Genomic DNA, 257,655 nt, shown 5'->3' with positions numbered 1-257,655 from the left:
AAATGCATAACACTACTCTGGGTGATACCATGACGTCTCAGTCACCTGTGAGTTTTACAGACAGTGTCTGATATAATGGTTTTGTGTCTTTTAAGAGCCTGTATTGAAAATGTCTCTAGGTATTTTTAAGTAATGAAATCAGGCTACAAAACTGTATAGAATTATGATCCCAATTTATGTGAGAATGCCAACGTAGGTGTAAATGGGAAAAAACTCACCACAGTGCTAATTGTTTTGATTTCAAGGGGGCAGGCTTATGGTTGATTTTAATTTCGCTCTCTATTTTTTGTGCTTTCTAATCTTCATAGTTCATAAGCAGATGAAAATCAATACATGTGATTTTTAAAGACTGCATAGCTGCTTTCCACAAAGGAACTCTTGAACATCCTGGAAGCCAGTTTTGGGAAGGGACACGTAGAGGTGTTTCTTGCACAACCTTAGGCATTGCGAGGTCTCCCACCGGCCTTCCTGAGGCCTCCTTGCCCAGTGGCCTGGCAGCCGAGGTCCAGCCCTGTCCTGCCCCACCCTGGGAAGGGCACCTGGGTCTACAGAATCCCTGTCACTGCTCAGCACATGAGGAGAGACACCAGGGCAGAAGCAGCTACTCTGTGAAGCCAGAGGCCAGTACTTTGGCTCCTGTGACCAATATTGGAAAGGTCTGGACATCTCCTTTTTACTTGCGGTCTCTTCTGCTCCGGGGCAGGAAATCTGCTTTGCAGTCTGGCTCAGGTGCCTGTTTCAAAGAGCCAGGGTCAGAAGGGGAGGCAGGGGACTCAGGTCTGCCTAGAAGTGTTCTGTTGGAAGTGTTTCACTGCATCCCTGGAGCTCAAGGTTATGGGAAGCCTTCATAGGGCAGATAGTGCCTCTCTCAAAAACAAAGCAGAACAAAACAAAACACCCAGGCCTCAGAAATCCCCAGGTAGGGAAGGCTGACCTTCTAGAGTCAGCCAAGCACCAGTCAACCAAGTGGTCATTTCTGCCACACATATATCTTCTCAATTCATGCTCATAGATTCTTATGGTGTATTATTGTCCCCATTTCACAGTTGAAGAAAACTCAGAATGGATGCTGACAGGCGCTGGAAGCTCCAAGAGATGAAGTGTCTTGCCCAAAGTTGCACTGTGGGTTAGACAGAGCCAGTAGTGGGTCCGTCTCCCAAGCCCACCTAAACTCTGGCCCAACAGCCCTGATAGCCATTTGCTCCCAGGGTAGGTGCCTCATGCTACCACTGAGCACTACCTCAGAGCCCCCTGGGGACTCTCTCCAAGCCCAACTTCTAATGCTCTCTGGACAGCAGGGGATCTTAACCTTTCTGTGCTATGGATACAAAGTAATATATAGGCGTGTAAAACGATTACTGAAGTACAGTTACTCCATTTTTAAAAATAACAGTAACTTTTATACTTGTTTAGGAACATGTTAAATTCAAGCTCTATTTGAAGTCTTATAACTGCCATAATTTTGTAGTAGTGATGAATGTATGACCTTTCAGGGCAACATGTGTGTCTTTCTGTCGATGTCAGAGGCATGAATATTGCTGACATTAATGTAGTTTGCTGCCTACATTCAGAATTGAAGGGAATGCTGTATTTCAGTTCGAGGCTAGTGAAAATCAAGGCGTATTTTTTCCCCCATCCAAGTACACAATCCTCAGTTCTGTTCATACTGTAAAAAGTGTGTGTGTGTGTGTGTGTGTGTGTGTGTGTGTGGCATGTGTGTGGCATGTGTGTGGCATGTTGGTGTGTGTAGAGAAGAAGGGGAGAGAATATAAAAAATGAAAGAGGGGCAGTGAAGGGAGGATGGAAAAGGGCAGCCCAGGAATATTTTGATATTGAGTCAGTGAAGAAAACATGGCTCAGGCTTGACCCAGCTGCCACAGTAAATGTGTTGGGTGTGGGGCAGGAGAGAAAAACAGTCCTTTTAAGTTGCTTCAAGATTCATTTGAAATATCTGTGCAGAACCAAGTGCCTCAGCCCTTGACTTATTTGGTGTTTTTGAAGGGGGGTGAGGAGGGTGGCGGTTTGGGGTAAGGGTTGTGTGCATGGATCCACATCTAAACAAGAGTGTGGGGAAATAGTTACTGCCTGAGCCACTTAGTCTTCTTTCTGGTGGGAGGCTTGTTGGAAGCCTGCATTTCCAGATCTGGGAAACTCTCAGCAAACTGAGGAGACTGGTGACCGCCCAGCTACTATTTTTGTGAGGGGGGTGAGTACAGAGTCTCCCTGCTGGCCCCGTGGGGTGAGGGCTTGTTTCCAAGGGCTTGAATAAGAAGTGTGGCTTCCCATTTACCAGCTGGCCTTGGAGAGTGAAGCCATCGCTCTCTCCCACCTTCCCCCGACCTCTGAAATGACTCTTCCTCATCTTGGGGGTAGGGTGGGGAGGGAGCCATTTTCTCTGCCAATTAAACATTTCTGGAGGAGGGACACTTCCACAGATAATTCATAAGGAAGGCCACCCATTCATTTAGTAAACTTATGTTGAGCAGCTGTCATGAGCCCAAAACAAGGCACTGGGATGAGTAGGCTAGAAATTGTGCCCTGGGGCAGCAAGCTGTCACAAACTCCTAGTTATTATTAGTTATGTCTGCTGTGTGCACCCCCTGCCCTAGGCACAGCCTCCACAGCTGGGAAGTTTTTAGAGAGGAGGGAGGGAATGCTGCAGCTCAGGAATGGTAGGAAGCCCTTAACGAGCAAGCTGTGGGAGAACTGGGCAACTGAGAGGTGATTCGAGTAGCACTCGATTCATCTTGTCAGATGCACGGCACCTCGGTCCTGTGCCCTCCAATCTGACTCACAGGCCCGTCCTCCACTACACTGCCTGACCACAACTGGGCCACTCTGCATTAGCAGACCTGTCTCACAGCCACTTGCCCCCACAACCGCCCAGGACCCTGTGCGACGGGGGTGTCTGCCCTGCAGTCATGTCCCACTGCCAGAGAGAAGGGAGGCCTCCTCCCCAGCAGGGGGCAGTTTGTGCTACGAAGGTCAGTAGACTTGTTACTTGTCCTCTTGTTGCTTCCATGGAGGATCCTTCCAAGCTGCCCTCCCACCCCACCCCATCTTTCCTGGGTGCCTAGGTGCATCTCAGAATGGCAGAGCTGGAAAAGACCTTGAGATCGGTAAGTCTCCCTTCCACACAGTGTGAGGAACCCAGTCTTGTCGTCCTAATGACAGCCATTGTAACCTCACGATGCCCAGCAATGTGCCAATGGCAGTGATGCGTATCAGAACATCAGGAAGCTGCTGCACCATCCACCTTGCGGCGTGCAGAAGCCCACCGTCTTCCAGTCTTCACGGGAAAGAAGTGCCTGGAAGGGCTCTAGCGTATAACAGACTTACCTGATACAGAAACCTTCACCTACTCTGCTCCTGAATTAATCCTGATGTCCACCCAGGAGGCCCATGCTCTAGTTTTGCCCAAAGCCGTTCCAGAAAGAAGTGTATTCTTTCTGTGGATGGGGTTACTCCACAGGGCTTCCAGTGTTGGACTCATGCTCATTATTGGTTCATGCAGCACAGGGTTGTTCCATGTGTAAAGCTGTGTTTGGAACATGCTCCAGACCAGACCTTTAGTCCGGAAGGTATCTACGTTCCCACCTCCTCCATGACCAAGGTGTGTGCTCACGGGAGACTGTCACTGTTGCTTCAAGGAGACTGGCCTCACCACGCTGCCTGTGGCAAAGCATGCTTTGGAGAGCCAAATTCTGAATGCCTTCCTGCATATTCATTCCTGCATGCCAAAATTCCGTGCACACCTAAGGTTGCCATATCTGGGCAAAAACAGTTGTACAGGGATTCAGATTCATTCTGAGGAGCCACTCTGCCAGTTGGGAGACCTTAGGCACATATTTCATCTCTGACCTCCAATTAAGTTCCCACAAAAAATGAGGATGGAGAATTTGGGCTAGCTCAGTGTCTTATGATTTTTCTCCTGCTTCTACATCATGCTGTCCTCATGAACAACACTTTGTCTTTGTGAAAATGTCTTTGAACGGGAGAAGTCATGTGGCAGGGCATGTGCGTGGTCATGTCAGAGGCCGGGGTGCTGGTGATGGTAGAGCTCAGGGTTGTCAGGGCATATGTTAGAACAGAGGGGTGCCGGGGGGCTCAGTTGGTTGAGCATCTGTCTTCGGCTTAGGTCATGATACAGGGGTCCTAGGATTGAGCCCGGTATTAGGCTCCCTGCTCAGCGGGGAACCTGCTTCTCCCTCTGCCCCTCCCCACCCACTCGTGCTCTATCTCAATCTCTCTCTCAAATGAATAAATAAAATCTTAAAAAAAAAAAAAAAGGAATCTCCAGATTGATAAATTTTGATAAAGAGCCCACCCACCCTGGCCAAACACGCCTGCCACTTTTTCTTTCAGGCTTGCCATACTAATGATATCTAAGCCTCTTCATAGCTCAGCAATCCTGTAACAATTTTTGCCTTTTTGCTGTTCATTCTCCCTAAAAATCTATAGTAGACTTTTCTGTCTTCAAGGTTGTCACCTTGTTTAGTGATGGAATATAAGTTTTTCTCAGGAAATAGAACCATCATCTGTTGAGCTCTGGTCTTGCTTTAAAAAAAAAAAAAAAAAAAGACTTCCTGAGCTGCTGCTGCCGAGCTGCCCAGGCTTGTTATGAGAATCGAAAGGGGTGGTGTGTGGAGATGCTGGCACTGGGCTTCCCTTCCCTCCCCCAGTGCTGGTTCAGTCATGCCTTCCTCTTCAGTCATTGGGGGCCTGCCAAGACCATGCAGAGCGTCACTGATGCTGTCTTCCAACTGGACTTGCTCTAGATAATTTTCAGTGATCCCTAAATGAAACAAAATCAAGAATTGAGTTTTGCAAGAAGTCGGCAGTTAGAATGTACGTTTGCAGGGGCCAAAGATCACTAGGTTGTGTGATGCCCTTAGCTGAGGTACAGAGAAGAGTGCCTAGGTCAAATGGGGGTCATAGCTGATGGGTTCAGGTTGGGGGAAATGCCACAGGAAAGGTCTCTGGGAAAACAGTCACAGAGGAAAGTGATTCCCCCAGGAGATGGGATTGCCCCCTCCCCATACACCTATATCTGAGACACTCGTCACCTTCTGCTTTGCATTATAGCTCAGTGTGTTTGTCTTATTCTCCTGCATGCATGGGGCCAGAAACACTCCCTACAGTCCATCCAAGAAACACATCTATGCATTTTTATTTTCTTGGAGGTCTGTGCAAACAAAATAATGTGACTTTCATGTTACCGTGAGAAAATATTTATGGGGCCCACTGGGCAAAAGGCATTGTGGCAGGTAGCAGGGCTCTGTGCTAAGGGTTACGTGCTTATTGTGTTTCCCTCTTTGTATGTCCTGTTAACCACATTAGCAATTCAGGACATCCCCAGGATGCCCTGTCCCTGGGCAAAGTATCCACTGCTGTTTCCTGCCCTCTCCCTTCAAGGTATAAACAGTTTTGATCATACCCCCGGGCCCAAAGCAAGACCCATAAGTTGCATCCCGCCTGGAGTGATGAGAACCAGTAGGGCCACTTGTGGAGAAATTCCCCTGCCTCTTCTTCCCGCCAGACACTGGCCCACTGCTGCTTCTCCTTGCCACACTTGCAACCCCCACGCCCCCAAGCCAGCAGTGAGCATGACTCTACACTCATTTGTCAAACTGAAGTACCATTGTAGCAATTATAATACAGAATATTTTTTTTTGAATGTCGGTTTTTCAAGTGTTCTCACACCCCTGACCTTAGAGGTTTTGTGGTCCAGCCCTTCCTTTTATACAGAAAACTTTGACCTAGAGTAGAGACCCACCCAGAGTCCTACAGTTGGTGGTACATCATTTGGTCTCCTACTACTATGTGGGCAGGCCAGGCAGGGGTGAATAGGGCATCATTTCATAGATGGGAGAGCTGAGACTCAGTGAGGTTGGGCAGTGTGCCTGGGAGAGAGCTCGGCGGGGGGGGGGGGGGGGGGCAGGTAGGAAGCTCAAGCCTTCTGCCCTGAGGCCAGGGCTCTACCCCCTCCTCCAACACACACACACACACACACACACACACACACATACACGCTGACCTTGCCCTGCAGGAGAAAGGGCCCGCAGTCCAGCCAGCAACCTAGGAGATGGCCTGAGGAGCTGGGGGGGGAATGGAGGGTAGGGGTCCTCACTACTGCTGTAGTCAAAGAGCAAGCCCCAGACAGGACTCCAGGGTGCGTGCCCACCAGTCTCTGTGGTTCAGTCCCCTGACCCTTCTTGTTGGGAGGGTGGCTTCAAAGAGCTGCAACCTTGGGGCAGCCAGAGGGCAAGGTCTTTACTGGGCGGTTTGTAATTTCCTGCTGTTTTTAGAGAAAGGCTTTGGTGCCCTCTTGTTCCTGCCCTCCCTCCTCCTGGGGCCTAAACCATGGCCCCCGCACCCCCCACTTACTGGGCTCAGGGCGAGGAAGTGTGTCTGCATCCCGCCCCTACACAGGACACAGTGTCCTGCATTATTTCCAGCCTGCTGGTCCTGGGAATCTCTACTTACTTTTTCTCATTTCCTCCCCTTGAACATTAGAAACATTAGATTCCAAAAATAATCCAAGTCACAGTGTTCTGCAGGCTGCATGTGTGAGTGTGCTCTCCCAAAGCTGTTTTTCTCCTCCTCCCATCCTTTCTCCCTCTCTTGCGTTTTCAGCCCTGCTGTATGTGGAGGTCACAGGCCTGCAGAAGTCTTGTAGCCCTGTGGGTGTGGAGAGCAGATAAGAAGAGGCAGGCCTGGGAGGAACTCAGAGTGGGGGTGTAGGAATCAGGAGGACTTCAATCCCTCCCAGACCACCCACGTGGTCTGCAAGGGGCAAGACCAGACAGCCATATGTGAACAGCCTGCATATACAGCCTCTACTTAGGAATGGACCCTACAGAACTTGTTGACCCCACAGTGACCCCTTAGAACTGAGAATGGGGATACTATGTTAACAATGTTTCCAAAATCCAGGTTGTCACACTGATTCTGCCTGTACCAATTTAGGTGAGCTTGAAAGAGAAGATTCTGATCAGAGGCAGGCATTGTGTGAAGCCCCGGGAAGTAACTGAGAATCATTGATTTACTCATTTGTAAGTGGACATTGAGTGTCTCCCATGTGCCAGGTCTTCTGCTAGCTGCCAGGGACCCTGTCTCCCACCCAAGCCCTGGGCAGGGGGAATCATGTAGGGAAGCTTAGGGAAAATCAGGCTTAGCACTGATGGGATTCCTGATACTTGTAAGAAAAGGATGGCACAGAAATAGTACCCACTCCAGTGGTTAAAGTCCAGGTAGATATTTAGGTCTCTCTTGCTTGCTGGTCAGGAGTTAGGGTTTGGGGGCTGGCTAGTATGTAGTGGGGAGATAGTGGGGGGTGGCCCAAGAAGAAAGGTAACCTGTCAGCTCTGCCCTAGTATGGGAATTGGAGGGAATGTCTTAAGTACCATTTTTGGAAGAACAAAAAGACATTCAGGTACACATTATTAAGTGGAAAAACAAGTTGAGTCTCTACAGTAGGGACCTTTATCAAGGCATTTTACTTTGCAGAATGCAGCTTCCTTCCTTCCCTTCATCTTCTATCTTACTCCCCTGCACCCCTCTCCTTCCTTTCCTATTTGGGACCTTTCTCCTCCTTGTGCTTGTACCCCTTTCAGCCCACACTCACCCCACTCTTTTTGCTTCCATTCTCTCTGAAACTGTTGTTTCTCTTTCCTTTTGTGGTCCTGCTTCCTCGTTTGTGTGGAACTAAGGGAGGGCTCCAAGTGATTCAGGCCTCCTCGGGAGGGCAGAAAGAGAAAAGGCCAGAAGACCCAGCAACTGCTTCTAGAAAAAGCTCTGGCTTTGCCCCTGGCTTTGAGACCAGGATTTGAATCTCAGTCTAGCCCCTTGTGAGCTGAATGGCTTCAGTGTCCAGTTAAACCTCTGTGAGCAGTTTCATTATCAGCAAAATGTGGATTTTAATAAATGCCTTAGGATTGGTATGGATTAAAGAAAATGTGTATATACTATCTAACATGTCTAGAATCCAGTAGGTGCCCAACAGACTGTGGGTTTGTGGAGGTAGACTCAAGGTGGGCCATGGACATAGGTGGGATCAGGAGTGGAAGAGAGGCATGGGGAGGTCTGCTGGAGTGGGAAAGAGAGGGCAGAGAGCACACCCCCATCCACAGCAAGGGTGCTGAGCAGACAGTAGGCAGTGTGTAGCGAAGGTAGGTACCTGGTGCCCAGAGAGGCCAACAAGGGGTCTTGAGAAGGAACTGGTCGGTGAATAGTAGGTACCAGATCTGCTGCCAGTAGAAGGAAAGGGAGATGGAGGCATGTGACCCAGATGGCAAGATCTTAGACACTGTTGTTGAAGATAAGCCAGTTAAGCAAGTGCCAGCTATTGGGCTGGGTCAGGCAACTGGCAGATGAGCTCCGGTCAGGCTTTACCACATTGGAGCAGGGGGCACTGCCACATGGAGACAGTCTATCCAGGTACATATCACGGGAAGGTAGACAACATAGATGGAAATATTCAGCCGAAGTTGGGGTGAAGAGAGAGGAAAGAGCATGAGCAAAGGCATAGCAGCCTTGAAGTCCAGGGTAGGTTCTGGGAACAGCCATTTCCAGAGAGGCTAGAGGTCAGGTTCCCAGGGGAAGAGTGCAGGAGGGCGATGTCCGTGCCACGTCCATTACCAGGAGTTACAACAGGGGTTTGAAAATCTAGCCACACTGCTTCCTGTATAACCAGGGGACATAAGGAAAGCTGGAATCTGGTGAACAGTTCAGGGCCTGCTGGGAGCATCTTAGAATGCTAGAATCTCTGAGTCGGAGGGTCTGATCCCTTCCTCCAGGCTTCCCTAGTTGACAAGCATCCTCTAGACTCTGCTGAGTATTTCCTGGTTCGATGAAGCTACAGCTCTGTGAAGCACCCTATTTCATTGTTACACAGCGCTGTTTGTTAGAAAGGCCTCTTGCGGGGTGCCTGGGTGGCTCAGTGGGTTAAGCCTCTGCCTTCAGCTCAGGTCATGATCTCAGGGTCCTGGGATCGAGCCCCACATCAGGCCCTCTGCTCAGTGGGGAGCCTGCTACCCCCCCGCCACCTCTCTCTGCCTACTTGTGATATCTGTCTAATAAATAAATAAAATCCTTAAAAAAAAAAAAAAAAAAAAGAAAGGCCTCTTGCCACCAGGCCAGAATCTCTCTTCCTGGAGTTTCCACTGTGAGGTCCCAGGTCTGCCTGAGGGTCCCCCAGAATTGGGTTTCTTCCTTCTCCTAGAGGGCAGCCCTCTGTTAACTTGGAGACGGTCCTCATGGACTTTCCCAGGCTTCTCTGCTTCAGATGAACTTCCATCACTTCTCCTGGCCTATTTTCACTTGATGTGGGCTCTAAACTCTTCAACCTGGCATTCCTGGGACCAGTTTTTCAAATATGAAAAGGAATGGGGAGGGGTCTGCAGCTTGGGCCCATGATCCCACTTGATCCCTCTTGATCCCACTTCTACAAGTGAGAAAAAGATTTCGTGTGTGTAGGTAGACTTGCTTCTTGTAGTTCAAGCTAGCAAGTCTGAAACTCCAAGGTATTTGCCCATCCAGAGAATTACGTTTTCTTATTCAAATGGGTCTCTGTCTCATATGTGGTAGAAGAGGATGTCTTTTCACATGTATGCACAGAGAGACTTCTCTAGTATTGAGTGCTGAGTTGACAGGTTACTGGTATCCAGAGTTAGGTATGCCCAAGTCAGGGATATTCATGGGCAAAGCCCCATCCTTTTGTCCCATGGCTTTCCCTGAGATCATTCCCGAGCAGAGCCAAAGCTTTGTTAGAAGCGAGTCAGAAAACTCACGGTAAAACATGCAAAGGAACATTAATTCCCTTGGAAGAAACCCGTCTTTATCAGAATCCCAGAAAAGCTCTCCCCGCCCCCCTGCCCATGTTCCCCAGCCCACGTTCACTAAGAAACCCCACTCTCTTACTCTTCAGCTCACCTCCAGCCCTTCTCAGAGAGCCTTTTCCAGGACAAGAAGGGCCCTGTTATGGGGATGGTTACTGATGTGAAAGAAGATAAAGCCCTTTCTTGGTACAGAGAAAAAAGGGACGTTTGGTTTCCTCTATGCAGATCAAGCAGACTGACTAGTCCCACCCTGGAGTGGTACTTGTCTTGCCCTAGAAGGTTTCCCCAGAGAGCTCACCCTTGTCATGAGGGGTCAGGAGAAGGTGCAAACTAGAAAGGCCTAGACCCTAGACCTAGAATGGGGAGTGAGACTGCAGTTGGGCATTCAGGCCCCATCTTCAGGACATCCTCCTCTATGCTTTGCACAGTCCCACCTTCTCACGCCTTCATTTAGACCAACCTCCCTCCCACTCTGCCTACTGAAACCCTCCCCTATTGGAGGGTCCACTCCAATGCTACTTCGCTTACTCTTCCCTCTCGGAAGTGGTCTTTCCTCCTCTGGGCGTCTTCCCATAGTCCTTTATCCATCCCTCTCAAACTGGACTGTTACAACTCATCTTGTATTATAGCTTTACACCCAGAGGTCTCTTCCCCCCAGATATATTGCAGCTTTCTGGAGGTCAGGTCTGGTGTTTTAGATACCTCAGTGTTCCCCAGAGGCACACAGTCAGTGCCAAATAAAGAGTGGACTGTGGGACGGTCTACACTCCCCAGGATGCCTGACAGAGTGACTATGCTGTGCTCTGAGCTGACACAAGAGCGCCACCTACTGCTGAGTGGCTTCAAGAGACGCTGCTCCCGGGCTCTCCCTTGTAAATGGGTTCTAGCAACCTTCATCTAGCAATGGGCAGAGATTGGGAGGCTTGGCCCCCAGTTCTGGTCCTCTTAGACTAATCCAAGTGTGAGCAGATGAGGTGACCCTGGGAGTGGAAAGGAGAAGGGCAAACTCTGGAGAAAGTGGGGTGCCAGGTGCCTGATTAGATGTTGAGGGGGAAAGGGAGCTAAGGGAACCACAAGGTCTTCACATCAGGACAGTAGGATTGGGGGAGGGGGCGTGGAAAGAAATCCCAAAATATTTTGGGAGAAGGAAGGGTGACTAAATTAAATCTAAGTGTAAATTTCTTTGAAGGCACAGGACCATGGGGCGTGGTGATCAAAGCATTCGACCATGAGGGTCTCTTTATTGCGTTTCTGCCCTGATCGTAGGGACAGCTGGCATTATCTGAACATGGGAATTTGCCACAGTCCTCTGAATAAGACTGTTAAAGAAATGGAGGGTTTGGAGGAGTGACTGGGCTTCCTTCTCTGAGTTCTTCCTGAGTACCTACAGAGTATACTCTAACAGACAGGGTCAGGGAGCAGGACACGTGACCAAGCCCCTCTTCCTGAATGTTCCTGAGCTTGTCTCCCATGCCACCTCTAGCCTCCCTGGGGCCCCACAGCTGACGCTGCTGGAAGAGGGTAGAAGGGAAAAGGTGGGGGTGCTAGCTTTCGTCTTCAGCTGGAGCTCAAGCCCACCTAGCACATGCGGCTTCAGCACAGCAGCCACCCCCTTCCCCCCGATAGGGACCCCTGGAGGGAGGGCCACCTCCTCCTTAGCCCATGTGGAATTTTTTCTCCCAGATGTGCAAGTGATTGGCACAGCCGATTTTAGGATGCGTGGGAGGACTGGATGAGAACATCCAGCAGACGCTCCATTTTTGCAGTAACAATAATAGTTACCATTTACTGAGTGCATCCTGTATGCCAGGAACAAGCATTAGCTCATCTAAATTAACTTGCCAAGGGCCAGATCTCAGTTTATGCCTAAATTTAGCTTTGGGATAAAGTTGGGCACTATTTTCTCAGCTTGGATTAAATAGAGTTTGACCTCTTCAATTCTACATTTTGGGAAGTAAGTGAAGCACATTTTCTCACTCCAGTGCTGAGAATGTTTTATCAGCATCTGTGGTTCAGATGGAAGGAATTTGGCCAGTCAGAGTCAATATCCCAGGGCTGCCTGGGCTGACTCCTGCTCCATTCGTCCTGTTTCTCGTCTGCTTGACTTGTTGGCTCCTGGATGACCATTTCTTCCCCACAGGGAGGGTACTGTGCATATCGCCATGCTATAGGGAATTTGGTTCATCCTGGCAAACAGACTGGAAACGGAATATACAAAAAGCCACTTATTTAAAGTCTGAAACATTTATGTTACTAGTGGACTTGGGTGAGACATTTCATCCCTTCACTTAGTATGAGGAAGGCAAGAGTGAGGACAGTGGCCTTTTAAGGCCTAACAGGAGTCTGTGCTTCTCCAGGCAGAGCTGAGCTATGGCTCATTCTCAAGGGCAGTGAGTGGTCTGAGCATGAAATTTTGTAGCCTGGGTTTCTCTAATCAGAAAGCAACTACTTTTGAGACTGCCAGCTTGTCCTGTCTAAACCCAGGCGAAGTGGAAAGGGAGTAGCATGCATTCACCCTCTATTATGTGTTTGCACTTTTCATATGTTCTTTATTTCCTCCTTTATATTTATCTTCTTTGACCCAGACACTGAAGGGTTTATAAGAACAAGGAGTGTAGGGGGGTGGGTGGGTGCAGAGAAGCCACAGTTGTTGGTGAGAAGTCTGTAATGTGCTAGTTGATTTTGTTCTGTGAGATCAGGGCTGGCTCAGACTTCTCTTCGCAATGAGGTAAATCACTGTCTATCTGGGAGCCTCAGGGTAGACCCCCCAATCAGGGTTAAAAGCAAATTTGACCATATTATTGCCTTTTAGTGGTTCCCCACCACAGACTAAACAAAGAGCAGTTCCTGGGCCTTCCAACCTTTGTCCTTTGTGTCCTGGCCCCTCCCCTCTCCTTTAGCATCCTTTCTGAGTACCTCTCACTCCTCACTCCCTGCCCTGCAGCTCCGGGTACCTCCTCTCTAATCCATGTTTGAAGCCTCCAGGCCTTTGCTCAAATTATGTCCTCCCATTAAGATGCCCTTCCCATCTACATCTTCACCTGACCAAATCCTGCTGTCTTTCAAGTGTTATTCAGCTGTTGCCACCTTCTGGAAGCCATTCAGGCTTTTCCATACCTCTACCTCTGCCAAGTGGGATCAGGAGCTCCTCTGGGGTCAGCCCACAGTAGACACTTTTTTTTTTTTTAAAGATTTTATTTATTTATTTGACAGACGGAGATCACAAGTAGGCAGAGAGGCAGGCAGAGAGAGAGCAGGAAGCAGGCTCCCCGCTGAGCAGAGAGCCCGATGCGGGGCTCGATCCCAGGACTCTGGGATCATGACCTGAGCCGAAGGCAGAGGCTTTAACCCACTGAGCCACCCAAGCACCCCGAATAGACACTTTTCATAGTGCTTTTCACACTTAAAATTGACAGAATACTGATCACATTTATCTTCCTCATAGACTCTGACTTGATCTTTTATCATTAGTCTCTCATCCAGTGTCTGGAATACAGTAGGTACTCACTAATTGAACAAAATATTATACTAAGCTTCATAAGCATGTGATTATATCTGGATGCTTTTGGCTACAAGAAACAGAAATCCAGACTCTGTTTCAGTATTCCGTCTTTTAATTCATTTTGTCCCTTTCCCTCCTATTCTCTTTAAGATGTGAATTATGATTGTCTTGAAAGTGCTACCTTCTAATTCATAGCCTGGTCATCTCTGGGTCTGTTTATGTTGACTTTTATTTTTTGGTTGTCAGTCACTCTTCCCTGCATCTTCAAATGGCTGGTAATTTGCGTACTGGAAATTGCAGATGATGCGCTGTAGAGACTCCAGATTAGGTTACCTTCCTCCAAACTTTGAGTTTTGTTCTGGAATGCAGTTAACTAACTAGCAGATCTTGATCCCACTGAGCCCTGATTTAGGCTTTGCTATGACAGATCCACGTCCATCTTTTCATTAATCTTAGGGTACAGCCCTTGTTCTTAGGATGTGGTTCTTATCCCTATATCCTGGTCTTTCTGCAGACCCAACTCAGTGCCCAGAGCGTTCACCAGCGTTTCTCCACACTGTTTGTATTAGAGCTCCAAACATTTCCCCAGCACTGTGTAATCTAAAATTTCTGTTCAGCTCTCAGTATTCTCCACTTCCCACAGCTATTCTCTGCAGACTTTCTGGAGTTTCTCCTTGCATGTGCATAACTTAGGATTTCTCCAAAGACCTGAAGGAAATTTTAATGGAGACTTTTTAGGATTCCTTCTTTTAGCTCCCTCTTCCCTAATACTCTATCACTGAAGTTCCAACCACCTTACCAGCCCTGAACTCTAAACTCTGGGTTTTGTTTGTTTGTTTGTTGTTTTTTATTTTTTTATACCCATCAAGACTGCTGCTCTCCACTGAGTTCCTATTTCCCTGCTCCAGAAAGGGCTTCCATTGTGTGCTTCTCTTCCTTCATGGGTGATTGGTCTGTGTTGGTTATTGACCTGCAATTTCAAATAGTTTATAGATGGTAGGGTTAAGTCTGATACCAGCTACCCTATTGTGGATGGGCCATAATTCTCCACACAAACCATTGCTTACAGATGGATCAGAATCACGTAGAGAGCTCCCGCTAAATCAGAGTCTTCAGAGTAAAGCATAGGAAGCTATATTTTTTTTACAAAAACACTTCAGATAGTTCTGAATTAGGTTTGTGAACTTCTGCAGGAGACACTGGAACAGTGAGTTTGGAGGAAAAAGAAATCAGTGTGGGCTCAGTTGGTCAAAGAAGCCATTATGAGGAGATGACACTTTAATTGCATTTCGAAAGATGGGAATGATTTGAATATTTGGGTGTGGAGCATTTCATAGGGGGGAAAGATGTGAACACAAATGTGGGGGTGGCAGTGAGCACAGAATGATGTATTTGCATGACAGTGAATAGCACATGGCTGGAAAGCATGCTTGGTGTAGGACGGTGGTATGAAATAATGGGGAAAGGCAGATTTGGACCAGACAAGGAGGGAGGGAGTGCCTCAAATGCCAGAACAAGAAGACTGGATTTTGTTTGCATTGTAGATGACAATAACTGAGTGTGTTTGTACACACATGTGTGTTTTGACTGGAGGAATGACATGGTGAAGCAGTATATGAGAGCAGTGAACCCAGTGGGGGCAGATAGCTTGGTATAAGGGAGAAACTGGAGTCTGGGGAGACCAGTATGGAAGCAATGGCAGTAATATAGGCAGGAGGGGTTGGGGGGTGAGTAGCAGCAGGAATGGAAAATAAAGGGCATATTTCAGAGTTATTTGAGGGAAGAAAGAACGAATGGGATCTGGGGAATGGGGTGAAGATGTGGGAAGTCAGAGGAAGGTAAGAGTCCATAGAAAAGGCACAGTAGTGGGAGATGCTGCAGAACATCAAGGGGATGTTCATATTGAGACAAGGCACTAAGAATAGTCCAAAATTTAAGTGTATATTTGGGAGACAGTTTGATAGTGGGTTTAAAAGCATAGACTTTGGAGTCATGCAGACCTAGATTTGAGCCTTCAGTATGCCCCATTGAGTCTTCATTATGTGATGCGGGCCAAGTTGTTTATCTATTTCCATAACTACGAAAAGGTGGTGATGATGGCATCCACTAGCTCCCAGGGCTGAGGACTGAGATGATGCTATGAAGCTCACTGTACAGAGCCCAGCACACACTTGGTATTGTCTGTTATCGGGGAAGTCATACTTAGAGGGAATCCTGGAACAGAAGAAATTGCATGGGATTTAGGTTCAGATGGACACTGGGATTCTAAATTCATTCCCATCACTTCCAAGCTGTGGGATCATTGGCCGTCTGCTTCAACTCTTCGTACTGACTTTTCAGCATATTTAAGATGGATTGAACAATACTTTTTTTGCAGCCTTATTATAACAACTACATGAGGTCACCCACTCAAGTATTTGGTACAGTACCTCACGCACAGCTTGGTGCATGAAATGGGGAGCACTACTCGTGTTGTTGAGGCTGCAAGCCTGGATGGATTTTCAGGTGGGCAAAGCCTGGTGAATAAAAGGTAGAGGGCTGAGGGTCAAGTTGTGAGACTGTCACAGTGAGGGTGTGAGGCACACAAAAGGAGGTCTCGAAGGGCCAGCGAGAGGAGCGGGAGGCATGTTTGGATAGATCAGCGTAGGACTGGATGACTGATCAGCTTTCAAACTGAGAGTGCTTCTATTGCTTTTGTTGGGCAGAGACATGAGGTGTCTGGGAGGAGTGTGAGTGTGGACACACTGGCGCTCAGGGTGAATTCCATGGGTGTGTGGGGGGCGGGGGATGGAGACATGGGAATGCAGGAGGGGGAAGCGAGGCATGTCTGCAGCCCATGGCCTGCCCCTGAAAATGACCTGGTGCAGGGGCCAAAGAAAGGGAGTTTCATAACTCCCTTTCACAAAGGTCCATGTCAGACCGTGATGAGAGACCAAAGGGAAGGAGTGACAGAAGGAAGAATTCAGAAAGGCGGAGATGGTTGGTTTTCCTGTGGGTGCAGACTTAAGGCAGTAGTAAAGGTAGCGCCTCTTACAAGGAGTTAGGGAGGAAGTGGGTGGAGGGAAAACAAAGGCAGCAGGGGCAGAACGTACTTTTAACAATCTGGTGGTGGTAGAAAAGGGGGCTGGAGTAAAGCTCTGAGCACAGTGGAAGGTGGAGCAACAGGGTTAAGAGCCTCAGCCCCGAACTCGGCTTCCCGGGTTTGAATCTCAGCTCTGCCGCTCATTAGCAGTGTGGCTTTGGCAAAACTAATTAACCTCTCTGTGCCCTACCTGTAAAAATGGAAGGGATAATATTGGGGATTCATATCTGGGCGATGAGTATGATTTTAAGAGGATTAAATGAGTTGGCATCATGCCTAGCACATAGTGAGCGTTCAGCAAATGCGAGTGGCTGTTAATGTTGTTACCACTGTCACTGCTCCATCACTTAGAGAAGGTGAGAATGAGAGAGGCAGATGGAGAAAGGCAAGACAAGAAGAGGCACAGTGCTGCTGTTCATATAGTCTGGCTTTGAAATATGGAGGCAACACCTGCAGGGAGCTTCCTTAGACTCGACCACATACTCTGCAGGACCACCACTGTGGGTGACATTTCACACTCATCTACTCAGGACGATAGAATATGGGAGCCATGGCTTACCAACAGGACAGCCTTTGCAGAGTCCAGCTCAGCTGCAAGGAAACAGGAGCCGCAGTGGGCAACTGCAGAAGCTGACCTGGCTTATGAACTCCATGCCCGACAGAAACCAGTATCTCTTGTACCAAGTTCATTGGCACAGCTGCCAGGACCCCTGCAATGGACGTACCAGTTTCAGGAGTTATTAAACTCTGGGAAGCCCAAGGGATGGTGTCCCCCTCAGGTATTCATTGTTCATCCATCATCTCTCCAGGCTGGATAGAGTTTACCAGTCACGGCGTGTGTTCTTACCATAGGCAACGTGATTTCGTAGCATGTTATCACACACTGTCTTCCCCTGTCTCCAGGAAAACAGAATGGGGATATTAAATGATGGTCAGATTAGCATGCAGAAGGGGAAAGAGTTTTTGTTCACTTCTTGCTCACAGTGGGATATGTAGCTATTTTATAGAGAAACTGGGACTCTTCTAGATGGGAGCAACATGTTAGAAGGCTAGATCTGAGATCTAGAAATTAGGGAATTTAGAGTATGGAAAGTTTAAGAAACATGCTTGGGGATTGATAGCATGTCTACGGGTTAGAGAGAGAGCCTGGTCAGTGAAATTATTTGGCATCCTGGCTAATTTGGTGATAGGGTCTCCCAGGTAACCAGGCTGAGCCATCTTCCCTAGAGCAGCTGGATTTATGGTGAAAGATAAAAATTGCTTGTCTTCTATACAACATATGAAAGTCCACCAGTTGACATGTCAGAAACCTACAGGAAAACGGGCAGAACCCAGAGCACCTCCTCTCCCTCAATAGATATTTGTTGACATCTACATCTATTGGGCACAAGTCCTAACTGCCTGTACTTTACCAGTGTCGAGATGGTCCCTCAGAACCCTGAATGCCCGTGACCTGTGAGCCTTGCAGATACAGATGGGGCGAGGTGTCAAACTCTCCAAGGAGGAATTCTAGGAACAGAGAAACTAGGTCCACACGTGGGGTCCTTTATCTTTTCTCCCTTTGCTCTCTTTTTCCCTTAGCAGGAGAGTTTGCAATCCTTGGAGAACAGATCATTGCAAACCAGGCTTGAAGGGTCTTAAGGGTCCTGGCATCTGTGTGTTGTCCTGCTTGCATGAGAATTTATGCCCCGGCATCAGTTAGAGTTCAAGTGATTACAGAACCATAAGGTGAAGACATTAGTCTTTGGTTCCCTCACACTTCTCATTCCCTCTCCCTTTCTACCTCTCCTGTCCCACCTCAGGTTGCATCTCGCCCCTGGGTCAGGATCACAAAGGGCCTTACCTTCTCACTGAGCTGTTTCTATATCCACAATCAACTAATTCCACGGGGAGCTGCAGGAATGCTGCATTTTAATAGTAGTCTCTCCTGAGTGAAAAACCGTGAGGAGCAAAAGGGACTGAGCCTAAGAGTGAAAAAGTTGGGGATGGGAGAGAGGGTGGGGGAAGGGAGGGCTTGGAAGCAAGGCAGGAGAGAGTGAGGTCCTGGTTGGGCCATACTGGTAGGGCAGGAGGGCACCGCTGCCCTCAAGCATAACTCTGAGAGGATGGACGTGTCTCTGAGTCCTGTGTGGGCAAGGGCACCCCCAGCACCCCTCTGTGTATGTGAAGGTGGAGGAGGTGGGAGGGTGCACAGGTGTGTCTGTGCTCAGAGCACCCTCTGGTCGCTGTGGGGATGCCTCTTGGGGAGGGTAGGCCGAGGATGTGTTTGTATCTGAGGTGTAGGTGTGATTTCTATGAGCCTGCAGAGATTTTGTAGTAAGGTGAACTTACTGCAGTTTTAAATCCATACCTTCCATCCGTTTTGTGCTCTAAATGAAAACATTAGGGAAATATATATATTAGAATATGCTCATTATATGGATTTTGAGATCTATCAGGTGAGTAGCACTTAAAGCATGAAACCATTATCATATTTGAATCTCACTATTACCCTAAGGTCCAAAGAGTGTCAGGTGTTATCCCATTTTGCAGATAAGGAAATGGAGACTCAGACCAATCTGTACTAGAGCCCAGTATTTGGAGGCTCTATTCTTTGTACTATAATACACATAAAAGCTTGTTGTTGAATTGACCACACACCACACATCCCAAGCGTAGCAATGTTCATCAACAAGGATTTGTTAACATAGTTACGGCATAAGCTTCTATGGCTGGGTCACTCCTGTATATAAGCAGGGTCAAGGAGGCACAGGTGACATTGGAGTGTGCATATTTAGGCAAAGAAAATCCTTTGGTTGCCTTCTATCCTCTTAATCAACTTATCAAAGCTGAGTCTGAGCAACTTTAAAACCAATATAATCTATAATTATAGACAGTATAAAATACTAACCACTAGGTGGTAAGGTGCTTTGAAAGTTAAAACTCTAAATCAGATGCCACTGCTAAATTTGGCAAATGAAGGAAAATAAGCCCAAGATTCTTATTTAATTTCTTTGCTCTATGAAATAGTTTATGCTTCATTAAAAACAGAACTGAACAATAATAACCTTTTAGCCGTCCCTATCTTTGTAAGAACAGGGGAAAAAGGTTTCTGTTTATTTTCCTATTTTGCATTTAAATAGATTCTTTTTATCATTTATTATATGTTAAGAACAAGATTTTTATATTTTCACTGAATTTTAGCCAGCATTAAAAAAAATCGTTTAGTTTAGTTAAAAGCAAAACATGAAAAAGAAAAAAAAACACAAAAACCCAAGTAGCTTACATGTAACATTTATCTTCTTAATGAGACAAAACTATGTTAGTTTCTAAACAAAGAGGTAAAATTTCATTATCTAGATATGAACTTTCCTCTTGGAGGAATTTTGTTGTTATATTACATTCCGTTGAACCTGCCATTTGTAGCTTCCCAAAAAAAAAAGATGAAAATGTTTGAAACTACTGTGGAGATATTTTCTTTAGGTTTGTTTGTTTATTTGTTTGTTTGTTTTCTTTAGCTCTTTGGGTCAGTCTAGTTTAAGTGTCTTCCGGAGAACCCAATTCAAACAGATCAAATCATAAAATGAACTGGCTGGAAGGGAGCATAGGCAGGCCAGCTTGTCTGGGGATTAGCCTGTGGCCAGCTCACTCATGCATTCATTTCTCTTGAGAAATATTTATTGTTTCGTGGAGCTGTTTGAATCAGCTGTCCCAGGCCCTGGTGGGGCAGGGGTGAGGGGAGAGGAGCAGGCTGGGTATTGGAGAAGGAATGGCCCTATGTGAAGGATAGCATGTTACCTTCTCTGGAGTCTCACAGGCCCTGGTGGCTGCCTTTTGGGGGGTAACTGCCCTGTTGAGACCAGGCACAAGACATCCTACAGCTGTGTGCCTGGCTCAGCAGGCACTCAGTGATTATGTGCTGCGTGGAGTCAATGAATTCTAGACCCTGGGCTTCGCTTCTCTGGGCCTTTTTCCCATTGATAAAATAGTCCTGATGGATGCAATCAAAGTGTTGAATAGACATGTTACCTAGAAGCTACGTACAAGCAGTGGAAAGAATGGCGGGAGGAACCATCATCCCTTGACCTGAAAGATTTCAAAGTACCAAAGCGGGGGAGTAGTAGAGTAGACAATTCCTGAGCTGGAGGCAAGGACAATGATAAATAGGTTACACATTAGAAGCCTGGGGGCACAACAACCTGACCTTGTGCCTTCCAAGACTTTAGGACTGACAGATGGAGACCCACAGGTGTAGAGCAGGCTTTCCTCTTCCGCCTCTGCCCCACGGTTACCACCTCATTATAATGTATTTGCCTTGCGGTTACAGCCCTGCTCCATGGAGAAAGGCTGCCAGGATGGTTCTGGTACCAACCTTATAAGGTCAAAAACTCCCCCTCCCAACCTGTGAGAGGAGCCCCAAAATGATTGGAAACAGCCTGCATCAGAGATCACCCCACTGTACATCACCACTCCTCCCAGCCCAGAAAGACCCACTAAGTATGCAGTCCCAAAACAACATAGGGGCCGGCTCCAGCTCACAGAACCTTGCCCGCTCTCCCCCAGAGAGGGTACAGTTGCTTTAATAAAAACAGTTTTCTGCTTTCACTTTGGACACTGATCTCTAACTCTTTATTGCATCAGTGCCAAGAGCCCAGACACAATGCTTTTTGCGCTGACATTCTGAACTAACACCCCAGACAAATATCAGGGCTGAGACTAACAAATTGCCTTTCTCTGGCTATCAAATAATGCCAGTTTTCTCACTGTCATTCTTTACCTCAAAAGTTAGAAATGTAAGTTGCAGCAAAGAATATACATACCTTCTGATCCAGGAGACTCATTAAAACTATTTTATTCTGAATGAAAAAAAAAATATTTTGTGAGTTCCAAATTGGGCTTGAATCTAAAGCAGGAACTTACCTCCTTTCTGGGAACCATGTATCCCTTGCAAATGAGGAGGAACCCAAAAATGAGACTTGCCCACAGTCTCATAGGGAGTTAGTGGCAGAACCAAGCCTGGAGCCAGCCGAGACCTCATCCTGCTCGCTGCACACTTGCCCATGAGTACACACACATGTGCACGTGTGCGTACATGTACATGCACTCTCTCCACAGCCAGAGGCACTGAATGCAGCAGAAATGACCGTGACGCTTGCAGACAACTAGGCCTGTAAGGGTGCGAGCCATATACCATGAGGCAGTAGACTCAGGCCCAGAGAAGATTCGAGACTGTCTCTTAGGCAATAGGTGCCTTGGAGAGACTCTAGTTTCTGATATCACATGGGACTCTCTGGTCCCCAGAGTAGCTCTTTTTCTTTCTTCCCAGCTACAGAGGTATGTCACCTCTTCGGAACACTGCCTCTAGCACAGCTGATCTTGTCAGAATCCCTGGCCCCTGGAGAGCTGCTAGGAGGCTCCAAGTGGGAGGCAGAATCCAGCTGAATGGCCTGGGTGCTGACATCGCGCAAGAAGCCCATTCAGAGAGGTGCACGATTCCTCCAGTGCTCCCTCTTGCCTGTCCTTTAGTTCCCTTCTTTTCCTTTCCATCCTAACTGGCCCCTGTCCAGCAATCCCTCCTCTGTAGTCCAGCCCGACCTGGCACCAGGCAGTCTCATCGTTCAGGTGCTAGCAGGGAACTCCACTGCTGGTTTGCATGTCTAGATATTTGTCGAACAGAAAGTACAGGGAAGGTCACTTCTCAGCCACTGGTATACCCAAGAAAGGATGAGGAATGAATGCTTTTCATCACAAATTCCGCAGACTTCAGGCATTTCAGAGTTTCATTAACTTTATTGATTCTTTTGTCAATGAAGAAAAGAGATGAGAAATTATTTTAAAATGGGGTTGAGAGGCAGAATTTTAAAGACCAAAAATTAGAGAATAAGATTCCTCTACACTCCTGGGACATTTGTCTTCTTTTCTGCTTTGTCCTTAATAATAATTGAGGGGGAAAAAAATCAAAGTCCCCATGAGACTGACTGAGGCTGGCAGACCCAGGCTAGTGTACACAGCAGATGTTGGCCCAGCCTCTGCAGGAGGCCCCAGCCGGAAATGTCCTCTGACACCTGGAAGTGAAGAGACACACTTTCATCCTTTCTTTATTATCCAGATAGGCAGCTGGGAGTGATGTGGGGAATTCAAAAAAGAGAATCACCTCCAAATCACACATGTTTGCCTTCAGAAGGTTTTGGGTTTATACTTACGTGTAAGTTGTCCCAGCCTTGATGTCTCTCTCCTGACCCCCAGACACAGAAGTCTCACTGCCCACAGCACACCTCTGCTTGAAACTCTCCTAAGCCTGTCAAACTTGGCACATCTAACACAGAACTCACTATCTCCCGACTCCCATCCCAGCTTCTTATCTCCTCTTTAGATAGCAGTTGTGGTGGCAACTTTCCTACGAGGACCCAGGGTGCCGTGCCAGACACATGTCTGTTCCTTAGCTCTTCCTCGCCCTCCTTCCCCAAACAATTAGGAGTCTTCATCCCTTTCCTAGGAGCTCTCAAGCCTGCCCGCTTTGCAGACTCCCCTGTCACACCCCTGAGCCTAGTTTCCAGGTTTTCACTGCTCCCCTCACCAGGATTACTGCAATAGCCTCTAACCCTTCTCCCTGCCCCTCCTGCCCACATCCCACACTGCGATCAAAGCTCACGTCACACTTCACTGCTTGGCTTAAAACCTTCCACACCGCTTGCTGCCCACAGAATATAGTCCAGCTTTCCTAAAGCCTATCTCCAGGGCTATCCATGGTCTGCTGTCCCGGCTACCTCTCCAGCCCCATCTTCTCACTTCAGACTTCAGAAGCACAGCTGGAATGCTTTCAGAGCCCTCCACACACTGGGCTGCTCTGAGTTCTGCTTCTTTGGTCTCCCCATTGCCTAGAGCTCACATCCCTCTCATCTCCGCATGGCTAATACCTACCTGAGGGCTCAGCTCAGGTTGGCACCTCCTCTGGGAAGCCTTCTCAGCCCTTCCTTGTCCTCATTCCATTAAGGGTAGCTGCTAGCTTGGTAGAACATATGGGACTTTATCTAGATAGAAATTTTTTTCAAGTCATGATTTTATTCAAGTCCTATGCCACATTGTACTAATACTATATCTGAGTCCTTGTTTGCTTTCCATGCTGGGCTTTAACCCACTGAAACTCAAGGACCTCGTGTTAGTCACTTTTGCTTTTCCGTTGCCTTGGACAGTGCCTGGCACATAGCAGGCGTCCTGCAAATGTTGGTTGACCATAACTGAAAAAGTAAAGTCACTTTACTATCTGAAGGGAAATAATAAATGAGTCTGGGCTCCTACCTCCAGGAAGGCAGGTGCCATCTTTGCCACTGCCCAGCCTGCACCTGTGCTCAGCTCCTCCCTCCTTGCTCTACCCTGCAGCTGAGCCCATCCCAAGTATGGAGCCTCAGTTCAAGTAGAGTTGTCCTTTTTTCCAAAGGCTTTATACCTTTCCTGGCTATATCACTTGACTATACCTGAATGATAAAGAGGATTTCTTGGCTCAGGTACTAGGAAGTCCAGAGACAAGGCAGAGATCAAGCAAAGCTCAATCAGGGATCTACACCCTTTCTCTCTCATGGGCTTCACCCTTAAGCTGCCCAAAGAATGACTGCAACAATTTGAGGCTCAGAATCACCATGACAGTATCAGAGGGAGAGAAATTATATCTAAGAAGTAGGGTCTGTTTTCCCAGATGGTTCTAAGCAGATGTCCCCCCATATTTTATTGTACCGAATCAGGTAGCATTTCTGTTTCTGAGACAGTCCCATTGGCTGGGAAATGTCCTACACTGATTGGTTTAGATCTGATGTCCCAAGGATGGATAACCCTTAGAGTGATCCCTCCCTTGGAATTGGGGTTCTGGTCCCCTTAATGTGTGTGGGCTGCCTGGGAGAGAGGTAAAAGCCTAAACAAACAGACAAACAAACAAAACCAGGGCTCAGAGCTAAAGAGGAGGAAAATAGCTCAATGCTCACTGTGCCAGCCAGAACTCAGCCTATCCTTAAAATCCTCCTCTTCTGGTTCCTGATGGATTATAGTAGAAACCCTGGAACTGGGAGACTACTGAGTTACAAGAAAAGGTGGCATAGTCTAGAGTCGATGCAACAATGTGTGTGATTGGGCGATGTGATATGGGACAGGGCACGTTAGGATGCCCTGTTGCTTCCAGCAAGGGTTTCTCTCTTCTACTGCAGTAGGGAATGGATTCAGCCACCACGTGCCCCTCAGCCCTGACCCCAAAGCAAGGCTGGGGCCCTTTTGAGGCCTTCTAAATGTTTTTACAAAAAGCAGTTGATAGGGACAATAAAACAGCTGCTTCTGCCATCTCCCTGATTCTTACTCATTTTCTCTTTTTCCCTTAGGCTCTATACGGTAACACAGAGGCTGATGATGCATCCTTATGCCAAAAGTGAGGGCTTTCCTAGGAAACTGGGCTGTGGGCCACCCCCACTCTGAGAATAATGACTGGTTCTCACGGGGCACTAGCGGGAGGACTCTTTTTTCCTTCCAGGAGCTCTGAGAGTTTTGCACTGTTGGGCCCATGGCCCTTCTGACTATTGCGTACCTTCTTGTCCCCTCTAGATGTTTGACTGGATAAGCCACAACAAAGAGTTATTTCTCCAGAGCCACACAGAGATCGGCGTGAGCTACCAGCATGCTCTAGACCTCCAGACGCAGCACAATCACTTCGCCATGAACTCCATGGTGAGTGGGGGGCCATGAACTCCATGGTGAGTGGGGGGCGTTCTTAGCACCACCTCTGGAGGCAGGACAGTGGGGGGAGGATTGAGAGGGGGGCGGGATAGAAACAGACTTGAGACCTGAGTAATCGGGAGGGACTCTGAATATGCCAACTTTAGCACTCCATGGGGTTGTGTGCAGGACGTGTGGCCAGACAGCCGTGCCTATAGCAGATTATGGCCCATTTCTGCTTCTGGACTCTGCTTTCCTTGGTGGAAGGACAGTGCTGGGGTTGTAGAAGGCATTTGCTCAGCACAGGATGATATGGAAAAGTTGCCAGTTCCATTCCGCTGGTTTAACCACATCTTTTGGTCCCTGGCATATGTGAGTCACTGAGCTGGGATGGTGAGGGACCTCAGGCTCACTGGAAACATTTCACTGGAAATAGTTGAGTGAATTGGGGCTGTTTGTACTGAAGAAGGGGAGCCTTAGGGAACATGCAGGTGATGTCTTTAGATATTGGCAGGGCTGCCTTTGGAAAGAGAATGCTAGAATTAATCTGTGTTGGTCTAGGAGGCAGGACCATCCAGGAGAGTGCAGTTGGAGGGGGAGGCAGGACATGGCTCAGGGAGACGGGATGCACTGGGTGTTAGTGAAGTCCCCAGGCTGCAGAGTGTTCAAGCAGATGCTGAATTCACAGAGGAATATTTGCTAGCTGTGTGGTCGTAGGGAATTTCCTTCCCTGGCCTTCAGGTTATTCATTCATTCATAAAATGGAAATAATAGCTACCTTGTAAAGTTGTTGTGAGGAGCCGATGAGTCGATTGTAAAGTCAGTTGGAGTTGTGCCTGGTACATTGCAGGTTGTCAGTTAATATTGGTATGATAATAATGATGGTGGTGATGGTGATGTAGGAGTCTAGTCCAGATAAAACCCGTGATCACTTGTAAACCTAATACTCTGGGATACTGTTTTTTCCACGTGGTTGCCCCAAGACTTTTTTCAAAATCTTGTCTGCCCTTTGAACCCACTGTATTCAAAATGCCTGTAGCCTAATTATGCCTCAACTTACCTCACTCTATCTTCTGCCCACTCCTCCTATTTGTGCTCCTTGTCCAAAAGAAAAGCTCCACCATCCCCCATCCATCTGAATAACACAAAGACACCTTATTTCAGCCAGCAATGCTGAGAAGGGAGCAAGTATTAGAAAAATGTAAACATGGAGGATCACGGAGGCCAAAAAGCAAGAGCATTTCATTTTCTACCCGGTTGTTTTAAATACACTGTGTACCAGACTTCATGTACTGAAGAAGAAACAAATTGGGCCTTAAGTTGTATGGTGTCTAGTTGGGGAAGTAACCCAATCATGGTGCAGCTTGATATGTGCAGTGATAGAGATATGCCGAGTTAACTGAGAACCCGAATACCTCACTTGTATAAAGCAGCAGACATTTATTTCTTGGGCCTATCACATGCCCATCACTGGCTGGGAGGAGCTCTGCTCATCACAGGCCCCTGGGACTCAGGCGGACGGAGAGGCCACTGCCTCAGATGTTGCTGCCTGTCCCATACGTGCTGGCTTTGAAGCTTCTGCTTAGAAGTGACACATCCCACCTCGTTAGCCACCACCAGGCATATGGCCACGTCGAACTTGCTGGGTGGGGATATGTGGTCCTACCACGTGCTAGGGAGGAAAATGTGAGGTATCTGCCAACAGCCGTGATGACTAGCCCCGGGAACCTTAGCCAGGTGGAGAGGTCATGGAGACGATCATCATGAAATTAGCAGAGTAAGACAACTGTGGCCGTAGAATAACAGGTTGTGGGACCAGGCAGGGAAAACATCAACAATGATCTTGTTATCAGTTTGTACCTACAACAGACTTGGGTCATCATCTGCATGTAAGAACTCATTTCTGTCCAACCAGTCTCCTATAATTATGTCCCATCCCTGGCTCGATTTAGTCACAGAGGAGCGAAGCAATTGATCACAGGTGATTAAGAATGTGAACTCAAATCTAGTCAAGTTTGATTATCTGGGTACCTTGTGGGCTTCCCCTGGTGAGTTTGACAAATTCTGTGTCAGAATCTTCATGTTGCCCAACTGCTTGGCCCAAAGGCAGACAGACTCATTTTGATAAGAAGCGAAGGGAAACATAATTAGGGAGGCAAGTCTGCCACCAAGCCCCTCAAAAAAAGAAACTACAAAGCTAAGTAGAGCAGTTGGCTTTGAATGATCTGCTCCGCAGCCCCTCTCTGTTCATATGGATCACTGAGAGTTAATGGCACAATAGAAACCTTTCTCCCAACAAATTGACTTCTGAAGTCTCCATCTTCAGGACAAAAAACAAGGGAGGAAATTTACTGAAGGGAAATATCTTGTGGAGCTGGGAGAGAGAGAAGAGGAGATTTAATATACAACAGCCAATTAGCATGTTCAGCGCATCTCATGGTCTCCCACGGCCGACTGTGAAGGCAGGCCGCTGGCAGAGGCCTCCTTGGACTGATTAGGCTGGCTCTCCTCTCTGGCTGGAGGGCAAGGCAAGGGACATCCCAGGGTTGTTTGATCAAATTGTCTGGGCACCAGTGCTTTATAAACATGCCTCTGTACCTTTGTTAACCAGTAGGTTTACAGGTTTGTTAGTAAAAGCAACTCCCACAAAGAGGGATGTCAGCATCCCAAACAGGTGAAAGGAGGGAATTACAGACTCATTTTCTCTGACCTGAGTGATGGATGTTGCTGCCAAGAAACAGATGAATGCAAGCAGCTACTGCTGGAGCCCGGGGACTATAGAAGGATCCACTACTCAGGGGAAGTGGGATTGTGGATTGTTCTGTAAATTCACTGAGGCATTTCTCTTTCTGTTCTTGGAAATTATACACCCACCTATACATGTACCCACAAATCTGTCCATGTAAATGCACATGTATTGTGCTTTGTTTCAGGTTATAGGTAAGTTCTTTCGGTATTCATTGCTGAAATAGGCTAGTGACTCCATATCTTTTGGGGAGGTCACAGACCCCTAGAAATCTCAGGAAGCTTGTGGGTCCTCTCCCCAGATTAATGCGTATATGAGCAGTTTTTTTTTTTTTTTTAGATAATTTCAGGGGATTGAAGAGTATCCTAAAGCCTTTCAGTCCATCTCCCCAGTTTAAGATCTTAAGAACTTCATGATTTCTTCATGCATTCATTCCCCGGATAATTAAGGATCAGCTGTTGTACTGGATAGTGGGCATATGGTGGCAAACAAAAGAGAGATGGTTTGCCTCATGGAGGGTCCAGTGGAGAGAAGGATGTTTAATAAATCATCTCACAAATAAATATATAATTACAAATCAGTAAGTGTTATGTTGGAAGAGTAAGGTATGCTATAATAGAGTATAATAAAAGAAACTCAATTTAAATGAGGAGTCAGGTACATTTTTTAATTGACAGTCAACCCTGACATAAAGCTCATTTTTTTAATTGATAGTTATTAATGGTCTGTGAATTGGCTCTGTGATGGATCAAAGAACTCATAATTAAAGAATTTCTAGGTATATTGTTTTATAAATAAAATAAACCAACTTATACTGTATCGGGTTTTTGTTTTCATGTGTCTAATTTTATATACTGGATAAAGATCCAACTCCAGCTGAGGTGACCACTGCTGAGAAATAATTGTGTATCATTAAATCATGGAAGAAAAGCCAGAAATTTCCTAAGTTCTATCAGTGGATTGGTACCAATAAAGGCCATCAATTATTAACATACCAAGAGTGGGGGAGTGTTACCCGACTGAGTAAGGTACATGAGCAACTCTGAAAGAAAAGGTTAAAATTGGTTGATCTTTGGATTTTTGCCATAACAAGTTTTTTCTTTCCTTTTTTTTTTTTTTTTACAATTCCCACTGGGAAATTCTAGTTTTTTGATCTTAAAAATAATAACAACAATGATAATGATAATAACAATAATAGTAATGTCATCCCACCCACTAAACCTAGTAGGAAAATATTCTCAGGCTTCTTACAGTGCCTCAGAAAGCCAGGTTTCTTGAGCTCTCTGAGGCCCTCCTCTTGCTTAATTCTGCCTGTCGTTGTGGAATCCTTTCTCACAAATTCTCTTTCTTCTGGGTGTGGCCTTCTCTGATGAGAGTGTGGACAGATGGAAGTATGGTTGAGCTGTACTATGCAATCAAACAGTCATGTAGCCATCCATGTTCTATTTCTTCATGAAAAAGACACTCACAGGAGTAAATCCAAACGTAATGCAGCTTATTTACAGTTTTAATTAGCTGGTTCTTTGGGAAAAAAATAAATTGCTAATGGCTTCTGTCTAGAGTTTTAAAATATGAAATGATGTTCATTTTCTATTATTATGACTGTGAGGATTCACATTAGTGATAACCGTGTGCAGCTGGGTGGTAGGAATCCTTTCTGCCATAGCATGTTTGATAGCTGCTTTAATCCTATTAATTTGTTCACCAGAGGCACATATTGCCATTTGTGTGTAAATCAGACCAATTGGAGCAAAACCTGTGGTGTTCTTTCTCTTTGTTTTGAGGGAAAATTGCAAAATGGTAGCAACAAGGGAAAGTCAGATCTGGTGCAGGAGAAATAAAGATACTGAGACAGGTCTCCTGACCCCAATTTGAGAAGCCTTGCTTTGGGGTCATCTGTGATCTTTGATGCTTGGCATCCCCAAACCATGATTCTATAGCAGTTCCCCAACCCCAAACAGGGAGCACTTTTTATAATGATGATGTATGTAGATTTCAGTGTAAACACACACACACACACAATTGTGATGTTAAATAGCCTGTATTTGATCCTGCCATAGCTGCAAAGCTCCTTAGTAGACATAGAACCTGTTTAAAGAAGTAAAAGATGAAGAAGAAGAGGAGGAGGAGGAGAAGGAGAAGGAAGAAAAAGAGATCTATCTTGTCTGGTGTGCATTTGTCTTTACAGTACAATTTTTTTCAAAGAATCACATAGTGAGAGATGCCTGGGTGGCTCAGTTGGCTGAGCATCCAACTCTTGATTTTGGCTCAGGTCATGATCTCAGGATCCTGTGATTGAGCCCTGCATGGGGCTTTGCGCTCAGTGGGGAGTCTGCTTGAGGATTCTCTCTCTTTCTCTCTTTCTCCCCCTCCGGGGCACCTGGGTGGCTCAGTGGGTTAAAGCCTCTGCCTTCGGCTCAGGTCATGATCCCAGGGTCCTGGGATCGAGCCCCGCATCGGGCTCTCTGCTCAGCAGGGAGCCTGCTTCCTCCTCTCTCTGCCTGCTTCTCTCTTTCTCCCCCTCCCCCAACTCACACAAGCTCTCTCTCAAATAAATAAATTGATCTTAAATAAGAAAGAATCATGTAGTGAGCTTGCTAAAAATGCATATTTCTTTTGGCTCCCACCCTAGTCATAGGCAATCATAACCTCTGGAGAATGGGGCCCTAGGAACCTGCATTTTTAACAGGTTGCCTGCAGGTGATTTATATGCACATTGAAGTTAGAGAACTATTGTTCTGTGGAATCTTTAAGTATGGTTTCATACACTCCCTAAAAATAAAACATCAAAGTTCTGAAAGTCCACTTCCACTATGATAGCATGAGGAGCTCCACAGACCCACTCTCTAGGGAAACTGGTAAAAATAATTTAATTTTTTGGTGATAATTATTTTACAACAACTGTTTAAAGTCTCTGGAAATGGTCCTAAGTGTGTTCAGCAAGTGAAGAAATGTTTATTCAAGAAAATCTACAAAAACTCAACAAGAACATTGAGTCTGCGGTATTTGAACCAAGATGCCCTCTCTCCCTCTCCCTTCCCAGTTCAGTAAGATGAAATTGCCTTCCAAATTGTTGAAACCAAGAACACAGGGCCCCCAGCTCCCAGTTGAAGGACTGTCATCACAGGACATTTCTTATCCTGTCCCAAACAACCTGTTGCTGAAGCTAAGTTCTGCGTGAGTGTGGCCAAGCAGGGAGATCTCCTTCTTCTGCCTAGCTCCTCCTCATGGAACAGAGGTTCTCCCATAGGTGCAACACTGCTGAGCATCCTAGGCCCCAATCTCCCTTGCCCCAGCTTGTAAGGCAGAGGTTCCATGCTGGGAGAGGCAAACTGAGGCCTGAGGCTACTCATGCTATTCACTGAATTTTCAACTGCTAAAGTGGGGTTGCCGGGGAGAGTGTCACTCAGGAAGTACACCATTGTCCCTTACTCTAGCCCCAGAGCCATGGCTCAGAGATTTTGCCTGGGGGGTGGAAGCAAACTAAAACAGAGAGCTCTAAGTCTTTTCCTAAAGGAACTGACCTCATTTGCAACAGAGAGTAGAGAAGTTTAAGCCAACAGCAATGTCAAACACACCCTTAAGGAGATTCTGGTGAAAACAATTGGGAGAAGATTGGTAGAGTCATTGGAGATACGGATAAATAGTAGGCAGGCTAATGTGGTAGAGAGAACTGAGGAAAGAGACCTTCTGGGGACAGAACAAATCTTAAACACAGACCTCACAGATTCTCCCTTCAAAGGAGACTAAATTTGGTTGGATAGGTCTATGGAGCATTTTTATGCCTCAGGACATTTTGAAAATAATAGAATAATCACCTGGCCATTAGTGGAATTTAATAGCTACAAGTGGTCAAAGAAAGAGAAAATTAAAGAGAGCACTACCAAGACCATTCTCATCCCAGGGTGACCATGGGAATACCCAAAGCAGTACCACCTGGGGAACATCAGAGGTCACCCACTGTGGGAGCTGAGGTGGAAATAATATTCATTAAAATAGTCCAGCCAATCACAAAACAAATAAGCAAATAATATTAACAAGCCCCAGAAGTGGGGGACGAGGATCCAGAGTGTTATAATATACTACCTAAAATGTCCAGTTTCAAAAAAAAAAAAAAAAGAAGAAAAAGAAGACATGCAAAGGAACAGAAAAATAGGACCAGGAAAAAAAGAAGAAGAAAAAAAAAAAGCAGATAAAAAGTGTACACTGGAAAGACCAAGCAACAGAAATTGCCTGAGAGTAACCAGATGTCAGATTTAACAAAAATTTCAAAGTAGCCATTATAAGTGGTTTTTTTAATGACACTGAGAAATTATTGAACACTACATCTGAAACTAATGATGTACTATAAGTTGGCTAATTGATCTTAAATTTTTAAAAAATGAAACTAAAGGAAACAATGCTTGAAGAAGTAAAAGAAAGTTTGATGATAATGTCCCCTTAAACAGAGAATATCAGTAAAGAGAAATTATAAAAATGAACCAAAAGGAAATTCTGGAGTTGAAAAATACAATTGCTGAAATGGAAAATTCACTAGAAAGCTCAATAATAGATTTGAACTGGCAGAAGAAAGAATTAGCAACCTTTAAAATAGATCAATATAAATTATACAATCTGAAGAATAGAGAGAAAAAGAATGAAAAAAACCAGGACCTCAGAAAAATATGGTATAACAGTAAGTATACCAACATATGCATAATGGGAGTACTAGAAGGAGAGGAGAGAATAGAATAGAAAAAATATCAGAAAAAATAATGACTGAAATCATCCCAAATTCATTAAAAAAAAAAAAAACATTACAGAGCTAGGAAGCATAGGAAGCTCTAAGGAGGATAACTGCAAAGAGACCTACAAACAGACACATCATACTAAAAATAGTGAAAGCAGGGGCACCTGGGTGGCTCAGTTGGTTAAGCATTCAATCTTGATTTCAGCTCAGGTCATGGTCTCAGTGTCTGAGATCAAGCTCCATGTAAGAGTGGAGCTTAAAAATTCTCTCTCTCTCTCCCCCCCTTCCCTTGCCCCTCCCCCGCCTCTAAAAAATACTGAAAGCAAAGACAAAGAGAAAATCTTAAAAGCAGCATAAGAAAATTGACTTGTCACAAGGGAATTCCAATAAGTTTGAAGCTGATTTCTTATCAGGAACAATGGCGGTCAGAAGGAAGTAAGATAATATATTCAAAGCGCTCAAAGAAAAACACTGTCAACCAAGAATCCTATATCCAGCAAAGCTAGCCTTCATAATGAAGGTGAAATAAAGATATCCTCAGCTAAACAAATACTGAGAAAAGTTGTTTCTAGCAGACACACTTTATGAGAAATTATAAAAGAAGACTCTAAACAGTAATTTAAATCCACACAAAAAGACAGAGGACCAGTAAAGGTAATTATGTAACTATAAAAGACAACATAAATGCATATTTCTTCTTTTTCTCTTAGTTGATTTAAAAATTAATTGTACAAAATGTGTATAATGTGCTATTGGGCCTGTAACATACAGAAATATATGTGCCAGTAAATACAAGTGTTGAGTTGGAACAAAGCTGTATTGAAATATGGAAATTACTTCCTATGGTAATTTAAATCCACAAGAGCTAATGAAAAGACCCAGAAATGATAAATGAGGAGGTTAATATGACAAAAGCTGTAAATGTACACTTATTCTTTTTTTCTCATTTCTACTTCTTTAAAAGACATGTATAAAATAGGTAATATAGCAATCTAACTTTAAGTTTGTAGCATTTATAGGCATAATATATATAATAATAACATCACAAAAAGGGAGAAAGGGAATAAAGCAATATAGGAATAACATTTTTACTCACTGGAATTAATTACATCTGAAGCTGATTCTGACAAGGGAAGTGTGTATAGTAAGCTCTAGAGCAATGGTTAAGGAAATAACTCAGAAAATATAGTGAAAAAAAATCAGTAAAGATGTTAAAATGCTACATTATAAAATATTCACCTAATGGAAAAGAAAGCAGTAGAGGAAGAATAAAGGTATAAAAAATGAAATGTAGATTAAAAGTAATATGGCCAACTATATCAATAATGACATTAAATGTGAAAGGGTTAAACACTCTACTCAAAAGTAGAGACTGTCAGCCTAAATTTTTTAAAAAAACAACAACAAGATCAAACTATAGATTGTCTATAGGAGACACACTTCAGATTCAAAGATTATAATATATTGGAAGTAAAAGGTTGGAAAAAGATGTACTATGCAAACAGCAACCACAAGAAAGCCAGAGTGGCTGCATTAATAACAGACTTTTAAATAGACTGTAAAACAAAACAAAAAAAATGTTTCTAGAGATACAGTGGGACATTTTATATATAACAGTTATCTAAGTACCTAACAACAGAGCACCAAAATACTTGAAATGAAACTGAGAGAAAGTAAGGAAGAATACAATCCTACAATAATAGAGACTTTGACACTCTCACTTTCAATAACGGATAGAAGATCAGTGAGAAAATAGGAAAACTGAAGCAAGGAAATAGAGGCTATAAACCAAACTGACCTAAGAGACATCCTAGAATACTTCATCCAACAACAGGAGACCATACATGTTTCCCAAGAGTACATGAAAGTTGCCCAGAATAGATCATGTGTGAGGTCATTAAAACAAACCTCAATAAACAGAATGGATAAAAATAATATAATTCTGACCATAATGGAATAAAATTAGAAATCAGCAACAGAAAGAAATTTAGGAAATTTGCAAATATGTAGAAATTAAATAACACACTTCTAAATATAAAATGAGTCAAAGAAGAAATAAAAAAGAAATTGGAGTGGCAACTGGGTGGCTCAGTCAGTTAAGTGTCTAACTCTTGATTTTGGCTGAGGTCATGATCTCCGGTTTGTGAGATTGAGCCCTATGTTGGGCTCGTCACTGGGTGTGGGGCCTGTTTGGGATTCTCTCTCTCCCTCTGACCCTCCCCACTCACACACACTCTCTCTCCCTCTAAAAAAAGAAAAGAAATTGGAAAATACTTTGAGATGAATGAAAATGAGGCACAGCATACTAAAACTTACAGGATACAGCTAACAGTGCTTAGAGAAAAATTTATAGTTATAAATACTGTATTAAAAATTTTTGAAATTAATAAACTAGCATTCCACCTTATGGCACTGGAAAAAGAACGTACTAAGCCTAAAGCAAGGAGAAATAAGGAAATAGTAAAGATTAGAGTTGAAATTAATGAATTAGAGAATAGAAAAACAACAGAAAAATCAGTGAAATCAAAAGCTGGTTCTTTGAAAAGATTGACAAAATTAACAAACCTTTAGCTAGAATGACCAAGATAAACAAAATTACTAGAATCTGAAGTGAAAAAAGAGACATTACTACCAACCTTACAGAAATAAAAAGGGTTATAAAGGAGTACTACAAATAATTGTATGCCAATAAATCAGAAACTTAGGTAAAATGGGCAAAGATGAAGGCCCAGATGCCTTTACCACTGAATTCTAAGAGACATTTAAAGAAAAATTAATTAGAATTTTTCAGAAGCTTTCCCCCAAAATAGAAGAGAATATTTTCCACCTCTTTCAATTAGTCCAGTAATACCACCAGATACCAAAACCAGACAAAAACTTCACTCAAGAAAAGAAAGATACACATATTGCTAATGAGTATGGATGCAAAAGTTTCCAGTAAAATACCAGCAAACTAAATACAGCAACATATAGAAAGAATTATATACCATGACCAATGAGAATTATTCCAGGATTGTGAGGTTGGTTTAACATCAGTAGAGTGAAAAACAAAAACCACATGATAATCTCAGTAGGCTTAGAAAAAGGATTTAACAAAATCCAACACCTTTTTATAATAAAAGCAACTAAATAGGGATAAAAGAGAACTTTCTGAACCTGTTAAAGGGCATCTATCTATGAAAAACCAACATCTCATATCATACTTAATGATTAAAGACTGAATATGTTCCACCTAAGATTGGGAACAGGACAAAGATGTTTGCTTTTTTCACTTTCTATTCAATATTGGAAGTTCTAGCCAGGGCAATTATTCAGGAAAAAGAAAAAGCATCCAAACAAGAAAGGAAGAAGTAAAACTATCTCTATTCTTAGATAACATAACCTTGCATATGGAAAATCCTAAGCCATCCACTAAAAAATTATTAGAAGTAGTAAATGAGTTCAGTAAGGTTGCAGGATACACAATCAATATACAAAAATCAATTGTATTTCTACGTGCTTAAAATGAACAATCTGAAAATGAAATTAAGAAAACCATTCCATTTACAATAACATCAAGAAGAATAAAATACTTGGGAAACTTAACAATAGAGGTGTACTATTTGTACTCTGAAAACTACAAAAACATTGTTGAAAGAAAGAGCTAAATAAAGGGGAAAACATCTCATATTCATGGATTGAAAGACTTTATTGTTAAATAGCAATCAGTCTTCAGATTCAGCACATTTCTCTCAGAATCCCAGCTGGCTTGTGGAAGCTGATACTCAAATCACATGGAATTACATGGGACCCAGAATAGCCAAAACAGTCTTGAAAAAGTGGGAGGACTCCTATTTCTTGACTTCAGAACTTTCCACAAAGCGATAGTAATCAAGACAGTATGGTACCAGCATGGGATAGACATATAGATCAATGGAACAGAATTGAGAGTATAAATAAACCTGTGTGTCTGTAGTCAGCTGAGTTTTGACAAAGGTACCAAGACCATTCAATCTGGAAAGAATAGTTTTTTCAACAAATGGTTCTGGGATAACCATGCAACAGAATGAAGTTGGACCCTTTCTTCACATTAAATTAAAAACAAATAAATTGGACTTCATCAAAATTAAAAAACTTTGTGCTCCAAAAGATATAATCAAGAAAGTGAAAAGATAACCCACAGAATGGAGAAAGTGTTTGCAAATCATTTTCCTGATAAGGGACTTATGTATAGAATATATAAGGAATTCTTATAACCCAGTAAGGAAAGACAACCTAATTAAAAAATGAACAAAGGAGGGGCACTTGGCTGACTCAGTCAGTAGAGCATAGAACGCTTGATCTTGGGGTCATGAGTTCAAGCCTCATGTTGCGCATAGAGCTTTCTTTTAAAAAAAATGGACAATATATACAGTGGAGTATTATACCTCCATCAGAAAGGATGAATACCCAACTTTTGTATCAACATGGATGGGACTGGAGGAGATTATGCTGAGTGCAATAAGTCAAGCAGAGAAAGTCAATTATATGGTTTCACTTACTTGTGGAGCATAAGGAATAACGTGGAGGATATTAGGAGAAGGAAAGGAGAAGTAAATTGGGGGAAATTGGAGGGAGAGATGAATCATGAGAGACTGTGGACTATGAGAAACAAACTGAGGGTTTTGGAAGGGAGGGTTGGGGGGATAGGTGAGCCTGGTAGTGGTATTAAGGAGGGCATGTATTGCATGGAGCACTGGGTGTGGTGCATAAACAGTGAATTTTGGAACACTGAAAAAAATAAATTTAAAAAAATGGGCAAAGGATCAGTATAGACATGTCTTCAAAGAAGATATACAGATGGTCAATAAGTACATGAAAAGATGCTTGACATTGATAGTCATCAGGGAAATGCAAAGCAAAACCACAATGAGATATCATTTTACACCCATTAGAATGATTATAATCAAAAAGTCAGATAATAACAAATGTTAGCAAGGACATTGAGCAATCTAAACCCTCTTACTTTCCTTCATACACTGAAGGAGTGTAACACGGTGTGGCCACTTCGGAATTTAGTCTGGCAGTTACTCAAACAGTTAAACATAGAGTCACCATATGTCCCAATGATTCAATTCCTATATATATATCTAAGAGAAATGAAAGCATATGGTTATACAAAATGTCCATACATTGTACACAAGTGTTTGTAGAAACATTATTCATAATAACCAAAGGTGTAAATAACCCAAATTGTCCATCAACTGATGAATGGATAAAGAAAATATGGTATATGCATATAATGGAATATTATTTGCCCATAAAAAGGTATGAAGTGCTGGTACCTACTTGTTTGATAAATTAAGGATATTGGGCATGCCACAGCATCTGTTGCCAACCTGGAACAGAGTTTGCACATCAAGGATGCAGAACTGGTAAGGCAGGACCTTCACTTCTGGAGAAGCCCTATGGGACGTGACTCTAGCAGAAGCTAAACAACCCTTGGAAGGCAGGGGCTGACAGCAATGGGTTCCATCACAAGTGGGCCTGGGAGCCAGGCTACTTACAAGGTCCCCAGGTGATGCATATTAAATTCTAGAAACTAATGGACTGGATGATCTTTCACATTCCGCCTGACCTTGAGCATCTTTTTTTTCTGAGGTTCTAATCCTAAAGATGGAAGTAAGGCAACTAAAATGTGTCCCTCCCTGATGAGAGTGAATGTGATCCTGTGTTTGCTGTCAACACTGGGATTCCTAAGGCAGGCCTTCTAAGGAAACCTCTACTTGCAAAATATTGCACATATCACCAACCAGACCTATTCTTACAAATCAAGTTGAACAGGATGCAGTGTTTGTATCTCCACAAACAGCCATGTGGGTGGAATTTTGCTTTTTTTCCAACTCAGTAGGAGGATTAGATTTTATTTTCTGATCTGCTCAGTATCCATTTATGAATCCTTGCTCTTGGCACCATTGTCAGCATTAAACTTGTCCTAAGGCGAGAGGAAGACGGTCTGGAGGGGGCCCCGGGGCAACCGATGCACGTGGCTAAGGCGGCAGTCCTCACCCTAGCTGCCCCATCTGGGCCCCACCATCCTAGATTCAGATTTAACTGTGCTGGGGTGGAGCCCAGGAAATAGGTACAAGGTTGGGAACCAGATTGAGAATCACTGGCTCTGGATGAAGAGAAAAAGCAACTGACAATAGGCAGGGGTCAAACTCGAAAACTACTGGATGATGAGCTTCTGGAACTGGAGGTGAGGATTTCCCTTCAAAGTCAGGAGGATCCTGAGAAAAGGAGTAGCTGTCCTTACTCGCTGCTCCTAGCTCCCTACCCCAACCTTTCCAGGTGCCCCATTTGCCTTTGCCCACCGGTCTCAAATCAGCTACGTTTGGGGGATTGGCTTCAACAGAAAAACCTAGGGAAGCTCCTTGGCTGCCTGCAGCTGAGGCTTTCTTGGCCTTTCCTGATGCACAATGCTGGTTCTTCATACCTGATGTCTGCCAACTGGGTCCCTTCTGAAAGCCTGCTCTGAGCTGATCCGCAGGGCCTGACTGACCACTCCGATTTCTGACTTGTGGCTGGCACAGGCCTGGTTCAACCTTCTCTCTTAATCATATGCCCCCTCCAGGCCCCAGACTTCCCTCTTCCTCCTCACTCCTGATTCTCTGTCCACAGCCCTGGCACCTCTTTTCTGGCTTCAGTCCACTGCTTTCTGGGGCCTTCTGTCAGCATGTTCCTTGCCCTCGGGTTATTTGCTGGGCCCACGTGGTGTGCATGCCTTGAGCCTTGTGACTCAGTTTACCCACACACTCTTATAAATATAAATTTTCACATGCAGCCACTGCCTGCTCTCTGACAGGTCCGCAGCTGCCAAGGAGTTAATTTGTCTGAAATTCAGCCAAAGCTGACTCATGCCTCTTCTTTGAGGTCTCCTGGAGCCAAATGAAAAGCATCAAATGGTCTATGAAACCTAGCACGTCAGATGAGATAATGTACGCAGAAGGGCTTAAACTGTAAACCATGACACAAATATAAAATATTGATAATAATCTGCAGCAGTAACATTGAATATGCCATTCTTGGGCATGGGTGGTAGCACCAGAAAAGGGACAGATATTGATCAAGGACATACAGGTGAGTTTGAGAACTGAGAGGTCAGGACCAGGTAGGCATATGGGAAGGGAACATGAAAAAAAAGCAGAGGTTGGAGTGCCTGACACAGCTGGAGGCCCACAAATGAGCAAGAGCGAAAAGCTTTCCATCAGTAAGTTCTTTTGGCTCTACCCTCAACATTTATCCAGAATCTGGTCACTTGTCACCACCTCCATGGCCACCACCCTGGCCCAGGGTGCCATCAGTCCTGCCTGGGCTATTGCTGTTGCTCCTACCTGGTCTCCGTGCTTCTACCTTTGTTCTCTTATGGTCCCTTCTCAACACAACTGCCTGATGTTCCTGCCAAGAGTAAGATCTATCATATTGTGTCACTCCTCTACTCAAAAATGCTTAATGTCTTGGCATTCTTCTTAGGATACAAGCTGATGTCCTCTACCATGGCTTACAAGGCTCTACATGGTCTGGTCCCCAGTTACCTCTCAAATCGCAGCCTGTACCCCCTGCTCAAATGCTCCAGTCACCCTGGGTTTCTTGCTATTTCTTGAACCTGCCAAGGGCATTCTTGCCTTGTGGTCTTTGCCCCCACTGTCCCCTCTGCCTTGGAGCTTCTTCCTGCCCACAGCCACATGTTCACTCTCTCACTTCATTCAGGGATGAGCTCAGGTCTCACCCCTGACTTCAAGGGTCAGCCTGCCTTGACTTCCCAGACCCATCACATACTACACTTTTCTCAGCTATATTTTATACAGAATTAAAATAAGAAAGATATAGTAAATAGTTATTAATTTATTAATAATTATTAAGAAATAATTATTAATGAAATGTAAACTCTGACTCTTCTGACATGTAAGCTCCATGTGCATAGGAATTTTGTCTGTCTTATTCCCTGTTTGCACAGTGTCTTGCATTGTTGAATGAATAGTTGAATAAGACAGCAGATATAAACTCCAGCAATAAAGCAGGACACCAATTAAAGGAACAAAGAGCTGCCTTAATCCTGAGCTTTCCAGAGGTTCTGCAGACACAGGGACCTGTTCTTCAGGCTGACTGGCCTTGGGTTTTCAAGTGAAGATTATTGTTCCAGGGAGGGAGAGGACAAGAGACTCCTGCCCATTTTAAAGTTGGGCTATTCTTGGAAGTTCATGGACAAGTCGAGAGCCCCACAGGGGAGACTTCAGAAATGTGACAATTTTTATTGAATTCTCTCTCCAGGAGCCCTGCTTCTCTGAGATGCAAGTCTTTGAATCTTTGGGAGAAACTTCTCTTCATCATCTCCTCTCTCCCCTTAGGGAGAGCCTTGGTCAGCCCAGCTGCTTTCACACCTATGGCAAAGTAAAACAGCATGGTGGAAAGAGCATGGGCACGAGGTGCTAACTGTTGCTGTTGGTTTCCAGCCTGGTTGTATGACCGTGGGCAAGTTGTTTCAATTTCTCAGAGCCTTACCACTACATCTGTAAATGGGGGAGATAATGATAGTACCTTTGCCAGGGGTGTTATAAGGATGAGATGTGATCTTGCATTTTATGCAAAACATTTGGCAGAATGTTGTGCTTGGCAAATGTTCAAGTACTATTGTCAGGGTCAGGAGTGCTAGAAGAAACAGTTCTCCTTGTTCTCAGAGTTCCTGTCTACAGAGCTTCTCAAACTTTAATGTGCATGCATATCACTTGGGACAGTCTCATTAAAATGCAGATTCTCATCAGAAAGTTGGGAAGGAGCTTGAGATTCTGCATTTTTAACCAGCTCCCAGGTTGTGCCAATGCACAAATTGAGCTCTGAATAGCCAGGCCTACTCAAGAAAGATCTGGGGGAGAAAATACTGGTAAGTATATTTCCATGAAGTGTTATAGCCTCTGATTTCAATCTTAAAGGCAGCCTGAAATTACTATATTCTAACCCAGAAGAGCTACATTGATCCCAGCCACTTTTCCCCAGCGGTGTCCCAGATCTGATTCCAGCCATACCCATTCCTCCCTAGCATGTGAATCCCACAACGCTGCCTCCTACAAAAACACTCACCCCTCTGAGGAAGTTTCACTTGGGGCTGAGAAAGGAGAGGGAGACTGGTTTCTCTTTGACTGAAGTCTGCTCCTGGGTCTCCTTGGCCCTTGGACATATGGCCAGGCACTTGTTTTCATGGCTGCTTAATGGTTTGTGAAGCAATTGCTGGAGGAAACATTGCTACAGCAAGCCAGACGAGAGGGACAGAGGGATTCACAGGCCAATGTTATCTTTGCTGAGCTCCAGGGCTGCTCCAACTTCCTTCTTCTCTCCACCTGACAGTGACAGATGGCTTCCACATGGTTTGACCTACTGTCTGGCCAGACCTGACCAGATAGTCATCCATCAACTGCCCTATTTGGCCCCCTTGAGGGCACCCTGTGGCTTGTGGGATGCAGAAGTTGGAGGTTTCATTTAGAGCCCGTCACATCTCCAAGCCATTGTAGTAGAGTTTCAGGCATGGACAGTTCTTATTCCAGATGTTACTATCCCAGTGGCCATATGTTTCGAGGTGGGATCAGCAGGTTTACATGGCAATGTTAAACTAATTAATCATAAACTGATGCTTTAACAGCATCAGGACCCAAAGTGGGTTTGATACGAGCAAAGATGGAAGCAATACATATGGTGTCATTAAGCTGGAAAGAGGAGGTGAGGCTCAGCTTTTTCCATTGCTCAGGCATGATCTATCTTCTTACTGATACTGATCGCTACTCATGAAGCCTCTGAAAGCTGTGTGGGCAGATCTCCAAGTATTTTTCTTATGGCTCTCTCTGAATGTGACAAAACAAAAACTTAAATTAATATAAGCTGCAGGGCATGAGAAAAAGATAGCTATAAACAGAGGGGTCATGCAGACTAAGAATCAGGAGCCCGGGGTCTACTCCCCATCAGCTTCTCTTTCAGTGACTTGGAACATACCCCCTAATTGACTTTACAAAGTTTGGAACGCCTCCTGGGTGGATTCGAGAAATGTCTGGGTTTATTGTTGTTGTTTTTCTCTAACTCCAAAATGAGACTATTCTATGATTTTGGCTTCTAAAAAACTTTAAATGAAGTATGTTTATATTCTTTTCCTTATTAAAGCAGTATTTGTTCATTAAAACTTACCTATTTCACTGGTAGTAAATTGTGCCATACTTTAAAAAAAAAAAAAAACAAGCTTTATTAAGGTAAAAAGAGATGGAGGAGTAAATACAGCTTTCATAGAAAGCAACCTGACCAGACTCATTAAAGATATGTTAAAATAATTTGTGAAATTAAAAAATATTTAAAATACCACATCTATTAAAATTAAAAATATTTGGGGCGCCTGGGTGGCTCAGTGGGTTAAGCCTCTGCCTTCAGCTCAGGTCATGGTCTCAGGGTCCTGGAATCAAGCCCCGCATCAGGCTCTCTGCTCAGCAGGGAGCCTGCTTCCTCCTCTCTCTCTGCCTGCCTCTCTGCCTACATGTGATCTTGCTCTCTGTCAAATAAATAAATACAATCTTAAAAAAAAAATTAAAAATATTCTACAATCCCTACTATTATTTGTAGAGGAAAAAGCCCCAAACTAGAAACAACCTTTGTGTCTCAATAGAAAGAACGAGTTTGATAAAGATAAAAGGTTGGATATAAATTCCTCTTTGTTCCAATGCCCATAGATAGCTGATGCTTTGATGTAATAACATCAGTGGTGAAAAGAAGAGCTGGGGGATGAGATACTGTATATTTCCTCTGTATAGTTTTAGAACATTTTCCCCCAATTACTAAAAATATGTACATCCCCCAATTTTTTTAAACTTTTCTCTATACATAAAAGAACTGAGATGACAAAAAGAGCCAAGAGAAGTTCCTACCACCATGCATATCTGTGCAAAGTAAGCATTCAGTAACTAGTAACATTTGGGTGTGCTTCCCTGGTGTACATAATGTTAGTAATGTGTACATTCTCAGCCGAGGCCCTACTATTTATATATTTTGGGTTTAGCATTTTGATTTAACATTCGTTTTGCATTTGACCCAAGTGATTTTGCTGAGTACCTCGGCGCTCGGCCGGGTGTTTGCCTGGCTTCCCTCCCTTGACTTTTGGATTTGGAGAGTCAAGGCCTCTGGGGCCTGTCTGGACTGAGTCCCTTTCAGGAAGGTGGCCCCTATGTGGCTGTTGTGCCTCACCTCCTGTGTTGATCTTAAGAGATCACAACTTCCATTTTCCTAATAATATTTTAAAAGCTGCAGCCCATTCACTGGAATGGAATTGAGAACCCTGTGTGCAGAACTCACTCCTCCCAGAGATGAGACTGCTCTTCGGTTGTTCCCCTCTGCCTCTGAACATGAGAAGCGTTGCCCCTGGATGACAAAGTGAAGGGCCGCAGGCCTAGCCTGGGGAGGAAGCTTCTGTCACCTTTGACAGCAGGGTCAGTGATGAGGTAAAGCATCTGTTGCCTTCTATGAGGACAAGGCATGCCTGCTTCTGTACTCTGGGTATGCCAAAGTAGTGGAGATGCCTTAAGAAGGCTATCCCAAGAGACAAAGACACTGCTTTTCCACCTTAAGGTATGAAAGGACACTGTGTGTGTCGCAAGGGCATGGGGCATGGCTCACGGAGTGAGTTGCTTGCTGGTTCTGAATCTCTGATCTCTCTGGGTGAAAGAAAGACCTGTGGACAATTCAGGGCCTGGACCCTTGAACCCTAGGGAAAGGGTCCCTGCCAGCAGAGGCGGTGGGGTGTGCGGGGCAGTGTCCCAGCAAGCGATGAGAGCAGCTTTGCCTGCTGTAGGGCTGGACACACATGGCAGACTCCTGTGGAAAGAGACTCCTCCCCAGGGACAGGAGGGGACACTGTGGCATGTTCTCTGTGAAATACAATGGGATTTGGGGTTGTTGAAGTATCTGCCTCTTGTTGGAATAGTTGATAGATTTTCCTGTTTGTTATGCTTTTTACTAATACTTGGATTTGGTTCACACTTAAATTAAGTGTGAGTTCATACCAGCCTTCTGGAACTGGATGAGAGAAAAGAGATGTCACTCTTCGAGTTACCAGTTCTATGTCAGACAACAGACTAGATGCTTTATGTCATTTCATGTAACCCATGGGAGAGAGTTTCTGTTTCAACATGGGGACTTATGACCAAGGTGTAAAATTCACCCCTCCTTTTAAGAGTGAAGTCAATGGGATTCCAATAATATACAATGATCTGCTCTTGCCATCAACCCCTGGCCCAGGGTTTAAGATTACCAAAATGATAGCTTTTATCAAATGATTATTTCTAGAAGAACCAGTATCTCTTTCAGAGTGTACTACGAAAGAAACTTCATTTAGAGAGGAAGTTTAGCTGGGTTTTTAAATGGAGAGTTATGATTATCTTGCAAGCAACTTTGCCTGTTTTGTAGCCAGTGAGGGCAGCCAGGAACCAGGTTCAAAGTGAGAACATTTTGGCAGGACCGAAAACTTTCGTCAGGATTCTGCCAACTGGTTATTCCAGGAGGGTGACCACTTGCTTCGCTGATTTCAGTTATTCACAGCAGGGGGCAAGGCCTTGGGAGAAGGGCCATCCATCCTGTGACATCCAATTAATGACTGCAGGAATGAAACAGGGAAACAGAATTTAGGCAACAAAAGGAGGCAGGATGTAAGTATAGAGGGGTTTTGAGTTAGCGAGATTTTTGCTGCAATTTAGTTATATTTTCCATTTGTGACCAAAGTGACAGTAGGAGGGAGAGGCCTTGGCAGGGCAGCAGGTAGGACGGGGTGGGTCATGCCCTACTTGGTGCTACACGTGCATTGCATTTCGCTGAGTAGATCCTGTTTACATCTTGGACTACACGATAATGTGAATACTGATAACATTAATTGTACTACATATATGTGCAGGATTTAAATTAATTAAGCAGTTTTGAGGTAAGGGCTTAAGAAAATACTCATGAAGCCAGAATTATTAGTAACATTACTCACTTCTGACCAGTTAAACCAGATACTGGTTAGTCAAGAAGCTTGGCTCAGGGGAAGGGGCTGACGAGGAGACAGGGATGGGAGCATCAGGTCCTTGGTCCCCTGGAGGCTGAAGAACTCGGGAGGGAGCCCAGCTGCTGCCGTGGCCCACACATGACAGGCCAGAGAGCAGAACCAGAAAGAAGGGCTGAGACATGTGGACAGCGAAGGCTGTAGGCAGTGCTAGTCTCTGTCTCACCCTTTGCAGACCTCTCCTTGCTGAACCTTGAGCGCACAGAACAATCTTTTATTTTTTTATTTTTAAAGATTGTATTTATTTATTTGACAGACAGAGAGAGCACAAATACAGCAGCAAGGAGAGGGAGAAGCAGACTCCTCACTGAGCAGGGAGCCCAATGCAGGACTCAATCCCAGGACCCCCGGATCATGACCTGAGCTGAAGGCAGACACTTAACCGAATGAGCCACTTGGGCACCCCCAGAGCAGTCTTTTAAAAGCATAAATCAGATCATGTTGCTCTTTGGTTGAAAACTTCCCTGTTGCACATGGACACTTGAAATCTTTGAGTTACCCTTGTTTCTTCGGTTTATGCCTTTCCTTCTCCATAGAAGAGGGTTTGGGGAGGAGAAAAGATTTAGTCAATATTCCTTTATTCAGGGGCGCCTGGGTGGCTCAGTGGGTTAAGCCTCTGTCTTCGGCTCAGGTCATGATCTCGGGGTCCTGGGATCGAGCCCCGCATCAGGCTCTCTGCTCAGCAGGGAGCCTGCTTCCTCCCCTCTCTCTCTGCCTGCCTCTCTGCCTACTTGCGATCTCTCTCTCTATCAAGTAAATTAAAAAAAAAAAAAAAAAATATTCCTTTATTCAGCACTGAAGATAAGACAGAAGAGGGGTAGCGGGGTGGCTCAGTCGGTTGGGCCTCCTGCTCTAGGTTTAGGGTCAGGTTGCGATCTCGGGGTTGTAGGATAGAGCCTCATGTCTGGTTCTGTGATAGGCATGGAACCTGCTTAGGATTCTCTCTCCCTCACTCTGCCCCTCTGCCACTCCCTCTCTTTCTCTTAGATAAATAAATAAATAAATACATAAATACATAAATAAGAAAGACAGAAGAAAACTGTGACCTCCTAAGTTCTTTCTACATTCCTTCTGGAACTGATCCCGCTTACTCAAATAGAATGTCTAAGATTATTTAGTCCAAGAACCTGAGGCACAGGGGAGGCAGGTGACATCTTAGGTGAGTGTTAGAGCTGGACCAGAAGAACTCTTGTGTCCCAGCTCCTGGCCAAGTGACTTTGATGACCCTGACTGATGGACAGCTCTGCAGATGGAAGGGCATTTTAGGCTGACAAGGAAGAATAACAGGGCCAGATTGGAGGGCGTGGAGGAGGCACCTGGTAGGGAATGGAGAGGTCGTAAAGAATGAAAATATCTATTCCTGTTGGCCACGTCTCCAGGACAAGCATGACTCCAAATGCTCCTTAATGGACGCCTAAACAGTGACACACAAGAACCACAGGGATGGGTTGACCAAAGGCCATGACATGTCATTTATGCATAATGACTAAGCACCCCTGTTTATTCGCTCTTAACCCAGCTCTTTAACCTTGCTCTTTCCTTTTAAGTCATTGGAGACCTTCTCTACCATTCCTCTCCTTTCTTTTGGTTTTTGGCTGCTGTTTAGAATCTAGCTATGCATGTGTCTCAGATTCTAGGCCGAAGGAAGATGAAAAAGGTGACGATGATGAACCTGGGCCACATGACTTGCCTGCAGTATTTTGGTATTTTGAAAAGGGGCTATAGGGAAGAAGAATGAGCAAATTCATGAGTCAACATTCTATTTATCCTTCTGTTGTGAGGACTACTCCCTCTACTTCTTTTGTGAAGCCTAATCATTTGTTAGTTTTCGTAAGATTTCTCTGCCCACTGATAAGGAAACAAAAAGGCATTTACTGTGCTAGTCTCCAGAATGTGAAATGTAAGCTGTGGTCTTTTGTTTGTTTGTTTGTTTTTTGCTTTCATTTGTGATCACAGGCTTCAGGGTTGAAGGGGGCCTTGGAGGACGGCCAGCCTCACCACCCCCTTCTGTGCAGGAAGCCCCTTCCCAACATCACCGCTGGTGGTTCTTAGCCCTTTCCTCCGCACCCCCGCAGCGAGCTTCCTCCGCCTCTGTAGAAACACTTACTTCATTTTGCTCTAAATTGCAGTTATTTGAGGACTTCTCTTGTCTCAGCTGTGAGCCCCTGAGGGCAGGAATCCTGCCTCACTCCTCTTTGATCTCCCACAGCCCCCATCACAGAACCTGGCCAACTCTCCATAAATATTTGAATGAGTGACAAAGTGTTAACAGCCTCCAGAGGCAGCCACAGTTAGACATCTCTAAGAGCTAGAAGGTTCTTCCTAAAAGTGAGCAGAAGTGTGCCTCCCTCTGTTCTCTGTGGGGAGCGAATGTAAACAGGCAGTGATGACAATGGGCCGGGCATCCATAAGATGTCCAGGAGGGACCCTGGGAGAAGCTAGTGCCCAGCTCTTAATACTTTCCTTGCTTTCCATCTGGCCAAAGCACACAAAGACTTTCCCAGGACAGGAAAATCCAATAACACTAGATAAATCTGGATATATTGGGGTGGGGAAGAAGGTTTTCAAGATTTGAATCCAGTTTGGAAGGACAGCTCTATGACACACTGTCAATGTCATACCTGCATCTCCTCAGCCAGCCCTGAAGGTCAAAGGCAGGTGGCTCCCATAGAAACTGACAGCTTCCTGTATTTTTCTGCCCATGGTCACTCTCTGACCTGGGAGATGTGCTTGGCCTGTGTGTAGGTCAGGCTGCAAATGGAGTTACTCCAAAGAACCCTCAAACATGAGCAATCAGACTTGGTGCATAAATTTCCCAGATATACCTCACCTCCCAGTGAGACAGCCTGAACTTGTTCTACACAGTTGCTTAAAAAGATTTCAGGAGGGATAACTCTAATTGCTTGTAGAACTAACCCATTAATAAATACATCCTTTATTCATTTTCTTTCCTTTTTTTCTTTGACTTGCCCTCTCCCTCACCTTGCTTTCTGCAGTCACTTCCAAATAAGTCATCCAACCCAAATTCTTGTCTCAAGGTCTGCTTTGGAGGCAACCCAAACTAAGACAAGTATACAAGCGGGAAATTTGGGGGAATCCAAATGTCATTCCCTTAGAAGACAAAACTATTAAAATTGGTACTTTTTTTTCTCTCTCTCTCTCTTTTTTTTTCCAAGTACAGAGTTGGTTTTTCTGTCAGTTCTATAAATAGAGCTTAATTTTAAGTAGAATCTGTGTCCTAACTCAGAAAACAAGGCTGATAATGATTCCTCAATCTTTGAAGGATAGTTATTTCAAATAACAAGAGTAATATTTTAGTTCTGTTAAGGAAATGTACTGCATCAGAAAAGTCTTAGGCCAGACTAAAGAAAGAGATTACACATGGGGATCATTAGACATCAGGATGAATTTGTGTTTGAGCACTACACTTAACCTTTTAAACTTCTACAGAGGCCTTTTAAATGAACAGAGACCTTATCAACTTGGCTCAGGTTTGGGATGGAGGGCTTGAGGACAGGGACGTTATAGATTAATAGGGAACATGAAGGAGGAGGGGAAGGAAAATAAAGAACCTTCACTTACCCGATATTAATGAACTACTCCTGAGCTCATAATAGAACCAGGAGAAAACACCATCGCTGAAGAATATTTCTTGTCAGTGGAGAAGATTTGCAACAAAGAACAAAGGTGCACAAGCAACTCGCCGCCCTAGTCCTTCTTCAGGCAGACATTGTGTGATTCAGAAAATCTCCCTGTGGATGCCACAATATTACTTGATTGTTTTGACACCTCAGACAATTAATAGGAGGTAGCAGTTAAAAATAATCATGCTCGCTACTGTCTTATGTTTGTGGGGTTTTTCTTTTGTCTTGTTCCTTCCTGGAGGGTTTTCTCTTGGCCTGGTAGGAAACAGCACACATGGTCATGAATTTTTAATTGGCAATCAAAGATGGGAACGATTGTAAACAAAACACATGATGAGAGAAGTCAGCAGGGCCAGGAGAGCCTTACAGATGCTTTTTGGGGATAACCCACAGATGCCTTGTTGGAGTTAGGTAGGGAAATATCTCAAAGTCTAGTAAGGATAAGAAAGGGTTCCACCATTTTGGTTTGTTTTAAATTTAATTTAAATTCCATTAGCCAACATACAGTACATCATTGGTTTCAGATGTGGATTTTTAGCATGGAAGAATATTCTTTTTTGTTTGTTTTTTCTTAAAAGATTTATTTATATGTTTTAGAAAGAGAGATAGAGGCGGGAAAGAGCAGAGGGAGAGGGAGAAAGAATCTGAAGCAGACAGACTCCCCGTGGAGTGTGGAGCCCATTGTAGGGCTTGATCCTGGGACCCTCTGAGATCATGACCTGAGCCAAAATTGAGAGTTGGATGCTTAACCAGGTGCCCAGGATGTAAAATTTAAAAGGATCTAATACATACAGAGCACATAACATAGCGTACCTACCCAATAATAATTATTACTGGAAGAATGTTCTTCCAATATGCTCTCTTCATTTGCTCTCTTCATTTAAATCTTGACTGATGGCTGGACTTTCTGTTCTGAGTAGCCTCCTTCCCCAAATACTCACTCACCCCCAAAAGCGCTCAGCGGGTGTCGTTCTAGCTTGCCCCACTAAGTGCTCCCCCTCCTCTGCTTCCCAGAACGCCTATGTCAACATCAACCGCATCATGTCCGTGGCTTCCCGCCTCTCTGAGGCCGGTCATTATGCCTCGCAGCAAATTAAGCAGATTTCCACCCAGCTGGACCAGGAGTGGAAGAGCTTCGCAGCTGCCTTGGATGAACGCAGCACAATCCTTGCCATGTCTGCAGTGTTCCACCAGAAGGCTGAGCAGGTGAGGCCAAGGGAGAGGCTGTGGGGGCTGTTGGTTGAAACGGTGGGAGTATAAGCACTGTCTGTGTAGAGAGTCCCTCCTCTCTCCCGGAAACAGTCAAGACCCTGCTGAGTCATTGCAGCGGTAACTTGTGTTCTACCACCTTCCTCGCTCCTGTGTACACAAGGACACATTGGTCACTCCAGGTGGCTTTGCTTAACATCCCAACAAGAAGGGACCTAGAGCTGTTTTGGTAGTTTATGGTTGTGTGTGTGTGTGTGCGTGTGTGTTGACCACATTCCCAGAGCGTAGACAGAAGGGGTGAATCTAGATACTGATCACTGAGTGCTGAGAGCAGGAGGAAATTAATCTTACATGAAGCATTTGCTATGGATAGTGATAATGTAATAATTACACAGTGGATAAAAATAATAAGTATTTGTTTCTATTTACTTACTTGCATTGGTCAGTGACATTACTCACCCATTTCACAGAGAAGAGCATGGCAGCTCAGAGAGATTAATGACCTGCCCAGGAACCGATGGTGTGTTGGAGCTGGCTCTAAGCAGCCTACAGGGAGCCAAATGTCAAATGTTTGTGAAATTTGTGAACCGGTTATTAAACATAGCCATTACTTAAAACTAAATTATATAAATTTACGGTTAATATATTAAAAACAAAGGTAATAGAGACTCAAAACTTGTCACTCTTGGTTACTTTACTACATTTTTTTATTACTTATGTTCTATGTGTGTTCACACACACACACACACACACACATATGCTGGTGATTAAACATTTACTAACACACCACTGTGAAAATCACATAATCCATGAACAGCTGGGATTTCACCTGAGATGTGTCTAACATTAAAGCTTGTGGTTTTAACCTCTAAATTCCTTTCTTTGTATGACATTTGGGTAGCGTACAGATGGTGGAGAGGCCTAGATGAGGTCATACCTTAAATCTCTCCCTGCGTTGGGCCCACCTAACACAGAAGGCGGCATGGGATAATTGAAAGAGTCTAAGCTCTGCGGCCAGGCACATGTAGCTTCCAATCATTAACTCTTAGGCAAGTCCCCTCACCATTTTTGGCTTGTTTTCTCATCTCTAATGCAAGATAATCATAAATCTCACAGCGCTAATATAAGAATTAGAGATGGAACATGTAAGGTGCTTATTGTGCTTTTTAAATGCTAGACATTACTACTGTATTTATGCAACATATTATCCTGGTATGTTTATATTTCCCTCACCTGTGTGAGGTGAAGGAGAAATCCTGAGACCTTCCCAAGGACTGAAATACTTGTGTCACAAGTCAGGGGCCGCCCCACATGTTGAAAGGAATCTAGACCTTTTTTCATTTTTTTTAAGGATCATGGTGGTAATGACTGATAATGACTAGTTCATGCCCAGGCCCAGGAGAGCATTCATGTCAAATCTCCAGCTCTCTCTTCAACCCTACCACTTGCACATTTTCTTCAAAATCTGTCCAGATTGGCAAGGGAGACTCAGTGCTTCCCTTCCTGTATTCTTCCTGCCTTTCTCTCCTTGAGCTGACCATTTTGTGTGGTCTGCTGTAGGATTCTTAGAATACTCTGTTACAGTATTACAGAGAAATCCAAAGGGCCTTGGAGAGGTGCTTCTGCCATGGTTGACAGACGAACATCAAGTTGCTTTCAGGTTCCTCCATGAAATGGTTATTGGAGGAGCAAAGAAGCTGCTGAGATGTTAGCAAGCATATGCAGTCCGAGGCTGGATGGCACCCAGCACGCTTCCAGAATTGTTAAGGGCTGGCCTAATGGGATACGAACATCCAGAATGAAAAACTACCCAGGACAGCCACTAGGCCAGGGCCTGCGAGCTGATGGACACCGGACTGGAACTCCAGGGGTTGCGAAAAGTTCGATGCCCGACCCAGGGGCGATGGGCGGAGTCAGCGGCGTCTAGCTGATGTTGCCTGGCTTAGAATGCTTTGGATCAGAAGCAATTTTATTTGTATCTATTTTTTAATGCAATTTCCTCAGGTAGTACCGGTCCTCCAGGGAAACTCATAAACCATGCTTCCTTTTAGCTGGGGGAGAAAAAACAAACACACACCAAACAACAGATTTGAGGCTATTTTTTCAAGGCTATTATGCATTCATTTAGGCAGATCCTTATTGTCCTCATATGGGCTGTTCTGGGCAACGAGATAAAAAGGTATTTAGGCAATTAATTTAAATGGAGCTGTGCACCCAGGCGAGAGGAATCGCAGACAAAACCATTCCAGACTGTTGGGTGAAGAATTATATGCATTTTAGAGGTGTGTTTTTCCACCCAATAAATCTGAGTGATTTCAGTTAGCTCACCTTTTGTGCATGGAGACCCAGGGTGTTCCACAGTTGTTCATTTTAATTTTTAAATAATTTGCTTTCTGTTGAGATCTGTATCTCTATATCACATCCCAGGAACCAGTGCCACCATTGTCATGGTGCCGTCTGTCCCCCTCAGCTGCCCCTTCCCTCCTGCAGCCCGAAGCATACTGACCCAACAGTGGGGAGCTCGGGGAGCATTCATCTCCATCCCCTGTGGGAATGGCCTCTGCAAGTTCCCTGGGGTACCTGATGGCTTTGTAGGAGCTGTTCTCTGTTCCTCCTCACAACCCATTGTCCACGTGGAGAAACATCCCATTTTACCTGGCATGCAGCCTCTCCCGTGTGCCTGTGAGTGTGTACAGGACGAGAAGCTCTGAGGTGTACGTGTAAGATAGTGAGCTGTCCCCACACATTGTAGTCAGTGTACAGCCTGTTGAACACCCAGGTGGCTCGTACCCCAACAGTTTCACAACAGTCATCCTTGTTTGTGGAAACCACACTTCCTACAAAGGTGCCACGTCCGGCTTCTTTCGTGGGATTGATGTTTGTAGAATTAAAGAGAAAGATTCCACCCTCTGCATTGGCCTCTGAGGCTCCCAGAGGTCCTGATGCTTCTTCCCAAGGTCCATCGCCTGCCCCCAGTGCTCCCGCACTGACACAGCTGCTATGTCCTTCCAGTTCCTGTCGGGAGTGGACGCCTGGTGCAAGATGTGCAGTGAGGGGGGCCTGCCCTCCGAGATGCAGGACCTGGAGCTGGCCATCCACCACCACCAGTCCTTGTATGAGCAGGTGACCCAGGCCTACACAGAGGTGAGGACCTTGCAGGACACATGGGGCTCGTGGGGTGTGTGGATGTGGGTTAGCGACAAGAGCACTGACCTGTACCTTGTGTAATAGCCTGGGTAGGACCATGAAGAAAGACGTCATCTCTCTCCCCTTGAAGACATCTTTAAGATCCTTGAGCTATGAATAATGAGATCTCCATCCAGGAAGCAGAGACAATGCAGCCTTCAGTGGGCTCCATCTGCCGCACACGGGCCTGTGTGTGCACGTGCATGCACGTACACCTCCCTCACCCTATGCGTGAAGATCAGACTCTCTACCCTGGGACACAGATATGAGGAAGCAAGGCTGTGCTCCTCAGGGTGCTTTCTGGCTGGTGGGCAGGTGTATACACGCCAGGCCTGCCACCCCTTTAATGAAGAGACTTGTCAACAAATACCCATTTTCTCACCAGAAAGTACAGAGGAGAACTCACCATGGGGTGGAGAGAAGTGTTTGCAGGAGTGAGAAGCTGCCACAGAAGTGAAGGACAAGTTAAAAGACTATTTCACTGAAAAATCTAAGGCTGGGTGCATGGTTCAAGTTAAGAAGGCGGGGTGCGGGGGGTCTTTTGCTTTCCAAGGAAAAGGAAGGGGGCATATGGGTGCATCTTTGTGGACATACACAAGTGAGTGAGTTGACTAACCAGCGTGAATTCTGAGGGAGAGGCCGAGGGCCGTAAAGAGATGGGCTAAGTAAGGAAGCTGAATGAGGAGGGGAAAGTGAATTCACATCTGGCCTATACAGCAAGGAGAGTTGGAACCGTGTTTCTTCAAGTGGTTTCTGGGACCACCTGCCTCAGACTTGTTCCTGTGCTCCACCTCAGACTGCGTCAGAATGTGAAGAAGTAGGACCTGGAACCTATATTTTAGTTAATGTTACCCCGGGGAAATCTGTCGCATGCTGAAGTCAAAGACCAAGGGCTTCTGGGTGAGAGTAAAGGTTTTTGCCACAGTCAAAGCGAAGTTTGACTTTTAACCCCCTGCTTATCGGTGTGACTTCAGGCAAGTTACGTAGGTACTCTAAGCCTCACTTTCTTCTGTGAAATAAGGATGATAACACTTGCCTATAGTTTGAAGAGTTACAAAGATAGTGCCCACGTAATGTCCGTGGCCCCATGCCTGACAGTAATTAGTGCTGAAAAAAAATGGTATCGTGTTTTGGTATTAGAGGAGGCAATAGGGAGGACTTGTGAGCCAGATCTGATCTCATCAGCTTTGATCCAAATGGCCCAAGGCTTTCTCTTAGAAAAGAACTGTGGGTCAAGAATGCCCATGGGTCAAGAATCTCTAAATTTACTCCTTGTAAGGTATGATCATAGAGCTTACAAGTGAGATTCATATCAGGCTTACATGTTTCACACTTGGGGGGGGGTCATTTGTGTCAGAGAGTGACACGATATTTCTCCCCGTGTTTTCTCAGGCCCCAGCACTGGGGGACACAGACACTCCCTCCAAGCCCACATCAGAGGTCAGTGGGCTGTCCCTGCCTCCCTGTCCCTGCACTTGCAGACTGAGGCAGAGAGCTAGAGCTCTGTTTACTTGGATTTTAGGACTTGGCCTTCATCTCTAACCACCCTGGACCTGGACATAGAACGGTGCCAAAGAGCCTATCTGCTCGGAGTTCCCTGAGTAAAGCTCTCCTGGGTTTGGCTACAGGCTATTTGTCTTACTCACATCTCTGGAGGGTATTACCTTTGTATCACTGATGAAGCCCTTGCTCTTCGCCTCCCCTGGCAGTGCATTTCTGGAGGCAGGCATATGGGTAGAGGTGGTCATCTAGCCAGTTGTATGCTTCCAGCCAGGCTTCCTCTCCTGTCTCAGCTACAGTACTCTCTGCCTAGTATTCCTCTTAGTCACCTGCCCTCCCAGCCCCACACCATTTCTGTTGCCCCATGAACAGGGGGTGTGTTGCCTATGTGTTGCCGAACCCTCAGCAAGCTATCATCAGATGTGAGGGTAGGGTGGAGGGAGGCTGGAGCCCAGCAAACAGCTCCTCATTCATCATTATAAGGCAGGAGGTAGGAGCATGCTTACTTCCCCACCTTGCTAGAAGGGAAAGATCGTTTCAACTCCAAACCAACTTTGATTTAATCATTAACCAAATCAATTTAGGGCCTTAAAATCCCTGGTCACCACTGGTTTAAACTGAAAATAGGCATGGTCTACTGGGTCCTTGGCCAGCACTGGAGAGCCACAGGTGTTGATCAGATGATGCCTCTTTCCAGAAATACGGGTGCCTGTTATTGTACCCAGATTCCAATAAGGAATGACAGAGGCTGTCAGCCCCACAGGTCTCAGCACTGAGGGTGGATGTTGGGGAGCATATGAGCATGACTATTAGGTCTATAGTCTTAGGGTCCCTCCCTTAACCCTGCATATTCTGGAAAGACGGGGATATTACCACTCTCAGGAGAAATCAAGGAAGTTGTATAGAAGGAGAGCAAAATAAGGGTAAATATAAAAGAAAATGAGGAGGAAATCAGGAAGACGGGAGAGAGAAATGGTGCTGATAAAGATGCTGATGGTGAAAACAGAATGAGGAGCCAGTCCTCCCTGCCGGGCCCTGTTCTGAACACTCCCCATGTTAACTCGCTCAGTCCTCACCACAACTCCGTGAGGTTGTCCCCTTTCTATCCCTATTTTACAGACAAGGAAACTGAGGCCCAGAGAAGTTAAGTAACTTGCCTCCGGTCACACATTAAGATGTTCAGAACTAGGTCGAGGAGATGAAGAAGAAAGAGGGAGAGAGGTTTATGGCATTAACTTATATTTTGCTTCATTTCTGAACTGAAGTTCTGCCACTTGACCTACCCAGTGAATCAGTCAAAAGATGTACCATGTGCAATGGCCCAGGCTCTGTTCTGAGTGCTGGGGACTGAGGATCAAGGCAGAGGGAGTCCCTGCCCAGTGCAAGGGTGGGGAAAGACACTGACTGAGCAGCCCCTGTCCCAGGATTCGTGTGCTCTGCCCTCCCCCAGGCTGCGGGCTGAGCACTGGGCCTCTCTGGCTGGTGCATGCCTCCAGTGTCCTGGGATTCTAGGTCCCTGTGAGGGAGCCCCCCAGCCAGCCAACCCTCCCCATCGCCCTGGGCCCCTGCCCGTTCCAAGCTTTCCTCGATTTGACCTCTTCCTCTTGCAGGTCAGCCAGGATGGCAAAGCCCTGCTGGATGTGCTGCAGCGGCCCCTGAGCCCCGGGAACTCTGAGTCCCTCACGGCCACGGCCAACTACTCCAAGGCGGTGCACCAGGTGCTAGACGTGGTGCACGAGGTGCTGCACCACCAGCGGCGGCTCGAGAGCATCTGGCAGCACCGCAAGGTGCGCCTCCACCAGCGGCTGCAGCTCTGTGTCTTCCAGCAGGATGTGCAGCAGGTAATGGGCCGCCCCCGCAGGGCATGCAACCCCGGGCAGTCAGACAGCCTGAGGCCCTGACCCAGGGGGATCAGGTCTGGGAACCCCTGCTGCCTGGGGGGAAAGGGGCCATTCAGCCCCAGCTGCCCCCCACCCCACCCTACACGTACCTTCTGGACTTCCTGCCTAAGCGGCCTACCCCGACATGGGCCAGCTCCCTCTCTGGGGTGCGGAAGGGGAGACAGAGCGTTTCCTTCTGGTTGCATGGCTGGTATTCTTTGGGGGAGAGCTTGACCCTCACTCAAGCAGGAGCTTTCTAGATGAGTCCAGGGTGGGGGTGCAGGGGGGTGGTATTTGAGCACTGTCAGAGTTGGACCATGCACAATGAGCTCACTTCTCCATCGAGGATGCTTATGGTCTGCTGAAGCTGGGGTGTGGTTGGGGTATAGGACCTTCAGGGGATTCTTCGGCCAGGTCTTGGCAAACGAGATTGAAAACATGGGCTCTTAATGATTAGAGGTTATTTCTGGCTTAATCTGTCTTTTTGCATTATTACACCAGTTATAGCTTTTCCCTTTACTGTGAATGATAAAGAAATGGTTATGTTTTAACCATGAAAGGAAAGCCTTGCCATGAATACCCTTTTGAATGAAATAGCCCATTCTTTTCCCCTCGTACTTTCTCTGTCTCTTTGGGGACCTCTGGGAGCTTTGCTCTGGTATGGGTATTCTGGGGCATGGGGAGCTGGTTGGGAGCTGGAGACCGAAGTTGGGACCTAACATCACCTCCCTGCTGATTTCACGGTGACAGGCAAGGGTGGGGGCACTCAAGCTGTCAGACCTTATTGTGGCCAGCACATAATTTCAAGTTTGTACATATAAAGTAACATTTCACAATTCTCTGCCCTCTGTGGACTTGGCCAGTTGTAATCAAAAAGTGTATTGAGGGACGCCTGGGTGGCTCAGTTGGTTAAGCGGCTGCCTTCGGCTCAGGTCATGATCCCAGCGTCCTGGGATCGAGTCCCACATCGGGCTCCTTGCTCCGTGGGGAGCCTGCTTCTCCCTCTGCCACTCTGTCTGCCTGTGCTCGCTCGCTCTCTCTCTGTCTCTGACAAATAAATAAATAAAATCTTTTAAAAAAAAAAAGTGTATTGAAATACACAGGGAACACAAGAGCCAGTGGGACATGTCTTTGGAGTGTGGTCCCCTTTGCAGCTGCTATTGGGAGGGGCCCCAGTGCTGGGTGCCCTGAGACAGAGGGAGGGGAGAAGGAGACCAAAGCATCCTGTCACTGGCTGTGACACCCTCTGGGAAGGGGTTCACTGGGCGACCAGTCCTGCAAGTACACAGACCTTCAGGAGCGTTTCCAAGTCTTGGGCTGCCCAGCTTTGTTGCAGGCACCCCTGCTGCCCCAGGCTGGGTCAAGTGACTGACTCATCAGAGGCAACACCTGAGCCTCAGGAGAGAGGCTCAGGGCACATAAGGGCATTTATGTGCTGGCCCTGGCTCCCAAACCCTTGTGGGGCCTGCTGGGAATGGACAAGCAAATGAATCTGTGCCATCTGGAACACTCCAGAGAAATACATCTGGAACTCTCCAGATAAATACATCATCCTGGGGCAGAGGGGAGCACAGAGTCCATCTGTTATTGAGACAGAGTGAGGTGCCAGCCTCCGGAGGCACACACGGGCCTGTGACTATTTCAGGGAATACGGAGTGACTCATGGAGGGAACCTGGCTGCAGGTTGTGCCGTGTCCTTGGTGTGCTCCTTGCCCTCCCACTGGTTCTGTGGCTTTTGCCCCAGGGTGGGCACTGGAGAGAGGGCAGAGGGGCTGTGAGAGGGGTGGGCAAAAGGCCTCCCCAGCAGGAAGGTGACATCCAGACTTTTCTGTGGCCACCATGACATCCACACAGAAGCTAGGAAGAAAGAATAGTAAGAGGTACACCTGGGGCCATTCTATGTCATGCTCTTATAAATGAGAGTATTTCCTGGGTGGTGGACATTGAGGAGGGTATGTGCCTTGGTGAATGCTGTGAAGTGTGTAAGCCTGATGAATCACAGACCTGTACCCCTGGGGCAAATAACACATTGTATGTTAATTAAAAAATGAGAGTATTTCTGGAATTGAGATGCTATCTGTTCATCTCCACCATACTGATCATATTGTTGGCACTGAGGAAAAGCGAGTAGAATGTTATGAGGTTGATGTGATGGGTTCAGATTTTCCATGAGGACCCAATCCCTAGGATGGTAATTCCATTGTTCTGTTCTGGATGTGTGACTCTCACTTCTGGAACATAACTTCATTCCCCCATTGTCCCACACAGGCTCCCACTCCCCATGTCAGTGACACTGGCCCAGAGGAGCACAGGCGAGTGTGGAGAAGCAAGGGCTGCTGAATCCACTGGTGGGTCTCCAGTGCTTGGCTTATTCCTAGTCAGTCATTGGTGCCCAGCAGGTGTCTGAGCTGGTGCATCAGAGTTCTTCTGGATGTGAGGCACTCAACAGTTAGGTTGAAAGATTTGGACTTGGCTCTCCTGACTCCCAGAAACATTATATACTTATCATCTTTATTTTGCATGTTTCATCTCATTGATTCTCTATCTCCTGAAGAGTAGAAACCATGGCTGCTGCTTCTCTGTGCACCTCCCAACTCTTGGCTCTATCTGCCATGAAGTTGGGATTCTCTTTATATTTGCTGACTTGAGCTGGAATTATGATCAGAGGACCCCCAGTTTCTGTATCTGTGGGGTGGACACCGTTGACACCCTCCCCGCCATGGCCTGTGTGGTAATTGCTCATGTGTAGTTGCAGTCTGCCTGCAGGGATGCTGATGGGAACTTCTCGCGGCTCCCAGGTATTTACAGACAGGGTGGAGGATACAGGGACATAGCCTCAGGGCTCACGAAGTCTGCTGGTGCTCATCAGTGCTTCGGAAAGCTCGGTCTTCTGCCGTGGGCCTGGAACCGCACTGTGTGACGCTCTGGCAAGATGCCTGGTTCGTTAGAACAAGACATCCGCATGTGAAACTATAAAGAACAGTTTGAGCAGAATGTGCCATCAGTATGCAGGGCAGTAGAGTAGTGATGGAACAGTTGTAGGCCGAGGCACAAGAAGGCAGAGTTGGGGTCTGGAGGGAGGAGAGAATCGACTGATCCATATGGTCTGGGCCCAAGATTCTTGAGCACATTCGGGGTCCAGAGGTGTTGACTCAGCAGCCTCAGTGGAGAGCTGGCGAGCAAGCGTCCATGGCTGGAAGAATACAGGATTCTGCCCAGGAACACTGGCTCTGCAGTCAGACCCCTGTGCATAAATCCTGTTATCAAGTCTTGGCTGCAGGACTGGGCAAGGGATTCCACCTCTGGTGCTTCTGGAATGATCATAGTACCTATCCCAGTGGACTGAATGAGAGACCAGGACAAGGCTCAGCACCCTTGCAGCCTAGCAGAAAGGAAGGCCTCCATCAGTGTGGTCTGGTTCAGCAGCCCCATCCTCTGAGTGGGACTTGGGCGCCCCCTGGTGCTCGTGCTGTTGGGACCCCAGCATGATTCTCCTGTTCGGAAAATAGTGACTGCTTTGAGGGTCTGCCAAGTTCTGTTTCATTCAGTGATCAAACCTCAGAGCTGTCAGAGATCTGAAAGACCATCTAATCTAACCTACACTATGATGGAAGAACTTGAGGTCTAGAGATATGAAATAACGTGGCCGCAACTACGCAGCTCATTAATGTAGTACCCAGACTGGAAACTGAGGCTTCTGGCTCCCAGTCCAGGTAGCCTAGAGAAAAGCTGCACAAGAGAGGAACCAGGTAGACAGAGAAGGAGAGCAGGGAGAGAGACAGGAAGCACACATGCATGCTTCGATAGAGAGGGGCAAGACAGACCGACACGTGCATATAGCCCAAAACAGGGAAAGGAGGGAGACAGATAGCCAACGGGGACAGAGGAAGGAAGGGAGAGAGATTTGAAGATGGAGAGCAGAGAAACTGACATCCTTGGGATGGGCGGAGAAAGAAAAAGAGGAAGGCGAGGGATGGACAGAAGACAAAGAGACAGGAATGCCAGCTGGTTGAGGGAGAGGGCAGGACAGTGAGGCAGCCTCTGCCTGCCTGCCTGCCTGCTTGCTGCGTTGCCAATTCCGGGCATGATTTTTGCCCAAGTAGGAATATTTTGCCCATTAAGGGCCCAAAGCAGAGTAAAGCAAGAAGATGAAAACCAAGGATAGACACCAGTGACAAAGAAATACCATTGAAACCTCTGCGGTCAGAATTGGCCTGGCACATCACCCTTGTGGCTGCTCTCCCTTGATTCAATCCCAACAGATGTGCTCAGGTTTCTCTTCCCTGTTGGGCTTAAAGGCAGTGGAAATCAGTCTCTAAGGATCAAACTGGAACTGGGGTTCATGGAGCAGCAGAAAGTATGGATGGGGCACACCTGCTTTTGTATCACTAGCGGAATAATTTTCAGTGCTATTGTTTTTCCTATTTAGAATGGGTTAGCACCAAGCAAGAGCCAAACAGGGCACCCCATGACAACATCAGCCTATCTCCACTTCTGTCTCTTATCTTCCCCTAACTCCTGTGTGTTCCCAGAATGTGAGGGACCACTTCCCAGCCCAGATAACCTGACTTCGTACTGAGAAGAAGAAGGAGTAGCTAGATTCTTGATCTTTCTTACAGATACGGTTTCCATTCCATTTTTTCCCTAGCTAGAGTAATGGTTTTTTGAATATTCTCTGCAGGCCATCTTGTTTTGCCTTCCTCTCTTTATCTTCTCCCTCTGTTTTTTACAAGAATAAACTGATGAAATGTTTTAGTACACCTCCCGTATGCAAGGCCCTGTGCTGGGAGTTAGGTCCCTCACTTGAGAGAAGACATATTCACCGAAGGATGAATGAATGGCATACGGCTGTCTGGGTTCAGAGACAAAGAAGCAAAATAACAATGGGCTGGTAGAGTCAAAGCAGGGAATGTTCCTTTTGGTTGGAGTGGGATGGCAGTGGTTCTTGGAGCTCAGGCAGAGGAAATAGAGTTGGTGTTCCCAGGGAAGGTCAGGAAGCAGAGGGCTAAGCGACAGCCCGGGGACAGGGAGGGGAGAGTCTAACTGGATACCCACTCTTGGCAGAGCAGTGGGGGAAGGTAAGGCAGGAAGGGTGAGGAATGGTCTCGGTGGTATGGATAGGACAGTGATGTTTGAGGCTCCAAGGCCCTTCCTTAAAAACAATGCCTTATTATAAGCAGTCCGGTCAGGTGAGCTAGGAAGGAGCAGTGATGGCAGAATTTATCAGGCTCAATAACTTTCCCTTCTGAATGACTGTATTAATATTAAAGTCCATAGTTCCTGTCCTACAAATGAATCTCACCTGTTTCTATCAGTTTTTCTGGAGCCTCACATGGAGAATTATAGGTTTTACTATGTCAGCTCCTGCCTGCCAGAGAATATGTAAAAAGGATTTGAGAGCAATTTTTTTCAAACTGCAGAGATTCAGTCTTTTACTAGCTCCAGTGACTGTGCCCCCTTAATCATACTAAACCAGTCTGGACATTGTATGATCCAACTGACAGCTTTGCATAATAAAAGATGAGCGCTTTGGGTTGCACATGGAATGATTAGTTAGAAAAAAGTGACCAGAATGATGATGGGTCTAGAGATAAACCCTTTTTATAAGAAAGGATTAAAGCAAAGAAGGAGAGTGCTCTGGGTGTAGTCCCAGAGAGATCAGGGAACATACACAAGGGAGAACCACCTGCAAAATTTGAAATGCCAACTGCTTGCTTATTGGGTATGTGGCAGAGAGGATCCAAATATCAGAGAGAGGGTTGGATTCCAACCCTGAGATTTTGTTACCGGAATTAAACGTGCCTATAAAAGTTCGTGCGGTTCAAAGCTCAGGATTCATCATCTTTCTGAGTACCTATGATTGAACATCTCATCTCTTCACTTGCTTTTTCTTATTTAATCTTTCCTGGGAGGCAGGTGATAGTTTGGCTCCCATCTTACTGGTGAGAAAATTGAGGCATAGAAAGATTAAAGAAACTTGCCTCAGGTCACATAGCAGAGTGAGAATTCAAATCCAAGTCCATCTTATGTCTGGGTCCTGCTCTTAGCCTTTCTGCTATGCCATTGCGCTAGGTGACGGGAATGCAGAAATATAGAACAATATTGTTCTGCCCTTGAGGGGTTTGTGAGTTAGTGATGGGATGTCATTGCTCAAAGGGCCCTGGTAGATTATTTGGTCCCAGAGTATGAGACTTGCCCAAGGTCATGTAGCCCATAGCTGAGATTCATCCTCAAACTGCTTGTCCAGTAAGACCCACAGGTGACAAAACAAGTGATACTCATACCCAAACACTCTTCCCCATTAGTTGCATCATAATAAAATTGCCTTCTGTAGTTGTCTATCTCTGATACAGATTTCCCCAGAACAGACATTACCCGTCCTCATTTGTTTTTCACAATCTTAACTCAGAGTTGCTGATGTTTTTCTTTGTAGAATGTGTCTTGAATCATATCCATTTGCCCATGCTAGTGTTTAGGGGTAGTACAGTTTTCAGGTAAGTTATTTCATGGTCATGATCCATTGAAATACATTCAAGTAGATGATAGGTGATTCTTTGGGCAGCGTGAACAGCCAGAAAGAAAGCAGGGTTGAGGCTCAGCTGCACTGGGGGCGATAGGGAGGGGAGAGAGGGGAGAAAGGGTTCTGCACATCACAGTTGCTTTCTGATTGCAGTGAAGGTAAGGAAACATCTTCAATGTTAGCATCTCTGATGCTGCTGGTCTTGTAGGGAGCTTTCTATCACTCCGCCATAGGAGACTGGCACTGTAGGGTCTGTTTCTGCCTTCTCCAAGTAATCCCTACCTAGAATTGGCAAGGTTGGGGAGTGAGCGCTAGAGGCCTGCCTCAGACATGCTCAGACCCTCCTGCCTTGAACTGCTTGGGTTTCTAGTACCCCTCGCACTCTATACTCTTCCCCCCAAACCTCTAACCCCGCATTCCTCTTTGCCCTACTTTCTGCCTTCCTTTCCACGCTTCCCTGCCACAGTCTGTCCCTTGGTGCTTACTTTGATTTTCTGAATGCAAACTCTTCTCTGATTGAAGAGTAGTCATTACATGGTGAGCACCTTCTAAGGAAGGACCTGGGTGCCTCCATCCTGCAGGGCTGCGAGACTACTGGGGCCTGGGAGGCAGTGAGAGGAGGTCCCCTCCCAGGGGTCACTGAGCCTCAGGACTTTCTTGATCCACAGACATTTTAAGTACTTTTAATGTTCTCAATACTTTTTCTCTTATTATTATGTTAAAGATTGAGAAGATAACTACCATCCAGGGTCACTTCTTTCTGATAACCCCTATTCTCAACCTGTCCTTGACCTCAATACACTATTTCAGAAGCCTTGGATACCAGGCTAAAGAAGAAAAGACTCACATTGTGTCACCAGTGGGGAACTAATCAAAGATATGAACTGAGGAAACACACTCTGAGAGTGAAGGTCTGAGGTGATTTGGTGCAGGTGGAAAGTCAAGTTGGAGCAAGAAGCTCCTGGGAGGCACAGTATTCCTGTGGCCAGAGAGCGGGAACGAGGGAATGAGGCAAGGGTAGATTTGAGAAAACAAGGGAGGCATCAGGTGCAAATATGGAACTACATTTTTCAAAGTGTGGTCCTTGAACCCCTGGCATTAAAATCATCTGCTCAGGATGGGAAACTTGTTATAAGCACAGATTATCTAGCCCTTTTTGATCCGGAATCTGTGAGTAAGGTGGTGCGTATCATCAGGGAGCAAGAATGTCCTGTCCCCTTCTTATGGGGGCAAGAACTGCTGTCTTCTCTTCTAGCTGAACTAAGGATCAAATTGATACAAGACAGATTAACAGGGCAAAATAAAATTTAGTAGGCATGAGTATGGGGAATCCATAAAGACATGGAAATTCCAAAGACAGGCAAAATGAGGTATATATGTCATTCTGAATTAAGGAGAAGGGGTTAGGGGTCTGGGATTCCAGAGGAAAGGAATGCGCTTCACAGGGCCAGAAGAAGAGCAGATGTTTGGTAATTAGATGTTTGCCCTGCCATACAGATGGGTTACTCAGATAAAATTTATCTTTGCTAATAACCCTTATTCTGGGAAGGACCTGCAATTTAGATTCTTCTGAGTAGTTAAGGGAGGATACAAATTTTCTCTTGAGGCCGCAGGGGCTCAAGTGCCTTCAGCTCAAAATAATCCATGTGCCAAAGTGGCACATTCCATGGGGCGGTGGGGGTGGTTTGTCCTGAACTCCTCACCTATGTTTTAAAAAGAACCCCAGGTGATGTGTAAGGACTTTAAAGTGGCAGAGTGGAGGCAGCTGAAACTTTGGGGCTTCGGGTGTCCAGGCCGACTTCTCCCCGGCATTGATCTGTCAAGTGAAGAGACCACAATTCTCAGGAGAAGGAGAACAGACACCTGCTAATGAGTTTCAGCTGATGCTTTTTGGAAAAATGATGGCGTCTCCTGCTGTAGCAAGACATTTATTTTGATCATGATTGTACCAAAGAAGGGGCAGAAAATGACTTGCTGGTAATTGGGCATTTCAGATGGCACCTACAAGCTCTCCAGGTGCAGGCAATGGGAGCGGGTGGTGCTGGCATTGTGTGAGCCACTCCTCTTCGGGACTAGCATTCACTGTGCTATTGCAGGAGAGAGAAATCATGCTGTGCTGAAGTGTCTCGGGTACGCTCACACACTGTGTGTACTGGAGCCTTTCACAGAACAAAACGTGTTGTAGACAGCTGACTGTGTGTGCATTCTTTTTCATTGGTCTCAGGATAATGGCTTTCTGAGGAGCTAGGAGGCTGTGGGCTGGGGGAAGTTCCTGTGAGCGAGCGAGGAGTTCTTCAGTTTACTTAAAACAACAAAAATTTGTGGCTCGTTTTACTGTGGATCAAACTATGACACAGGCTTAGTAACCTGTCTCAAATAAGAGGATTGATCGGAGGGAGCCAGATGAGGGAATCAGAGAGTTGGGATTCTGATTCCAAATTCTGTGTTCGTAAATTGTCTCCATTTCTGTTAATCACACAGGAAGTTCTCAGATCAGATGGGATGAGTTCATTCACTCATTCATTCAACAAATGCTCTCTGAGAGCCCAGCTGTGAACCAAACAAAGCCTTGTCCACGTGGAGCTTACATTCAGGAGGTAGAAAGAAAATGCCACCACAAACACGTGGATATGGAATAAGTCATATAGTGATAGCCGGTAATGTCTGAGCAGAAAGCTGAAGGAATAAGCCGGGGCATGTGTTTAAGAAGAGGTTCCAGGCATGTGAAATGGGATCTACGAAGTCCTTGACACCAGAAGGAGCTGGGGGCATTCCCGAAAATAGGTGAATGGTTAAAGCCGCCGTTGAATAGAGAGCAAGACAAAAGGGTAAGAAGTTTGAAGAAACGGGTCCAGATCAAAGCAGACCATATAAGCTATGAAGAGCATTTGGATTTTCTAAGTGTGGTAGGAAAAAACGGTAGAGTTTTTAGTAAAGGGAATGTCGTGAATTGATTTATGTTTAAAGAACTAGGTCTGGCTAGGGCGCCTGAGTGGCTCAGTCAGTTAAGCGTCTGCCTTTGGCTCAGGTCATGGTCTCAGGGTCCTAGGATCCAGCCCTGCTTTGGCTCTGTACTCAGCGGGAAGTCTGCTTCTCCTCCTCCTCCTCCTGCCCCTCCCCCTGCTCATGCACTCTCTCATGGGCTCTCTCTCTTTCAAATAAATAAATCTTTTAAAAAATTTTTTGAAAAGAATTAGGTTCAGCTGATGAGTGGATGGTAATGCCACAAGTCTAAGAAGACCGTGGCATTACCATCCACTCATTAGAGAGCGACGGAGGAAAGATGGTGGCTTGGACTGGTTGTGGTTGTGGTAGAAACAGTGTACAAGAAAGGGTTAATAAGAAAGCGTCTCAGGCTTGTAGCCAAGCTGTAGGGTGAGGTAACACAGAGGTGATGAGCCAATGCCCTGGCCCAGAGCTGACCAAAGAGCAAACGCTTCCGGGACAATCATCTCTTCCTCTGAGGAAGGGAGCTGCTATTCCCTCCATATAAAAAAATAATGAACACTACATCAAAAACTAGTCATGTACTGTATGAGGACTAGCACAACATAATAAAATAAAAAAGGATAGATTTAAAAATTAAGAAAATGAAAAAAAATTTTTAAATGAAATATTTGAGTTGAAGAAGACAGGGAGATGGTCTGATCTGGCATTTTCATTTGAGGCAGTGAGGTCCAGAGAGGAGCCAGGTCATAGCTGGTTAGGGGCAGAGCTGGGACCAGAGCCCAGGTTCCTCTTGATCCCAAGGATGGTGTCTGTAAGTTACGCTGATCGTGATGGGGCCACAATTTATTGATGTTTTAGGAGCCCAAAGTACTTATATATGTAGGTAGAGCTTAGATCTGAACTTAAAACTTCGAAGGTGGGTATCTCTAAGTGCAGGAGCCTCCTTCATTGGGCTGAATGACCCTGTGGGTTTCCTCTAACAATAAGATTCTACCCCATTAGCAGAGCCAAAAAAATCAAGAGTCCCAGGACAGCAGGCAGCTAGGCCCTTGATTTTCTCCCATTAACTCAATTGCATTCATGGCCACTGTTCAAAAAAAAAAATATCAATAGTTCTCTTCAAAAGGACTTTTTCTCTTCCCCTTAGCAACTAGAGGAGACTGTCTCCTACCCTGAAAAGTACCCTGCCTTGACTGTGTGCTCATTGGAATAAACACAATTAGATGAGGAAGACAGGGGGTGATTAGGGAATTATGTATAATGGCTGTTCCCACATCAGCTCAGGATGTGAGCTTCTCTCTTGGAAAAGACTGTTCTTGAAAAGGACTCATTTCTGATTGAGCAGTTGGGGCATGGGAAAGGAGGAAGAGCTTTATAAGTTGTTTTTTAAGACCGCCTGCCTGCTGTAGTGGCCAGAGGTCCTGGGTTTCTGTTCCCAAAGACAGGGCACAGATCTGGTCCCCTCCCAAACGAAGTGGGACAGCTTCTCTCAAGATGGCAGGGCAGGTGGCTCAACCACATTTGTACTTGACCGCCCATAGGTATAAGGCTGTAAGCATTCATTGGCTATCTCCTGCATGAGCAATGCTGGCAGGGATGCGGGGGTACGGGAGGACTGGTGGAAGGGTAGCATATAGAGGGGAAAACCCCACACTCCTTCTTAAGCCCGAGGACTAACCACCTGCCAGGCGGGGCAATGGAGAGAGTGGAGACACACAAGGGGAGAACTCCAGGTGCAGACTGAGAGAGGCTTTACGCCAGAAGGAAGAAGGGGAGCATGGAGCTGACACATTCACCCCAAAGCCGGGTGGTGGGGATGAGCAGGAGTTGAGTGCCATTCAACACGTTGTAACAAACCATGCTGTGCTGTGAGTCTGGGAATCACAAGGAGGTCAGAGTCTAGTGGGAGAGACAAGCCTGGAGGCAGTAATTGTGGTTGGAACAGAATCAGGGGAGAGTCACCCCACCCCACCCTGGGTGGGTTATTAAAGAGGAGTCTTTCCAGAACTAGTGATTTTGAGATGGTGCTTAAAGGATGAGTAGGAAGGAGACCAGGAGGCGAAGATAGGGAGGAGGACGGAGGTGGACATTTCAAGTGAAGTTGAAAGTAGTGAGAGCAGAACTCAGGAAGCAAGAAGCAGTTTTTGGGTTGTTCAGGGGTGAGGCGGGGACTCACTGGAGGTGAGGTTGAGAAGGGGTGAGGTGGCCACAGAAGACTTTACATGTCAGGTTAAGGGACCCCCCCCCAAAAAAAACTATGTCCCAGTGAAATGCCCCTTCAAGAATGCACAGGTTAATTCCATTTAAGTCTAAGTTTGTGTTTTTCAAATGGATTTGGTGTCCCTATTTTGTTAATTTTAGGATCCAACTATATTAACATCTTATAACTTATTTTTAAACCCGAGTGTATAAAATTGCTTCTTTGAAACTAAAGACACATCTTGCCAGAATCAGATTGACAACTATCACTGGGTGCTACTTCCCACTCAAGTTCACAGACATAACTGTCATTTATCAGAACCAGAGCGCAAGTATGAAAATGGGAAGAAAACAGAAGAATCTGTTATCTCTGTGCTCTCCCTCATAACTCATTTGCTTCTGCACCAGTGACCAGATCCTCCTTCCACACAGTTATTCAAGCCTGTGCCCCAGGGGGTCAGCCTTCCACCTGCCCCACTATGGCCCCCATACCTAACCACCAAATCCTGGCCGTTCTCTCCCCCAGATATTACCCACAGACATTGCCTTTGGGCTCATCTGAGCCACCATTGCCTCTTGTCAGGATTTCTGCAGTAACGTCCCGTTTCCCCACCTCTACTCTTGCCTCCCTCTGATTCTCCACAAAGCAAAAGTAGTAGCTTTTAAATTCAGGTCTTTATTCTTGCACCAGCCCTTCAGTGGCCCTTAGGACGAGCCCTGGAATCTGACTGGGCATACCAGGGCTCAGCATGTCTGGTTCCTGCCCTCTCTGGGCTCATTACCCCCTTACCACTACTCGGGCTATGCTAATGTTTTTCCTTCCTGGCTTGGTTAAGTCCTCCTCTTGGTTAAGTCCTACTCAGCGCTCAGCTACACCCTCACTTCTTCAGAGAGGCCTTCCCTGATTGTTGGCCCTTTCCCCACTGCAACTGATGACCAATTGTGTGATCTCCTGTGTGGTGCCTGTTCCCACCATAGACTAGGTTCCCAGAGTCAAGGCCCTGCCTGCCTTGTTTAATACTGCATCCTGGGCTGTTCTGGGGCCCAGCCCTGGGGCACAATAAGACTAATAAGTATCTGTCTGAATCCAGTGACATTCACATCCCCCATGTGCTTCTTTGCTCTATGAAGAACCTGCAGGCACAAACTAAAAAGTAAAACCTTCTATGTTGGAAACACTTGAAAACCAATTCAAAGTCATTCATAGGTATTACTAACTATCCTCCTGTCCTATCTTGACTAAAATTGATAATTGATTATTTTAAATAAAAGTTTGTAGATGAGAGAATTAAACAGGGGTAGCTAGCGTAGGGTGCCTTGATGGGTGCTTACAGTTTAGAGGGCTTCCAGGGATTTGGCTAGAAATGCAATTTAGTCTTCAACCAGTGTTGTCCTGAGTCTGGGATGCACCAGAAACTGTGGGATAGCCTGCTTTCCAGTGCTGCATGTTAATTTGCAGGGTGTGATGTAATTATCAGACACTGTTGGTGTCTGCTCAGAAAGCACATTTCTCTGGGGCAAAGCTAGATTGTACTCCCAGAACTGGGGGACGTGGGGTCTAAATGTGTGTCAGATAAGGCTGGCTCCAACTGAACTGTCCGACACAAAATGGCCAGAAATCATGGGGCACCTGGGTGGCTCAGTGGGTTAAGCCTCTTGCCTTCGGCTCAGGTCATGATCTCAGGGTCCTGGGATTGAGCCCCACATTGGGCTCTCTGCTCAGCAGGGGACCTGCTTCCCCCTCTCTCTGTCTGCCTCTCTGCCTACTTGTGATTTCTCTCTCTCTCTGTCAAATAAATAAATAAGATCTTTTTTAAAAAAAAGGTCAGAAATCAGCATTTTAAACAATACTTCCTTAGTGATTATGTTTCTCTATCCTCGGGTACTTTTTCAGTCTCTATGGATTATTAAAGTAATTTTGTTCACATGCTAAATAATTTGCCATTTTATTTGTTAAATTGACTTCTGTGCCGTCTCTGCATCTTCATTGAGGTTGCTTGTGGGTTCCCCACAGCTTCAGTTCTGATGACAGAAGCTAGACTAAATGGGGCAATGTAAAATCACAGAGCAATCAAAATTATGTTTAAGCTAATAAAAGTCTATCAAATATGAATAATAGATTTTTTTTTTTTTTTTTTTTAATTTTTTATTTATTTTCAGCGTAACAGTATTCATTGTTTTTTCACCACACCCAGTGCTCCATGCAATCTGTGCCCTCCCTAATACCCACCACCTGGTTCCCCCACCCTCCCACCCCGCCCCTTCAAAACCCTCAGGTTGTTTTTCAGAGTCCATAGTCTCTCATGGTTCACCTCCCCTTCCAATTTCCCTCAACTCCCTTCTCCTCTCCATCTACCCTTGTCCTCTATATTATTTGATATGCTCCACCAATAAGTGAAACCATATGATACTTGACTTTCTCTGTTTGACTTATTTCACTCAGCATAATCTCTTCCAGTCCTGTCCATGTTGCTACAAAAGTTGGGTATTCGTCCTTTCTGATGGAGGCATAATACTCCATAGTGTATATGGACCACATCTTCCTTATCCATTCATCCGTTGAAGGGCATCTTGGTTCTTTCCACAGTTTGGCGACCGTGGCCATTGCTGCTATAAACATTGGGGTACAGATGGCCCTTCTTTTCACTACATCTGTATCTTTGGGGTAAATACCCAGCAGTGCAATTGCAGGGTCATAGGGAAGCTCTATTTTTAATTTCCTGAGGAATCTCCACACTGTTCTCCAAAGTGGCTGCACCAGTTTGCATTCCCACCAACAGTGTAAGAGGGTTCCCCTTTCTCCACATCCTCTCCAACACACGTTGTTTCCTGTCTTGCTAATTTTGGCCATTCTAACTGGTGTAAGGTGGTATCTCAATGTGGTTTTGATTTGAATCTCCCTGATGGCTAGTGATGATGAACATTTTTTCATGTGTCTGGTAGCCATTTGTATGTCTTCATTGGAGAAGTGTCTGTTCATATCTTCTGCCCATTTTTTAATATGATTATCTGTTTTGTGTGTGTTGAGTTTGAGGAGTTCTTTATAGATCCTGGATATCAACCTTTTATCTGTACTGTCATTTTTCAAAGAGCTGGAGCAAATAATACTAAAATTTGTATGGAATCAGAAGAGACCCCGAATTGCTAAGGAAATGTTGAAAAACAAAAATAAAACTGGTGGCATCACGTTACCTGATTTCAAGCTTTACTACAAAGCTGTGATCACCAAGACAGCATGGTACTGGCATAAAAACAGACACATGGACCAGTGGAACAGAGTAGAGAGCCCAGATATGGACCCTCAACTCTATGGTCAAATAATCTTTGACAAAACAGGAAAAAATATCCAGTGGAAAAAAGACAGTCTCTTCAATAAATGGTGCTGGGAAAACTGGACAGCTATATGTAGAAGAATGAAACTTGACCATTCTCTTACACCGTACACAAAGATAAACTCGAAATGGATAAAAGACCTCAACGTGAGACAGGAATCCATCAGAATCCTCGAGGAGAACATAGGGAGTAACCTCTTTGATATCAGCCATAGCAACTTCTTTCAAGATATGTCTCCAAAGGTGAAGGAAATAAAGGCAAAGATGAACTTCTGGGACTTCATCAAGATAAAAAGCTTCTGCACAGCAAAAGAAACAGTCATCAAAACAAAGAGGCAACCCACGGAATGGGAGAAGATATTTGCAAATGACAGTACAGAATAATAGATTTTTAAGAGGTTAAGGTAGAGCTAATTAAGTCAACTTAAGTGTCATTAACTGACAGTGAATTGACATTTTAAAGAAAGCAAAAGATCTTAAATAGAACACAAATTGCTTTTTGAGAGAAGTTTACAAGTTGTGAAATTACCCCTGGGGAGTATAAAAGCTAACCATTTGTGAACCAGTAGATGGAAAGCTTTCCTCTTAAACTCATTTGTTTTAGCATAACAAATTTTATTAAAACTAGAGATACAAAATGAAATGAAATAAAATAAACTCATTAAAACATTGCCAGACAAGCAGGTCACACTTAACTGCTCACACCTAAAAAAACAAAATTGTAATTTGAAAATCTATCATAAATTCTGAAGAAATCATCAAAAGCCACAAGACAGCTCTTTTGTATATAAAAATTATCAAAATTGGGGTGCCTGGGTGGCTCAGTGGGTTGAGCCTCTGCCTTCAGCTCAGGTCATGATCTCAGGGTCCTGGGACCTAGCCCCGAATTGGGCTCTCTGCTCAGTGGGGAGCCTTCTTTCCCCTCCCCCTCTGCCTGCCTCTCTGACTACTTGTGATTTCTCTCTCTCTGTCAAATAAATAAAATCTTAAAGAAAAATTATCAAAATTATCCATAAACTTCACTTCATGGGATTAATATAAGTTTAATATATAAAAATTATCAAAATTATCCATAAGCTTCACTTTGTGGGATTAACAAAAATTTAAATATGCATGAAGATTATAAAACTGCACTTTCGATGGTATGTAAGACATGGAAAACTTTGTGACTAGAAATATTTCTCTTTGACCTTGAGTGCTGTTGTTCATCATCCTCTTTACAATAGAAAATTGTGGTTTCACGTTGTGTCAAGTCAAGTAAAAATGCACTCTCCTGATTTTTGTTTTTATTGCTGAAATTCCCCCATACATAGTTCTAGAGAGATGTGGGCTCTCCTTTCTTCGAAGAAAGGGATATTTAGATTTCCTTTCAGGGCTGCCTTTCAGTGTTTGCAAAAGGTAAAAACCCAGTTCATTTACTACTGCAATTTCTTTTCATAGACATGCCTCTAGAATATTAAAAACATATATTGCCAGAATTTGTTATATAAAATATTTAAATCTCTACACCCAGTGTTTATATAGTCATTTCCTAAAAAGCCCTTCTTTTCTCTTTTTTAATGGGCAATTGTCTGACATTCCAGTTTTGTTAAACGGATGTTTGTTAAATCTCGTTTTTATATTCTTGCGTACATTTCTCTGACCTAATATCCATCTTGTTGTGGGCCTTATGGTAGTGTCACTAAGACTTTGAAGGCTTCCATACTTTGTGCAATTGCAGGTGTAATTTATTTCAAATGTTAAAGAAAGTGAAGCCAAAGACTAGATTCTCTGGAGACAGAACTCCCATGCCTGTAGTTCATGGGATTATTTGGTCTGTCTGCTTGCCATGGGGCAGTCTGTAGAAGAAACAGTGGAATGGACTAAAGCATCTTTTTATTTATTTATTTTAAGAATGTATTTATTTATTTGAGAGAGAGAGAATGTGCACATGCAAGAGCAGGGTGGTGGGGCAGAGGGAGACGAGAAGCAGACTCTCAGGACACTGAGATCATGACCTAAGCTGAAAGCAGGTGCCCAACCGATGGAGCACCCAGGGCCCCCCTTAAGCATCCTTTAAAACAGGCCTGTTTCTTCTAGATCATTTTTTCCAGAAAGTCCTTCTAGAACCTGAGGCGGCGAGTATATCATTAACCAAATGTTCAGGGTAAGTCCAGAATAGCCAGAATAGAGTAGGCTCAGTTGTCTTGGCAGGATCTCTAGCAGGTGTGTGGCTGTACACTCTAACTTGTTTAATTGTGGCCACCTGCTTTACTGAGTGCCAACTCTTGGAGGCACATGTTTGTTGGGCCATCGGCGTGAATGCAAAACAGACGTTAAAGGCTTTCGTCCTCCCTCCATTTCAAGGCTTCTGCTAAGGGATTTCTACTCACCCTGTCCAGTGCCCCTGAGGACAATATATTTTCTCACCTTCTCAGCATCCCCTCCTTCATCCCTCTACTCCTCCAGCCATGTCTATTCCAGCTTCTCTAAATACCAAGGGAAATGTCCCAAGGCCAAATCACTCCATCTGAAGCCTAGGAAAACATGCGGTCTCCACTTTTTTCCAGGAGAAACCGTAGATACTAAAGGCCTTAGGATGTAAGACCTTATTTTATTTGGTTGGGTGGCTGGGGCTGATTGGAGGAGAGGGGTGGAAGGAAGCCAGAAAGGACAGTTGTCCTGGTGACCACTCTCTGGAGCAGCCAGGTAGGGCCTAACCAGTGCCAACTTTCCTCTCGAGATTAGGAAGGGAGTCCAGGAGCACAAGGAGGCAGGGTCCCTGTGAGCATTGCTGTGAGCATTTTTATGGGGAAGTAAGGGATGAGTAAGCCGTCAGGGCCTAGCAATCACCCTGAGCTGACACTGCCTCATTTTCTGCCCGTGTGCCTGACTTTATGTGGGTCACTAACTCCAAGTGGGTTAATGAGGGGCTTAAACTGTGCCTGACAGTCTGTGTAGCTTGTTTAAAATAATGGACTAAACAAGGCTGGGAAAACTGAAAGAGTAACGAGGGACTATTCTGGCAATCGAAGATGAGTTGACTTTAGTTAAGGGTGGGAGCATTACGTTACCAATGACAGTAATGAAATCCCTGGGTCCACGGTGGGCTGAACATGTCCAGCTGGACTGCTGCTTTCTGATGGGGATGGGAACTCCAGGACGCTGGCGGTCGCTGCTATTGTCACATGGCTTTCCTTCTGCCAGGGAGTCATTGTTTCTGTCCTCCTTCTCTGAACAGGTGTTGGACTGGATTGAAAACCACGGTGAGGCCTTTCTCAGCAAACACACCGGGGTGGGGAAGTCGCTGCATCGAGCCCGGGCCCTGCAGAAGAGGCACGATGACTTCGAAGAGGTGGCTCAGGTGAGAAGCTGTGTGTGATTGTGTGTGTGTGTGTGTGTGTAGCTGGGTGAGGGAGGCCAGGGCTGCGGTTTTGGTATTTGCTGAGGCACGTCGGGTTTAGGGCCCAGTCAGGGCTGCCTTCCTGCCTGATGCAAGGAGACACTTGTCTGCTCTTGGATCACTAGGTGAGTGATAGACCCTTAGTTTCGGGTCTTCAGAGAAAATCTTCCTGCCAGCAGGATCTGTAAATGCCTTGTCCCCAAGGTGGTGATGGCAGAAGGAACTGACACTGGGAACATCGACAGCCCAGAACTACTGCTTATGGTTATCAACACAGGCAAGTGGGAGCTGGAAATCAGCCTTAGGTCTGCTTGCAGAACTGTGTGTCCTCCAGGATCCGGAGGAAGAGATGGCACCTGCTTCTGCAAGGCTGACTGTGCCCAGAGAATATGGTATAATATTTTGCCTTTTAGCTGAGCTGTACACCTGATCCCAAAAGGGCATTTTTATCTAATTACACAAAGATGCCATGAGAGGCCTTGACCATTTGGCTTCATGGTGGAGGGATAGAAGAGGGTTTTTGGTTCTGAGCCTGAAGCCCCTCAATTTTATCCTAACTCTCTTATATTTCTCTCTATATATATTTGTATATATCTCTTATGTTTGTTTCCTTTGGGGAGTTCTTCCATGGGTCCTGAGCATCTTCATCTTCAAGATGAAATACTACTCTGTCCATTTATCTTGTCAGACATGATCAGTTGCAGTAGGAACTAAGACCTAAGAATGAAGCAGGGAAGGGGCATCTGTCAGGGGATCAGTATGGAACAAGAGGGAGGATGACAGAGCTATCGTTTACCACAGCTATAACCAGGCCCAGCTCCCATCCCACCACGTGGGCAGTCCTCACGGTGGGTGTCTTCCTGAGGGTCGTGCAGAGTGCTAGCCCCCATGCCGGGAGGCTACCAGCCCTAGACAAAACTGTGGGTGAGCCATGGATGCCAAAGGTGAGCCCTGCCAAGAACCAAAGGGATCTGCTGGAGGACAGGAGAGTGATGGGAGCAAACCACATCTCTAAGGAAGCTCCAAGTGTGTTCTGGAATGTGAGAGGCCTGGCAGGTGCCAGAAAGACTGAGTCACTAGTGACCTCAAGCTGGGAATACAGATGGATTAGACCCAACCCATGCAATAGAGAAAGCCTCATATAGGATCTTTGTGCACAGTTGGTGGGAATATAAAGTGATGGAGTCACTGTATGGCATTTCCTCAAAAAATTAAACATAGACTTACCATATGATTCAGCAATCCTGATTCTACATATATACTCAGAAGAATTAAAGGCTGGGATGTGAAAAGATTCTTGTATACCCGTGTTCAGAGCAGCATTATTCACAATAGCAAAAAGGTGGGAGTAACCCAAGTGACCAGATGAAATTATGCTATGTGAAATAAGTCATTCTCGAAAGGACAAATAGGAGACCATTTATATGAAGAACCCAGAGTAGCCATATTCATAGAGACAGAAAGTAGAATGATGGTTGCTAGGGGCTGGGGCAAGGGAGGGAATAGAGAGTTATTATTTAATGGATCCAGAGTTTCAACTTTATAAGAGTTCTGGAGAGGGATGGTGGTCGTGGTGGCACAACAGTGTGAATTTACTTAATGCCACTGAACTTAAAACGTTTTACATTATGTATATTCTGCTACCACCACAAGAACAAAAAAACAAAAACAACAACAACAAAAAAACAAGCCTCATCCCTACAAAGACCTTCAGCAGAATGGGCTGGATCACACCCATGTCATATAGACACGGGCCATATAGGCCTCTGGATATAGCACAGACCCAAAATATCTGAGTGTCCAGACATTCTGGGTGCCTCTGCTATCTGTCAGGGGACAAAGGGTGGGACAGGGCCACATGGACCCCTGTCTGCTGAGAGTGGGGTTGTGGTGTCTGGGGCAGTCTATTGGGATGGAGCCATCCCACAGCTGTGATGTTCTTGCCCCTTGGCTTTCCTGTGACTCAGCCCTTCCTCACTCAGAAAGGATATCCCACAGCCCTGAGCCAGCCAGCGCCCCCTCGCCCTCTTCCTGCTGCAGCCTCAGAGGCAATGCCAGCCTTGGTTATTGGCCCTTGAGGGCACTATTGTTTTGTGCGTTGTTACAACCCAGGAAGCCTGGCTGCCGCCCAGACTCTAACCTGGCTTCTCCCAACTGCTCCCCTACCTTCCTACTGGTGCCTGATAAGCCTTTCACATGGGACAGTGCCTTCCAATTAGTAGCAGAGACATATTCACTTAAATTCATATTAAAGAAAGAATGGACACATTTTTGAGAGCCTATGTTTCCATTATGTATTTCATCCACCAGTCCCGAGTGGTGGATAGTATTAGCCTTTTTTTATAGAAGATGAACACTAAAACTCAGAAAATTCTTCAGTGTGCCCATACCATCGGGCTTGTCAGTAGCTCTGCTAGGATTCAAGCTCAGGTCTGTCTGACCACGGAGTCATGTTTTTACCCTAACTTCATGCTGCCCTTCCTTAGTGAAGTATGGGACTTGAGTGTAAAATTCATTTCAGAGTGCCAGTTGGCTCTTGAAGAGTACAGAACAAAGAGCAAGAGTAGGGGGTGTGGAGAGGAGACGCTGCTGTGGCCATTCCATTTGACATACAACTTTTCCCAGGCTCTGCCAGTGAGTAATGTCTTGCTATAATCCACTTCTCCCTGTCCCTTTCAGGGAAGATGGTGTCTTTCTTAGGAGAGAGAGTTTTACCTTTGAAAGGGCTCATGCTTTTCGAAGTTTTCCCTCTGGAAAGGGGACAGATGTGGACAACAGAGGGCTCACATAAGTAAGGGGCCATGAAGTTGCCATATTGCCCTGTAAGTCGGTCTTTAGAGATGAATCTCGTAGTCTAGTAATAAGTCCTGTTTTGTTTTCTCATCCCCACTCTGGGGAAGGGAGTGGAGTTGCCTAGCATCCTGGAATTGGTAGTCCACATTGGAAAACCAACGTGATTGCGGCAAAGGCAGATGGACTGGCAGCAGCCTCAATTCTGCTTTGTTCTGTGCAATGTGATCATCACGCTCAAGTGGTGAGAAAGGAGATGATCCAGGCAGGAAAGGGCGTGCTCTCTCTCTCTCTTACTGTCCTCCAATGCACAGGGAGATCCCCAAGGGCAGTGTGAACTCCTGGAACAAATACGCCTCTGCCTCTCCTTACATGAGATCATGTAAAGACATTTAAGACAATAGTAGAAATATCAGTTATATCTGGGAAGAATTAATGTAGTAAACCATGACCTTACATTTTGTGTTTATTAGCTCTTGAACACATTTTAAACAAATGCACTGATCATTTGGAGGAAACGAAGTATTTATGGTCCTCACTCCATCCTGCAGATGGCACCCTTTGAATAGTCTCCCTGGAAGCAGAGCTGAAAGGAAAGGGAGCTCCTCCCCCCCCCCCACCCCCTCTGGTACTTATTGCTGCCAGGGGAGGCTCCTGACAGGCAGGTGGGAGAGTCTGGGGCCATGTGTGCACGAGGGGGTCTGTCTCTATAAATATTTCTAGTCCAAGCTACTGAGATTCTCTGTGCTCAGATAGAAGACCTGGGCCCTAGTGGGAAACCTTCTGGTCCTGGTAGACACTTTACTTAAGTTGCCTATAAACTCATCACATGACTCAGGCTATAGAGTTCATCAGATTTCCAAAGACACTTATTATATATTTTTTTAAGATTTTTATTTATTTATTTGAGAGCGAGACAGTGAGAGAGCATGAGAGGGCTGAAGGTCAGAGGGAGAAGCAGACTCCCCATGGAGCTGGGAGCACGATGAGGGACACGATCCCGAGAGTCCGGGATCACGACCTGAGCTGAAGGCAGCCACCCATCCAATTGAGCCACCCAGGTGCCCGAAAAGACACTTATTATATTTTTATATATATTTATGTTGCACGGTAGTCATTATCAGGAGTATAAACAAGCATAAGCTAGAGTTGCTGCCCGTCATAGTGTGACTGTAAGGGGATACATGTGTCCACATGTGCCCAGAGGGAGTATGGGCTATGGTACTGTTATTTTGTCCTGAGATATTTGCTATTACTCAGAAGGAAAGTACTCAAGTGCCTGTGGTTTAGATAGCAGCTGTGCGGGCTCTGTGAGTGGTCTGCTTTATGACCTCATTATCTGGAATGCCAGACTTTCTGTAAGCTAGCTTAGTAAAAAAATTAGCGATCATTTGCACTCAAATATATATTATCTAAAATCTCAAAGTACCAAATCACATTTAAAGCTAAGCTTATTAAATAGCTTTTGTGTAACATTTTTGAAAGAACAGACCATTTAAAGGAAGATTTAAAGAAATATAAATTTATGTATATATGTATATATGAAGTGCTTAATTGTGCAATATATATATATGTATATATATATATATTGCACAATTAAGCACTTCATTCAACAATCTCTGGTTAGTTGTTTGTCTGACTCTTGCTTTTTTCTCAAACTTGGATAGAAAACACTTAAAAAATCATTCTGAGTCTTGGGGTCACAATAGGCAAAATGGAAGGGAAACATTTTAGTAGACCTATCAGTGACCTTACCTGTTAAAGATCTTCAAGGTAAAGCCCCTGCCCTCAGACAGACAGCAGTACTCATCAGTTCCCAAGCCCATCAAGTCTTTGTCAGGCACCTTGAGAAATGAAAGAGATATAACAGTTTCCGTCTTGAGGAAATCATGATCCAAAGAGAAACGTGCATTAAACATATTCTAACCCTATAAGAAGTCCCATGATTTGAAAGGAAGCATAATCTTTATCCTTTCAGGGTTTTCAAGGAACACTTTTCGGTGAAACCCAGATAAACCATTAGTTCATTTGGTGATCCAATAAATATGCCTACCTAGGGGATGGCGTGGTGATCTTTGGAGTAAATTCCATCTTTCTTTTCATGCCTGAGATGGTGACCAATTATAGCAACTGCAGATGCAAGCAGAAGGAAAAGGTGGGAAAGCTTCAACAGATGCTGTTTCACACTCCAGCTTCTTGGAGAGGACAAAAGTTTCTTCAGCAGGATGAAAAAAAATAGTGAGGATGAAAGCCAGGAAGATACAGAGAAATTAATGCCATGAAGTGGGCAAGTGGAAGAAATGAAGAACAATCTTATTACCCTTTGGATCTTGCATGGCGTTCATCCCACTTGAGGGGATTCAAGACATTCCCTCCACGAACACCAGCGAAAAGTTGCATGAGCTGATGGGAGGGCTTTTGGGACCACTCTCAGGAAGAAGAAAGATAGGTTATATTCTGGAGAACTCCCAACTATGGGTTTTGAAGGTCACTTTATATACACTTGATGTAGAAATTGAGAGGGGATCAGAGCCAATATCCAAGATATTATAGTCTACCAAGAACCTCTTATCAAGACCACGAATTGACCCCTCCCCCCCCACTTTTGGTGCTTCCTCTGTGGAACAAATGGCACATTCAGAAGAAATTGATACTGCATTCCTAATGATTTTAAGTTCTGGACTTAAGGACTGAACTGAAGGACTCAAAAGCACTGGTGACATTCTTATCTCTTGTTCCATGTGATGGCAGGGACTGTGGAAAAGAGGGGAGACATTGAAAAACAAATGGCTGCCTATGTAGATGGTGTTTTCAGAAGTGTTCTGGAGTATACCCTACACAGCCAGGATGATGGACTTCTGGCAAGGGAAGAGTGCATCTCCTAAAGATTGGGAAAGGTCTGGCAGAAAGCTTTGCTGCTCTATCTAGAAAGATGGAAGTAAACTTTGAAGTGGAAGGAGAAAATTATCCTAGTAAGGTGGGGCACCATAGAAGTGGCATAGAAAGAAGCACCTTGTGAAGGAGATGCCCTTAGGTCATCTTAGGTAGGAGAATACAAATACAATTGCCTGTATATTTATATATATATAGGCATATATATGTATATATACATAAGTATATATACATATTGTAATATGTTTTTACATACATATACACATATACATATGTATATATGTATATACATATGTATATATGTATATACGTATATACATATGTATATATGTATATATACATATGTATATGTGTATATGTATGTAAAAAACACATTACAATATGTATATATACTTATATATATACTTAAATTTTAATACCAGAATACAAATATAATAAACATTCCTGAGACTTTAGGGTATTGAGCTTTTAACTAGAAAACAGTGAGAGAAAAGGATTTTTTGTTTAAAGGACTCATTTTAACAGGAAGGATGAACATATATCAGAAGGGATCACATCCGTATGAGATCTACAAACCTGAGGGTAGTAAAAAATATGGAGAAGTAATAGAGGTATAAGAAGAGGGAAAAAAACTGACTGCTACTGGAAAGGACCATGGTCTGCTCTATCACAATGAGGGTGTGGGAAATGCTGTTCTGTTATGATTTCACTTCCGGTTCAAGGGAAAACATGGGGGTGATGACAGTCCTCAAATTCCCCGGCATCTCCTGTAAATTTTGTGACACTGTAAATAAAACATCTTTATGTTGTTGAGAGTCGAAGATTCTGCATGAAAGAGAACGAATCATTGTAGAAAAGCTCAAAGGAGTATAGGTTGTGTCTAAACTCTCAAGAGCATTGACCTTTAGATGAAAGGGCTTAGACTTTGCTCTTAAAGCAGAGAGAAATAGTAAAGGCTTTTGAGTAATGATGTAAATTAAAACACAGTTCACCCATGAATAACACAGGGGTCAGGCACCACCCCTTGTGTAGTCAAAAATCTGCATATAACTTTTGATTCCTCAAAAACTTCACTGCTAATAGCCTGCTGTTGACAAGAAGACTCACTGATAACATAGTCAATTAACACATATTTTTATGTTTTATATATATTATGTGCTATATTCTTACAACAAAGTAAACTAGAGAAAGGAAAAATGTTAAAAAAAATAAGGAAGAGAAAATACATTTACAGGACTCTACTGTATTTATCAAAAAAAAAAACAACCCACAAATAAATGGCCCCACTTGGTTCAAGCTCATTGTCGATCAATGGTCAACTGTATAATCTAACCAGAGAAGTAAGGATTTCTCTGTCCATTGGCTATTTAAATCACATATGTAGTATTGTGCCTAATTTGAGAAAATATATATTCAAAAGGATATTGGCAAACTGTACTTGATTGTGAGAAGACTGCTAGGATAGTGAAATCCAAGTAACTGGATATATTCTGCTTTGAGTAAATAGTGTTTTATGGAAGCCAGGGCAATAGGCTCCATAGTTGAAGGCTTCCTGTAGAAGAGATAAGGGTGGAAGGGATAGTGAAGCCAATTTTAGCTTCATTCAGATATAACTTCTAACCCATACTTGATTTTTATGAGCTGTCCAAAATCAGAATGAAATACTTTGTGATGTCGTGTGCTTCTTACCACTCAAGGTTTTCCGGTAGAGGTGACCCTTTATTCCCTTAGGATATAAAAATCCTCAAGTCTTTCCTACTTTAAAAATGAACAAACAAAAAAGTGAATAAAAAGAAACTTGAACTATCTTTTCTGGTAGTTTAGACTGCTTTCTCTGTGCTTCTCCTTTCCTTCATAGCCCAGGTGTTTGAGAGAAGAGTCTTTGTCACCTCTACTTCCTCATCTCCTAGATGCGCTTTAACCCCTGCCATTGGACTTCTGTTCCCTCTGGGCAAATGAGGATAATCTTATCCAAGTCTTCAACTGGGCTTTTTTGTTGCTAAATCCAAAGGACACTTTTCAGATATTAAATGGTCTTCGGAAGGCATTTGACTCTGTCGACCATTTCCTCCTTTTTAAATTCTCTCCTCCCAGCCTTCCATGACACCATGCTCTCTTAGTTTCCTTATGTCTTTCTGGCTGGTCCTTCTTAGACTCTTCTCCCTTTTCCCAAGGATTTCCTCAGACCATCTCTTCTCACAGTACACCCCAGGCATGATTTTATACTCTGTCTTAGCCTCAACTGCCACCCTTAGTCTGATGGCTCTGAAATCCATGTCTTATCTCTGATCTCACCCCAGAGCAACCTATTCATAAACCCGTTAACTCTGTGGACACATCTACTTAGATTTCTTGGAGGGTTCTCAAATCCAGTGTATCCAAAATTTATTTTTTCATTTTCCACCCCTTCCAGATGTGTTCTTCTTCCTGTATTCCCCACGCCAGGGAGGGACACCAACAACCCAGTTGCTCAAGCCAGAAACTTGGGAGTCATTCTTGACTTCTACTTTGCTCTCACACCTCATGAATCCTTTGCAAAGTCCTATGATGCTACCTCTTTATGTGTCCCTTTGCTTTCATCTCTATTGCCACTGCCTGAGATCAGAGTCTCATTATCTCATCTTTGGTTTGTCACACTATCCTCCTGTTTTCCCTGACTCGTCATAGTCTTCTTAAATCCTTCCCTACACTGCCACAAATTCAAACTATTGATATCATAAACCTTTTTATGACCTGGCTACTGCCTCTCTGGCTTTATCTCTTATCCCTCATGTGCTCCCTTTACCGCCCCCCCCCATACTTCTTATGTCCCCGTTTGTACCTGAACATCCCATGCTCTCAAGTGTCAGTGCTGTCTGCTCTTTTATCGCTCCCATTTATTTAAGTCTGACCACCCCCGGCAGCTTCTGTTCATCTTGAAACAGTCATGTCAAGTATCTTCTCTTCTCAGAAGTGGTTTCCACCGTTTGGTTGAATGCCCCTTTTCTAGGCATCCACTTATTTTAGCCATATCCCTATCATGGCAGTTATCGTGCAGTGTCATCATTAATTTTATACAGCCTCACTCCCCAGCTGGACTGTGACTTTCTTAGAGCATGAATTTTGTCTCATTAGTCTTTTTATCTCAATGCCTAGCACAGGGAGCCTAACATGCAATTGGCACTTGAAAAAGTAAATGAATGATACAGAGAGGATTTCTTTGTGGGATGGATATCAGGTCCGATTATCTCTGAGATCCCTTCCAATTCCAATTCATGATAAATGGAAGAGAAGTAGATTGGATGAATATTCATAAGAACGCAAGCCCCAGAACCATATAGCCTGGGGCCTGAGAGGCACCCTGTTAGAATTAGTGAGACTGCACTGAGCTGGGATCAACCTGGCCGGCCCTGCCCAGGATCTGACACTTGACAAGAAGCATTTTTTGTGTCATATTTTGAGTGAGGTTTTTGGACTCTTCCATGTTTTTTTTTTTTAATCGAAAAAAAAAAAACCCTAAAAAATCATTTCAGTTTAATTCCTAAGAAACCAATCTTGACAAGAGGAAATGGTAATCCTTACTATGTGCATTTCCAGCCCCACTAAGTTTCCATGATTTTTCCAGCTGGGATAGCTATCATCATACTGTATCGTTAACCCTCTTCCTCTTTAGCTTACATGTAGTGAAGTTCTTTCTCTCATGCAAAAATTCTTTTTTTTAAATATTTTTATTTTATTTTATTTTTATTTTATTTTTAAGATTTTTTTTTTATCTATTTATTTGACAGACAGATCACAAGTAGGCAGAGAGGCAGGCAGAGAGAGAAGGGAGGAAGCAGGCTCCCTGCTGAGCAGAGAGCCCGATGCGGGGCTCGATCCCAGGACGCTGGGATCATGACCTGAGCCGAAGGCAGCGGCTTTAACCCACTGAGCCACCCAGGCGCCCCGCAAAAATTCTTTTTTGAGAGATGAATAATATTGGCCTTTTCCAAAAGAATTTTAAAGGGAAAAAAAGAAAATACCCAAAAAGTAAATTAAATTAAAAAAATATACTGTATACTGATTTTATGTTCAGTATATTCATTCTAAGTCCAAGATAGCTCATCTAGTCATACTTCTTTTGATTCAGTGTATCATGTTCATTGATAGATACTTTTTGCTTCTCCCTATTGAAGAGACCCTAACACCAACAACAATAATGATAGTAGCATAACACGTACTGAGTACTTTCTGTGTGCTGGACACTGTTCTATTTTTCTTATATTAACTCACTTAATCCTTATAACATTAATGAGTTAGGTATTTCTTTTTTTCAATTTTTTTTATTCAAGTATGATTAAGATACAGTCTTCTATTAGTTTCAGGTGTACAATATCATAATTCAGCCATTCTATATATTTCTCAGTGCTCATCAATATAAATGTTCTATTAATCCCTTTATCTAGTTCACCCATCCCCCCCATTAACCTCCCCTCTAGAAACCACTAGTTTATTCTCTGTATTTGAGTTCATTTTTTGTCTCTTTTTTTCTTTGTTCATTTATTTTGTTTCTTAAATTCTGCATTTGAGTCATATTTGCGTATCCCTGAATGACTTCTCTCACTTAAGCACTATAACTTCTAAGTTGTTGTTGTTGCAAATGGCAAGATTTCATTCTTTTTTATGGCTGAGTGATATTCCATTGTATGAATATTATTATATTATATATTAATATTCCATTAAGAACCTTTAATACATATTTTAAATATATATTAATATTCCTTTATACACACATATACACACACCACATCATCTTTTTACACTATCTTTCTATCTATCTATCTGTCTTTTTACATCATCTATCAATGGCCACTTGGGTTTGAGTTGCTTCCATATCTTGGCTATTAGAAAAAAACGCTCCAGTAAACATAGGGGTACAAATATCTTTTTGATTTAGTGTTTTCGTATTCTTTGGGTAAATACCCATAGTGGAATTACTGAATCATATGGTAGTTCTACTTTTAATTTTTTGAGGAGTCTTCGCAATGTTTTTCCACAGTGGCTACATGGTCTCATTCCTACCAATAGTGCATGAAGGTTCCTTTTTCTTCATATCCTTGCCAACATTTCTCATGTTTTTTATTTTAACCCTTCTGAGATAAAGTGATATCTGATTGTGGTTTTGATTTGCATTTCCCTGATGCCTAGTGATGTTGTGTCTCTTTTCTTATGTCTGTTGGTCATTTGTATATCTTTTTTGGGAAAATGTCTACTTAGGTTCTCTGCTGGTTTTTTTAATTGGATTATCTGGTTTATTGGTGTTGAGTTATAGAAGTTCTTTATATATTTTGGATATCAACTCCTCATTGGATATGTAATTTGCAAATGTCTTCTACCATTCAGTAGGTTGCTTTTTTGTTTTGCTGATGGTTTCCTTTGCTGTGTATTGGTCTTGGGCCAGTCACTTTATTTCCCTGAGCCTCAGTGCCCTTCTCTAAACTGGATCTAGGGACAGCTACCCTGGGGAATGATGTGACTATTGGAAATAACATATGGCAAGTGCCTACTAGAGAATTTGGTTCATAGGAGAAGCTTGATGAACAGTGGCCTCTGTGGCAGCAGTGGTGGCCATGGGGTGGTGATGATAGAATACCTCTAAGCCTCAATCTCTTCCAGACTGGGTTACAAGTACCCCATTGTCATCTCTCAACACTCAGCTTGGTGAGGGCTGCTTAACCATGTTGGGAAGAGTAGGTCTCTTCCCTTTTCTATATTCTTGCCTCCTTTATCATAGACTAGTTGACCTTATAAGTGCGGCTTTATTTCTGGACTCTCCATTCTGTCCCCTGCATCCATATATTTGATTTTATGCCAATACCATACTGTGCCATTCAGTATGCCATACAAATGCCAAGAGGACAGATCAGCTATGGGTACTGAGAAGCCTGACCTTCAGGTTAAACATTATGGAAGAAATGTCCATCTAATTTGACCAATCAGAACCAAGGAAACAAATGGAATAATGGTGCATTCTGCCTGGGGGCGGTAGGTACTGTGTACCCACCACTGGGCATCCAGGAGTGAATGTGTTCAGAGATGCAAGGGGGAGAATGGGCAGTTTGCCTGTGGGAGGGCTCTCAATAGATAACAAGGCTCCAGCTACTAGGCTGCAAGTTGGAGGCAGGGTTCCTGAGACATCAGGTAAGGAAGGACTGATTCTTAGGGACGGGATCAAAACTGGGCATTGGGCAGGGCTGGATGGTTGCCAAGGGGACCTGATGTGGAGGTCTGTTGATGAGATGTGTGTTTCCATTTGATTTCTGAGACTGGGCTGGAGCTGAGCCTGCCACGGGGCCCCAGGAAAGGGAGAAGGAAGAAAAGAGAGTCTGGACACCAAGTGAGAGCACTCTCCATTCTAGAGAATTTTCAGACTCGGTGCCCTCCTTAGAAGGGTACCAAGAGGGTGCCTGGGTGGCTCAGTGGGTTAAGCCTCTGCCTTGGGCTCAGTGGGTTAAGCCTCTGCCTTGGGCTCAGTCTGTTAAGCCTCTGCCTCTGGATGATCTCACGGTCTCAGGATCGAGTCCCGCATCCGGCTCTCTGCTCAGTGGGGAGCCTGCTTCCTCCTCTCTCTCTGCCTGCCTCTCTGCCTACTTGTGATCTCTGTCTCTGTGTGTCAAATAAATAACAATCTTAAAAAAAAAAAAAAAAGAAGGGTACCAAGAGTGTAACCACTAGAGTTCCACAGCGTGACAACATATTTACCATGTACAACGAGAATAATGTATGGATGGGAAGAATAAAGCTACTGTCTCTCAGAAATCATTGAAACGGTTTAGAAAGGAAACAGGGAAGGCTGCTCCAGAGGAAAGCTCTCCTGTCTGCCCAGTATTGATTCTGAAAGCAAACCGTTTATTACTGTGTCTTCCAATAATTAATTTCGGCACAGGTCAACCTGCCCAGGTGAAGAGAAACCAAATCGATTTCCTTTCTCTTTCCTCTTCTTTCCATTTCTGTGACACACTGAGTACCATGGGCCTCAGGAGTGTGCTTGCTGCCCTAGAAGCTAGCGCTGGCTGGACTGAACACTAGAGGGAGGCCCGATGGATTTGCATACAGGGGGATAAAAATACTTTGAAAAGAATTTGCCAATTTTTAAACCTGTGCTATAAGGTGAAGCTTATCAGAACAAGTAATGATAAGAAATGCCATTTATTTAATGCATAATTTATAAAGAATAGCTCATAGAATCTTTGAAACCACCCTTTAGAGTAACTGTTAATTTATCCTCGTTTTCCAGATGAAGAATGAGGCCCAGAGAGGAGGATCCTTTAAGGTCAGGAGACAAGATTTGAACCCAGGTGGGCTGACCCCAAAGCCCTTCTAGCACACATGCATTCAGAGTAGTAGGATAAACAGAGCTTATTCAACAATCCTTTGGAGAGTTTTTTCCCAAACAATGTTTCCATTTTATTTTTATTTATATTCTTTATTTTTAATTACAAAATTGCATATATTCAATATAGAAAAGCAGACAAGCAAATAGGAACAAAAATAATCCACCCACTCAGTTGTCTAACAGTGGCTAATACATTGGTATTTATTCTCCCAGATATTCTTCCCTATATGTACATGAGTATATTGGTCACTGGCTTTTCTCACTTAAGGATATATCCATAGTAATGGATACACTGTTATTGATTGCTATGGCACTGCAGATTACCATGGTAATCTAAAATGTTATTTATTTTTTCGGTGAAGTCTCTAATATGAAGACTTCTTACTCTTTCCCAGAGTCTGGTAATTTATAATTATAGGTTATTACAACCAGGTACAGTTATAAATATGTAAAGAGAGGCAAAATAAGCATTAAAAATGGAGGGCTGGGTTTAAGCCAAGGATTCAGAATCTTCTACCAAGAGAAAGCTTCGGAAAATGGCAGTTTATAAGTGCCCTCCAAGGCTCTCCTGCTCCCCGCCGCAGGTGCACGTGAACGGCAATGCTGGGAGGAGTCTCTGGGTCCCGGCTGGAGTGGAGCCGAGTGACTAGTGGTGGCAGGAGTGGTGGTAGTGGGGAGTGCTTCAAAACAGTGGCCTTTGTAGCCTCTTTCTTCCTCCTCCTCCTCTTCCCTTCTCCCCTTCTCCTCCTCCTCTACTTTTCTCCCTTCATGTCTGTCCCATCTTTTCTGAAAAAGGGACTCAGTCAGGGTCCAGCATAAAGTGCTCAGCTCTGGCCCAGGTGTATTTCAGGTGAGCAGTATTTTCCCGAACCCCTGAGAGCTCCATGGGGTGAATGCTCCCTTGCTGTGGTATTTGGGGTGTTGGAGCAGATCAGCAGTGTCTAGGCTGAAGGGTAGGGGCTTCGGAGAACTTGCTGGCAGATGAGGCAGCTAGGACAGATGACAAGTGCCAGGAACCAGCCCCTAAGAGGCCCCGAAGAGCTTCAGGCTATATATGACACAAACCAGAAAATAAAACACATATCACCAACAAGAACAACCCACCAAGCAGATATGTCTTTTTTTTTTCTCTGCCAGTGAGCAACCGGAGGTATTTTCATGAACTAATTTTGTTTAGAATACATTTTTAACAGGAGAAAAGCCTGCTGCCAAGTACTGGCAGGAACAAAGCATTACGTCTGAGTTATTCCACCTGGAAAGGAAGCCAGGTTTGGGACAGAGGGAGCTGAGCTCTCGAGGCATCCTATAACATTAGGGGACATCCAAGTCTCATTGGGACTGGTGCCTTTATTTGTCTTGGCGTACATGGGCAAATGCCAGCCAGCCCTAGGCACTGCCCTTTGAGTTTCAGAGACCTGCTATATTCTAGGAGCCAACCGTGCTGAGTACTGGCAACCTCCACTGTAATTACATATCTCCATGGTGTTTCACACTGTGGGCTCTTTTGTATAATGTATCTGAGCTTCAGCAATGCCAAGTAAGGCTTGAAATAACTCTGGTGGACTTTAGTCCATCATATGCTTAGAATTTGAAAATAACATTGAGGGAAGGGGGCAGTAAGTGAGGCTAAAAAGGGAATTCCAAATCCATGTGACAGACATGTTTCAGTTTTTCTTCTTCATGTGATTTGGACTCTTCCTAAGATTATGGACTCTTTAGTGTCTTGGGAATTCACAAGGTCAGTCTCATTTGCCTTAAAACATACAGCTGGGGCACCTGAGTAGCTCAGTCATTTGAGTGTCCAATTCTTGATTTTTGGCTCAGGTCATGGTCTCAGGGTCATGGTCTCAGGGTTGGGAGATTGATCCCCTGGGCTGTGCACAGAATCTGCTTGAGATTCTCACCCTCTGCCCTTCCCTGTGCTTGTACTCTCTCTTCTCTCTTTCTCTCTCTCTAAAATAAATAAGTAAAATCTTCTTTAAAAAATAAAAAAAATACAGCTAGAGAAGAGAGCATTATTTAGATGTAAACTTTGAGTCTGACCCACTCACCATAGCTATCACTCTGATAATAGTTTTTATAAAGTTAGAAAGTATAGGGTTTGAGATTTATTCCAAGAAATTACATCCCATCATGGCTTCAGGTGGCCAGATAAGTTGGTACTGGATGACCTTGACACAGGGTAATTCCCTAGATTCTCTTTCCTTACTCAATGCCTTCCATGAAGGCCACTTAACATCTCCCCATCAGTAAAATGGGAGTTACAGGTTTTTGCTCCCATCTTCCTTGTGGGAGGCAAAAGATCCAGTGAGAAGGATTCGGGAATAGGAACACCTGAGTTAGAAGGCCCAGAGCTTCTCCAGCTGCATTTGCAGATCATTTAACTCACCAAACCTCATTTCTATGTCCATAGAATGGGAACAGTACTTATCCCATCGTAGTTGAAGTGGACATTAAATGAGAGAACATATACTTGAAAGCAAGCCCTTTAAGTCTAGAGCACAGAGCAGATGCGAATTATCACCATTATTATTCGGGGGATATAGGGGCAGTGGATGAGATCACGTCTGGAACTCGCTCAGGAAAGAGGAACTACAGATACAGAAAAGATTTATGATACGGCCCCATACTGGGTGTCTCCCAAGAGAGACAATGTGCTGACCCATCTCGGAGTTTAACTAACTCTTTGTACCCCAGGCTTTGCACACGGTTTGAGGGCCAGGTTCCCATGCAGAGCCGGTTTAGCTGGGGAGACTTCCCACATTCTAAAGCTAGAGCTGTTGATTTAATGAGCCTTGTTCTGCTGTTTGTGTAAGTGTAGATCAGGGAGACTTTGGGGTCAAAAGTGGATTTGGAAATGAAAATGGAAACATGATGCTTTGTATGTAGTGCGCTTTGGCCACTGATCTCACGTACTCTTTTAACCAGAGAGAACAGGGAAAGCCCTGCTCCTGGGGATCTGCCCAGCCCCAAAGCAGTGCTGCCTCAGCCCTGCCTGGCTCTTCCAGATAGCCCTGCTGCTCTACTGGGGCTCTTGCATCGACCTTCATAGGATTCAGTGAGATGATTGATGCCCCGCTAGACCCCGCCTCCTAGCGAGCTTGCTGCTGTTCATTGTGTGACCATTCCATAACCCCATTGCTTAACTTGCCCTTTTACAGCTCTGAGGGTGACTTTGCATGGAATTTCTTGCTGAGGCTTTCGTGACTATGAGGGTTATGGGCATGGTCTGTGGTCATGAAAGATAGCTATGGGCCTGTGAAAGTCAGGAACACTCAAGAGCTCCAGAAATGGGGCGAACGATGGGATATGACCCTGACCCTCGTGATCCTTCCCTGTCTCACGGTCCCATCAGCAGCTCTTCAGATTCTTTCCTTTCCCTGGACCGCCCTGTGTGGGGAGACCTTGATCCCTGCAGCCTCTCTCATCCAACTGAGGAAATGCGCCCATGGCTGAGCCTCTTCATGCAAACTCCTAAGGCTAGGAAATGGGAAGAACATGTTTTCTCTTGGAAACTGGGGATCCCGAGGTGTCAGAGGACCACAGATTGTGTTGGCTAGTCCTCGGTGGGTATAGGTGTCTCTTCTGACTTCAAGCAGATCTCTGAATCCAGCCCTGTTTGAGAAGGGGAAGCAGGTGGCCCCATTCCTCATGTAGGTCTCCTTCCTCTGGCCCTCCCGCCTCCCTTACACCCTTCCCCGCCACCCTCCCACATTACGAAGCAACTATCTGGTGTTTGTCCCACCAAGACACCAGGGTATCTAAGCTCTCTGACTCCTGAACTATGCTTCTCTAAGGACAGGTGGCCTTTCCTCCTGGAGAGCCCTTAGCCACTCCTGCTGTATACCCCCAATAAGATTTTCCTCTCCAACCCTGGCTCGAAGGAGAAACCCTCAGGACTGTATCTTTCTCAGCTCCTCGTCAAAGCCCCTCACATCATTCTGACCTCCCGATCTGGACCTCTGCCCAACCTGTTGCCCTGCCTGGCAGATCCCCCCTCCTTTGCCTTCACATTTTAGACTTCAGAGTTGGCTCAAAAATGCACCTCCTTCTGAAAACTTCTCCTGGCTTCTCCATCTTACCCAATGACTCTGCTACCTAGGGTGCCCTCAGCATTATATCACCACCTTGTACTACTGTCAGACCTCATTTCTTTTGCGTCCTTGGAGAATGAACTCTTCTACATAATTTAATTTCCTAGAGAACCAAGGCTCAACCTTAATCGCTTCTTGCTGCAACTTCAAATATCACATTTATTGATGGTAAACTCTCTGAAATACAGCTTAAACTCCCCATGCTTTGTATACAGAGCATTCTGAATATAACTCACCCCTTTTTTGGATGTCTCAGGGCACATGGCAATGTTCATTGATCCCAGTCATGAGTAGAAGAGACACGCCCAGGACCCCTGCAGAGGCTAAGGTTTTCTTTTTCCCTCACTGAGAATTTCTTGCATCACTGCAGTGGTCTTCTAGGGCAGGCTTGCATTCAGGGGAGCCTGACCGGGAAATACAGCCCCTCAAGCAGTGTGTGTCACTCCCTGTGGGCCCTGGAGCAGCCCTGTGGCTAACAGCCATATTTCTCCCGGATGATGATGATGGTGATGAGCCTAACAGCACACCTGGGGAAACTGAGATCCAAGCGACCTAGTCTTTCTAACCCACTGAAATCCCAGTCCTAGAATAGACCCATCAGACCGGAAGAAAATAACAGGATCTCTCCTGTTAATTCCTTTCACGTTTGGGTCAGACTATCTTTATTTTCAGTTAAAGACCCCCAAGCATTTCAGTCCACGCCAGCTTGTCAATATCATACATGGAGGCCTCTGAAGGCCTGGCCCTGGTCTGTCAGTGTGCTGCTGTGGGCTCCACGCTGCTGGCACAGGGCTTCCATAATAACACCGTAGTGATAAGGCAGGCTTGCAACCGGACCATACAGCCCCATTCCACACAGAAGCTCTTGGGGGTATTGTCCAGGAGCTTGTCTCACTATTAAGTCTTTTCAAATTTGACATGTCTCTTACCTCTGACTATGGAGGAAAACAATTCAGGGTTGTGGGTAGTTGATGGCTGGCACTGTTCCCAGCGAGAATGATCTCTAAGGACGTCATAGGGGAGTATTTTGAACTGAATCTTTTTTGCATGTACATGTCATACCAACATCATGTTTCTTTTAAACCTTGATGAGCAATGTCATGAAGTCCAAACTGAGAAAGATGACATCTTTGATAAGGGCTGCAGAGAGATTTTACATTTTTTGGTAATTATGTTTCACTGTGGCTGGTCAGACATTATTGTCTTCAGGACCCCAGAGCTAGGAAATGCACCCATGCCTAAGCTAAATACATTTGTAATGAAATCTATTTGTACTTCCAAATGTACTTTGTTTACAAAAATATATTAGATTCTTATGTTTTCCTTTAAAATGTCCTTTATTTGGTATTTTTCATATTTTGAAAGAGATTCCTGTCTGTTGTAATAACAAGTGAAATGTTGCAAAGATATATAAATAGAAATGCTAATTATCCCTCTACTCCTCCTTCCCTCCCTCCCAAGGTAATCACAGTTATCTTGCACATCATTCTTCTTACACATACAAAAATAAGCAAACATATGTAGATATAAAAATTTGTTTATTTTTTGGAATAATTTCTAAAGAATGTGTATATGATTTTTATACTTTACGTGACTTTTCCATGTCTTCTGCTTATAACATTAATACATATTCACCACAGGACATGTGGAAAACAAGAAAATAGTGGAAAAGAAAAATCATTGCTAATATCACTTAGAGATAATCCTGTAAAAACTCTTAATATTTATCGGCAAATTTTTATTTAGCACAGCAGAATGCAAAGAATATTTTGCATAGGGTGAAACAAAGGTGAATTCCAGACTAGCATCCGCCCTTCACCAGCTCTGTGAGGTTACTCGAGTTTTTTAGTCTTTCCAAACCTCACTTTTCTTACCTGTAATTTGAGACAATGACATAATCTACCACATGTAATAATGTTTGTAAGTGGATCCCAAAGTAGCAGCTGTCATGATCGGTAGTTTTATTTTTTTTAATTTATTTTTTCAGTGTTCCAAGATTCGTTGTTTATGCACCACACCCAGTGCTTCATGCAATACGTGCCCTCCTTAGTACCCACCACCAGGCTCACCTAACCCCCCACCCCCCTCCCCTCCAAAACCCTCAGTTTGTTTCTCAGAGTCCACAGTCTCTCATACTTCATCTCCCCCTCCAGTTTACCCCAATTCACTTTTCCTTTCCTTCTCCTAATGTCCTCTCTGTTATTCCTTATGCTCCACAAGTAAGTGAAACCATAATTGACTCTCTCTGCTTGACTTATTTCACTCAGTATGATCTCCTCTGGTCCTGTCCATGTTGATACAAAAGTTGGATATTCATCCTTTCTGATGGAGGCATAATACTCCATTGTATATATGGACCATATCTTCTTTATCCATTCGTCTGTTGAAGGGCATCTTGGCTCTTTCCACAGTTTGGTGATTGTGGCCATTGCTGCTATGAACATTGGAGTACAGATGGCCCTTCTTTTCACTACATCTGTATCTTTGGGGTAAATACCCAGTAGTGCAATTGCAGGGTCACAGGGTAGCTCTATTTTTAATTTCTTAAGGAATCTCCACACTGTTTTCCCAAGTGGCTGCACCAACTTGCATTCCCACCAACAGCATAAGAGAGTTCCCCTTTCTCCACATCCTCTCCAACACTTGCTATTTAGTGTTGTGTTAATTGGCCATTCTAACTGGTGTAGGGTGGTATCTCAATGTGGTTTTGATTTGAATCTCCCTGATGGCTAATGATGGTGAACATTTTTTCATGTGTCTGTGAGCCATTTGTATGTCTTCTTTGGAGAAGTGTCTGTTCATGTCTTCTGCCCATTTTTTTGACGTGATTATCTGTTTTCTGAGTGTTGAGTTTGAGTTCTTTATAGATCTTGGGTATCAGTCCTTTGTCTGTAGTGTTATTTGCAAATATCTTCTCCCATTCTGTGGGTTGCCTCTTTGTTTTGTTGACTGTTTCCTTTGCTGCGCAGAAGCTTTGATCTTGATGAAGTCCCAAAAGTTCATTTTCACTTTTGTTTCCTTTGCCTTTGGAGACATGTCTTGAAAGAAGTTGCTGTGGCCGATGTCAAAGAGGTTATTCCCTATCTTATACCATACACAAAGATAAACTCGAAATGGATAAAAGACCTGAACGGGAGGCAGGAATCTATCAAAATCCTAGAGTAGTAGTTTTATTGCTGGTACATAGGTAGGTAGATAGGTAAAATGATACTTTGGTTTACCTGCCTTTTTCATTTAATCTTACATCAAGAACACTTCCTCAGATCACTAAATAGTCTTCAGAACATTATTGTAACGATGGCATCATGTAACAATACCTCCACATAGTGAACCAACCCCCCTTTGTTGAACATTTTGGTTATTTCCAGTTTTTGCTTTTATAAACCACAGTTACTATATTTCAACTTCTAAGCACAGTATTAAATCCATTATAATCTTTTGTTCTAAATTTTTCTGGTCTAAAGAAGCATCACTATTCATTCAAAGACTAGAGCCATTTTATTTTAAGGCAAAAGACTAGATTTCTGTCAACTCCGAATTTCAGCCGAGGCTTTGAGTCCTGCCTTTAGATGAGTGGTTTTAACTTTAGATAATGGCTGCAGTGATAACTTTTTTAAAAATATGCTACCATACACCCACCCCCACCCCTGGCCATTCTAATTGGAGTTATTTGACTTAGGGTCTGGATACTGCTTTTCTCCCCCAAGCTCCTTTATCTACCCCTCATCCTGTCCTATAAGAACCACAGTACAAGATGATTGCCCAAGGCTTCTGCCATCTAAAGATTATCAGAAAAGCACTGTAAGCTGAGGAAGCAGTATGGTCTCCCTCTCTAGGGCTTCCTCTATAGTCTTATGATCTAAGACAGTAGTTCTCAAGAGAAGGCTATTTCGTGCCCCCCCCCAAGGGACATTTGCAATGTCTAGGGACACTTTTGGGTGTTATATCTGGGGACTGCTATTGGCATCCTGTGGGTATAGGCCAGGAATTCTGCTAAACATTGGACAGTACAAAGAACATCCCCTGTATTAATTTCCTAGTAGCACAAGCTGGTGGTGTGAGGGGGAGGCTTAAAACAACGGAAATGAATTATCTCGGTTCTGGAAGCTGGAAGTCTGAGATCGAGGTGTCCATCCACAGGGTTGATCCCTTCTGAGGGCTGGGAGGGAGAATCTACTCCAGGCCTCCCTCCTAGAGTTTGATAGTTTGCTGGCAATCTTTGGTGTTCCTTGGCTTGTAGCTATATCATTCCATTCTTGGCCTTCATGTCACATGGTGCTCTCCGACTGTGTCTGTATCTTCACATGGCCATTTTTTTTATGGTGAAAAAATGTATATTTAGAATTAGCCAGCTGGACTCCATTTAGATGATCCTGATTTTGCTGGCAACATCTGAAGCATCATCGTCAGAAGTCCATGGAAGCATATGCCTTCTTGTCTCTGTCAGGCCTGATTGGGGTGTTGACCTTGGCCACCTCAATGTCATAGAGCTTCCTCAGAGCCTGTTTAATCTGCTGCTTATTGACCACAATGAACACAAGTGTGTTGTTGTCTTCTATTTCCTTCACGGGTGATTAGGTAGTCGGAGGAACTTGATGATGGCATAGTGGTCAAGACTGTTTCTCTTGGTGGTGCCCCTTTGAGGATATTTGGGCTGCCTTCAGAGATGTGATATCTCAGGCCATCAGAAGTAGACAGGATGTGAATCTCTATTTTGTATGTGACTGTGGACACCTCTCAGTACCACTTTCTTGGCCTTCAGCGTCTTTGCTTTAGCCCCTGCTTTGAGAGAGGCAGAACTTCCTTCTTCATCGGTGCCATCTTCAGAAAAAGTGTTTTGAGGCCCCATGACCATCTTTTTATAAGGCTACTAGTCATATTGGATTAAGCCCACCCAGTTCCAATATAACCTCATTTTAACAAATTATGTCTGCAATGACACTATTTTCAAAAATGGTCACCTTCTCAGGTGCTGGAGGTGAAGGTTTCAACATAATCTTTTCGGAGGAACAGAATTCAACCTGTAACAGCCTCCCAAACAAAGAATTTTCTGGCCCAAAATATTAGTAGTGCTACTGTTGAGAAACACTTTCCATAGAATCTGTGATTCGAACCCAGGGAGGTTAGCCAAGGCCAGAATAGGGCAGTAGAAGGGGTCCAGGGTCTGCAAAGGTGGAAAGTGAGCAGGAATACCTCCAGTCCAGAGGGTCTGTGCCCTCGATCCCAGGGCCGCATCTGACCAAGGAGGAGGAGGGATTTGAAGGGACACTGTGCTAACTGGGCCAAAGCAGAAGTGTGGGTAGGGCAGAGCCTCTGCTTTGTTAACCCATTATCTGACCCCCATTTCCCTGGGTCAGGCCCAGCCTTTCCCTGTCCATCCCCTTTAGGACTGGGAGAGAAAAGAAAAGTAAGTCCCCTAGCCTGCAGGTTTTCCACAGTATTTTCAAGCCAACTGTCTTGTCTCCCCAGAGCCCTGCCTTCCCCCTCTCACACCCACTGCCTCCCACTGGCAGCCAGACATAGAACATGGAAACCAGGAAAAACAGCAACACTGCAAAGTTATATCTTTTGAAAGAGAACATTGCTTTGGGTACACCACCCCCCTCAAAGTATGTCTTGAGTTGCCAAACCCTGCAGCAGGTGGCCCTATTCATCTTTGTTCTGTGGGGATGCAGTCTCTCCACCTGCTTGTTTTCATGGCTTGCAGACATCCACGTGAGAATGAACTTCTACAGGGCCATGATAACTGGGCAATCTATGTATCCGTGTCTGAACACTTAGGTCTACCTTGTTCGCTTTTTGAATGTTTGCCCACGTTCTTCTGTTATGCTTACAGTGTTCCCCTTCATTATTTTGCCAATTCAAGGAGAGGCAACGAAGGAAGGAGAGGGAAGGGTGGCCAGGGTGGAAACCATGTTATCAATTTCTGGGAGTGGTAGGTTGCTTACTAGCAATATGGAATCCAGCTGGCTACATCTGGGGCCTGTTCAGCAGGAGAAGATTAAATGCTTCTCTCCTCAGTCTTCAGAGCTTTGTGTCTGCATGGCATTCTCCTGGTTTTGACCTCCTGATTGTTCAGCTCCCTAGGACCCTTTCCTTTGTCCCAGCCTGGGGTTCTAGGCCAGCCTCTGGCCTCTAATCCTCCCTCCTGTTTGCACCATCTTCCATCAAGCACCAGTCTTGGCTCTCCCAGGCCCAGCCTATAGCCCGGTGTCTACCTTCTACTGCTCTCCAGGCCCTGGAAGCACAGGAAGGGGGAAGGTCAGGGACAAAGTCCTTTCTTGCTTTCTGTCTCAGCCCCCTAGGCATGGCCACATTTTCTGGAAACTGACCAGTCTTTCTTACAAGCTAGACCTGATGTTTCCTGTCAAATCATACCTTATAACCCGTGTTGGCAACCTCTAGGATCCACCCTATCTTTTGGTCCAGAAAACAAGTTGTTTCTATGTTGTTGTTGTTGTTATATTAAATAGATAGATGATAATAGATCACATGCTAACAGTTTTCATTTTTTTTTTGCTCTCTTGCCTGCTAGTAACTAGATATTCAGCCTCTAGCCTGTAGCTGAGAGGAAAAACACTGAAGTTCCTTCAAAGTATAGCATGTAAATGAAGAGGGCTGGTGCGATTCGAAGGAAAGAAAAGGGTCAGTAAGAGAGAGAACACCCTAGTGAAAAATAACTGCTATTCTTTTCTCAAAATTCCTAGACCTCAGTACATTCTTAAATGCATAAAAATTAGACTGTAGGGAAACAAAACTTTACTTTAAAAAAAAAAAGCTTTACTTAAAATATGTGGAGTTCTGGAAATACACTGTTTATCATTTATAGGAAAAGGGGCTACAGCATTTCAGATAGAGAGAAGAAAATTCTCCTAGCAAGTAGCAATGCGTGTGAGAATGGGACAGGGTGGTGATTGTGTATGTGTTTGTGATATAGCCAGCAGTGAGGTTTCCAGAGATAATCTCAACACCCAAGCCATTTATGTCGGGAGCTTTTGACATCTGTAGTAGTTATTTTTGGTATTAGTCCCAGTTAATAGACTGAATATTTGTACAGAGAGTCTCCAATTTAAGGAGCCTCTAATTAGGACTACTCATTAGACACTCCTTGTTTGGACATACAAATTGCCCTAATGAAGGCAACTATCATTTGTTCCTTTATTCAGAACACCATAAGAAGATGTCCTTCTAGCAGATGTAATATGGTGGGTTAACCATCACTGGTACCAGGAGCAGTTTCCTCCTTTTTTCCTACTGCTTCCCACCAAAGACCACTTGGCCATTGCCAGAGTCTATCCCCTGCCTCCCTGTGAGATCCAGCAAATGGAGAAGAAATGTGTGCCTGGTGTTTGGGAATGAAAACTGAAAAACATTTTCCTACATCAGCCTAGTTATAAATGTTGGTTGATTGTACATGATGTACTATGTTAGTACTAAATTTTAAACATATTATGTGCTCAACTGAATTTCTTTATTTTATCCTGGGAATCTAACTCCCATTTACATTCTCACTGTTAAATAAGAGGCTTACAAAGGGGGACACCTGGGTGCCTCAGTCAGTTAAGCATCTGCCTTCAGCTCAGTTCATGATCCCAGGGTCCTGGGATTGAATCCCACATCAGGCACCCTGCTCAGTGAGACCCATCTCCCTGCCCATTCCCTCTCTCTCCTTTCACTCAAATGAATAAACAAAAAATCTTAAAAAAAAAAAAGAGGTTTACAAAGGAACTTTTAGGTCAATACTCATTCTTAAACTGGGTACTACCTACATTAGAAGGCAAGGTAAATATCCATTTCCAAGCCTTACTGCTGACAAGATCCTGGGCTGCACAGCTTTGGGATTTGGTGCCGATTGAAAGGAGAACACTGCACCTACTAGGTACTTTGATGAGTAGTACAGATAGAAAAGATGAGTAAGATAGGACTCTTTCCTTCAAGGAGAATGCAGTTTTCTCTGGAAGTCACCATATGCACTTTGAAGTGTATTACAAAACAAAACAAAACAAAACAAAAAATAGCAATTGCAAAAGAATAATTGCAATATCATAATTTACAAATCAAAGTCATAAGAACAAATAAAATGCAAAGTAACAGGGAAGCAGAGGAGATAGAGATTTTACATTCAGTCTTAGAGAGATGTATGGTTTAGTGATAAGTACCTGAAGGTGACAGCCGCAGAAACCCTGCTTGCCATTTTCTAGCTATGGCGCATTCTTCAGACATCTTACTTTATCTCTCTGAGCCTCAGTTTTCTCATTTGAAAAATGAAATTAATAATGCCCATCTTAAATTGATCCTAAAGTTTAGAGGTAATGTGTATAAGAAGCCTAATACAATGCCTAGCACACCTGTAGACACCTCATAAACTTACACTGTGTTCTTTGATAGTAAGTGTTCTGTAAGGACTTAGAAAGAATGTGTATGTTGCTATTTTTGGATGGAGTATTAATAATGTCAGTCAGATCAGCTAGACCAAGTCTTAACATCTCCTATATCCTTACTAATTTCCTATCTACTTTTTCTAATTAATTATTGGGAGAGGAGTATTAAATCTCTGATTGTGATTGTGAATTTGTCTGTTTCTCCTTGAAAGTTTGTCAGCTTTTGCTTCACGTATTTTAAAACTTTGTTCATAGGTGCATAAATGTTTGGCATTATGATGTCCTCTTGATGAATTGACCCCTTTATCATTATGAAATGACCTTCTTTTTCCCCAGGAATATGATTTGCTTTGAAATCTACTATGTCTGATATTAATAAAGCCACCCCAGGTTTCTTTTGATTAGTGTTATCATGCTGCAATTTTTCTGCCCTTTTACTTTTAACTTATTTGTGTCCTTACATTTAAACTGTATTCCTTGTAGACAGCACATAATTGGGGCTTGCCTTTTAATCCAACCTGACAATCTCTGCCCTTTGATTATGGTATATAGACAACTTATATTTAATGTGATTATTGATATGTTTTATCTATCATCTTGTTATATTTTTTCTATTTCTTTCATCTATTCTTATCTTCCTTTTTCTTTCTGTTTTGGGTTAATTGAATATTCCTTTTCCCTAAAAAATAGCTTTATTGAGATATATTCACATAACATACAATTCACCCCTTTAAAGTATACAACTCCATGGTTGCAAGTATATTCACAGAACTGTGCAAATATCACCACAGTTAATTTTGGAACAGTTTCATCACAAGAAATTCTGAAACCATTAGCAATCACTTCAGCCCCAGTATCCCTTGGAAAGCACTAATGTACTTTTAGTCTAGAGCTAGAGAGTGTAATACTAAGCAAAATAAGCCGGTCAGAGAAACAAATACCATATGACTTTACACATATGTGGTATTTAAGAAAAAGCAAACAAGCAAAGGAAAAAAGAGAGAGAGAGAGAGCAACCAAGAAACAGTCTCTTAACTATAGAGAACAAACTGATGGTTTCCAAAGAGGAGGGGGAGGGGGGAATGAGGGGAATATAAGATGGGGATTAAAGAATGTACTCATCATGAGAACAGAGTATTTTTTATGATTACATTTTATCTCCTTTGTTGGTTTATTAGCTATAACTATTTTGTTACTTTAATGGTTGCTTTAGGGTTGGTTATGGTATGTGACTTTAATTTATTATGGTTCACCTTCAAATGATGTTATGCCATTTTACATATAAGAACCTTATAATAGTACAGTTCTGTTTCTCCCTTTCTGACCTTTGTGCTATTGTTGTCATATGGTTTATTTTACATGTGCTATAAACTCCATGCTACATTGCTATTTTTAAATTATATTTTAAAGAGATTTAAATAATAAGAAAAAAATCTTACATTCCCCCCCCCCCCCATGTAATTAACATTTCTAGAGTTCTTCTTCATTCCTCTGTGTGAATCTGTATTTCCATCCGGTACCATTTTCCTTCTTCCTGAAGGACTTCCTTAAATGTTTCTTGTCATGCAAGTCTGCTAGTGAAGAATTCTTTCAGATTCGTATGCCTCAATCTGTCTTTATTTCACCTTTGTTTTTGAAAAATACTTGAGGTGGACATAGAATTCTAGGTTGACAGGATTTTTCCTTCTCCCAGTGAATATGTTGTTCCACTATTTTCTTCTTGCATTGTTTCTTGTAGGGAGTCTGCTGTCAATCTTTACATATCTGTGTGTGTGTGTGTGTGTGTGTGTGTGTGTGTGTGTGTGTAACATGTCTTTTTTCCTCTGGCCACTTTTAAGATTTCCTTTCCTTTTTTTCCACTTGGTTTGACTCAATTTTTATGTGCCTTGGTGTAATTTTCCTTGGTTTTCTTAGGTTAAGTTTTAGTTTATTATATCTGTGGATTTATAGTTTTTAGTAAGTTTGGAATTTGGGGGTCATTATTTTTTTAAACATCTTTTCTTCTTCCCGCACTCTCTTTTTGGGATTTCAATTACATGGGTGTTCGCTATATTAAAGTTGTCCCATAGCTCACTGATACTTCATTTAAAAAAATTATTTTTCTCTCAGCATTTCACTTTGAGTAGTTTCTGGCTATGTTTTTGAGTTCAGTAATCTTTCCTCTCCTTTGTTTAACCTACTACCATCCAGTATATTTTTCATCTCTTCAAGTGCAAGGTCTTTTTTTTTTTTTTTAGTATCTTCTGTTTTTCTTTTTAACTTTTGAACGTATGAAATATAATTGTAATAGCCATTTAAAAAAGCTTTATCTGCTAATTTAATATCTGTGTCAGTTGTAGGTCAGTTTTGATTGATTTTTCTCCTCATCATAGGTTATATTTTCTTGCTCTTTTGTATGTGTACTAGTTTTTGTTTTTTGTTTTTTTTTAATTTGACAGACAGAGATCACAAGTAGGCAGAGAGGCAGGCAGAGAGAGAGGAGGAAGCAGGCTCCCCACTGAGCAGAGAGGCTGATGCGGGGCTCAATCCCAGGACCCTGGGATCATGACCTGAGCTGAAGGCAGAGGCTTTAACCCACTGAGCCACCCAGGCACCCCTGTCTAGTAGATTTTTATTAGACACCAGACATTGTGAATTTTACCTTATTGGTTGCTGAATATTTCTGTATTCCTATAAATATTCTTAAGCTTTGTTCTGGGATATAGTTAAGTTACTTGAAAAAGTTTGATCTGTTCAGGTCTTATAAAATTTGTTAAGCAGGACCACAGCAGTGCTAGGTTAAGGCTAATTATTTGCCCCTGCTGAGGCAAGACTCTTCTGAGTACTCTACCTAATATCCTATGATTCATGAGGTTTTCCACTGTCCCTGGTGGAAAAAGGTACCATTCCCAGCCTTGTGTGAATAGTGGGTGCCATTACCTTTAATTCCTTCAGGTTTTTTTTCCCCCAGCCTTGGCTCATGTCCTCACACACAGATGCATTCTCTGCATATCTGCCCAAGGTTGGGTAAGGAAAGAAGGTGAAAGAAATTTGTTTGTCAACTGTAAAGTATTATTCTGATGTAAAGTTTGGGGTATCACCCTGATTTGTCTTCCATTCACTAATGTCAAAATCCAGAGATAAGTAGAGACAAATTATCCTAGTTCTCTTTCTTCCGTGAGGAAAAAGCAAAAATAAGTAAATAAATAAATAATGGGCTAGGGCTGCAGCAGGGTGAATGGAAGGTAGACTGAAGACCTGAATTATCTAGGGTGTTTTACCTGGTTGACATAGGGATTGGGAGAGAAGAACAGAAATTACAGCTATCTGTGTGTCCCAGTTGTCTGACTCAGGATGACCACAGGCCGTGCTTGAAAGCCTTAGTAGCTGAAGGATCAATAACCCAGCTCTTCTACCCATTTTTGACATATCAGTTGGGTAATTCTGTTAAGGGGTCAAGCACAAGGCAGAAGCTAGGAAGCTTAGAAACCAAAGAATACCTAGGAACTGTACTCAGAGTGAAGTCCAACCCTGGACCTGGGGCAGAAACTGCTGTTTATTTGGTCAGAAGGTGAGCAGAAGTGCTTTGGTTATACTCTAGTTGATATTCTCTAAGCACATTCCTATTTCAGGACTGTACCAGGAAGTAGAATAAATCAAGTGGGACTGAACACTGAATATGAATTCTAGCATTGTAAGGTCTTGTACCAAGTAGTTGAAGAGAGCCAAGGATTGAATATTAGAGTTGATGGGGGAGTGATGTATTCTTTAATTTATTAATTCATTCACTAAATATTTATGGAGCATTTACTTGGTGCCAGGCACTAACAGAAAGAGATAAAAGACATTGTGTGCCTCTAAGCAGATGAGAAAGGCAAATATTTGCATTGGAATATGGCAGGTACCAAGGAGGGGCTTGGCACAGATCACTCTGAGACCTCAGAGGAGCACACCTAAGCCAACCTTGTGTAAGAAGTGGCTATGAGGATGGACTTTCTGGAGAAAGTGATGCCTAGGCTGGGCCTTAAAGGGTAAGAATTGGTCATGTACAAAAAGTGGAGGAAGAGCATCTCAGGCAAAATAGAGGCAGGATTCAGTGCAATGAGTTCCTGGTAGTGTAAGCAGGTTGTTTCATCGGCTGTATGGGATAAATGTGAGCTGAAGCTATTGAGAAAAAGCAAGTGTCAGAGGAAGAAGGGCCTGGCATGCCATGCTAAGGAATTTTACCCCAAAGGCAGTGGAAAACCACTGAACAGTTTTGAGTAGAAGAGACGTGTGATTGGATCTGCTTTTTAGAATCTCTTTCTGGTAGTGATAGGGAGGAGGGCCAGGCAGCAGGTAAAGCAGGGAGCCCAGCTTTTAGCATTGACTCCCTTGCCCTTCTTCCTGTCTTTATTATCCCTTTCTCTTTATAAAATCTATTTTCTCTTTTCTGCATTATCCAGTATCATTTCTTACCACTGTCTAATTTATTCAGGTTGACTCAGCTTTTCCAAACATACCATGCTCATTCCCATCTCTGTGCCTTGTTCATTCAGGAAGCATTTAACAAGTACCTATAGTAAACCAGTCATGGTTCCTGGTATGAAGAACCAAAGATGAATGAAACATGGAACCTACATTTAAGCTCACAGACCAGTAGAGAGATACCCATGGGAGCACATTGTTACTATAGGGATGATAATGGCCATGAAATGGATAAACATAGAGTACTGTGAGCATAAATAAAAGGGAATCATGTCAATGAGAAACCCTCTTCCTTCTCTGCTAAATCCTGCCTTCACTCTGTATAGAGGCAGGGCAGGGTCTTTATACACTAGATACCTATCACATCTGTCCTCTATTTAGAACTGTTAGTGGCTTCCCACTGGGTTTGGGGTGAAACTCCTCAGCATGGCACACCAAGGCCCTTCTTCATCTGACTGCATGGTGTAATAGTTTGGAGCTTGGTCTCTGAAATGAGAAAAGATTTTAATCTTGGTTCTGTCACTTATGAGACATGTGACCTTGGCCAGAAATTATTTGTGCCTCAGTTTCTTCATCTGTAGAATGGGGCTAATGGTTGTATTGACTTCATAGGGTTATTTTGAAGATTAAGAAGTTAATATACATACAAATCTTTAGATTGTTCTTGGCATGTGAAAATTATTCGATAATTATTGACTGTTTTTTTAAAATATTTTATTTATTTGTTTGACAGACAGAGATCACAAGTAGGCAGAGAAGCAGACAGAGAGAGAGAGGAGGAAGCAGGCTCCCCGCTGAGCAGAGAGCCCGAGCTGAAGGCAGAGGCCTTAACCCACTGAGCCATGCAGGCACCTCTTATTGACTGTTTTTATTCTCAGTTTTGCTATCATGTCAAGAAACTTTAACCTTTAGTTATTATTGTGTTACTTGCTCAGTGTTATGTGTTACCATAGTATTTCTTTCAAGAATGATTATATAATAATCTTTGGAGGCAGCATACATTGCATATGCATCTGTACTCCTGAGAGACTCAGAGCATGTCTTAAGGTGTTTTAGGTATGTCTTAGGGTGATCAGCCATTCCAACTTGCTCAGAAGTGATGGGACGTCTAGTGTGGAAATCAGGAAAATCCCAGACAAACTGGGACAAGTTGTCCACTTTAAGTGTATAGGGTCCTTCGGTTTTGCTTTTTATTTATCTCTTATTGGTCTCAAACTTAACTTTCAAATAAGCTTGCTTTGGATTTGCCACAAATATTTATTTTTTGCCTAGAAAATATAAGGTCACAACCTGTGGGTTTCTTTGGGGTTTCCTGAAATTCTGTAGGGTTTAAGATAGAAAATATGAGGGATTCCTGAAAAACAAAAAACAAAACAAACAAACAAAACAAAAAACTCCCTCCCATCTGCTTTGGGTATATTTACTAGAAATTGTGGACAACCACAATTCCATGAATTCCCTAAGTGGCACCGAGGGATTCTTCCTCCTTTTCAAGTCCCACCACCACTCTACTCACCTGCACTGGGACAACATTTGCCTTGGCCATTGTTTTTCAGACAACATTCCTTAAGTAGCCACTGGGACCTCTCTAAGTATTTCTTAAAACCATGACAAGTGTTTACTGAAGGCTTGCCCATCTTCCTCAGTAAAACTGAGAGTCTGTCAACAGCCTCTGAAAGTTTCGACCGACCCCAGTGTATTAGCTTTCCAGGGCTTCCATAACAAAGCAGCACAAACCAGGGAGCTTAAACAACAGAAATGTATTGTCTGTCAGTTCTGGAGGCCGGAAGTCCAAGATCGAAGTGTCAACAGGATTGGTTCTTTCTGAAGGCTATGTGGGAGAATCTGTTCCCTGCCTCTCTTAACTCTAGCGGTTTGCTGGCAATGTTTATCATTCCTTGCCTGGTAGATGCATGCCCCAATCTCTGCTTCATCTTCACATGGCATTCTTTCTGTAAGGATACTGGTCATGTTAGATTAGGAACCTGCTCTACTCCAGTAGGACTTCGTCTGAACTAATTACATCTGCAATAACTCAGTTTCCAAATAAGGTCACATTCTAAGGTTCTGGGTGTTAGGACTTCAACATGGGAATTTTCAGGTTGGGGGTAAGGAGTACAATTCAATCTTTAATGCCCAGATCTTCAGGTGAATCAAAAAAAAACAAAAAAAAAGGCAAAACAAAACAGGATCCACCCCCCCCCCAAAAAAAAACAAAAGGAAAAATGAAAACTCCACAGACACTAAAGACCACTTCTCCATAGGCCAAGTCATTACTCATAAACCCATTTCAGTTCTCATTCACTGTGCATTTGATACTTTTGCCAGATTTGCATCCTCACCAGTCACCACTTATTCACCACTCCATAGGGTATTGCATGACTGTAGGGATATTAAGAAATATGATAGACACTTGAGTCACCAGTTCTCAAGCAGGGAATATCAGGATCTTTTTTAAGGGAAGCCTGCTGAGGAAAAGTTGAATCCGTGGCATAACTCTTATAAAGGCAGTGACTCCCGTCCTGATGAATAATAATTACAAACTGGTTGCCTTTGTAAATGCTCTAGAGAATACCGTGGTGTGTACAGACAGGGGTTGGAGGAGTGTGTGTGTGCGTGTGGCAATATGCGAGTGCAGGCAGTCTCTTAAGATTGCCAGGCTCCTCCCCAGCCTTCCTGCAAACATTAAGCCTTCACTGGGTGCACAGGGAACAGCCTGCATCTCCTCTCTCTGACCGTGCCTGCTTCCTTCTGTCAGCTCCCTGGAATTGCTGACCCCTTCCCCTGCTAAGAGATAGCTCTGTTCCAGAAGATAAACACCAGTAGTCACAGGGAACTTGGGGGCAAAAGTCGAACAAGTCTCCCAGTTATTGTTTCCTGGGTGTTCTCGCATAGAAACACAGACGATCTTTGTGGATGAGGTATTTCTGACTCTGGCAGTTATAGCCTGAGATGCAAAGGCAGTGATGGATCTTCGCAAGGGTGGGGAGTCACAGCGCATGGGGATGGGGGTTCTCGCATGCCTCCTCACTACTTCCCAGGGACATCCCACCTCTGAGAAATCTCAGGGACGGAGGAGGCACCTAGCTAGTGCCCACTTGTGCCAAGCTGCCAAGCTGCTAGCTCGCTGAGAGGCGGCAGGCGAGCCTGGCACTCAGCTCTTCTGTGCTGGATCAGGGAGCTGCGGGCTCCCCGCCTACACCCTGCGCTGCAGCTCTGGGCAGCCCCGGGTGGGCTGGGGGAAGGCGCAAAGCTCGGTCAGTGACTGCAAGTTGACTTTCACTCACTGTTGCTGCTGGCAGAATACCTACACCAATGCAGACAAGCTCCTAGAAGCCGCCGAGCAGCTGGCTCAGACGGGGGAATGTGACCCCGAGGAGATCTACAAGGCAGCTCGACACCTGGAGGTACGCATCCAGGACTTTGTGCGCCGGGTGGAACAGCGGAAGCTTCTCCTGGACATGTCTGTCTCCTTCCACACACACACCAAAGAGGTAAGGCAAGCTGGTGGAAAGGGAGCATTGGTTGGTATGCCCTGGGGGCCTGGGTGGTCTTAGGGTTTCTAGCCTCCTGACAGTGATGACACTCGCAATTTGCCCTTGATAACCTGTATTTAGGTCTCAACCAGAATGGAACAAAATTTTTCCCTTCTCATCTCTAGTCGGGGGAGGGCCACAGAAGCAGGTCATTGACGATGTCTGCTAGAGCATTCAGTCTGCAGCTGGAAAAATTTGGGGATCCCTAGTGTAGAAATAGCCTTGGCAAAAGGAAATGTATAATCGCAGACTCCTTTCCCACCCCAAAGCCACTTTCTCTTGGTTGCTGTTTCCTGTCAGAAATCAGTCCCGCAGAACTTTGATCATCTTTGCTACCAGCAAGAAGCATACAGAGTTTGCAAATGTGTTCTGTGTTTTTCTTTTATCTTTTTAAAACAGAGGATTAAATCTTCTTAATGAGGTCTGCCAGAGGGTTGATGTTAAAGCGAGTTGGTTCTCAACTTGCCTGATGGTGGAGTGGCTGCCGGTGAAGGAAAGGGAAACTTACCCTCATGCAGGAGGAAGCCAGCTGGGCTTAAGTCCCGCCTGAATCATTCACAGAATGGAGAGGGGAGAGGGGAGAATGGATTAGGTTACACTATTGGCAGGGCGGAGGGGCCTCATAGAGAGGAGGAGGGCTGCAAACCTGCAATTGCTTTTCATTTCTGATTAACATGGTGCACTCTGAAATGGAGTAAGTGGCCAGCGAGGAGGCACACTGAGCATCTTCTATAATAACACCCTTGGCAGATGAACTCATTAGGTGTATGCGTACTTGTGTTCCCCCAGGAATTCATTTTAATAGAGTATTAATTAGAGTTTGATTGCTTCTCAGGAAAAAAAAATTAACCCTGCTTAATTAAGTTGATTTTTGATATTTGAAATGCATTAAGAAGCCTGGTTGTTACTACTTCACAGACTTTTCTGACACTTGGTGGGAATGAATGCAAATCATTACAGTGCCTATCAGAGAAAAACATGAAAAGATAATGTTTTCTAAACTGAGATTCCCCAGGCAGATGGAGGGCTGGCGAGCTCCCTGAAGATGGCTCTGGTTCCTCTCTGAGGGACCCACAGCCACTCTCTGGTGAGTGTCTGTAAAGCAAGGGGATTAGCTTTAATCCAGGTTTTCCTGCCGGGCTGTCTGCTTGCTTGGGGCTCACCTGATTCTCAATAATGGTTTCAGAAAGCAAAGTCTTGTGTATTCTCTTCTAATTACGAGCCTGTGGGTGATGGAATGGAGCATGAACAGGAGTCGTGTTCCCCGTGAGTGCTGTGGGGGTGCTCGCTGCCCAGGGAGGTGATGGGTGAGGTTAGTTTAGCTGTATCTCCATGTTCTGTGCATGGACCGAGAAGGCTGGGATTCTAGTCCAGAGTCTGCTGCTATAGAACCATGTGAGCCAAAAACTAATGATATACTATATGGTGACTAACATAACATAATTTTAAAAACAACAACAACAACCATGTGAGCTTATGCAGATCACTATGCTCCTGGCCCTGGGTTGCCCCATCTATAAAATCTATAAAATTCAGGGGCCCCGAGACCCCTTATAGCTCTAGTGTTCAAGACTCCTTTCTTTTTCTTCTTTTCATCTTCTTTACTTGATCGTGATAATAACAATAATAAATAAGAGTAAGTCTGAAATAATACGGATGATTTCCCTGACCTAAGATGTGGTTCATTGTAAGCACTCAATGCATAATAGGTAGTATTTTTTTTTTTAATTGGGCACCTACTCCTTGCCAGACACATGGAATCGTCATGATCATCTTATGGTTTAGATTTTCCTAAACACAGTTTCAAACGGGGAAACTCAGGCTTGCAAAAGAGTCTGTCTATGTCGTGATGGAGCTTCTCACCCATGGAGACCTTATGTGTCTTCCCGAAGACTGCTCGTGCTTGCCTCTGCTGTTCCACACTCTCTCCCCCCATGTTCCTCTGCTATCTGCTCCCCTCCTCTGCTGTTCTTCCTTCTCCTTACCCTTCTTTTTCCTCTACATTTCAACCCTCGAAACAGGGCGTGGATGGGGAGGGTAGATCTTAGCTGAGAAATGCAAAGTGTTGCTAGGTTGTGGGTGTGGGAGGCAGAGGCTGATAAATACTGTCACAGATCCTTTCTGCCTAGTTATGGCTAATTTCTTCCTCTTTCCTTTTTTTTTTTTTTTTTTCTTAAGTAGGCTCCATGCCCAGTGTGGAGCCCATTGTGGGGCTTGAACTCACGACCCTGAGTTCAAGACCTGAGCTGAGATCAAGAGTCAGATACTTAACCAACTGAGGCACCGAGGCGTCCCCTCCTCCTTCCTTTTCTTTCTTCCTTTCTATCTGCATCAGTCGTTTCCTGAGTTTTTGCATTAATGCCACTGTGTAATAGAATGTTATTGTGGGATATGATTTCGAAGGAATTAGGTAGAGCCCCCTGTACAAGAGATTTCTGGGCAGGAACTGAACATCTGCCTTCATAAATGATTTAACCTAGGCTTCCCGTGACTCCCCAGGCTGAAGTTCATAATTTTACTTTTTCCCACTTCCTACATCAAAAGATTACTCTAATTAGGATCAGAGAGGAAACAGGAGGAAGATATGAGAAAGATGCCCTCCAAACCCATTTCTTCTACAGATTGAATAGTGTGTTTAATCCTTTTGGCCCTGCATCATGAATTCTTGGTGACCACGGGAGTCCAGAAAGTTAAAACCTTCTAACCATTTTATTGCAGTGTTCTTCATAATTTACAGTGTTCTTCATAATTTGAATAATCAAAAACTATCTAAATAGTCCATGTTGAGTGATCCGTTAAACTACTCACAGTACATCTAGCCAGCGAAATATTATACAGTCATTATAAATCACATTGTCAAAGATCATGAATAGCATGAGAAAGGGCTTGTAGTGTAATATATAGAACACTGTATATCCAGCATGATCACAATTTTGATACACACATAGAATAAAGACCAGAAAGCAGTATACAAAGAAGTTAAATGCATGGGTGACTTAATTTTCTTTTGCATTCTTTTGTTTTATAACTTTCCTTCAATGACATGTTTGATTGGAAATCCATAACAATCCCAATTATTGTTATTTTACAAAAATAAAATTTGTCATCCCCTTTGGAGAGAAGAGCTACACTATAAAGAGAGGCGACAAACATGTGTTGGGACCTTCTTATGTTCACAGAGCCTCAACTATTCGTATCTATTGTGCTGAACTTTCCAATAGCTTCTTTTTGCCTGGGGACAGGAGGGCAGCTGGCATTTTGCTGGTCTTGAGAGCTAGGGAGAAAGTAGGGAGAAGAATTTACCCAAGTCCTCATTTTCTTTGTCCAGGGAGAAGGCATTTGTAGCAAGTGTCATCTGCTCCACAGAGATTGTCCAGACAGAATTCTCTTTCCTTGTGCGTTTCCATGGAAATGCTGCAATTGCTGGGCTTTCAAAATATCCATTTTTACATATTTTTCTAGTAATAATATGAGAGTCAAATTAACTAAAGAATGTGGCCAAGATAATCAACCTCGACTCTTTATTACACAGCTTAATTAAATGCCCATTTCTATTTGTTTCTAAACTTGTGAAATCATTCTTCCTTGCTATTTTCTGCTCAAACAGGCATGCACACACTCACACACACACACACACACACACACACACATCCCACAAACACCTCAGACACTCATATGAACACATGTTCCTCTCCCCACCCACCACAGAACCAAAACGAAATCAGTCTTCCAAAGCAATGATGCTTGCAAGAACAAGACCATTTTGTCCTCCATCTCAATTGCCAACTGTCACGATGTTTGTTTAAGAAATAAAAGCTGGTCGTCGATGCAAAAGAAAAACGATCTCTTCAAAGTGAGGGGAGGGCGGTTCACCCTGTGGAGCTAGATCTGTGAGACATCTTAGGGCTGTGGATTGTCCCAGCACAGTGCTCCACAGCTGTGCAGGTGAACCGCCAATCAGCAGAGGAAAGTGGTACAGTAGACTACCTTCTTCTGTAACCACTCATCCGTAAGCCTCATTAGTTCTACAGACCTCCTAGTGTCTCCCTTCCTTGCCCTTCCCTCCCTGCCTTTATCCATTGCCTCTTTCTCTGCAGGCAGTATGGGCTCCTGAACTCCCCGGTTCACTCTTAGGACTAACTTTATGTAGTATGTTCAAAGGCTCCATCCACTTCACCTTTGCTAAGTTTCTAGAACTTCTCAAATTAGGTCCATTGTTTGGACACAGGTATTTGGGGCCACAACCACATGTGTTCTCTGAGAGGAAGAACACATAAAGCCACCTAAGTGCGTCTGTCCACATGGACCGAGTAATCATTGCCAACCAAAGAGCAGAGCCCTGAAGGAATGGGTCACACTACAGGTGTGTTTGACCAAGATGAGCATCTGGAAATGGCTGAAACATAAGAGTCATTCTGGAAGCAGTGGGTTGAAGGAAAAGATGCAGTGCTAATGTGTTGGACTCTCCTTACACAGAGGATAAAAAGGATCACCCTAGGGGAGGGAAATCAAATGGAAAACAACAGGATTACCTCACACACTCCGTGAGTTTACCTAGTTTTGGCAGTCATTGCTTGTGATAGCTTGAAGGGAGAGACCATTCTGACTGGGTTTCACTGGCTGCCTGATAACTAGTAAATTACTAATAGAAGTGGTGCTCTGATGTGGATTCTTTTCAAAGCAATCTAGGCACACTCTTCAGGGGTAAGTCAGACGGACACATACACAGAAGGAAACCCACAGGACATTCTGATGGGAAAATTGTAGCCTAGGAAATGGAATATTGGCCCTTACTCATAGTTTAGGGACACTAATGTTCCTTCCTGTCTACTTTATGTACGCCTCAAAGGTCCTTATTCAAAAAATCATATTATGAGCTTGCGATTTAAATGTGCTTCTCCTACAGTCACCTGTGTGGGTGTGACCTTGTGGGATTGCAAGTGGCTCACAACTCAAGCTTTCTAGATTGCTAATAGTGTCTTAACTTGATATCATAGTTATCCTCAAACTGTTGCTAAAGTTTCTGGACTTGGATGTCTCTATGTCCAAGCTGTGACTACTGTGTTTCAGTTTAGAAAGCCATTTCTTTGCTACCCCCTTCTTGACATCAGCCTTTGAAGAGAAACCATAGCAAATTAGAGCTGGGAGGGATTTTAGGGGCAAGCTGGAGAGCCCACACATACACATGCCTACACGTGCACACACTCACCAGTTTTAATATGAAGTAGTTGAAGTAAAGTTGTTTTCCCATGCTCAAGGAGTAGCCAACAAAGGCAGAATCAAGAATTATCACCAGTAAATATCAGTTTCACTCAAGAGCTCCTTTTCTTCTGTTTGTTTTTGTAATAGGACAGATAGAGAAAGATGTCACTAATGTTTTGTCTTTGGTGCTGTAGTCCCCTTCCCTAGCTCCAAGCCAAATTCTCTTTAATCACAAGCAATTTTGTTTGACATTTTATCCTCCTGAAGGTAGACCAGTGCTTCCTTTTCTTATCAGCCTGCTAACCACTGGGCTGAGCTGCACCAAGTACTGTCCTTCATCATTTATCTCTTAGCTGATTTTCCTTAGCAGCAAGTAGGTTTGATTCTGCCTTAGACAAGTTTGTTTATAATATAATAGAATATGTGACTAGAAATGTGAGAAATCAGTTTCAATTCACTAGTCAAAGACTGTTTGGGGGGAGGACACATTTTCCTAATGACAGTGACTTCAGAGATCAGAGTGTATTCTCAGATGTCCCTAGTCTTTCCCTAGTCCCTTTGTTTATAACAGTGATGTCTCATTTTTATCTGGCAATTTCTGTGGTCTGTTTCTTTACCCCTGCTGTTTAGCTGCATAACCATCAGGAGGAGGGAGAGCCATGAAGCATGGTGGATTTCCTCAGAAAAAAATGATGCTTTCTTCCCTAGACCTACACTAGAGGTGTTCAAGTTTTATTAAGAATAAGAGAATGGGGTGCCTGGGTAGCTCATTCAGTTAAGTGTCTGACTCTTGATCTCAGCTCAGATCTTGATCTCAGTGTCATGAGTTCAAGCCCCATACTGGGTTCCACTGGGAGCTGGGTGTGGAGAAAAAAAAAAGAAGAAGAAAAGACCTCTAAGCTATGAAGCCATTAAAATAGCTTAAGGTTGGTACTGAGAACAGAATTATCTTAAATCAAATAAAATTCTCAAGATCCCTATAAGCCTCTTTTCTGTCTCTTATTCCTGTAATAGCAAGTGCCAACCTTACCCTGATCAGTCTTCTGTCTCAATGGCTGTCCTCCCTCAACACATCAAGTTTCTTTTCAAGTCCTATTGTTTCCTCTTTCTTTCAAGTTTCTAATCAAGTCTTACATGACTTGTTTGGTATCTACAGTTTTTATCTCTCTCTTTACATCCTCTTTTCCTTTCCTTTTATTTCCTTTCCTTTCCTTTACCTTTTCTTTTCTTTTCCTTCTTTCTTTCTTTCCTTTAGAAATATCTAGACTTTCTAGTCTCTAGGCTTTCCTTAGACATCCCAGGACAAAGCAGCAAAAACAGCAAAGAGAGGCCCAGCTCAACCTAGCCTACTGAAATACCAAATCTGGTGTTGATCTTTTACTAATTCCAAAATGAAGGAGTACTTCAAACTTTCCTGCTGCCTTCTAGTGGGAACTGGAGGTGGCTTGCATCAAAAGTTTTTGCATCAAAAGTCTTTTAAATATAATACCTAGCACTTCCTCTATGCTAGGCACTGTTTCTAAATGGTATATATAGATACTGGTATCTATATAGATAGATATGGATATAACACACTTATTTGTGTATGTGTATATACAGACATATACACACATGGTATCAATTTATTAGTAATATTAATAACTCTGGAGGGTAAACACTATTATTATCACCACTCTACTGATAAGGAAAACTGGGGTGCAAAGAGGGTAGCTTATTTGCTCAAGGTTGTCTAACTGATACATGGTAGAACTTGGGGCTTGAAACTCTTAACCATTATGCTCTACTGCCTGTCTGTACAGTAATTTTTCAGAAAACCCATTATCTTTTACCCAGGGACTTCAGCACCTGTAGAAAATGCTTTTGCTCTCTAGGCCAATTGGCAACATGAAATAACATGAACCAACAGCGACCAATACCCTGAACTTCCTGGTTTCCTGGTTTCAAACCAATTTGAAATACATTCTTATATTTAGGAATATGTATCCCAGCTTCCATGGTCTGGAAAACTTGCCGTCTGTTTTTACAACAAAAAAAGTGTTTTGTTTTGTTTTGTTTTGTTTTTTGGTAAAGGAAATAAAATGAATTACAACTAGATTGTAAGCTGCTAAATGACAGGAACACTGAATAATAGTAATTTGTATCCCTTATAGCAATCATCACAATGCCAAGGGCTTATTAATAGTTTTATGTGTTCAGGGGCGCCTGGTGGCTCAGTCGTGAAGTGTCTGCCTTCGGCTCAGGTCATGATCCTGGGGTGCTGGGATCGAGTCCTATGTCAGGCTACGTGTTTTACACATGAAGTCATAGAGAGCCAAGGATGGAATGATTTATTCAAAGGCACCACGAGTTAAAAGATTAGGCCAAAATCTACATCTGATTCTGTCTCTTCATTTTCTCTCTGTACTATTTTTCGTTCTGTTTTGTTTTTTCCCTGGTAGAGCCCTGAGCTTATCTTTCTGGCTAGCCAGGTGAAGGTTCCTTATTTCTAAGCAAGCATCAGACTCATCTTTCCCTTCCTCATTTTGTGAGCATGCTAGGTAGGAGTATTAGAAATGGAGCCCTGTGGCAGGCCATGGAGACCTAATTTCAGTATGAAGAAGAGTTATCATTACATGAGTTTTCAGTAATTCAGTCCAGCTCCTCATCATTTCCAGTACTTATTCTGTTCACAACATTATACTTAGCTCTTTTAAAGTTGCCTGACCAGTAATATCACCCTGGCTGCATTTCAGTGCTTTGAATGTAATGGGGGAAATGTTTCATCCTTACCCTGAAATTAAGATAAGCTACATTTTTAGCATTCAACCTTCTAACCAACCTAGCACCCCTGAAAAGACAAAAATAATTTAGCATGACACATATTTTTAAAATTAATCTTCATTTGGTTCTCTTTTTTTTAAGATTTTTTTTATTTGAGAGAGAGAGAATGAGAGAGGGAGATCATGAGAGGGGACAGGTCAGAGGGAGAAGCAGACTCCCCACTGAGCAGGGAACCCGATGTGGGACTCGATCCCTGGACTTGATCCCTGGACTCCACAATCATGACCTGAGCTGAAGATAGTGGCTTAACCAACTGAGCCACCCCGGCGCCCCTTCTTCATTTGGTTCTTATTGAGCATCCCATTTCTTTTTGCATGTTTCCAAAGTCATGGTACACTTCTAGAAATCAACATCTAGCGGTCTGGAGTATACACAGCCCTCCTTTCTGAAAGATGAAATAATATATGTCCCTCAGCAGTCCCCTGTTCTTCCTAGTGTCTCCAAGATGAGTGATTGCCCTGCTCTACGATGGCAAGTTTCACTGACCCATAGGGACGTGAAACCTGGGGTGGTTCTCATCCTTAGGGAACAGAAACAGTGAACTTAACAGAGTGAATTTAATGGAGTGAACTTAACAGAGATGTGTAATTAATTTAAGCGTAGGTATGCCAGTGAGAAGGACAGTCTGACATCACACTGACTGGTGGAGGGTAGGTTGCATGTCCCATGTCTGACTTTCTGGCCCTGGCCCCAGTCCTGACCTCTACTGTCTGCCCTGCACGGGGTCTCTGCTCTCTCCCCCCACAGTTGTGGACATGGATGGAAGACCTTCAAAAGGAGATGCTGGAGGACGTTTGTGCGGACTCAGTGGATGCGGTCCAGGAACTGATCAAACAGTTCCAGCAGCAGCAGACCGCCACTCTAGATGCCACGCTCAACGTCATCAAGGAAGGCGAAGACCTTATCCAGCAGCTCAGGTCAGCGCCTCCCTCCCTAGGGGAGCCCAGCGAGGCCAGGTCAGCATGGGCAGTGCTCTCCAGTGGGAAATGCCCTCGACTAGATGTGAGATAAGTCATGTCCCGGTCTTGGCTCAGCCACAGCCAGCTTTGTGGTCTCTTGTGAGCTTCAGTCTCTCCATCTGTCAGATATAAAAATGCCTGTGCCATACCCAACTTGAATTGAGGATGAAATAGGAAATGAAGAAGCTCTGATGTTTCAGAGAATTATGTATTATTCATGATGTTATTCAGCAATCAATAAGTAACACAGACACAAAAATTAACCACATTCAATAGGAAATAAATAGCATCTTCATGAAGAATTATGGCGTAGTTGGTTATATGGGTAAATAGCCTTTATGGAGTACCATGTCATTTGGCTTCTGATCTTGGGCTGAACCCTGAATGCTAGTGCCCCAGGTGGCAAAAACGGTTGGCTTTGGCTCCATGGGGATCTAGAAAGTGTGTGTCCTTATCCCAGTCTGCTCTCCATTGCTCACATATGACCTTTCCACCATTCCTTGCTGCCCAGAAAATACAACTCCCTCTGTACCAACCTAAACAAACATAACCAAGAAGGAAAATCCTGTCAAAAACCTTACATTCATTTAGAATCACCCACAACATTGCCTCCTTTCTGTGGTCATCAATATCTAGTTTCCTGTCCCTGTCAAGGGCACAGACTCCTCAGATAAGGTGTCATAGGCTGTGAGCCAGCCCTCAGCACCACCTCTGGGCCCAGGTGCTGTATAAGTAGTACTTGATGGTGCTAACGATGTCTTCTGCCCCCAGGGACTTGCTCTGTCCTAGAATCACCCAGTGTTGGGACCTCTGCCAGCCCCAGACAGAAATAATCTCATCAGCAAGTCCAAGGCCAGCCCTGGGGCCTGAGGGAATTACTCGAATTGGAGAGGGTTTTTCCCCCACCCCACCCCCGTTACTGGTTGTCCAATTAAACAAACAATGAGAACTTACCTTGAGATAGCCCCAACACGTTTTTCTGTTGGAAATTAATCGTGTCTATTCCAAACATGCACGTGGGATGTTTCTGAGTCCTCCTGGTGCATACTAACAAGACAGCCTCTTTCCCTTCTTCCCCCAGTTCATCTTTACTAATATATAATATATGAGTTTTGTCTGCCTCTCTATGAAACCAGTCTACTGTTACTGGCTTCTGAAAAAAATTCCAAATAGCAGGCTGTCACTTAAGCTCTCTGGCCCTCAGCTGCTTCATCTATGTAATTAAGGGGGTCGCTGTAGGAGCTCTGTCAGCTCTAGAATTTTGTGATGGTTTTGTGTTTCCTCTCCAAATGCTCTTCGTAAGCTTAGTGGGTTTCGTTCTGTGTGGGCTGGGTCCGTGGGGGTGACCCCTGCTCTCACCTGCCAACCTTACATGATGCCTAAGGGCCAAGGGCTACTCTGTGATGGCGAAGGCCTGTTCTACAGCTTAGACACCATGGATTTCCGAGAAGACCCTAGCTAGCTGTGTGACCAAGAATCACTGGGGACCGTGTGTGCCCCCACTAGCCTGACTCTAGCCCTGGTACCCGTCCTTGATTTCAAGACCTATCAAAGAGGAAAAGACGTGAACCATGCCTGGTGGAGAGGGGCAGATGCCTCCTGCCCAGCAGAGCACACATCTTCTCTTGGTCTCTGTGACTTTGCTGGCACTCATCATCGAAGCATCTCAGGCGGTTTGGCATCATCTCTGGGCCTCCTAGTGAGTGTGACGCTGACATTGGTGCTGTGCAAAATGGTCAGAAATTATTCTCTTCCTTCTGGAAGCTGTGTGATAGAAAACAGCCTGAGAGGAGCAGTCAGAAAGAACAAGCATATCCTTCCAACAGCAAAGTCCTCAACAAATGCATAAAGCAGAGCATCAAGTACCTGCCTTATGTTCCGTTCCTGGTTGGGCTGTCTGTGCAGTGGTGGGTTTGGTGCCCAGAGAGGCCGGTGTTGGGAGCTCTCAGAATGGCAGAAGGAAGGGTTCCTGACCATGGGCCTTACACCCCTTCAGAAACAATATGAACTCAGACACAGCTGCTTCTGAGACAGACACAGGCTGACAGCGTGCTGATGATTTTGCCCTTTTCTTCTGACTTCTTACGGTGTATAAGGAACCAGGAAGCCACAAGATAATGAACGTGCCCCTTTATTGCAAGCTTTAGGGCCCCCTACATTCTGAACGTCTCGACACCTGTAACTGACCTATTATAATGATCTCTTTGGAGGTCTCACCACCCCCTCACTCCTCTGAGCAGCTCAGTATGTTTTCTTTTGGTTCCCCTTTATGACCTCTCACCTCCCCAGCCACTTTAGCATAGACTATTCTGCTCAGAGAGCACAGGCCTCCCACCTGCTTGGCGGGGTTCCTCCTTTTCACGCCCAAATCAGAACACATCCTCTTGGCAGCCTTGCTGTTGCCCCAGCCTATCGTGCCCCTACCCTCTACTCTCCACAGCTTGACCTGGGCCCCCATCAGCACGTGGCACTTCTCACGTGTCCTTTCAGGATTCACAGCCACTCACGCAGCATGTTCTGGTCACCGAGCACATTCACAGGCACGGTCTCACTTGACAGCAAAGCATGAAGTGAGCAGGGTGGGGCATTACTAAGTGCACTTGTCAGGAGGCTGCTGGGACTCCAGGAGGTGATGTCCCCAGGCCACAGGCCCCTGTGTGTCAGAATGGGGGCTCAATCTGTGCTTGTGGCCTCCGGAGCCCATGCTTTCCTCACAGCAGCCTGGAGCCTGTGCGGTAGCACAGGCTTCACACGGTACTGTGAAATGGAGGAGGAATTTTGGTAGCTGTGATCTCATTTTATTTAAACCAGGAAGTGATTTTTTTATGTGCCTTTAGTTTGTCTACTCTTACGCGTTGTGACCATTGTGTCTACTGTCATGCCTGTGCACGTGTGCATGTTAAACCTGTGCGTCGTAGACTGCATGTATGTGTGGCACCGGTCCGTTTCCCTAACGCATTCTGCCTCTGAGAGCTCTTCGCCTCCGTTCCTTTGTCTGATCCCCTTCTCCGCCGGGAGGACGAGGAGAGCGGGTAGTTTCAGCGCTGCATTGCAGGGAACCTCAGAGAGGATACGCTAGTCATCAGTTCGCCTGCTCCAGAGATAGTCCCAGGGTCGCAGGTTGCAGTCTCTCACAGGTCTCAGTGTGAGAAATGTCCTGAGTGACCCAGCCCATTCACACCCCCCTTGCTCGGAGGAGGAAGGCCCCCTGCCCCCATATCCCTTTAACATGGCCAGGCCTTTCCCCCCTCCTGTGCCGCAGGGACTCGGCTGTGTCCAACAACAAGACGCCCCACGGCAGCTCCATCAGCCACGTCGAGTCAGTCCTGCAGCAGCTGGACGACGCCCAGGTGCAGATGGAGGAGCTGTTCCATGAGCGCAGGATCAAGCTGGACATCTTCCTGCAGCTGCGCATCTTCGAGCAGTATACCATCGAGGTAGAGGCGGGGCGGGGCATGGGGACAGAGAGGGCGGGGAGTCAGGGAGAGTCCTGGGGCGCCACCTAGGGGCCTGCTTCCTGTTCAGGGGCATGGTCTGCGGCTGGCAAGGGGGCATCCGGCAGGACCCTATGGGAATTCTAGGGGATGGTGCCTTGAGGATCCATTTGCAGAGTCAGCATATTCCCAATCCACGTTCTACCTGGTTCCGTTCCTCTGTCCTCACCTGCTCTGCCAGGCAGAGAGCCTCTCTGTTTCACTTTCTGTCTGGGAATGACTTCATCGAGAAGGTTTTTGTTGGGGTTATTTGGACACTTGGTACGTTGGTTCCTAAAAGACCATGGTGTTGGCTATTTGAGTTAGCCGTTGGGTCCTTTAGCTTCAGGAGCAGGTAGGTATTAAAATTCGGAGGCCTCCTCAGCTGATGACTAGAGGTCAGGAGCTAGATGAAATCACAGAGCAGTCAGGATGTCAGGAGCCACAGGGAGGAAGACCTTTTCTTTAATTTGCTTTGCGCTCACCAAAAAAGTAAGTCTGTGCTAAGGCCATCTTGGTTCATCTCATGGACTCCTCAGTTCCTTCCGCAAAGGTCAGAATTGGATGTTCTGATATATTTATATCCCCTTTGTGATGCCTATTAATAATGTCTGTTCCACATAATATCCACCTATTATTATTTTCTACTTTGAAACACTAACTAAAGCCAGGCCAGTAGGGTTCCTGGGTTGTGAAGAGTGTCCAACACCCAAGGCACTTTGTCCTTTTCAGGGATGGGAAAGGGTTAAATTAAAGAGGAACTATCTTTGCTCCCTGCTGGTGTGGTATGAGGGAAAGCTGCTCTCCACCCATCATTTTAAAAAAAAATTTTGTTTTGCATTCCGATGGGCTCCTAACAGTTTGGGCTTCTGAGTGTCTGGGAATGATCTTCCTAACAATATCTGTGGAAACTTCATGAAGCTGGTTTGGAAGGAAAGGACTTTTTTTTTTTTTCCCTAATGTTGCAGTTCCCATATCCCAATCCCAGTCCCAGGCAGGACCAGAGAACTGTCCTGGCAAAAGATGCTCTTTTCTTCAATTCTGTGACCAACAGGGTTTATATTGACAATCAGAAATATAAGAGGAAAGCAGTCCTAAACTAATCCTTCCTATCCGTTACTGTCTTAATGATCTGTCTCTTCTTGTAACCACACCTCTACCTTCCCTTCCCTGGAAGCCACTGCAATTTCTTGCTTAAGACTACCTGTTCAAAAAAGGGGCGGTCTGGATAGTTTGTGGCACAAAGGAAAAGAAGAAAAGATAAGTCTTTAAATCTATATCTTGATTATCCTTCTAGCTTATTCTATAACTTTAGGTGAATTTATATGTACTTTTTACTTAATTTACTTTGAATCTACATTCAAAAGGATGTCAGGGGGCAAGTACTATTAAAACGTAAGTTGTGGAGCACCTGGCCACCTCTGCTGGAGGTGTGTGTAACTCTTGCTTGATCTCAGGCTCACGAGTTCAGGCCCTACACTGAGTGTGGAGATCACTTAAAGTTTAAGAAAAATAAATGTATACTTACAAATATATGTTGAAAGAACGACAAAAATAGTGGAAAATTAGAGATTTTGGCAGGCAGCAGAGAGAATGTGGTGAATTTCATAGAGCTGGGGTGACCAGGGTAACAAAGACAGGAAAGAGGGGGTATGATGTGATAATCTCTGGTACTCGGGAGTGAGGCCCCCCAAAATAAACAGAGTTCCCTTTGATTGCGGGGCTCAGCCCCAGGCGCTCCCACCATCCCTTCCCAGCTCCGGTGTGCCTGCCGAAGGTGAATGTATCCCTTGGGAAATCATGAGAGCAGGTGTGGTGATTCTGCTCTCGCAGTCTCTGTTTACTCCTGTCATTCCCCGTCCGCATCAAAAACTGCTTAAGTGGAAGGAAACCATCTGAGGGTTTGGATGTTTGGGTTTTATTTTGTTAGATGACATGGTTTTGAGGTCACAGTTGCTGGCTTAGTTGGAGAATGGGGCTGATAGCTTCACTTTGTCATGAACTGCACCCTGACATTAGCCGGAGGGGGTGGCGGGCATCACTAGGGTGTGGCTGCCTATAACAGTTCTGGGAAAATCCACTCTCACTCCTGAAAAACAATCCAGAGGATACACCAAAATTATCCATTAAAACCAAAAAGCAAACTGCAAATCCAATACTTTAAAATTGGCTCCTATTTAACTGTTGCACCAGAGGAGCTTGCTGTTTCAGTTACAGGGTTTGAATTCTTTAGCCTTGGCGTTGTATACAAATGCTCTCCCACTCCCGCAGCCCCCATACCACGCAACAACATGAATAGTTGATATGTAGTAGAGAGCAAAAGTGGGGACATCGTATGAGGGTCTCCTAAAATGAGGGAGATAAAAACAGTGACTTGGTTTAGCACCCTCTGGTTTAGGCAAGGACATGCAGGTTTTAGAAGGGGTCTTGTGCCCCATCTGGGCTGTGGCCCAGAGCTTGGGAAGTGCTGCATTTCATCCCAGATCAAAATGGAAATCCTGCCAACCCTATGAAAATGTTCTGCTTCAACTCAGATTGTCAGAAGTTATTTTTGAGGGTGATGAGATTATTTCAAATACCAGCCAGTGTTTCACTGTGGGGAGATGACGAGCAAATATCTAGAGAAGAGCCAGAGTGGGAAACCAAGGGCGGCTTCAGCAGTGAGGGGCATGTCGGAGCTGACATTAGCCAGGACAGGGGCTGTCTCTGCAGAACCTTCAGCTATGGGGTCCTTCTCCGGAGGAAGGCATTTGATGGACATACTCGGAATTCCTGGGGATTACTGAAAACCAGAGCAGGCCTGCATGCCTGACATCTGGGAATCTGAGCATGACGCCTTAACCATGTCACTGATGGCTGAGATGGGCTAATTAATTTAACAATTAAGATAGTACGGGAGTTGCTGTGCCAGACTCCTTTTCCTCAATAAGGTGTGTGTGGCGCCCACAGGATAACCTGGGCTGAGGTCATAGGGCACCCCCACCAAGAATGAAGCTTACCCAGATGTAGTGGGCAACTGCTCTAAAGCCAGGACTGCAGCTGATTCCTGACAGACCGTCTTAACCTCCATGGAGACTAGATACAGTGACCCATGGGAGAACACAATGTTCTGTAAAGTGTTTCCTATACATTCAGCTTCCCCCCATGAAAGACGTTTTATATGAAATGGTTGTGATGGCAGAGACATTTCACCAAACATGAATAATTACGTTGTGGTGTTAGGAATATGGGTGATATTTCCTTGCTGTTGAAGCTCCCATGCATTTCAAAGTTTTCTACAATTGACCAGAATGATCAAAAAGAAGTTTTTCAAAAAAAAAGTTTTTAGAAGCAAGAACAGGCCAGGAGTCTCCAAACTCCTTTGATCGTGCACTCTCTTAAGAAATTTTTTTGAACTTGCAACTCCCTATCTTTGCATATATTAGTTTATAAATGGTACACATGTTCTATCACTGGCTCATAATCTCAGAGCCCAAGGTTCCCCTAGGGTGAAATTCAGCTTTTTCATTAGAAGTTGTGGTTCCATATTTCAGATCGCCTCCTTGATCATCTCTAATTATTTTTTTGGCCTGGTTTCGTGGCAGATCTGATTAGATCATCGTTATTTCTTTACCCCACAAGGTGGCCGACAGAGAGTTAAAAGTTCTCATGTGCTTTCATGCATATTATTGTCCTCAAACTGCAGTTTCTTTGCAGGAAACTTGATAAGCCATGCATCTTTCTGTGAAGCTTAGTTAAAAGTAGGTAATAGATAAATCTGTTTAACTGGGTGTGTGTAAAGAGCGATAATTTGAACTCCCCTGAAAGCAACAGGATGAATGAGCTGCCCTCCCACCCTCCTGGTGGCACCCTCTCCCACCCCTCGGGCTGCTGGTGCTTATAGCGAGATTCCAGTGTCAGTCTGTCAGTGAAAGTCTAGGGAAACATTGCATCTTTTTTACTGATTTAATCAAATATGTGTGCCTATGATATACATGCACATACAGATGCATATTTATACAGGGAGAATTTTGGTGTTTTCAGTGGATAATCTGGGGCGCCCCCTGGGGCGAACATACTCACATTATAGAATACTAGAAATGACACCAAGAAAGATACTCTACGTAGGGGACTTTATGAAAAATGGGCCACAGTTATGGTCTTTCTTTTAAATCTTCGACTCTATAATCACAAAGTTTGTTCAGTGTACCTGCAAATTAATCTGTGTAATTAGCCTGAGTAAGGAATGGAACGGCCAACTCTAGATCTATGGAGTTTGTATTGGGACAAGTGGTGGCTAGGCTGAGGCTGGGGAAAAGATAGCCTTCGAGGAGAAAAGTTCCGTCTTGAGGACGGACAGCTGATTACAATTTACTGGTGGTCTCAACGCTTCAAGATGCCTTTAGCGTCTCATATTTGAAAGAGATTGCTCAGTCTGCCTTTTGCCTGACAGAAATCCAACTCAGTCAACATTTAGTGAGCACCTAATATGAATCAAAAAGGATATTGGACGTTGAGGATACGAACAGTCGTTGCCATTCGGGGCCTAGCTGGGGAGAAATGGAGAAACAGAATCGTCGTACAATGTGTTAATTCTGCGGCAGAGAGAGACTGACAGTTGGATGAGAACACTGAGGCAGGAATATTTAGTTTAGTCAGGCTGCCCATGGAAAGTTTCTTGAGGAGATTATACCTGGAAGACAGGTAAAAGTTGGTGGTCAAGATTTGGCATCCCCAGGAAATGGTACCTTAGCCTCTACTGGGATATCTCCAAATTCTGTAAGTGAGGTTTGGGGGGACAGGGGCAGAAAGGGGAGCTCAGGATTTTATCAGTGTATGGAACTAGAATCTCCACCCTTCTGACCTTTGATCCTAGTCTGCTTACTGGGAAAACAGAATAAATCTGCTCCCTCTTTTATTTGGCAGCCTTAAAAACAATTGAAAATGGTCATCATAGGCTCCTTCTCCTTTACCTGAAAAATGTAGAGATTATATAGTTATTTCTACAATCCCTTTGACTTTAAAAATTTGGTGACTATTTGTCTTCATCCTCTTCATCATCTGTGGTACAGATCCCAATTTATTCTTGTCTTTCTGGATGTGACATGGTTTCCAGACACCCAACTCTCCTGGTTGCCCTCTACTGAGGGCGAGTTAGCCACGCCTTCCTACATACACCTGGGTGTAGTGTGCTCAGGATTCTGGCACTCTGTCGGAGTGGCCCAGGAGATGGGAGCCTCTTCTGTATTCTGTATGCTTGTGCTCCCTTAAAAGCGCCTGATTGTTTTTTCAGAGTGCTTCTGATACACTGACTTTCAAAAAAAAAACAAAACCTTAAAAAGAAACTTTTATGTATGTTCCCTCTCAAATTGTACTGTTTTTCTTCTTGGCCCAGTTCGTCATCCTATCAAGGTAAATTTATTATTGGTTCAACATTGTAGCTATTTGAAATATTGGCCCAGTCAGGCAGGCCCTGTGGTGCTTCATGGAAGTTCTCCTCTGATGACGCAGGGCCATCGGACTGCACGGTCACTATGTTACCTGGGGATCATCTAAGGACCACATCCTCTAGTCCTCTTTCATAACCTCTTCTTCTATAGATACCATGTCAGGCTCTGCAAAGCCATGCTGTGCTCCATGTTCATAATATACCTCAAGTCCACCAACATAGAAACTATAACAAGAAAGTTGAAATCTATTTGAGATCCCTTTTTGTGGGTTGCTCCTAGGGATCACTGTAGCATTCTTTAAATGTGCTCCAGTTCCTTTGAGAAGGAAATTCAGAATGAGTTCTATAAAGTAAACCAAAGCCAACACAAAATATTAATTTGATAGTCTCTTCCAGACCTTTGCCAAATTGATTTCAGCATCATTGTGTGTGTGGTTGGGGAGGAGTTCTACTACCAACTTCCTTCTTAAGTACAAAACAACAATGATTAATCACACAGCTTTCTTATTCTGGCAAGTCACCTGTTTGGAGTAAATTATCAAAGGTGGGAATTTTCAGATCCCTCTGTAATGACTGTGAGCCTGAAGTCAGGTTACATTATCAAGATACAAATGGTGTATTCTTCTTATTTCTGGTGAGGATGCTGGGGATTCAGGAGAGGGAAGCAGATGTAATCTCCAGGATGAGGTATTTAGCTTACACGGGAGGAAAAACACTGGCATTCAAGCTCTGATAAGTACTAGAATGAGTGGACAATATATGTTGTAGGAGCTCTTCAACAAAGGGGAGATCTTTTCAAAACAGATTAGATTCCCACAGGTCTCAAACTCATTAAGAGCCAAAGATACGGACAGAATAACCACTGAGGATCCAATCGAGACTCCTTCAAGGTCAGTCATGATTATCCCTAAGGTCCCTGTTTTATCATAATGTTAATGAAGAAAAGAACATGAAATTGTTCATAAAAATTATTCAATTACACAGATTATCTACCAGAATAGAAATTAGGTAACTTAACATTGGAACTCATCAATTACAGCGTGTTCCAATATGCTTTTACATTATTTTGCCAAAAATGAGAGACAATTGAGTAGATTTCTTTGTTGCCAAATCCTTCTGCTTTTCTCAGAAGTTCTTGTGATATTCCCAAAGATCTATATATAGCTACACAAATAAATAGTTTAACTCTTTAGACAAATTTTATATATATTTCTAAAGCAGAAAGAAATGTCATGATACAGATAGACCTTTAAAATAACCTATATTAGAATTCACTATCTTGACATTTTATAAACTGATTTTATAAACAAAAAGAACTCTCAGAAAAGAAAATACTAGACTAGACAAAAAGAATAAATGGCTCTGATATTTGGGTGAATTTTAGTTTCACAGTGGTAACCTGCATCAGTATACAAACCCATTATAGCTTAAATAACTCCTCCCATGCAACAAGACTGTCTCTTTAGTGGCAGTATGTCTTTCCCTACCATCTAACACTTGTAGGTCAGTGGAGAATATTTAGCTTTCACTTTTCTCATCTTAATAAAAATAATGACATCATAAAACAGAAAGATGCTCATCTTGCAATTGACAGCCCATGTATTTCAGAGCATCTTGGCACAATGAAATGCCTTGGATCCTTCCTTCCCACTTGGCCCTTAATGTACATAGTGTGTGTGCAAATAATTTCTCCGCAATATGTGATGCTGTTAATAGCATTTTACCCACAGTAGAAGTTCCTTTGCAGTTGGAGTCAGTCCTCTCAAACTCTGCTGCTGCTTTATCTTGTCCATTTATGTCGTGCTCTAAATCTCTTGTTGTCATTTCAACAGTCTTCACAGCATCTTCCCCAGGAGTAGCTTGCATCTCAAGAAACCACTTTGCTCCTCCGTAAGGAGCAATTCCTTATCCATTCAAGTCTTATCATGAGATCGCAGCCGTTCAACCATATCTTGAGGCTCCACTTCTAATTCTAGTTCTCTTGCTGTTTCCCCCACATCTGTGCTTACTCGTCCCCTGGAGCCTTGGACCCTCAAAGTCATCCACAAGGGTTAGAATCAGCTTTCATCCAAACTCCTGTTAATGCTGTTCTTTTGACCTCTTCCCATGAGTCATGAATGTTATTAGTGGCATCATTAGTGGCATTAGAAAGGTGAATCCTTTCCAGAAAATTCTCAATGTATTTTGTCCAGATCCATCAGCGGAATCACTATCTGTGGCAGCTGTAGCCCTACAAAATGTATTTGTTAAATAATAAGACTTGAAAGTTGAAAGTACTTCTTGATCCATGGGCGCACAGTGGATGTTGTGTTGGTAGGCATGAAAACAACATTAATCTCATCATATATCTCCATCAGAGCTCTTGGATGAGTAGGCAGACTGTCAGTGGGCAGTGATACTTTGAAGGAAATGTTTTTTTCTGAACAGTGGGTCTCAACAGGAAGCTTAGAATATTTTGAAAAACCATGTTGTAAATGGATGTGCTGTCATCCAGGCTTTGTTCCATTTATGGAGCATAGGCAGAGTAGGTTTAGCATAATTCTTAAGAGCCATAGGATTTTCAGAATGGTCCATGAGCACTGGCTTCAACTTCAAGTCACCAGCTACATTAGCCCCTAACAAGAGAGCTAGCCTGTCCTTGAGAATTTGAAGCCAGGCGTTGACTTCTCTTTAGCTTTGAGAATCCTAGATGCCATCTTCTTCCAAGAGAAGGCTGTTTTGTGTCTATTCAAAATCTGTTGTTTAGTGTGGCCACCTTCATGAGTTATGTGGGCTAGGTCTTCTGGATAACTTGCTGAAGCTTCTCCATCAGTACCTGCTGCTTCACCTTATACTTTTTTGTTATGTAAATAGTTTCTTTCCTTAAACCTCATGAAGGAACCTCTGCTAACTTCCAACTTTTCTTCTGCAGCTTCCTTACTTCTCTTGGGCTTCCTAGAATTGAAGAGAGTTTAGGGCCTTACTCTGGATTAGGCTTTGGCTTAAGGGAGTGTTGTTGCTGGTTTGACCTTCTATTCAGACCACTCAGACTTTCTCCATATCAGCAATAAGGTTGTTTTGCTTTCTTATCACTCATGTGTTCACTGGAGTAGCATTTTTAATTTCCTTCAAGAACTCTTCCTTTGCTTTTGCAACTTGGCTAACTGTTTGGTGCAAGAGACCTAGATTTTGGCCTGTTTCGGCTTTCAACATACCTTCCTCATGAAGCTTAATCATTTCTAGCTTTTAAAGTGAGACGTATGGACTCTTCCTTTCACTTGAACACTAGAGGTCATTGCAGAGTTATTAATTAGCCTAATTTCCTTGTTGTGTCTCAGGGAATAGGGAGGCCTGAGGAAAGGGAGAGAGACAGGACAATGGCTGGTTGGCAGAGCAGTCAGAACACAGGAATGAAGTTCTCCATCTTACTTGGGTGTGGTTCATGGTGCTCCAAAACAATGACAATAGTAACATCAGAGATCACTGACCACAGATCACCACAACAAATACAATAATCATGAAAAATTTGTGATGTTGTAAGAATTTCCAAAATATGACACAGACATGGAGTGAGCAAATGCTGTGGGAAAAATGGCACCAGTAGACTTGCTTGACACAGGCTTGCCACAAATTCTCAGTCTGTAAAAAAAAAAAAAAAAAAACAAACAAAAAACAAAAAACACAACATCTGGGAAGTTCAATAAAGCAAAGTGCAATAAATGAAATATATCTGTACAAGGTCAATACCTTCTTCAACCCATGGTCGTCATCATCCTGATTACCAGCATCTTCAAATGATTTGGAGAAAAGGACAACATGGTGGGATTTCCAACTTCACAGGTGATAATAGAGAACTAAATAGATGGGAATAGACCATAGGAAAAGGGAAGGAAGATGACAGGTGAGTTGATTCAGGCAAGCACAGAATAAAACATCAGGAGGGGCAGGGGAGGAACCAAAAAGCGAGAGGAGCCAATGGAGAGGGCACCCTGAGAGCAGAGCCCAAGGCAGCTGCTAAGCCAAGTCCCTCAGGTCAGTCTGTGCCTGAAGAATGCTGGATTCGGTAAATCTCATCTGGCAGCAAAGTCTTGGGCTTTATTTTATTTTATTTTTTAAAGATTTTATTTATTTATTTGACAGATCACAAGTAAGCAGAGAGGCCGGCAGAGAGAGAGAAAGGAGGAAGCAGGCTCCCCGCTGAGCAGAGAGCCCCATGCGGGGCTCAATCCCAAGACCCTGAGATCATGATCAGAGCCGAAGGCAGAGGCTTAACCCACTGAGCCACCAGGTGCCCCTTGGGCTTTATTTTGAAGTGAGCCTTCCCCCTTCCCATTGCCTTTATCCTTTCTTACTGTTTCACTCCTTCTCTGATTTCCCTTATGGCTCTGGCTCTAGAGTAGACAGTTGTTAGATTAGAAATATTGCCAATGTATCTCTCAAAGAGGTCATTGTATCCTAATGCTCCAATTAATTCAGGAGAGTGAGGGAGACAGGAGCCACTGGAGCCAAGAGGGGAACTGAGTGGGCCGGAGCTGAGATGGACCTAATTGAGTGGAAGAAGAAAGCAAAATGGAGTGATTGAAAGCTGAATGCCCTGTGGGCAACTTGTGTTCTATCTTTCATTCATTTGGTTCAGGCCCTACTTTTTGCCCTGAACAAATTCTTTCAGGTTTCTTTTCCAAATGGAGTTAAAGAGCTGAATTAATTCCCCGGATTTTCTTTTCATATTCTCTGTATGAGCAAACAAGTCTATGTCTGATATTATGAGATAAGCCAGAGAAAAACTTTTAGATTTGGGGGTGGTCATGAAGCTCTTCACATCAGAAGGTGTACTTTGAAGGGCGGTGAGGATTTGAGCAGACTAGGAGAAAAAACAAGAGTGTTTCAAGGCTATCACACCAGGGAAAGAGGTTGGAGAGGGCGGGAGCCAACTCTCAGGGTCCGCAAGTAACGGGCTAACTGGTTTCTGTAGCAGAACATGAGGTGAGGCTGGAAAGTGAGGTTTGTTTATTAACAGTAGGTAAGCTTCAGGTTTAAAGATGAAGGTTTTTAATTAAAATAAAAGAGTGCTCTTGCTGTGTGCCAGCCTTGTACCCTGAAAGAAGGTCAGGAAAAAGAAGACAATGAAAGAACATTTTTTGATGGAACAGAAAAAAGGAAAGAAAATAAACTCCAGCAAATATTAGAAATACGCAGGATCTGGGCATCGCTGCTTGGGGGTAATGGGAAGAGTGAGTCAAACAGAGAGAAAAGAGAGTAGAACCCGGGAAGATGGCCTTAGGAATCAGGCTGATCTGCTGAATGGCCCTTTAAAAGTCTTATTCTTTGGGCTTCATAACAGGCAAGGGCCCTCAGCCTAATGATGTCAAGGTGGTGAGGGTAGAGGAGGGGAGGGGAGGGAAGAGGAAAGAATACAGAAACACCAGATTCAGAATGCTAAACATATTTCACATTTGGTAGATTCAGATTCCCAAGATGCCAGATCTCTAAAGCTCACTCTCTCAACTGAAGCAGCTCAGCTTTGCTCTGCTTCTCCTTCCTCATAAGGACTCTTAACACTCTGCAGTCCGCAGACTCCCACCTTCAGAGCCCTTCGGGGTCCTTCCGGCAGCAAACAGACCCTGCATAGACTCAGTTTCCAGGAAACAAAACGAAAACTAAAATTGAAAGAAAAGACAGGTTCTTCCTTTCATGCTTGTTCTCTTAGTTTTATTCTCATCTCTCTTAGTTTACAGGCCAGGAAGTAGGCTAAAAAAACCCTGTTATTTGGCCATTGTCAGTACATTTATCTGATAAAGGAATTATCTAGCATATGTTAAGAGCTCTTATAAATCCATGAGGCAAAGATAATTAACCTCTTTTCAGAAAAGACGTGAAAAGCCAGTTTACAAAAGTGAATACAAATGGCCAATAAGTGTATAAAAATGTGCCCATCATGATTAGTAACCTAAAACCATAATGAGATATCACTTCGTGCCCACCAGGATGACTAAGAGACTGATGATACCTAATGATGGTGAGGGGAACTTTCATATATTCCCAATGGATGTAGAATTGCTGTTGGGAATGTCTAACGCGCACCTCCCATAGGACCCTGTGATCGCACTCCTAGGGAACTCGCAAGAGAAATGAAAACCCGTGGCCACAGAAAGACTTGAATAAGAACTTTCACATCAACCATACTCATAATAGCCAAACACTGAGAACAACCCAAGTGGCCATCAGCCAGAGAATGGATACGTGAACTGTGGTCTGTCTACACGATGGGACAGTACCCAGCAGCAGCAAGGCATGCACTGCTCATACATACGACAACATGGATGAATCTTAAATGTGGCATGTTGGATACAAGAAGCCAGACCTGAAAGAGTACATACTGTATGATTTCATTAGTATGAAATCCAAGAGAAGGCAAAACTACATCCACAGTGATAGAAATCAGAAAGTGGTACCTGAGGCCTGCCAGGGGGTGAGGTTGGGCAGGAATTGACCGGAAAGGGGCACAACCAGCACATTCCCTAGGCTGATGGAAACGTTCCTATTTTGTTTTTGGTAATGGCCACGTGGATGGATAAAATGAGTCAAAACTCCTAGAACTGAATGCCTAATTAAATATATGCATCTAATCATATGTAAATCGTACTTCAACTTTTTTAAATGCAGGAAGGAAAAACATATATTTAGAGGCCTTGTCTAGATAGGCTTATTCATCCCATAAAGTATAAATCTATTATTTCTCTTGTTCTTCTCTGTTTAACTCTTTCTCTAGTTAGAGAATGAAGTCCTTTTCAAAGATGGGATACAACAAAACCATGTCTTACCCGTCAGCCTGCTGGTTCCCAGATCCCCAAGGACTCCCCAGGATAAGTAGATAATAGGTTTTCCCACTGAGCTCCATGGGTTCCTTAGTTGACCTGAAAAGATGTGGGGCAATGAGATGGGAGCCTAGGACGATAAAGATGGTATTTTTACAATTCCCCTATCTCTGCTTCCAAGATAGCAACTACCCTTTCCATGAAGAAAGGTCTTACTGTTAGACACAAATGGAGTCGTGTGCCCCAGATGGCAGCCTCTCACACCAGACCGCTTGCCTTTCCCATCCTAGTCTGCATGGCCCCAGCGAGAGATGTTAAGTGTGCCATTTCCCAGCTCCCTCAAGCTGGTTTTCTTTCCCCCCCCCCCCCGTCCCCTGATTTCCCAGAATGGCAGTGCTGGTCAGCTGGGGAGGTCATGTCCCATGTCAGTGGTGTGGGGGAGACACCATAATACAAATCACTGAGCAGGGGCTCTGGGATTTGTGCCTGAGCTGCCTGGGCCATCGTGCCACTGGTGGGGGGTGAGGCTTTCATTTCCTCTTCTCAGAGAAGAAGTGGTATTCCCTGTGCCGTGGCCGTCCCAGGGCTACCGAGCAGGTTTGAGCATGCGACAGTGGACCTGTAAACATATCAGAGGAGTTCTCTGACTCAAAGATTATGTGCCAGTGCTCTTTTGGCTCTGCTGAGGTCCCGTCGGGGAGTGCGGCTTTTGTAAAAGCAGCGTAGAATTCAGCCTCTCTGGGCATTCACCTCTGTGAGGGTGGACCAGGGGTCACATGGGCGAGGGTGTAGGGCAGGAACCAGTTAACAAGTTCACGAGAGAGCAGTTTCCATTCATTATGTGCTTCCATCTTCAGTAGAATCATTATGCCTTTTGACAGCGTATAATCTGCTTGGGATTTCTAGACATCTGCAGTCTGGTGACACCTTGAGTCACCATGTCCAGGTGTCAGCCTTTGCAGAGAGCATCCTGCATGATCAAATAAGGGAACCACGAGGAGACCCTCGTGCTTGATGGACACCAGCTCTGAGTGTGTAACCTCCGGCCATTCACAGGTCTCTCCAACCCTCAGTTTCTGTGTCTCGGAAAGAGCGAGCCTCCATATTTGCTTTCTGAGGTCCTGAGGTCAAGAGTAGCCCTTGTGGTATGGCAGACAAAGCCTTTGCAGTCAGAAGAACTGAGCTCTGTCCACAGACGTGCACCTCACCAGCAGGGTGAGCTCTGGTCAGGTTGCATCTGTCTGAGCGAAGGCCAGCTTCCTGCTCGGTAAGAGGCACCTGGAGATCTCCCCACTACCTGCCTCTCCAGGTCATGGGGGTGGGGTGGTGGAACAGGATGGCATATGCAAAAACTTGATGGACTGTAACTTACCCAGCATTTGCTGTGGTTTGTCGGCTATGGCTATAGACACAGAAACACGTGGAGAGTGAAGTGACAGGCGTGCCCTGGGGCTTCACCCGGGCTCAGGAGTCCAATACCCGCAAAGTGGAGAAGGATCCAATTATGGGCTTGGTGACTAAGGCTTCAGTCTCACAGTCTTTCATGGACCTGTGAGCCGGTCCTGACAGTCATTCCCTTACAGGTGACGGCAGAGCTGGATGCCTGGAATGAGGACCTGCTCCGGCAGATGAATGACTTCAACACGGAGGATCTGACGCTGGCCGAGCAACGGCTGCAGCGCCACACAGAGCGGAAGCTAGCCATGAACAACATGACTTTCGAGGTCATCCAGCAAGGGCAAGATCTGCACCAGTACATCATGGAGGTCCAGGCCTCAGGTGGGTGAGCTCCCCCATCCTCCTCCTTGCGACAGGGAGACGATGAAAACAAGCAGGCCAGCCCAACTCCAGCTGGCACGGCCACTCTGCTCATCCGCTTTATTCCCCCAGACATGGGGACAGAGGTGTTTGCTACTTTAAAGAAAACTAATGCGTGAGAACTGGAATCATTTGTCCGAGATTGCCCAGTTAGGCTCTGGTAGAGAGGAGGATAGGGCCAGGGTCTCTTGGTGCCATGCAGAGAATGGGGGAAACAAATTTGCACAGATTCAGAAAAAACAGCCTCCAGAAACAAACAAGGCAGGCTCCAGAAGCAGCCAGCCTGCTGTGTGAATTGTATTCAAACCTGTAGATGTTTGCTCTTCAACCCCCCAACCCTGTCTCCTGTCTTCCACCCCCAGGGCAGCTCCTGGTCTCCAGGCCTCTCAGAAAGCCCCCCCCACCTTATTTTTTTTAAATCACCAGTCTGTGTGTGTTAGAAGTGCTGATAAAAATTTATGGCAGGGTCATAGAATTTTATAACTTCTCAAGAAACCACGGAGGAGTCACCCAGATTTCACTTCTTTTCATGTTCAAGCTTTATGCACTGTCCCTCCAGCAAATGCATGAACCCTTCCTGGGACACCTAGTGCTCTCCACAATGGCCTTTGGTGTTAGAACCAGAGAGAGCCATGGCAGTCCCATGGTCCAGCTAGTTCAGAGGACAAGAAGTCACTCACAGGGACACATGCCAGTAGAGTGCTGGGACACAGTCTCTACACCCCACCCTGCTGTCAGCCTGCCCCCCAGCCCCGGGTCCTCCTTGGCTCTGGTTCTTCACCCTCCGGGAAGAGGCAGACAGGGGTTCAGGCCATCAGCTCTTAAAAACACAGTTGGCCATGTCCCTGTTGACTCTGAAGGATATTTAGAATCATGAGATTCCCAGCAGACGTTAGCCCACAAACGGGACTATAGGGGACAGTGTTTGTTTTAAGGACCTGAAAGAATAAATAACAGTACTCAAAGAGACTTCTGACTCTAACTGGAGGAAAGACAGTCTGGTAAATTCTGTTTGCCTGCTCAGCATCGTCCTTCCGTGAATCTTTTTTTGTGTTGCGAACAGCTGCAGCTGCCCGGGCTTGTTTACTCAGTACAGTCCAGGAAGGACCATTCCCACTGCAGTCTCTTGGGGTCGGGGCGGCGGGGGCACTGGGAGCTCTTTTAAAAATGGTAGTGCCAGGCCCCAAGCCCAGAGATTCTGATTTAACTACATCTGAACGGGAGTTGGGCATCAGCCGAAAAACCTCCTCGGGTGATCCACGGTGCAGCCAGGGCTGAGAACCCCAGGCAAGTTTAAGGGTCCATAGAACCTGCTGTCTCAGAATCTCTTAGGGTGGGGCCCAACAGTCTGTGTTTCTGCCAAGCCCTCCAGGGAGTGCTGACACACCACGAATCTAGGATCTACTCAAAGTGAGGGCCCCCGGACCAGCAGCGCCAGCATCGCTTAAGAGCCCATTAGAAAGGTGGAGGTATCCCAGCCCTCATCCCAGATTTAACACATCTGAATCTCTGTGTTAACAAAATCTCCAGGGAAATCATGTGCCCGCGAAACTTTGAGACACATGCTTGGCAATGGCTTGTACATCTTCAAGGTTTTATTAGGGAAGGAGGGGGAACCATGATCCTTTCTCTGCAGCTGAGAACCTTACTTGGACTCAGGGTTTCACGGTAGAGCTTATGCTTCTGAGGCTCACGATAGCTGGCGCCCAGCTAAGGGTAGGAACCATGAGAGAATGAACAGGACCTGGGAGAGAGGCTGGGACAGAGAAGCCTTGCAGGGGTGCTCAACCTTCGTCCCTCAGTACTGATGCATCTGGCAGGAGGGGAGGCTGGTCTGCTGGAAACTGCGGCATTTTGTACCCAGGTGCTGGTGTGACCCAGGCAAGCCCCTCTCTGTCCCAAGAGCCAGGTATCCATGGTAACGGAAAGCCGACCAGGAGCTGGCAGTCCCTCAAGATGGCCTGTGACTGCGGGTTAGCAGTGCTTGGCAGCCTCCTGCACCTTTCGGGCTGAATGGGTGAAAACACCTCCGGCAGATGGGCTGCCCACACCCAGTGTCCTGATCTAGAAATGGGCTTTGTCAAAAGAGGCTTGATGGGCCTCTTGAGCCCTCTGTGCTGGGACTGACTGTTCCCCTGCTCCTACCCCAGCTAGCTGGGGGTAGCTGTTTAGCTGGCATAGTCCGGGAGGCTTCGAAGGAAATGCATCCGGGGCTTTCAGGGATGCTCCCTTCCTGTCTGCTGCTGAATACTGGGTCCTGCTAAGGAGGCCTCTACCTTGTCTCTGGCTTGGAGGAAGGGAGAACAGGCTTCTGCTGTAGCTGAGGGGTGGGGTGGAGGTTGGGGGTGGGCCCAGCGGGGCAGGGTCTTGTCCCTGGGGGGTTGAGGAATGTAGGACTTCAGAGACCCCCAACTGAGGCAGCAAATGTCTTAGTCATTGATGATATGTGTCTAGTAAACTATATTTGAATTCAAGGTAAAATAAGCTGCTGTCTTAGAAAAAGGACAATTAACAAAATTAAGCTTTTGGTCGGTGTTTAGCCCTCTGTGCTGAATTAATGAAGGTCTTATGCTTTGATTTGGTAGGACTAAATGGAAGTAGGGAATTGCCACACACTTATTTTCGGGTGTGCAATTTGTGACGTTGAGGCAGGTCCCACTAAATTCCTCTGGTGTGCCAGCGGCTCTAACCAAAGCAAAGCCTTTGCTCAAGTCAGCACTAGCCTTAGGAACAGAAGGCGAAACAGGAACACTTGCTCCACTTGCTCATCATTCTCTCCTCTCTCCTGTAGCATTTTCTGTTTCGGCCAGGAGGTGGGAGTGGGGAGGTGCCAGGTTTTGCTGGAAAGAGTCAAGTTGGAGAAGACACGCTGGCTGAAGTCAAGGTCCAGTTCCACCATCAGCTAGCAGCCTGCCTTTGGAAAGTTCCCATTCTTTCTCTTTAGACCTTTCTTCTTCTGTCTGGTGTGGGAGGTGGGCCTGGATTCCTACAGGCCCCTCCAGTTCGTGCTTGTCATGATGAGGCAGCCTACCCACCCCCAGTGGCTAGGCCGCAGGTCTCTCCAGTGTAGTCTGACCACATGACTATTCCCCGTGGCCTGAGGAATCAGAAGAGCTGCCCATCTCATGGATGTGTTGCTTTTGTGGTCTAATCAAAGCCTCAAGCTTTCTTTATGCAAGGTTTTTAAATGAAAAATCTTTGGGATCTGTGGCAATGATACTTAAAGTTTTTATGTGTTGGGAAGAACCTAGCCCTAGCATTTGAAAATAAGTAAAAATTAAATGAAGTTTGGTGGGCATCTTTCTTGAGCGTAGAGCTCAGAGTATGGCTGGGAGGGGAACAGTGCCTGGCTTGGGACCCAGCCACACCCTCCCTACCCAGTCTTTCCAAGCCTCACCTTCCCCCAGAAGACGGCAGTTGTAAGAATACCCAGCTCACAGGGTCATCATGACGATGCAGGGCAATAATGCGTGAGCATGGTAAGGGCTCAAGAAAGCTTGGTAGCTGTGATTTGTTACAATTGTATTCTAGCTCGCACTGCCTTCTCCTGCAGCCGTGTGTCCCTGTAGCTTCTGCAGCAGCGTGAGGACAGACCTCTTTCTTCCTCCTCTTTCCATCCCCAGCATCTGGCAGAGTGCTGATGTCTGGTACATTGCATGTTTTTAGTAAGAGTATTTGCTTAGTTAATGGAGTGAACATCAATGTGGGTGGAACAGATGTAGGAAAAAATAAGGGGCCACAAATAATTTCACTTGCATCATAAAAGGAGAGAAAAGGCCTGTGTTTTTCCAAAATGGAAGCTACTCTGGGGTTCATGGGAATGTGGATCTGATGGAAGCTGAGTGGAGGGGAAGAGAATGTAGATATAGGCGTTCTCAGTCTGGCTGCAGATTCAGAATCGCCTACAGAACTTATAAGGACCAAGGTCTGGGCCCCACCTTTCAGGGAGTCTTGCTTAATTGGTCTGGAGTCGACCCAGATTTTTTTTTTTTAACTTCCCAGATGATTCTGTTGTACGTCCAGGCTTGAGAATGCCAATCTAAAAACCCGATTAAAGGACTTTGTCATTTCTGAACCAGGTGTTACATTGAGGGAGTGGCCCAGAATGAGGAGCGAGGAGGGGAGGGCTAGTCTCTCACTGAGGCAGGCTGATATCAAGGCACAAAGAACACCTCCAGGTAGCATAGGCAGGAATACCTAGATCTTACCCTAGACCATAGCCACCTCTCTCTCCTTGAGGGAGTTAAAGTGGTACCCTCAGCCTGGCAGCAGAAGAGAGTACAGTGACATTACTAGCTGTAGCCTTGGACCATAAACAAACACAGTGCCAACCATTCTGCTGACCCAGTATAGCATAAAGAATATCTCTGTCCCCAGGTTGCTGGCCATGGTACCACATTACCCAGTGGTTTCCCCTTTTGGTTACATTTTGAATCACCCTGGGAACTTTAAGACTTCCTGGTGCCTGGGTCCCACCCACAGAGAGTCTCCTGTTACTGCTCTGGGGTATGGCCAAGGACATGGTGATTTTTTTTTTTTTTAATAATAAATTTTTTTTTTTTCAGCGTAACAGTATTCATTGTTTTTTCACCACACCCAGTGCTCCATGCAATCTGTGCCCTCCCTAATACCCACCACCTGGTTCCCCCACCCTCCCACCCCGCCCCTTCAAAACCCTCAGGTTGTTTTTCAGAGTCCATAGTCTCTCATGGTTCACCTCCCCTTCCAGTTTCCCTCAACTCCCTTCTCCTCTCCATCTACCCTTGTCCTCTATATTATTTGTTATGCTCCACCAATAAGTGAAACCATATGATACTTGACTTTCTCTGTTTGACTTATTTCACTCAGCATAATCTCTTCCAGTCCTGTCCATGTTGGGTATTCGTCCTTTCTGATGGAGGCATAATACTCCATAGTGTATATGGACCACATCTTCCTTATCCATTCATCCGTTGAAGGGCATCTTGGTTCTTTCCACAGTTTGGCGACCGTGGCCATTGCTGCTATAAACATTGGGGTACAGATGGCCCTTCTTTTCACTACATCTGTATCTTTGGGGTAAATACCCAGCAGTGCAATTGCAGGGTCATAGGGAAGATCTATTTTTAATTTCCTGAGGAATCTCCACACTGTTCTCCAAAGTGGCTGCACCAGTTTGCATTCCCACCAACAGTGTAAGAGGGTTCCCCTTTCTCCACATCCTCTCCAACACACGTTGTTTCCTGTCTTGCTAATTTTGGCCATTCTAGCTGGTGTAAGGTGGTATCTCAATGTGGTTTTGATTTGAATCTCCCTGATGGCTAGTGATGATGAACATTTTTTCATGTGTCTGGTAGCCATTTGTATGTCTTCCTTGGAGAAGTGTCTGTTCATATCTTCTGCCCATTTTTTAATATGATTATCTGTTTTGTGTGTGTTGAGTTTGAGGAGTTCTTTATAGATCCTGGATATCAACCTTTTATCTGTACTGTCATTTGCAAATATCTTCTCCCATTCCGTGGGTTGCCTCTTTGTTTTGATGACTGTTTCTTTTGCTGTGCAGAAGCTTTTTATCTTGATGAAGTCCCAGAAGTTCATCTTTGCCTTTGTTTCCTTCGCCTTTGGAGACATATCTTGAAAGAAGTTGCTGTGGCTGATATCAAAGAGGTTACTCCCTATGTTCTCCTCGAGGATTCTGATGGATTCCTGTCTCACGTTGAGGTCTTTTATCCATTTCGAGTTTATCTTTGTGTACGGTGTAAGAGAATGGTCAAGTTTCATTCTTCTACATATAGCAAGGACATGGTGATTTTTAAAGTTCTGCAGATTTAATGTGAGCCAAGATTGAGAGCACTGGTCTAAGACCACCCAGACCATCACAGTTGCTAATGACGTACACTGAGCAAGTCCATAAATACCTCACGGTACAATTTTATATTTACATTTTTACAAGCCATTTTGCAGTTTTATTAGTAATCAATAATGAATATGTTTTAAAAAGTAGAAACATGGATATTTTGAGCCTACTAAATGCCCAGCACTGTATGTACCTAATCTTACTATGTCCTACGACACCCCAGAAACCATCATTGGAATTGTCCTTACCCAAGCTCAGAGAAGATGTAGAGCCCAGAGATTCACTGTTAATGGGGCAGAACATCAATTCCAACCTAACTCTGTCCTTTCCCAGAACTCGCAGGTGCTTTCCACCACAGCATGTGACCTGAGCCCTTCCTTGCAGAGGCCAGGTGTTCACCAGAAGACCTTCTCTGTTGGGTGTTACGAGCCAAGCACTGTGTTGGTGCTGAGGAAACAGAGATATAGAAGATGTGTGTCCCTGGCACCAAGGGAGCCTGCATTCCTGTGAGAACAGGGACAAGTTAATAAGGAACCACCCTGAACAGGAATGTTCTGAGGGAACGAAGCATACAGAACATTGTGGAACACATCAGTACAACTTGCCCTAAAGACACCGACACACTATCTCCCTCTTTGATGGAAAGAGCACACACGTCTTGCTGCATTTCTGAGAGCCCCTAGGAAAACAGGACTGGGAATAGACTGAGAACAGTAATGTGAACACAAGCAAACTATTTGCTGTGGATTGATGGGTATTTATTAGTTAATGCAATTTGACTGGGACTTGCGTCGACGTGTGTGGGCAGTGGGAGGGAGGAGTGAATTTCCATCCTCCTAGGTGCCATTTTGGGTTCCTCCCATTCCCTCCCTCCACAGCACGACACGCAGTTGAGAGCAGAAGTGCAGTAGGTGTTGTCTTCCCCCATATTATTTCCTGTGTTCATCCCCCATAAAACAGTACCAAGGGAGGTAGATGCATGTGAAGGCCTGGAGTCTCGGGGCAGGCTGAGAGTCGGCTGAGGGTGGTGTCCTCTGCAAGTGCTGGCCCCTTTGACAAGCTTACTGACTTCTAGAGCCCATTTACATGCTAGGTGGCAGAGGTAAGCCACAGGCTTCCCAGAAAAAGACACTTTGCCCAAGCTCAGCATACTAAACACCAGAGATGCCTGCGGAATGAAAAGGAGCTGGAGAAAACCTGCATTGTGGCTGAAAGCAGGGAAGAGCTTCTGCTCCCTCAGATGGAGCTTGAATTACATTTCCAGAAAGGAACTATGGGAGTCAAGGGTCATCTCACTGTGCTGGGCACTGTAGAGATAGAAATTTTTGTATTTCTTCTTATTTTTTATTTCAGTCAAGGAGATGCTCTACCTTGTCCCCTTGGTAATTGAAAATAGGAACCGGAGGGAGCTGACTGCCAAAAGAACAAGCTGTTCTCCTCTGTCTCCCACAGATATTTCAGGAGCTGGGATTTGGAATTATGAAACTGGTAGAAAAAAATAAACATGAAAAGATACTGAAATTATTACCATGTAACACCAGAAGTTTTTTCCACTCTTCCATATTGTCCTTACATAAAACACTATTTTTGCCTCTAGAAATGAATTTCCCTTGCATGTGTACACTCTCCTTAACACTCCCCCAACTGTATCCGGCAGGTGTGTTGGTGGTGGTGATGAGTTTCTGATGATGTGAGTCAGAGTGTTGGGGAAGTCTCCCAGAGGGGACTTATTTTTAGGTGACTATACCCTGAGATTGGCAGACTCCTTGGGGTGTGATCCCCATGGAAATACATTACCCTTTAGGAATTTTAGTCCCATTCCCATTGATGGTTGGGTCCCTGTTTGTCAGCATCAGGAGCACAGCTGCACTGGGTCGTAGACGACAGGATGGGGAGCCAGGGAAAGGATCCGGACTGAACTGAGAAACTGCAGAGCCGGGTGGAGTCAGGGGTCAGAAGGAGGCAAGCAATCCAGACTTGGGATTTTTGTAAAGCTATGGGTCTGGGCAAGGTTGAATCAGTCAGAACCAAGAAACAATACAGTAAATTACCATTTTCATCAAGTTGGAGGCAGATAGCAACCAAGAGGGCATGAACGCAAGAAGGCAGAGAGTTGAGAGCTGAAGAGTCAAGAATCAGGACAGCCATGGGTCTGTGTGTACGATGTTATGTACAGGCTCCACGTGCATTATCTCATTTAATCCTCCCAGTGAGCTCCTGAGCAGGGAGTTCATGAGGTAGGCAGATATGTAAAATTGTTTATTTCAGGAGGAAAGCAAAGCTTCTGACGGCTTAGATAACTTGCCATGTCCAGGATTCTGACTCAGGCCTGGCTCCAAAGCTAACACACTCCTCACATAGCCTACAGGAGCTAAGGTAGGAGTCAAATTCAAGCCACTAGCAGACAAGAAGGCCTTTGATAACCAAGGCGGTCCCCTCACTCCAAAACACAGATCTGTTTGAGAAAGGCTGCTCTAATCCTGCTGGTGACGATGGATAGATACAAGCTTCAGCTCGCTGGAGAGAAAGTGTGTGTGTGTCCACACCTGTGTGTTGGGAGAGGCATATAGGACAAGTAAGGAGGGGCGCCTGGGTGGCTCAGTGGGTTGAGCGTCTGACTCTTGGTTTCGGCTCAGGTCATGATCTCAGGGTCATGAGGTTGAGCCCCGGGTTGGGCTCCGTGCTCAGTATGGAATCTGCTTGAGATTCTCTCTCCCTCTCCCCTCCCCCTGCATGCTCTCTCTCTCTCTCTCTTTCTCTCAAATAAATAAATCAGTCTTTAAAAAAAGAAAAAGGCAGGTAGAGAGGAAGGTGGACAAAGAATGGAGCCACAGCTTCCGCCTGGCGGGTATTGACTCGAGATCCCATCACAGATCAGACAGTTGGCAGTTAATTAATGCTGGGTGACGTATCCATAAACATTGGGAGCTCCTGCCAGCGGCTGACTGGGCTTATGCATTGTTTTGAAAAAGCAGAACGGTGAGCAAACTGTCCTTGTGTGGGCGCACCTTTAACATGGTTTTTGTAAATGGAGAAGCACTCAGTACCCCTGCGGTATTGCTGGGGTGTGTTTATCAGTGGTGTTTGCCTGTGTTGAAGAAATGTATGAAAGCTAGCATGTATTTCTAAGAGTTGCTTTTTTTTAGGGGGCCTGAGTAGTCGGCTAATAAAATCCCCCTGCCCAGAGATTCTCATCAGAATAAACTTGCCATCTGAGTATAAATTGCATCAGACCAGCTAAGCGAGTGTGCCTTTGGCAGAAGCTCCTGAGACAGGTCATTTTCGGTTTTGTTTCATATTTCCCAATATGGTCCAGGGCCTTGCTTGTGAATATTATGGGTGTTAGCAAATCCCCCAGCAAGGACTGCCGAAGGCTTTCTTCTCTGGGGTGGACTCCCAGAGAATCACCTCTCTCTGTAACCCCAGCTGATCCCAAGCAAAGGATCAGATCATCCGAAAGAGGTGGCATGGTTTGGACACCCTGAACAAAAGTCCGTTCTGACATTGTCCAGCTTCCCAGAGGGATGTGTAAAGGCAGGAGGGCACTGCTCCTGGCTGTTTCCGCATTCCTGCTTTCCTGTGCCTCTTGCAGGAAATAGGGTCTTTGTCCTACTACCTCATTTCTCCTTGTTTCCTTTTTTTTTTTTTTTAATCAGGAATTGAGTTAATCTGTGAGAAAGACATCGATCTGGCAGCCCAGGTGCAAGAGCTACTGGAGTTCCTTCATGAGAAGCAACACGAATTGGAGCTCAACGCAGAGCAGACCCATAAGCGGCTGGAACAGTGCCTCCAGCTGCGGCACCTGCAGGCCGAGGTCAAACAGGTGAGCCTGGCCCCTCCAGTACAAGATGGTACAAGATGCAAACTACAAATGTATCCTTTTTCTCTCCTAAAAATCTAACAAGCGCATTCGGAACTTTCCAAAGTCGTCCTCAGTCACTGAGCCTCTTCTCTTCCTTTCCGTCCTCCAGCCTGACACGCAGTTTGTGTGAAATGCAAATCCTTGTCAAATCCATGTCAATAAACATGGTCAGGGTTTAGAGCCCCGTTGGTTAACGTGGGGCCCCTGAGTGCCTCGTGCAGGGCCTGACATGTAGTTGAGAGTCAGTGGGGTCAGTTTCCCCCATTCTTTTCAATATGCAGGGGCAGCTTGTAAGAAAATTGTCTTGCCCTATTAAAGTCAATTTAAGAAAAAAAGATTGTGTTATCTGTATGAGATGTTGTACTAGCCGTTTTACCAAAGGACTTACCCAGGTCTCTAGGAACCTCTAGGAAAACACAGGAACCAATGACGCATTTAAAAATATTACATATTTATATTATGAATAGACTAAATTTTAATTATCAGTATAATGAATGGAGATTTTTAAAATTTAGACAATGGTATTGAAGAAATAAAAATATATAATAGTTAAATTTATTGAGTGCTGGGTACCTTTTATACCCATCTCTCCATCAATCCTCACAACTGTTCTCTGAAGCAGGTCTTATTCCCGATTTACAGATGAGGCCACTGAAGCTTAGAGAGGTCACCAGACAATGGTCACAGGGAGCAAAGAGCATGTCACCGCCCTCTACTGGTCTAGGAGGGCTTCCTGGCAGGGGGGGTTCCATAACACTTCGTGATAGTCCCTTCTGCTCCACACTCTTTTAAGCAATCCAGACCCCTTCTCCCTGAAGGCAGAGACCCACCCAAAAATCCCAAGCCAAGAAACTTTTTCCTATTAAGCACTTTTTCTTAGGCACCGTGGCTATTACACTGTCTTATTTAACTCTAATGTGGAACAGGGGGCAAAAACACCATATTTTATTTAATCATTGCTGTTTCTTATATTCCGAGTATTTCTTGTTAATGCCTCGGTCTTCGCTATTATACTGTTATTTATTATAATGGACAAAACTGTCTTCTCTGTTCCACTTCTCCCAATCAGTGCTCAGCCAGAACCCGCACCCACTGTGCTAAAGGTCTGTCCTCCGCGCAGGTGATATCACTGAGCACCGAGGCAGGCTGGATCACAGAGCTACCATCTAGACCATCCTCTGTGTAATTACACTGGGATCCCACCTGAATCTCTGGAGAGACATGGTGGAAATCCCAGCAGACCCAGAGCAGTGATGAGTATACAAATTCTGAGACTCTTGTTGATAATGGTTGTACTTACTTTTTAGATGAGAAGTTCTTTCTCATTTATAATCTCATTTTAAGAGAAGAGACCCATGGGGAAAGGGGGCGTATGTTTATTTTAGAGGTGGGAAACTGAGGTAGCACAGGATTGGTGCTCCCAGGGCCTGTTGACTTGTTAGCTGGAATTTGAGCCCATGCTTCCTTTATCAACAGTCCCACGGTTTGCCTCTCCTGGGCCCCGAGGGCTCTAGGAGAAATAGAAAGAAGCCCGCTAGCAGGGCATAGGCTGGGATGTTCCTGGCCTTCACAGCACCACCTCTGAGAAGACAGCATGCCCTATGCCTGGTAGAAAGGGTGACCCCTACCTGATGGGTCAGCAGGCTCCAACAGGTCATGGGAGCCCTCCGCTGCTCATGTACTCTTACTCCTGCCTGCCGAAGGGGGCAAAACAAATAACAGGAAAATCATTCCTATTTGCCTGTAAAATGAAATAGATACTTTTGTTCCTGGTTTTTAATTGTATTTAATTTTGTTCCAACATTAGTAGTAAAGTTAACTCCCTGATCATGTTCTTCTTGACTGGCGTGAAAATGGAAATGATTTTTTTATCCTCTAAGTATACATTCCATATAGGGTGGGGAGTTGGGAGTGATGATAGGTAGTTTGTCAAATGGGGAAGTAGGTTGTCTATGTACAAATACTCCAGGCTTGATGGATCTCTGAATACATTCCTATTCAATGTTTCTTGAGTTGGAAGACAGAAAATTTCTCTGCAGGAGAAAGTTGCTTCCCCCCACCATGGTGAGGATGACACATGTGGAATTGTAGTTCAAACCCATACTGGGTTGCTTGAGTCAGTCTGCAGGAAACCCGCGAAGGCATTTGTGAAGGACAGCAGCCTTGGGAGGTGCCAAGGGATTTTGCTGCTTTGTTAAGCCACCATGCCTCATTAGGTGAACTTGTTTTCCTTGTCAGTGTAGCGCTCTTTCTTTCGGGAGTCGTCTGATCCAGTTTCATAGAAGGCATTTGTGTTTGATGGAAGTTGGTGGAGCAGGAAATATTGATTTGGAAGCTGTTGACACTTGGAAAGAGGGAGTTAATTTAGATGTCAGTATTGATCAGCAGAGCTAAATTTAGACACAAGCTTGAGAGTTTCTCTTTTGAATATACTAAAAAAAGAAAAAAGAAAGAAAGAAAAAGGACATCTTAATTGAAATGCCATTAATGGGGATGGAAAGAGAGAGAACAATGCGCTGCTTCACATTTGGGCATTAGAGCCCATAGATGAGAGGTTTAAATTTGGCTGTAGTGTAGTTATACCACCATTATGTTAAACTGAGGCTTTGAGGGGAGATGATGCCACAGATGTCAGACTGAAAATTATTGTCAAGGTTGAGAACAAATGAAATTATTTAATGTGACTGTTGTTCTTTTGGGGTTACATAGGGTTCTCTATCTTTGATCAATGGCCCAGACACCTCTGGAGAAATGCTGACTCTTTAAGGGAATTCGCTCCCCTGATTACAGCCCATGGTCTAGGACCCTAGACCACTCAGATGCCCCCTTTCTTCTAGAAAAGTAGTTCAGATCACTCCCCAGCCCCACAAAATGCTCTGACTATTTTCCAGGAAAATTACTACTCTGGCGAAGATGACCTCACATTTATTAGATAATCCAAGAAGATGCGTGAAACTAAGTGAATTTCCATATGTATTCCTGCAGAAGAGGGCCTTTAGCAGAAAATAAGCCAAAATGGATTTGTAAGCTAGTGGGGCTCTAAGATATAGGAAAAGAAATCATACTTATTTGTCTACTAAAGACACTGACTTAAATTACCCTTGTGGACCAAGTAAAGCCAAAATTTGCTTATGATTAAAATGAACAGTGAAAACAAAGGAGGGAGTATTATTCTGTCAAGAATACTGCTCTGTTCAGTTCTCTGCACTGTTCATAAAGGCAGATAGGAATCAGGGTCGATCCAAGGGAGAGATGACCAAAGGGATGAGCATTTGTTTCAAAACGGAGAAAATTAAGAAGACCCATGATTACAGTCTATAAAACCAGGAAGGATGATCACATAGACTCTCATACACTGTGAATCTTTAGAGCTAAGAAGTGCTGGAAATATGCGAGGCTCAAGATACCCTCAGAGGGATCGGCCATTCCTCCTGTGGCCAGAGTTTCAAAAAAGACTGTGCCTTGTGGTAAGTCATAAGCAATAGCAGGTCTTACAGTCAGAGGCCTTGAGGGTCTCCTCATAGCTCTATTGTCAGCGTGACCTAGAGAAAACACAGCCATATACAAGCAGCTTCCTAGCCTGCCGGTTACAGGGGACAGCCCTCCTTGCTTAGATGGCATCATCATTTGTGGACATGCACATCCAGTCTTCTCACTGGGGTTGGCCCCTGCTTCCTTGGCCTGAGGAAACAGTAGGTCCCCATTGTCAGTTCACACATTCAGTTCAGACTGAGCTGAATTCTTAGCTAGCTCCTGAGTCCCCGAGCAGCAATCAGCAATACTCCTTGGATCCCTCATTTTTATAGACATGACTTTCTCTGGTAGCCTGTGGTTGTAGAGCGTGTGTCTTAATTTTGGGAGAAGTGTGGAATGTGAGGATTCAAAGTGACCCTTAAACGTCATCTCACTTATAGGTAAGTTGTTGCCTAAGATAACTGATCAACATAAAATGTTCATATTATGCATTACATTTTATGGTTTGCAGAACACTTTCACATGATGTTTCTGAGGCCATACAGGATTAGTAAAAACATTTTACCATTTTTATTACAATATTTCCTCTACTCCCTTGCACTCATTTGGATGCTCATAGCATAAATAACCAGTTTTATGAACCGGGAAAATAAAGGATGACAGAAATAGAAAATTATACCAACAAGAGTTGTCAACTGATCAGAAAACAGAGAATGGTGCTAACAAAACAGCTGGGGTTCCCACATCACATCAGAATATGGCAGTAAGCGCTACAGATCCTGGAACAAAAGTCAGTAGCCCTAGCCTTTTTTCCTTCTCATTGTGAGAGGAGTAAATGAAGAATCATAGCATTACCTAGCTTTGCTCCAAAATGAAAAATCACCACCTCTACCATCACCAGCCTTTCTGTCTTACCGCATACTGCATCTACCCTGCTGGAAGAAGGGAAGACACTATCATTTGAACTTTGCAGATGAGAAAACTGAGGCCCAGAGGCTTGGGTGGTTTTGCCAGGTAGTAAAAAGGCCAGGTGTTTCTTCACTGTGCCAGTCCTGCTTCTGGGACAGACTCAGTTATAGGGATTGGTCCCACCTCTGAACCTAAACCATGGAATAGAAACATGCATTTTTATCTTCCTAAAATAAAATCTCCTGCTTTAGATACCTGGGATGCCTTTATAAACAGCATTTGGGAAATAAAAATGAACAAGCGTATCAAGAATGTGGCATGACTTAAAGAAAGACGTAGAGACTGAAGCCTATGATATCTAAATGGAAAGCTAGTGTATGGAGATCCCCACCACCATAGCTGTAACTGATGTTTCCAGTTGGCTGAAACTAGAGAGGAACAGATGCCAGCAAGACTCAGGAAGCCCAGAGGGAGTCAAATTGCCCCTCAAATGTTGATTTGTGATGCACACAAAGTAAATGTTTCTGTGACACCCTCAAATGAATCTTGAACCAAGCAAAACGCAATGAATCATGGCAGAAGGACTTGCATAGTTCAAAGTATACATTGTGAGCTCCATTTTCCAAAGAGCGGAAGCATTTGGGCATACCGTCCATGTATGCATGTACCCAAACTTACAGGCAGCTTTTGGAAGTCATTAGCACCTCTAGCCAGCCAGCCCCAGCACACCACTGGCATCAGAGACTTCACACATACATTCGGAGCCGTTAGATCTGCCACTAATTGCTTTACAGATTTGGCATCTCATCCACAATCTGCCAGACTGGCCATGAATTAACATCTCAATCCGAACAGCCCAGCTTCAGCAGGACTTTCGCCCCACTGTTACCCATGTACAGTATGCCATCAGTCATATTCTGCTTAAGAATTTGAGAAATGTTTGTGAGGATTATGGAATAGGAGAGACCAGGCTTAGTATTTTTCTAATTGTTTAGCATGAAGAAGTTGAGAGAAGGGAAAAAAAAAATCTGCAAAAATCTGAAACAGATTGTGGTATCTTCTCCTTTCCTTGAAGTAACAGATGGATGATATTTACTGATCTTGAAATTTCAGAAGAATTTTTATCTCCTCTCCAAGCAAACTCTTAGACTCCCTAATAAAGAAAATATTTAGCTATTTTCTGGTGACCAGACACAAGGTGTGTTTTCAAGGCCTGATTCTTCCAGTGTGATTATTTGCACTTGACTCGAGATCTTAGCTGGAGAGTTGCCACATGCCCATTTCACCTAGGACTGTCTAGACGGTTTCCACTGTTTCTCCTTCTATTCTAATATTCCCTAGCTGAACTTTCTTTCCCCCAGTACTAATTAAGGTCACCTAGAAATTTTACTTAGCCTAGCCACTGCCTCTAGATAATTTAAATCAATTATAACTTATTCCCCCTTTTTCTAATGATCCAGTGTATGGATTATTGATGCTGTTTTCCTTGTTTTCTTTCTCCTTCCTCCTCCCTTCGGGTTGTTTATCTTTCAGAGCTCAAATGTGTCTCTTCTTAACTACCTTGTAAGGCACAGGAGGTTAGACCCACCATTCAGGTATAATTTGGGTATTGTCTATAGATAATTGTTCCCTTTTTCAAAAAGATTACTGCATACTTAGCATTTATAAGGCACTGTGCTAGGCACTGTGTGAGACCGAAGCATGACTCATACTGCCCCAGTCTTCCACAAGTTTACATCTGGGGGGAAGAGGTATGGTGGGATGTTGAAATGTAGGTCAAAACCACTGAACAAGGAGGTCTGTGGTGAGTCACAAAGGTGGTATGGTGTGGGGGTACTGGGTGTTTCTAACGGGAGTAACTGGGTTTGGAAGATTTCAAGCTGTTGGCATCTGAACTGTGTTTTTAAAGAGAGAAAAGAATGACAATATATAGAATTTATTTACTTTAACCATTCTACATTCTAGCAAGAACTTCAGAAATGGACATACAATACAATCAGATAATGTTTAAATTAAATGGGTAAGGAAATTGGAACAGAGAGGTAATAAGGGTGGAAAGGAATATATGTAGCTAAGAATGAGGTCGATACTTACAGTAAGTGCCTTATGGCACAAAGTGCCACGTTAGAGGGCAGAGATGAACATTTTAATTATCCAGAGCCTTCCTGTCCTCTCTCCAAGTGCAGTCAGAAGATAGCAAGGTCTGACTTAAGGACCCATTGGAGAAAGCCACGGCTCTGGGGAGGTTGCAAAAGCCATTCATCCATGTTCTTGTCCTAACTCCCCAGGTTCTGGGATGGATCCGCAATGGGGAGTCAATGCTCAACGCCAGCCTGGTCAATGCCAGCTCTTTGTCCGAAGCAGAGCAGCTGCAGCGGGAACATGAGCAGTTCCAACTAGCAATCGAGGTAACACCCACATCTGACTCCTCTGGCCTCCCTTCCCCTTTCTGCTCTGCACCCTGGGCAGGTGGATTCCTTGTGCTATGGACATTCCTTTAGGTAGTGAAGCCCTTACTCTTTCTAGTTAAGTGGTACAGGTAGCCTCCCTGTTACCCAGGAACTGATGGGGAAGCAAACGCAGGAGTTCACCAATCCCAAGGAGGCCTCCTATTGAAAGATGAGTGTTCACAGCACGAATGTGCATCTTGGTTACTTATTGGCGCCTTTACCCATAAAGCCCCTGGTATACTGAGTACTTGGACATTATGGACTATGCACCATGTGAGGCATGTGAAGCCAGAAGGTTAGAAGTCACTTCTAGTTGAGGAGCCCTTAAAATTGAGGGTAAACAACTACAAAAGCCATTAATACGTTAGCATTCCATTTTAAAACATTTGATTTCTATGTAATATATAGATTTCATTGTCAGTTTCTATCTTTTAATGAGAACAATGAGCTTTGGAGTAGGTTGCACTAGATAACTTGCTTCCCTGAAAATAGTTGTTCAGTACCACTTATCGAAGCCACATTTCAGGAATAAACTGAAACCAGAAGTTCACCAACTGACACTTGTTCTAAAGTCTATTTTAAAATAAAATACCTCTTCCCATAATCTAAATTTTGTCATCTTGCTTTAAATAATACCTTTAATTATCCTTTCTACTAGAACATTTTTCTTCCCAAAGAGACTTGAGCTGATTGCTTTAGAGGGGTATGGGGAAAGGAGCAGGAAATAGGACATGGGAACCATATTAAAAATAAAGTAAGTTCAGTACCAATGGGAACAGAGAGAAACCTTCAAAGTCATTCATTACTTATGGTTCTGTTTAAAACTCAACCCACTTTTGAATGTGTAGGAAATGTGAAGTGTTATCTTCTACTAAAAGAATGATTGTTAAGGAGAATTTTTCATAACAATGATAAAATTGTAACTCTTCATGCCTATGTCTTTAATACAGTAATCAACTGATTACTAGCCATTTTTAAACTATTATAAATTGATTACTAGGAACCATCTTGTATGTGTAAACATAACATTAGCATGAATGGCATGTTTCTATAAGATGCCTGCTATCTTCTAGGAAGCTTTACTAATAGTGGTTTACTGCCTGGGATTAGAGATTTTAAAATATACTATATATTGCACGCACAGTGTGGGCAAATCATTTTCTTTCTTTGGGAGGGGGGGCAAATCATTTTCTAAGAAGGAACTCAGCAAAGGAGAGAGGCTTTTTTTTTTATTTTAATATTTTTTAAATAAAAATATTTTAAATATTTAAAAATATTTAAATATTTAAAAATTTTTATTTTAATATTTAATATTTAATATTTAATATTTAAAATATTTAAATATTTAAAATTTAAATATTATTTAAATATTTAAAAAATTTAAATATTAAATAAAATAAAAATATTTTAATATTTTATTAAATATTAAATAATATTAATTATTAATATTAATAATAATAATATTTATTATAATAATAATATTATAATATATTATATTATATATTATAATATAATAATATACTATTATAATAATAATTAAATAATAAAAATATTTTAATATTTTTATTTTTAATATTTTTTAAAAAATTTTAATATTTTTATTTTATTTTAATAAACATATAATGTATTTTTATCCCCAGGGGTACAGGTCTGTGAATCGCCAGGTTTACACATTTCACAGCACTCATCATAGCACATACCCTCCACAATGTCCATTTCCCCACCACCCTCTCCCATCCCCCCTCCCCCCAGCAACCCTCAGTCTGTTTTTTGAGATTGAGTCTTTTATGGTTTGTCTCCCTCCCAATCCCATCTTTTCATTTTTTCTTTTCCTACCTCCCCCCAACCCCCCTGCATTGCATCTCCACTTCCTCATATCAAAGAGATCATATGATAGTTGTCTTTCTCCAATTGTCTTATTTTGCTAAGCATGATACCCTCTAGTTCCATCCACGTCGTCGCAAATGGCAAGATTTCATGTCTTTTGATGGCTGCATAGTATTCCATTGTGTATATATACCACATCTTCTTTATCCATTCATCTGTTGATGGACATCTAGGCTCTTTCCACAGTTTGGGTATTGTGGACATTGCTGCTATAAACATTCGGGTGCACGTGCCCCTTCGGAGCACCACGTTTGTATCTTTAGGATAAATACCCAGTAGTGCAATTGCTGGGTCATAGGGTAGCTCTATTTTCAGTTTTTTGAGGAACCTCCACACTGTTTTCCAGAGTGGTTGCACCAGCTTGCATTCCCACCAGCAGTGTAGGAGGGTTCCCCAGAGAGAGGCTTTATTATCATCAGCTGCCTCTGTCTCAGTTTACTGGGATACACAAATATAAAAGCATTAAGATCTATTCACCACCAAGGAAAAATCTGGATTGGAGTCACAATTGAGAATCAGGCACACAGTGGTCAAAGCCCCATAGAGAGGCAGCATGAACAGAGTTTGGGCAGATAGACAGGGGGTGTGGCATGAAGCTGTGAGGGTGCAAGGCAGAGAGAAGACCACTGTTGGCCACACCCCCTCATTTATCTCAAATGTGAAGGTAATTAACTTTCCTGTCCCATAGGCAAATGTTGGGCCAATAAAACCAAATATCATGATGTACTAGAGCATTTCAGCGAGTGAGTGGAAAATAGTGGGTGTATGCATTAGCAGTCTTAGCGCAATGGCCAAATTCTACCACTTGCATAAGCAGGGTGTATTAATTTGTAATAGTGCTGTTGCACCCATATGGAATAGAAGCTTAGTAAGCATGTATGTCCTTAATCACATTGGTGCAACTTGATCAAATATTCTTGAAATTGATATTGAGATCCCATGAGGCCCCTGTTGAGTATGTGTCTATGGTCTGAAGAGGAGATGGCAGAGCAGATAGGATTTCCAGAAGATCAAGGGAATGGAGGGTAGGTAGGTCTACAGCATAGCGAAAAGAATGAACTTCAAATATGCTTCTTCTCCAGGTGGCCTTGTGCTTCTCTCTAAAAATGTTGGTTTAAACCAGGTTCTGCATCAAGGGAAAGCTATGCCAGGGAAGATTTATGCAATTTGAAAGGTATCTAACTAGTCTAGTTTGACTTGGCCCATTTTGGTGGTCATTACTTACTGGAGGCCTTCCTAGTGATTGCCGATAGAGGATATAATTTAACTTCTTGGACGCTAAGAAAGAATCCTTGGTTCCATAAGGGAAAACAAAATAGCTATGGGAAGGATGACTAGATAATTTATTGTTAAAACTGAGATACTTCTAAGAGGGAGGAAGGGAATTATTAACAACTCAGCTAGAAAAATAGACACATACTAGAACTATTGTGGGCAGACTAGGATGTCTGCTCACCCTAGCTTGGGTGGACTTTTTGGTTTAAATGTTGTATTTATTTTTTTTAAGATTTTATTTATTTGTTTGACAGAGAGATAGAGAGCACAAGTAGGGAGAGCAGCAGGCAGAGGTAGAGGGAGAAGCGGGCTCTTCACTGAGCAGGAAGCCCAATGCTTGATCCCAGGATGCTGGAATCATGACCTGAGCTGAAGACAGCTGCTTAATTGACTGAACCATCCAGGCACCCTGGTTTAAAGGCTTTAGTCTCCCCAAAGAAGGTCAGAATTTTTACCTCAAGTATTCTGAGTTTTAGGAAAATAGAACCATTTAGAACAGAGAACAGCACATAGCACCCAGAAGCATAGCTTTATCAACAAACCCAAATTATTATTTGTTAGTATGAAAAATGGTTTGGCTGATGTGTCTTCAAGAACTGTGACTATCAAAGAGACAAGCTCAGTTTTGAAATCAACTTTATTTGAAATCCTCTTATGTATTTTAAACATAAGCATTATGGCAGAATAAGTAGTTAAAACTGGATAATAACTTCAATTGATTTGGTTCAGTTTTCTTCCATGTACTCCTACATTAACATCATGTATTAACATCCTTGGTAATCCATGTCTTAAAGATATAACACTCAATAGGATTAGATAATAGTAGAAATAAATGCATAATAATGACTCAGGCTTATCAAAGCAAAGACTATGTCATGTGCATAAAAGTTTGTCATTTGGAAATTAAAGAGGATGGAGTTCCAAGGACTATCAGATGATAATGAGTTTCAGAATAAGGAAGAGGATTTATTACATAGTCTAAATTATAGGACAATTAGAGTTAGTCCTTCACTCCCAGAGAAAAAGACATAATCATGGGGTTTTTATGACAATTATATGCTGGTTTCATATACTGAGGAGAAGCCAGTTAATTATCATAATCACTAATGTTCATTTGGTGAACCCTTCCTCTGCGGGAAGCTCTGCGGATACCATTCTAACTCTGGAGATTAAATAATGTGGTGTGATATGGTGGGAATGAGCACAGGAATAGTCAAAACTGAATCTTATCCCTAGTGTCATCACCCACCTGGTTGTATGTTTTGGGGCAGGTCACTCAGCCAGCCTCAGCCTCAGGTTTATAATTTATGAAGTGGGAATAATAACATCCTCCTTGTCATGGTGTTGTAAGAACTCGAAAAAAATACGCATAAGCGCAGGGCCAGGTACCCTTGGATAAATGACAAGTTATTAAAGTGATGTTTAAAGTCATGCTTGCCTTGAAAATCAGCCAAATATATTAAGTGAGTGATACAGGGGTTCAGGAAAGAGTAGTTTTTAGTGAGTCTCCAGCTGTCCAAAAGGATTTTTTTAATATAACATTTAAAAAATTGTTAATTCCAAAAAAAATTGTTAATTCCACTGTAGTTAACATACAGTGCCATATTAGTTACAGGTGTGTGATACAGTGAGGCGGCAATTCTATGCGTTACTCAGTGTTCACCATGATAAGTGTACTCTTCAATCTTCTCTTAAAGGAGACCAGACTTGAACTGAGTCTCAAAGGACAACTGGAACATAGATGGGGAGAGAGTAAAGGGTGTTCACTAAAAGACAGGAAGAATGAAGGTAGCAAAAATAAGCTCACTATGGTGAGCGCTGTGAATCACAGACCTGTACCCCTGAAACAAATAATACAGTATATGTTAATAAAAGCAAAACAAAACAAAAAGACCTGCTCTAACAATTCTCAGGGTCTATGTGAATCTAATTAGACAATAGATATTAAAGTACTCCTCTAAGTAAAAATAAAATAAGCCAGTGTGTGTTTGCAGAGGGTTTTTTTAAAGAAGTAGTAGATGATAATGTTATGGAAGTCGTTCAAGACTCCATTGAGAGGAGATTTTAAAGACATCCTTCAAAGTTTGGACTTAATTTTATAGCAGTGGAAGAACGACTGAAGGCTTTTGAATTGAGAGAAGGGAATGATGTTTAAGCACAAAATTAGAGTTTTGGAGCCAGAAGAACGTTAGGGGTCACTTCACCCAAGCACTTCCTATTACAGAGAACCAACTGATGTGTTGGAAATGTGAGGGATGGGTTTGATGGATTCGAAGTGGAGGAGGCTAGCTCTTGGACCACCATGGAAGTCTAGGCATGCAGTGGGTTGGACTGGGACTTGGGGTGAGGAACAGCAGTCCAGTCCAGAATGATGTCCAGATTTTAAACCCAGGTGACAACAAGGAGGGCACCATCAACACCAATGGTAGACTGCCGTGGGAAGATACTTCCGGAGGGAAGGATTTCATTTTTTTTTTTTAAGATTTTATTTATTTATTTGACAGACGGAGATCACAAGTAGGCAGAGAAGCAGGCAGAGAGAGAGGGGGAAGCAGGCTCGCTGCTGAGCAGAGAGCCTTTTGTGGGGCTCGATCCCAGGACCCTAAGATCATGACCTGAGCCGAAGGCAGAGGCTTTAACCCACTGAGCCACCCAGGTGCCCCGAGGGATTTCATTTTAATGTGGAATTTGAGAAGATGTCTGGGAGGAAGCGAGATGCTCTAATAGAGTGGTCAAGCCATTTGCATTCACTGACGAGCCTTCCTCCTCTCTCCAGGAAGACCTGTCACTTCTTTTACTAAGAACCCATCTTTGTAAGTGGCTAACGTGGGGCAGGCAGCTAGAGCAATTGAATCAGTGCTGCTGACTTGGAGTGAGAAGTATGGCGGGCAGCTCACCCTCACCCCCAAAGACAGTTAAAGATGAGGGTCCCATGTAGCGTGAGAGATGAATACTGGGCGACATCTACAAAAAGGAAGTAATAGCAGCCATGGGTATAGATAAGAGTTCCACAGAAGTGAACAAAAACCAAGAATGCGCCTTGGGGTACCCCTCTATTTAGGAGACAGGAAAAGAAAATGGTGCCAATAAATAAAACAGACAAAGAAATCAGGAATTTGTGGAGGATCATTCTGACCCTTAGTTTACTTTTTTTTTTAATTTTAAAGTTTACTTTTTCTAACCATGTTCAACATTTAGGAACTCAAATTCTGATCTGATCATCACTATCAAGGGCTGACTGAGTGGAGAAACAAGGGAGTAAAGGAGTCTAAGTTGCTAGAGCAGTCATGCTAACATAACAGACACTGAGTACAGATTCCAGAGACAGGGAAGGGAAGCCAGGAGATGAGTGATAGATGGCGGCAGAGGGGGTGGGGGTAATAAACAGGACTGTGCAGACTGCAGTCTAGGATGGGGGTGAAGGGGGCTGGGTGGTGTAGGAGTGAAAGGGAGGGAGGTTGCACTCACGCAGGGAGTGCCGAATAGATCAGCTCTTGGGAACTGTCCCAGCACTGCTGCCAGAGAAGAAGGGCAGAACTAATTCTAGAGTAAATTACTGGGCCACTAGCTGTCCCTTTTCACCAGGAGCTGAGCTATACTTTCCTAAACGTGCAGAGGCCAAGTCAGCCTTGCACCATTGAGTTAAAGTGATCCTAGCAGTTGAGGTCGGGATAATATTAGGTCTTTGAAGTCCTATGTTTCAACCACATCCATACTTTATTTTAGTAAATTTTAATCCCTTTTGGCTCTCTATTTCTGCCATCCAGTCCTCCAGCCTTGTCTCTCCCTCTGCCCTGCAGTTAATGGGAACTCTGAGAATGCAAACCACATTTGGCTTGAATAAGAAAATAAACTTTCCACTGTATATATCTCTATATATTATCCTAAAGGCAAACATAAGTAATGTAATAATGTAGGGATTACACATTGAGCTGAATTATGTACTATGCTGTTCTGTTCCCTTCGTGGGGTAGCTAAGGAATGGTGAGATGCTGCTCTTAGGTTTTACTAACCTGCCCAGTCCTTCTACTGGAATCCTTTTCAGCTAATGTTTAAAATGATTGCATCGTTGGCTGAACTTTGTACTATGTGGCTGAACTTTGTACTATGCTATGTTTATTTGACCTGTAAAGTGGGACTACAGCAGTAATCTCCTTGAAAAACTCTAACTACAGTGAACAATTTTATGATTAGATTTGAAAAGAAAAATTGACTAATGTCTGAACCAATCAGGAGCAGATATATACACAACTGCTGTTTCTCTACCACAGAAACGGAGACATCTTTAGAGCCAGTGACGCGAGAAGGAGAGTGGGGGCAGGAGTTGGGGTCCCGAGCATTCGGTTAATGAAAACGCATGATGTTCTTTTTTTTTTTAAATATGCTTTAAAAACAATGATGTATTAATCGTCATAACAAAATGTTTGAATCCACCATTTAAAGCTCTTTAACTTTTCTGCATCTTTCCACTCACGCCTCACTCCACCCCCTCCCGTACCACGCCTGGGTCGTTCCCACGGACCTCTCTCTCCTCCCCTTGTGCCCAGTCCCTCTTTCATGCCACTTCCTTGCAGAAGACGCACCAGAGCGCCCTGCAGGTACAGCAGAAAGCTGAGGCACTGCTCCAGGCCGGCCACTATGATGCCGACGCTATCCGGGAATGTGCGGAGAAGGTGGCCCTCCACTGGCAGCAGCTCATGCTGAAGATGGAAGACCGGCTAAAACTAGTCAACGCCTCTGTGGCATTTTATAAAACTTCTGAACAGGTGAGGGAAGGGCTGTGGGAGATGGGGGACTAATGTTGGTGGAAGGTTGTTTTTTTCCCCTCATACTGCAAACCTATAGTATCTCCCTCAAGAAGCAGCTAGTCCTCTCAACAGTAGCCTTTTAGAATAGAATAATGACGTGAAAATAACTACAGTTAGGCTCCTTATAATATTTTCCATCAAAGAAGTGAACCATGTGATTTGTTTCTTGTAAAATCTCAGCCTCATCAGATCTAAGTGTTGAAGGAGAAATTAGGTGTATGCTGAATACTAGGTTGAGGGCTGTCTCAGCCAGCTACTGCCACGATAATGCTGTGTAACGAATTACCATACAACTCAGTGGCATAAAACTATGAGCATTTTGTTTTTAAGTATTTGAGTTCAGCTGATCTTGACTGAGTTTGGTAGAACCGGGCTCCAAGCTGGACATCTGGTCTAGATCTGCTTTCATGTCTCTCAGCCTCCTGGACCAGCAGCTACTTGAGGCACATTTATGGTGAAGAGTAGGAGTGCAAGAGCCCCAAATCTGCTGTGCAACTGCATCTCAAATCTCCAAGTGTGCCACATGCTCTAACATCCTTTCAGCCAAAATGAGTCACATGGCCAAGCCAACATCAGTGAGGCAGGGAAGACTATGCCTCCAGTGAAGATCAGGAGAGTAGGGTGAGAATCTGCAGAGCATCATCTGGGGTGCCCCAGTCAGGCCCTATGCTTGAAAACATACAGCTCTTTCACTCATGGGGCTCTCCATCTGACGGAGGAGACACAGCCGTCTCTCCTCCGTAGGCTATGAGCCAAGCAGGTGGGATGGGGCAGCTGCGGGAGAAAAGGCAGGAGATGCACACAGCGGGATGACAAAGATTTAGAGCCCTTACTTCCCCATCTGTACAGTAATATGCACAAGGGCTAAGAGGATTTCTAACTGATTTGGGTGCTTTCAGGGAATTCTTTCATGAAATAGAGGTTGAAAACAGACGTAATTGTATTCCGTGTAAAACACGTTCCTCATTGGAATTGCTCTCTGGTAGAAATAGATCAGAGAAACATTCTCCTCTGGGTGACTTACAGGGGCCATGGTTATGTCTTTCTGGAGTAAATATAACATGCCTGTCTGAGGGCCCTGTAGCCAGTGTTCCAGCCTCCACACCTTCTCTCCGTTCTCAACTGATGGTGCCTTGATGGCCCCAGAGTTGGGAGCAGCAGACTAAGGCAATTTATCAATTCAACAGAATCCCAAACAAACCCCAGCAAACTTTTTGATAAAAATTGATACACTGATTATAAGATATATATGGAAATACAAAGAACCAAGAATAGCCAAACAATCTTGAAAAGAAAAAGGAAAGTTGGAGGAGTTATACTACTTGATTTTAAGACTTATTCTACAGGTACAATGATCAGGACAGAATGATGCTGATGTAAGAATAGACACAAGGAAAAAGAATAGAGATTCTAAAAGTAGACCCACAAATATGCAGCTGATTTTTGACAAAACAATTCAAAAGCAAATTCTTCAACAAATGATGCCAGATGACTGAAAGCAGGCTTCCCCTGCTATCTGAAAGTAGTGTTCCTATGAAAATTTTTATGAGCTGAAATCAGATGCAAAGAAGCAATGACCATTTACTTATATGGAAAAAATTTTTGAATATTCCCAGACCTGAAAAGTAACCTCTTTTAGACCTTTCTGAAATCTTAGGGACACATCTTGCTAACAGCTACACAGAATAAATCGAGGTAAATCACAGATGGTTACAGACACAGTTTGGAGCTGTGGCAGCTGGATGCTGAGATGCTACTTCACCAGGAACTACACCTGGGGAGGGAGTTTGGGGGGGTGGGCACTGTCGTTGCTCAGGATGTGTACTGCCTCTAGAACAGCCCCACAGCTCACTGCAGAACAAACACTGAACGCTACTTTCACCTTTTGCCTTTTATCATAAGAGTGAAAACCTACCTCATATTTCTTTCAGTTAGCAAAAACAGGTACTAATGTAGGTCTTTCATAAAAGCGAAATGGAGAAATGTGAACTTGTAGAAAGCAGGGAATACCTATATCCAATTTTTTTTTTTTAAATGAGGTTAAAGCCCTGTCTAGTATCACATACAAATTTTAGTTTTTGATGGGTCTGGATGCTGAAGGGGACAAAGCACTACATTAAAGTCAGGAAATTTGACCCAGAACTGACCCAGATCTCTTGTTTCTTTAACTGCTAAATTGAAAGATTTATGTTTGATAATCTTTTCATTTCTTCTAGTTCCCAAGTTGTTTTTAGTCCACTATTATCACGGGACCTAAGTATGCCTTTTCTTAAGGTTTCTTCTTCTCTATAATCCATTTTCTCTCAAGACTTGGGCCCTCCTACACGTGTTCATGCCTCCCATAAGAAGAGGTGTGTGGTGCTTGAGGAGTCAGAATTCAGGGCCAGGCCTTCTCATGACATGGGGAGCATGTTGGCTACTAGGGTGTGCTGCCTGGGACATCTTTTAGCTCAATTCATCACTCAGTAAACATCTTATCCAACACCATACTCCTCCTCAAAAGGGATGACTTTCTCAGGCAAAGGGGACCTGGGATATGTAGCTGTTCCCCACCCCCTGCCATAGCCAAGCGTTCAAAGCCTAGTGAAAGAAAGTATAGGGATATGAGTTTCTATTTTCTGCATCCTTTCCTAGGCCTTGACACAAGACTGCCCTGGGTCTCCTTCTGTTTCACCCAACCTATATTCCATCCAAGTCCCATTCAAAATGCTTTTGCTTTTAGAGTATGACCTCTTAGCACTTGGAAAACAACTCTTTTTTTAAGTTAACCCAAGTGTATTATTCTCTGAACAAAATGTCTATTTTGTAATAGAAGGTCTGAAGATGTCACTGTCTTATGACAATACCTCTAGACATTTTGAGGGGATATTTTTGCCAAGGGAGGGGAAAGAAAACATTTCACTTATGGCCCATAAGTCCTACAACACAAGCTATTTCCTCCTTTAATTCTGTTTAGGCTACTTCCTGTAGGGCAAGTGTGCATGGTTGGACAAGCCTAAGCCTAGTATCTTCTCTAAACTTCATTTTCCTGCTCTGCTGCCTTGACAGAGTTATTATAAAGTTCCAGAGATAGAATATATAAAGAACACTTTGAAACCCCCAAAATTACTGGTCTTTTTTCTTCTCTTACCCTGTATACTCTCCCTAAGTGATGTTGGCCTTCAGCCAGCGACTGTCAAATGATTCCAAAATCCATCTCTCAATTCTAACCTGTCTCCTGAGTTCAGCTGTGTCCTGGACTTCCCTTCCATGTCCCAGAGGCACCCGTGTTCTAAATCTACAGACTGAACTTCAAATGAAACTAGTCACCTGCATAGGGTTCTGTTGGCTGAAGGTGCTCAGAAGACACTCCCCTGATCTGTTAATTTACTGAAACTTTCCTCCATGGTTCATTAGGTCTGTAGTGTCCTGGAGAGTTTAGAGCAAGAATACCGGAGAGACGAGGACTGGTGTGGCGGACGAGATAAACTGGGACCAGCAGCAGAGATCGACCATGTCATCCCACTCATCAGCAAACATTTGGAACAAAAGGAGGCCTTTCTTAAGGTCAGAGCACATTGTCACTGAAGATCACATGTACACACACACACACACACACACACACACGTTTCATCATATGGGCTTTCCATCACCCTCTTTTTCCTCACTTCTTATCTAAAGGGAGGCATTTATAGAGAAGATATTGGCTGGTTAATTTGGAAGGTTGAAAAGTTATGCTTCCAACATTATTTCTCTCCCTACTTTCTATATAATTAGACAGTTATACACCATTACTGCAGGTGCCTGTTTGAATATCTTGATATCTCATTGATGTTGGTAATTGAGAAAACACATAGTTTCACCCAGTTATGTTTGGTTTATGAAAATATTTTTTATTGAAACACATAGCCTTGGAAGCATCTGTTTGGCTCAGTCAGTAAAGCATGCAAACTCTTGATCTCGGGGTTGTGAGTTCAAGCCCCATATTGGGTGTAAAGATAAATTAAAAGAAATAAATTTAAAAAAAAATATATATATATACATATATATATATGCTCTCACACACATGCATATACATATGTCTAGATATAAAACAGTATTAAAATAAATATTTTATAAATGGATGTTGCAAAATTTAGGGCAAGAATTAAATAAATTTAGACACCTTATTTATTTGCCAATCTAGCAATTATCAATAACCATTAGATATAACACCGTTTATTCTGTTGCACGAAGAGAGAAATACCTCATTTTGTTTGTTTTGTTCTTATTAGAGACCCAGCTTCCCAGAGAGGAAGCGCAGTCCTGTTCTGAGCAGGCTTTCAGCTAGTGTGGAAAGTCCTAGTAAGCCTCTTTCCTCCAGCCTTTGATCATCTCTCCAACAGAGTCATCTGTGTTAAAACTTATCTAAAGGCTCTGTTTACTCTCAAATTTCTTGCTTTCATGTTCTGCTTCCTTTCAGGTTTCTGAGAGTACAAAGAGAATTTTTATACCCTGACATGTTGCCACTGCTTTTCTATAACTCTGTAATTAACTGACTTTCTTTTATTAGGGATTTTTTCTACTTGACCACCCCTTTGAGTTTCACTTTTTTTTTTCTCTCTCTCTCTTTTGAGATGGCTTCTCCCTACTGTCCTCCTATCTATCAGGTGTGTGTACCCGCACTCATTCAGAATCCTTAGCAATGAGCTCTTACCAATAAGATTAAATAAAAAGTCTTCTATACAGGGTGCAGGAGATTTTAGAAGTCTTCTCTACCATAAAACAAAATTTAAAACAATGACCGAAGGAGAGCATATGAAAGACTTTTAAAAGAGGTACAAAGATATTACTTCATAAAATGACGTTTCTTTTGAAGAATGAAAGAAGAAAATGTTCTGGCCTAACGTTTTCCATATGTGCTTAAAATCATAGGTGAGAAATTCCCTGGGGCTGTGGGAATTAAATGCCTGATGGATGGACTATTGAGTTACCCATTTAGGTGTGTTAGTTGATCTATGTTGGATACCTTAGCTTTGGACCACCATCCAGCTGTTAAATTCATGGACCTCACAATAGACAGACCCAACCAAAAATATTACCAGAGCTCCCAGAAACCACATTGTTAATGCAAAATTTAAAATAATTTTTTACTATATAATTTAGAGAATCAGTTGTTAAATGTCAAAGATATTAAAGTTTGACAGTTTCATCTAGATAATATTAGAAACTGTAGATTAAAAATCAGTGGACTAGGGTAAATAGCAATCCCCCTTATCCATGGGGAATATGTTCCAAGACCCCCAAGCGGATGCCTGAATCTGTGAATAGTGTTGAACCCTACATATATCATTCTTTTCCCTACTCATATACACCTATGATAAAGTTTAATTTATAAGCAAAGCACAGTAAGAGATGAACAGCTGATAATAGATAACTGATAGATACGTAGAACAACTATGACAATATGCTGTAATAAAAGTCATGTGAATATGGTCTCTCCCTCAAAATATCTCACTGCACTGTACTCACCCCTCTTGTGATGGTGTGAGATGATACAATGCCTTCATGGTAAGGCGAAGTGAGGGGAATGGCATAGGCAGTGTGAGGTAAGGATGGGCTACCGCTGACCGGACAATGAATGCATCAGGAGGACCACCTACTTTGGGTCTGCAGTGGGTTGTGGGTAACTGACGCTGCAGAGAAGAGAACCGGGGATAAGGGAGGCTTATACTGTCTCTAGACTTGTACAACAGAAAAAATTCTGCTCTGTAAAGAAATTCAGAAATTCTGTGGTCTTGAGAGGAACTAGAAATACTCTGTCCATAGTCATAGATTCCAGCCCTGATGTGCTTCATGGTTCCTGCCCTTTCTGGACCTGGGTCTCTTCCCCGGGCACAAGGAGAGTGTGACCTGTCCTCTCTGCCATCCACAGCTAATGGGAGTCATAAAGAGGGTAGCATAGTGGCTCTTATTCCTATGTATAGATCCATATTTCCCAGCAATAAGATATTAGTGTTATTGAGCTGGGGCGGATTTTATGGACAAATAAGTTTTTTAAATGTGGGTGACTTCCATTTAGATATGGAATGTGTGGTTAATAGGTTTGTTTACCAAATTTGCTTTCTTGAGTCTAAATTAAACGAATGCCGGGTGCCTGGGTGGCTCAGTGGGTTAAAGCCTCTGCCTTCGGCTTGGGTCATGATCCTAGGGTCCTGGGATTGAACCCCGCGTCGGGCTCTCTGCTCAGCGGGGAGCCTGCTATCTCCTCTCTCTCTGCCTGCTTCTCTGCCTACTTGTGATCTCTGTCTGTCGAATAAATAATAAATAAATAAATAAATAAATAAATATGAATTAATTAAACGAATGCGAAAGTAGCTTACCCCAGTGGTCCTCTAAGAGGCATTCTGGTGGCAGAGGAAAACCAGCCTGAGACGTTAATACCTATGAAGAGAGGTAGTCAAGGGATGCCTGATTGCTGATTTTCCTCTGGGATGGGAAGGGGAGAGGCCCAGGGAGTAATTCTTTACACCACAAAAAGGGGAGCTTCCTGCTTTGGAATGGGAGTGTCTGGGAACCAGAAGTGGCCTCCAGGGCTCTGCTCACCCAGAGCTCCAGAAACCTGTCCACCGGTGCCCCTCCCCCAGTGTCTCAGACCCCATGCACCTGCTGGGATCCTCACACCTTCGTCTCTTTCAGGCCTGTACCCTGGCCCGGCGGAATGCGGAGGTGTTCCTTAAGTACATCCACAGGAACAATGTCAGCATGCCCAGTGCCGCCAGCCATACCCGGGGACCTGAGCAGCAAGTGAAAGGTCAGTGTGGGAGTGTCCAGCCACAGGCCATATCAGCAGCACAGACCAGAGGCTGTGAACCTGGTCACTGTGCACTCTCACGTTTCCTGCTGCTTCTCCTTAGATAAGAGGACATTTGATGTGGGGGCAGGGGGGATGGACAGTGTTTAAAAGGGCACCAGGACTGGGAATAGAAAGATGAAGATAAAATTTCCCCAGCACTTTTTCATTTATCTTAATCTGAGCAGCACTTCACAGAATTTTCTGAAGAAACAGACACAGTCCATACCTACCCTGTGCATCTAGTAGGCACTAGGCACATGGGCTCCTGAGCACTTGACTGATGTAGCTAAGACAATTGAAAAACTAAATGTTTCCTTCTATTGACTGTTTCTTAGTTTAAGTGTAAGTAGCCAGCTATGGCTAACGTACTGAGGAGCACAGATGAGGCTTTCTTACAGCCTGGAAACAAGACGCACACTGAGAATGGTGAAACCAAGTTCTAATCCTGGCTTTGTTACTTACTATGTGAGCTTTTAAAACTTCAAGTTTCTTACTTTAAAATGATGGGCATCTGAACTCTTCTTGCTCATCAAAATGTGGTCCCCAGACCAGCAGCCTTAGCATCACCTGGGAGTGTGTTAAGAAACAGAACCTCAGGCCCTGCCTAGACCTACTGAAATAGAAGCTGCATTTTGGCAAGGGCTCCTGCCAGTCCCAACCAGATGATTTGTGTGCATGTCAAATTTAGATAAGTACTGGTCCAGCACATCTTAAATATCTCTCTGAATTCTATAGAGTCTACAGTTACATGAAAAAATCAGTAACCTTATTGCTTATTAGATGACCACATTAAGCTTAAATTATTATCGGTGGTATCACTTATGCTGGACCATGCAGAAATTAGCCTTTGAGCAGGAGAAGAATTTAACAAATATCTCAACACAGCAGAGGGCTCCCAGCCTAGAGACCAAGGCCAGGGAGGGAGCTGAAACTGACCTGGAATGAGGGCTGGGGCAGGCTGAGGGCTGCAGAGCTGATCTGCCTTAGGAAGGGCTTCCCTCCCTGCTCAGAAGGCTTAGGAGGCTGCAAGATCAGAGGCCACTGGGAAGAATTAAATTTAGTAATAAATTCCCTATGGAGAAGAGGCAGGCAGGGTTCCTCTTCCAGAGGTGCTCCCCATTTGAGGTCCAGGGACCCTGTGGCTGGCTGGCCACTGTGCATGCTACAATGCTCGTGTCCTGACTTAGCGTTGGGGTGGCAGTGGTGTAGGTGAGACCAGCTGCTTTCTGGGCAAGCCCACTTCCCCCGTACCTCAGTGTGCTGCAAGCCTTGGGCTCACAGAAAGAGCAGGGTATGCTGCAGCTTCATGGGGGTGAAGGCAGGTTATTGTCCTTGGGAAATCTTTCCAGAATGGGAGAAATGAAATCTGAAACTCTTTAGGATTTTTGCCTGATCAGGGTTGATTCTCTTAACCACCCTGTAAGATTCTGCAGTCAGCAAATTTCTGATTAGGAGACAGAAAGATTAAAGTAAACACTGCTTCTCACTTGTCTCTGCCCAAATGAGGCTTCCTCCTGAGCAGGGACCTACAATTTCTCCCGTACCCATTTCTTGTCTACCCGCTACCTGGACCTAAGGCCAGTGCCACTTATTTTAAGTTTTTGTTACAGGTGCAGTTATTACGGCATAAAGCCCAGTGCCATACAACTGTCAGCATTTTTTGTTCAAGTCACCGTGCATTGGTGGGGGACTAGCTGTCTTGGCCGGTCTCAGCAGTGCGTTTCTGCCAGCCTGGCTGGCTTAGTGCCTCACTACAGGTTGGAGTCTTGTCTGCTCCACATGTATTAATTCCGGGACCTCAGCTGAAGAAGCGATTACCCAGGAAAACGTCTTACAGTGATGAGGGCAAGGTCAAGTGCACAAGCACACTAAATTCCTCCTTGTATAATATCTATTAACAATCCCTTTGCCAGAGCAAGTCACATAGCTGAACCCTGGGGGTGGGGGGAGAGGAAGTAGGATTTATCTCTTTGGGGAGGAATTAAAAAGTTACATAATAAAGGCATGGATATAGGGATTGGTGAATAATTGAGACCTGTAAAAGTTCTCAGCCTAAGGGAAGAGAGACAGATTCTGTCCTTAGACAATCAAACTTCCAGGAGGATGCACGAAAAATTCTAAGTACAAGCACTGCAAATTGGTTGTACCCTTTCTTAAAAAAATTTTTTTATTGAAATGCAATTTAGTTAACATACAATATATTACTAGTTTCAGGGATAGAATATAGTAATTCATCAGTTGCATGTAACACCGAGGACTCGTTACATCACGTGCCCCCTTAATGCCCATCACCCAGTGACCCCATCCCCTCACCACCCTCCCTTCCAGCAACTCTCAGTTTGTTCCCTTATAGTCAAGAGTCTCTTATGGTTTCTCTCTCTCTCTCTTTTTATCTTATTTTATTTTTTCTTCTCTTCCCCTGTGTTCATCTGTTTTGTTTCTTAAATTCTGCATATGAGTGAAATCATATGGTATTTGTCTTTCTCCAACTGACTTATTTCACTTAGCATAATACCCTCCATCTCCATCCACATTGTTGCAAGTGGCAATATTTCATTCTTTTTGATGGCTGAGTAATATCCCGTTATAGATATCTACCAGAACTTCTTTATCCATCTGGGCTCTTTCCATAGTTCAGCTGTTGTGGACATGACTGCTGTAAACACTGGGGTGCAGGTGCCCCTTTTTGTAAAGCACAGTAGTCTGTGTTCACAGCCCCTATAACCGGGAGGACCAAGGCAGCTAAGGACCCAGGCTCTGAAGTCAAACATTCCTGAATGACCCTGGGCAATGACCTATCTTCTCTAGAACTTCACTTCCTTCATCTGTAAGTAGAGGTAATAATGGTACGAGCATCACAGGGTATCGTGAGAATATGTGCCTGCCACAGAGTGAGTGCTTAATAAGTAGTAACTTTTCATATCATCATTATTGTGAATTAGTATATAACAGAGTTAGCAGGAAGCCGGAGGCAGACATAATACAGACTAACGATGAGTAGTTCCAGCACAGAGCACACTACTAAATACATAGGGAATCTGGGCACGTGGCCAGCTGCTGCTGCAGTGACAGGAGGAGGGAGAGACAGGACATGGATGGACACCTGTCGTGGCCCACCATGGGGCTATGTGCCTTGTGCATGTCCTCTCACCTGCCATCATTAGAGGTAACACGAGAATAGCTCGTGATCAGATCCGATCCACAGCAACACGGAAATTTGGACCTAGAGACACGATTCTAGGAAGATACAACTCCAATACAGCCTCCCTACGCTTGTGACTTAGAGGTCCTAAAATCAAGGCTGTGCTGTTCAGGTGCCATGTGCACAGCCTCCCCTACAGGACAGGGAGTGCGGCTCATGAGCCGGCTTACCGGTGCAGCTGCACTGGTCCTCACACTCTTGTTCCTCTCCCACCATCTCAGAGAACCCAAGAGTGGCTAGGATTCTTATCAAGTCCCCTCGCTGTCCATAGGCTCTAGGTCCAAGTGAGTTAGTTGTTATTTTAAGAGCTGACACGTCCCAAGATCTCTTACCATCAAGGACGGGCTTAGGTATGAAGAGAATCAGGATCCCTTTTAAGTTCCCCTAGGGTCGTGCTCTTTGTCCCTTTACTGATGGAGCCTCATGGCCAGGCTCTCACCTCAGTCCCTCTGATCTTGCTCCCCTCTGGGAAATGCTTTCCTGTCCTCACATTCGGGACCTGGATTAGTCCCCTTGGGAGGCTGGAAATTCACAGGTGTCTGGCAGCTGGGGTGTGTGGTGCCAGCGGCTGGCCAGTCAGGTTTGGGGCCTTCCCGAGCCAGTGCTCATCTCCTCTGCCCTGCAGCCATCTTGAGCGAGCTCTTACAGCGGGAGAACCGTGTCCTGCACTTCTGGACCCTGAAGAAGCGGCGGTTAGACCAGTGCCAGCAATATGTCGTGTTTGAGCGCAGCGCGAAGCAGGTACGTCCATGATTCTCCCGGCTTCTCCTCTGTTCAGGGGATGGTACAGTCACCAAGAGGGCCACAGGGATAGTCCAGAAGAGGGTCATGGCAGCAGGCAGAGTAGATACGGGCAGTGGTGCGGACAAAAGGAAAGAGAACGGACTGTCACTTACTGGTCATTCAGCCTTTACCAAGCACGATGTACCAGGAGCTAGGAGGAGATGCTGGGGTTAGCTGGGCCCGAACTTGTGCACGATGCTGAGCCTGGCCTAGAAGATGAGGGCCAGTGGATGAGACACTCTCCAACTGGTAGGATGTTCTGAGTCAATGGGAGAAGGTTCAGTCATAAAATCAACTTTCAAGCTACATGCTGACCAAAATGTGCCAGCCTTTCCTGGGTCTGTCACACTGTGCCAGTGTAGCAATGCATGTTTTCCTATGGACAGCTGACTTTTCGGGGACTGGGTGGGTTGTTTCCTCCCACAGGCACTGGACTGGATCCAAGAAACAGGTGAATATTACCTCTCAACACATACCTCCACGGGAGACACCACAGAGGAGACTCAGGAACTGCTGAAGGAATATGGGGAATTCAGGGTGCCTGCCAAGGTAGGAAGCATTCCGGAGCCCTCCCCACGTCCTCCAGCACTCCCCAGTCTGGCCAGGTTCATGCTGCAGAAGGGAGAGCAGCCTCTCTACCCCGAATTGCTGACCACAGGACGGGTAGGGTGGTCTCCTTTGACGCCTGAATGCCCAGAGAATCGCAGCCGCTGGATGGAGCATCGATGTGAGGGAGGCCAGCTCATGTACACTGTGCTTCCAAATATTCCTCATCGTGCTCCAGGTCTAGACTCGGCTGTGTTCTTTCAGACCCAGTAAGGCAGAGGGCTGTATTCATGTGACATGTGCACTGCCTGTGTGCACCTCTGCACCGACCCACATATTCTTGGTGTTTGAATGGTTTGGGAGGTCTGCCTTATAGGCTGATGACTATGGACGTGTTCACAAAGAAGACGAGGGTCTTACTTCCTGAACTGACTACTTCCATCCGGCCTCAGACCTGCAAATGAGCCAGGCTGAGGTCTCTGGGGAGCAAAATGTGCACTGGCACACACAGCCCACACCCTCACACCCCTATTCACACCAAGGCAGGAAATGCTCGAGTTGGAGAAAATGTGTTTTCACAGCCAGGATTTGATCTGGGGACCCTTGGGTTGGAATGAAAATCTGATCTATCTCTGTTCGCTCTTTGTGGCATCCGCGGTCCTCACGCTGGGCTCCCTGCCGTGGGGGAGCCTGTCTTGGCATCACTTCCTCACAGGGCAGATGCTCTTCCTGGATGAGAGTTCCTTTTGTGGGGGGTCATGGTGGGGACGGTGAATGTATTAATGCCCGTCCTCCCCAGGGATCACTTTGACACGAAGGCAAATTTCCTCTAGTTTGCTGTGACAAACCTTAGCCTCATTCATGAATGGATCCATCAGGAGGGGTTACTCACTTTATGACTCCTACACTATGAACGTTTGATAGTGGGAAAACTTCCTCTGCATTCCAGTGAGCTTGGGGGCTCTTCCATTCAATGTGGAAAGCTGTCAGTTTAGATAAGAGACTCATTTCAATACCAGTGAGAGCAAACAGCACTAGGAAGGTGGCAGATACAGGGAACTCTTTTCAAATCCAAATGAAAAGAGCTTTTGAATTACCTATTCTGTGTCTATCTGCCCCTCTCGAACTAGCGTCCATAATGAATCATTAAGAAGCTGGATGGTATCAGATCCACTGGTGTCCTACCCTTGTATTGTAGTAGAACTTCCTAGGACCAGAATCTTCGTTACCTAAGTGGAAATGTATTATTTAGTCCATTTAAAATTTTTCTTTACATCTTTCCCCTCTTTTCCATTTGCTTTGTAACCATTGTAACTGGGTTCCATGCATGCAGCCTTTCCTTCCTTGCTATCCATCCTGCTCATCATTGCTGTTCATCTTTAAGACACTGTGTGGGTCATTTTACCACCCGGTCCGAGAGCTTCAGTGGCTCGCCAGCACCTTCAGGTGAACAGCCTCCACAATGGCACCGCCTTACCTCTCCAGCTTTAACCTCATTATTCTTTCATGCAAATTTTATGCTCCAGAGGAATGGATGTATTTTCCTACCCTCTGAGAGATACATCCTATATTTTCTTGCTTCTCTACCTCCTCTATACCATTTTTCTGCCTAGAATATCATTTTCTTCCTTCTAGTTTATACTCTCCAAAAAGAGCCCACCTTTCTACTGGAGTACCTCCTCCTCTGTGACCCTCTGGCCACGAACCACCCTGTTCTCTAGTAATCTGTGTGACGGGGTATCTCCCATGTGAGCCAGCAAGATCCCAAAGGATAAGAGCCACACTTTATTCACTTACGTGACCGAATCATGCATTGAAGAGAGGCTGTATGTATCTGTGAACATGGGCAGTAAAGAAGTTTGAGTAGATTTCAATGACTTCCTTCCCCCGATCTATGTTTAATATGATTCTATGATTCTATTACTTTGGCTCTTTCTCTTCCCTTACCCACCTAACTTAACTCTGTACTGGGGTTTCATTTTCCCCTCTGACATGTCCCAAGTCTTGGGGCTATTCATTATTAGGATATCTACAGGATAACGAATCCATTTGAAGAGCTTCTGATGAAAGGCAACAGCCTCCTGTTCCACTCCAGCCCCACTTCCCAGAGGCAAGCCTCCTTTAACCAGCCAACTTTGACTGTAATCTTTGTAACCAGTAAAGTGAATTGGAAATGGAAACCAAATTGACCTTAAACCACAGGAGAGTAAATATGGTGGCCCTCAGGACTAAGCAGGCCAATAGAGCATATTGAGTATATTGAATTATTATACTCTGCTCCAAAGAAACACATCAACTCGAAGAAACATGGAATATAAAAAGGTTCTTTCTACATAGCAATCCACAAATATGAGAATAAAAATAAGATAAAGAGAATTCACATGGGGATAAGAGGATAACAAAATTTTTCTTACTGTGGTAGGCTGTAGAAAGTCTGGTTAGAAGAATATACAAGATATTTTCCTGTTGAGGGTTTCACAATTTTTATAAGAGGTCAAGACACATGATGGGAGGAAAGCTTAATCATCTGGACAGCTGGAAGGAATCTATTTCTTTCTTTTTTTTAACATCTTAATTTTATTTTATTTTTTCAGTGTTCCAAGATTCACTGTTTATGCACCACACCCAGTGCTCCATGCAATACCTGTCCTCCTTAACACCCACCACCAGGCTCACCCAACCTCTCACCCCCCTCCCCTCCAAAACCCTCAGTTTGTTTTTCAGAGTCCACAGTCTCTCATACTTTGTTTCCCCTCCAATTTACCCCAGTTCACTTTTCCTTTCCTTCTCCTAGTGTCCTCCGTGTTATTCCTTATGCTCCACAAGTAAGTGAAACCATATGATAATTGACTCTCTCTGCTTGACTTATTTCACTCAGCATAATCTCCTCCAGTCCCGTCCATGTTGATACAAAAGTTGGGTATTCATCCTTTCTGATGGCTGAGTAATACTCCATTGTATATAAGGACCATATCTTCTTTACCCATTCATCTGTTGAAGGGCATCTTGGCTCTTTCCATGGTTTAGTGATTGTGGCCATTGCTGCTATGAACATTGGGGTACACATGGCCCTCTTTTTAGTACATCTGTATCTTTGGAGTAAATACCCAGTCGTGCAATTGCAGGGTCACAGGGTAGCTCTATTTTTAATTTTTTGAGGAATCTCCACACTGTTTTCCAAAGTGGCTGCACCAACTTGCACAGCCTTGTGCAAGGGGAAAGAGTCTTCTTCCCCTTGTGAAAGGGGAAAGAGTTCCCCTTTCTCCACATCCTCCCCAACACTTATTGTTTCTTGTCCTGGTAATTTTGGCCATTCTAACTGGTGTAAGGTGGTATCTCAATGTGGTTTTGATCTGAATTTCCTTGATGGCTAATGAACATTTTTTCCTGCGTCTGTTAGCCATTTGTCTTCTTTGGAGAAGTGTCTGTTCATGTCTTCTGCCCATTTTTGACATGATTACCAAACTCAACACCCGAAAAACAGATAATCTACTTTTTTCTAATAGCAAAACTTTTTTTTTTTTTTAGGTTCTTTGGTTTCTCAATTTTTAGTCAGTTGGTTTTGGTATATTCACAGGTTGTGCAGCCATTGCCACTATCTAGTTCCAGAACATATTCATCACCCCCAAAATAAGCCCTGTAGCCATTAGCAGCCATTCTCCATTCCTTTCTCCCCTCAGGCCTGGAACCATGAGTCTATTTTCTGTCTTTGTCTATTCTGGAGATTTCATATAAACAGAATCATGGAATCATACAATATGTGGTCTTTTGTGTCTGACTTTTTTCACTTATCATAATATTGTCAAGGTTCATCCATGGTGTAGCATGTATCAGTACTTCATTCCTTTGTATGACTGAAAAATATTCTATTATAAAGACAGGCCACATTTTATTTATCCATTTATTAGTTGATGGACATTTGGGTTGTTTTCAGTTTGGGGCTACCATGAGCAATGTATTGCTGTGAATATTTGTAGATAAGCCTTTGTGTAAACCTATTTTTTCAGTTCTCTTAGCTATCTACCTAGGCGTGGAATGGCAGAGCCATATGGTGACTCTTCTTTAACTTTTTGAGGAGCTGCCAACCTGTTTCCTGAAGTGGCTGTGCCATTTTCCATCCCCACCAGTGGCGTGGAAGAGTTCCAATTTCTCCACATCTTCTCCGATACTAGTTATTGTTCATCTTTTTCATATAGCCATCCTGGAGGGTATCGAGTAGTATCTCATCAGAGTTTTGATCATCTCAGTGAGGAAAGAAAAACACTTTTTTAAACTGGTCATTTTATCTCTGAAAGTGAAAGAAGCTTTGAGATAAATTGGACTTAATTCTTCTTAACAAGAGAGAATTAAGTGATAACAAAATTGACTGGCGCCTGAGCTGAACTAAGTTAGCTAATTCAGGAATTCAGGCCATGAGGAAAGGGGACACTGGGCTTGTCAGACAGGTAGTTTGGACTGAGAAAAGGAGAATCTGGACAGTTCAGGACAGTTCAGGTAAAAGGTGGACATTCCATTTCTGAGAATCAAGAATGTCTATTGCTCACATGCAATAGACATTTTTGGAAGCTTTAGTTTCTCATATATAACAACAAACTCTCTGCCTCTGGAATGAATATGAAGATCTATCTCAAGAGCACTGTTTACCTACATCAGGGAGCTCAATAACTTCCTATCGACAAAGACAAAGAATGTGTCAGTAAATACAAGGAATATGAGCAATGAAAGGCAAATTGGAAGATGATAATGAGATTATAAGAATAATATCAAGAAGGCTAAATCTTAAAGACCTGTGAGATGTGCAAAAGACACCAAGAGGCTTTTTATAAACTATATTCAGCATAGGGTTCACTGATTAGGGAAAGATGGTATGATATTAACTGATGAAAGGGAGGAAGGAAGAGAAAGGGGAAATAAAGAAGAAAAATAGAACTACTGACCCCTTCTTTTTCACCTTTGAGTTTTCTAGCAGATTATATAGAATTCAAAATGGAAAGAGGAAAACATACATTATAGGGGACCCATGAAACCCAAGATAAGTGAGACGTCCTTTCTAGATTTCCAGGTCCAAATGAATTATGTCCCTCCCTTTTGTCTGCTAGATCACACCCTTACTTCTGACCCTACCATTCAGAGGCCTCTGCAATTTGACCCCCATTTTATCAGTCTAGATAAGTTACTCTGTTTTGGTGGCAAGATTTGAGTTTCAAACTGGCTTAAGTTATGAAATGGAAAAGATACTGTATGGCTCTATGTGGAAAAGAAGAGAGAAGCAGGGGCTGAACCTCCCAGGAGTCCAAGAAAATCCAAATGACTCAGCCTGATGGGCAAAACAAAAAATGTGACATAATCTCACCTCTGGACGTGAAAGCTACACCAAGTGCAGTTCCAGCAACTCCCCACCCCACCCCCATCTGGTCATCTCCTGACAGGGGATCAGGAATAGGTATCACCATTACTGTGATGCAGCCTGCCCTTCCTTTCTCGTGGCCGCTGCCTGTATTTTCATTTCTAACCTGCTGCCACCTACCCACTTCCCTATGCAGTTCAGATCCCCAGAAAAACAACCTTAACTGACCCAGCACATTGCCCCTGCCCCTGTTTAGATGGAGATTTTAGGCCAGGATGCCACAGAAGTCAGTGGCTACGTCTTGATGGGCTGTCTGATCTCATCAGCTGTGGCCAAGCATGTGGCAGTTTGCGTGGTGCCCTCATGGTCCCTCCTTTGTAAGAAATCACTTCAGACTACTCCCAGTAGGTGCTGTGGCCATGGTTGGGGTCCCGTGTATGGGTCAGAATTTTTTCCAGCATAAACCCTCAATTCTTGTTGGTCCCACTTTACTTACCTCCAAACCCAGTATTTACTCACTAATTCATTTAGTCAACATTTATGGGATGCCTTACTATTTTCTAGACTTTGGAGACTCAAATGAATAAGATGGAACCCTTTTAGACATGCACAGTCTGATGTCTCCTTCATCAGACTGTGCATGTCTAAAACTGACATGTGTGGCACTGTGGGGATGCTGGGAAGGGCATTCCCCACTCAGCTTGTGGGGAGGAGAGGAGAGGAGAGGAAAGAAGGTCGTTGCATAGAAAGTGAGGCTGAGGGACGTCTGGGTGGCTCAGTGGTTTAAAGCCTCTGCCTTTGGCTCAGGTCATGATCCCAGGGTGCTGGGATCGAGCCCCGAGTCGGGCTCTCTGCTTAGCAGGGAGCTTGCTTCCTCCTCTCTCTCTCTCTCTCTGCCTGCCTCTCTGCCTCCTTGTGATCTTTGTCTGTCAAATAAATAAATAAAATCTTAAAAAAAAAAAAAAGAAAGAAAGAAAGAAAGCAAGGCTGAGTAGGAACCACCCATGACAACGGGAAGAGCATGTGAGGTTTGGCATGGCTAGTGTTTAGGGGCCGTGGAGAGCACAGCAGCTCCCCAGTAGGTGAGGCCACATAAGGAGGGCTTGTCTACACCAGCCCATATACTGTCATTTGCTCCCCCAGGTTCCACACATACCTGGGATACTCTTGACCACAAACCATTCTCCTTGTTGCATCCGAATTATAAGTTCCATGTTTCAGGATATGATTTCTGGTGATGGAGCTCCCAGGAGGGCTGCTGGCACCAGCTGGTTGTAAAACCCCCTTTTCATGCCAAAGTCTCTTTACTGAGAGCAGAGAATACATATTTTCAAGTGTTTTACATAAAGGTTTCTTGATTATGGCTGCAAAAAAAATTAATCTCTGCTTTCAATAAATAACAAACCTTATAATGGTTTTTTTTTCAGGGGAAAAGGAAAAAAAAAAAAAAAAACAACTGCGGTAAGCTAGAAGTCCTTAGGCTACTAGGGATCTTTTCTTAACCAATTTCCCATGATGTTTTTCTTTGCCTTATGATGGCTAAGGAGATACTTCTTCTATCCTCAGACCCATCTTCTTTCCTTCACAACAAAGCTCTTCTGGGCCCTTGTCTCCCAGCCTGGGGACCAGCGGGCTGTCCTGAGATAGGGGAGGCTCAAGTGTATGAGTTTCTGGAGAGCTGGAGCCCACATGTCCCTGGCCTTGCTTGCCTTTCCGGACAGAGGCCGTCCTCTCTGGCATTTCTTGAGGGGATCAGTCTCTCGTGGGAGGTCTGTAGATGAGTCTGCAGACCTCACTTCTGGGAAGTGAGGGAAGAGGATGGCGTAAAGAAAGGCTCTTCTGTCCTTTCTGCTGTTGCTCCAGAGATTTTCTGCCTCAGTTTCCCTCAGTTATCTAGATCTTAGGATGATACAAAACTTGAATCTCTGGGACACCTGGGTGGCTGAGTTGATCAAGCATCTGCCTTCGGCTCAGGTCGTGATCCCGGGGTCCTCTCCTTCAAATAAATAAAATCTTAAAAATCTTAAAAATCTTAAAAAAAAAAACCAAAACACTTGAATCTCCTCTCCTCCAATCCAAAAGGTAATAATTTTATTTCTCTGAATATCATTCAAATGCTCTTCCCTTTTTCTTAAAATTAATCAAGCTTCCCTGATCTTGGAGTTTCAAAACCCAACCTTAGGATAAAAGATGAGCAAGTGTTTACTTCTTTGCACATCTCCTTTGTTTCTGTATCTTTCCCAGCGTAAGTCCCTCCTCCCCACAGGACCTTTCCTGCCCATGCCATCCCACCTTCATTTTTTCCTGTTTTAAAATTCCTACAGTGTTAACTCTACATACTTCTCATGTTGACATTCAATTTCATAATGCCCTGAGTTATTTAACCACTCTGCGTGACAATCTTGTCCCCTCTAGAGATATAGACTGGAGAAAATGAGTATCTTTTTCTCTTCTTTTGTTTACCCCCCAAGCCTGTTCCCACAGCCCTCTGCACAGTGGTGTGGACAGAGTAAGTGTTGAATAAACTCTGGCTAGAAATGGAATTAATCCGATATATATCAGAACTCCACCTTCCTTAGCCCCATAATAGATACTAGCTTCATTAACTCTTCTCTCTCTCTCTCTTTCTAATGGAAACTAAAGACAAGATCCTGGTGGTGAAAGGGACAGACCTTACTCTGAAATCTGCTCATTGGATTTCGCTGTTGACAAAGCCTCCTTCAGGCCGGTGCAGTGAAGGGAGAGAACTAGGCTCTGTGGTCCAGAAGCCAATAGGTGCTATCATTCACTTATAGGTGGAATGAACTTGGAGGAGCCCTAAGCCTCTCTAAGCCTCGGCTTTTTTTATCTGTGGTTTGAGGAGACCCACACCACCTCCTGCCACCCACATTTTAGAGATGCTTTAAGACTCAAATGAGTCTCAGATGTGACATTAACCTATTCTGTGACCTGCTAAAGGACCGTATTAATGTACGAGATGCTTACAGTAATCATGATGGCTAACATGTATCACTTCCTGAGCTCCTAATATGAGTGCTGTGCCCCAGACACTGTTCTGAGCATTCTGCATGGTCAACTCATGAAATGCTCACAACAACCCTATGACAGAGGATTATTATGATACCTGTTTTGTAGATAAAAGAATGGAGGCATAGAGGATTTAGGTAATTTGTTCAAGACCTCCCAGCTAGGGGCAGAGCTGGGCTGTAAACCCAGGCAGGCAGGGAATATCTGTGGCTGCAGTGAAGGAAAGGGGGATGGGAGTGGTGGAAAGGGGGATGGGAGTGAAGGGCTGTGAGCATAAATCTAGTAACTTGAGACCATCTTTTGGGACAGCAAACAAAGGAGAAGGTGAAGCTTCTGATTCAACTGGCTGATAGCTTTGTGGAAAAAGGCCACATTCATGCCACAGAGATCAGGAAATGGGTGACCACGGTGGACAAGCATTACAGAGACTTCTCCCTGAGGATGGGAAAGTACCGATACTCTCTGGAGAAAGCACTAGGCGTCAACACGGAGGTAGGCATGGGGTTGCCCATCTGGGACATCCTCCCTTCTTATCTCTCTGGGCACCGCTCCTCTCATTACCATGGAGGAAAGTGGACTTTCTGGAGCAGTCTTTCTGAGCTCTTGACCCCTAGAACACTTGCCTTCTGTGATTTTTCTAGTCAGGATGAGCCATTGGCCTTCAGCCCCTCACGATTAATGCTAAATAGCAAAACTGGCTGGCCTGCACTGGGGCCCATGGCCGCAGAACAGAGTTTTTCTGTGTGTAGAGTTAACTGTTGACTTTGAGGACTAAACCCTTTACCTTGGCTTCATCAGTGCCATCTTCCACCCAATTATGTTAATCAGCAAATGTTAGGGTCCCCAGGATGTGTAATAGTGTTCTTTCAGGAGTAAGGGATGCAATTGTGCAAAGGCTGTTGGACATTTCAACTGAAAAGAGATACTGTTTGCCAAGAATCAAGGGAAGACTGACTTTTAATCTCTTCTTTGTAATAGAGGTCAGTAACCTATGAATTAAGAGCTAAATATAGGCTGGCAGTTTAATCCTAGGATTTCTAATTCTTAAATCTTTAAATAGACTGATGCTCTGAAGCAGAACAGACTAGAGAGTGAACTGGTTAAACCACTAAATTGGGGGAAATAGTAACACCTCCCCTAGGCTTTAAACGGTGAGGTTTTTTCCCTGAAGGTTTCCATCCTGTATAAATACAAAACAGTGTTTGAAATAAGCAGGGATGGGCAAATTTAATAATTGTTCTATCATTTAGCTTTCTCTTTCCAAGGGAAATTGCTTTTTTAAATAAAAATACTAGCTTTTATTATTTTCCTTTGACAAATGAAAGTTTTCTTATATCTGTATGTATTTCTGTTTCACATCTATTTTAATGGTTAATAACCAATTTTAGACGTGTGTGTGTGTGTGTGTGTATACATTTAGATTAATCAGAACTAAAGTCATTGGGGAAATATGAAACTAATTATGAAATGTCTTTATTTTTTCCTTGCCATGGATATTAGCCCTGACCATTTGACCTGAACATTTTATACCTTTCTTAATTGAAAAAAAAAATTCATGAAGAAGAGGACTTGTAGGTGGACATTTGTGGGATTCCCTATCTTTTCAACCTGCTCCCTTATATCTTCCTCTCTTTTTGCCTTCTACCACCTCCCCTGACTCTGATGAGTTCCTCTCCCAAGTCATCTCCAAGGTGACCTCTGCGATCTCTCTCTGTGTAGGACAATAAGGACCTAGAGCTGGACATCATCCCAGCAAGCCTTTCAGATCGCGAGGTCAAGCTACGGGACGCCAACCACGAAGTCAATGAAGAGAAGCGGAAGTCAGCCCGGAAGAAAGAGTATGTTTTGGGGAGCTTCTACCCAAGTAGCAAGCTCCTCATGACTATGCTTGATTTTCATTGCTACCTGTTCCTTTGGACAGCTTCATGTGTCCTCACAACCACCCACAGAGGTTGGAATAGACAGACATGATGCTTCCACCCACATTTCACACTAATCAAGAATTATAGAGCATTGGATACTGGAAACAATGAACCATGTCCACCTTACAAACCACTTTGTGATGGCTCTGCTTTCTTTATATTGGTGTTAGAAAGTTACACATACCCAGCAATCTTTGCAAGAGCTTTATGAAGAATATTTTGAAAGATTCCTTTTGGGTAGTGCTGGGGAAAAAAAATAGTATGTCCTAAAATTAAGAAGCCCAATGTAGTTGGTCTTATCAAAATAAAGTAGGACCACAGGTCCCTTGGAGCTGGAGAAACTGAAGCTGTTCTACAAAGTATGACAAATTGGATGGCTTAAGTAACAGAAATACAATGCTTCACAGCTTTTGGAGACTAGAAGTCTGAGATCAAAGTGTTGGCAGGTCTGATTCCCTCTGAGGGCTGGGAGGGAAGGATTTGTTCCAGGTCTTTCTCCTTACCTCTAGATGGCTGGCTACAGGTGTACATGGCATTCTTCCTGAATATATACCTATATCCAGATTTCTCCTTTTTAATGACACCCTTCACTTTGAAATAGGAGCCTACCCTTTTCCAGTGTAACCTAATCTTAACTGTTTACATTTATAATGGACTGTTTCTAAATAAGATTACATTCTCGTGTACTAGGGTTTGGGACTTTAACATATGAATGGGGGGCGGGGTGGCACAAGTCAGCGTATAACAGGAAGGGAAATAAAGAGCCTGTACTTGGCCAAATCTTCCTGTTGCACTCTCTCTGGGACACCAAATAGCCAGAGGATGGGAAAGGACAGCAGGAAAAGCAAATAAAATGGGGTGGAGGGCAATGGAGCTGAATTATGAAGAAGACAGGTTAAACTCCAGGAAGCAGAGAGAAAAAGGGACAAGGGAGAGAAATACTAGAAACCCAAGGCAGTGAAACCAAAGACAACTTTTTAAAGCATGTCAGATTATGTCCCTTCTGATTTTCCTTCTTTCCTTATTTACCAAACACCTGCAACGTGTAAGAAACTTTGCTTATATGATCTTATTTAATCCTTGCGACAACCCAGTGTGGTCAGCTATGTTATAAGTAAGGAGTCTAAGGCTTGGAAAGTCAGTCCTACTTCCAGTAAATGACAAAATAATAATTCAGTTTCTGTTTGTCTGACTTCAAAGCTCATGCCCTTTCCTCTCTTCCAAAAGCATAGAATAGTAAGAGAATGGCTAATGAACTCCTGCAAAAGGGTTTTTTTTGGAGGGTTTTTTTGGAATCACTACTTTAATATTAATGGAAAGGTCATTGCTAGCACAATGGATTACTTTAAGGAAAATCCTACAAAGACAAAGGTCCGGAAAAAGATGCTGCCCATTTCCATATTTCTTGTGAAATTTCCAACAGGGGACACTTTGGGGCTAATCATTCTCAAAATTTTCATGTGAAGACCACGACACCTGCAAGTAGGGGTTTTCATTATGAGCTACCATGAAAAGCTGACATCACCTAAGATCAATGTATAAATCTATATATTGGCTCAGTTAGATATTATTACATCACATGTCAGCTAAGAAGCACCATTTATAGAAAAAATCTGTGAAAGAAAGCAAATGAAGTCGGTATGCTACAATGAAGCCAGGCATCATCAGTGTAATAACTGCCTGGGAGCATCGTGTTGTTCAGGGGCCCAAGAGGAAGGGAGCCCTCTCCTTGCAAGTGCGGAGCTCAAGCTTTCCTTTAGGGGAGACTGAAGAGCAGTCACAATATCCTTAACTTGTACTCTGCGGTGTGGGTTGTAAGCGAGCCCACTTCAAAATTGTGTCCAAGCACACGGGGTAATCTAGGCCGGAGGTAGCAAACTGTGGCCCACAGGCCAAAACTGACCCCCTCTACCTGTTCCATAGAGCAAAATTATTTTTTATATTTTTCAATGGTTGAAAAAATACCAGAAGAAAAATATTTCGCAGTGTGAAAATTAGATGAAACTCTGTTGTGTCCATAAATAAAGTCTTGTTGGAACACAGCAACACTTACCTAGTTATTTATTTATTTTTACATAGAGTCCATGGCTCCTTTCACATTCCAGCAGCAAAGTGGAGTGGTTGTGATAGAGACTTAAGGGCCCACGAATATTTACTGTCTAGCTCTTTACAGATGAAGTTTGCTACCCGCCAGCCTCCATGGCGGCGTCTGGGGCATGGGCGCCTGGCTTTTAAACCTGGCTTAACTGATGGGACTGCAGAGCATTTTGGTAAAAGTCAGCAGTTCTGTTGAACAGAAATCATCATTCCAGGAGCTGTGAGCGGAAGACAGGCAGCTGGGAAATGAATATAAGTGGTACCACGTGCTTGTGCACGCACGCAAGCACACCCGTGCAACCCAGAGCACACGTGTGTCCGCACGGCATCGCACAGCGGTGGACCTGGGGCAGCAAAGGGAGAGAATGTGGAACTAGCTGAATACACCCAGGCTGGAGGGATACAGAACAAGGGGTCAAGGTGACAGGGACTCTGAAGAGAATACTCAGAGGCAGGGAGTTTGGAAGAAAGGAAGAGATACGGTGGTGGAGTCCAAACGTGGATCTTTCAGGAATGTCATGAATGCCGGGGCGGGGGAGTGAAGTGTGAAGGGGGGGAGGTATTATATCTTGAACCAACGAAAAGCCCGTTTGTTTTCTTCTAGATTCATTATGGCTGAACTGCTGCAGACAGAGAAGGCTTATGTAAGGGACTTACATGAGTGCTTGGAGGTAAGTCTTGCAGTCATCAGCGCGCAGCTGTATTAGAAAAATGACAGCCTTGCCAGCGTCAAGTCCTTGAGAGAAGCTCAGTGCTCTTTGTCTTCTCCCAGAGCTTCACAAATAAAAGCCAACAGAGGAAATCCTGCTCCCAGAGTCAGTAGTAATTGCCTGGGAGCTTAAAATGCTTTTGAAAAGAAACTTTTTTCAGACTGGAGCTGCACCCAGCAAAAACTTATAGGAGACTTAAATTCTAAATAAAAACCATGACATAGTCAATGAACTTCAGTTGAGTCTGCAAATCTGTACCCCCTGCCCCCACCCAACACACTCAAACACACACATTTAGTAAGTAAGAGGGATGTGGAGTTTGTGCTTTGGTGAAGCTCGGGATGTGAGTTTTCCCGGCAACGGTTGAAAATAATAGAACATTTGGGTGTTCTTTCTTCCTGTTCTGGGTATCTAACCATCTCACTTTTCACACTCCACATGCAAGCCCGGTCTGAGTCTTACCCCTCCAGTGTGAAGACCTGTTTACTTTGTCTGCATTTTGTAGTTCTTGCCCTTGATGAAGCTGTTGCTGTCTTACAGACCTACCTGTGGGAAATGACGAGCGGCGTGGAGGAGATCCCCGCCGGGATCCTTAATAAGGAACACGTCATCTTTGGCAACATCCAGGAGATCTACGATTTTCATAACAAGTAGGTTGGTGGAGGGTTTCCCCAGAGCATACATAGGGCCGTGAATGCCCATCATCAGGGCTTTCCAATGAGTGGGTCCAAGCTGATTGGTAAATCTTACCTGGTGAATTGTCTAAGTCAGTTGCTCAGACTTTTTTCTCACTCAAGCCTCTTTCTCCACAATTGTCCAAAGTCGCTTGTAGGCAGTGACATCGAGTCTTCAGCAGTGTCTGTCCCAGGTCTCCTTAGGGACCTAACTGGCAACACCTTCATATCCAATCAGAGTGATTACCAAGCTCGGAGGAGATGAAAGTAGTGACTCCCCAGTGAAATCGTAGGAAATTCTGACATGCATCTAAGGCTCATCATTCTGCCCTGTGGGCCTTGGGTTTCAAATTTCATTTTTTTTGTTTTCAACCTAAATATTTCCTCCATTCCCTAGTTACTTCATCATCCCCACCCTCAACCAAAAAAAAAAAAAAAAGTGAATAGATAGATAAGCAAAATACCTAATGGAACTCATTTCTTGACAGCTTATAGGGGAGAACGTCAATCAGCCCTCTGTATGTTATTGAGATGAGTCGAACCATAGAGCCCTAAAGCCTCACACTTCCGTTTGTCCGGCTCCTAATTTAAGGGTCTTTTCTACAGTGAACTACACATGTTCCATTGTTCACAGAGTCAGCCAGAACATTGGTTGGTTAGTTACAGTCCCAATTAATGCAAATAATTCAGATTTCAAAATACAAAGACAGGGAATCTGAAGACACAGGATTAAGTGTAAGGTCTTAGAGCTCTCTCAGGACCTTGTCTCAGAAAGGGGCCAAGAGGTAGAGTTTCAGTGTTGTAGAACACAGTCCAGAGGAAGTCCTGTAGTCAGTCTCATCGAGGAATTTACTGAGATAAAACCGCCAGCCCCAAGAGTTCCTGGTGAGACCCTCACCCCTTGTGTAGGGGTGAGGCAAGCCTCTAGAATAGCATTCTCCATTACAGTGTTCTGCCGTAATGGAAATGGCCCACCTCTGGGCTGGTCAGTCCGAGAGCCGCTAGACATGCATGGCCTTCAACGCTTAACATGTGACCTGTGCTTCTGAGAACTGAATATTTAATGTTATTCAATTTAATAAATTTAGATGGCAAGTGGCTATCAGAGTGGACAGCCCAGCTGTAGAAAATAAGACCTCAGTATGTAGAAAATAAGACCTTATGTAGAAAATAAGACCTTTGCTAGGAATGACTGGGAGCAAGCAAAAGTTTGGTACAAAATGATTCTGGGCTCTAAAAGGTCTAAATAAGACGTGGAGACCCACTCTTCTCTCATCGACCCTCTTATGTCGTCAAATGGCATCAGTTTTAAAAGAACTCCAAATGTGCAGCTTCTATGACATCTTAACCTGTCAGACTATGAAACCAGTCATTTCTAGGAGGAAAAAAAACCTTCCAACTTTCTGGAGTACTTAATAAAAGTTCCCAGTCTTTTGTTGTTGTTGTTGTTGTTGTTAAATCACAAATTTTAGCACTCTCCATTTGGTTTGTCTGGAAATCTCCAGACATAGAAATATTCTTTCCTCATGGCTCTTTAATAAGATCCCAGTAAAGCCATTCTTGACCACTGAGCCCCAGTTCTGTCCTCTGAGTCCCGCTCAGCATTACCCCATCTCCCCCAGAATATCTGAGAAGACATTGGACTGGTAAGCAGTAAGGCAGAGTGCTTTCACTTTTTTGATTTATGGTCTCTGGGATTTAGTCAACAAGTCTCACTTTCCCCATATTCTTACCAAAATGACTAAGTATGGAAGCCTAGAGATCACAGCATACACTTCCGGGGAGCCCTGCTTTTGCCAAATCAATATAGAAGGGAATAGAATATTCATGTCAAAAATGGACCAGTTGTAACAAAGTATCTACCGCTTACTCTTGTTTCATGATACCATGCTAATAAGCCATAGTAAGCAGTTTGTAATTTTTAAACAGCTGAAATAGCTACCAGTGGCAAAGTATAGTTCTCAGAAGCCCTTAAAAAAAAAAAAAAGTCAAGCCACATGGAAACCTACATTCTGTAGAAGAATAAATATAATTATCAAGAACACAACTACCCAGGCAACGTTACCTATTTATAACATTATAAAGAAACAAGAAGAAAATAAAAACCAGCCTCTGAACAGTCAAAAGAGATATCACAAAGATAAAGTTCTTATCTTTTCACAGAAGGACCTTTCTATCCTCCCTAACAGCTATCTTACCTCTAGTTAAATTGTTTAACAGTCTTCTTAGATGGTTAGATTGTTTCTAAGACCATAGTAACTTAGTAAATAAGTGTCACGAATTTGAGCAAATACTTTGATATTACCAGCATAAAGTAAAAGAAGACAGATAAATTAAAAAGAAAGAAAAAAGAGAAAAAGGCAAAAGAACATCCAAAATCCCAGTGGTCAAGGGCTACTCAATGTCGATGCCAATGATCCTTTATCCCAATATAGAGGCCAACACAGCCAGTTATATGCTATATGCTATAATATAGCATAATAACTGAGATTAGCAATAACCTTGAATAATTAGTATATCCTGCATTAAAAAGAAAGGAATTCTGCAAAGCATATAGAAAGCTCTCCAGCAAAAAAAAAAAATTAGTGTTTTAAATTATTCACAACTTAAAGGAACATCCAAGGAAATAAAGCTGTGTATTCATAATCTATAGGATCTGAAGGCTAAGACTTTTCTCATAGTATGTGCTTTCTCCTTATGCCATACAAATTTTGATTAACTAAAAAAAGCATAATACCTCTAATATCACTAATAAGTAAGAGCCGAAAAGGCAATGAAGGCAACTTTGAAAATACAGCAAATGTGAACTCCATGAAAGACCCATGTCTTTTAATGCCTAGCTCTGCCCCACAGTGCACTTTAAGTCAGTGTTTGTTGGGTGGATAGGTGGATGGATGGACAACTGGACACAGACTAAAAATAGAATGAGTTTGCAGACCTATAGGCTAGTGCCATTATTAGGTCTTCTGTTTGTGAAGGTCTCAAAATAGGGAAAACTCTTAGGTATGATTTTTTTCCCCATCACTGCCAGATACTTAACAGTTATAACCTTAATAGCAAAATAATATCTGAATGAAAGAGTTTCCTGGGGCTTTCTTATGAGTTTCAGTCTTGTTATGTGTGTGTACTTGACACATCATGTTACATTAGTTGCAGGTGTACAACATGCTGCTTTGATGGGCTTATATATAGTAAGCTATGCTGACCACAGACATAACTACCATCTGTCACCGTGCAACACACTTACAATGTCACTGACTGTGTTTCCTGTGCTGTGCCTCTCATGCCTCTGATGTACTCATTCCACAGCTGGGGGCCTGGATATCCCCCTTCTCTTCACCCATTTTGCCCTTGTCCCATACCCCTCCTTCTGGCAACCATCAGTTTGTTCTCTGTATTTACAGCTCTGATTCTGGTTTTTGTTGTTTATTCATTTGGCTTTTTTTCAGATTCCACATATGAGTAAAATCATATGGTATTTGTCTTTCTCCATCTGACTTATTTCATTTAGCATAATATCCTCTAGGTCTGTCCGTGTTGTTGCAAATGGCACAGTCTCATCCTTTTTTACAGCTATGTAATATTTCTCTCTGTGTGTGTGCATGCGTGTGTGTGTGTGTGTGTGTGTGTGTGTGTGTGTACACCATATCTTCCTTATCCATTCATCTATTGATGGACTCTTAGGTCACTTACTTATCTTGGCTTATTATTATTGTAAATAATACTGCAGTAAACATAGGGCTGCATATATATTTTCCAATTAGTGTTTTCATTTTCTTTGGGTAAAGACTCAGTGGTGGAATTATTGGGTCACGTGGTATTTCTATTTTTAATTTTTTGAGGAGCCTCCATATGATTTTCCATAGTGGCTGCACCGATTTATATTCCCACCAATAGTCCACTAAGGTTCCTTTTTCTCCAAATCCTCACCAACAATTGTTATTTCTCCTCTTTTTAAAAAAATGATTTTATTTATTTGAGATAGAGAGTGAGAGAGAGAGCATGAGTGGAGGGCAAAGGGAGTGAGCAGGGAGCTCGGCGCAGGCTCGATCCCAGGACCTTGGGACCATGACCTGAGTGGCAGGCAAATGCTTAACTGACTGAGCCACACAGGTGCCCCTCCTCTTTTTTATTTTAGCCGTTCTGACAGGTGTAAGGTGGTATCTCATTGTGGTTTTGATTTGCATTTCCCTGATGATCAGTGATATTGAACACCTTATCATGTTGTCTTTGGCCGTCTGTATGTCTTCTTTAAAAAATACCTATTCAGGCCCTCTGCCTATTTTTTTAAATTGAATTCTTTGGGGGGGGGTGATGTTGACTTGTATAAATTATATATTTTGGATACAAACTTCCCAGGAGCTTCTTAATGGGAGGACCATACGACGGTCTAAACACCTGTTTGCTTTTCACGAATGCTTATGAAGTAGTCACTTTTTAACCTGAAAACATCCAAAGGTTCTTTTTTAACCCCAATTATTTGCCTCTTTATCAAGTTACTGTTAAGTGCTATCTAACAGCAAACACACTTCTCTCATTCCTAGTGCACAGCTCAGGTTATCTTCTTATAGTCCAGAGAGTGAGGGAAGGACAGTGGAGGGAGGGAAGAAGGCTGGAAGGCTGAGAGACGGAGATTGACACTACCTGAATGACACAGTTAGCTGAGTCACTAGGAAGTTATTACCTAGACCGAGGGGGTTATGGTGAATATGTTATACATTTCTCAGCTAATTAGTATTGATCTTTTAAATAGTGTCACATTGAAAAATGACAACCAGGATTAGGGATGTGTGTGTGTGTGTGATCTTTCTCAAGGACCTCTGTCTGTACAGATAGTAAATAGAGAAAGTATCAAGCACCAAAATTTCTATAAAGAAGAGCAATTCAACATGTAAAATTCACCACCTACAAGTGGTGGTTTTAACTGAAGTTGGAGGTTTGAGTGGAATGATACTCAGTTTTTACCCTCTGCTCTTCCCATTTTCATAGTATGTCTCCTTTTTATAGAATCATAAAGATAATGAAACTTAGAAACACAAGACCTAAATCCATTTCTATTGTATTTTGCCAAGCATTCTAGGAGCTCTCAGATAAGATAGCATATTCCATAAATAGATCCCCCAAAGAGTAGTGGATTTTTTTTAATACAGTTTCCCCACTTGGACTAACCTACAACTTGTGATTCAAAAAAAAAAAATTATTCTCTTTCAGTTTGCCTTGGTGGTTAGATTTTCAGCTTCAGTAAGAACAGCTGTTTAAAATGCTTATCACTTTCAGTTAAATCTGAACTTTACTTTTTGGTTTTCAGTTATTTTTCTGTTATTTGCATGGGAGTCCTAGCAATAATATTTTTATAAAATCTCTGCTGTCAGGGCTCCGAGGGTCATCCTCACCACCAAGTACAACTGTCTTCATTTATAGTTCAGGACGTTGAGACCCAGAGAGGAGCCAGACTTACCCAGTGGTGGGACACCCTCTCCCCTTTAAAGATTCGGTGTAGATTCTGGGGGTCTGTGCTCTCACCCCTCCCCCCACTCCATAGACCATCAGCCGGGACTGCCAAAGCTGTTTGGTTTGATTCATATCTAACCAGCTTCTCTGTGGATCTCTAAGTTTGAGGCATACTTCAGCCTATTCTGCAGGTATGTCATCCAGGTCCTATACCCTTACAATAATTACCTGAAACAGGTCATTTTTCAGCAAGGGTTGGAAAGGCAAGTGAAGGACCTACAACCAGGGCCAGCTACCCTGTACACTTCTTCTCTTCAGGCTTGGCCAGAAGCTAAGATTTGGGCTAGGCCTCCACCCATTGTACTCCCAGCCCAGCATTCCTGGGCTCAAGGCTGAGGGAAAAGGGCCAGAGCTATGGGGGGCTAAGTTGAGAGCACCAGCCAGGCCAAGGTCAGCCGAGCAGGACAGCCGGTAGCCAGGGTCAGCCAGGAGCGAGGCTGATATACAGCAGGGCAGGGGAGAGCTGGGGGAGGTGATGGGAAATGCCAGGGAACAACTGGACCAGGCCCATATTTCCGTCATCTTCCCAGAGTTCCCTCTTGGGCCAGCCCCGTGCTAGTTTGGAGCTAGAACTGGTACCAAGGGATGAATCAAACCCAGGCTCTCTGCCCCCAAGGCATGGGAATTATTATTATAGGTACTGTGTTCAGGGGGTAGGAAGCATACATCCAGTTAAAAGGAGCAAAGAAAATGGCCTCAGTTGGAAAATAAGAAAGGCCTCCCAGAAGGGAGGGCATTTGAGATGGGATTTAAATAACTGGTAGGATTTCTACAGCCAGGGATAACTGCCTTAATGATGGAGGGAAGTTTGAACAAAGGTCTTTCTAGGGAGGAGAGTGGCCAAGTCTAGCAAGGAGGCGGACAGAGGCCACCTGGAGGAGTTTGTGAGTCAGTCTCAACCCTGGGTCAGGGGTGAGGCGAGGTCCGACCCTCCCACCACCAGTTCAGCCATGTCTTGTCACCTGTGAGACTGATGTGGAGGAAGGGAGAGATGGACGTAGAGGTAGTTGGGGTCAGAAATGGTGGGGTGGGGGGAGGCGCAGAGAAAGGGATGGGAGTGAGAGTGAGAGGGGTGAGAGAGATCAAATACCTAGATAGAGGAGAAGTGCAGGAGAACAGTGAAGTGGGTGGATAACAAGGGGAAGAAGAGGAAGAGGGAGAGGAGGGAGGGCAGAAGCAGTCAGGGAGGTTAGAGGCGGGAGGGAGTGCGGGGAGAGAGATGGGTAGAGACCCAGACCTCTCTAGGGCTACCATTCTATTTTGGTTTTGAGGGGTTTTTTTAAAGATTTAATTTATCTGCTGGAGGGGGCACAAGTGGGAGAGCAGCAGGCAGAGAGAGAAGCAGGGTCCTCACTGAGCAAAGAGCCTGATACAGGACTTGATCCCAGGACCCTGGGATCATCACATGAGCCAAAGGCAGACATTTAACAACTGAGCCACCCAGCATCCCCACCATCACATTTGGATGGGAAAATCGGCAAGATGTTTATTAAACATTTTTTTTTCATCATGAGCCATAGAAAAAAATAATATGTTATGTCCTGAGACGCATATGCTTATATATAATAGGGAAATTAAGCTTTTCAAAATAACATCCTCACTGTGTGCGATACATTCTGATATTTGGGTTAGGTTCTGTTTCTCTTTCTCCTTCCCCTTTTTTAATGCTAGTTTCCACCCCCTAAATTAACACAAGCCCTAGAAACAGGAACTGCAGCTACAAGGTAAGGAACTGGCTCCACCCAGTGGCGAGAGAGGGATGTGCAGCCTACAGCCCAGTCTACAGTGAACACACTGCAGGCCACTGCTTTCTCCTTTGCTTCTCCTCTCGTTTCCCAACACACATCCTTGCTTAAAATATGCTTCTTCAAAGCTTCTGTGCTCTTCTCCCATCCAAGTGCTCTTGATGTTAGTTTTATCCCATTTACAGAAATCACAGAATTACAAAATATGAAAGCCTGGGAAAAAACCTTTCAAGATAATCTAGTTCTGTTCCTCTCCCCTGTGTATTACAGGCACTGGAGCTTACAAGGGTTTGTGACCTGCCCAAGCCTATTGGTAGCACAGCCAAAGATTCCAGGTCTTCATAACTCCCTATTACATCACACTGTCACTTTCTTTTCTTTCTTTTTTAAGATTTTATTTATTTACTTGACAGACAGAGATCACAAGTAGGCAGAGAGGCAGGCAGAGAGAGAGGAGGAAGCAGGCTCCCTGCGGAGCAGAGAGCCTGATGCAGGGCTCGATCCCAGAACCCTGGGATCATGACCTGAGCTGAAGGCAGAGGCTTTGACCCGCTGAGCCACCCAGGCGCCCCACACTGTCACTTTCTTAATATTCAAAGGTCAGGGTAAGAAGAAGGGAAAGACCTGCTGGAGTTTTTCTTGGGCCCTAAACCCATACCTTGATGTGCCTGTACGTGATTGCAGGTCTGACCCCACCCATCAGAAGGGCCCTATAAAACTTTACCTGTGGCTTTGTTGGTGGTGGTGTTTTTTTCAGTCAGCTGCCAACACTGGTGCTGTTCATAGGTATTGGGGCATACCCAAGGCAAGACATATTCTAAATATTCAGTTGGATGTATCAAAGTCATGTTAATTTTAGTTGTCGAAACCGACTGCTTAGTATCCATGCCTAGTTGCCGAACAGCACATTAAGGGACATGAATAACATTCCATGGGAGGTTAACTTTTTAGTATTTATTTTAACATTAAACCTGTTACATATCTATGCAGGAACTTTTTGTTTCCTCTGATCACACAAGTTAAACACAATTAGGAGGTATTAACAAAACATGTTCAACAGGTAGCAGGGCAGCAAGGTAAAGTGCCCCTTGAGGTTTGAGCCTGAGGGTGGGAAATATGTGGAGTGGAATTCCAGCCCTGCACACACCTCCCCCTCATCTCTCATCCAGGCTGAAGTTCCTGGTGTGGATGGAGGGACAGAGAAAGGCGACTCTCAAGGCTCAGCCTAGGTGATCAAACTTGACAGCCACACTTCCACAAACCCGCCCACACCTTCCCTGGAGTGCACATGGCTCTCCTGGGTTTCATGGTGGTCCCGTGCTTATTAGCTGTCTCAGCCCTTGCCCTCTAGACCCTCTTGTGTGCTAGACTCTGAATCTGTCAGTCACAAGTGATTCTTAAGAAATGATGTCTAGCTCCACTTGTATTAAAACAGTAACCCAACCGTGCTTTGATAAGGAGGCAATGCCCTGGACTTACCTGCAAAGCCGTGAGCCGGAGAGCGCTCTCCCCACCCTACCTTCAGCTTTATCTCTTTATGTATCCTCCTCCTTGTGCTTTTCCTCCTCCTTGCCATAGCCCCTACCCTCATTCCCCTTCTCACCACCTCTTTCGTTCTAACAAGTGCACACGCATGAGAGGCACACACACGCACATGCACACACACACACAACACAAGATCATCAAATACATTCCCCTTTAAATACAGACCGCACCCTTGATGTAAAGGGCCATCTTCTGGACCACACTGTGAGACCTCCCATGAAGGATACGCTTCTCCAGAAGTGGTGAGACCAGAGACCAAATTTACCTTTGGAGAAAAGCACAAAATCAGAATGACTCAAAGTACTTCTGGAATGGTGCTGTTTCCGGAGTACTTTATTATTTAATTTTTTAATTTTTTTTTTTATTTGACAGAGAGAAAAATCACAAGCAGGCAGAGAGGCAGGCAGATAGGAAGGGAGAAGCAGGCTCCCCGCTGAGCAGAGAGCCCAATGTGGGGCTCGATCCCAGGACCCTGGGATCATGACCCGAGCTGAAGGCAGAGGCTTAACCCACTGAGCCACCCAGGTGCCCCTGTTTCTGGAGTACTTAATCACAAGCCTCAAGAAAGCTTTTCTGTCAGTAAATGCTATGGGTTTCATTTCCCAGGATTCTGTACGAAGCCAGAGGGAGGCATTTTCCTCAGAAAGTAACCGCACAAAAATTGCATCATGGTCATTTAATAGAGTAATGACTTTGCTTAGATTTTGACATTTCTTTAAAAGTTTTGTGCACTTCAAAAAGAACCCCAGCCATTCACATAAACACTGAAACTACTTGCTTTGCTTGTTCTCTCATGATTCATTACATTTAATTATTGAGATGGTGAGGACCTAGATGTGGCTATGGAAGAGCTGATGTGTGAAGAGTGTTGTGACCTCTCGTGCTTTCATTTAAACTCATCCTACTTGAAGTAGATGAAATGATTTGGATCAGAGTTATGTAATCTGCCATCTTCATAAGCTTTAAATCAAAAAGCAGAATAGAGTTTTAATATTGCTACGTAGCCTTCAACAATCACATTGAGATGGTAGTGAATATCTTACTCAGGGCTGTGAATTGATATGCCCAGCACAAGTTTTCTAAGTTTTAGTTTTTTCTATTAAAAAATTAAATCATACAGAGTCATTATGGGATCTGCCAACTAGAAGCACAGTGGTATCTGAGGCAGTTACCTTCAAATGCTGACCTATGGACCGGATGCAGTAGAATTACCCAGGGAGTTCTTCTGGTCAATGCAGAGGCTCAGATCCAAACCCCGAGAGGGTAGTGCCCAGCCAGGTGTGGGGACCACCCACTAGGGTTTTCCAGGAGTGTTCCTTGAGACAGAGTCTGATACTGCCCCCAAAACTTGCAAAGAAGTTTGGGAAGCATTGCACACTGTATCTACTACGGACACTTCTCATGTTCCTCATCATTTTATAGGCCTTTAGAAGCCCTGCAGTAAAGAGACCAGTTCAGCCCAGCACTTTCCAAACGTAAATGACTGTGACCTTGGAACCTAATTTTTGTAGCACTCAATCAAGATTCCCCAGGATATGTTCTAGGGGAAGGTAATCTACTATAGATTTTCCAACAGGGGCTCCCCTAGGGGAGAGCTCCCTAGGAATGAGTCTCCACAAATGGGGGAAAAGTGCAATATGTATGTTTATCAGGGTATGAGTTTGTTAATATTGGGAAGCATGGGTCCTAAAGAACACCTGTTTATGTAGTGTCTACTATATGCTAGACACTGGGGTGGGCTCTTTACCCACATGGATTTATTAAATCCTCACAACAATCCCACGAGGTTGTTATTCAAAGATCAGGGAAATGCAGCCTTGGAAGAGCCCCCTCACAGCTCCAAGACTGAACTCTGGTTCTTTAACTTCTTCTTGGCTATGGGAGGAGAGGACAGTGAGACACAGGATCAGTAGAAGGGTGGGCTAACGGCCATTGCTGCTAAAAACCTTCATTTTCCAGAAAGATATTCATTACAGAAATAATATTCTATCCGTTTAATTCATTTTATAGTGCTTTCATTTCTTGAGAATTGTCAAACTGAGCATCCTCTCATAGGGTTTTGATAGCTACTATCAAGGAAGTCATGGTATTGCTCTATTTAGACTGCCAAGATTTTAAAGAAAATTCCTAGCAATGTCTTCAGCAGCTAGATAATGATCAGTTCTATCAGGATAATTACCACCATTTTTTAAAATTAACCTTAAACAACCAGGCCACTGACCTTGGGTCATAAGTTAAGGAAAGAAGAAAACGCTCCCTGAATTGTATCCTGTATGGAATGTCATGATCTGGCTGTTTTATCATTTCTTTGACCAGCCCAAAGTAGAAGAGCATAAATACCGTGGGAGTCAGAGCTGAGGGGACTGGAGTGAGATCCTGAGATGGGGAAGCAGAGGTCTTTCACAAGCTGAGATGGTTCATCCCAACTGCCAGGGGCCTTTAGATTCTTCCATTTCTCCCTACTGTCTCATCTTCCAGGGCCTCTCTCCTGGGTCCTTCCTTCTTTAAAGTCTCTCATTTTCTTTCACCAATCCTTGTCCTAGAATAGCCCGTCAGATTTTCTCCCCTAGGGGTGCCTGGGTGGCTCAGTGGGTTAAGCCTCTGCCTTTGGTCATGATCTCAGGGTCCTGGGATTGAGCCTCGCATCGGGCTCTCTACTCAGCGGGGGGCCTGCTTCCCCCCCACCTCTGCCTGCCTCTCTGCCTACTTATGATCTCTCTCTGTGTGTCTAATAAATAAATAAAATCTTAAAAAAAAAAAAAGATTTTCTCCCCAATCACCAAGTCATTCCAGTCCCCACCCCAGGCCCTATTCAGTCCATCATGGCATTCATTGTCTTCACTGAGATTTAAATTGAGTGACCATATAAACACCTTCTGGAAAACTACTCTTGAAGATGTTATATATTATATTACTTAGTGTTCCTCATGGAGAAGGACCACATAATAAATATCTCTTAGAATTCAGTGATGAGGTGATACGGTGGAGAACCAGATTGCTTCTCTTAAAAAAAAAGAAAAGGATTTTATTTATTTATTTATTTGAGAGAAAGCACAAGCAGGAAGGAGGGGCAGAGGGAAAGGGAGAAGTAGGCTCCCTGCAGGGAGCCCATTGTGAGGCTCACTCCCAGGACCCTGAGATTATGACCTGAGCCAAAGGCAGTCGCCTAACCGACTGAGCCACCCAGGTGCCCCTAGACTGCTTCTCTTGCAGCAAAAACAGGATATTTCCTTTTTGGTCTGGTAAAAAAATTTGATCCTCAATTAGAGCATTATATAATTTTTCTCTATTTCTATTGTAGAAGTCATATTGAATACACGTACGTCAGTTCTTCTAAAAGTAGTGGGAAATAGGATACCTTATTGATTTTCGAGCACTGCATATTTGTATTTTGAAAGCCCAAATTGCATTATAATTACTTCCATTCCATGATTTAAATGAGGATGGTCTAAAATTCACATGTGAGGGGAAGGATGATTTCATTAAATGGGTACTGCTAGGAGTCCCCCCAAATTTTTAAGTGACTTTTTCTTATTACAACAGCAATGCCCATTTATTTCAGAAAAATTTGCATCGCAGGTGGACAAAAAATTTTATCTCTGTGATCCCACCAATCATTAACATTGTAGCCTTCCACATAGGACTAAAACTAAAAACAACAGCTTCCTATGTCATTGACAGGGGGAACATAAGTAACATTTATGCAGAACCCATAACTAACTGTATTATAAGATACTCCCAGAATGCTTAGATGATAGGAGCCAGGCAGAGTAAGTCAAATCAATAACATTTGTTTTTCCCAAAGATAGAAGTACGTAGTGCAATGATTTAGAACTACTTTATATCTTTTAATTTTTGAATTATTTAAAAAATCAAGCCTAAATTTAAAAATATAGATTGAGAAGTCCAACCCACCACTATCTTTATCTACCCTGTGCCTTTCCTTAGTTTCCTATGGTAATGACCTTTTTTTTAAACCACCATATCAAGGTATGATTGGCATGTAAAAAGCTGTACATATTTAATGTATACAACTTGATAAGTTTAGGGATGAGTGTGCACCCATGGAATTATTGCCATCATCAAGGCCATGGACGTATCACCTCCCAAAGTTTCCTTTTTTTTTTAAATGATTATCATTATTTTCAGTCTAATTCAGTATATTCAATACTCAACTCAATATTGAATTCAATATAATCATTATCAATAATAATAATTATTATATTATTATTATTATTATTAAAGAACACCTAATGTAACATTTCGCCTCTAAGCAAACTTTAAGTGTACAACACAGTATTATTAGCTGTAGGTACTATGATGCTGTATAGTGGATCTCACGACTTATCTTTCCTAACTGACATTATACCTTTCAACCATTAGTTTTTTGGGGTGGAAATAAGAATACATATTCCCTATTTAGATAAAAGGTGGCCAGGGTGCCTGGGTGGCTCAGTGGGTTGAGGCCTCTGCCTTCAGCTCAGGTCATGATCCCAGGGTCCTAGGATCAAGCCCTGCATTGGGCTCTCTGCTTAGCAGGAAGCCTGCTTCCTCCTCTCTCTCTCTCTCTCTCTCTCTTTGCCTGCCTCTCTGCCTACTTGTGATCTCTGCCTGTCAAATAAATAAATAAAATCTTAAAAAAAAAAAAAAAAGGTGGCCATATTATATACATTCTTCCACATCGTGCAGTTTTTCACTTAATAGCCTGCCCTGGGGATCTTTCTTATGAAAACACAGAAAGCCTTGTCATTTTTTTTATAGCTGTATAATATCCAGTTCTGTGGATGTACGGGTTACTTTGTCACCTACAGGCCACCTGTTACTATTGCGAGCAGTACCACCATGAATGCGCATGTTTATGTCATCCTATACATATGTAAATTAAAATATATAGGAAATTTTCCAGGGTTAAAGTTGCAGAACACAAGATAGATACATTTTTAAAATTTTGGTAGATATTGTCACATTGCATTTTGTAAAGATTATATCTTCCATTTCCATCAGTACATTTCCCCCCCCACAGCATCATAATTTATTTATTTTAAAACCTCTGTGCAATTGTTAAAAAGCAAATTCCATTCCAGTGATGTTGGCTCTTTAGAGCTTGAATTCTCTAAGCTCAAACCAATTGCTTAACATATTTGACGTTGGTTTAGTCAACCCTTCATTATTTCTTCACAAAGATAGAAGCCTAGGGCATGGATACCCACCATGGCAGATGATTCCATAGTAATTCAGTTCAGTTTTCAACTATATTGTGACTTTTTCCCCATTGAATTTTCTTTCCTGATGATGTCTGCATTCGGAAACACTAACTCAGAGTTTTTAGCACAGAGTAGCTGCCAGGAGAAGGAGGCTAAGAATTGGAAAGAAGTTTGCAGGATTCAAAACATTTCCACTTCATCTCTGGGATCATAGATGATATTTATTTCATTCTTTTTGATGTCTAGTCTATATATTTTATATATATATGTATATATATTCTATATATATACATATATATAGAATATATGTGTGTGTATATATATATTCTATATATATACATATATATATATTTAGCTGTTACAATGTGTTCAGTTTACTTGTATAAAAAATAGATTCATAGTTGCAGTTAAAATGAAAGCCCCCAACACAAGTATAATATTTAATTGCTTTTCAGCCCGAGAAGTAGAAATCCCTAAGGGAAACAATACAATTTGAAGTAGCACTAATTAATCAGTTAATATAAATTATAATGAAATCAGTTCTGATCTATTTAAAACCACTCCTCACCATATATCACTTAGAGAGTGGAAAAGCCGTGTGTAGATAATGCAGAGTATATGGCCTCAGTATCATCCTCTGGCTAGGGAGGGAGGCAGAATGCAGAGATGTCTCTGATCCAGACTTTCTCTCCCCTTGCAGCATCTTCCTCAAAGAGCTGGAGAAGTACGAGCAGCTGCCTGAGGATGTGGGACACTGCTTTGTTACCTGGGTAACTGACTTGAAATCCTTCTTCTCCCACTGTGCCATACTTCCCAGGAGTGCAGGGGGTGTCGGATGGCATCACTGCTCGGTGCCTGAGCTGAGGATTGGTGTTACTGACATTCTAACACAGGACCAGGGACTCTGGAGAAAGGGCAGAAGTAGATCTGAGAGAAGCAGTCCATCCCATTTCCCTCCTTGGGAAAAGTCCTTAGACGTGTGTCCAAGCTCCACATAAAGTTCTTCGAGAACTTTCTAAAATTTGAGACATCGGGAGAATGGAAAAACATCACCACTTGATAGACACACTACTCCGGTTCTATGCACTGGTTTTGTTCTGTTTGTTTTTGCAGGGTAAGGATTGGGAAATTTAGGAATCCACCAAACAATTGGTTACATAGTCTTCCTTAATAGGAAAGAAAAGATCCCATGGGTATTCATCCCAGTTCTGACCTACAAAATTTGTATCTGATCCTTTTCTTTCCTGGTGCTATTGTCATGGACCAAGTAAATGGCCTGAATGTACCAGGTTCTGATTATATAAATGGAAATCTTAGTCTTCATTAGCATCTCCACACCATGTTATTCTGAGCTCAGATTCATGGGAGGAGTACAGGCATCTCCAGGGAGGTCTGCCTATGATACTAAATGCATCTCGATGTAGAACTCCTTCCCAGGGTCAGGAGTTCTAGCTAATAATTATCTCATCATAATTTCCACTCAAAATGGGCTACTGTTCAAAATGTCTTCATGATTCAGAGTTGATGCTCTCAAAAGCCTATGCACTAGGCTGGGCTGTGGTTATGCTGTATATTCTATAGGGGAAAACAATTCAGCTGACCTAGAAGGTTGACTAGTCCACTGGCATGTAGTAAATATCACAGCCAGTCTCCCAACTTGGGACCTGGGTTGTTTGTTTGTTTGTGTGTTTGTTTTTTTAGCATAAAACCTTAACATTTTCTTCCTGACATAGTCTTATTTCTTAAGGAGCCGTAGACTACCATCTTATTTGTGTTAATACACTTTTCTACCTCTAAATATATGAGCCCATGCACAGTTCATATTAACGATGATAAACAAATAATTTATGATCCCTTGCAGAGCCAGTGTAGAGAAAAAACAAGTGAAGGGTTTTGGGGTGTCTGTTGGTTGGTTTACAAATTGTTTCATACAGATTTTGAATCTGCCTAACAATCAACCGTAAGTATGATATATCAGCATGTCTTAGGGATGATAAATGCCTCCCACATAGTATATAAACCCTAAAATTGGTTTCAGAGAACCTTTGATGATTGCATAAAGTATGCGCATTTTGCCAAGAATTATCCCAAGGTGATTTTCATAAGTCTCATAATCTTCACATAAGAGGATAGAAGAATTTGTTTCAGTGTATCGAAAACCAATGGTTATGACCAAGGAACCTGAAATCAGCTGGCCTGGGCTCTGCCACTTTCTAGCTGTGGGAATCTGAAGTTACTTAACCACAGTTTTCACATCTGTAAAATGGGGATGATAATAATAGAGTTCACCGCACAGGGTTCTCAGGAGGACCACATGAGTTAATATATATGAAAAGCACTTGGCAAAGTGCTGGCATGAATGAGACCTGCGATAATTAACACATAGCTGGGCTGCTTTCTCAGAGGAGGACATCCCAAGTGTTCTGTGAGCACCAACACTGACAGCATTTCACAAATGGGAAAGGTACTTGGTGGCTAAAATACACATACCTTTCCTGGGAGTAAGGACATGTAGCACTAACCTGGAGGGTCCTAAGAAAAACAAAAAATGAATTTTTACCAAGCTCAAGGTTCTTGGCTTGCAGTAACAATCTGGTTAGAACTCATTGTTTAGGCCCTTCCCCAAAGGGTCACATTGCTTTCCTTTCCCTGGATCATTGGTTTTGGCATGGCCTACCAACTACCCCCAACGGAGAACTTTGGAATACAAGCACATCTACTGCTGAGGGCACCCTTTGTTTGCATTCTTTGATTTTTGTTTTTAGAGCAAATGTTGTCAGTTTTTCCAGAGGGGAAGCACAGTTGTAGGTAATCCAAAAAAGGGATAATGTCTAAATAAATTCCATCCAATTTCAAAATAAGTCACGTGAATTGGTTTTTCTGATTCTTTCTAGTGCAGCCTAGGATTAAAACAAGCTCACTTTCAGCAAGCTTTCTCCACCTGCAGGTAGGAGAAAAGCACCCCAAAGTTTCTGAGGGGGAACATGGGCCTGATAAGCCCAGAACATTTGCCACAGGTAATCCTGTGCCACACAACAACTGAGGGCTTTCACCACACAACCCTTTCTGGGCCCTTTACGCCCAGTCAACAGAAGGGAACAAGGGATGGATGCTTATCTATGATTGCCTTTGTTCTTTTTAGGCAGACAAATTTCAGATGTACGTCACCTACTGTAAAAACAAGCCTGATTCCAACCAGCTGATCCTGGAGCATGCAGGCACCTTCTTTGATGTAAGCCATAGTTTTCCATTCTTGAGCCATGGATGAGCAGGTGGAAATGCTTCTCTACATTGGGAAAATGGGTTTTTATCCTTTATTGCTCATTGTTTCTTGGCCACCCAAACCTCTATCTCATGGATAAAGCATGGAGACAAACAAAAGCAGTGTTTGTCTTTTGTTTTACCCTATCCCATCTCAAGAGCTGGGTTTTTAGACAAGGCACATTTGCCCTCCATGCCTCGACACCAAACTGAGCTAGCCATAAATCCCATGTGTAGAGGAGACCAACGATGGCACAGGAGTTAAATGTTTCGCTTCTGCCTCATGCGAAGCTCCCTCAAATGCAGGGGTTCTCAAAGTGTGGTCCCCAGACCAGCCACATCAACGTCACCTGAGAACTGGTTAGAAATGCCTGTTTTGGACCCTCCCTGCACCCAGGTCTGTCGAATAGAACCTCCACCCCTAAACCCCAGCAATCTGAGTGTTATGAAGCTGTCCAGGGACCGGTGCCCACTCAAGTGTGAGAGGTGCTGCTCCAGTGTGATTGTCTCAACCTTGACTACACATTCGGATTACCTGGCGAACCTTGAAAAATGCTGACTCCTGGGTCCTACCCCTGTGATTCTGATATGATTGGCTTGGATTTGGCCTGGACTTTGAGAGTTTTAAAAGCTTCCAGGTGAGAGTAAGCAAATCCAGGGCTGAGCACTTGTGCTGTGATGGAAGCCAAGTGAAGTGGGCGCCGATGGGCCTTGTCTGATCCCTTGCTTCAGAATGAAGGTCCAGGGCTGTTTGTGAATGATGCTCTAAGTCTCCGTAGTGCTAGTCCCCGGAGGGTGACCTGTCAGCTCCAAGGTAAACAGAATCAAATGGGCCGATGCAGGATAGAAGGGAAGAATAAGGAGAAGAAATGAGAAGAGACAAGAAAGTTCAGGGAGAGAGAGACTGTAACAGTGACAGCCGTTACGCTAGTCCTATCAGAAAAGACAACGTGAAATTCAGAACTTTTTCATGTTTTTCGGTCTTTCTGCCTCCCTGCTTTCATTTTTCTCATAAATATTGGAGTATTTCCTGTAGGGAAGATGGTGTGCTGGGCACCTTGGGAAATGCAGACATTTAAATGTCATTCCCATAGTCAAGTCTACAAAATAAACCTCTGGGCATCTTTCTAGCCTTGTGCTGCCATAACGGAAATGATTCCTTGAGTTGCTCCATGAAGGAATGACCCTTGACTGGGAGAAAGCGAGACAAGGGAAAAGCATACATGATTTTTTAAAATGAAGTGTTAATAGAGAAATGGTCCTGCACATACCAATTTGAAATTTTGTTGAGGTTAGATTTGATAAAAAAATAAAATGGAAAATTCAAGAAAAGTACTTCTTTAGCTTGGTATCAGAATTTGTTGGATATCATATTGGATGTTATATTACCACGTTATCTTTGTCAACAATGTGTTTTTCTTAAGATGTTATTCACCAACAGTATCCAGAAGGGTCTCTGTGAAGTTTTAAATGTTCTGTGTCCTGTCTTCCACTTAGCATTTTTCTGAACATACACGCCCTGTGCTCTGAGCATGCCTCAGACTCTTCTGCTTCCTCACCTTTGTTCGCAGTGCTCTCTGTATCTTACCTCTGTGTGTGTGTGTGTGTGTGTGTGTGCGTGCGCGCGTGCACACACACACACACACACAGAGTCACTCTTCAGAATTCTTTCTATCCTGTAAAGGTCAAATGTTTCCTGCATGAATCCTTCCCTTTCTCTATGCCTGTGTTATACTTTGTATCTGTCTTAGAGCATTGGTAACAATTTGCCTTTTGGCAGGTTCACAGTGTACCCTTCCATTACACACACCTCCTCCCACCTGTGGGCCCCTTGAGGTTGGCTGGTGATTTGCCTGGCTCCTTTTGTACACATCATAGTATATGGTGCTAATCTGTATTTTCCTTTAGTCCTATATTCATCATATCCCTGTTTCTAGCCAATTTCTAGATTTTGACTAGTAAGTTAGATATACCCCCAAATTTTGCACCCTATCCCTCCCTCCCTCCCCCATTTCTAATGTAGTGAACGATGAGACACTGGAAACCAGAAAAGACAGTCCATGAGGTAGGAGTCCCTAGAGCTCAGCATAGAGAGGTGGGAAGGGAGAGCAGTAAACTCTCCTGATTGTTCCCAGAGCTTTCCAGAATGCATAATATTTGTAACTTTTTCCCTTTCCGTTGGAAAGGGTTCCCTAAATTCTACACATAGAAAATATCGGCTCTAGGCCCTTATTCTATAAAAGAGACAAGCCCTTCGTTACACTGTCTTTTAGTATCCATTATTGTAAACAGCCCACAGAAAACTGAAGCTCCAGAAAGGGACACACATTCCCATGATCCAGAATTTTCTACCTCAGATGTGAGAGCTGGGAGGCCATGATGCTTGATGCTATGGTGACTAGTAAGCACGATTGGGCTGCCCCAGCCACCAGAGGCAGGGCCTTCCTCACTGCCCCACATGCAGCCTTACCAGGGCTGGCAGAGGGGGAGGGCCGGCACAGTGTGTTACTGCCTGTGCTGTCTTGCCAGATTCCCCAGGTGAACTCACAGTGTTCCTTGGCCCAGAGAGTCATGCTGCCCACTGGATTGCCCATCATCCATGGACAAGTCCTGCTCTAACTGCACACCTCTGGGAAAGAGGCAGATGAGTGAGAAAGTTGCTACGTTCTGGGATAGTTGGCAGGAATGCGATCATTGTTGTAATTCCTTCCCCACCCTCCTCCATGGCCACATAGCAAGTCCTATCTTGGGGGTCTTTAAAGTGCTTCCTGTATTCCTCCCAGTGCTTTGTTCTCACTGATCCTAGCTCAGGGCAAGCCCATGTTACACACCTAGAGGGATAGATAGAGCTGTAGCTATCAATTATACGTGTATTTAAAGTGAACAAGTTCACGGTTTTCGTATATTCACAGATAGGACCAACCATCTCCACAGTCAATTGTAGGGCATTTCCATCACCTCAGAAAGCAACCCCACACCCTTTAGCTGTCATCCCCATCTCATCCTCCCCCCCCATTGCTAAGCCCAAAGAAACCAATGATCTATTTTCTTTTTTAATTATTATTTTTTAATTAACATATAGTGTATTATTTGCCCCAGGGGTACAGGTCTGTGAATCATCAGGCTTACACATTTCACAGCACTCACCATAGCACATACCTTCCCCAAGGTCCATAGCCCAGCCACCCTATTCCTCCCCCCTACATCCCCCAGCAACCCTCAGTTTGTTTTGTGAGATTAAGAGTCTCTTACGGTTTGTCTCCCTCGCCGGTCCCATCTTGTTTCATTTTTTCCTTCCCTAGCCTCCACAACGCCCTGCCCTGCCCTGCCCATCAAATTCCTCATATCAGAGAGATCATATGATAATTGTCTTTCTCTGACTGACTTATTTCGCTTAGCATGATACCGTCTAGTTCCACCCTTGGTGGAACTCCAATGGTGAGATTTGGGGGTTGTATATATGGTTGTATATATGGACCACATCTTCTTTATCCATTCATCTGTTGATACACATCTAGGTTCTTTCCATAGTTTGGCTATTGTGGACATTGCTGCTACAAACATTTGGGTGCACATGCCCCTTCGGGTCACTACATTTGTATCTTTAGTGTAAATACCCAGTAGTGCAGTTGCTGGGCCGTAGGGTAGCTCTATTTTCAACTTTTTGAGGAACCTCCGTACAGTTTTCCAGAGTGGCTGCACCAGCTTGCATTCCCACCAGCAGTGTAGGAGGGTTCCCCTTTCTCCACATCCTCGCCAACATCTGTCATTTCCTGACTTGTTAGTTTTAGCCATTCTGACTGGTGTGAGGTGGTATCTCATTGTGGTTTTGATTTGTATTTCTATCTCTATAGGTCTGCCTGTTCCAGACATTGCATAGAAATGGAATCATGTAATATGTGTTCTTTTGTGACTTTTTTCACTCAGCATAATGCTTTCAGGGCTCATGTGTATTACAGTGTGTATCAGCACTGCATTCCTTTGTATGGCCCAGTAATACCCCATTGTGTAGGTGTGTGTATCCCATCATATATTTCCATTCATCAATTGATGGACATTTGGGTTGTATTCCCTTTTTCATTATTATCAGTAACACTGCTATACACATCATACGTAAGTTTTTTGTAAGGTCATATGTTTTCATTTCTTGGGCATATCACTAGGAGCAGAATTGCTAGATCATGTGGCAATCCATGTTTGCATCCTAGGGATTGTTCAATAACCTCCTAACTAGTCCCTCTGCCTCTATACCCCCACCTCCACCCTTGCTATGAGGCATATATGACTCTCTCTGAAAGAATGCTTTCACTGTGTTTTTCTTCTATTTAAGATCTACAATACTTTACCATTGAGAAGCTCACCACCAAAATCCTGATTTTTTTTCATCTAGCTCAGCACCATCAATGACCTAAATATACTTTGCTTATCTAACTGTATTTTTCATTTTTTTCTGGTCTCTAGGTGTGCATGCTCTGTACCATTCTGCATGGTCCCCATTATCACTAAATCCACAGTGATTCTTTCCTGTGGACTTTTTAAATATGTTTTCTGTTTGTAGAACACCATTTACCCAGCTTTGCACTTCCCTCCTCCTCCCCTGCCCCCCAGCTATCTTCTGAACCTCAGCTGAAGACTTTATCTCTCCTGAACCATCTGCCACTCTTGGACTAGCCATTCCTCTCTGTGAATCTCCTTTGTTGCTATTTTATGTGCGTGGGTGTTCGCAGCCACCTGGGGTATAAGGCCGTTGAGGCAGGGAACTACATGGGCCCTTTGCTGCCCTTCACAGTACCTACATCTTGGGGAGTGGAAGGTCATTTTGGAGGCAAGATGGACTAAAAAGAGGCTAGAGGTCCAAACTGCAGCTGGAGGTCATGGACATAGCCTGGGCACAAATGGTGTGGAGAGGAAAGATTTGTCACCAGGGATAACACAAGTTAAAACAACTAACAGGGACTCCATCGTCTCTGGCCGGGAGGTGGGGGTGAGGGGGACTGAGGAATGAGGGAGGTGTCATGGGTCACAATAAGGAAGTTGTAGGGAATGCAGAGGGCACTCCATGCTGGGGTGGTTTAAGGTGGTGAGGAAGAGGGTGGAAATGAGATCTGCCCTCGAGCTGTTGTAAGGAGGTAAAGACTCAGGAGCCATGGACATAGACCTCCGAGCCCCACTCTCTGCCTCCCCTTGTTCTCATCGTCCTGCTGTCCCCCTATGAGTGCCTCCGCTCTGGGTTTATTCCCCTTACTTCCACCCCACTCTGTCTATTATTGCTCTCCTGACTTCCTTTTGCCACTGTTATCCTTCCCCATGTCTTCTTCACCTGCATTTCTGTCACACGAATCTGCTTTCTCTCCCCTTTCGCCATTTCTCCTTTCCGCTATTTATACATTCATCTGGGTCTCTCTTGTTTCTCTCCCCATCAAAGAACAGCTCCTCATAATTGTCTACCCTTTTTCTTCTTCTTTTTTCTCACCTTGCCTACTTCGTCCCCAAACACACACACACACACACACACACACACACACACCCCCCTCTGTGTGTAATGGCGCCCATTGTCACCCCTGCAGGAGATACAGCAGCGGCACGGTCTGGCCAACTCCATCTCTTCTTACCTAATCAAGCCAGTCCAGAGGATCACCAAGTACCAACTGCTTCTGAAGGTACCTGCCCTCCCCTCTATGTCACCCCCTCCCACACTACCAACCAGGTCCGGGGAGGCCCAGCTTTGCCCGAGGATGGGACGGCTTCCCCCTCAAGACCTCGCCTCCACCAGAGCAAAACTTCAGAGATGAACCCCACTGGCTTTGCTGCCTCCCAGACTGCATAAACTCTTCCAGGAAATTCTGGGTACTTATTTGTTGGGGAACAGAGGAGACATGAGAACAGGAATAAATCGTGACTCCACACCTGCCCACCACTGCACAATTTGGAGCAGTTGTCACCAGGGGCACTGGCTGACACGTGGGGCCTCACTTGCCCTTACCCCCCCCCCCCAACCAGGGCAGATTCCTCCTGGTGGCCCCTGCTTCTGATAGGATCAGGGTCAAGGTCTTTGGGACAGTGCCAGTCTACATAGGCAATAGAGGCCCAGGGTGGCACCTACCATTGCCTTAATCTCTGTCAAGACTATGAAATTTCTAAGAGAAAACAGTGCAGATTAAAACACAATGGCACTCTTGTGTCTGGAGGAGCCCATATGTTAGGTAAGGGTTCTTTTGGAGCCAAGCAAAAGATTCAGATTTTCTCCAAAATATTCTCTTTAAAATTTAAATAACCAAATGATATGAAATACTAAGCAATTTGGGCTGATTCTTCTTAAGGAAAGATACACTAACCATCTGAAAAGATGGCATTTCCCCCACAGAAAGCCTGGGAAATCCATGTTATAAGCAATTATGTAATGCCAGTGTATACCACTTATCCCTTACCAAGGGATAAGGGTGGGGTTTTCCCTAAGTTTGAGTATTTTGCTAGTGGCTCCTCAAATGCAGAAGACATCGGGGTAGCAAGAGGCATGTTCTAAGTAGTTTATTTCCAGAGAAAATCTGCTGAAATACAACTCACGTGGAGAGATGCTTGCAGAGTCTCACATATTCTAGCTTCACGGAGCCTGAGAACCAGTCTAGTTTCAAACCTAGGTTTCTACTCACGCTGGAGTGTGGCCCCCGCCCATCAGGCCCCAGGGGTCTCCCTGCTTAGCCGTGTGGTTCCATGATAAGAGCAGGGCCTCTTCCCCATTCTGTGTCAGGACACGGACTAGTCCCCCCCCCCCCCACCCCTCTACAGTCCTTCTGGCCTCCACCTTCAAAGTCCTCTTGCCTTATCTCCAAGAAGAGACTTTTTGGGCTTCTGCTTCCAGGCACTCAAGTCATCCAGCCCTGCAGAGATGCCTTAGAGAATTACCACGCAGCATCATGCCCTTGGCCTTTACTGAGGCCTTGTGTGAGAAGTAACAATGTGCAGAGCATCTTGACTGTTTTAACAGAATTACTTTTGAAGATGTCCTCTTTGTTTTTTCAAGTTCCTTGTATGAAGACTCACAAAACTCTCATAAGACCTCAGAGTGGGGTACGGGGGTTCTCTCCAAAATCGTTGGTGTGCCCTCTACCTGTAAATCGCAAGAACTTTTGCTCCTTCTTCGCCTGTGACTATCAGATAATTAGCATTGAGTCCTGTTACAATGACTACAACGACTATATTGTTTCTACTTTGTCCTTAACCCAGATTTCTGTGTATAATCATCCCCTCCTTCCCTAGCCCATTTAATGCTTGACCCTTTCATGATTTTTCTTGTACTAGAAGACTTTTTAAAATTCAATTTTGTGGTTATGAAATGTAAGTATCGCAACGCCTTTTCAAGAGTCAGTGGAGCTGTAAATTAAAAAGTAAAACAAAACAGAAACTCACCCATACACACTGCTGGTGCTTTAATAAGTAAGATCCAGTTCTAAAAGAAATATAGCTTTTCACCTCTCCCTTTGAATTCCACGGGGCTGAGTTTCCCAGGATAGTCTTGTGACACACACAGGAGAAGGAAGGGAGGGTGGACAAGCCGCCCTGTATTTTGCTTTAGGCGATGGGAGGGGTGGGTGCTAGGCCTTCATTCTGTAATTGGGTGTTTTAGGAAGAAATGATTGTGCAGGTAACTGAGAAGGGGAAAAAATGAAGTAGTGGAAATTGGACTGTGGAGAAGTTGTAAAATTACTGGGGAAAAAGGACTTACTAAGGTGATTAGGACTCATAAATGTGCTGATAGCAGAGTACCTGCTGAGTAAAAGAAAAATAGTTTGCTGAGCTTTTACTATAAATAAATAATGTGGGATTTATTCTCTCATTAAAGACAGTTTTATTCCAAATATATTGATATTTAATTATTAGTGTCCTCTGGGGCTCCTTGCTTTGGGTGTTGCATGAAAATAAAAACTGTATGTCAGTTGCTGTTCAATATTCTCCCTGTAAATCTGCTACAGGTGTCCTTTTGGAGTCTAAATTAAATGTGGAGCCTTCTCCTTAATATTAACTATAACAAGGATCCAAGGAGAACTTCCTGGCTTTGCTAGCTGATTAGACGACTTGCCACACTGCTTTGGGGCCAGGGTGGGGGGAGGTGGTGTCCAACCAATTAGTGTTTTCTGTTGCACACTGAATCCTATTTTATATTTGTCTCTTATGCTTCTGCCTAGAAATTCCTTTGAGGATATATGAGAACAAGGTCAGGAGGGTGAAAATTAGGGAAGGGATGGGAGAATCAGAGAACTTCAGGTTGGTAGAAGTAAATGCAGGTTTCTGAACAATTTTTTTCCTATTATACTGGCTGGATTCAAGGACAGAGCTGAGAACAGATCACTTCTCCCTCCCAAACATGCTCAAAGTAGTTCATCTCTCCTTTGGACACTCAGAGCTCCCTTCTTCATAAGGGAATATATCTGAGATGACACAAAGGATTAGATGTTCATGTCAGATGCTCAGTAATCAGATCTCTTACCAAGTATAAAGCTTGACTAATAATGTCAAGGATACAGATAATCCCAAGCAGAGATAAAGCACAGAGAAGTCCAGGACCACCAACAGCTCCAAGTCCTTTCTTGGAACCTCAGGATGTACTGTGGCCCAGACCAACATACAAACCTTCTCAATGGTGTATGTTGTATCAGATCATTTACCCCGAAGAGAGCCATTTTGTTTATGAAATATACTGACTTTTTACTCAGATAGTGGCATAACATCTGTAATATTTTATAGGGAGCTATGCCCTAAAGACATTGATTCAGGTTTTTGTTACCACAAGAAGTCTTAGGCCAGATATATCCTACTGGAAGCATTCCATAGATAAGGACTCTCCTGTTAGCTAGTACCATTAGTTTATTTGCCAGAGGGTCTGACATTAACACGTTCACAAGATTTGATCTGGTCAACTTCTTTCTCTCCTGGAAGGCCATCTTACCCATCCACCCATACCCTGATCCCCCCTACCCCCTAGAAAGAGAGAGTATGAATTGCAGATCTGTTGCCTGTTTCCTTCCCCATATCAAAATGAGCAAAATTTACAGTAACCCTCATAGGAAAAATGAAAGCCAACATTCCTCTGGGTTGGGGAAAATCATTTCAAATTGTCCTTATAATTTTTATATGTCTTTTATGGAGATAATAATAACCTAGTCTTCAATGAGGAATAAGAGAGGGCATGCTCTGGGAAGTCTCAGTGTGATGGAGGTCATGGGGGACAGGGTTGGCATGGCAGATAGAATACTGGACTTGGAGTCTAGATTTAAGATTCAAAAAGGACTAGTCCAGAGTCCCATCTACCAATCTCAGGTTAGGAACTCCTGACTTATATGATCTAAAAATATTTTATAACTCTGAAACCCTGTAAACCTATAAGGTCTGTAACCCCAGGTTGCTCCCAGTATGGTGCAAGTCAGCATTTAGGCAGCAGAGGAATGTAAATAAACGTGGTGCCAGCCGTAGGCGTGCAGGGACATATGAGTGCTGTGCATTCTTTGCACGCCTGTTGTCTTCTCTTTGTGATTCCACAGTACTGATCCTCTGTTTGTGTACTGTGCCAGGAGTCCTCTCTTCTCCAGGAGGGGAACCAAGTGACAGAGAATGCTCTAGATTGCTGACTTCTAGTGCCAGGCATTTAAGAGTTGGGTTGAATTGAGTTAGTTTAGGTTAGATGGAGCTGTGGAGGCTCATTCTGGGAAACAATTGTGGTTGAATTCTTTGGAGAAAACATCCTACCCCACTCTCCTTATAGCTTAGAAGGAACCATTACAGAGAATGAACCTGGTCTACAGTCACCTTGGTGGGTTAGGTGGTGGGAGGGTGGGGAAGCTGGGATAAATGGTTCTAATTGTGTCTGGACTTTTTCCCCCAGGAACTTTTAACTTGCTGTGAAGAAGGGAAGGGGGAGCTCAAGGATGGCCTGGAGGTGATGCTCAGCGTCCCAAAGAAAGCCAATGATGCCATGCATGTCAGCATGCTGGAAGGTAGCTGTCTGTCCTCCCAGCCTGTCCAGGGGAGCCTCCTCCTTTCCTAAGACCAGGGAGCTTATTTCGTGGGAGGGAAGTGGCATGAAGCCAGGCAAGGAGCAAGGCTGGAAGAGAGGAGAGATGGCAAGTGGAGGGCATGGGTCTTCAGGGCATTGGGCCTCAGGAGGTGTGAGAGGAGCTCCACAGGGGCCAGCTCGACCAATACCTGCCTCCTGGTAGGACCAAGTTGTTTCAGGTATGTAGACAACTTGCTGCGTGTGAGGTGGTCTAGCACAGGCTATCTTCCTCACCCAAAAGGTGCCACCCAAAATGTGCTAGAGCCCTGCCCCACAGCAGTCCTGTTCATCTGCATGGCACTGGCATTATGTTGGTCACCAAAATGAGTAGAAATCCTGCATGCATGTAAATAAACAAACACACACACACGCACGTGCCCCCATGGTCTCCAGCCTTATGCCCTTCTTCTTTCTATTGCAGTAAAATATACATAACATAAAACTTGCCATTTTAACCATTTTTAAGTGTACAGCTTAATGGCATTAGGTACACTGGTGTGGGTGTGCACCGCCCTTCTGCCCCTCCTAGCAGGTGAGAAAAGTCCAGCCAGACAGACCTGAGAGGACTTTGCCCAAGTAGATATAGTCCATGGGAACCATGCTCTTGGGACCCAGAGACTTAGTAGAGTGAAACTCCAATACAGTGTTCTTACCACCGCAGAACAGACATGCAGATCAGCCAAGCCGGGGTGGGGTTGTGAGAGGAGCTCAGACTTGGCATCCCGGTCTGGCCTGGCAAACAGGTGCTGAGGGACAGGAGTGCCCTCTGCTGCAAGTCTGCAGACCTGTGGGCTGTGTTTTCTCCTCCCCACCCCCTGTCCCCACCCTCCATCTAGAAGGCTTCGTCTGGTCTCCCCACTTCCTGGGCCACCCTCAACAGAGGAGGCTGGAGTTCTCTGTGCAGTTGAGCCCTGGTGACCTTCTCCGGACTGAGCACTAGCCATCTGAACATACTCCTCTTGCCACAATTTCTCCACCCTGTTCTGTTGGCACCCATCCTTGTCCCCAGCCCTGGGTGTCCTCCCCTGCAAGCACCCTTCTCCTCCAGCCGGTCCCTGCCCTGTGTTCTGAATCCAGTTGCTCCAAGTAGGGTCTGAGGACCAGCAACAGCAACACCTGGGAGCTTGTCCGAAGGACAGATTCCTGGGTTCCACCCCACAGCTACGGAATCCCAGTTTCCCAGTCTCCCTCTGAGGCAGGGGCGGATAGGAATCTGGGTTTTGATCAGCTCTTTGGGTGATTCTTATGCATACTAAGTTTCAGAACCTCTGTTAAAATTTAAAGGGGAATAAGTGTGACTGTTCAAGGCACGTGCACTGCACTGTTTAGGAGCCATCAAAGAAAAGAGTCGTAGGAATGGAATATAAGAAATAAACAGCGACAAATAAAGTGGAGTCAAGGGCCCTCCCCCATCCTGCAGTGCTTGTCCTCAGCCCCACTCAGTGCTCTGAGTCAGTGGGGAGCTATAGGAAGAGGGGTACATGGGGTTTGCCCTGGCAGGAGGTCCCAGGCCTTGGGGAGATGCCACCAATCCTGGTTATGTGTAGGAGACCTGGTGCGGGAAGGGGGATCTGCTCGTGGTTCCCTAGAGCTGTCTTCTCAAGTTTTGAGGAGACTCAGGAATCCGCTGAGAGGGGATTCCTCTCGTTGTGGGAAGAGAGGGCTCCTAGGGGAAACCTCCCTGTGAGGGGAGTGGTGGAACGTGGCCCCCAAGTGGCGCTAGAGAAGCTCCACGGGGCGGAAACGGTGTCTTTCAGGGTTCGACGAGAACCTGGATGTGCAGGGAGAGCTGATTCTCCAGGATGCCTTCCAAGTGTGGGACCCAAAGTCACTGATCCGGAAGGGGCGGGAGCGGCACTTGTTCCTCTTTGAGATCTCCTTGGTTTTTAGCAAGGAGATCAAGGACTCTTCAGGACACACGAAATATGTTTACAAGAACAAGCTACTGGTAGGTGGGGCAGGTGGGGTCAGACAAGTTTCCCTGTTGTCCTAGAGCCCTCGGGCAGAAAGGGCTCTTGAACGCTCAGCTCATCTCTCCCCTGGCACCACACCAAAACCATCCTGGACAAATGAAAAGGCCTCCTATTTGGAAAGCTGCCCCTCTCGACTCCCCCTTCTGCATTTTAGAGCTCATCGGTCTTCTTGCTGTCTGTTTTTAGTGCCTCCCTCTTCACCCTCCCTCCCTGCCACCTGCTAATCTGGCAGGCACCTGTAGGTCCTTTCATCCCAGGTAGAAGATCGAAGTGTCCAGTCTGTTGAAGTTTGATTGACAGAAGCCCCTCCCTCGGTCCTCTCCTCTTTGTTGCCTTTCCCTTCCCACCCCAGCCCTAAGTTCCCCACTGCCCTCCCCTTCCCCGCCTCTCACAGGCATTTCCTGTCTACAGACCTCAGAGCTGGGTGTGACCGAGCACGTAGAAGGTGATCCCTGCAAATTCGCCTTGTGGTCTGGGCGCACCCCCTCCTCAGACAATAAAACAGTACTGAAGGTAAGTACTGCTCCCAGCCGGCCAACTGCGCAGCGTTGCGGGTAGCAGGTGGAGGGCAGAGGGCAGCGGCATCTTCTTCTTGAAAGCTGGGGCCTGGAGACTCCCTGGGGAGGGCAGTAGCCCACGGGTATTAAAAACCAAGTCCTATCATGGAAATAGGCCTGAAATCTCAAAGATGGGTGGTCTCCTAAGTCCTTCCCCTCCTGTACACCTAGAGGGAGCAAGGCAGGGAACAGCCAGCTGGGCTGTCTCAGCAGGGCCCACTTAAGTATGTTCTGTCCTTGTGTCCCCTTCAAGGGCAAGGACAACCGACCTTTTGACTAAGGTACCTTGATTTGTTCCACATCCATCCAATGCTTTTTCTTGAACACCTACGTAGAAGGTATTCTACCCAGGGCTGCTTGTAACTAAGTATGAGAGATGGACTCGTCCTCCAGGAACTTAGGTTCTAGAGCTCTTGTAAATCACGCTAGCTTGGCACCTGTGTTGATTGAAAGAAGTGCTGAGAAAGAGCTTTTCACGAGATGACAGCCTTAAGGAGTCATTCCAGCTCTGCAGAGCACACAAGCTTGGGATTCGGGGCTTGTGGTAACATGCATCTAACTGAGGAGGGGTCCTGCAGATGGGGCTCCCACCAGACATTTGTTTATTGGGGTGGCTGCCACCCTGGAAGAGGTGGTACAACTGTGACAAACGCTTCACATTGGTCCCTCTGAATTGTCAGCCCAGCTCTAGCTGCCATGAGACAGAATGACCTGAAAACAATTCCACAAAGACAAACTGGAGATTCACGAATGGTACAAGTGCCTTTAGTGAACATGTTTACAAGGCTAAACGCCCGGCACTGACTTTCCATCAGCGCAGACCTATGTATATAGCCATACTAGGGTTTGAATATGCTGGCGTGGATCTGTACCACGTGGTAAATAGCCACTGCCTTCAGATACCCCCTTGCTACTCCTCCCAGTGCCGCCCAGACCTCCCTAGCCTCTAGCAACTGATGTGTTCATCCCTGGCCCAGCAGGGGACTTGTACATAGGCTCCAGCCCCAGACAGATGGCAGTATGTTTTTAGAAGATTTTTATGTATTTGAGAGAGAAAGACCATAAGCAGCAGGGAGGGGCAGAGGGAGAGAGAGAAGCAGACTCTCGCTAAGTAGGGAGCCTGACACGGAGCTCGATCCCAGGACCTCGAGATCATGCCCCGAGCCAAAGGCAGACACTCAACCAACTGAGCCACCCAGGTGCCCCAGGGCCGATGTCAGTATTGGTCAGTGCCACACAGAGTATTAAATACTTTGACAATCACTCCTGTACAAGTCTGTATTGAGTATTGCGGTCTTAGCCCCATTCTAGTAGTTGAAGGAATGTGTCCTTGGGATTGAAGAGTCATGCATGTAAAATGAGAAATGAGCTCCTCAAACATTTTGTGTCCTTGAAAATAATGGGATAAGCCTGCAGGACAAGGATGGAGAACTGTTTTAGGCAGGGCAAAAGGAGATGGGGTATTTACTCTTTCTCTCTGTGGCACTCCAGGCCTCCAACATAGAAACCAAGCAGGAGTGGATCAAGAACATTCGAGAGGTGATTCAAGAAAGGATCATTCACCTGAAAGGAGCTTTAAAGGAGCCGATTCAACTCCCCAAAACACCAGCCAAACAGAGGAACAATAGTAAGAGGTAACCAGCATCTCTCCCCCGACAAGCACTGCCTCACAGGCTCCAGGAGTGGGAGTGGGGTCTCCCTCCACTCCCACAGGGGCGGTGCAGTCTGCCGTTGGCGCCCCTCTCCATGAAGTCCCGTCTAAGATGAGGAGTCTCCGTGCTCACTTCGGCAGCACATATACTAAGATGAGGAGTCTCCTCTCTCAGCATCTCACCAGTCACTGTCAGTTGCATTCAGCAGGGCTGCACTGAGCACCTCGTCTTTCACAGACACTGCTAGGTGCTCAGACAAGAGAAGGGAAAGCACACGATGAGCCCTTGGCCTCGAGAACCCTCTAGTGCTTGTATCTCACACATGGAATAGTTAGACTCGAAGGACCAATGCCACCCGTGGAGACAGTAAATGCTGTAAAAATTCATTGAGAAGGGGGTTTAGGTGAGCACTAGAGAGGAGAGTCTAGGGAAGGCTTTGAGAGGGAGGTAGGCCATGAGGGGACTGATTAGACAGTATGGAAGTTTTCTATGTGGTTAGAGCAGGGGGTTGGTGTGATGGGGTTGTCACTGCAGCTCTTCTGTCCCCCCGAGTCCTCACCTTCAGTTACCTGAGATAAGCAAGGTGATTGGGCAAAAGGGGACTGAGGTTTTGTATCTTCACCTCTCTGGTACCTTCCTCACCCCCTTTGCCCTACACTGGTGGAAGATATCCTCAGTGTCTGTGTCTCAAATCTCCATGTGACAGTCACCTACAAGGACTCTCTTAAAGGGCACTTCAAAAGAGAGCATATAAAAACATCATGTCAATACTGAAAAAAAAAAAAAAGAAAACAGAGTTCTGGGGGTGATGATCATTGGTGGTAACAGACTTGCCTTTCCTTGCCTTTCCTATTCCTGAATGGACTAAATTTCTAGTTGACCTTCTGGCGCCAGCCAGGATGCATGGACCCGAGGACCTGCGGAGTAGCAGCATTAGTACAAAGGGAGTTGATAGCCCGAAGAAGGGTGTGACTGAGGTAGGGAGAGACACCTCCACGGGCTGGAAGCCCTAAGACCTGCGTGGCCAGGAAAAGGTCACCTCTCCGTGCTGGAAGGACAAATCAGGGCTGCGTCGTGGGAGGGGGTATTTTCATTTCAGTTACCCATGGCCAGAGTCCGGGGGAGGGCCAGACTTAGTTTAGCTCTAGGACCCTGCCCTGCTTCAGGAAGCCCCTGCTTCAATAAAGAAGATAGAGAGGAAATGGTCTAGGAACTCAATGTCCAGGAGCACGCAGGAGAGGACGGACATTTAGGTGAGGTTGGCTCAAGTCTCTCTGGGAAGCAGCCCCTTTCTGAACATCTGTAGATCATGAGATGGACTTCTCTTGGAAATGCCTCCCACCATTTCTCTGTCACTGTCCTGAAATAAGAGAGTGAAACCCTGGGCAGAGTCTGCGGAGAACAGTCAGGCTGCCTGTCTTTTCATTAGCTTGACTCCCAGGAGGTGGGGACAGAGTGTGCGGAGGAGTGAATTGGCTTGGAGAGTGCCACCCGCACTCCTGGATGGGCTCCCTGCCGCCCCCAGAGCTGGCTTCATCTGCAGTGGACCAGAAGGGCCCACACTGGGCCAGAAGGGTGGGAAGCACCACGTACAGCCAATGCTCCACTGTAGGCAAATGGCGGGGAGCCGCAGCCCAGATATCTAAAACAGCACATGATCCAAGAGGCCTTTATTCTTGGTTTTGAAATGCATCACGTAATTTCGTTTTACAGCAGATCTTCCTTCCTACGAATGTGTGGCTTATATTATTAAAATAAATTGGCCTTTCCCAGCCCCGCAAGTGGTGGTGAGAAGGCCGTTGACCTCGAAGCAGTCTAGGTAGGAGAAGACCCTTTTGTGGCTAGGAGCTACTGTGTATATACACATGGGTCACATGCATGCTCACCTGCACACACGTGTCCACATACACCAGATGTGATTGTTGAGACTCTGGGAGGCGACTTTGTATATAGGGCCTTTTGCCCACACAGTGTCACCCTCAGGCAGCCCGTTCCTAACGCCATGACCTCTACTGAAGCAGCATCAGAGGTGGGACTTTCATAAGCCTCCGTGGGAAGAGCTGGCCCTCTTCGTGCTCATTTATCCAAGTCCTGGCCCACATCTCCTTCAGTTTTTCCCAACACGGACCGTTCAGCCTTCACCAGTTCCCAGGTACCTAATCGCCCTCGGCCCTGGCTATGGGTTCAGTGTGGGACTGAGAGCTAATTTTCACGCTGGAGAATCGAAGGGCCGTGTGAGTGGGACATTGGTCCAGCAGCCCAGGAAGGGCTCTCCGTGCCAGGAGCGCACTCAGGAGCTTATCTCACCGGGTGCTCAGGAACACAGCTGACTGAGGAAGCTGCTGTGCAATCTGGGGTCTTCGCGATGGTGCCTTGGCCTTCTGTGTTGATAAGAAGTCATCACAAACAGCACGAGACCCACAAGACCCACCAAAACGAAGGAAGTAATCTCTTCCTCCATACCCAGGAGTTGAGCCTCCAACATCAGCAACTTCCCAAAGATTATTGCTCCTGGAGGAAATATCTCGTGTCATTTTCTTCATCAGGAGAAACACAAGTCAAAAGGAAAAAAAATAAAAGTTCTGTTTTCTTTATAGGCCAGCTATAAACTAGCCCCTATCCTCCTTCAGCATGCAGAAAAACTATTTGAATACCTTGAACTCTGGGATTGTGGGCCATCACCCAGTCAGCTGGGTCAAAACCTCAGTTCTAAGCAGAATGGACCTCTTCCAACTGCATGTTATAGACCCATTCCCAGTAAAAAAATAAATACATCATCACCTCCTCTGTTCCATGGGCCAGAGGAGTCACGGAGGGGCCGTTTCATGCTCAGCTATCAGCATAGGGATTGTGTGCTTTTTAAGTACAAGAAGCGACATCTTTGAAAATCACAGAGGCCTGCTCCCTTTAGCGGGATAATTTTAGACAAATCCCTGCTAGAAAGTGCCGAGGCTCTGCTCTGCCAGCCCAGCTGGAAATCCTTGTGTGCTCTAAACCCACAGTGGTTCCCCCCACCCCCACCCCTGTTTTTTTTTTTCTCTTCTTCCTGCAGGGACGGAGTGGAGGATGTTGACAGCCAAGGGGATGGAAGCAGCCAGCCAGATACCATCTCCATCGCCTCCAGGACCTCTCAGAATACAGTGGACAGTGACAAGGTAGGACACTGTCCCTAGCTTCCTTCCCCTAAGACTTCTTGTTGGCTTAACCACCCCTGGAGAATTACCCCCAGAGGAACTTCTCCCACTATGGAGGCCAACCTCAGGAGCAGTTGTCTCTCTGTGCCAGCCACAGTGGGAAGAGCAGGGCTGGAGGAGGTATGTCACAGTATGGAGATGTTGTCTGAGGGGAGAGAAGACCAGGTGATCAGCCAGAACTCCCCCGTCATGGGAGTTAGCAGAAGTGACGAGGGTGTGGCAAGGGGGAAGGGTGAGAGGGTCTGGGACTCCTGTCCTCCAGAGATGCCCTGCCTGGGCTGCTTGGGCAGCTCTGCCTCCTGGGAGGCTGGATCTCAGGACCCCTGAGGCTGGGATAGTTTCCTGAGACCTTAGTGGCTGTGACTGGCTCATATTTATAATGACTGAATTGGCTCATCTGAAGTTAGACCAAGACCAATGTTATGGCAAATGGTCACAGAGATGCTGGTTGGTAGGAGCCTCCTCTCTGAAGGGGCTTCAGTGGAAACTATGCCTTCCTCTGGCCAGAGTATTGGGGCTCAGTTCCTGAGGGGCAGAGGACCAAGAGGTGGTGTGGGAAGCAGCTTGGAGGGATGTAGTAGTCTTTGCAAGAAAGCCTGGTCACTTGGTCTCTCATATTTTGGAGCAAGTAAGCAGAAAGTAGGATCTCTGAAGGAGAGTACGAGAAAAGAGAAGGTAGCAAAGAAACCCAGTGTATTTGTTCAAGTCAGGGAAAGAATTCAGCTGTCTAAATTTGCAGCAGGGATGGGATGATTTTAGTCTCCGACCCTACTTTCATTTGCTTACCTCAGGGTCATTGAGTATGAGATGATCTTTTGCTACATGTTAGTGATTTTGTGAATGAAGGATGGATTTCCAAAGACGATTTGGCCCTAGTCTATCAAGACCTGGTGTGTTGGTCTAGTCCTTCAGCCTCAGGCAATAGGCTGTGTCCTTGCTTCATTTTTTTGTTTTCTACGTTATGGGTTTTTTGAAGATGATCTGCATTCATTAGGATTTTTCCTAATTTTTTTTTTCCTTACTGGGGTAATAAATAAATAAATAAATAAATAAATAAAAGACTGTGCCCCAGACCTTCCAAGATCACGGTGCTAAGTCATGCTCTAGACTAGTATTCAAGAACATTCGAGGTAATTCTGAGGTAATTCTGTCTGATGTCCTGCCTTCAAGTTTCTAAGCCATTTTCGACTATCAGAGTGGATGGAAAATTGTTTTTTTCTATTTGTAAAAACATACAAAGAAAACTATTCCTGTACTTTCCTTTCTCCTCTGATCTGTTGTTTAGAAATGTAACCAAGAATATCCTATGAATGAGTGTTTCTTTTTAAACAGTCAGTGGGTGGGAAGCAAAATGCAATGTTTCCCATGTTCAGAGAGAGTCTCTTAGTCTCATGGTCTAGGGCTTCTGGCCCTTCCGACTGCTACTGCATCTTCCCACAGCCCTGACTTAGAGACCCCTGTGCTGGAGCCATATGTCTTGTCTTGGGCTCCAGCCATTCCTTGTCTTCTGGCAAGGTAAGTGAGGCTAGATGAGAACACTTCCGATGGCAGGCATGTCACGATTTGTGAAGAATCCTGGTTACTTACGTATTATTCTACAAATAAGGAAACCGAGGCCCAGAGACTGAGTGACCCACCCAGGGAAAATGCTAGTTCTTGGAAAAGCACGAACTAGAACCCAGATCATTCTGCTTCACTGTCATGCTTTTCTCTCACTCCAAAGGTCAAGGCGTTGTGCCCCCAACGCTAAGATGGACTCAGCTGGTCAGTCTTTCACAAAAACATGAGTCATATATTCTTGAAAAAGCACCCACCATGTGCCGAGCTCTGTGCTGGGTACTGTAGAGAGATGTGGGCTGTTTGTTGAATGTGAATCCTTATTTGTGTAATTCTCGTTCGATGTATGTCTCTCCAGCCAGGCCGTTAAGACTTGATGAGGGCAGGGTTGTCTGTCTGCTTCACTGCTGTCCCTGGCCTGCAGCACACACACAGAGGCTCAGGAAAGCCTTGTGGGATGAATGAACAGAGGGAACACAGTCCCTGATCTCAGGAAGTTCCAGAATCAGGAAGTAGCTAAAACAGCTGGTCTGAAAGCAGCCAGATATATACAAACGTTGTATTTTTAAATATGTTCAAGAACCCTAGCAGTTTCCTTACCTCCAAGCAGAAAGCTTTAGTCAGCTGGAGAATCTGGCTTGTTGGGACCAGGAGCCCCCAACTCCCTTCTCAGACCCTGGAAAACATAGGCAGTAGGGTCTGGAGATGATGAGACGATTCCGTGTTCTATAGAGGAAACCTGAAAAATCCACCTAGAAGTAGTCACACTTGCAGGATAAAATAGAGGGCCTGTCTGTGGCCATGCACTATAATTTAGAATATGCTTACTTTTCTGACACAGAACAGTGGTAACAGGACAGCCATGTGTCCTTCCCCTACGTTCCCCTTTATCGGGGCAAACCAGGAAGTGGTATCTTCGAGTTCAGAGGTGTTCTCGACAGTGTTACATTTTCCGCTAACTGTACCAGAAGACCAAGAGACTGTTCTCTGTTGGTTTCCAAGTGGTCAGGTGAACAGACTGTGAAGATCAGCAGGGTAACAAAAATGGTCTGGTTCAGGGAAACCAAGCCATATTCAAGAGAAGGGCAAACAGGGGCAGCTGTGGGGGTGGGGGTGGGGGTGGGGTAATAGGGCAGAATCCCTTGGCAGGGATCAGGATCATCCTAACAATGGGTTTCTAGAAAAGACCCCAGTCTTCCTCTTCTAATCCAGAGGAACTAGAACAGTGGCACTGCTGTGCTGGCAGATGGGGAAAATGTCACCATATAAGAGCCACGGCAGACCCACTTGAGGAGTTGCAGGGCCCTAGGGCACCTCTCCAATCACTTTGTGTGTATTTCGTGTGCTGTGGTGGGTGGAAGGAATTTGGGCACACCCAGGTTCAAACCCAGCTCTGGCGGTTACCCTCTGTGTCCTGTTGTGTGAGTTACTGCACCTTAATTTCCCTGTCTGCAAGACAAACACGTTTGCTTGGCACCTGTTAGACATGCAGTAAGGGCTAATTTCCCACCATTAGCAGAGGGAAAAACCAAAGCTCAGATGCTCTGAATAAGAGAACACAATTACTTAATGAGCTGTGAGGATCTGCTTCTTGGGTAGAGTTCTGCCCTCTTCCTTCATTAGCTAGCTGTCAGCATTCTTCTCTGCACTACACCGAGGGAGGTAGACTCAACTCAGCTATCTATAAACAGAGCCACTCCACTCCTCTTTCCACTTGCTGGCCCTTGGTGTCTAAAGCCTAGATATTCGTTGTGAGCATTGGCTCACGGGTCATTTTACTAGTTAAATATTGTCAGATATTCATTGTAATCCTCAAGCTGTACCATCTTGGGCCAAGGGCAACCCCTGGGCTGGAAATATTTGAAGATGGTTGTCTTGTCTTCTCTCCTAATCTCCTGTCCAGAAGTCTTCAGTTTCTCCAGCTGTTCCTTGTATTAATGTATTTTCATGCCCTCCCGTATCCTGGCTGCCTTCCTCTGGGTTTCCTTCAGTGTGGAATGATCTATTAAGTGGGGCCTCCAGAACCATACCTAAGCCTGCAGGTTGTGATCTAACTAGTACGAGTACCGCTTCTTGTGCCAGGGCTGCTGCGCCTAGCTTCCTCCCTGCCATGGTACCTGTGTGCTAGTGGTATTCTCCATGCCTGCTTTCAGGTGGCACAGCTGATTTTAATAACCTGAGTGTTGGGATACTTTGTATTGATTGGATTTTCTCCTGTTTAGTTCCATCCCGGCATTCCAGCATATCAGCCACATCTCCCAGCTTTATCAGATAAACATATCTTCTGTGGCTTCATACCAGTTCTTGCTAGAAAGACAAGATTGCGGACAGAAACCAATGCCCAGCCCCTTTTCTCGAGAGCAGAGGATCTGGGGGTGGCTTCCTTGCCTTGTGAGTCTGTCTATGATGAGGAATCCGTCTAAAATTCCTAGTTCTGGGCTGCCTGGGTGGCTCAGTCGTTAGCATAGGCCTTCGACACACGTCATGATACCAGGACCCTGGGATCAAGCCCCACATCGGGCTCCCTGCTGGGCTGGAGGTCTGCTTCTTCCCTCTCTCACTCCCCCTGCTTGTGTTCCTTCTCTCACTGTGTCTCTGACAAATAATAAAACCTTTAAAAAAAATTTTTTTTTTAATTCCTAGTTCTTCATTAAATGCTGACAAAACCAGCATGGGCGCTTCAGGAACTAGCATTAATCACTTTTTCCCAAGTTGCTTTGGTTTAACCCTCAGCGGTTCTGCATGGTTGAGCTCTTCCTTGTACCTGTCGAATGCAAAAGTCTTATTGCTGTGAAAGCAAAGGGGTGTGCTTGCTTTATTCGATTGGGCTCTGAGACCCTTTCTCTTCTGCCCAAAATTATGCTCCTGCTCCCCTGGGCACTGTAGAGAGTTTTGCCTGTTTGTGTATTATGAAGCGATGCGACTTTGTAACCATACTTCAAAGAGATACAGAGTTATAGAATTCTAGGGAAATGAGCCTGAGTAATGAGGCGGCAGTGAGAAAATCTTGTTTAACATGATGGATGTCTGCCACATAATTTCCAGCTAATAGTCCAGAAGCAGCCACCTGCATCGTGCTGGTCCCTGTGCATTTGTTTACTGTTTAGGGTAGGCATGCTGGGAGTGCCCCATAAATGCTTATTGAATTGAACACTACAATCCTAGCAGAGGTACTCTCCATCAAAACATCACTATGAATTTCTAGACATGTCCAGGCTGGAGACTAGGAAGTTGAAGTGAAATTGAGTTGCAGATACTATTCTCCATAAAAATTCTAAGGGCAAAAAATATCTCTTGAGTATCCCGGGGCGGACTGTGTTTTAAGCAAAGAATTTCTATAACAAGCTAATGTGATCTAAGATACGAGGTGGCCTGATACTGGCAATGTGCTGAAGGGGGACAGGGAACTGTGTGAAGAAGCCTGGAGATTTCGGGATCAAGTTTAATAGTTTTTAAACCGTACAGTCAAATCACTTTAATGGGTCCTAGCCAAAATGTCATCTCGCTGATTGGTAGGGAAGGCTCAGCTTAGAAACAGTGAGGGCCCAGCTAAGAGGAGAGTCAGAGGATACCTACAGAGGATAGCTATAAGAAGTGATGGAGCAGCCCAGCTGCGGGAGCCTTCTGAGAATAGACTTCCCTAGAGCCTCATCTCATTTATCAGAATTTGGTAATCCTGACACCTGCACCTTGAGAGCACTTAGCAAGCTACTGGGTATAAGGCTGTAGTCAGAGAAGGTTCTGCCCAGCCCCTGCCGTCATGCAATGACTCTGCAGGAAGGAGTGTCTGGAGCATAGGAGATGTGTGATGGGTCCCCCATGTGGGTTCCCACCAGCCACTCCCATGCAAGAAAGTGGACAACAGGCTTCCTAGAGTGTTAAGGGCCCACAGATCACTGGGTTTTGCCCCTGAAGAGATAACAAGACATCTGGAAATGTGGTGACTCAGCAGTGTCAGGACTAACGAACATGCTTTCAGTTCACACAAGGTAGTATTTTTTGACAAAATCTTAGAAACCATCAAGATGGTACCCCCTCCTCCCCCCGAGGCTGAGTCTCCAGAACATGACTGGGACAGCTTGTTAGTTGAGACAGCTGTGTCACTGGAGCAGATGAACCCCCGCAGGAGATCCAGCCCATTAAAGGCTCTCTACCAGAAGCGAAAGAAGATGTGATAGGGCGATCCCTCGGCACTTCTATTACCCTGCCCTTTGTCTCGGTGGGACCCGAGGGCCCTAAAATATTTCTTTATAGGGAGAGATTCATGTTACATCCTATCTAGTAACAAAACACTTTCTAGCCCCTGAATAAACAAGAGGAGTATATCATTGTCCTTCAGTTACCAGGGCTGGGAGAGGATGCATCAGAAACCTAAACTTGACTTTATCAGCTGAGTGGTCCTGAGACTCAGACACGGCCCATCTCGACAGCAGACCATGGGTCAGAATTGCCATATGCATCCTAGGTAGAGGCACCCTGATTCGGCTCAAGGACTCGCTAGTCACTCTAAAGTGGGAAAAATGCCATCTCCACTTTCAGATTTTCAGTGCAAACGGTGGTTTTCTCCACAGTGTTCTGAATAACCTAAGCCCAGGACTAGGTTGGAAAATAGCTTTTGTTCTTAGTCCAGTACCTGTGGTGGGGGAGTGGGGACCGGCGCAGCGGGGGCCGGGGGGGGGGGGCGGCGAACAGGCAGTGGTGGACAAGGCCCAGCAGGGGACCTCCTGCTTCCCCAGAAACACTGTTTAGTCCTCTCCTAAGCAGCATTCAACACAGTAACAATGTGCTGGCTTTTCAGAACAAACCATAAAATATGAGGAGTTGAGGTCGCAGATTTTCCTCTAAATGAGAAGTTCCTCAAATAAATGATGACTTCCAGCTGTTGCACCTGACCAACCGGTCCTGGAAAACTCAACCTGGGCTCACGGGGCAAAATCATGATGGCGCTATTTTACTTACTATTTTGATTGCTGGCCCATAGCTTAAAAAGCTGCCTGGAGGGGTGCCTGGGTGGCTCAGTGGGTTGAGCCTCTGCCTTCAGCTCAGGTCATGAGCTCAGGGTCCTGGGATCAAGCCCCACATGGGGCTCTCTGCTCAGCAGGGAGCCTATTCCCCCTCTCTCTCTCTCTCTGCCTCTCTGCCTACTTGTGATCTCTCTCTCTCTCTCAAATAAATAAAATCTTTAAAAAAAAAAAAGCTGCCTGGAGAGACCCACTTTTAAAGTTGCCAATCATCTGGAAAAGCAAGTACGTTTCATAAGCAACAGCAGCCCACGAGTCACTCACTAGGCACGGGCAGATTTCAGGGAGAAGAGCCCAGAAGTGCCCTGAGGATGCTTAGAGCTCGGCAGCCACAGGGCATCTCCTCAGTTCTAGAGGCGGTGAGGCCCAGAGATCCATCACAGAAATAGGGGAACTGCAGAAGGTGATTTGCCAGATCTAGATCAGATCTGTGTGTGGTAGCAGCTGGGGCAGCCACAGGCCCGATCTGAATAGGGGTGAGTTTGGACCTCGGAGACATAGACGCTCAGGAAAGAAAGGAATTTTAGAGATCATCTATCCCTCTGCCATCATGGACATGTTTAAAAGAAAAAAAGTGACTCGCTCAGAGTCACAAAACCGGTTAGTTAATGGCAGACCTAGGACTGAACCCCAACTTAATCTCCTGCCTGTTAAATTGGATTAAATACATAATACTTTTGTGGTGACCCTGATCATTTAACTTTCAGAACCTTGTAAGCAAAAACAACTATTGTTACCTGCTTCTCTGACAGCCTCTACACCCCCTGCCCTGGCCCGAGCCAATCTGTGATGACCCTAGGGAATTGCACGATGGTTCCAGAGCCCAGCCGAGCACCTCTGGGGCTGGCATGGGGCAGAGCAGGGAAAATAATCTTCTTTCCAAAGGGAAAGATAACTTCTTTCCTCTAAGTACCAGGGCCTATCACAGACTCTTTGATACCAAGAACTTGTGACTCACAGAGTGGCCTTGGTGGGAGAGGGATCCTGCCCTAGACAGAGTCTTCAGGCCTCTCAAGGCAACTTCTTGGTTGGGCTCTGGGAGCTTGGCAGTGAGCACTGAATTGTGACAAGGCTGATCCCTGCCTCCCAGCTGCCTGGGAGCAGTGAGTCCAGCCGCCGCCCGGCATAAAATGAACTCTGTTTTTAAAAAAACCTTGGTGGAAGGAGAAAGCAAATTTGAGAGGAAGCCAAGATGTTAAAGTGGATTAGCTGGCGACAGTCCAAGGCAAACAAGACCCAAGTGAGTATGCCTCCCGTGGACACCTCCTGGTCAGGAGGAGGGGCGTGAGTGGGTAGATGGCCCAGGTTGGGGGGCCGAGATCAGAGAGAGAAAAGTGACAGCTCTCAGAGCAAGGATTTACTGGAGCGTTCTGCACAGACCTCTTGGCATACCACTTGCCTTTTTGTTCTTCTGTGTCAGTTAAAAGACTCTTTTAGTACAGAACAAAATGTCTGTGAATGCCTTATTAAAGCTAATGGTAAGGGTGCCTGGGTGGCTCAGTTTAAGCGTCTGCCTTCGCCTCAGGTCGTGATCTCAGGGTCCCGGGATTGAGCCGCACATGGGGCTCCCTGCTCAAGCGGGGGAGCCTGTTTCTTCCTCTCCTTCCGCCCCTCCCCTACCACATGTGTGCGCTCTCTCTCTCTTGCTCTGCTCTCTCTCTCAAATAAATAAATAAAATCTTTTAAAAAATAAATAAAGCTAATGGTAGGGGACATGGGCTATGAGAAATATTGCTCTTAGCAAGCGGAGGTCGTGGATGACTAGCAGTGACACCAGAGTACGGTGTCTGGTGATGAGCCCTCCCGGCGAGTAAGAAAATTAACTCTTTCAGAAAAGTCAAGCAGAAATGTTGCTGGAAATACGTATTTGGAGCCACAGCCGTGAATGTAGAATGGGTGGAGCTGAGGAAGGGGGCTTCGAAGTGGTGGTTGTGCTTTTAGCTGGAGCTACCCAGAGCTGTGAAAACATGCCGTAGGTTCTCTGAGGCCACAGCGTGGGATTCTTGGGAAAAGCCAGTTGGGTAGGAAATGGGTAACTGTTACCCTGTTTCTTGGTCTTGAGTTTAGATCAGAAATGGTTGCTTGGGGTTTAGCTGCCTGTCAGCTGAGTGTTGCTTCCTCATGGCTGATGGCTGCCGCCCACCTGTGTGCCACAACCAGTGCCGTGTAGTAGACAGAATGGGCGCATGTGCGTCTCAGGGTCTGTGGCACTGGAGTGAGGTGAGGGATCCTTACTGCCAAAAAGCAGGGCCTTGTCAAGAGAAGCCCGTGTGAGCGTCCCCCATAGTGGCCCTCTCTAAGGAGCCACAGTGCGGATGGGACTTCGGCTCCAGGCCTGTCCCTGGGGTGGTAAGCAGGAGATGCCTTCTGAGGGCCAGTGGCCCATTTCTGCCCTGATCGGCCTTCCTAATGAGAGAAAACTGCCAGAAGAAGATGCAGAACTATGCACAGGAGACCTGTGAGAGGTATCCTTTCCCTCATTTCAGGCAGACCCTCAGCCCTACCTGTCTGTCTGTCCATTCTTCCCCCCAATGTGGCCCTGACCGTGCTGTGTATCAGGGCTGGGGGGCAGTGTTCAACCTCCCCAGATGTAAGGGCTGCAAGTTGAGTCTTCCCAGTTCAGAATGTTCATCTCCTGTCCTTTTTTTAATGCTCTCCTTGGCTCTGTTTGAACTTGGTAATTGCAGGGAGATACACACACTGACTCCAAGCTCGGGAGAGCTGTTCCTCTAATCTGCGTGGCCCCTAGTGATGCTGGCCGTGGAATGCTTAGTGAGTGCTCCCTAAACACTGCTCTCAGTCTGTACCAGTGGCAAGGGCTTATATTGTCTCTGAACCTGATGATGTACTGGAAGGAAAAAAAGCCTCTAGCTTTCACTATGTCTGTCTCCTGTCTCCTGCTAGCTCCTCTTTGAGATGCGGGAACGGGGTTTAAAAAGTTTCATTTGCTGTTTGCTGTCACTGACTTACATACATGTGAAGACATGATTTAGTGAGCACCAGAGGAGATGAAAAATGCATCATCTTTTCTTTTCCTCAGGGTTTTGATGGATGCCACCATTTTAATCTCACAAATTCATCAGCCATTTAGTAAGCTCACCTATATGGCAGGCACTGTTCTAGACACACAGGAAATGGCAGTGACCAAAACAAACATCCTTGCTTTCTTCCTTTGACCTCTTTCTTGTTGATGCGAGCCTGAATATGCTCAACTTTAAGGCATTTGGAATTCAACTGGAACTAACTTTTGTCTTTGTGACTGATACCATTGCGGCTTTTATCTAGAAAGAGCTCAGCATTTCTTTTAAAAAGATAATTTGGGAACACCTGAAGGTAGTCCTACAATTTTTAATTCCCTGATTCATAACCATTTCAAATTAGAATCCCAGATTTCTCTCTCTCTCTCTCTCTCTCTCTCTCTTTCTCTCACACACATACATACACACACACACACACGCGCGCGCGCGCACACTGTCTTTGGGCTCTGATTGCAGTCAGTACTTTCTGATTAGAGAAAGTCTATGTTCATGGCAGGTGGACAGACATTCTAGACAAAGAGAAAAGAGTAGGAAATACTCAGCATAACCCCCAAATGCTTCTAAATTTCATCTCTCTCATAAAACAGGAATATCAGAAGGAGGGGGTTTTTTCTTAAAAAAAGAAGAAGAAAATAATTCTTATTTTTAAAAAGAGGATGTGAAGGGATGAGGAGTGGAGGAAAATGGTTTGTTTAAGGGAGGTGCTTTGAATTATGGAAACTGAAAGCTGTAATGCAGAGTCTGGCTCTCCTCCCCTCCCCCACTGCACCCACAGTCCCCCAAAACAAGAGCAGTCACAATTTTTATACCTTTTCCACACAGGATATTAAGAACCTTTATTGCATTCATGAAAAAATTTTTGAAAAATCCCCAAAGAGAAAGATTTCTAGAATATGTTCTCTAGCATTTAAACTCAAGACAGTGCTTCTAACAGAGGAGCGTGAAGTCCAAACCACTCGGTTGGTTGTTATTTAAAGAGGAAACTAGTTGGCACAACCACCAACACATGACCAAGTGAAAAAGATCTGTGAGCCAAGAAGAATGCAATTAGAGGTAAAGTAGAAAATTATTTCAAATATATTTGGAAATTATTTCAAATGATTTCATTCTTTTATTCGGTGGAATTTTATTGAGTTGTCTGCTGAGGGCAAGATACCTTGGAGATTCAGAATATATAAGAACAATGTCTGTACTTGCACACCACATGTGTCTTATATGTGATGCCAAACATGGCGGCTGTGGACACATTTCATGTACTTATGAAAGGGGACAGTTGTACTTAAGCACCTCCTTTATGTCAGCTGCTTTGCTAGGCACCCCAGAAATTTAAAAAAAAAAAGGTGTCACATGAGAGACATACTGACCACACTCTGCTAGGTTTTATAACAGAAACATACCCACATTGTGCAACAGATTCAGCCTGGCAAATTGGATGGCTTCTACACCAAAAGTGAGATTGGAGCTTGGCCTTAAATTTCATCTTCCTTTCTGTTTCTCTTCCTTTGTATCAGTTTTGATCCCAAAATAGTTATTCTAATCATGGACAGTGTATAAAGGAGAAGTCCTATGGATATATCTGTATCAAGAGAACTATTTTGTTTGGATGTAGAATTTGACTTTTTTTTTTTTTAATGGGCTATTTGCTCTGATGGGAACTGTTCAGAAAAATCATTAGACTCTTTACCAAAATCTTCTTATACTTCCTCATAATAATTTAATTAAACCTGTATTTCCTTAAGCATATACATTCAAGATTCTTAACCTGACATGAACTTCCAAAGTAGGAATACATGCATGTGTTTCAAAATGTAGGCATTCTTCCTGAGAGAGTCTTCAAAAACATGAAGGCTCTTATTTATTTATATTCTTAAAAATATTTAAACAGGTAGCAGCGTACACTAAGTACTGTTTTATACTTTTTCGACGTAACAAATTTGGGTGATCATACAGTGGTCATGTAGCGCTGCTTCATTCCTTTTAATGGCTACATGGTATTCCACTACCATAATTTATTTAATTCATTCTCTGTTGATGGGTATATGGGATGTTTCCAACCTTTTGCTACTACAAACAAGGCTATAATTAGTAACTTTGTACAGATATAGTTTCTCACACTTGTGAATCATGAGTATATTAACAGGGTAACTTCCTAGATGTACAACTATCCCTTTTACATTTTTTTTAAAGCTTTATTTATTTATTTGACAGAGCAAGAGAGATCACAAGTAGGCAGAGAGGCAGGCAGAGAGAGAGAGGGGGAAGCAGGCTCCCTGCTGAGCAGAGAGCCCGACGCGGGGCTCGATCCCAGGACCCCGAGATCATGATCCGAGCTGAAGGCAGAGGTTTAACCCACTGAGCCACCCAGGCGCCCCTCCCTTTTAAATTTTGATAGACATTGTCACATTACCTGTGTGGATGTTGTCCCAGCCTGTACTCTCTGAGGTTGGGTGTAAGAGGGCCGGTTTCCCCACAGTCTTGCAACCTAGTGTAGCATCGATATTTTTATCTTCTCCAATCTGATAACAGGTACTCTAAAAATCGTCCTTATTCATTAGTGCTCCAGTATGTTTTATTTAACTGATAATATTGCCACTATGTTATTTTCTTTTATTTTTATTGAAAGGTACTTTTTTTTATTAATGCACTTAAAAACCTAAACAGTATTTAACCTACACCTTTACCCAAGTACGACCTGTGGGTTTGTCTGATTAATGTTAGTTATGCTTTTGTCTCTATGCATAGAGTACATTCCTAATTATAAACCTCTGGTATACATTAAACTTTTTAGATTTTTTACAAGGTAAAATATGTATGCTGAAAATGCCTACAAACTCCTAGACAATTGAATGGGTAATTATAAAGCAAATATGCAGGAAATAACCATGCAAGTCATGGAGGCAGGACTTGCTGGCTTTCCAGGAGCCCCCATGTGCCCCTCCCTGGTCACAACCCTGTTCTTCTCCCCAGAGGTAATCATTCTCTTAGCATTCATAATAATACTGGCCTTGCTTTCCTTTATATTTTTACCTTCTTTGTATATGTCCCCAGGCAGCGTAGTTTCAGCATAGCTCTTCTTCAGTTTTATATGACTGGAATTATACTGTATGTTTGCGCACGTGTGTGTGTGTGTTCTCTTGTTCAACACTGATTTTTATGGAATTCAGCCACACTGATGTGTATAGATCATTAAATTTCATTGTTGTTTAGTATTCTATTGTATGACTATGTCACAGTTTATCCATTCTCTACACGGGATGTTTGGGGCTATTGGAGCAATACTGCTGTAAATAATTTTGTGTATGTATCCTTGTGCACATGTGCTAAGGTTTCTCTAGAGTATAAAGCAAGGAGTGGAATTTGTAGGTGAACAAAAAAAGGGATTGCCAAGTAAGAGGGTATATCTATATCCATATCTTCAGCTTTACTAGTTGGTGTAAACTTTTTTTCCAAATGCCAGTACCAAATTTCCACTCCTACCAGTTTATGTGAGATTTTCAGTTTCTCTGCATCCTGGCCTATACTTGCTATTGTCAGACTTCAAAATTTTTGCAGGTCTAGTGGGATGCGATCGTTTCTGCTTATGGTTTTAATTTGCATTTCACTAATCATTAATGAGACTGAACACTTTGTCATGTCCCTATTGGGCCTTTGGGTTTTCTTTTATGATGCCCTGCTCAAGCCTTTGGCCCATGTATCTAGTGAGTTGTCTAGGGGTTTCTTGTATGCATTTTTAGGAGTTCTTCGTATTCTAAATACTAATATTCTAGGTATTAGTCTATTATTGGTTATACATGTTGTAAATATATTTGCTCTCACTCTGTGGCTCATCTTTTTACTCTCTTTATTCTGTCTTGATAAACATAAAATTTCAATATATTTTTAAGTTAGAGCTTCCTTAATGTCACATACAAAACATTTCCTACATTTAGAATCTTAAAATATAATTCACCACTTATTTCTCCTCAGAATAGTATAGCAACATAGAAACGTTATATATAATGCAGGTTTCTGTCTATCCCTAAACTTTCCTCCTCTGTTGCAATGAAAGAATAAGAACTACTTGACTTTTTGAAATGTATTTGTCTATTGTCATCCATTATATAATGGGTTATACAGCTAAAGCAATGCAATTTGTTAGGGGAAAAGGTGATAAATATATTGGATTGGGAACTCAGCTGTCCAACAAATAGATCCAAGACATAGGGAGGAAGTTTTCACATAGCAAAACTAAACACGTATGCTCACAGGAAAGCCTCTCGAATCCCGATTTTATATGTAATTCTTACCTTCATGGCCACCTAGTTACTTAGCCCATAAGAAAATTAGAAGGGGAGACAGTTACTTCTGTCTAGGCCCAATAATAACCACAAAGCCTGAGCTACTGTCAGCGAGGGAGGAAGCAGAAAACCTCTGAAAGCAAAAGCTGATGGGCGAATTAAAACTCCAGCAGTCTGGTTCCATTTAGTGAGGGTACCAAGAGAGCATCATGACTGGAACTGTCTGAGGACTCCCTTGTACCCTGCACTGCACCATCATTATTACTCATGTTGGTATTTATAACCGTTAACAAAATGGGAAATTATGTTTAATGTATTCTGCTTAAGAAGTCAGAGATGAAAAGATATTTATAAAAATGGTCAAACTGGGGAGATGAAGTATTGGTGTTTACCTTTAGTTATCCAGAAAATTTGATTATCCTGACAGGCCCATTGCCCAAGGGGTTCTCGAGAGCTGAGGTTGTGATGACTGGGGTTTATAGTGGAATGATCTGTAAAGGTGAAACTCAGCTTTTCTTAGTCCTAGTGATTGACTCCAGTAAGACTGAAAACCACCCTCCCTTGGCATTTACTGAGCATCTGTATAATCCACTCTAGGGCAAGCCCCTGTCCTCTCACACATGGCCTGTGAACCAAGCCTCCTAGCCGGTCCCTGGACATTCACTCTTACCTCCCTCCACTCTCTTCTTCTTTCTGCAGCCAGTGTGATCTTTTTAAAATGCAAGCTGCCCACAGGGCTTTGCAGCTTCGAGCCCTTCACTAGCGTCCCTCGTACTTAGGTTAAATATCAAAATCCTCAACACAGCTGATGTGACGGCATGATCTGGGCCTCGACCCACTTCTCTGGCCTCATAGGGGCCATTTTCCTCTGGTGTCCTGGTGTCCTTGCAGCCTGCCTGGCCTTTTTTGAATGTGCCAGGGTTCTTCCCAGCCCAGGGCCTGTGTTTTCTCTGCCTGGAAGCTTCTCTCTCCTCCCATGCCCAAGTCTACCCCTTTCGCCCTCTCTTCTTTCTGATTTTAGTCTGTCCTGACCCACTGCCTAAGTCCCTTCCCCAAGTCACATCTCTCACGACACTCTGGACTGTTACTTCTCAGTTCCTGACACCATGACCATAAGCATGTGTGTGGCTGTATGATTGCCTCCACCACCAGACGAAGGATAGCGGGATGTCTATTTTATATCCCCACTGCATCACCAAATCTAGCGAAGTACTGACTCGGTAAATATTTGTGAAGGGAATAACTGAAGAATAAGTAAACATACAGTAACATGTTTGGCAGTGTGGGTAAGAGAGAGATCTAGCAATTGGGACCAATGTAATTAAGAAAATCAAAATCCTAGTTTGGAAGGATTAGAGAAGTTCCAGCATTAGACTTTACAAAGTGGGTAGAATTTATCCGGGTAGTGTTGGGGCGGGAGGGCAGAGGAAGGTCATTCTACATGGATGAAACAGTAAGAGCCAGTAAGGGAGAAAAAGAAATATAGGATGAGTTTGTGTTGTGCAGAGTAGATGTGCCTGGTTGAAGTTCTGGGTTTGTGAGGTGGGTTGTGAAAAATAAGACCAGAAGCTTCTGAAAGGTTCCAGAAGGCTTGCTTGGGTCAGATTACAGCAGATGCCGCACACTATTCAAAGGACTTTAGAATTTATTGATTAGTATAGAAGAAACGCTAAGGGTTGGGGGGGGTGTTTGTTTTTTGTTTTCATTGTGGTTACTTTTATCTTCACCTAGATGTACCACAGTCATCTTACTCTCTCATCCTTTCGCTAGACTCAGAAAGGGTCTCATATTAACCCATCCACAGCCTTCTGAATCCACCCTTTTTACCCACTCTAGTATATCACTCCAACATCTCTTTTCCCACACGTCGTCAATCAGCTCCCGTCCCTCTGCCACCCAACACGTGTTGTTACCTCATGCTTCAGTGAGGGCTGCCCTTGAACTTCACTCCCGATTCTTCTTTCTCTACGTCCTCCCCACCTCCAGCCATAGTTTTTGTTCCTTCAGCTCTGATGTTCTTGACAAAAATGCCAAGATTATAGCTCTAAAGTGACTTTACTCCTCATAGCAGTTTTCCTAGGAGTTTATTCATGTGACTCCCCTGCCCATGTGCCACGCACTGTGCCAGGCTGGAGACACAGCAGGGAAACAAAACAGGCCAGTCCCCACCTGTATGAAGGCTAAGTTCTACCGAGGAACCAGAAAACCAAAAGCAACTTCAAGACCAAATGGCCACGTAAGGAGCAGGGTTAGTGCTGGACACGGTTTTCGCAGCTGGTTGCCTCTGTGTTTCCAGTTGGATGTCTGGCTTTTCCTCACTTTCAGTCTCAAAAAGTGATTTCCTTCTTCTCTCAAACTAGTAACCCGGTTGACTTCCCTGCTCAGGGCCAAATTCTCTCATACCCTGTCTATTGCCAAGTCCTGAGAATGAGTCCCTCAAAATCTCTGTCACACCACCCTGTCAGGCCTTGGTTACCCTTTGCTGAAATTCTTTCAGTATCCTCCTAAGTGGCCTCCATGCTTTCTAGGATTTTGGTCCAGCATCTTATCTTTTCTTTTCTCATCTTATCTTTTCTCTTGACACAAGATTCATCCTCCCAAAGCTTCTCTTTCAGTGTCTCACTCATCAGTTAAAAGCCGTCAGTAACACATGCACTAAGGATAACGTCGGGCCCATCTCCAAAATGTTTGTATTGTTTTCCTTCTGACACCTGATCCTTTAGAGACCTTTACCTGTTCTGCATACTATAATGCACCTACTTTCGATTGGATCAGATGAAACTGCCATTTTTGTGTGTCTAAAAAATGGGTGAATATTGGCAACTTGTATGTTTCTATCTGATAACACTTATCAAATCAGTGGTTGCCTGCATATCTCTGTCCCATGTTACATTGTGAGTTCTTTGATGATCATATCTTGGTCTTCATGTTGCTCCTATCTCTCCTGTCTACTATAGCATCTAGCACGTAGTACGTAATGGACAGTACTGGTAATTGAATGCCCCCAGTCACATCATGTTTGCTCCTGCTTATGCCCGTCTCCTGTGATGCTTCCTGACGTGTATAATCCCATCTGGCCCAGCCTTCACTGCCAGCCAGACTCGTACCTACTTCATACAAATGCTTCCCACTTCTCTCACCACACCTCTCAGCCGCCAGTGTTGCCCCCAGCCCTATCCACACTCACACAAGCAAGTCAAATACTGTGCTTTAACATTCAGGGCATATGTTATGTGTTTTACTTGGTATCTGCCACTTTGTTGAGCATAACATCGCACTCTGAACAATGAGTTGAGAAATCTGTTTCTAGCTCTTGTCCTCATGCTGGGATCCAGCCCCCTCTTCCCAGCTGTCCCATTACTCCTTGGTCCTGCCCCTCTTCTGGCTCCCTTGCTGTCCGCAAACCTTTCCCCTAATATATGTTTTCTGGTAGATTATCTGTATGATTATCTTCACTAAATATAATAATCATTGAAATAATAATTGCCCTTGTCTACCAACCTATCACAGACATCATTGTGTCTCCAAAATTATCTCTCTGTACTGATAGACATGTTTCTGACCTCAGGAAGAGTGTTGTTGAAACAAGCTTTCGTTATTAGAATGATTTTCTGGAGTCCCTTCCCTCAGCACCTCATGAGATGTCATCTTCTTCCCATTCTCTGGTGTTTTCTGTGGGTTAGTTTTTATCTCAGCAACTGAGTCCCAAGATCCATGAAGACAAGGCTCACGTGATAGCTCCTGTTATCCACAGTGCCCTGACATACAGTTAGACATTTCAGACATGCTCAGAAAAGACTCGTTCAAATAATATGTTTTATGTGTATAACTTCCGTTTTTGTATATTTATGGGTTGTGTGTCTCTGAATGTGTCTCCCATACACTCTCTAAGAAATATCCATCTATGTGGTTTGGGAGGCAGGGATCTCTTGGACATCTCCCCTGGCCATCAGGCCACCAGGCCCATGACGTTATAAACCATTATTTAGTCATGGGCTCCAAAGGCCGCTGGCTGTGGCTGGCCAGGTGAAGAGCCTATGTACAGTATACAGTTCCTTTCCTTCCCACCTGCTTGGGAGGCTTCCTTTTCCTTCCAAATAGGAAAGGCTAAATTTTTCTGTTTTAAACATAAAAAGGCAATGTGTATGTGTATATATGTTTGGCTATTTGTGCTTATGTATGCATATGTACATATATATGTGTATACATATATGTGTGTATGTATGTATATATGAAGGAAATAAGCCAAAATGTAAATAGTGGTTATTTCTGGATGGTGGCTTTTTCCAAATTCTCTATGACAAGATAATCACTTTTATTAACAAAGAAAACCCAAAAAACCTAATCAATGTCATTTTTAAAGGACAGGAAGGAACACAATTATTAGATGGTTGCTGAGGTCCACCCTCAGCATGAACCAAGGACAAGGGGACAAGCAGGTACCTTGTAGGAAACAGGGGGATTGACTTCTCCGTATCTCAAGAGGAGGGAAAGTGACCAGAGTGAATTTGGGCTGACGTGTAGGATGGGCCAAGTTTGTGAACTGAGGAACTGTGTTTGTTTGTGTAGGTCAGGAGCCTTGGATGGTGAAAGGAAAGAGAAGGAAAATTCAGGGAGTGGCCCGTTGGGGGTGACACGGAGATAAGGAATTCATCAGGGTTTTTCCCCAAACGCAGCTATTTAGCAAAAGTATGGAAAAGGTGAGGAAAAGCTGAAAGTATACTTTCAAGTTCATGAAGAGATTCCATGGAGAGATATGCAGAGGGAGAGACAGAAAGCAGACATGTTTCAATGTTTCATGTTTCATTTTAAGCCCCTGGGATTCCAGAGTGGGAGGTTTCCAGAGTGACTCAGCATGGGAACGCTGGGACCCAGGCGAGGAGGACACAGAGGGCCTTCACGAAGGAAATGGGTTACCTGCATGGATAGCAAGGTTTCCAATAGGAGGTTCATCATTAGGTCAAGACCCAGCTCTCCCCCGCCCCTCACCTTCCTCTCTCCCTTCAGCTCCCACATTCTGAGGGAAGAGGGAATGTTTTCTGATAAGAATTCTTGGTAAAGAGGCAATTTCTAACCTTTCTGAATTTGAAACAAAACAAAAAAATTACATGAAACAAATATTTTCAAGGATGTTCTCCCACACTGCCTAGTTCCGTGGTTCTCTCAGAGGACTCCCTGAGCAGAGGGAAAAACGGAAAGAGGAAGAACAGGGAGATGGACTCTCCCCTGCTATAGCTGATTTTTTTTTTCCACTGAGTGGTCCTCCAGAGGTGGGGAGGGCCTGGCCTGTCGCTTGGGAGGGAGCGCACTCTGTACCACGTGCCAGGCCTTGCCGCTCATCGCTAAGCTGCTAGGCCGCCCGGTCCTCCTCCGTAAGCTCCTGGCAGAATTCTGGATGAGGAAGCCTGGGGTCAGCAGGAGCAACAAACAGACATTCAGAAGCCAAAAGGAGAGCCTTCAGGCAGAGTAGAAAGGAAGAAAGAGCACATAAGGAGGTCACCACATCAGTCCTTTAAAAAGAACTAAACTAAAGATACACTTCATGGTATCTATGTCCTTCATGTGTGCACGATTCAACATTTTTACTCCTCTGTATCTCCATTTTTAATTCTGATGGCTACATCAAGGAAAATTTCCAGTCCAGGCTCTAGTCTGACATTTGGGGTGGAGAAAATCTCTTTTAAACCAGTTAATATAGTATTTGCAGAGTTCCCTGTGTATCCTGGAAACAGCACAGAAAGTCCCCATCAAGGATAATACCCCACGCCTTCTGCCACCCCAGCTAACAGGGAAGACACAGCCCTTGTCATAGAAATCCCTAGAATATGTATTGGGCAGGCCGAGGAAAGCACAAAGGCTGCCTGCCAGGAAGCCGTTCAGAGCGTAAGCAACTGCCAGTAACAACTGACACTCTCACTGAGCCCCTCACGGGAGCCTGGAATTCGCTGCCTCCCCTTTTATTCGGTCTTCACAACAGTTCTTCAAGGTAAGTACCATTGTCCTCATTTTGCAGATGAGGAAAATGTCACTCAGAGAGGTTCATTAACTTGCCCACGGTCACACAACCAGAAAGCAGCAGACCCAAGATTTGAACCCAGGTCTTTCTGATCTCCACTATGCACACTGCCTTCCACTGGATGAGCTCACTGAAGAAAATGATCAGATAATTCAGGCCAAAACACACAAAGTAATATTATAGCCCAAATGCTCTAAGTCCTATCATTACTGTCCCCGCCCCCCCATCATCTGAACGAAACACACCTGAATTAAAATACCAAGAGCATTCCATGCTCCATGGATCCCATGGAGCAAGGCACGAATCAGGAGCATAGAGGAAGCTCTTTATTATGTCTTAACCAAGGGAGTAGTAATTCAGACACACTCCTGCCTCGCTGGTGCCCCACTCTATCAGAAACATCCAGAACATATAGTCAACTGAAGAAGCATTTAAAAGTATAATGGAGACTAGTTGCCTCAAATTCTTTATGGATCAAGAAAGGGTATAAATCCATAACATATAAATATGTTCCCCATCTGTGACTATTTTTCTACCACTAGATGCCCAGTGCTGTCTCTTGTGCACCCAGGATCTGCAGAACATCTCTCTATAGCTCAGAAAGCTTCTATTATGTCTGGTATTAGCGTGGAGCCTGCATTCTATTATACAAAGTATTCATACAAAGGGGTCTGTACCTGAATAGTGGGAGGTGGGCGAAATCTCCACACAGGGCCCTCCCCACCTAAAATAAAAGAATATGAGGGCGGTCTTGTTAATAAAAGCCACCGTCCTATGAAGCGAATCGCACTGATTCTTGCCCTTCTGGGAAAATGCCAAAGACAAGTACTTCTGGACAGTGTGTGCAGGCAGATGTGAAAAAGCAGTTGAAACACTGCAAAACTCGGATTTTCCATCGATGGAGTGATCGGGACATAGAGAGTGTCTCTGTGCTAAAGGATTCCAAACCAGGCAACCCACAGAACTACACGGGAAGTATTTCTAAAAGCTAACTTCCGGCCCTACCCTGGCCTACTGAATCAAAATGCCCAAGGTATATGGTGATTGGATATGGAACATACACAAATTCCAAACTGGGAGTTATTTTCTAAATAATAGAAATCTTTTGCATCTCAAAAAAGTGTAATGGCCTTTTTACACACACACACACACACACACACGCACTTAAACTTTTCCCACTAATCCTTTCTTTACGCCAGATTTTTAGAAAATCATCTCAATGAGATTATGAACGCCTGTCATTTTTAAAGCTAAGAGCTATGCATTGGTGTTCACTACTCTTGCATGTTACCAACTGGGCTATATAAAATAATGGCTTCCTATATTTAATGTGTCTATATTTTCTCAGGGTTTTAGAGAACAAGCATTCAGTTTGCCCACATGTCTTTACTTCTTAGACGTCTCACATATCAAACCATCAGACATTTGCGGGTGCACAGAGACAATCACAACCTAGGCTTAAAAGGGGATAAACATTTTTCTGCAAAACCTAAGGAATATGTAGAATGAAGTGACCCAAACCACTTCTAGTTAGGTCCTTAAGGATAAGACGGATCCTCAAAATATGTGAGATGCTTTGCCAGACTTTTGAAATCCACAAACAGAAATGTACAAATATCGCTTAGGAGAGGGATTCCCCTTTCCAAGAGGCAACATAGCACAGTGGTTAAGGATAGCCTTGGAATCAAACCAACCACAGGACAGATCTCACTCCCTTCACTGCCAGTCATTTGATCCTGGGCAGGGCCTCTCAGGGCTTCAGTCTGCAAAATGGAGGTAATGGTATTACCCACCCCATAATGTTGTGGTGCAAATTACGAGAAATGATGCCTGCCGAACAGCCAGCCTTTTGCTTGGCACATGCTAAATGCTCAACGAATATTAGCTGTGAATAATGGTGACAGTAAAAATGATGGTGAGCATTAGCTGTGTTAATAAATGACAATACAAATATTTTCTCAAACTGTTTCCCCCTTCAGAATTTTAAGAACCATGTAAGGATCAAAATGTCCAATTCAGCATTTATAAAACTGTTAAGTTCTGCCACTGCAATAAATTCTACAGATCTTATAGCACATCGGTAAACTAAGCTGGTAATGGCAATGGATTATGGTGTGAGCCAACCAGGTGTCCACTGTCTTCCTGACTAATGTAATGTGATACAAAATTCTGAAGACCCTCTTGCCCTGGCCACGGTGAGTGCAGTGGTCACCAGTACCTTCCATGAGTGACTTCACAAATGTGTGTGTATAGCTCCTGGCTTTCTTCAGAATCTCCTCTCCCTTCCAGATCCTGACTATCCCCATCTTCCTCACAGCTCAGGGTAACTACCATTTTAGCTTGATGCTGAAGTATTTTCTCTCCTTTAATGAACAGCTTTTGCCTGGCTGGAGTTCTTACTAAGGAAGGTTGAGATTGTTTTCTCATTTCTATATGGCAAGTATGACGGAGCCTTTAGCACCATGAGCTGAGCCACAGTCAAATATGAGATCACACTCTTTAATTTATCCTCAACTTTTCTCTTGGTTGAGCCATTGCTCTTTAGAAATACGTCACTCCTCCAATAGCACTAGAAGTTGACTTTCTTTGAGGGGGCCGTTGTTAAGGACACATTCCATCATTCTGGTGGCAAAGTAGAGTGTGTGTGGCCACACTAGAATATAGAAGCCGGGTCTCTGGCAAGCTCTCTCCCTCGCTCAGTAATCCACTCCCTCGGCCAGCCCTGCGGCCTCCGAAACCAACCACATGCCTTGGAAACACTGCAGATTACCACATGTCACGGACCCTGGAAACACTTGAAATCAGGAATTTTCAGTCACTTACTGCCAGAGATCTGCTACATAAATGGGTTAACTTTTTTCAGTTTCTTTCCCCCAAATGAATGTCATAGTAAGACTTGCTGGCAGGCACAGGGATCCTAAAAGAGTTGAAACAAACAAAACAATAAGGCTATGAGGTAAACACTAAGGGTCACTCATAGGACCTCATATTTAATGCAGTCCTCTTTGTATTCTTCCTGGCTCTCCTCCTGCTTTTATGTGTGGGGGAAACCACTGCGGGACCACTGAACCAGGAGCTATTGCAAGGAAAAGTATATGGATTGGAGTCCTGACAAAATTAGTGAAAGTGGCCAGTCAGTGATCCTCATCTGGATCCTGGATTTGGTTGGCTTCTTCTGAACCTTCAGACCAAGGAGTGTCCTACACAGCACTCTGCTCACTCCATTTCCTCTTCTCAAAAAATGATTGTGTATCTGTCAGGTTGCACTCTGTGCCTTGGGTTGCTAGAAATACAGTAGGTTGCACTGATGATTTAACTCTGTTTTCTATAAAGGGCTACGGGATCTCAAGCAGATTTTTGCAAAGTCATATGCAAATCACAGAGCCCCGGCCCTTTTCTTAACAGGATGGCAACCTTGCTCCTCGGTGGCACCTGGGACCTGGAGATCCTTTCTCCACTTACGTTTAGCGCGCAGCCTGGGACTTGTCCCTGCAGCTCACCGGGTTAGCCGTGCCGCCGTTGGGACCTCCCACCTGGACTCCCATCACCCACCTCTCTTGAGACTGCTCTGGCAGGGCTGGTGTGGGGTACAGCCTTTGCTCAGAGGGCAACATGTTCCAAGCAAAATCTGCCCATCTGGGCCATGGGCTTGCCCCTCGGGCTCCCTGCTTCTCTACTGGGTGCGATTCGAGGTTGCTGAGCTTCCCTCCAAAGTTGAAATGGTGGGACAGTAGGGACCTGTGAGAGGCCCCATGACCCAAGCTACTTCCCCGGGCTCCCAATCCAAACACCAGGCTGCTCAGGCCCTCACTGCCCCGGGGGTCTGCAGTGTGAGTGGGCACATTCATCAGAGGGACATACTTACCTCTGGAGTTTTTCTCCAGATTGAACATCTCTGTTGTCAGTGGCCCCCAGTCTAGAAAACCCATTGTTCTAATCTAACCTACCTACCCCACATCCTGAGAAAGAGGGAGGAGGAACAAGGGATAGTCATGGCAGAGAAGAGGAGGGTTGACTCTCGCTATTCCCAAACATTGGCCCAACCACATCCCCAACACATGTTCTATCTGCGTCAGCCTGCCCAGGTTTTGTCAGGATTTTCCGGCTCCTCTAACCTCACTCACCCCTGAAGTCTCTGGTTCAAAGACCACCCTCCTAGCCTTTGTGTGCTTCCAGATTACCCTGTCAGGGGTGGGTGGAAAGTGGGCGAAGAAATAAAGGAAACAAACTGGCTCCATGTTGGTTAACTGTTGAGACTAGAAGGTCGGGGACATGGCCATTCATTCTACCATTCTCTCCACTTTTGTATGTGTTTGCAATTTTTCATAATAAAAAGTTAAAAGTTTAAAAAGTCCTCCAGCTTCCAAGACCCTCAAGAGAGCCCCAACCCCTAACAGAGTTTCCTGGAAACCCCACACCAAGTCAGGAGGCAAAGATGGCTCCATTACATATATATATATATATGTATATATATATACTCATTTTCTAATTTTTTAAGGCCCACTCCTTTATTTTCAGTAGACTAAACCTTATTTCTAAAAGGTCCCGACGTTGGGCTCACTTCCCCCAGCTGGGTTATGGGGGAGGGCTGGGTAAAGGGGTCCTTAAGATCCTGAAAGTTTACACTTCCATGTACCTCACAGTCTTGTGAGGATGGGACTTGTTCAGTGTTCTGAACTTTGTGGAGGAACCGCGCGCTCGATTCACAGTGTCATTCCCTGGAATTGCACCTGGCTCAGGAAAGGACTGTCTTTGTACTTGAATTTAAATCCAATGGAGAACCTTAACATGGGCATTTGCATGACTGAGAATTGCTGCTGTCTTTTTTCCGTATGTCACTTTCTTGAATGTGTTCTAATAAAATGATTCTAAAGCAGGCTGTGATATACAGTGATTTATAAATACTTTCTGCTGAGTGCTGAGGCCCTTAATTTCCTACCAAGAATCCACCCCATCCCACTTTCTGGAAAGATCTGGCTAGCTGGGGACAGACGCAGGAGCGTACGTATGGCATGGCGTGCTGGTTGCACCTCTGCAATTGTGGTCATTAATAAGAATCATGTCAACCACAGCAATTTTGTTTTCTGGTTGCCTAGCAGCAGAATTGGTTTTCCAGAATAAAGATGGCCATATGTAGTGGATGAGTGTGGGGGTGAGGGAGGGAGTGGAGGTGGCAGGGCAGGAGCAGGAGTATAATCACTCGACCAGGGAGGGAACAAAGTGGAAGGAGAGTCAAAGGCAGCCAAAAAGAGAGACAAGCAAGGTTCATTTGTGTTCTGTTTAGTGATAACTCTCGGCACATTCAAAAGATAATGAGTAGGGGCACCTGGGTGGCTCGGTCGGTTAAGTGTCTGCCTTCAGTTCAGGTCATGGTCTCGGGGTCCTGGGATCGAGCCTCACATCGGGCTCCCTGCTCAGTGGGAAGCCTGCTTCTCCCTCTCCCTCTGTCTTTGCCCCTCCCCCTGCTTGTGCTCTCTCTGTCTCTCAAAGAAATAAAATCTTAAAAAAAAAAAAAAAGATAATGAGTAGTTAAATTTTGTTTACAAAATTGCACATTTTGCTCTCACGCCATAGCAAGTTAGAGTCTCAAAATCTCATTAAGCAAACTGGAAGCAAAAGAAGAAAATATAGATCTCCAAAGGCAGATATTTTGAAAAACACTGTTTATCTCAATCTTTATCCCCTTCAGCCAGACTGGCCAGGGTGCTGCCATGAGCTGGTAACCAACTGAGGCTGGTTCTCTGGGGAAGGCAGCATTGTTAGAAACCTCATAAGGGGCCAGAAGGGCAGAACCAGACAAGAAGAATTCTGTTTACTGAGCACCTTTCTCATGCAGGTGCTGGGAAGGCACTTGATATATATACGTCATCTCCTCTAATCTTCACAGCCATCCTGAGAGGCAGGCAGTTCTGTTTTCATTTTTTAGATGAAGAGCTAAAGCTAAGAGAAGTAAATAAATTGTACAAAGTCATAAAGCTGGAAGATAGTGGGTCTGTGAATTTAGGTTTCTGATCCTCATCCAGATGCATGCTTTTTCAAACCACAGGGCTGATGCCACAGTGTCCAGCTTGGGCTTTCCCCTGTGCACTGCCATGGTCTTCACCTTAATGAGTTGTATACCTTCTGTCTGCCCTGGGGTTGGGGGGGGGGGTGGTTGGTCACAGCCAGTATCCTGCTCTTCCTTGTGTGATTGGAGGTCTCTTCCAGTCCAGGTCTTTGTAGCCCACATCCATGTCCCTGTGACATCCTTGTGCAGAGCATGGGCTGATGAGGCTGAGATCACCTTTGGCTTTCATAGGGTTTGGCTCACTTAGCAAACACCTAGTACCTACAAGTGCTGGGCATATGAACTAGGTGGGCAAATATAGACTCAACCCTGTTCTCATGGAGCTTGCCAGTAGGGGAGACCTACTGTAATCAAGTAACACATGAATGGATTTATAATAACAACTGCTGCAAAGGGCCTTGAAAATCACTGAGATCGGCTAATGAAATGAGACCCAGAAATCCTAAGCACTTTGCCCAGGACCACCCAGCGAGTTAGAGGCAGAAGACTAGAACTCCTGGTTTTCATTCTTAGACTGCTGTTTTCCCTGCCATGTCACACTCTAGTCTGTCGCATGCCCATAGACTGCCCCCAGTCCCAAACACCCAGTTAAACATGTTGATCAATCAGTACACTCCCCCCATCCCTAGACATAACCAGATAACACATTTTGTAATGATAAACAGTATCGTGAACCAAATCTCCAAGGATGGCATGTACCCAAGGCTTGTTTGTAGACTTATTTCAGATCCCAAAGCAGGGACAGAGAGGCAAGATTCCCATGCCATAGCAACTTTGCCTAGTAAGGATGCTTGCTGGTGTTTCAGTGTTTTGGTCCGACCCCAGTAGTTTCTCAGCTCCTGAGAAACCTCCTTCTTGGGTTCAGCAGCTCAACAAATATTTCCTGGGTCCCTGCTAATGCTGCTAGGTGCAGTTCTCAGAGCTGGGGACACAACACTGAACAAAATGGACTGCCCTTGGAGAGCATACATTCTAGCCCAGGGAGACAGACAACAAACAAAATAGAGAAGCAAGTAATACAGCATATTAGAAGGTGGTAAGTTCTACAAAGGAAAATAAGTCAGGAAAGGGGGGTAAGGGAGTCTCCAAGGAAGGGATGCATTGTTAGGGTGGTTGGGAAAAAGACAGACCTACCTGAGAAAATGGTGTTCCAAATCAACATTTTACGTGCGCGTGCACACACACACACATACACACACACCCCACTCACACACACTCACACACACACAGCTATGCAGTGTGATGTGAAGAGTCCTATAAGCCTTCCCCTGCCTCCCTCAGAAAAGTGAAAGTTCATCATTGGCTTGTCCCAGAGCCCAATTCCTGGCTTGATTTTTCCTCCTTTGGTCAAACTAGGGGTTCTTAAATTTGAGTGTGTATCAGACTCATCCAGAGGACCTGTTCAAACAGATGGCTGGGCCCCTCTCCCAGAGTTTGTGAATCCGTACATGCAGTTAGATCCAAGAATTTGCATTTCTTACAAGCTCCCAAGAAATGCTGATGCTATGCACCTGGGGACCACACTTTGAGAGCCACTGGGTTAATCTATTATAGCTGGAAGGTCCCTGTTAAAATAAAACTATTACCCAAGAAAGGATGTGTCTATTCACTAGGGTGCATGGGAGTTATCAGAGCAGCTATCCTTGAAGAGCAGGATCCTCAAGAAAGGGGACTACTGTAATAGGGGAAAGTTTTGGAAACCACAGCCCAAGACCCTAAACACTAAGGAGTTGGGGCAAGAGACAGTTCCTGAAAAGTAGCAACAACAATATTTCATTGCTTGTCTATCAGTGCTTTGCATTTTCTTAGCATTTAATACTGTTACAAGTCCTTTAGCCCACTCTTCTCTTTTGGCACAGTTAGCTCATTAGGTAAAACAGGTGTCATTATTACATTTTATGGGTAAGAAAATTGAGACACAAAGAGGTTATATTGCCTCCCTTGGGCATCAAGGAACCCCAGTGGCCTTATGGCTCGTCCAGTGTTCTTTCTCCTTTAACACTCTTCATAATGCTAGCTACGGCTTTCTCCTAGGGCATCCAGCTCTGGGTCATTGAAATCCAGGACATAGAGTCGCTCTTTGCCTTTTGCTCTGTTTAAAATCCCACTTGCTGCAAGTAGATTATCCACGTGGGCGATTAACTGTGGCAAATACTAAGCCCTGAGTGAGTTTCCTCTGCCGTAAACACATCTCTTCTCTTCTACTACCAGATATTATACAGAGAGAACGCTAACTCACTTTAATATTAGGCTACGCTGGAACTAATCATTATGAAAGCAAACCTGCTGGGGGAAAAGCACACATCATACTTCCAAAGGCAAATAGAAATGGCATTTTGATTATATGTACCATTGCTTCCATTCCATTAGCAGGGATAATTGAAAGTTTTCTGTATCACTAAAGCACACAGCAGAATGAGAGTGGGTTTTGTTAAATCTGATGGCTGGTGAATCACATTCTTAGGTATTTAAATATTTTTTTAAAAAATCATGGGCATGGGACATGAAAAATAAAAATTCTCCCTTCCCGTACTTGCTCTTCTGGTTATTTTCTCCAGTCCTGCACTGACTCCTCACAGCGAGAGTGAGCTGTCTCATTGAATCCCATAGACAGTGCCCCATGGGTTACAAGGAACTGTCTCTCTTCAGCTTCCATACAGCTTTTGATCATCCAAGAGCCCAAGGTTTTAAAAGTTTTATTTCTAGGGCACCTGGGTGGCTCTGTCAGTTAAGCGCCTACCTTCAGCTCAGGTCATGGTCTCAGGGTCCTGGGATCAAGTCCCACGTTGGACTCCTTGCTCAGCGGGAAGCCTGCTTCTCCCTCTCCCTCTGTGGCTCCCCCTGCTTGCGCTCTCTCTTGCTCTGTCTGACAAATAAATAAAATCTTTAAAAATATAAAAAAATAAAAGTTTTATTTTTAAAACTGCCCTCATCTGTCCCTCAACCCATTGGTATTCCTTCCTTCATCTTCCTTCAGTTACTGCCATTGAAACCACTCATTTATTCTATATGCATTTATTAAGCACTTACTATATACCAGACTCTGTAAGAGCCACTGAACAGGCTACAAAATTGAGTTAGAAATAATCCTATCCTGGGGTGCCTGGGTGGCTCAGTGGGTTAAGCCTCTGCCTTTGACTTGGGTCATGATCTCAGGGTCCTGGGATCGAGCCCCGCATTGGGCTCTCTGCTCAGCAAGGAGCCTGCTTCCCCCTCTCTCTCTCTCTGCCTGCCTTTCTGCCTACTTGTAATCTCTGTCAAATAAATAAAAATCTTTTAAAAAATTAACTTTAAAAAAGGAAATAATCCTATGCTTAAAGAACATAGCATATAATAGAATCACTCTGTAAATTATATAGAATAATTAATATTCGAGTATATTCTAGATACAGATTATAAGCCATGTGAACTTCTCCCATTTCTTTTTATTCACTGTATGCTCAATTAAAGATAACTGATGAGTTATTTTAGCTTCAACATAAAATAAACATCATTAGGAAAGAAGATATACCTGGGAAGGAGGAGAGTGGGGTAAGGAAGGAGCCTGGCTCCCTCTTCTGAGCACACGTGGAGACATGCTTAAGCAGCCCAAGAACATGGCAGGGGTCAGTACAGGATCTAAACTCTGCTGTTGATTTCCACTAGTGGACTGTCACAAATGGAATATATGAGGATCATAAAGCTTGCATGATTAGGAATTCCATATTCATGCAAGATCCAGTGTGAATGTGTTTCTTCTGAGTTTTAGACTCCCAAGCATGCTATAAAAATGACTATTCCTTAAAACAAAAGTTCATGCCCACTACAACACAGGGACTGAGCATATAAGAAAATAGGTGGGGTTGGGGGAGGTGGAGTGGGATCCAGAGGACTCAATTAGTTGGATCAGTATTAGAGAATCCGTGAGAAGAAGAGGTGCAGGCCATAATCTGACAATGTGTGTGTATGTGGGTGTGTGGGTGTGGTGTGCATATGTATGCACAAATACATATACATAGAAAGGTGTTGGAGGCCAGCAAAAAGGATTTTGTGAGGATGTGAGCCCTTTAAATCAATTCCAAATTCATAATCCAAAGAGGAAGACAAGTTTAGAAAACCAAAAGTACAGCGGAAAGGCAAGGATAAGATTGTAGTTCTGCCAACCAATTAACTCAAGGAAGACCACTAACACAGCTTCCCCCTATATACTGGGCCACCTGAATGTGTTTCCCCTTTCTCTCCCTCAGCACATTCACTTAGCTGCTCAGGCTCTGCCCCCACTCTGCTTTAGGTTGGGCTTTGTGAATAGTAGAATCCCAAGGGAGGGGATGGGGGTTCAGGGCAGATAGGCAGCTGGGTCTCAGATCCGTCTTATGAATTCTATTTTAGCCAGCTCTGCAAGTGTCTCCAGGCCCTAGAGGGCATTTTCTCCGAGCAGGTCCTATATCCAGACTTAACAGTGACCATGGGGGTGCCAGTGGCATGACAATGGAGCCAGGTCAGCTATCGGTGGGTGTGGTCATGCATAGTGATAACCACAGGGAGAATCTAGAGGATTCAGAAAGAGCAGTGATGGGGGAAGGGTCTCTATGTATCTGCCCTTGAGTTTCTGGGATGGTAGAATAAGGGGTGTCACTCTATCTGTAAGGATGTTCAGGGATTCTGTTGCCTTCAGTGGTGACCTTTTAATGGGCCTTACACCCAAGCATAGCCTGGACTTCTTGGATTTTGCCGTGCTGAGTTTTGCTGAGTTGTTGTTATGGTACCCATGAGGGTAAAAGGATGTACCAGGGTGGGAGTAGGGACTGAAATACAGATGATGTAAAAGGAGGATTTAGATTTCATTGGTGCGGCACTCTTTCTCAGGAGTGACCCAGAAGTGTGGCACTCCGGGTACTGCTCTAGTGTTACATGGATTCATGAGGACTTGCTTGGGCGTCTTGGCCCTGGGAGGAGCACGTCACTAATAAAATTCATTTACACAGTTCAGATTCATCCAAGGCCAGCTGGAAGGTAATGATGGAAATAGGAGGCTTTGTATTTTCCAGACTCTTCCTACATTCTCATTGGATGTTGAAGATGCCACATGTTGCTTTATATTTTGGTGTTTCTGGGACTATGCAGGCAACACATTTGTTGGAGAGCCATAGTTGTAGACCTCTAAGCCAAGTCATCACAAGTAATCTAAGTACTCTCTGTCCACTCAGCATGGCCACACAGGCAGGCTTAGAGATGGAATAGGTCATTAAAGAGGGAGGCCCTTGTAGGGCACAACTGATTGATTCGTGTGGCAGAATGTAAGTGGTGACATTCCAGCTTCATGGCACAGGGCAAGATTGCTGATAAGGTCCAGACAGGTGCAAGGCCTTGTAGGAGAGGCCATCAAGCAGCATTCCTAGCTTCTGAAGGATGAATGATTCAGAAATTAAATTGAGAAGGTAATTAGCTCAATAAGTCTGATGGCGTTACAAAGATGATTGCTTAGACCATCCCACAGACCTGTTTCCTGTTATTATGGCCTCGAATTTGGCTATAATAGTCAGAAATCTGGCTGTTTTCTCCTGGATTAAATGTCTTATGAAAGAATAAATATATGAGCAGAGGTGGAGGTTGTAGAGGATTGAGATGGGATAGTATCAATAGTTACATTCGACATACAGATTGTTTCGGCAAATGTTTAACATGAAGGGGGGTGTCAAGGATTATGGCTAAAGTAATGTAGTGATTCTGGAGGGTCCCCTCAACTATCAGAGAATATGGGAAAGGCTAATACATCCAGGAGGTCAATGAGGGAGTCTTTCATCCAAAAAACAAGAAAATGGATATTGTCAATAATTAGTGACTCTCAGTAAATACTTAGATGTCATCACATCATTTATTCATTCAACAAATATTTATTGAATACCTACTATGCCAAGCACTATTTTAGACAACAATAACAAAACAGGGAAGAATTCCTACCCTTATGGAGCTGACATTCTGGTGGGAATACAGACCAATAAATAAGTAAAATATATAAAGTGGCAGGTGATGAAACAGGCATACAGAAAAATACAGCTTCAGAGGGATATTAGAAGTACAGGGGATCAGGGAAGAAGTGAGGGGAGGAGCTAAGTCTGGTGACTGACATAAGCAGGGATATGAAGTATAATGAAATTAGTCCAGATGCTCCCAAGTCACATGGTGGTGATGAGGCTGTGAGTATTGGAGGAGGGAGTGGTGGTGTGGGTTCTAGTAGGAGTACACACGTGGTTTTAGGAATCTCTCTCCCTTACTTCCCAAACATGAAGATATGGGGAGGAGAGGTCTTACCTAGGAACAGAGAGCAGCTCTCAGGGAGGATGGCCTCTTCCCCAGCCTTCATGCCTGCATTGGAGCCAAGAGGATGTCCAAGAGTGTGCCCCGGAAGTCAAATGGGACTCCAGACTACTCCCTCAGTCTGCACCAGTCTAAGGGATCCTTTCTGATGTGGTATTAGGCTTGGTCAGAGGAACCTGGATTCCATTCAGACTGATAAGGGCTTCACCTATAGTATGACCAACCATCCTTCATAGTTCATATGCTGAGATCTTTAAAAATAAATCCATGTATGGTCTATATATAAAATGAATCTAGGAATCAAGACTTCGTGGAAAACAGTACTCAGTCTGGAAGCTCAAAGGGGCATTGCAGATTCTGAGAAGTGTGATACAGTATTTTTGTCCTTAATAGATTTAAAATATGAATTCCCTTTTATTACCTCCCCCAATCCCCAGTAGACTGCAGGGCCACACAAGTCTAGCTTGATAAAGATTTAGCAGCAGCAGGAAGAATAGTTTCTAACCATGCCAGCTTAGGGACAAACCCCAGTCACCAGTATAAAGGCAGAGTGAGTCCTTGTTCTATCACAAACAGCACGGGGTCCTAGGAGACCCAGTGAAGAGGTCTGGGAATTCAGGCTGGAGTCTTGGGACAGGAATCTGTTTCTTGGGCTCAAGTAATGGATATGTTCAACCTCAATCTGAGTCCCTGACAGTGGGATGATGGCTTAATTCCAGTTGTGGTGCAAATGTAGCTTCCCCATTTCCTCTTGCCCAACCCCACAGAGGACTCATTAAACATAAGCAGCAGACTTGGGGGTTGAAGAGAAGCTGGTTCTTTCCTTCCAGCTATGAGTTTGCCCTCAAGAGACAAGCTTTTGAGGTTGAAGACAAATGAGAGAGGAGCTCAGAGTACTAGCATGTGCATGAGAATGCACACACATGTTCATCGTGTGATAGCTCCTATCGAATGCAAAACCTTATCTAGAGAGATACACTGTAAAACCAAGTCCAGAGAGTTGCCTTCCAGAGCTATTTAGAAAAGTGAGTCTCAAATGGCAGTGGTTAGGCCCTCTGAAAAATGGCTGTGTGGGACAAGTTCATTGCAGCTCAGCTCTTGGTCCAGGATCCAATTGGTGGCAAATAAAATGGCAAACAAAATCACATTCTCCATGTGGCTATGAGAAATCAAATGTGGCATTTGGTTATTTTCTGCTTTCCTGGAGCAACGTGTGTTGCATAGGTTGCAGGGGCCTTCTAACCACACTTGGTATGGTTTGACCGCCTTTTAGCCTATTTTGATGAAAATGCAGTTGTGAACTAAAATTAAAAATAAGAAAGAATGCAAAGATGTTTGAGCTTCCATGTAGATGCAGGTCATTAGCTGGATAAAGAATCAGTGCTGTTTTATAGTATCCATGTCGAATCATACCGGTAATTGGATTTGTCATTGCTACAGGGTAAGTTCTGTGAGGGCAAGTATTCTTATCTGCTTTTTCACTGTTGTATCTCTACTGCCTGTATGAGTGCCAGACAGAGAGTAAGCACTGCAAATACAATTTCATAATAGAGAACATTAGTGTGCAGAAATACAGAGAAATATTCTGTAATACCCCCAAACTGGTAGGCAAACACCTGCATTGCACCGCGAGGGAGTAGGAAGGAGTTCTACAAAATAATGTCATACTTGGCAAAAAAACAAGAAGCATGGTGCTTGAGTTCCAACCAGACAGTGCAAGAGTGGAAGGTTTGGTGCATGATCATATAGGAAAGTTAAAATCTAGGATTGAAAGCCAGGATTGATAAACAGGGAAAGCAATAGAAAATTTAGCAAAGAGGGCACCTGGGTGGCTCAGTCAGTTAAGCCGCTGCCTTTGGCTCAGGTCATGATCCCAGGGTCCTGGCATTGAGTCCCGCATCAGGCTTCTTGCTCGGCAGGGAGCCTGCTTCTCTCTCCACCTCTGCCTGCTGCTCTGCCTGCTTGCGCTCTCTCTCTCTCTCTCTCTCTCTCTCTCGCTCTCTGACAAATAAATAAATAAAATCTTAAAAAAAAATTTAGCAAAGAAATTTTAAGGCCATCAAAGGAACAAAGGGAAACCTAGATGCACCACCAGGTGTGGGAAACTTCCATGAGGTTGGTCACTGACAATTTAAAGGATTCTGATAAATGCCAACTCCTTTCTCAACAATTTTTCTTGTATTACCCACCCATGAGTTTTTAAATGTATCACTTGACTTTTGGAGCTCTATAGAGCATTTTTAGTTAAGCGTGGCAATGGGAAGATTAAAAGGGGAAAAACACCAAGAGCCAGGAGCAATAAAGAAGAGAATAAGCCGGGACGCCTGGGTGGCTCAGTGGGTTAAGCCTCCAACTTCGGCTCAGGTCATGGTCCCAGGGTCCTGGGATTGAGCCCCGCATCCGGCTCTCTGCTCAGCAGGTAGCCTGCTTCCTCCTCTCTCTCTCTGCCTGCCTCTCTGCCTACTTGTAATCTCTCCCTGTCAAATAAATAAATAAATAAATCTTTTAAAAAAAAGAAGAAGAAGAAGAAGAAGAGAATAAGCCCAACAGAACACGTGTCCAAGAAAAAGAAACAATTGCTCTGAGAAGTCAGTTTGGAAAAATGTCTCTCACTTGATTTTCTTCACCTAGATGGCCACCAATGAGGACTAAGTTTCTAAAAATAGGGTTGATTGAAAATGCACTTCTCCTCTCTGCCCTGCCCCACCCCCATGCCCATGACTCGTATTAAGCATTCCTAAAACTCTGGGAAATGAAAATGTGAGAATTGATGCATCTGTTGTGAGTAAGCCCAAGAGATGGTCAACAGTGACATCTGATGCCAGTGCCCCCAATAAGCAAGTGAAGCTGGCCTTCAGCTTGATTTCATTGACTTTTAAGACTGTTTCAAAAGTACAACAAGGAATATAACTATTATGTGAGAAAATATAAGTACTCAAAAACTATTAACTATTATGTGAGAAAATATAAGTACTCAACAAAATTCACGCTGTGTATGATAAATACCCTGTTAGCCTTAGGGATCCAAAAGATAGAAGGATCTCTCCTCCCTCTATATCCTTATTCAATACCAAGAATGAATCATAGCATGTAACAGCAGTAATCTTTAAGTTGTTTTAAAAAACTAAAAATAGAAGTAATAATCATCATCATGGTAGATAGTAGTAACAACAATAATAAAAGCCAGTAGGTCTGCACAAATTGCATTCAGTTTATATATGTCCATATTTGTCTCAGAATGGCCCCATTACAACTCTCTCAGCTTCTTAACTTCATCTTTCCTACCATTCTCCCAGTGTCCCTGGAGTCCTACTAATATCTGTCACTAAGACAGTACCATTTCTTGCTAACATTATATGTTCAGAATGGAGTGGCATGGGGTCTGTTCATCATAGGGGAATCAGGCTCTGGCTGATAGACCAGCTTCTAAAATTGGCAATTACCATCCTGGACAGAAGGAGAATTCTTAAGGCTCTTAACCCACAATTAAATGATCCAGTGTGGAAATGACTCAGCATCAATGGCCAGAATTAGTCATATGGCCCTGCAAAACCATCAGGAGCCAGGAAAAGCAGCTGAGCTATATGTCCAGAAGGCAGAGGGCTAAAAATATTTGGAGAACATCAGAATGACTACATTAGCAGTTAACATCAAGTCATATTTGCAAATAATTTACATTTTGGCTCTTAACTTGATATTTAGATTTAGGCTATAACTCAGAGTCTCAGATTTTGGGTCTACTCAACAGATGGGTATATGTGTAGTGTGTGTGTGTGAGAGAGAGAGGTGCATTGTCAATAAGCAGTGATACTTGAAAGGAATCTTTTCTGAGTGTATGTCTCAACAGGGGACTTAAAATTTTTGGTAAACCATATTGCAGACAGATGTGTTATCATCTAGGCTTTGTTGTTCCACTTATGGAGCACAGGCAGAGTAGAATTAGTATAATTCTTAAAAGCCCTTGGATTTTCAGAATTGTCAATGAGCACTGGCTTCAACTTAGTCAGCAACTATTTTAGCCCCTAGCAAGAGAGTCAGCCTGTCCTTGGAAGCTTTGAAGCCAGGCATTGACTTCTCCTCTCTAGCTATGAGATACCTAGATGGCATCTTCTTCCAACAGAAGGTGATTTGTCTATAGTGAAACCTGTTGTTTAGTGTGGCTACCATCATGAATTATCTGAGCTAGATCTTCTGGAGGATTTCCTGCAGCTTCTCCATCAGCAACTGCTGCTTCCCCTTGCACTTCCATGTTATGGAGACAGCTTCCTTCCTTAAATCTCATGAGCCAGCCTCTGCTGGCTTCCAACTTTTCTTCTGCAACTTCCTCACCTCTCTCAGCCTTCCTAGAAATGAAGAGAGTTAAGGACCCTTAAAGGAATGTTGTGTCTGGTTTGATCTTCAACCCAGACCACCGAAACTTTCTCCAAATCAGCAATAAGGCTGTTTCACTTGCTTATCATTTTTGTGTTCACTGGAGTAGTGCTCTTTATTTCCTTCAAGAACTCTTCCTTTGCATTCACAACTTGGCTAACTGTTTGGTGCAAGAGGTCTAGCTTTTGGCCTATCTTGGTTTTGCAACATGCCTTCTTCACAAAGCTTAATTATTTCTAGCTTTTGATTTAAAGTAAGAGATATACAGACTCCTTCTTTCACTTAAACACTTAGAGGGCTTTGTAGGGTTATTAGTTGACCTAATTTCAGTATTGCAATGTCTCAGGGAATAGGGAGGCCTAGGCGAAGGGGAGGGGGGGGATGGCCCGTTAATGGAGCAGTCAGAACACACCACATTTATTGATTAAGTTTGCTTAATCTCATGTGGAAACAGTTCATGGCAAACAATTACCATAGTAATATCAAAGATCCCTAATCACAGATCACCATAACAAATGTAATAATAATGAAAAAATTTGAAATACTGTGAGAATTACCAAAATGTGACACAGACACAAAGTAAGCAAATGCAGTTGCAAAATGGTACCAATAGACTTGCTCAATGTAGGGTTGCCCCAAACTTTTAATTTATAAAAGTATAGTATCTGCAAAGCAGTATAAAGAAAGTACAATAAAACACATTATGCCTGTACATTGATATAGTGTTATTCATGTAAACTAATTGTTTGTTGTCTGTTTACTCCCACTGCCCTAACTTGCCTTAGGCTTTGTCCATGACTATTAGCCCCTATATACATTGGATAAGTGTTAATGTCCAATCAGAGTATAGGGATGAGAAGTCTTCTTGCTCTTCTTGAAACTTTTTCCAGACTTAGGGAACCAATTTGTGAGGCTCTGATGAGTCTAGGGGCCATGAGCCCTTCTATATCTTAGGGCTTAATTTATTACTTTATATATTAGCCACATCACTCCTGTTATAAGTCATGTTATAAGGTTGCATGACCTTATTCTAGAAATCTTGTGGTCACCCCAACATTAAGTAGTTTATGTTATCACTGGGAAGTTAGAACAAGCTCTACTATAAATCACATTCAAATTGTCTGCAAACACAGAATATTGGATACAGATAGACCTGAGCAAGAAAATATAGTGCTGCTGTGGGATAGAAAAAACCCTAGGTTGGAGTCAAGAAGTTTGGTTTGGGTCCTAATGTTACTGTTAAGCATCTGTATGAGCT

The 257,655-nt window shown here is 44.2% G+C and overlaps 1 protein-coding gene across 1 annotated transcript; it reads left to right on the top strand.

Moving 5' to 3' along the window:
* Window positions 1–56,908: 56,908 nt before the first annotated feature.
* On the top strand, window positions 56,909–243,130 carry LOC308345505 (kalirin-like; the record flags this gene model as incomplete). The annotated part of the gene is made up of 26 exons (XM_080807708.1): window positions 56,909–57,032; window positions 75,292–75,414; window positions 108,713–108,904; window positions 117,716–117,924; window positions 121,190–121,364; window positions 135,206–135,401; window positions 144,933–145,099; window positions 151,810–151,929; window positions 159,708–159,899; window positions 163,338–163,487; window positions 166,599–166,713; window positions 170,583–170,698; window positions 171,167–171,289; window positions 179,970–180,152; window positions 181,380–181,498; window positions 184,284–184,350; window positions 184,930–185,039; window positions 199,769–199,838; window positions 202,211–202,300; window positions 207,897–207,989; window positions 212,207–212,318; window positions 214,135–214,325; window positions 214,762–214,863; window positions 216,399–216,541; window positions 219,612–219,714; window positions 243,068–243,130. The coding sequence occupies exons 3-26, from the start codon at window positions 108,872–108,874 to the stop codon at window positions 243,128–243,130; spliced, it is 3,042 nt and encodes a 1,013-aa protein (XP_080663834.1). The 5' UTR covers window positions 56,909–57,032; window positions 75,292–75,414; window positions 108,713–108,871.
* Window positions 243,131–257,655: the final 14,525 nt, after the last annotated feature.

The sequence above is a fragment of the Martes martes genome (assembly GCF_963455335.1).
Source record: "Martes martes genome assembly, chromosome: 1".
Lineage (NCBI taxonomy): Eukaryota > Metazoa > Chordata > Mammalia > Carnivora > Mustelidae > Martes > Martes martes.
Note: the sequence above shows the minus strand (reverse complement) of the source record. Positions and strands in the feature narration are given on the sequence as shown.